The sequence below is a fragment of the Felis catus genome, chromosome C2 (genome assembly GCF_018350175.1).
Source record: "Felis catus isolate Fca126 chromosome C2, F.catus_Fca126_mat1.0, whole genome shotgun sequence".
NCBI lineage: Eukaryota > Metazoa > Chordata > Mammalia > Carnivora > Felidae > Felis > Felis catus.
In genome coordinates this window covers 78,440,829-78,720,839 of record NC_058376.1, presented here as the reverse complement: position 1 = coordinate 78,720,839, position 280,011 = coordinate 78,440,829, and the positions used below count along the sequence as shown (strand labels likewise).

The following is a 280,011-nucleotide window of genomic DNA, read 5'->3' as shown; positions in this document are numbered from 1 at the left end:
GGTTGTTGAGTAAAGTGTTTCTGGGCATGTACACTTGGCTAAGGAGATTCTTTGAATTGAGAAGGAAATTTCTTTTATATATTGTCTTTTTAAAAAGGAGTCATCCAATTTTCCTCTGCTTTGGGGGATATTTTCATTACTTTTAAAAGGAAGGAGCTTATAAATACAGGTCTATATAACCAAATCGTTAGTAAACTAATTAATTGTTTTAACATTTATTTATTTTTGAGAGACAAAGAGAGACAAAGCATGAGCAGGAGAGGGGAAGAGAGAGAGGGAAACACAGAACCAGAAGCAGGCTCCAGGCTCTGAGCTGTCAGCACAGAGCCCAATGCGGGGCTCGAACCCACAAACCGTAAGTGAGATCGTGACCTGAGCTGAAGTCGGATGCTTAACCGACTGAGCCACGCGGGCGCCCCGTTAGTAAACTAATTAATTCAATTCACTCAGTATTAATTAAGCACCTATCAAATAAAGGCACTGTGCTAAAACAATGAAGCATGCAACAGTGAATGGAAGTGGATGGAACATGTGCAAAATGGGAAGAATCCTGGATAAGCAGTAGTCTTAATAGTAGTAGCTTTAATAATAATGGCATTAGTAGTGGTAGTAATGGTAGCTGCCAGTATTTACACTAATTAATACCAGAAATTTTAATCAAATTATCTCTAATTCTCAGCACAAACCCTAAAGGTGAATATATACTGGTGTCCATATTTTTGTAGTGTAAGAAACAAAACTTTGAGGCGTTGACTGACTTACTCAAGATTACAAAACTACCGACTGATTTTTTTTCGTTTTACAAATATTTATGTTTATAATCAGCCAACTGGATTCGATTACGATGATCCCAACTTTGTTGGCAATATGCAAAGCATCATAGGAGCAAGTCAAATCTATGCCTTTTTCTTTCCTGCCCGCCTCATCAGGAAGGGTGTGGATGTTGGTCACCGTCAATGCCATAGAGTTTCTTCACAGGCTGTTTAATCTGGTGCTCTTTGGCCTTGACCTCCACAATGAATGTAAAAGTGTGTTATGTTTTTTTTATTTTCATAGCCACTACTAAATGAATTTGAATGCAGCTCTCTGATTCCATATGCAGTTTCCCCATCTGCATTAAACACGCCTTCTTGCCATCACAAGATCTGGATTCAAGTGTAGACTGCCTCTTAATGCTCGGTAATTTTGTTGAGTTTTAGTGTTCTCATCTCGACATCCAGGTGGTGATCATCATGGCTCCACTCGTCTCCCAGGGGGATGACGAAGTCCTAGTGGATGTGAAAGTGGCCGTGAACTGCAGTGCAACCTGTGCATGCAAATAATAATAATACTAATTAGTAGTAGTATTCATTACAGTAACTATCATTCAGTTGCTTATGGTCTAGAACGGGAAATAGAATGTGCAAAGTAATAGTGCGGAAGGGGACAAGTAATGCAATCAATATACGCACAGAGAAGGAGCTGGAGGTATCCAGAGGGAGGTACCGAACATCTGTGGGTATGGGCTCTTGGGGACCACCGTGGCCTCTGCCCTGAAAAAGCAGCTCTATTCAACAGCAGGAGTAGGCAGAGGAGAACTATTGTGCAGGAAGTCTTTCCTTCAGGCAGGCGAATACACTCCAACAGTTACAATGGAGTGCTGAAGGCCACTGGCATCAGAGTCACTGTAGCCCCCGTTTGAAAAATGTAGTAATTGCTTTATATATCCTAGAGACTCTAAATCGAAGGTCTGCAAACTGTAGCTTGAGGGCCGGGCACCTATTCTCACAAATATAGTTTTATTGGAATACGGCCATGTCCATTACTTACATATTTTCTGTCTTTCTTGCTACAATGGCACAGTTGAGTACAGAGACTGTATGACTTAAAAAGTCTAAAATATTTACTATCTGGCTCTTTAGGAAAATGTTTAAAGAATTTTGCTGTAAACAGATAGCAGCTACTAGTTAAATAAACAACTCATTATTCTAAGTACATACCTGCACATATGTGAGTAGGGAGAGGGGGCAGGGAGGGGAAGCTGAGGTGAGCAATGAGGGCACCATCTACTTCTTTGTTCACTGTCCATGGGACCTAGACCATTGGCCATTAGTCACTAGGAGAGGCAGCACACTGTGATGAGTGGTTTTGCAAGCTTGGCTGCATATTAGAATCACCTGGGGATCTTTTAAAGCTCTGGATACGCAGGCCATCAGACCAATTAAATCAGAATCTCTTGGGGTGTGACTGGACATCAGTAATTATTAAAGCTGTATAGGCGATTTCAGTGTGCAGCCAAGGTTGAGAATCATTAATGTAGTGGAAATAACGCTGGCCTGGGTTTCTGAAATATAGTTCTAACCCAAGCTCTGGCACTATTTTATTTTAACTAATTAGTGGAATGTCTCAATGAGAAATTAATTAGTTTGCTATGCTTTCTTCCTTCTAAAGTAAGTACTTTTACTGCCTTTTTTGGGGTAGGAGGATGCCTGGGAAGCTCTAAAGTAATGGCATTCTTATTTTGGGTTTTCTCTTTCCAGTCAGAGATTGTTCCCATGTACAATGGATTGAAGAGTTTATGGACCCTGGGAGTCATCAAATGGGCATGGAAAAGGGAACAGTCATAGGGCAAATCCATTTCGAACTTAAGATGTGTCAAGTAAAACAAAACAAAACAAAACAAAAAAAAAAAACCCAAATCTCTATTTGAAGAGCTCTTCTACTGAAGAGGCATAGGCATAGGTATCTAAATACTTTCTTTTCTCTTTCCTTTTTTTTTTTTTAAATTTTTTTAACGTTTATTTATTTTTGAGACAGAGAGAGACAGAGCATGAATGGGGGAGGATCAGAGAGAGAGGGAGACACAGAATTGGAAGCAGGCTCCAGGCTCTGAGCCATCAGCCCAGAACCCATCGTGGGGCTCGAACTCAAGGACATGAGATCTGACTTGAGCTGAAGTTGGACGCTTAGCCGACTGAGCCATCCAGGCGCCCTCTTTTCTCTTTCTAAGACCTCTTTACTCTTTCACATTAAGAGTGAATGGATCAACCAAGGTGGTTAAGAGAGAGGTATGAGAATAAACCAGGGTTTAGCAATTTGGCACGGTGCTGTGGCTGTCCATTTGCAACCACAGGACTAATTATTTACTTCAGTATAAAGTAGGGTTACTGAATCAGTGACCACATTTTGGTTAGTGACTGGAAGGCTGGTCTAGCCCCACCCACACTTTCATGGACCGCTGGGTAGCTGCAGGGTCAGAGAGTCCACATTTTGGAAGTGTTTTCTGAAGGTGTGATCGAAATTCAAAAATGTTAATTAGAGTTGTAGGGCACTTAACCCTATTAACTCATTAGCTCACATTAATATGGTTAAGTTATTTGACTGACCTGAGGGAAAGGACATTAGTCTAGTGAATGTAAATGATGACCAAGGAGCAGGGCAAAAATGGTGCTAATTTGAGAAGGTAGATCTATTGAGACCTTATAAGGAGAGACCCGGGAGACTGGATAGAGATTCTGCTCTATCCAGAGTAGAATTTCTTTATTTTTTTCCCCCTTGATTCTAAAAGTAATATTTAATCACCAGAGAAAAATTGCAAATGCAGTGAAGCATTAAAAAAACAAACACTAAACTAAAATCGCCTTGTAATCTTTTCTCCTAAATCCCAACATTTTCTGATCTGTTGTTTCTGATCATTCATTAATGCAAAGTCCTGTGACAACAGGAATCAATTTAATATTTATTTCTAATATTTACCCATAGTGTTGTCCTATGACTCTCAGATGATCATTGCCCAAGCACAAGAATTCTCAACTGGTTTGCTGATGTGCCTTTTCAGGGATGCAGATGAAATGTGGACAGTGTGTTAAAACTAGTTGTGGTGTGACTGGTTGTACACAATCTGATGGTTGACGTCTTTCCTGAAATAAGAGTATGGACAGGGAGTAACTTCCTGACTGTGGGAGGGAAGAGACATGGCACAATCAAGCCTGTGTTTGCTTTCTGGAGTGTTCTCTAGAATGTGAAGGAATGTTGTCTTTCAAATATTTAAGAAAGCACTGTCAGATCAGTCAACATATCTACAATAAAAATAATTACATTACTGTGTAATGACCCCCCCACAAGTGCAATAACCATGAGTGATATTTAATCATTGGGAATCACTGTTCTTCCTCAGAAGTGATTGCATTCTCATTACTAGTGACTTTTTCAGAGAGTTTACATACCCAGATTTTTAGTCCCATATTAGCACATTATTAAATTTAAAGGACTCAAAACCAGTCATTGAACACAATATTGAGACTCCCTATCCTAAGGAATGAGGGAGAGTATTAGTCTGCTATACATAACTCTACAGGCTGGGTGGCGTAAGCAGCAGAAATTTATTTTCTTATAATTCTGGAAGTTGAAAATCTAAGATCAAAACACCAACAGAATTGGCCTCTAGTGAGGCCTCTCTTCCTGGCTTGCAAATAGCTGCCTTCTTGCTGTGTCCTCATATGACTTTTCCTCTATATGTGTATCCCTGAGGTCTCTTCTCTAAGGACATCAGTCACATTGAATTAAGACACACCCATATGATTTCATTTAACTTTCATTATGTCCAAAAAGTCCTTATCTTCACATATAGTCATGCTGGGGGTTGGGGCTTCAAAATACGGGTTTTGGAGGGACATAATTCAGTCCATACCAGAGTATGTGATTTTTGTATATTGGAGGACGAGGTGAGGTTTATATTAGCCTTGCTATATAAGTTTTTGATGGACTGTGGACAGGGCCACAGATACAGGATAATCAAATCATGTTTTTGGAATAGGAAGAGAGGGTTTAAGTTTAGCTGGAACACAAGATTTGCGGAGAAAGAAATTTAGGACATAGGTTGAAAAAGGAAGGTTGGGGCCAAGTTGTGGAGCCCTGGAGTACCAGGCTAAGGATGTGTCACTGGGTTTGGAAGGGCAGCTAGGGGCCACTGAAGTATTTTGAGCTGGGAGATGACATGGGTCAAAGCTGCATTATAAGCAGATCATGCTGGTGAAGAACAGGTTGGAAGGTGGGGCGTACAAGATGGGGAGTAAGGAAGCCAGTTCGAAGGCTGCTGAAATAGCTTAAGGACGTTTCAGAGGCAGCTTGGTGTGATATGGTTGGTAAGAGCATTAACTCCAAAGCCAGGTTGTCTTGTTTCACACCTGATTTATGCCTCTTACATAACCAAATTACTTTCGGCAAATGACTTTGCTTCTCTAAGCTTTTGTTTCTTTGTAAGTGATATGTGGCTGATAGAAGTGTTAGGAATTTTACACAAGTCAATAGATGTAAGGTGTTTAGAATAAAGTACGTGGCATACAATTCTGTTTAACTGTTTGCTTATATAGTGAAGGTGGGAAAACACTAGACCAAAATCCCAAACCACTTTCTTTTTTCCTTGCCCAACTTTGAAATAAGTTTCTTGCTTAATGACTACTATAATTTTCCCTACATTGATATCTCAGGCCTACTTTTGTCATCAACAAGATTTTCGCCTAGCCTACCCCGATCTGCCTCCACTGATCCTGCCAAAAGAAATCCAAGATATACCCAACCAGGATTCAGAATGCATACAAGCAACCAATAAATCTTTTGAATCTAAAGGATACAGCTGTTCTAAAAGTTTACATCTGGATTAAGTAAGGTATGTAAATAGAAAGTCAGAACTATGCTAAAAATCTCATCTTTCTGCATTCATTTGAACAACCAGACTATAATGAACCAAATCACTTTAAGCTCTGCCTAGGAATATAAACACATGCATAGTGCACCAGGACAAGCCCACAAGGGCAACGTCCTGTGATTAAAAATATTGTCAGGTCGAAGTTCCTCCCTGGGTTCTTGAAGGCATACAGAATGGCGGTTTTTATAACTAATGCAATATTCCATGCTGCTAGTGGATGGTACTTGGACTCACTTTAAGTTAGTCTGTGTTTAGGATGAATTATGTAAAATCCCCAAATCATCTGTTTTGTAAACATAAGAAAGGAAGTGATTCCAATGAATGGGAAAAGTTGTTCCAAATTGGGAAAATGGAAAATCAGGGCCAGATGGAAGTGTGTGAGAAGGCTTGAAAGCTCTAGCATTGCAAACAGTGCACTTACATCCTCTCTCGTGCACTGAAGTGAAAGGAAACCTTATTTATGATTCCTGGGAACTGAGCTAAGGGCCATATATGTGTTGTTCACTCATTGTTTTCATTATGTCAGCGGAGTTTTTATTATTAAGAACTTACTCTGTGCCAGGTGCTGGGTTTCTCAGGAAACCCATATTCCAGTAGTTTATAGGAGGATTACAGCTAGAAAGAAGGAAATTTTATGTAGTTCAGCCTCACGACTTTACAGATGAAGAAACTCTGTTAAATCACTGCCAGAGCTAGGCATCCAGGTCCCTGATCTTCACTCCAGTGCCCTGCTTGTCACAGAACACTGGCACTTGAGGTAGACACTTCAGCATTCTTTGCACTGATCACTGTAGAAAGGTGGGGAAAACAGTGCAAAAACAGATGACATTGGAAGCCTTGGAAGATGACCGATGGTGTCAATGATCTCCTCTCTAGGGCCTTGGGATTACTTTCTGCTGCCCTTGGAATAGCACACATAACTTATGAATTCCTTGGCATTAAGTAAAGGGTGGAGAAGGATGAAGATCATGGTCTGTCACATCTGAGGTCTTCACCCATTACAGCGAATGGCTGAGAAAACAAGGGGCTTCCAGTGCAGATCTAGATTTAAATACCCTTTTTTAGTGTTTTCTCGCTGTTTTTAATTCTCTCTTCTCCTCAAACCTCAGAAGAGGTTTCTGCAAATGAGGTATGCTAATATTTCTTACTACTCAATACTGTCGTGAGTACTGAGGAAGGTCATTGAAAAGCTGTGACTGCCAGTTGACTGCTGGGCTAGACCTTGGTGATTGGAGGCTCCTTAACCCCTCTCCTGCCCTTGGAATGTGAGTTCCACTTCCTTTAGCCATTCAAGAGGCTGTCCCAAAGGCATAGCCTTGACATAGTGATGTGGATTGCAAATACCTTCATGGTATACACGGTTGAACCAAGGTGAAACGTCTTTACAAACTTTTAGGATTTGGGGGGGTGAATGTGGAGATCCACTCACCTTGCTTCTGCCCCAAACTAGTCTGGTATGTAAATTTTTTTGCTTGTTAAAACTGCCACATCATAACCTGGGGTGGTCTGCCTGTTTCTTTGGTCTCTCCCTGCCCTCTGTAGAGGGGAGCTGGTTTCACCCATGACTTTCCGAGAGAGTTGGAAATAACAGTAATGTACTAAGGTGTAATGTAAGCAATGTAAATAATATAAGGGGCTAAGCACGTTGTCTGAAGGATGGTAAGCTCAATGGTAGTTAGCATTTTTCTCTGCAAACAGTGATGTGCTAACAAATGTAGTAATTCATTATTTGTTAGGGTTCTATATAGTCCCTGCCCACAGGAAGCTCCCATTCCAGCAGACAAGGCAGACACATGCATAAATAATTCGCCTGCACTGCAGGTTATGATGAGCATTTTAAGGAAATGGAGTAGAAAAGCCAGGGAGACTAATTTAAATTCTTCCCTAGGGGCCCCTGGGTGGCTCAATGGGTTGAGCATCCGACTTTAGTTCAGGTCATGATCTCACAGCTCATGGGTTCGAGCCCCACGTCAGGCTCTGTGCTGACAGCTCAGAGCCTGGAGCCTGGAACCTGCTTCGGATTCTGTGTCTCCCTCTCTCTCTGCCCCTAAACCACTCGCATTCTGTCTCTGTCTCTCTCAAAAATAAATAAACATTAAAAAAAAAAATCAGGGGAGCCTGGGTAGTTCAGTCGGTTGAGTGTCCGACTTAGGCTCAGGTCATGATCTCACGGTCTGTGAGTTTGAGCCCCGCGTCGGGCTCTGTGCTGACAGCTCAGAACCTGGAGCCTGCTTTGGATTCTGTGTCTCCCTCTCTGCCCCTCCCCCGCTCATGCTGTGTCTCTCTCTCTCTCTCTGTCTCTGTCAAAAATAAATAAATTTTTCCCTATCCCTAATCATGGTGTATTTCCTACTGAAGATGGAACTAAGTGTCTTCAGTGAAAAAACAAAATGATTTAGGGGGTTGGATGTGGGAATTTATTTTCGGTAAATTGAACAGTTTGGGAAGAGTTTCAATGGAAATGGGGCCTGTTTTTTTATTTTTTTTCCCTTTCATCCTGAAATTGTTAATATGGTAATGTCCGCTATCCTGTGCTAAGGGAGCCAGAGGAAATAATGCCTTTTTGTTGAAATTTAAATCCATACAAGGAGAAAAAAAGAGAATCAATTTATGTGTGAGATGTGACTTCCACAGCCAAAAACAGGCTCTTGGAAATGTAGTTCATTTAGAGGTGCAATGTTTTATGCTGCTGCTGCTTCTGATAAAAAGAGCAGGGAGTAAACAGTATAAAATGTTGATATTATAAAACATTCCATGTGAACTAACATCAATAGAGATGAATAGGGCTTTCACGTAATTAATGCCAACCTGCCTCTGTGCTGTCATTTATTGTAGAACAGACAAAAGCAATTCAATCAGCTTTTCTAGAGCAAGCCCACGCGATCTTAATTAATGGGTTAATGATTTTAGGAACAACAACAAAAAGGTAATGTAGTATAGGGTTTCAAAAGTGGCTGGGGAGCTGGATTACAAATTTAAGAAAGATATTTTTATGTAACTGGGTCAGGGGGTAGAAACCAGAGATGTTTCTTTCCCTTTCACTCATTTTTTCACCTGAATACTGCTGACAGTCTCTGTGCTTCATTTAAGAAAAGAAGTCGGAAGGCCTGGGTTTACGTCTTGGATCTCATTCACTACATGTAGGAGACTTTATTTCATCATCTATTTCTCAGTTTACTCATCATAAAATGAGGGAATTGAGTGAGATGATTATTAGGGCTCCTGAGTACTGTTGTCAGATTAGCACAAGACAAAAGAAAAACAAAGCAAAGCAAAATGAACACCCAGTTAAATTTAAATTCACATTGAAACCCAGTTAAATTTAAATTCACATGTAACTGGGCATCCTCTACTTTATCTGGCAACACTACTCTGAGGTGTCAATTATGCCCATTCCTCATATAAGTTTTGAATAGTCACTGGATTCAGGAATCAAAATATCTGCTTTTTATATTCCTAATATATCTGGGTTGGATAATCTGGCTTTGAGTTAAAGCCAAATTCAGTCTCCCATTCTTCCAATCATTATTCCCAATTAAATTTACTAGAGGCTATTTACAGGCAATCCCTTTGCAGGGGAAGAGCTGGAAATGGTGCCTTAATCCTACCCCTACCCCACCCCGCTCTACTCCACCCCAGGGAGTGGGTTGGACCACTTCTCCTAAAAGCAAGAAGAAGGGTTAATGGCAGATCCACCATCTATGACCATCTCTCTTGGGATGAGGTGGATTTCATTTTGCTGCTGCTCATACAAACTTCACAATAAAGTATAAGAAGATTTAATTGATTCATTTAGTCTTGACTGAAGGCTTCAGAAATGCCATTAAAAAATAGCTAGCATGTACAGAGCTTACTATTTGTTAGAAACTATATAAGTACTTTATGTTTATTAACCCATTTAATCTACTCATCAATCCTAGGAATTAGTTTCTATTATCATTATTACCTCATTTTACAGATGAGGAAACTAAGGCACAAAAATGTTGAGTAATTTGTTTAAGATCACACAACTTTAAAAAAAAACAAAGTCGTCACTTGAAACCCAGACTATTTGGCTCTAGTGTCTGCGCCTTTAACCATAATACGAGAGGGCTCTTGTCTTCAATGCCAGCACAGCATCATCAATTGCTGGAGAATATTCAATAAAAAATAAAAAGGGACACTGAGAATCCTATAAAGTTGAAAAGACAATTCCTACGTACCTTACAGAACATATGACACACATATACTTCATATATGCATGATTGATATTATATTTATACATTTATATCAAGCTCATTTTATATATAGACATGGATATATCTGGAAGTCAAGACATGTAAGACTTGAGTGGTAGATGAACATTTTCTATAGTGTCTTTCTTGCCATATTCCTTATGTTGTTGGAGTTCCCCTTTTGGTTGTACTGTCGTATTAAGACTAATTCAGTGCTTCACTCAGCAAACTTGTACTGAGTGAATACTGTGTTCTAGATACTGTTTTAGGCCCTTGACATATAAATTTGAACAAGATAGGTTTCTTTAATAGTACCATTGGTTATTGGCCCTGTGGAGGGATGATTGAGACCAAAAGAGAACATTTCAAGCAGCCTTGTTTAAGTGGGGAAGCAGAGTGTATATGACATATTGAAAAGAGTTTTTCAAACAAAGAACTTCTTTGGAAGCACTCTTGAAAGAAGTGCCTCAACAAGAAAAGAGGCAATAAAGATAATAAAAGTAAGCATTAATAAGAATAAATTAATAGAGTTGGGGAAATTATGGGGAATATTAGAATTTAGGCCTAGCCATGTGTAAAGTTGACCAAACATAACAGTCATTAATTTTTTTTTAATATTTATTCATTTTTGGGAGACAGAGAGACAGCATGCAAGCAGGGGAGGGACAGAGAGAGAGGGAGACACAGATCCTGAAGCAGGCTCCAGCTCTGAGCTGTAAGCACAGAGACTAATGTGGGGCTCAAACTCACAGTGAGATCATAACCTAAGCTGAAGTTGGAGGCTTAACCAACTGAACCACCCAGGCACCTCATTTAAATAAGATGTTGTAGATAGAACAATGGTCCTTCCCAAGATATCTACAGCCTAATCTTAGAACTCATAAATATGTTACCTTACATGGTAAAGGAGACTTTGCAAATGTGACTAAGTTGCAGATTTTAAGATAAGGAGAGTACTATGGGTTATCTGAGTGCAATGTAATCATGGGGATCCTTTATAAGACATGATTAAGTGAAGGAGAGGTTGGAGTGATACAAGCAAGAGGCCATGGTCTAAGGAAGGCAAGCAGACTCTAGATCCTGGAAAAGGCAGAGAAACAGATCTATCCCTAGAGCCTCCACAAGGAATACAGCCCTGCCTGAACCTTGAATTTAGGACTTCTGGTCACCAAAACCAAATGAGAATAGATTTACTGAAGCTACTAAGGTTGTGATCATTAGTTACAGGAGCCATAGAAAACTAACATACAAGGGATGAATCATCTCTTTCTCTCTCTCAGATAAGAATTAGGTGGTAGGTGGTCCAGGGCTGGTGGGAGAGTTTTGCTTCCCCAGGTTGCCAAAAAATCCTGGCTTTTTATATCTTGCTAATCTCCCTTATTAAGGGTGTATATTTCATCAATGGTCAAAATGTCTCACAACTACATACATGTTTCGAGTTGAAGGAAGAGGAAAAGAAAGGTCATGTCCTTAATTTTTAAGTACATGCTCCAGAAATTGCACACATCTTTTCTCACATATCTCTGGACAGAACTTTATCACATGGTTATGTGGCAAAGGAGCTTGGGAAATGTGATCTTGATTTTGGGTGATTGTGTGCTGAACTAAAAGCCAGGAGCTCTACCCCTGCAGGAAAAAGGGAGAATGGATATTGGAGAAAACCAAGCAAGTAACTTAGTAAAGTCATTACCCCACTTAATAAAATACAAAGGTATAGAATAGTCTATGCTCTATGTTACCAATGATACCAACAAGTTGTGGAGGTGCAGAGGGAGATAAAACGTACATGAGAACGTGTTAAAACACTTGTCTAGTTAATGAAAATACATAGATATTGATTCACTTTTTAAATGTTTGTGTTTTAAATATAGCTATGCATCTTGATAATTTAAGAATAAACCCGGGGGCTTTATCTCATGAACTGTGAGCTCATGACCTGAGTTGAAATCAAGAGTTGGATGCTTAACTGAGCCACCCAGGTAACCCCAGAATGCATTATTTTCAAATACTCAGAAAAAAACCTGATCTATCCAATGGAAGGTATATTGCAAAGAAAATAAGTAGACACCTTTTGTAAATAGAAAACAAAAAAAAACTATTTGGTAGTAGTAAGTTCTAATAAAGCAGTAAGTAAAATAAATATAAATGGATTATAGTCACCAACCCCAAACAGACTCTTTCAAGTGGGATTAAAAACAAGATCCACCGTGGGGCACCTGGGTGGCTCAGTTGGTTAAGTGTCCAACTTCGGCTCAGGTCATGATTTCGCGGTTCATGGGTTTGAGCCCCATATTGGGCTCTGTGCTAACAGCTCAGAGCCTAAAGACTGCTTCGGATTCTGTGTCTCCCTCTCTCTCTGCCCCTCCTCTGCTCATGCTCTCTCAACAATAAATAAGTGTTAAAAAATTATTTTTAAATACCCAAGATGCACCTTTACATGATAAATACAAGCTATATTTATTTTAAAACATACACAGAAAGATTAAACATAAAGGCATAAAAAAGATAGTAGATATGATCTGATAGTAAGTCAGAGTAGCAATTTCAAAGTTGAACAAATTAGAAGTGGAGAAAAATTATAGTCAGGAGAAAAGATAGGTGTAATAAACTGATAACATGACCTACAGATCAAGAATATATAACAACCATAAACATATCTGCTTCCAACATATCAATGTATGTTCAAAATGTATAAAGAGACAACGTACAGAACAATGGTGGAATAAAGGTAAATTAATATCTGGAGCTGGAGAGTCCTTGAAAACTGTTCATTCAAACAGATAAAAGGAAGCAAAGGCACAAGAAATTTGAACAACAGCATTTAGATAAAAATTTGGTGCGTTAAATACATCTGTAGGAATAAAAATTAAAAAAAGATTTCTACTAAAAAAGAAAAATAGCAACAGTGTTGCATTATCCCAAACAAACAAGGAAGAAGGAAATCATAAAGAGGAGATAAAATTAATAAAGTAAGGAACAATAACAATATACAGATGAGTGTAAAAAATAAGTTTGAGTTCTTCAGAAAGATTAATAACTTATATAGGCAATTAGTAATACTGATAAAGAAAGAAAATAAAAAGAAAATGAAAATTCACACAATACAGAACGAACAAAAGCTATTACTATAGATGTAATGAGCCATGTATAATCATAGGTGGGATTTATGATTATATAATTACAGGTATAATGCAGATTACAAAAACAACAAATACCATTGAAGACATATTAACTGATAAACCTAGATGAAATAGATACAACTATTTTTAATCCAGAATCACCAGAAGAAATAGAAAATTTAAAATAAAATAAAATCAACTTTAAAAAACATAATAGAAACTGTAATGATTATCAGAAAAGTCCTCATCCCAACCCCGACCCCTTACCAAGATCATAGGCCCAAATAATTTGTGACTGATTTTTTTAAAAAATTAAGAAATAAGCAATTTTTTAATACACTGTCTTAGACAGTGAAAGAATAAAAGAAGCTGAGCTGCCAAAATCATTAAGTCATTTTCTGAGTCTAGTTTAACGTTGATTTTTTGAGTATATAAAAATGTTGTCTGCAAGAAAATTTTAGGCCTATTTTATTTATAAACATAGATATGAAAATCCTTGAGTAAATAATAGATCACAAAGCGCAACATTACCTTTTAAAGAACAATATATTAATTTAAGGAAATCAATCACATGCTTAATTCAATAGAGGCAGAAAATTATTGAATAAAACTCAATTCTGACTTATAATTTTTTACAAAGTTAGATATAGAAAAGAATCTGATTAACTAGTTAAAAGCTATATATAAAATATTTCCAGCAAACATCTTATTTAGAGAAGAAATTTTAGATATATTTCTTACAAGATAAGAAAGTCTTGTGTCACTATTACTGGTTGACTGAATGCTAGAGACTATAACCAATAAAATGAACAAGAAACACAAGGAAGTATCAATATTGGAAAAGAAAAAAAGATTCAGAGGTCATACCTATTTATGGAAACTAGCATAATCTTTTACACGGATGTAGAACTCTAGTTCTGGTTATAAAAGATGATCTTACTACAACCAACAATACTCTCACCAAGAATAAATAAAATATATATTTGTTATTCACAAAATGCCAATAAAACTTAAAAATATAAAGTCATTAAACTAATAAAAAGCATACAAAATGATTTTGGAGAAATTAATATCTGCACAAAAGGCATACAAGATCTGAAAAAAATGTAGAGATAAACCATGTTCATAGATGAGCTAAGTTAACATTTTAAAGATGTCAAATTTTCTCAAGTTGAATAAATCGCACATGGAATTCCAATTAGAGCTTCTGCAGAGAAACTTGAAATACTAGGTCTAAAGTATATTTTGAAAAATGAAAGTTCCTAAGTAAATGACAATCTTGGAATAGATGAGCAAAAGGGAGTATTTGCTCTACCCTATATTATTGTATAATAATAAAATAAAACAAAGTGGCATAAATAAATAAATAAATAAATAGAATAATAGAGCAGATTAAAGGGCCATAGATAGTCCCACATAAAATACGGTATAAAATTAAGGTAGCTACTGTAATTTGTCTGAGAAAGACCTGACTTTATGCCTGTTGGCTTAGCAAAATTACAATATCACCTTTTACTCTCAAATCTCTCCCAGTTTGGATTATAAATTATATGATTTCCTCATATGTAATAGATTAACATAAATCACTGGAGGAAAGACAGATCTTTTAACATATAGTAATGTCTAAGTGGCTTAGCAAACGGAGAAAAATGGAAATTGATAAAATTTTGAATGCCTTACACACCTAAATATACAGATAGATTATAAACTGGTAAGAAAATGTTGAAAAACACCTTGGTGACTTTGGGGTGGGAAATGATTTCTTGAGCAGTACCCCAAAAAGTGCAAACTAAATGGGGAAAATGGATTTAGCTACATAAAACTTAAGAATTTCTGTTCAATGAAGGGCACTGTAGATAAAGATAACAGATGGGAGACAGACTGGGAGAAGATAATTACAACACTTAAAACTGACAAGGGATTAATATCTAGAATAATTAAGCAATTCCTGCAAGTCAACAAGAAAAAAAAAAGAAGAATTAATAAAAGAATATGAAAAGGCGATTCACAGAAGGGGAAACCCAAATTACCTACATGCTCATCTCATGAAGAGATCTCCAACATCACAAGTAATCAGAGGGGTATAAAATAAAACCATGAGACTCATTTTACACCCATCAGATTGATAAAAATTAGAAAGTCAAATGGTAATATTGTTGGCACAGATGTGGTGAAAGGAGAATCCTCATGCACCGCTGGGAGTGGGGCAGGGGAGTGGAAACTGATGAGCCATTCTGGACCACAATCTGTCAGGTTATTGAATATGTGTGTATCCCATGACCCAGAAATTCCTCTCTTGGATCTATAGCCTAGAGAAACACAGGGTCATAGGTGAAACGTACAAGGATAGCCAGAGCATTGGAGTTTGGGTAGGGAGATGTTGCTCTATGAAAACATTCAGAGAGAAAAGACCATTGTAAAGCTGGAGCTGACTTTCTGTGTCTGCAGGCTTGTATTCTTGTTGAATTTTCTTTGATTGCTCCATTCACCTCAGTCTTAGGGTATTGTCAAGGACCAGATACTGCCCCTTCTCTGGCACTCTCCCAACCTTTTCAGCGCCCTATTAGGAAGTGTCTAGGAAGTTAAATACATCAAAAGTGTTAGGAAGTCAGTAGAACATTTAAAAAAGCAGATGTTATCACAGGATGGAGACAATTCTCAACCCAAGGGGAAATGGCAGAATATAGGTTTCAGTGACAGCAAACTAAAAGAGAAATCCATGGCATCATTGAGTGCAGACATTTGGAGGTTCCATCAAAATTGCGGTCCCCTTCTGCTCTTTCCCTTTGCATAGCAAAAGGGAAACAACTTCATACATGATTATGGCTCTGAAAACGTGTACCAAGAGCCAAAGTCTTTCCAGTTTTAGCAGAATTCTAGTTTTGAACATCAGCTTATTATGAGAGAATGTTCACTTGCCTTCCTGTCATTTCTAGAAAGACTTTCGTGTCTATTTCAGGAAAACAGGTGAATTTTGTCCTCATCCAAATGGCATCTCAGAAAGGAGATCATTCTCAGGTAGCTTCCTTTCTGGCTTTAAAAAATTTCCAAGAACCCCAGAACATTAGAGCTGGAAGTTTCCAACAAGTGAACTGACACAACCCTCGCCCACTATGGAATTTTCTCTACAAACATCCATTCCCTAATGAAGAAATTTGCTGGAACCAGGCCATTGATCCATTACTTTAGGACCTATCTTCTCATCCTCAGGAAAGCTGTGTAAGCCATTCCTGATAGAGGCTATGGCAGGAAAGCTCCCTCCCTGCTACTCTTGAGCCAGGTTATAACTCTTGGGTCTCACCTCCTTCATGAAGTGAGAGATCATATTCCTTACCAATCTTGTCTTCTCCAGGATGTCCTCACCATGGTGGATGAATGGAATGAATTTTAATGAAGATGAGTTAATTTTAATGAAAGTTAAATAGACTTTCATCTTCCTCTAGACATTTTAAGAACACAGTAAAATATTGGATCTCTAACCCTCCCTCACTATCCCCCCAATTATTTTCAGGTGGCCCAGAGGTATACCTACGGATGCACAAATATGCCTCCTCAGTCTTGGTTGCCAAAGTATCTATTTCCCTGGTAGTTTCATTACTACGCTGCTGTTGGTGTTCCTCTTGAATGGTACCATGGGTGTTATACCAAGGGTTCTCTTGGGGTTCTCTCTTGGCCTCTTAATCCCACCTCAAGACATTGCTTTGCTTCCTGCTGTGGCTAAGGCCCTTGGCATCTACCAATAGAGTAAAAAATGCCATTCTGTCTGTGGTTAAGAGCACCATGTGCCTGCCTGCCACATCTTGGACCACTGAAGGTACTGGTGCTCCTGTTGCTGATGTCTGCAAGATGTGGCCGTTATCGTAACATGCAATGTCTCCCAATTCTGGGCCACTGTCTCTTCCACTGATTCCACAGTGAGGCGACCCTTACTCCAAAGCCTCAAGGACATAATGGGTGAATACACCCCACTCAGGTCTTATTTGCAGGTTTTTCTTTTCTCAGGATTTGAGCACAGGTCCCTAGGAATTGAGTTGGGTAATGAGTCTAAGGCAAGGCATCAATGGTCCTTAATACCATTTTTCCTCTCCAGCTCAGAAGCAGTTTCAGGGCATCTCTGCCTGGGCTTTGGCTATTATTTCTTAGATTGCCTTATTTCTCGAGACACTCCTCTCTAGGTCTGGGCTTCAGACTTGTCTCAATTTTAGGCTGTCAGCAGCTACAGTTAGAGCTGAAACGCCCTTGCTCCAGGAATGCTTGAAGTGCAGACCAGCACAGCCATTTGAGGGAAGCACGAGTCTCCTGTACCTGCTCTCCTTTCCTTCTTTCTCTGCTCCCTTTTCTCTTAGTTGAGAAGCCCACTTCCCCTAGAAACTGGCTCATTTTATAAGCTGGATTCTCAGTTAGTATGGTCCTTACATTGCCTAACCTTACTGCAGGGCCCAAGATGATGAACTAAAAGCTGCTCCCATTATCCAGGAAAAACATAACCCTGTGACTATGGATTTGAACTTTGAAATCGGAGCCTCAGGTTCCAGTCCTAATCCTGTCCCTTTCCGGCTGTGTGGTTTGGGCATACTGTTAACCACCGTCAGTCTCAGTTTCTTTATCTGTAAAAGCAGAAAGCAGTATTACCCACTTCACAGGACTCTTGTGAGGATTAAATAAGATATATGTCGCGTAGCATCGAAAATGGGGGTGCTACTACTGTTATTAATTAAGAAGAAAACCAAAACTACACACAGAGCAAGGGTGAGGTGCTCATGGCTTCAACTGCCACCTTCAAGGTCATGGCTTTAACTGCCATCTTCAAGGGGGGACATGGATGCTTCCTCATCTGAGTCATTCACTCAGACGCTGGCAATTTTTGGCCCTATTACCTGGTGATGGGGCCCTCTGGTGGCAGACGAGAGTGTAATCTCTTTCGGACAACCTGAGTTTACCGTGATAGACTTTCAAATAGGGGAAAAGACCCAGCAGATTCCTCAACTGCCCTGCACAGAGTCCTTAGATTCACACATTGAGCCATTTGTCCTTGTCTGCATGTCACATATAAAACTGGACACAAATCTCAAACCTAATAATTTGGCTTCTGATGTAAAAATCAACTTCCCTCCCCCCATGCTTGGGATCTTTCTGGGTCACTAATGCCCACCCCTTTGAGATCTCTTTCTGAACCAATGGGGCGCTCCATAAAGTGAATTGAATTGCATTACCTGCTGGATAACAGGGCTGGTTAAGTTCTTAAGAGGCCCTAAGCATTGAAAAGCTAAAATCTCTCATCTTTAAGAATTGGAAAAAAAAAATCAAGACATAAAATAAGTATCAGAAAGTCAAAGGAAGATGAGCTTTCCCCCATAATGACAACTTTAATGTATTTTTTGAACTACCAAGAATAAATTTCTTTGCCAATTACCTGCTTTTTGGTTGCATTCATTTTTCCACTAGCTTAGCATGCGTTTTATCCTTCTTTTAGTCATCCGCATCTGCTAGACATATAGGAAGTTGTAAGTCAGAGGTGAATAAAAATCTTGGTAATATTTTCTGTCTATAAGATGTTTCCTAATTTATAGATTACTTAGATAGCTGTCATGTCTCAAAAATCTCCCACCAATTCTGGTTTAATGTAGATTTTCAATAAATGAAAATGAAGTATGAATGAAAAGCAAAGAGGAGGTATTATCTTATGTCTGTGGATAAGCAAGGAGAATCCCACGGAGGGGGTGCTATGTAAATTACTGGGCCATCAGGTATTAGAGTTGGTTCTTGTGTCCAGGACTCCTGACAGCTTCTTTATATTACATCTCAGCTACTTGGGGCCTACTAATGATCCCTGGGGAGAAGGAGCTCAGTCTTGCTGGAAGAAAAGTATGCAACAAAACAGAACATAAAATAATTTCTTCAAGTACTGAGATAAAGCATCATATCACAACACATAATCTGCTGAGACTGGGAGGAACCTTATTTTACAGAAGGAGGAAACTGATATCCAGGGAGGGGGAGAGTTACTTGCATGAGAGGCATGGTAGCTCACCAGCAGGACTGGTCCTGGAATTCTGGTCTCGGCCCAAAGACCTGCATACAGGGGGCAGCTGAAACAAGTAGATTGGAATAGACCTGGTTCCCACCACCACTTGTGGCTGGAGACACTGAGATACTGTTCACTGTTGTTTATTCTGTAAATATTTTGTAAAGCAAAGGAGAATGCCGCTGTGGCGCATGCTAACTCTAAAGTCTTTCTACCTTCACCTGGCTTCTAAGGTCAAAATTAAATGGGTTCTGCTCAGAAAACAGAGGAAGGAACATATAGAGACTAAATCCGAACTAAGAGCTAAGGTAAATCTGAAGCACAAAATACCTAATGATGTCTGAGGTTTTATGAAAATAAGATTCTATTTTTGAGGGGAAAATATGGAGACAGTACAGACTAAAAGAGGGACATAAGGGGTATTGCAAAGACCTGGAGACTGGGAATTAAGGGTGTCAGGTTGTGAGAGGCTCCCTACAGTCCCGCTGGCTTTCTTTGTGACCTGGTTCAAGTATTTCTTTCTGAGCCTCAGTTTTTCCATCTGCTAAAATGACAAGGTTGGACGATGTATCACACAGGCCCTTTATGGGATCTGACCTTCTGTGACATTAAGTGTTCTCTTTATTTTTCATATTTTCACCCCAGATGAAAGAATAATTTGTTGATTTACTAAGAAGCACACTGTCACCAAAGTCCATCCTCTGCTTAGCCTATTGAAATTTTTTGGGCGACAACTGACTCCGGGGACTGGCTTGTGTATGTTGAAAGCATGCCATTCACCACCTCAATTTCGGCATTGGAATGGCACTGGAATTCTATGACGCCCACTCTTTTGAATTGGAGAAGGGCACGGTGACATTGGCATTTCTACTTGGGGCTAGCGGTTGAATCACCCTTTAAAACTAGTAGTTGGGTTGGGATCCAAAGATGGCTACTGAGTAGAGCCAAAAGTTTCCACAAGGATGTCATTAAGAGAAGTGACTTTCATTACCAGAGGAGAAAGTCGGTTCTCTCGAAGTAAGGAGGCCTCTGAATGACGAGTGCCACCTACAGCACTTGAGCTATACCCACTACTCAAGACTTACACAAGGAACTTAATTTTTTTCATGTCTCATTTTTCTATCCGACGAGCCAAGGTCAAGGGTTTACTGGGATCTATGTCTCCTATGAATAATAGGCACAAGGCAGATGTCGAGGAGATGTTTGATTAATAAACGAATTTTGATATCCAAAGTCAGTCCATCTCCTCAAAGAAGTAACAGTAAAGAAAGAGAGGATGTGTATCCATAAAATAGTAATTATAAGGTAGTCTGTGACCTTTGCTATAAGAAAGAGATAAGTCCGGTATCACAGGGGCTTCAGAGCTAGAGATATTACATGGGTGGGACATCACGGAAAAGAAGGAATTTGAGATGCACCTTGCAGGACAGGTCTGTTTTTCATATGTAAGGAGGGTGAAAACTAGCAAGAGGATAACCTGGTTAAGAAAGTGTTAGCTGAGGTAGGAAGAGCTATTGTGTAGAGAAAAGAGCTGCGGTCTAGGGTGCCTGAAGTGGACAAGAAGTTCAGAAAGTCAGTTGGTAGTCTTCTTGGGAAGAAATGATGATGACAGACTCTTTGTATTACCATCTAAAATGGACAGCCACTGGGTATGTTTGAGAAGGGGCATGATATAATCCGAACAAAGGATTAGAGTTAATTCATTTAAACCTATAATGACAGTACTCCATGAAAGGACCATAGTATTATATTTTATGTCAAAGTGTGGTTTGCTCTTTGAAACTGTAATGCTCATCCTGGGTGAAGAAAATTAACTCATTCAAGTGATCAGAGTGTTCACGAATATTCCTGGAAAATGACCAAATAAAACTCTGCTACCCTGGATGATCTAATGTATCTGGCATAAGCAGAAATGTACCCCTAGAGAGTTTATTTAACTGCGTCCTTCATTGGCTAAGGTCTATTTTTAATCAATGCATATATATATATATATATACACACACACACATGTAAATACATATATATGTAAATACATACATATATATGTAAATACATATATATGTAAATACATATATATGTAAATACATATATATAAAATATATATATAAATAAATATATAAATACACATATATATACATATATATGTGTATATATATATATATATATATTATTTTAGGTCTAAGAGCACTAAAGGACTTCCCAAGCAAATATGATTTTATTCTCAGCATTAATACCGTATAATTGCCAAATGCAGAGCATTCTAGTGCAAGGATTTCAGTGAATTCATCTATGGCCAGGTCTAGTTTTCCATTTCATCGGCAGGGGCAAAAGACTTATGTAATTGCTATTCATTACTTGGGGAAAAGGAGGATTATAAGGCTCAAAAACGTTCTTGTGAATAGTCAAGATTTACACATTCTATGGCATAAGTGGAAAAGAGGACAGATATTGGAATTAGATGTTTGGATTCAGTTTTGACTCCGTCAGTATTAGTAGTGATACTGGAACGGGTTGTTTGACCTCTAAACCTCAGTTCTCAATCTGTCAAATGGGAAAATGCCTCTATAGTACATGGATCAGAAGCTGGCACAGAGTTAACAACCTGCTAAACTGTGACTATTTTAATCATCACCATTGTCACTAATATATATTCACCCTAGATTGTCCATCCCCATTGTAAAGAAAGTTATGTGTGGGTTACTGAAACAGTGTTGCATTTCTGAGTATACTTGGATCACAGCAGTAAGAACTGCACTGGAGGGGATAGGCGGGGGCTGAATGGGTTGAGGGCTGAGGAAACCTGCCTGCGGCAAGAGTTTGGCATTTGGGCAGGCTGTGGTCTATATTCGAGGGCCCAATATCCACACTGAGCTCAGGCAGGGGCTGGCACCAGAAAAGGAAGGTGAGGAAGAGCGAAGGAAAATCCAGCAGCAGGAGCAGGAGGGTGCTGCCCAAGGTCAGGGGGAGAGGCAGGATCCAGACAGTGCAGGGCCTTGGCTACGGGGACAGCTCCTGGAAATGGAATTGGCCAGAGCTCTGCAGACTTCTGGGGCTTCCCAAAGAGGCAGAGTTGGGGACCAGCGATTTGAGGAAACCGAGGTAGAGGCTCGGGTAGAGTTGGGGATCAACGGTTGATCTTGTGCACACTGAATCTCTAGGTCAATTGCAGCAAGATTTAATTTCAGAGTCTACTGGTCAGTAGCCAGCGAGTGCTGGTCATCTCTCTACTCCTCTTGGGCACTGAGTTATACACAGTCTGTGTGGACTCAGAGAGCACCATGTGGTCCAGTGAGGCTGACAAACGGGTCTGAATCTTAGGACTGTCGCGAAGATCCAGTGGTTAAATATATGAGGCAGAGCTCGCTATTTCTTGGAAGTATCTAGGAAATTTTTCCTGGCCTGAGTTGTAGGGAATAGTTATTCAGGGAATTCTTTAAGTCAAAAACCCAGCAGAGCAATACAGGGAAAGAGGAATTATTCATCTGACAAACCAGGGAAATTGAAAGATTGTGTAACAGAAACATCACAACCGTGTTTTCAATGCTTCTCTGAAAGATTTACCAGTTTTTTTTTGAAAGTTCTAAGATGAAAGGTATTTTCCATTATGCTCTTCCTGTAGTGGAAGCTGCCCAGAGAAGGCAATTTTTGTTTTATGGCTATTAGTCAACTCTTTCAACTACCTCCCTAACACCAAGAAAAACTGATATAAGAGTCCGTGATTCTTCACTGAACCCAGAGCGGAAGTGGAAAAGCATTAGAGTGAGTAAGACCCCTCCTTAAGGCAGAGAAAGATCTTGAAATCCATGGAGCTTAATGTTTTGTTGTTGTTGTTGTTGTTGTTGTTGTTGTTTTTCTGAAAATACAGATATGGCTCTTTTTGTCAAAGCCAAGTAGATGGAGAAGGATGCTATAAGAATTGATACAAAAGCCAGAGATTTAACATGTATATTACTGAGATGTGTGTTTGTGTGTGTATATGGTCTTTAAAAAACTATCTATTTGCCTTAACCAAACCATTTTTCCAAGTGAGATTTTAGCTGGTATTTAGTTACCTGGTTCCTCTGGACCAAATTAAAAGTTTTGTGTGTGGACACTTAGGCCAGAAATAGGAGGGGCTTTCCCAAGGTTGCCAATGAACTGTGAGATGCTGTCTCCTAATTCCCAGTCTAAAGCCCTCACTGCCACAGTGTGCTGCCTTATTCTAGTGTCTTCTCACATTCCATCTTCTTCATTCTGAAAATTTTGTGATGTTCCCCACTTAAGCTGGGGTCCCCAAAGCAGACCCCAAGGCAAGAATTCACGTGCAATCCAGTTTCAAAACAGCATTCTCAGGAACAACTTACAAGGTAGTATGGGAGTAGGAACTGGAAGGAGAGAAAGGCAAAGGAGGCTGTTTCCCACTTACTTCCATTACTGTAAAACCAGAGGTGCCCTTGCTGTTCTCTCTCTCCCTCATTTGGGTGTGGTTCCTTCTCAGCAGAGAGCTGGATCCAATTAACAGATCTCAGTAGATGTTAAGTACATGAATGAACAGAGTGTCAAGGATCATTCCAGCTAAAGTAATCTCTCTCTCCTACGAATCCTTTGTGATCGCATCATTTTCCCTTGAATCATAATTATTCATATGCATGTGCTAAATCCCGTGCTGTTTTATAAACTCCTTGAGGTCAAGAATCCTGTTAGACTCTCCATGATAGAGCCTAGTATGAGTGTTGGAACATAGTAGGGACCCAGGCAATGCCAATTGGAATGGTTGAAACATTCTCTCAGTGCTGATAGATGAACAGCTTGAATGCATAGTCCTAGACCAGACCAGGGTAGGATTTTTCATTTTTATTCTTGTTCACACCCACTCCTTTGGGACTACATCGTCTTGGACTACTAATCAAAATGATTGCAGAACCTTTGGAAAGCTTCCACGCCATGTGAATATTGAAGAAGATATACAATCCCAAGTGCCTGAGATGTTTTACCCTTACTCATGCTTTACTCTTCCAATGGCATCTTGAGTTTTGTTTCCACCCCCCAAGGGGAATAATTTCTGAAGTGTAAGAATTAATCACTCTTGCTCCCTTCTGGAAGTATTGCCAAATTAACGGCTTGACATCACATCTATCATTCTTCCTCTAAGCTCTCTCAGGCCCATTAGGATTGGGGAGTGTCCTGAAACATGGTACAGACTAAGTAAAAAAAAAAAAATCTTGGGAATCAGTAAGTGAATCCAAAAATGTTCAGCACATAGCGGCATTTGAGACCCTGGGCTTATTACTGTTTGTGTTGCCAGCACATGATGTTTGTATGGTTCAGCCATAAGGTTTGCACTGATACCATATCTCTTTAGGTCTGAATCTTTAGAGTGGAAAATATCTCCTTTGGGCTGTAACACGAGGGAAAAAAAAAGATTTTTGGATTGGAAATCATTTTGTAAAACTCCAGCAGTTTTATTTTGTCTAGACACAAGGCAATAAAAAGGGAAATCATCAGAGATGATAATAAGATGGCACGTGCAAGAGGAGGCACTTCCTGTAGAGCCATTATGGGGTGGGTTTTTTTTTTTCCCACACATTCTGTGGCCTCATTTCTATACTCCACCTTCTGCAAATTCTTTAACAACTCTCCTGTGTGGCCCAAGGGAGAAAGTGTTAACAGCTGTGGGCAAAACTTTCACTGGAACAAAAAAATGAAATAAAACCCTAGGAGAAAATGGCCCACTGCCAGAAGACAAGAAGGGGTGATCACCATTTCTGAAGGCCAGTTCCTATTTTTGTATGTATATTAACATACAAATATATGTATGGCACGAACTTCTTCTGGATCATCAAAGTCTCCCTTTGCCCTGTGTGTTAATTGAAACCAAGTTGTGAGCTCTGTATGCATAGACTGGAAAGGTGCTTAGAGATTAGCACTCCCACCCACACGACCCCTACAAGAGGAATGAGGCCTCAGAGGTGACAAGTAATTGAAATATTTGCTAGAGTCAAGGTTTTAACCTAGCACTCTGGAATCTTTCCACTACCCGGCATTATGCTATTCTTTTTTTTTTTTTTTAACGTTTATTTATTTTTGAGACAGAGAGGGACAGAGCATGAACGGAGGAGGGGCAGAGAGAGAGGGAGACACAGAATCGGAAGCAGGTTCCAGGCTCTGAGCCATCAGCCCAGAGCCCGACGCGGGGCTCGAACTCACGGACCATGAGATGGTGACCTGAGCTGAAGTCGGACGCTCAACCGACTGAGCCACCCAGGCGCCCCGCATTTTGCTATTCTTGAAACCACCTCTCCCAGTTTAACAATGGATCCCTTCTGTGTGATCAAGTCTCCACAATGTAGTTTGACCTCACTAACAGTGCCATAGTCAGGTAGAAAGTGAAAAATTTAGCTACTTATTTATTATACGATGGCACCAGACACCCAACCTAACAAAATTATCTTTTATTATGTATATTTATAACCGTGTATGTACCCCTTGTGGGCTCATAAAGCATCCCATTGGATCGAAGGATTTAGAAAGGCCAGAGGACTGTTAAAATTCATACGGTCTCCACAAATAAGGGTTCCCCAACAAAGAGGCCTGCATCATGAAACCGTTTTAAGAAAAATAATCCTTAATGCTGGTTTCATAAAGCTGATGCTTTCTTGGGAAAGTAGTGGGTTGTCTGTAAAGGTGACTTACCCAGGATGTGGCTAACTTACAACAGCTGTATTTAAAACACACACTCAGCCTTTATCCCTGAGGCTGGGGAAGAGATGGATGGTTTATGCTTTTGCTGCTCAGGCTGGATTGGTGAAACGGACCTCAAAATATATTAAGTAGAAGGCACACTCAGAGGCACTGAGCAAGGCCCATATGTGCAAAGACCAGCTCACAAGCAAGATGCAGCAAACGCAGACTGAGGAAGTTTCATTTAGACAATTCTCTTTCTCTGAACATACCTAGTTTTGCCCCTCTGGGTACTAGCATTAAGACATTGATGGTCACGAAGGTGTCCCAGGGTAGATATGTGCCAGTTCCGACTCTATCGCCTACTAGGTCCGTGACCTTGTGCAAGTTATTCAATCTCCTCAAGCCTTGGTTTCCTAATGTTGAAAATGTGGATGATCGTATTTCTCATTACAAGATTGTCGTGAGGATCACATGAGACGGTTCCAAGTGTTCGGCACATAGGAGACCTAAAAAAATAGCAGTAAGAATGATTAATATTTACTGAGTACTTTCTACATACTAGGCATAGTTGTAGGTACTTCACATGGATTAATTCAATAGATGATATTGTTTCGATTTTAGAGATGAGGAAATTGAGGCACAGTCAGGTTACATAATTTGCCTAGGATCACACAGTCCGTGGTTGTGTAGCTGGAATTGGCAGTCTGGCACCAGAAGCCCTTACATGTTAACTACTATTGTTACTGTATTCTTAAAATGATACAGGACAGATTATGACATTGTGTAGATTTCATGCAGAGTAGCTAATAATTTAATGAACATGCATTGAAGAAGGGGAATTTTTCCAGCTTTGAGCAAAGGGTTCCAGGCTTGGAGTCTTTGGGGGAATATAAGAAGTTTGAGTTGCTAGTTTCTAAAGTCAAAGTCACAGATGCAGATGATGTAGCTGGAGAAGTACCAAGTCATAAAGATCTCATGATAAGAAATTGTGATAAGGAGCTAAATCTTAGCCTACATTTGAAGAAAAGTCAGGGAAGGGTAAGAGTTGGAGAAGAGAGTCTGGGTCCTAGTCACTTCTTTTGAACCCCTAGATCCAGCTGTGGCTGTGGTGTTTCTTTGAACTTCCTAGTTATGTAAGTTAATGCCTTTTCTTTGAGTGCCTGTGCTAGTTGGAGTTGAATTTCTGTCACTTGGAATGTAAAGAATCTTGACAAGGGAGATTAGGTCAAAAACTATATTATTTTAGGTAAGAAAATATGAAGGCAAGACTTAGAGCAGTGGTGGTATAGACCAAGAGAAGACCACAAATTAGAGAGCTAGTTAGTGAGTGTAAGAGGTTGATGGAACCCTGTGAAATTTTTTTTAAGGAATTGTCTCTCTTCCATTATGTGCTGCATTGGGAAAGCTGTTAATCAAAGAGCTCTTCCTTCTTTTGGCCAAGGGATGGGTCTGTGACAAATGTAGGTAAAAAGACCCTTTCTTATAGAAATCTGAGTCTTTTTTTTTTTAATTTTTTATTTATTTATTTTTTTTTAAATTTTTTTTTTCAACGTTTATTTATTTTTGGGACAGAGAGAGACAGAGCATGAACGGGGGAGGGGCAGAGAGAGAGGGAGACACAGAATCGGAAACAGGCTCCAGGCTCTGAGCCATCAGCCCAGAGCCTGACGTGGGGCTCGAACTCACGGACTGCGAGATCGTGACCTGGTTGAAGTCGGATGCTTAACCGACTGCGCCACCCAGGCGCCCCAGAAATCTGAGTCTTAATAGTATAACTCAAGGATGGGGAGGGAAAAAACTTCCTTGTTCATTCATTTCAGGGGCAACACTGATGAGGCTCTCAGGATGTTTCTCGTACTAAGACTTCTGGAGTTGTCTATTTCTGACCTATCAAACCTGATTCTTCCATCTGGTGAGCCACACCCCCCACTCCCCAATTCTGTATGTAACCCCTCTTCTTACAATAATATTATTTATTTTTAAGTGTCAGCTGATCTTGCTTATAGTCATAGTCCTAAAGAATATAGAAATTGATCCAGGATGGGAGAAGTTATAAGTGACTGACCAAAAATTGTAGAACTGGCTGAGTTGGATGAAAGGCAGAGAAGGCTTCTTTACTTTTCTGGAAAATATGCAATACTTTTCATGATGCTAGAATCTATTAGCTGTTTCTTGTGGCTTTTAGCAAAGCTGAATAGGAAAGAGACCAACCTAGACTGAAGGTGATCTACTGGTGAAAAGAGAATGATACCCGGACAAGATGGCATAGATTGTGTACCTCCTTTCTAAGCACAAGTGTAAACCCTGTAAACAACATAAAAGAAAGCTGAAAAGAGAGCTCTTAAAGGTGGTAAGAAAAAGGCAAACTGGTTTAGGGCCCCAGGATTGGAGAAAGAAAAACATAATGGCGAGACTCCTTATATCTCCCACCAAAGAGAAAAAGGAAGCCCAGAATTTCCTGACTCCAGCCTAGCAACAAGAGGCATCCCACCTAGGCTCCTTCCTTCCAAGATTGAGTAGGAATCTCTCTGACAACACAAGGTGAACTGGAAACAACCAGAAAAAGGGATTGATTTGGAGTTCTTCCTAGCTGGGTTTGAGAAATTTCTCCCTTACCCAGGGACATCAGAAAGGATGGGTAGAAGACCTCTCCAAAAGAAGAATGACAGCCTGGGAAGTCTCTTTGACCCCAAGAGCCAGAGATACTCTTTTCCTACCCAGAAACAGTGACAGAGCTGGGAAGCATGGGTAGGGAGACCCTACCACAACAAGTGTCTGCCCAGGGAAGCCTCTTTGTGCCCACATACCTGAGACTCCCCTTTTCCACCACGAGACCCTCAGCGGTCCAGCCTGGTGAAACTTTCCTACCATCTTGGGCAGCACCAACAGGGAACTCCAATAATGACAAAAGTGACACTGAAAATGCTATGAAATTTACAGTATCATTGGAACCACAAACCAAGAAAGTAGGCCAGGACGTATCTGCATGCTTAATCTAAGCAGAGCAGTAAAATTAAAAGATTAAAATAGGATATAGAGTCACCTAATTGACACAGTGTCTAGAATACAACAGAAAATCATTCATCATACCTAGAATTAAGAATAATCACAACTCAGGGCGCCTGGGTGGCGCAGTCGGTTAAGCGTCCGACTTCAGCCAGGTCACGATCTCGCGGTCCGTGAGTTCGAGCCCCGCGTCAGGCTCTGGGCTGATGGCTCGGAGCCTGGAGCCTGTTTCTGATTCTGTGTCTCCCTCTCTCTCTGCCCCTCCCCCGTTCATGCTCTGTCTCTCTCTGTCCCAAAATAAATAAAAAACGTTGAAAAAAAAATTAAAAAAAAAAAAGAATAATCACAACTCAAATGAGAAAGAAAACCAACTGACACCAGTGCTAAGATGAATCAGACATTGGAATTTTATGACAAAGATTTTAAAGCAGCCAAACAAACACGACTCAACAATCCATTACAGATTCTCTTGAAACACATGAAAAAATAGAAAACTTCAGCAAAGAAGTGGAATTTATAAAAAGGAACAAAATGAAAATTACAGAATGGAAAAATATAAGATCAGACATTAGAAAAAACAAACAAACAAACAAACTTGTTAGCTGGGCTCCATAGTAGTGGGGGGCGGGGTTGATGAAAAATACAATCCACGCACTTGAAGATGGATAGACAGAATTCACACAATCTGTACAACAGAAAGAAAATAGACTGACTGAAAAACAAAACAGAACAGAACACAACACAACACAACACAACAACACAGAGCCTCAGGGACCTGTATGACAATAGCAAAAGAGGAAAAAGGAAAGAAGATGAATGATATTCAAAAAAGTTAGAACTGAAAACTCCCCAAATTTGGCAAAACCAGGAACCTATAGATTCAAGAAGATGAGCAAATCATACACAGGATGAATCTCCCCCCTCCAAAATCAATGTCAAGGTACAGTATAATTAAACTTCTGAAAACTGAAGACAAAATTTTTAGTTTTCAAAATGCATTCAAGAGAGAATGCAAGCCAGCGAGAAACGAGACATTACTTATCGAGGAAAACGAATCGGAATGACAACAATGTCTTGTATGAAGTCACAGAGGTCAGAAGGCAGAGGCACAGTATTTTTCAAGTGCTAAAAGGAAGAAATGTCAACTGCATAAAAAGCAGAAATGGGACTTCACCCAGTAGACCGTCTTTCTTCTCTGGAGTTTCATAAACCGTAACTGATGATTGAACAAATATTCTAACATCATCGAATACTCAGGACGATGATATTGAAAAGTGGGGAAGGTAAAGGAGCCTCCATGGAAGAAAGTTGCCACACCTCCCTTGAAGTAGTAAAATGTCGATGCCAGTGGAATGTGATATGCCATGTAATTGTTGACCAGGAGTTCCTATTGCTTCACATCCTTACCGGCATTTCATGTGGTCAGTATTCTGACCGCATGTGGCCATGTGGTAGGTGTGTAGTGATATCATGTTTTAATTTGTCTTCCCATAATAACATATGATGCTGAGCACCTTCTCTCTCTCTCTCTCTCTCTCTCACACACACACACACACACACACACACACCACGAATAATCACAAGTAAACTGGGGAATTCTGAATAAGATTGGTAGATTGTATCAACATCATTATCCCGGTTGTGATATATTATACTATGAGTTTGCAAAATGTGAACAAGGGGGGAAATGGGAAAGGTGTCTGAGGGGCATCTTTGTATTATTTCTTAAAACTGCATGTGAATCCACAATAATCACAATATTTTAAAAAGTAGTAAAAAAAAGGAGAGAAAAGGAGGGAATTTGGTAGGAAAATTCTACCTACAGCCTGAAGTCTAAGATAAATGAAGACCCAGCTATTCCAGTCTTACAGGGCATGTGCTATAAAAACATGCCCTCCCCCTCGCCAACCAGTCTATTTAGCGTGAGCAAAGGCAGTGACCCAAGCAACATGGCAGGAGATTGAATTAGGGCTTGAAGTTTGATGCCCTGGGTGGCCATTGTTTCAAACTGGCCTTTGACTGACCAAGACACAGAGCACAAAGCTGAGGGGGAGGGGACAGAGAGATGCCTGCGGCCAGGAAACAGAAATTCCCAGCCCAGTTTCTGGATTCCAATACTGTGGCTTGATAAGACTTCTCGATTTATTATTTGCCCCAGGAATCGCCTGAAAACAAACAGATGGTGGAGGCCCCAGATGAGGTGGCCAAAACAAGGACTCTAGGCCAGGGACTCCAGGGCATTCCTGCTCAGCAGGGTCTCTATCTACTGAGGAGCAGTCCCTCTGGATGTGACTCCCCTCTCCCACCTTTCCCAAATGGGAAGTTAAAGCTAATCATGGACACTTCAGTTAAATGAGCCAATGTGTTTCCTTTTGGCTTACACAATTTTTTGTTTGGTTTGATATCACTTGCAATCGAGAGAGCCTTAACAGATACATTGATGATCTACTTTATGCTCAGCAACGTGTAACTTACAGATGTGTAACAGGGGTGTCCACACCGAGTCACGGACCAATAACCTACATGCGTACACACGCACACACACACACACGCACATGTGCACACATTACTGAAAGAGGCAGTCACGCAGGTACAGAAAGGTTCATTCATGGCGGCATACGTGTGGGCATACAGAGTAATCCCCTAGAAGAAAAACTATTTGAGTCATCCTCTGCATCACACATTGGGACATATCATTAGCCTCAGAGTATTCAAAGGCAGAGATGATGCACTTATTGTAATAAATTAATGAACAGATCTACTTTTTTTTTTCTGAGCTTCAAAAGATGATGTGGGATTATAGCATAATGAAGGTTTCTGTGGTTCAAAATCTGCTAATTAGGTTGTGGGCTCAATTCAATACAGCTTCGGTTCCCACAAATACAATCAGGGCCTGGATCTCTGTGAAGGAGTCTCCACGGAGCTGGGTTCCGACAGGCTGCAGACTGCTGAGAGCCTGGCACCCTCTCTCTCCTCCTCGGCATACGCGTGAGGAATGAAATGAAGCCTCAATTAGTTGAGGAGGAGTGATAAGGGAATGTGAAATGTTGGCCATACTGGGCTTCTGCAGACAGACTAGATAGTGATGAAGAGGGAAAAATGAATATTTAATATTCTCACTGAACTTGGATTCTAAAATGTATGGAGGGAGAGGCATAATAAATGGGCCTTTCACTCATGGAGTTCCCATCTTTCATCAGTGTCTTGCGATTTAATATTGATACGAAACTTTTTTCTATAGATCATATCCCAGAGTTATCACGTGCCCTATAATGTCCTGTATCACCTTTACACCCCCACCCCCGCCCCCATTCAGGATTCAGTGTTGGGGGGGGGGGGCATGTGGTGCATTCAAGTGTCATCACTTTATTTTCCTTTAATCAGGAGCAGATCTTCAGGTGTTTTTTGTTTGTTTGTTTTTTATGTCACCAGTAATCTTGAAAAAATACAGGCCTGATGTTTTACAGATTGTGTCACAATGTGGATTTTTCAGATGTATCCTCATGATAAAATGCAGATATTCCTTTGTGACTCATGTACCTCATGAATGATTGTGTCTTTCTCGGGGCATCACATCCAGAGGCACATGATGTCTGTTTGCCCTTCATTGGTAATGTTCATTAAAAAAAAATGTTTATTTTTGAGGAGACAGAGAGAGAGAGAGAGAGAAACAGAGAGACAGAGAGCAAGCAAGGGAGGAGCAGAAAGAGAGCGAGAGGGAAAGAGAGAATCCCAAGCACGCTCCACGCTGTCAGCACAGAGCCAGATGCAGGACTCGAACTCATGAACTGTGAGATCACGACCTGAGTCGAAATCAAGAGACACTTAACTGACTGAGTCACCCAGATGTCCCGGTAATGTTCATTTTGATAACTTGTTTAAAATGTTTGGTTTCTCCACTTTTCCCTTTTAAAATTTATAAGTAGTTTGTAGTGAAACACTTCTAGACTTTGTTAATATCTTGTTCCTCACAAAACTATCTTCCTCTAGCCAGGATATGTTGTTTGTTTTTGCCGAAGTTTAATTTTTACTATAGTAGTTGCAAATCTAATTTCAAAATCCCTTCTGTATTACCAGTTGGCATCCATCCATAAAGAAGCATTCCTCCTGTCCATCCATCCATCTACACTTATCTAGCCATCTATTTATTATTAATATGGACTCATGGACTCTTACTATATTCAACTGGTTATAATCCACAACAGTTCTTATTAATTTTGATTCTCAAATTTTCTTAGATTTTAAAATGAGAACCCTTCCAAGCAGGCTTCTGTGTATTGGCATATGACTTCATAGTTTTTTAGACAGTGTGGAGTCATTTACTTTCTGGCATGACAAGGTGTTCCATACTTATTTTGTACCTTCTCTGCCCAGTTCTTGAGTTGGCATTTTCCCGAGGAGCACTGGTCTGTTTAGTAATTTCTTTAGAAACCAGGATCTGGGTAGTAGGTATGTTCATTGCTATGGGAACTTTAAGATCTTGCGGTGGATAGGTAGAGGAAATAGATAAGAAATCAAGAGTTTAAACTAGTTCTTCCAATTCTGTTCCACCCCCACAAGATTGTTCCTTGCCTTCCCCATTCCGTTATTTGTATTTCCTTCCTCCCAGTAAGCACCCTAGCTCCCGATAATGTCAGTGTTATTTACTCTTTTGTTCAAACATGCAGCACACAAAAAATTATGTCAATATTGCTGTACTCCTAACACTGTGAAAAAAAAATTAAAAACAATTCAGTATTTTCCTTCAGTTATTTTTCTTTTTCTCTTTAGAACAAAGCCCCGTATCAAAAGTTACTTGAATAGCTCTTCGCCCACCTTTAGTGTGAGCAAGTTATTTATTTGATATATTCTTGTGTCCTGTTTTTACATGACTATTCTGTTTCCTTTCCCATCCTTATTGACTTAACTTTGTTTTTTGAATTTGTAGATAATTAACATGATCTCATATGCTAAAACCTTACAAAAAACATACTCACGGAAGTGTCACATTATCCCGGTAAGTAAACAATTTCATTATTTTCTGATTTATCCTTCCAAGGTCTCTTTTAGGAAAAATAAACCCAAATATGTGTTGTATCACCTTCTTTCTCATGCAAAATGTACACAATAGTAATATATGTATGTTGCTATAAATACTTAAAAAAAGTATAATATGTTTGTTGGTATAAATACTAAAAAAAAGGATAATATGTATGTTGGTATAAATACTAAAAACTTGTATATATGCTACCATTATTTTTATGATCCTTTTTATACATATCAGTACATTCTGATTATAGTCCATATTACCTCATATAGTTTACTCTTATTTTTTAATGATAGATTAACAGATTAAAATTGTAAATTGCCAGATATTTTTCATCAGGACTTTTAATATATTATCCTATTATTTTTGGAATCTATTCATGCTAATGAGAAATCTGCCATCAGTATAATTGTTGTTATTTGTGGAATTTGGCCTTTCTCTTAGTCCTTGAAGTTCTGCAGATTCATTAAGATGTGCTGTGTTGTAGATTTGTCTTTATTAATTTACATTGGTATTTAGAGTGTCTTTTATTCTAAGGACTTATTTTATCTTTTTAAGTCAGGAAACTCCTCGGATATTTTATTTGATTTTTTTTCCCATTCTCTCCTTCTGTAACGCCTATTAGAGATTTATGTTGGATTATCTTAATTTATTCTCCATGGTTCTTAACTATTCTTTTATATTTCTATTTTTTTAATCTCTATGCTGTTCTCTCTCTCTTTTTAAAGTTTATTTATTTATTTTGAGAGCAAGAGAGAGAGCAAGCAGGGGAGGTGCAGTGAGAGAGAGAATCACAAGCAGGCTCTGCATTGCCAGCACAGGACCTGACGCAGGGCTTGAACTCACAAACTGTGGGACCATGACCTGAGCCAAAATCAAAAGTCAGACGCTTAACGACTGAGCCACCCAGGCATCTCTATGCTGTCCTCTTTTCGAGTGTGATCATTTATTATTCTTATTGTCATATCTACCTATTCTTGTATTATTCATGATTTTTTCATATCTTTGACCATTTTAATTATGCTATTCTTTCATTTACCTCTGGCTATTTTAACATTCTTATTTTAAAGTTTTTGTCATACTATCTCTTAAAAGTAATTTCACAAGGAGTGAATTCATGTTCTAGTTGTTGATGTCATTGTGTCCTTCTTATCTCTAGATTTCTTTGGCAGTTTTAAAATTTGGACTGATGTGCCCATTTTGAGTCAGAGGAATTATTTTTGTCTCTCTTCATCTTTGGTCAATAGTTTATATAGTCTTGCAAGCATTTGAAACCACCTCCCCTATAAACCTAGTCCTGAGCCTAATTTTAAAATAGCATTCTGGCGTTTTGGTTCTATGGTGATTTTAGGGATACTGAGATCCAATCTTTGAGTCAATGTGTTGTCTAGCTCAGTTCCACACGAGGCTGCGCCTTTTAGTCCTACTTGCTTGGGTCCACAGGTTCCTATAAGTCACAGCTTCAGGGATAAAATTGGCAACATATTTTTGCTGTCCCCTCTATGCCCACAGACAGCAAATCCCTAGCTTCAAGCAGTGAGCCCAGTTTTTGTCACCCATCTTGCATGAACAGTATTATCCAATTATTCTTTGACTTCTAGTTCTGGAGGCCAGCAGGTTCTCTGTTTCAAACCCCTTCTCAATATGGATTTCCGTGTCTGAATAGAACCACATATTTATTATCTTCAGCCTCAGTGTCACTTGCGGATATTAAAATGCTAAGTTGAAATGACTAGTCTAAAGCCACGTGGTTGATAAATGAAAGTGCTGGACTCATGTCCAGGTTACCTGGCCTTAGATTCCATAATTTGTGAGTGACTCCAAGCTGCCATTCTGTTGGCTTTTATTTTCCCATTTAGTATTTTTCTAAACTTCTACTGACTTGAAATTTTTTTTTCTAATTTAGACTGTAAATGAGATGAGAGTACCTTTTCTCCCTAAGGCATCATGTTATGGTAGAAGAAACATTAGGGTGTAGGTAAAATTACCTGGGTTCTGTTCTTGGCTGGGAAATTAGTTAAGTCTCTGGGCCTCAGCTTTCTCTTCTCCAACACTAGGTGGTTTGGTTGAGATGAGCTCTAAGTTCTCTTTCAGCTGTCATGGTCTTAGAGTGCACCTTTTGTCTGCCCCATTCTCAGCAAGCTGCAGGTTGCTGATTGAATATCACCTATATTTTAAATGTAAGTGCTCTATCTATAATTGGCACTGTTCTTAATAAAAAATGCATTCCTTGATAAAATCAGAATGGGCCCATCAGCATAAACAGCTAGTTAGTGAAGGGTTTAAGTGTTCTATATGGAACTTTGCTATTAAGCTCTGGGCTTAATGTTCTCTCCTTCTTCTTTTCAAAAGCCTAGGAGGCTATTACTGGGAGTGCTAAGTTATTTTAGTTAAGCAACACCTGCCCAATAATTTCCAAGAAGACACTCATGGGCCACTCAGGCAAATATATCACTGTTAATTCTGAAAGTAATAGATTAATACCTGAACTACCAAATTAATAGTTCAATATTGTGGCATTGAATCAGATTGGAAAAGAACTTAAAAATATTCTATGAGGACAAGTGGGCAAACGCTTTACTAAAGAATATATATGAATAACCAATAAGCACATGAGAAAGTACTTATTGAGAAGTAAAACCACAATGAGATAAACTATAAATGGCAAAAATTGAGCAGACCGATATTAAAAGTTAGTGATGATATGGAGGAACTGGAACTCTCATACCTTGCTAATGGGAGAGTAAAATGATACATGGTTATGGAGAGTTGTACTTCAATTTCTTATAAAATTAAACATGGATGTACCCCATGACTGAGCAGGTCTTACTCGAGGTGTTTATTCAAGATGTATGAAAAATAAGTCCACGAAAGACTTAAACAATATTCTAGAGGACTTCGTAATAAAAGCTAAAATCAGGATAATAATGTTATTATTAATGATTGGAAAAGGATATAAGAAACTTTCTTTGGTGATGGAGCTATTTGGTATTTTGTTAGGGGAGTGATTATACAGGTATACAAAATTGTTAAAACATTGAAATGAATGCTTAAGATTTCTGCATTTTAGTATGTTAATTACACCTCAATTTTAAAAAGTGGCTCTACAGAAATCAATATATCCCAGGCTCTGAATCTAATTGAGCCTATCTACTGCTAGAAAATATTCACACCTCACACTTTTCAAGCACTCAGTATGGGTTAGTTATGGATCTGCGTTGAAACGCAAAGTATCTCTTATTTACTAGATGTTTTCTTAGACATTGTTTTAGTTGGAGAACTGAGATATTGCACTGTTGACTTTGTACCTGAACAGGCACAAACATATAGTGGTTCAAATTTAAAGTAGTGTGCCTTGAGCAAAGCCTATGCCTCTGCAAAAAAAGATGGCCACAGAGTCATTAACTACTCTGCTTTGAAGAGCACTATCAATCTCACTACGTTTCTCCTGAAATCCTCTTCCTTAAAAATGTGTTTCTGTAATTATGTCCTACAGGTATATTCTTAACTTCCTATATACCTCCTACAGAATAAGGGGAGAAAAGAGAAAAAATTAAGGGGTGCCTGGGTGGCTCAGTCGGTTAAGCCTCTGACTTCACCTCAGGTCATGACCTCGTGGTTCGTGAGTTCGAGCCCCATGTGGGGCTCTGTGGTGACAACTCAGAGCATGGAGCCTGCTTCAGATTCTGTCTCTCTGTCTCTGTCTCTCTCTGCCCCACCCCTGCTTGCACTCTCTCTCTCTCTCTCTCTCTCTCTCTCTGTCTCTCAAAAACGAATCAACGTTAAAAAAGAAAAAGAAAAAAAAATAAGATTATCAATGAAAGTGCTTACCCTAGGTAGATTGTGGTTTAAAATCCTTTGTCTCACTAAATTCTGGAATCTCTTTATTGCTGTATACCTTCAGGGCTGTATGAAGAACAATTGTCAAGAGCTGATGGATATATCATGTTGCATTACGTACTCAGTAACTTATGACTCTGAATTTAGGCATACTTAAATATCTTGGCTTCTAGCACTATCAATTATAGCCAAATTATGGAAAGAGCCCAAATGTCTATTGACTGATGAATGGATAGAGAAGATGTGGTATATGCACACATACACATATATATGTATATATGTACACATCATATATATATATATATAAATACCAGTATATATGTATGTATATACATCATATATATATATATATATGGTGAATAAAGAAGATGTGAGGTGTGTGTGTGTGTGTGTGTATGTGTGTATAAAAAATGGGATATTACTCAGCCATCAAAAAGAATGAAATCTTTTGCAATGAAGCAATTTGCAACGACATGGATGGAACTGGAGTACATAATGCTAAGTGAAATAAGCCACTCAGAGAAAGACAAATACCGTATGATTTCACTCATATGTGGAATTTAAGAAACAAATTAGATGAACATTGGGGAAGGGAAGAAAAAATAAGGTAAAAACAGAGAGGGAGGCAAACCATAAGAGACCCTCAACTATAGAGAACAAACTGAGGATTGATGGAAGGAGGTGGGTGAGAGAAGGGCTAGATGGGTTATGGGCATTAAGGAGGGCACTTGTTGGGATGAGTCCTGGGTGTTGTATGTAAGTGATGAATCACTAAATTCTGCTCCTGAAATGACACTATATACTATATGTTAACTAACTAGAATTTAAATAAAATCTTAGAAGAATAAAATAAAAAATAGAATATCAAAATTAAAACTACCTAACTAACTAACTATCTTGGCTTCACCACACACTGGCTGTGCCACTTTAAACACATTTTCATGTCTCTGAGACTGGTTTTATTTGTTTAATTTTGTACAATAATGTATGATATGTGATAATACTATCTATCCAAAAGGTTTTGTGTTCTATAACTTTAGTAAAGCAGCAGAGTGTGATGTTTGGCACATAGTAGGTAACCGTGATTATCACCATCAACACCATACTATTATTGTTGGCTTACTTGCTTGTGTCTCAAGGACCTGGGTCCTTGCTTCGCTCTGAAATCTTTGGCCACATGATTTTGGACAGATCATTAATTGACCTCTCTGGGCCTTATGTGGCTTTTGGGAAGATTAATCAAGAGAAGATGAATGTGTGGACCATGATGCTTGGCTCAATGTAAACCTTCTTGACCATATCTATATATCTATATATCTATATATCTATATATAGATATATAGATATATATATGTACACTTCATCCAGGAAGGAAAAAACCTAGCAGCATGGTAAGCTTCTTTTTTTTTTTTAATTTTTTTAATGTTTATTTATTTTTGAGAGAGAGAGAAAGAAAGAGAAAGAGAGAACAAGTGGGGGAGGGGCAGAAAGAGAGCAAGACACAGAATCCGAAGCAGACTCCAGGCTCTAAGCTGTCAGCATAAATCCCGACACAGAACTTGAACCCACAAACCATGAGATCATGACCTGAGCTGAAGTCAGGCACTCCGATAAGCTTCTGTTTAGAAGGCCAGACAACAGTTGGTGAACTCTGTTGACTGACTACTGAAGGCTACCAACAGTCTTCTGGGCTTTGTCTGTACACATCCCTGTTTAATAGAGTCTCTACAACTGACCCCAAATCTAATTCCACATTTCTGACGTCTTATACCTGAGCTAACGAGACAGGTACTCTCAGTTGTTCCCTTCCCCCTGCAGTGTGGTCGAACCGATTGTGATTCTAGCTTTACAATTTCTCTTGAATTTCTTGAGCTCAGAGAGGTAAATTTCAGGGGTTAGAAATGCAGCTGAGGCACCTGGGTGCCTCAGTCATTAAGCATCTGACTTCGGCTCAGGTCATGAACTCACAGTTGGTGAGTTCCAGCCCTGCTTTGCATAAAAAACATGAGCCCCGGTGAGCCCTGTTTCTCTCTCTTTCTCTCTCTTTCTCTCTCTCTCTCTGCCCCTCACTCACTTGAGCCCCCTCTCTCTCTAAAAGACAAAACAAAACAAAAGAAATGCAGCCGTAGTAGCCACTAGCTGTGTGACTGACCCTTAGAAAGACTAGCAAATTAATTCCAAGCATAGCAGAATATTTGACTGCTTGCAACATCCCTGCTGCATTTACACACACATACACACACACACACGCACAGCAGATATTCACCTACATTTGTGTCCAGTCACATGCATAGCTAGGGGAAGAGAGATGAAATTTGGTGGGGAACAAAGCTTGGGAAAAAAGAAAGACAAGAAGAAGGGGGAAGATGGCAGGTTCATTTCTTCTATTTTTCCACTGACGGTTTTGAGTGCCTATAATTAGCATGGGCTGTGGAAGGAGAGGGCAGGCGGAAGCTGGCGGGTCTGTTTAAAAAATATTTTGCGAGATTCTTGGCAAAGGCAGAACCACTGAGGCCCAGGTAACCAAGGGTGGCAGTGAGCTGGGGAGGAGGCTCTTCTCACTTACGCCGCCTGGAAGCCAGCACAGTCGTGGAGCCAGAGGCCTGGAAACTTTGACGACTCTGGCTTGGACACTGGGTTCGAACAGTGGCTGGAGCAGCGGCACTGAGGCTTCTCCTGGGGGTTTGTGGGCAACACAGGAGACCTAGCAGAACCCAGAGAAGGAGAGGGGAGGCCAGGGCAGGTGCCTCGTGGTCACTACAGTTGGCTGACTAGTTCACGGGCTTGTTGTCTGGTCTAAGGACCCCAAGGGGTCAGGAGACTTAAATTTTATTGTCAGCTTTGCCACTCTGGTGCCTTGGAAGAGTCATCTTCCCTTTCGAGATCTATGCTTTGCCATCTGGGAAATGGAGTTTGGGGTTTCATCTGAAAGATCCCTCCCGGATCTTACATTTGCTACCTCCTGAGTGTTTTATTCTATTGTCAGTTATGTAAACAAATATTTTCCAAGTGCGTATGTCAAGTTTCTATTGGCAAATTCTAGACAGAGAATTACAGGCTTGGGATGTGTGGCGGGTTCAGTTGCCTGATTTGTTGCTATTATTTGCGTCTTTTCTTCCTACCAAATAAATAGTAAGCTTTTAAGAGAGAGAACTATATCTGATTGAGTTCACTTCAGCCATTGTGGTAGTAAGAGCACATTCTGCTGCAGGAAAGCCTTGTGCTTATAGGAGTTGCTACTGTATGGGAAGTATTTGTATCCTGATTCTTGTTTTTCACCCAGAAGAAAGCAAATTAAAAGAACTTTTTCGGGGGGCGCCTCAGTGGCTCAGTCGGTTAAGCGTCCGACTTCGGCCTGGGTCATGACCTCACGGGTTCGTAGGTTCAGACCCCGCGTGGGGCTTGTGCCGACAGCTCGGAGCCTGGCGCCTGCTTTGGATTCTGTGTCTGCCTCTCTCTCGGCCCCTCCCCTGCTCATGCTCTGTCTCTTTCTGTCTCTTAAAAATGAATAAACGTTAAAAAACACTAAAAAACCAAACTTTTTAAATGTTTACTTATTTTTGAGAGAGAGAGAAACAGAGTGTAAGTGGGGAGAGGGGCAGAGAGAGAGGGAGATACAGAATCCCAAGCAGGCTCTAGGCTCCAAGCTGTCAGCACAGAGCCGGACAAAGGGCTCAAAGCCATGAACTGCGAGGTCATGACCTGAGCTGAAGTCTGACACTCAACCAACTATAATTGTTACACTGTATGGCTTTTATCATAGAGCCTTCAACATAGTATATACTCTAAGTATTCACTGAATGAATAAATGAATGAAAGCAGTTGAACCACACATTTCAAATCTTAATGCTTAGGAAGTATTATTCTCTCAATCTATAGAACTTATGTCTTAACTTCTTTATTTTCAATTTCCCTCTGCTTTTCTGGCACTGGAAGTTTCATTTTTTAAGCATATCACATCCTCTGAAGTTCTCTTGATATAAAAAATTTGTTTCTTCTCCATTGGCTACCAGAATTGGAAAATAAATCAGGAAAGGTGATATATGCCAAGAAAATTTGAGAGACTTCTCCACATACCCAGAAGGACATTTTAATGTTTATAGTAAGTCAGAGCCATGGTTTGAAGATTGCAGTATTTTGGTTCTAACAGAGAGAAGTCAGGGTCATTCTCCTTGACCTTGACTCCAATGTGAGCGTTGTTTCCCCAAATCCCAACTTTATTTCAGTTTTTTATAAAGGTCCTTAAACTGTTAATAAAACATCTCTAACTCTATATATTCAGGCCATTTCCCCGCACCCGATCTACACACAAAGGATATTTGTGATTTAGGTGTGAGATGAGGGAAAGGAAGAAATGTAAGACTTTAAACAGACTCTCAGGTAGTGAGTTAAGGGGACAAGTTAGTGTCACTTACTTGCTGTGACACCTGAGTTAGTAAGTTCCCCTTTTTGGACATAAAAGTCTTCTTTAAAGTGAGGTGATTGGACTAAATTAGTCCACTGAGGTCTTTCCATGTCTTAACATATTCTTTCTCTCTTCTCTCTCTCTCTCTCTCTCTCTCTCTCTCTCTCTCTCTCTGATACCTAATAACTTCTTGCAAAAGGTACAATTAAGACATTTTAGTTTGGATTTTTGCCATCTATATTCATAAGTCCAACTGACTACTTTGGGTACTAATTCTCTGTGGTTTAATAATACCAGGGTTTGCCAATCTTATGGAATCAAATGGGAAGGTGTCCATTAAAAAGAATTTCAGAATTATTTCCTTAAAAGTTTAGGAGAAGTCTATGAAATCACCTGAGATTGGTTTAATGGAAAGATTTCTGACTTTTCTTTGTTTTTTTCTTTTGATCACTTGCTATTCAGATTTGTCAAGACTCTTCTGGAGTCTTTTTGGTGACTTAAACTTTCCCAGGATTTTATATTATCCATTTTGTCTAGATTTCCAAATTTACTGATATAACTTATAAGTAATATTCTTAATATTTTCAAAATCTCCTCTGTATTGGTAATGATCCTGTGTTTTGTTTTTCATATGGTTGTATCTTCCTTCTTTTTCCTTTTTTAATTTTTTATTTAATTTTATTTTTTAATTAAAAATATTCTTAATGTTTATTTCCTTTTGAGAGAGAGAGAGAGAGAGAGAGCACAAGCAGGGGAGGGACAGAGAGAGAGGGAGACACAGAATCCAAAGCAGGCTCCAAGCTGTCAATACAGAGCCTGATGCAGGGCTCGAACCATGAACTCTGAGATCATGATCTGAGCCGAAGTTGAATGCTCAACTGACTGAGCCACCCAGGCACCCCTCCTTCTTTTTCTTTATAAGATTTACCAGGAATCTATTTTATTAGTCATTTAAGAAATAGCTATTGGAATTATTGATCAACCCTAAATCATAGAATTTTGTATTTTATTAATATTTATTTTATATTACTTTTTCAGCAGTCCTTGGATTTATCCTATTGCTATTTTACAGTATTTTTAACTGGATTTATAGCTAATTTATTTTCAACATTTCTTGCTTGTTACTAAATGCACTTCAGAACATAGGAGTGGCTTGGTTTGTTAAGTGTCCAACTCTTGATTTTGACTCAGGTCATGATTTCACGGTCGTGAGATTGACCCCCATGTGGGGATCTGTTCTGAGCATAGAACCCTCTTGGGTTTCTCTGTCTCCCTCTCTATCTGCCCCTCCACCATTTGTGTGCACACACATACACACACACACACACACACTCTCTCTCTCTCTCTCTCTCTCAAAATAAATAAACAAACAAAAAAGACATATGGATTCCTCTCAGTATTGCTTTGTTACACTGGCTACATCCCACAGGTTTTGAGATGTGGAGTTTTTATTGTCATTAATTTCTAAATAGATTTTGACCAAAAGCATTATTTAAAATAATATTTAAAAATTTCCAAGCATATACACTTCCCTTTCTTTCCTTCCTTCCCTCCCTCCCTCTCTCCCTTCCTCTTTATTTTCTTCTTTCTTTCTTTCTTTCTTTCTTTCTTTCTTTCTTCCTTCCTTCCTTCCTTCCTTTCAAGAGGATTCACTTTGTTGTTAATTTCTAATTTTCATTGAGGTCAGAAAATCTTATCTAAAAAAATTAATGTTTTACAGAATTTACTGCAGTTTATTTGTAGCCTGATAGAAGGTTGATTTCAATGGATAACTAAATATGTGGAAATAATTTATACTTTTATTTGAATTATTCAGGTCCTTATTTGGTTTTGGTCTACTTATAGTGTCAGTTATTGAAAGAGATGTATTGAAAATGTGCAGTAAGTTTTGTCTCTGTCATAGTTTATGCCTTATATGCTTTGAATCTGTGTTATTAGGTACATAGAAGCTTAATAACAGCTTCGTTTTCTCTTTTCTTGATTAATTGTACCTTTTATCAACTTAAAATACTCCTCTTTGATGTTTTAAAATATTTTTCATCTTGAATTCTTTTATGTTATCAATATACCTACTTACATCTTTAGAATTTTACTGAGTATATCTCTCAAATGCATTAAATATCATTTTCAATTCTTTCTGGATCTTTTTATTTTAGGTATGTCTTTTGTAAATAACATATAGCTAAGCTTTCTTTCTTTTAAAAAATCTTAGCAGCTGACTTACAATGGGAAATTATATTACAAATTCTTTGACTTTGATAAATTACAGCTTTGCAACTGTTTCATCCACCTTACTTTATGTTTTCTATTTACTACGAAAAGCAGTACAGCAGAATGTTATATGATCGGATTGGAACCCCAGCTCTGTCACACTACATGTTTGACATTGGTTAACAGAAATCCTATGTGTTTCAGTTTCTTCATCAATAAAATGAGAATGACTATAATCACACATAGTTTATTGACTTGACTTAAGGATTAAGGAAATTATTATATGTAAAGTATCTAAAGCTTGGTTTCACAAACGGTGAGTACTGGTTAAATGTTAGCTATTGTTATTGTTACGCTTTTTCTCTCCCCACTTGTATTTGTTGAGTTAATCAAGTTTCCCTCCACCCCCTCTTCTTTTAGTGTTTTCAGTGTGGAAAATCTAATTTTTAATCTTCTAACACTTATGTTTGTATATGTAACACAAGTTTTTTTTTTAATTTTTAAAAATGTTTTTATATATTTTTGAGACAGAGACAGAACACGAGCAGGGGAGGGGCAGAGAGAGAGGGAGATGCAGAATCCAGAGCAGACTCCAGGCTCCCAGCTGTCAGCACAGAGCCCGACATGGGGCTTGAACTCACGGAGTGTGAGATCATGACTTGAGCCAAAGTCGGACGCTTAACCAACTGAGCCAACCAGGCGTCCCACAAGTTTTTTTAAAATCGACTTTAGGGAAGCATCATTTTTATCATGGACCCATTTTAAGTGTATATTTTGATAGATTTTGGCAAATTTATATTTAATAATTTTAATAACATTTAGTTATCATCAAAATTGGGATGTAGAACACTTTAACCACCCCCAAAATACCTTGTACCACTTCCCATACGATACATCCCCCCTTCCCATTCCTCTACCCCTTCCCAGCTCCGGGTAATTATGGATGTGCTTTCTGTCACTATGGGTTACATTTGTCTTTTCTAGAGTTACGCATAAATGGAATCAGACAGCATTCAATCTTTTGTGACATACACATTTAAACATATTTTGCTACTATTGTCTAGAGTTATTCAAAACCTCTAATCTTCCTTAAATGAAACAAGAGCCTAAGTAGCTTTTCTCTTTTGTCTTCCACCTGCCACTTTGAGATTATCTGGGATTTTAGTTATATTTTGTTATAAATATTTTAAAGTTATGCAGCAAGAGTTATTTAAACCTGGGGCGCCTGGGTGGCTCAGTTGGTTAAACATCCGACTTCGGCTCGGATCACCATCTCACGGTTCACGGGTTTAAGCCCTGCATGGGGCTCTGTGCTGACAGCTCAGAGCCTGGAGCCTGCTTCGGATTCCGTGTCTCCTTCTCTGCCACTCCCCCGCTTGCTCTCTCTCTTTCTTAAAAATAAATGAACATTAAATTTTTTTAAAAGTATTATTTAAACCTGATCTAGGTTTTCTACTTACTTACCACTCTTTCTTATTTCTTACATATTATTTATTCTTTGCCTTATTTCTTTGGGTCTCATACATTCTTTCAAATACCTTCACCTCCGACTCCACTCCAATGAGGGCAGAAGGGTAATAAGTTTTCTTAATCTTTGTAATCCTAACTCTGTCTTTATTTTGCTCTCTTACTTTACTGGTAGTTTATATACTAGGTATAGGATTCTAAGAAAATCATGTTTTCCTTCGTTTTCTCCTAGTGTAGAATTTGCCAACAAGAGCTCAGATGCGATGCTGAAGGAGAGTACCTCAGATGGGGCTTGTTACTAACTTTCAACTTACCTAAATCTATTTCTGCTTTCCGATCCACTAATCTTTTTTCTTTCTTTCAGTCATCAGAGTTTCAAACTCCAAGCCCTCTAACACAGTGCTCCACTAATGGTAATGAGCATCCAAATCCCCTGTGGGGCTCATAAAACTACAGGTACTGTTTTAGTCATTCTGGGGTGAGGCCTGGCACTCTGCATTTCTGACAGGTGTCCAGGCTATGGGGATGTGGACCATACTCTGAGAAGCAAGTCTCTAGCTGCCACATTCTTGCAGATATGACAACCTCCTTCATCTTTCTGAAGATATTAATCATTGACTTAAATGTCTTCCTCTTTACTCTCTCTCTCTCTTTTTAAATCTTTATTTAATCTACATTTATTTTTGAGAGAGAGACAGAGTTTGAGCAGAGGAGGAACAGAGAGAGATTGGGAGACACAGAATCTAAAGCAGGCTCCAGGCTCCGAGCTGTCAGAACAGAGCCTGACATGGGGCTAGAACTCACGAACCATGAAATCATGACCTGAGCCAAAGTCAATGCTTAACTAACTGAGCCACCCAGGTGCCCCTACTCTCTATGTACTCTATTTCTTTAGTGTTAATCCTTTTGTTTGTGAAGTGTGTGGCTTTGTCTTCTGGTGTTGGTTTTCCTTTCTTTCCTTTTCTTTCCCTTTCCCCCTTCCCTTCCCTTCCCTTCCCTTCCCTTCCCTTCCCTTCCCTTCCCTTCTCTTCCCTTGTCTTTCCTTCTCTTCCTTTTTTTCCTCTTCTTCTTCTTAAATTCCTGGTTTTCAGAGTTACCTACTATTTACCTGTTTCTGTGTCTGTGAGTGAGCAGCAGGCTGGCTGCTCTGAGAAGTGGCTTGGAGAACAGGTGTAAGGGCTCTAGATCCAGCCGTTTTAGCTTCAGAGTTGAAGGTCATTGCTTTAGCTTATGGGCAAAACTACTGCTACCAAGTATTGAGCACAACCTGGTGGCAGGACTGACCAGCATAGCTAGTAACTGTGATGAAGACAGAAATAAGGAAATCGACATTTTGAGTGCCCACACCATAAAAGGCACTGTTCTATGTGCTACAAGTTTGAGCTTATTTCATGGATGAAACTTGTCAAGCTTTGAAAATCTAAACCACATCGGGGCCCCTGGGTGGCTCAATTTCGGCTCAGGTCATGATCTCGCGGTCCATGAGTTTGAGCTCCGCGTCAGGCTCTGTGCTGACAGCTCAGAGCCTGGAGCCTGTTTCAGATTCTGTGTCTCTCTCTCTCTCTGACCCTCCCCCGTTCATGCTCTCTCTCTCCCTGTCTCAATAATAAATACACGCTAAAAAAAAAAAAAAAATCTAAACCGCATTAACTCTTCCTCTCTGTGTTTTTAGTGCTCTCTAACTTACTTAGATTGAGGAACACAACTTCCCTTTATTCTAATCATACGCTCTTTTCCTTCTTCAATTCTGTGAGTGAATGAAAGGATACTGAAGACACAGATTTGCCTGCATGAAATCTTTTAAATCCTCCAGGATAATTGGGTAATACCCCAAAGGCAAACCCTGTGTAATGGGAAGTGAACAGAGTAAAGAGGTTAAGAGATAGAGTAAGGAAGGGAAGAGAAAAAGAAATAAAAAGCAGAATCTGGAGAGGAAGAGTGAATAAAGAAGAGATAGGGAAATGGGAAGGGGGCGTGAGTTAAGGTAAACCTTGCACAACAGTGGGGAATTTAGCTGCATTTCGTTTGGTGTTAAGTTTTTGACCTTCCTTAAATGCTTTCAAATCTTTGTAAACAAGAATATTAATTGAATAGAGTTCAAAATTCAGAAGAAGTTCTGGCCGTAGTGACCTTACAGACATAACCCAAGAGAACGGGAGGAGTATTAATTTTGGCTTACCAGAAGGCAGGTTTTCATAAGTTTATTGGAGAGATGTCTTGTTCTGTGTTGTATGGATTGTTTCTGAGCTGAATAAAATGGTCCCTTATTTTGTGGGCTTACAGGGATTTTATGGGCTATTTACATAGACGCCACAGAGAAAGCCTTTTAAATCTTGGAAGCTGACTGATTTGCATTTGCAGCTTAATGTGTTCTTTCATCTCAGGGATTTTTCCTATAATTTTTAGGATGTGATGGACAATGGGAAGACAGGTGAAGCCACTTTTAGTTTGGGTTCAGGCCAGTAAGTTACAATATGTGGGTTCTGGGAAATTTTAAGTTCACACTCTTAAAAATGTTTCCCCCCCTTCTAAAGGCATTTTTCTGTAAAGAAAACACAATCCCAATTTTCCATATTACCAAAATCTGTTTCTTTAAAGTGGAATCTTTGCTGTGCCTCTAGGAGGCATTCTAATTGCCTTTAGTTAAGATCAGTGTTGTTCTTGGTAGAGAAAGCAGCCTACTGAAAAGAACATGATCAGAGCAGCTCTTGGGTCATTGACTTTGTTTACGTCTACCTCCACTTGTAACCAATTGTTCATTTTTCAGTTTGTCACTTGAGTCTTACTCAAAATACAGCCTCTGAATACAATGAGGACTCCTAGCATGGCCCCGGCCCTGCTCGCAAGTCTGGGGACACAGAGATCATTCTTCCAAGCCGCTGAGCTCAGGGGCCATCAGAGTCCTATAGTGAGACAGACTTGGAAGTACCATACCCCAATGCATTATGTGTGCTGTGATAGGATTATAGGAAGGGTGTCCTATGGGACAGGTGGTGGGAGGGCTCACTCTGCCTAAGTAGAAGTTTAGGCCAAGCAACCTTCTACTGGGATCTCACAAGAGGAACAGACATTTCCCAGTACAATTAGCCCTCTCTTATACGTCCTTCTCCTCCACTCTATAGCTGCCCCCTTCTCACTCCATTGCTGAATCTCCCACCTTTACAACTTTGTTTATGAACAGAAAACATGTATTCCACGTGCACTGAGATTCCCCTTAAGTGGTGCTTAGGGAGTCTTGGGTGGACCAACAGCTGCTTCAGGTCCTTGAGTTTGGAATACAATTTGCTATTTATGCTGCTAAAATGCTTCCACTTCCCCACTGGCTCTTGCTTGCATCTTAAATTTGCGTCATTTTTTTCCGGCGAACACAGCTCTGAGTTACAGCACTAAAGTTCACCCAGGCATAATTAATTTTCTCATGGTGTCACGTATATTGACAGACAATCCCCCAAAGGAGAAGTGTTTTCAATGTGGGCATTTTTAGACATGATGGGTAGGGCTGCATTCCCTGTGTGTGTCAGTGCTGATAGGGGTGGTGAGACAACTACAGGATACCCCTTCTTTAGGGCTGATAATCCCTTGCTGCCATCCATCACTGAAGCCTTCCTCCTTGCTCTGGTTGAGGTGGGAAGCAAGCCCATCCATCCTGGAGGAGCATAACACGCGGCCTTAGAAAGTGATTGGCATCAGTTTCACAGACGGTCCCTCAGTTCCAGGGCATCATATCAGTCTTGTGTCATGTGTATTGATTGTAGCCTTTCTTACAGAGATTCTGACTCATGAGGAGAGTACCAATGCAATGCTTTTGTCCCCTGCCTGCTGAGAGGGAGCGAGAGAGGCTGTGTAAAGTTGAGGCAGAGACTTGGTCTCCAGTGGCTACTGTCTTGTTTGTCCTGGGTACCTCCAAGGCTCTGTCTGCAGTGGAACAGGACCCCTTCACCTGTTAATTGCTGCTCCAGGAGAGGCTGCCTGCTGGTGTCAGATTGGGGTACCAGCAACTGACAAGATTTGTAATGGTGGAGACGGGGAGATTGGGGAATCCTAGGCCAGAGCATAGGAAACGTGTGGCATATTCAAAATTGGGTCTTGGAAATGGCCAACAGACACATGAAAAGATGCCAACCATCACTAATCATCAGGGACATGCAAATCAAAACCACAATGAGATGTCACCTCAAATTTTTACGATGGCTGCTGACAAAAAGATAAGAGACATCAAGTTTTGGTCAGCCTATAGAGGAAAGGGAACACTCATGCACTATTGATGGGAGGTAAATTGGTTCAACCACTATGGAAAACAATAAGGAGCTTCCTCAAAAGATTAAAAATAGAATACCCTATGATCCAGCACTTAAAACTTCTGTGTATACATTCAAAGGAAATGAATCACTCTGGTAGAGCTATCTGCACCCTCGTGTTCCCTGCAGCATTATTCACAATAGCTAAGACATGGAGACAACCTAATTGTCCATAAACATATAAATGAATAAAGAAAATGTGATATATATTCACAATGGAAAATTATTCATCCATAAAAAAGAAGGATACCCTGACATTTGTGACAACACGGATGGGTGTTGAGGGCATTATGCTAAGTGAGGGCATTATGCTAAGTGAAATAGACAGAAAAAAGACAAATGTTGTCTATTCCCCTTTACATGTAGAATCTAAAAAAATGCGAACAAGATGAAATAGAGAATACAATTATGATTTCAAGGGGCAAAGGGTGGAGGGAAATGCAGAGGTGTTGGTCAATGGGTCCAAACTCCCAGGTATAAGAGGAATAAGTTCTGGGGATCTAATGTACAACCTGGTGACTACAATTAACAATACTGTGTTATATGTTTGAAAGTTGTTAGGAAAGTCGATCTTAAAGTTGTCACCACACACCCAAAATGGTAATTATGTGAGGGGATGGAGGTGTTAACTAACCTTATTGGGATAATTATTTTGCATGTATATGTGTATCAGATCATCATGCCATACACCTGAAACTTCTACATGTGACATATCAATAATATCTTAATGGAAAGGTAGAAAAAAGTGGGAAAAAGTGGAGTCTTGGCATCATATCTGTTCTTCACCCTTGCATTTAGAATAGTGCATCAGACATTTATGGAATGTCTTGCTGTGACAGGCACTGTGCTTGGTACTGGGGATCCAGAGAAAAAGAGGACTGATTCACAGACGTTCAGAAGCCTTGGAATTCATGAATGAGTGCTCTGTATCTAATCAGTCTTTATCCTTTCAAAATGTCTTGAATCACTCCCACCTTTTCCATCCCCTCTTGAAAGCTTCATCATCCTTCAGATGGAGGTCCTGTCTGTGCTCTGTAAGGAGGGTAGCACTATACTCTCTTAGTCATGGTCAGATGGGTCTCTCTCCCCCGAATGTCTTGTTCAAGAGACTGTGAGGATGAGAAGAGCATCATTTTCATCTCTGAATCCTTGCTCTGGTCAGGGAGTGGTGTTCAGAAGAAGTTCTTCCAACGATGAATCTCCAGGCTTGTGTCAGTCTCACCCTTATTCATTCAGTGTCACGCCCAAGTTGAGGGAGATGAATGTCAGCCAGGGCCTGACTTCAGAAGGAATTGTTTGGCAAAGGAGACCTTGAAGCCAGAAGAGGGAGTTTGATCAGGGCCCGGCTCTGCACATTAGATGATGAATCTTCTCACTTCCTTGGCCTCTATAAACTTTCTCCACAAAATTTTCTCACATATACCGTGGAAGTGGGGGTGATAAGACACAGCGAAACCCATCCATGACCCAGGCAATCACTTATTTCATACACAGATTCATCTGGCAAGCATTTATTGAGTATCAATGGAATAGGAGGCTTCTCCCAAGAGGCTCTGCATATTGTATCTCAGTTGTGCCTAATGGAATGCTTGCTCTCCACTCAATATACCCTCTGCTCTCCCATCCCCATATTCTTCCCTCTGCTTGGCAGTCACCAAACCTTCACATCTTCTCTGCTTCCTTTTTTGGGTTTGTTTTCTGAATGCTCAGGGGTTGTTTTGTTTTGTTTTGTTTCCAGGCTTCTCAACTGTTATCTCCTCTGTAAAGACTTTTCTAGACCCTCTTACCTCCAACCCAAGTGGGGCTTTGGTGGCATTTCATTTCTTCTCCAGTGGCACTGCTGTAGTCCAAGTGCACTTATTGGCCCTTGTGCCTGCTAGACTGTGAGAGCTGTAAGAGCTGGATCCCCCATAATACTTAGCATAAGTCCTACCCATACCAGATGGCCTGCAAACCAGCGTTGCACTGATTTATCTCTGCTTCCTTCTAGAACAGTCTATAGGAGTGGTGCTCCAACATTTTGGCCTCAAGATTCCATTCCACTCTTTAAAGTTATGGAAGGATCCAAAGAGATTTTGCTCGTATGGGTTATATCTATTCCTATTTAGTGTGTTAGAAATTAAAACTAAGAAAGTTGTTTTTTTTTTTCAACGTTTATTTATTTTTGGGACAGAGAGAGACAGAGCATCAACGGGGGAGGGGCAGAGAGAGAGGGAGACACACAATCGGAAACAGGCTCCAGGCTCTGAGCCATCAGCCCAGAGCCTGACGCGGGGCTCGAACTCACGGACCGCGAGATCGTGACCTGGCTGAAGTCGGACGCTTAACCGACTGCGCCACCCAGGCGCCCCAAAACTAAGAAAGTTTTAAAAAATTCACAAATTTATGTTTTTCCAAAAGGAAAAAAAATGATATTATCTTACACTTTTGCAAATCTCTTTGAAGTATGGTTTACTTTAATTGAAGACTAGTAGCTTTTCTTATCTTCTATTACATTTGCAATAATATGTTGTTTAATTGAAGTAGATGAAAGAAATTCTGCTTTACACAGATATGCAGTTGGAAAAGAGTGGGGTATTTTAATAGGGTTTTTAGATAATTGTAGACATTTTTCTTTGCTACTACATCAAAACTCAATATGTGGTGGTTCCTTAAAGTTTAGTTGCATTGTGGAATTTGGAACCTATTAACGAACATTTTGTACTCAGTTATATTAAAATCCACTAGTCTATCTTGCTTTTTCAGTGGATATTTTCCTGGGCATGGTTTTGTAACACCTTGCATCAGTCATTTGGAAAATACTGGTTCACTGACTTAGACCAATCTTTCATTGACATATTCCATTCTGAAATTCAAATAATCACATTTGTCATTATCACCACTGATCTAACCAGAAAAGTTTTAAGTATGGGGAAACCATTAACTTTATGGTGGTAGATACACATTTCCATCATTTTAATTTTTGATTGAAAACTCAGATTTATGACTGGCAAAACATATTGTCAATTTTGCCCTTGCAGTAACATTCTTACTTTGTTCATTATTAGGAAAATGTCTGCCAAATACACAGGTTTAAACAACCATAGTTTGCCATTTGGTCTTCCAGGTAAAACTGGAAAAAAGTGATTGGTTAAGCTTACATCTCAATTGCGTAACTACTTTTCCTTGAGGCAACTGTTGTACCTTACTTAGTATGTAGTTGAAGTGCTTTGTGCACCTTGTTCATTTTCTCATGGAATAGAAAAAAAGTGCACTCAAGGCTTTTTTTTTTTTAATTTAGTGAAATTTAATCTAAATTTAAGAAAATAAATATTTGTATCTGCTTCTTTATGAGTATTCTTAGGGAACATGTACTTAAAAGTTTTTTTAAATGTTTATTTTTGGGAGAGAGAGAGAGAGAGAGAGAGACAGAGCACGAGCAGTGGAAGGGCAGAGAGAGAGGGAGACACAGAAACCAAGCTGTCAGCACAGAGCCCGACGTGGGGCTTGAACTCACGGACCGTGAGATCATGACATGAGCCGAAGTTGGACACTTAACTGACTGAGCCACTCATCGCCCCAAGGAAATATTACTTTTTAAAACAACTGTTGTTCGTGGCAGTGAAGAAAAAGATGACCATGAGTCCAATTTGGTTTCAACGCCTTGACACATGCTAGGACCGCCCCCCATTTTTACCCACTGTGGTTTTTGTACCATTTGTGCATCAAATGTTAACAGAATAAAAATGACAAATAATGTCTTAGCATTATGGTGAAAACAATTTTGACCTTGTAGACACCCTGAAAAAGTCAATTCCCTAGAGTTCTTCAATGATACCGTGAGTACCTCTAACCTATTGGTTTCTGTATTCCTCCCCCTTTATGTATTTGTCTTTACTAGGGGTAAAAAGACCCCTTTGTACTAGATCTATACTGGAGATTTGGGAAGAGAGATGAGATTTTTCTCCTTGATTTCACCACTTTCATCAATTTTATTCTTATTCTTTTCTTGATTTACACATTATATCCTTCCACAGGAGCCAGTGGCCTGTGTTCCAGAGGAACACGGAACCGAGACTGATCGATTGATCGGATGCTCGAGACGCAGGGCAGAGACGGAGAAGACAAGAGAGTAGGAGAAAGGAGAGCACAAAAGGAAACAGAATTTGAAGAAAGAGAATAGGAGAAAGAAAGAGAGAAGACCTGAGGAGAGAGAGCAGGAAGGGAAGAAACAAAGAGAAAGAGAGACATTAAGAGCAAAGAAAATAAGACAGGGAAGGGGGGCCGGAGGTGAGGGCCCTGATGTGATTTGTTAGAAAACCTCTGAATCAGAAGATCTGGGTTCAACAGGACCACATACATGTAGCCTTGACTTTGCAAGAGTCACTGTCCTCTGTGGGTCTCACATTTCCCCTTCTGCAAAATGAGAGGGCTGGGAAGGAAGGGAGGTGTACAGAAGGCAGAGGCACATGCACCAGGAGTCCCTGCATGCCTCAAATTGTGAGCAAAATCTCAAGTGTCTGCGGCTTTTCCCCCAGGGCAGGGAGTGGCTTCTTTTCATCAGTTACTCCAGGGTCTCTTTACCAAGCTGGATGAAGAACCACTGACTCGGCCGCTTTATGATCTTTTCTAACCCTAAAACTTTCTAACCCCTAAAACTTTATGATTCTTGCATGGAAGGGGACCCTGTAAACTGATACTAAAATTGTTTCCTGGCCTTAAAGTTTCCCCTTCATTGTCTTTTGACTCTGAGCAAAATTCAGCATGAAGTCTCTGACCCCTACAATGATTTGTTCTCTTTTATGTGGGGGGGGGGGGGGGGGCGGGGGCGGGGAAGGAGCAGCAATCCCCTGGCGTCCTGGACCCTGTCACCCTGCAGTGCCCAGCAGGTAGGACAGGTGGGAACTCGGCGTCCTGGGGGCCGTGAGCAGAGTCGCTGCCCGTGGCGTGCATGCACACAGAAATGGCTTCGATCTGCAGGCCACAGCCACAGCTCCTCTGGTCTCAGCTTGTTGACTAGGTCCCAGGGAAGGAACAAAGCTGGCCAAGTCCAATGAATGGCCGGCAGTGGAAAACCGGCGCTGCTGTCTGCTGGCAGGCAGGGCGGCCGACACCACACTTGGTCAGCTCCCCCCAAGCGGCGCTCTCCTTCCCCCGCCATGGCTGGCTTTGGCAAGGCTGCCAGGCCTGGGAACGCAGGAAGCTTTGGGTCACGGTGACCTCTAGTTGCTGATGCCAGATGAAATATGCCCTGGAGGTTCTCCAGGGTCACATGGTGTGTGGAGCAAGCGAAGGCAGGGCTGCTCTTGTGCTGACAAAGTGGATTTTGGCTCCAAAATGGCACCCCTTGGGGAGTAGGAGGGGTTGTGGGTGGGAAGAGGGGGGGCAGGCAAGGCAGTGGCGTGAGAGTGGGCAATAGGGAGACTCAGTCTTGCTTTTTTCACCCCCTGTAGCCTTCCAGGAAGCCACTTGCTCCTGGAGGTGGAGGCACACCCCCAAATCTGTGGCGCAGAAATGGAGGGAAAGGTTTCTGTGCGTTTTTGTTGTTTATTCGGCAGGATGGGTGAGTTTTCTAGCTCTCCACACTCTGGGCCTCACAGCCCGATAAAGCGAGATAGTAAACGGGGTTTGACTTAATGTTCCTCAGTAGCTCAACGGCTCAAAATGGAAAGGAAGTGGGCTTTTAGCCACTGTCTGGGAAAATAAGGCTTCTGCCTTTTCCTTACTGCTAAAATCTCTCTTCACCGTATGCTCACATGCTGAATTATCAAGCCCTGTTCTCCAGAGCCCCACACTCCTAGAGGAGGCTCAGCTGTTCCAAATAAGGCCTCTACCAGAAGGCCAAAGATGGACACCAATCTTTGGTCTCGTTAGGTTTGTGGTGCCCAAGTACCGTCCTTTTGCCTTGGCCTGGCCAGAGGGAAAGGGCTTGGCTGCTTTTGCTTTCAAAAGTCAGGAACCGGGGCACCTGGGTGGCTCAGTCGTTTAAGCATCCGACTGCGACTCAGGTCATGATCTCACAGTTCATGGGTTTGAGCCCCGCATGGGGATCTGTGCTGACAGCTCAGAGCCTGGAGCCTGCTTCAGATTCTGTGTCTCCCTCTCTCTCTGCCCTTCCTCCGCTCACGCTCTGTCTCTCTCTGTCTCTCAAAAATAAATAAAAGTTAAAAAAAATTAAAAAAAAAAGTCAGGAACAGAAGCCTAAAATGGAAACAGCTGAGAAGAAAGGAGCCAAATCAAAAACAAGATCCAGCTGAAGGAGTTCAGGCCCGATAAGCAGGCTGACCACAGGCTTGAAAAAGAGGTCAGGCCCCAGGAGCTGAGCTGGAGCAGTAAGGAGTGTGTCTGCCAGAGGAAGGCGATGGCCTGTGAGGTAGGTGAGCTGTGCTCCATTTCCCGCCCCCCCCCCGCCCCCCACGTTCGGCTTTGGCTTCAGTGAGCAGGGTGAGGCCTTGTCGCCTTCCCTCATTCTCTGCTGACCACCAAATTTCTAGGTTTCATTGAAACGGGGAGAGGAAGGGTACGCGTGAGCAGCTAGAGGCGAGGAATCTTTGGGGAAAATGTAGCACATCCAATCTCCAGCTCCTATCTCACCTCCTCCAAGAACCCCTGCCAAGTCACTCCCCATGGGTCTTGGCTCTACCTCTCTCCCCCACTCTATTGCACTTCATATTTCGTTTCTGGTATGTGTCTCCAATTGTCACGTAATAAATTACTTGGTAACGGTAGTGCCTGATCTTTGTACCGTGGATCTCCGCTTGCAGAGTTCATTGCTTTTGCAAATCTTAATTCATTTGTGCTCTATAATGACCTTGAGAAATAGCTGAATAGTTACTGATGGACTGCTTTATGTAGGGACAAACTGGTACAGGTTGAGTCCACCAGGTAAGGGGTTCAATATAAGCTTTATCCCGGGCTGACTGCATGAGCTAGGACAGCTTGCTTGACCAGCTTAGGCAGCGGTTGGTGCTACCAGGAGAGATCTGGACCCCCCTCCCTTGTTACTGGAGTCACTGGTGTTTCCACCAAGGGCTACATTTTTGGTAAAAGAAAATCCTGCCCTGGCACATGCAAAAAAAAAAAAAAAAGATTATTTTGGAGGCATCGTATTTTTACCAACATACTGTTTGGAACCCTGAGCAAATGCCATGGTTTTCTAGCATCAAAACAAGTTTATTCCAAAGTTTCTTTTGGAAATTTGAAAGCAGCAAACTCTGCCAGGGTTCACATCATAGCTTTCCTTGGCGACTATGCCCTTGGGTCATTACTGCTCCTCTAGGCACATCCCTGCACCCCTGAGCTGCTTTGATTCCTTTCCCTTCTGCACACTGTCCCTTCCAGCCCTTTGCATTGCCTCTTTGAAGCTTGCCTGTCCACGCCAGCAAACTCTCTCATGTTATTAGTCTTTTTATAGGGTTTTTCCCTACCCTCTGCCGGAAATGGAACCTGGTCTCCCCAGTGGGTAAAATTTACCTGGAAATTCTCTTATCTGGACTGCCAAGACATTTTTCTTAAATCTTATCCTGAAGTAGAGAAATGTGACCTTTTCCTATACCCACGTTGCTGCTTCCAAATCCTTCCTTCATCCTTTTTCCTCCAATTCCCTATTTCTCTTTAAAAAAAAACAAAACAAAAATGAAACAAACAAAAAACTCCAAAAAGAACAAAACAAAAAAAAAACATGGCATTTGGCTATACCATTCAAATCCTTCATGCTCCACGACCAGCCCCCATGGTCAACCATGGATCTCTTCATCTCTCTCCACATTCATTGAAGACTGAGGCACACAACTTGTTGTTCTCTTTCCTTTCCTAAGTCTGGCCATTGTTCTGTCGTTCTGAGTGATCAATATCCAGAAGGCTGTCAGAGATTCCTTTACTTTCAGAAACTTCAAAATTTCATCCCTCTGACCACAGACCTCTAGTGGTGCCATCTCTTAACCCCTTCATCTCTTCTCTGTTGTCTTTGGGCTTCCTTGTGCTGTCCATGCCTGCTTCCCCCCACTAACAGTCCTTCTCTGTTTTCCTGTTCATCTCCTCATCCTGTCCAGCCTAGATGGCCATTCTATTCTTGGTATCTTAAGTCCCTCTCTTTGGATACTGCACATCCTGAATCAGCTCCTCTCTCTGTTTCCTTTGCTCGTGCACTTAGACCAGTGAGCCAGCTGGGGGAAATCATGCCACTGCATGAATTGATTACCACTATAGATTCATGGTTCCAACCTCTATCTGGCCCTCAGTGACACCTGCATGGTCTTTTCTGTATCCAGAGTTTGGTCCTTTTCCTATTTTTTACAACAGACCTTTCAGACTTTTCTAGAGACTCCATTGCTCTACCCTCTTTCTCTATCACTTTCAGCAAGGCCATATTTGCTACATTAAAATATTGTGGAGGTCATCAGATGAGAATCACAGCTGGGACCTTTCCTTATCTTGGCTACACCTGCCTCTGTGGAATAGGTGCTGCTTCCCCTTTCTGGTCAATTTCCCCATGAGTTTTGGAGCTCATCACCTACCCCTTCCTCCTCCAGATCTTTGATCTAGCAGTTCTGTCCTGTTCCTTGTATCTTTAACTTCTCTTCATTACTTGCTTTTCCCCTTCAGCATAGAAAATTACCCATTTTTTCCTACCTAAACAACCCACACTTATTAGAAACTACATTCTACTGACATCTCCGTTAGCCAGCATTCTCTGCTTCCTACACCTACAAATCATTTAGTGTATACTTAGCTATTACTGACTCTGCTTCTCCATCACCCACTCTTTCCTCAACCAGCCACAGCCTGGCTGCTGCCTCCACTACTCTGCATATGACCTTAAAGTGGGTAAACCGACAGATCTATTTGAGGCCCATTTTTCTTGACCGCTCTGCAATATTTGGTGCTTTGTGTATTTCCTGTCTCTTGAAGTTTCCCTTTCACTGGCCTCTCGGACAGCACTTTCTCCCACTTTTCCGATTTTACTATTTATTTTCTGTTTCCTTTTCAAGGGAGTGCTAATACAAATAGCAAATATTTTGAGTATTCACTCTTTGCCATGCTGCATGGCCAGATGTTTACATCTATCCTTTCACTTGATTGATACCAGCCCAGAAGGTCAGTGCTGTTATAATTCACACTTTGCAGAGGAGGGGGCATGAATAGAGGTGTCTAACTGACTTATTTGAATCCTGCTACAGCTAGTGAGCAACTGAGTTGGGATTTGAACCAGGCATTCTGGCTCCAGGGCAGGGACATAACCACCATGGACACTGCTGTCTGTGATTCCTATAGACTTTGTGTCTGGGGTGTCAGCTTCAATCTCTCTCCTTTCTCATCCTACAGACTCTGTGTGAATGAGATCGTTACCTGCTTCTATGTTCCGTTAACTCCTAATTCTGTAATTCAAGTCAAGAAATAAGAAATCCAGCTGGAATTGTTAAAAAACCTTTCCTCTGAACTTTATCTGTTTCTTTATCTGTGAAATGAGAAGAATAATAGCACCTGCCTCACAGATGTATGTAAAAAGCTGATCTACCTTCATGGCCATCTGATCAGTCTCCTGCATCTGCACTTGAATGTCCCACAGGTATCTGACACTGAACTCAACCCTGACCCAAATATTGCAATGTTTGTGACTGCCTCCTTTTATCTGCCCAATTGTCCTAAGGGTAATCTTTTCCTTCTTCTCTTCGCCCTGCATATAACCTATCTCCAAGTTGGATTCTATTGGTTCTAATGCTTAAATTGACTTCTTTGCCCAAATCCAGGCCCTTAAGCCACTCTGATTCCAAACATTGCAGTGTTTTTCCTACCTGAGATCCTTGACCATACTTTTTATGGCCCTGAAATAGTATTAAAGAGAAAAAAAAAATCAGATAATGTCTACTCTGCTTTGCCTAAAATTCTTTGGTGGCTCCCTAATGCATTGTTTTTGTGTGTTTAATACTCTCCTTGCTTTCCTGCTTTGTCCTATTTTTGACACTCTAACTTTTTACCTCTTGCCCCAGTAACAGGGAACTATTGGCAATCGTTCAAATTGCGGGGTCTCTTAAGCTCATTGTATTTATAAATGCTGCTTTTCCTACCCATCTCCTCTCGCTTTAACGTCCCTTTGTGTTTAAAGACTCAGTTCCAGTGTCTTCTCTTACAGAAGTGTTTTATCCTAATGCTCCTGGAGTACATTGTGTGCTTTCTCAGAGTTTCTGCTGTACTTGGTGCATACTTTTGTCAGTCAATTAACATTCCACATCATGTTTTTTTTAATTTTTAATTTTTATATTTTTAAATAAATATCTTATTAAGTTGGCTAATATACTACACCATGTTTTTTTTAATTTAATTTTTTTTAATGTTTTATTTTTGAGAAAGAGAGACAGAGTGTGAGTGGGCAAGGGGTGGAGAGAGAGGGAGACACAGAATCCGAAGCAGACTCCATGCTCTTAGCTGTCAGCCCAGAGCCCGATATGGGGCTCGAACTCATGAACTGAGAGATCATGACCTGAGCCGAAGTGGGATGCCCAATCAACTGAGCCACCCAGGCGCCCCATACATCATGTTTTCTTAAACTTCACTTTGTTCCCAGATACCCTGCAGCTAGGGTTGGCCACCTATGGCCTGTGGATGAAATTCGGCCTCTTACCTGATTTTATAAAATTAAAAAAATTTTTTTTTCTTGGAACACAGGCATGATCATTCATGTAAGCATTCTCTGTGGCTGCTATTGTACTATAAGAGAACGGAACAGTTGTGACAGAGTCTATGTGACCTACAAGGCCAAAATATTTATTTTCTGACCTCTTGCAAAAAATGTTTGCAGACCTCTGATCTTACATCAATTACTGTGCATCACTACAGCCAGATTCTTAGAGATGCCAATGCCTGGAGGGAGGAAGGAGATCAAGATCTTGCAGAGAATGCATGGCAAAGGAAAGGGTACTTGGATGAGTCGGGTACACATCATAAGGGGTCATGTCCCTACCCAGCCTCAATGAGTACGTTGTAATGATCTATGCCCATACACATGTCCTTATGAAACACCTCGTAAGAGTGTTGTAAGTCAGGGACTGTATGTTTTTCATCTGTGTCTTCCATGCTTAGTATGGTAACAAGCTATTAGTTTTTTCTTTTCTTTCTTTCTTTTTTAAAGGGCAAGCTTAAGCAGAAAGATTTTTTTTCCCCAAGAAATCAGCACTTTATTTGAAATTGGGAGCCATCAAGTGGCCCAAAGTAAGAGCTAGGTAGAAGAGATTGCTTTTTGGGAATAGTAAAAAGAAAGAATTTTTGAAGGACACTGGGATATACTCATGGAATCCAAGCGAGAGGTGAACACCCAGTCTTAGGAAGGCGAAGCAATGGAGCAGATATAGGACTGCATCCAGTCTGTCTCCTGTCTCTGCTGTTTTTCACTGTGCCAGCTTCATTTTCCCTTTTACTATGGACTTCCTCCAGCTGACAAGAATCATGGTCCTTCACAGCTCCCGAAGACTTCATCTTAGTTTTCAACCATTGACCAGACTTCATCCCAATTTTCTCTTAGCCCCAAATCCTAAAATATTAAGTCCAATGACCATCACTTGTGGTCCGGAAGTAGGGATTAGGTGACAAAAAAAATGGAAGTTTTTGTGACCCATATTGGTAGACTGGAGAAAGGGGAAGATCCAAAAAGAAAAGTTGTAATGTTCTAAAAAGAAGGGGTGTTGGACACATAAAGCAATAGGTGCCTCCTATATTAGCACCTGGTAGTTTCCCCGTTAGTAGCACTTGGTAGATGTTCCCCCATAGCAGCAAGTAAGAGGCCCTTAACCAATATATGTCAGCTCAATAAATGAATGAAGTGAATACAGGATTTCACCTCATTGAGTCTCTTTTTTTTTCTTCTGTAAGATGAGGATAACACTTATTTTACAGGCCTGTGTTGAGAATAAAGTACTTATGCACTGCTTGGCAGATAATAGACACTCAGTAAGTGCTATCTAGATTTCCAATCCGTCATTGGGTTGGGATTGGGAGGGGGATATAGGCAGAATGTAACATAGTCACCTTTTAAGATTTCATCGGCATGATGGTCTGATAAAATCTCTATCAGAATCTATGTCCCATCTTGTCTCGAAATCCTACTTAAGTCAACATAAATAAAGCCCAGGGCTCTCCCTTGGCTGAGGCTCAGTTGCCATGTTCCCTAAGGGAGCTCTAGGGCATCACAGAACAAGCTCTTATTTGCACCTATAGGAGACTATATTCATACGTTCAGAAGACTAACAGAAACTCCAGATTAAGGACCCTTGACCTACTGGATCAAGGTTTATTCTTTCACGAGCAAAGCTTCTGCATATGTTCCCAAAACTCGCTCACACGACTTACACCCAAACTGTCGATCCTTGTGCTTTCTTGGATGTGCTGTCTCCACACATGTGGACCCACACATGTCTCCCACAGATGTGTGGGTCACATTTGCTCTTTATATTAAAATTCTTTCTTTCTGGGCACCTGGGTGGCTCAGTTGATTAAGTATCCAACTCCTGATTTTGGCTCAGGTTATGATTTTTTAAAGTTCATGGGATTGAACCAGGGCCTGGGTGGCTCTGTGCTGACAGCACAGAAACTGCTTGGGATTCTCTCTCTTCTCCCCTCTCTCTAAATATAAACATTAAAAATGTGCTTTTCTCTGTCTTGTTGCCTTATAGCTCTTTATCCTTCAGTGTCTGCTCTGGCTCTATAACTTTCCTGACCCATGCCCATCCACCCCCAGAAGTCCTTAAACTTTTCTGAGTTTTCCTTAAGCTTTTCTGAGTTCTGGTACATAACATTTATGCTCAAGCCAGGTATCCTGGGGCTCTCACCTTGTACCTCAATTTCCCTTATCAAACTGTACCAAAATTCTAAACCCACGTTAGGCAATGAGAAGAAAGATTTTGAATGAATGAAAATTTCTCTCCACTCATAAAATGCTTTATAGAAACCATTGATAGCTGAAAGTTCTCAAAAACTCTCCTGTGGTGGTGTTATGAAAACCATCCCACTCTTTATTATACTTCCTATGTCCTGGATGATTAAAGTTTTGGGAGATGAAACTTCTCTTTTACTGAGAATAGTTTCTTAAATCTTTCTGTTAAGGAGGCCTTTTTCAATGGCATCTCTTAGTGCTAGAAGACACTTTAGAGGTTGTCCATTACAATAGTTCTTAAGATTTTCTCTCTGAATTTTCTCTAAGTGTCCCCAAGGGGTGATCTAATCTATACTTACATTTATGATTTCTTTGTGACTTCTAGAAGAATACCTATTTTTTCCATCTGCCAAATTAGACATCTCCTACTCTTAGTGGTTCTTTTTTACCTACTGAAGGAACATTTTGCCCTTCTTGGAACTTAAACCATGAAATCCTCTGGTATCCATTAGAGACTATGCTGTATCCTCTCCTCCATAAGATAGCTTGTGTCAGTATGTGGGATCTGGTTTGTGTCACCTTTGTTTTCTCTTTTCCAGCACCATCAGCCTTAAAACCTTTAACTGTTGCTTACATGTTAAGATTTTGAGTCCACTTAGCTTTTCTCAGGATAGATTCCGATCTATCAATGTTCTTTTTAAAACACTTAATTTTAACCAGCTGACTCTCTTGGAAGCCTATAGAAAAGAGGATGTCTAAAATATCCTTTAGGTATAATAAATAGTAAACATATAGTGACTGGGAATTTTCTTTGGATATAGAGACCTTCTAAGTTGGAAACATTTGTTGAGGGTACAAAGTTTAGCCTGAGGAAAAATCAGGATGCCGATTTTCACAACTGTTCTAGTCTTGTCTCGAAAGCAGTGTGAGATTACCATCATGGTACCATGAATGAAAACCAGTGGTTAACCTGGCCTTATGCTTGTGCTTTGGACATGTCAAGTTTATTTCCCCCTCAAAACCTTTGCAAGTGTTTTTTTCCCTTTGCCTGGAATACTTCCTGCAATTCCTTTTCCTCCTATTTTTACTCACCAGCTCCTCGTGTTTCATGTCTTTGAGAAACTCTTGACTCTTTTACCCACTACCCTAGTCCCCATCTAATTCAGGTCACCCATCATTAGTTTCCAACCTGCCTTTAACTTCTCCTTATGGCAAACATCGCAATTTTAAATATGTTTATTCGTATTATTTAGCACCTGTCTTCTCCATTAGACTGTAAACTCCAGAAAGATTGCAATCCTGTCTGCCTTTTTCTTTTCTTTTTTTTTTTTTAACTGTAAAATTCTCTGTGCCTGGCCGAGAGCCTGGTTTATGTTGGGAATTCACATGATATTTGTTGAATGGATGAAAGATTCTTACTGTTTTCTTCCTTCCTTACATTTGTATATCACCTTGTTCTTTTAATGGTTTTTCATATTCCTGTCATTTTAGGTAAGGAAGGGTGATACTGTCCCAATTTCCATCTGATGACACGGAGGGCCAGAAAAAGGAACGAACACAAACTCCCTTAGCTGGTGGCCTGTGGACCTGTGATCAGAGCTGGGACTACATGTTGACTCGTAGTCCAGTACTCTTCACAGTAGCAATTTTTAGGAATAAAATGAAGTGTTTCTTTTAGAAATAGTTTAAAGGGCGCCTAGGTGGTTCTGTTGGTTACGCGTCTGACGTCAGCTCAGGTCGTGATCTCGCAGTTTATGGGTGTGAGCTCAGCATCGGGCTCTGCACTGACGGCTCAGAGCCTGAAGCCTGCTTCAGATTCTGTGTCTCCCTCTCTCTGCCCGTCCCCAGCTCACACTCTGTCCCTCTGTGTCTTGCTCAGAAGTAAATATTAAGATGTAGAAAATTTAAATGCACATAATATGATTTTTTTTAATCTTGGGGAAAAAATACTATCTTCTTGGAAACATCTAGGTAAAATGAAATCCTCTGATGTTTTTTTTTTTTTTTTTTTCTGTAGACTTAATTTTTTAGAACAGTTTTAGGTTTATGGCAAAACTGAGCGACAGGTACAGAAATTTTCCCTATGCCCCCTGCAATCACATGACTTTTATGGCTTGATTTCCTCATGTGACCTGTGGAAAAGAATGTGAAGGAAAGCTCTCACTGACTTCATCCCACTTCTTTGGGGTTCACAGAACTTCAGACCTACTGTGTGTAATATATACTGATTAAAAGTGGGGAAACAATTTCTCCACCTGAACACAATTTGTTATGAGTGGAATTGATCAAAGTGAAAAATTTTTTTTTGTCAAACCAGTGGCTTATATAATTGAAAATTCTCTCATACCTTTTGCTTCATACTTTGTCTATCCTAAATTACCCTGTTTTTCTGTTGATTTACTTTATTAGTCATTACCTTTGCAATAACATGTAGACTTGAAAACATTGCAACATCATTGCTTTTTAGAAGTTCCATACATTAGCCTGTTTCCCCCCACTGCTTCATGCTGTTCTTCCTTCCTGATTTCAAATTAGGAAGGTCTGTTCTGCACTCAGAAAATCCTACAATCCCAGTGCAGCCCTACATCACAAACTTGCTGTGAGTGAAATATTACATGTATCACTACCAATATTTTACTGAATGAACACATAATTTTTAAAATATATCTTAATTTGGGGCACCTGTGTGGCTCAGTTGGTTGGGCATCCGAGTCTTGATTTCGGCTTAGGTTATGATCTCACAGTTCTTGGGATGGAGTCCTGCCTCTGAATCTGCACTGACGGTGGGGAGCCATCGTGGGATTCTCTCCCTCCTCTCTCTGCCTCTCTCCCACTTGCGTGTATGCTATCCCTCTCTCTCAAAATAAATAAACACACTTAAAAAATTCTCTAATTATATAGACTATCTCTGACTTCTCCCTCAGGTTATGCAATTCCTTCATGTGGCATCATTTCTTTTCATTTCTCTATGGAATCAGCCAGGCTTTGATTCATCAGGGAAGTGACATTTCTTAGAACATAGTACTCTTTTCTCACTTCTTTGGCAAAAGCATTTTATAGAATCCTAAGGTCTTATTGGTGGCAGGAGATTTTATAGGACTTTTAGACCCCACTTCCTTCGAATTATCTCTGGGATATGCCCTCCCGAACCATTTATATTCTGCCTGCAAATTTTGTGTGATGGGAAAGTTAGCACCTCACTTCTATGTGCACCGAGGGGTAAACGAAGTTGGTTGACTACCCAACTAAAGGTGGTCCTTCTAACTCCCAGCAGGTTGCTGGCTTGTGAAATACAGGGCTTCCTTTATGTCAGAACAGTAGCTTCCCCGAATTTGGAACCTCTGGAAAGTGTGCTCTACAGTTGAATCCAACAGGTGATTGTTTAGACATTCTGGTAGCAAGGCAGGCTGACTTCTTTTGGGGGTGGAGACAGGTTCATGTTGACAGCAGCTCTCAGAAAAGGTAGGTCTCTGACTAGCTGCTTGCTAGAAAGAGAATGTTTTAAGGGAGCTTAGGTTTCTAAATGTCTCCTTCAAAAGTACCTGATTGCCACTGGGAAGATGAAAAGAGGAGAATACGGAATATGTGCATTAATTACTCTTTTCACTGATTTTTTTTTCTTAACGTTTGGCAGCACACTTTTCAAAAATTTTATTTTTTAGAATCTGTTTTTCTTTTTTTGCCTCAGAACAGCTGTCCAGAAGGCTGATAGACCGACAACTTTTCTTAGTATGATTTTATGCACATTCTTTTACACTCGTTGGCTCACACATTATTCCTTGCATTCAAAAAATCTTTGTTCCCACATTCTGTAGAACAACATAATTTCATAACATAATAACATAATTTTAATAATGTCAAATCAGGTCTTTCCATCTTCCTGTAAAGGAAACTGCAATAAAGGTGGCACCTTTAAAATTTCATATCCAAGTGAGGTGGAATAATATTTTAAGATATCAATCTTCTTTTTTTCAACTAGTGTTTCCATCTCCCCTCCCTCTCCCTGCACCCCTGTACTTAACTCTGAACTTGATTGCCTCAGGGGAGGCAGTGAAAGGGCTGAACTCAGAAATAGCCTGCTTGTCTTTCTGACATTTGTCACGGAAAAGCCTAAGCCCTCGGGGGAACTTTGAGAGTTTTGTGGAGAAGGTGAAAGGTTGGTATTTAAGGGTATAGACAAAGTATTTTGGCCAGGAGCAAGCAGAGGGAGAGAGCGGAGTATTCATCTGGGTACTGTGTACACAATGAGGGAGAAGAGGGAGGGGGGCAGACAGAGATGAGACAGACCTCATGACTCAGAGGGCTCTGTGGTCCAGAGAGAAAAAAAGTTAGAGAGGGAGGGAGGCAAACCATAAGAGACTGTTAAAAACTGAGAATAAACTGAGGGTTGATGGGGGGTGGGAGGGAGGGGAGGTTGGGTGATGGGCATTGAGGAGGGCACCTGTTGGGATGAGCACAGGGTGTTGTATGGAAACCAATTTGGCAATAAATTTCATATTAAAAAAAGAAAGAAAGATCTTGCCCCCTACTTCCCAACAGCCCTGATGGAACAGTAACTAGATAGATCCTAAACAGGAAATGGCTGCCTTATGCGTGGAACAGAATGTGAAAACTAATACACAGCAGCCTTGTAAGAAAAGTTCCCTTTCCCCAAGAGGGACAGGAAAACAATGGGGAGTTACCAGGCATAATGGGCCATGCAGCGTGAGACCATGGATGCAGCCATGTGTGGCCCTGTGACTATAAATCCATTGCCCTGGCACTCCCACCTTGCTGCTGCAGAGAGCATGCTAACAATGGTGTGAGTTTGGGAGAAACGGGGAAGGGGGTTAAGTCTCAGGAAGAACTGATGATAAGTTGTCAATACAGCAGAGTAGAAACTCAGGATAGAAATATTACATTGAGTTATAGGTTTATAGTACACCTTAGTGTGTGGAGTGAGAGGAACAGTTGCTATAAAATCAAGAATTATTTTTCTTGGGACGCATGGGTCGCTCAGTTGGTTGAGCATCTGGCTTCAGCTCAGGTCATGATCTCGAGGTCTGTGAGTTCAAGCACCACGTTGGGCTCTGTGCTAACAGCTCAGAGCCTGGAGCCTTGCTCTGATTCTGTGTCTCCCTTTCTCTCTGCCCCTCCCCCGCTCATGCTTTGTCTCTCTCTGTCAAAAATACAAAATTCTTTAATTTTTTTAAATGTTTATTTTTCTCACCTTAAAAAATTAAGGTAACATTAGCATACAGTAAAATTCATCCCTTTAGTACACGGTTCTGTGAGCTTTGGCAAACATCCCGTCTTGTAACAACAGAGAATGGTTCTCTCACTGCCCCAGACTTGCTAGGGCTCCTCTGTTGTCAGTTCCTCTCCCCTGGAAACCAGGGATCTGTTCTCCCTCTAGTTCTGGCTTTGCAGGATTGTCCTACAAGTGAAATCATCCCCTATGGAGGCCCTCTTTCACTTTGAACAATGCATTTGAGATTCGTCCATGCTGTTGCATATATCAGTAGTTGGCCCTTTTTATTATTGAGTAGTATTTTGATGTATGTAAGTACCCTAGTTTCCAGTTTGGGGTGACTGCAAATAAAGCTGCTAGAAGCATTTACATGTTTCTGTGTGAACATAGATTTTCGTTTTAGTTGGGTAAATACCTAGGAGTACGTTTGCTGAGTTGCATGGTTTATGTTTAACTTTATAAGACACTTCCAAATTGATTTCCCAAGTGGCTCTAACAATTTGCATTCTCATAAGCAATGTAGAAGTTTTACTTGCTCTACTTTGTATTGTTAGATTCTTTTTTAAAAAATTTTATTCTAATCATGTAATGGTATTACATTGTGGTTTTAATTTGCATGGCATATTTGCCATTTTTTATTTTTGGTAATTTATCCATGCAAATGTTTTGGCCACTTGAAAATTTGTATTTAATTGTTGAATGTTGAGAGTTCTTTATATATTCTGGCTACCAGTCCATAATCAAATCATTTGTGATATGATTTCACCTAGTCTGTGACTTCTATGCTTTTATCAGGTGTTTCAAAGAGCAAAAGTTCTTACACTTGATAAAGTCCGATGTATCAACTTTTCTTTTACGGCTTATGCTTTATCTAAGAACTCTTCACGTGTTTTGAAGTTACAAAGGTTATCTACCCCACCCCCAATTTTCTTCTAGAAGTGTAATTGTTTTTACATTTAGGTCTATGATTCATTTTTGAGTTATACTTGACATAAGGTACAAGGTGTGGGTCTAGGTTCTTTTTTTGATTTGTGTTTCTTTGTTGTTGTTGTTTTTTGCAAATGGACCTATAGTCCTTCCCACTATTTACTGAAAAGATTTTGGGGCGCCTGGGTGGCGCAGTCGGTTAAGCGTCCGACTTCAGCCAGGTCACGATATCGCGGTCCTTGAGTTCGAGCCCCGCCTCAGGCTCTGGGCTGATGGCTCAGAGCCTGGAGCCTGTTTCCGATTCTGTGTCTCCCTCTCTCTCTGCCCCTCCCCCGTTCATGCTCTGTCTCTCTCTGTCCCAAAAATAAATAAAAAACGTTGAAAAAAAAAATTAAAAAAAAAAAAAGAAAAGATTTCCCTTTGTTGAATTGCCTTTGCACCTTCATTGAACTCCATTGACTACATGTGAGTCTGATCTTGGCTTCTAGTTTGTTGCACTGATCTATACCTCTAACAACCTTTTTCTAACACCAAACTGTTTTGAGTATTACAGGTTTATAGTAAATCTGGAACTTAGCATAACCCCTCCAACTTGACTTTTCCTTTCAAAATTATTTTCAGCTTTTCTAGTTTTATTACCTTTTTTTTATGTTTATTTTTTTGAGAGAGAGCATGTGCAAGTGAGTGGTGGAGAAACAGAGGGGGGAGAGAGAGAGAGAGAGAGAGAAGAGAGAGAGAGAGAGAGAGAAAAAAATCACAAGCAGGCTCCATGCTGTCAGCACAGAGCCAGATGCAGGGCTCGATCCCACAAACCATGAGATCATGACCTGAGCTAAAATCAAGAGTCAGAAGCTTAACCAACTGAGTCACCCAGGCGTCCCATATCCCCTTTCTTTGTAAATTTGAGAATCAGCTTGTCAGTTGCTTAAAAAAAAAAATACTGGGATTTCAACTCAAATTGCATTGACTCTATAGATCAGTTTAGAGAAAAAAATAACATTTTAACTTTCAGATAACTTAAATTTTATACGTAAGTATTTAATGTTATTTGCTGCTATCGTAAATACTACTTTTTTGAATTTCAATTTCTTTTTTAAAAATAATTTTCTTTAATGTTTGTTCTTGAGAGACAGAGTGCACATACGTGAACAGGGGAGGGGCAGAGAGAGAGGAAGACAGAGGAATGGAAGTGTGCTCTGTGCACTGATAGCAAACAGCCTGAGGTGGGGCTTGAACCCAGGAACCATGAGATCATGACCTGAGCCAATTTCAAACGCTTAACTGACTAAGCCACCCAGCTGTCCCTCAATTTCTTTTCTTTTTTAAAATGTTTATTTTGAAAGAGAGATAAGAGTGTGAGTGGGGAGGGGGAGGGGCAGAGAGAGAGGGAGAGGGAGAATCCCAAGCAAGCTCTGCTCTGTCAGCCCAGATACTGATTGGGGCTCAATCTCACAAACCACTAGATCATGACCTGAGCCCAAATCAAAAGTCTGATGCTTAATTGATTGAGCCACCTAGGCATCCCTGAATTTTAATATCTAATTATTCATTGTTGCTGTAGAGAAATATTACTGACCTTATATTTCCTGTGCTCTTGCTAAACTCACATATGAGTTCTAATAACTTGTTTGAGTACCTTTTTGAGATTCTTTCTTTAGGCAATCATGTTACCTATAAATAGAGACTCATTTCTTCCTTTCCATTCTGTATGCCTCTTTTTCCCCCTTGACTTGTTGCATTGGATTGTACTTTTGGTACAAAATTGAGTAGAAGTGGGCAGAACAGACATTCTTGTCTTGATTCTGGTCTTGGGGGGAAAGCATTTAGTCTCTTACCATTAAGTATAATGTTAACATTTTAAGCTTTTTTTTTGGGGGGGGTGCTACTTATTTTTTTAGAGAGAGTACAAGGAGGAGCAGAGAGAGAGAGAGAGCGAGAGAGAGAGAGAGAGAGAGAGAGAAAGAGAGAGAGAGAGAGATTTCGAAGCAGGCTCTGCACTGACAGCAGAGAGCCTGATGTGGGGCTTGAACCCATGAACCGTGAGATCATGACCTGAGCTGAAGTCAGTCACTTAAGCAACTGAGCCACCCAGGTGCCCCATGATGTTAGCATTTTAATTCTTTGTGAGTGCCCTTTATCATGTTGTGGAAGTTCTATTTTATTCCTACTTTACTGATAAATTTGTTTGCTTGCTTGTTTAATCAGGAATGAATGTCAAATTTTGTCAAAAAATTTCATTGTAGCTATTGAGAGACTGTATTGTTTTTTGTTTTTATTCTGTTGATATGACAAATTACATTGACTGATATTTGCATATTAAACCAGCCTTGAATTCTTGTGCTTAACTCTACCATGATATAACACCCTTTTCATATGCTCTTAGATTCTATTTGAAAGTACTTTATAGACATTTTTACATCTATGTTCATGAGAGCTATTAGTATATAATTTTAGTCCTTCATTTTTTTTTTTTTCTTTTCTCTCTGGTTTCAGTATCAGAGTACTGTTGATCTCATAAAATTAGATGATTCTCCCTCCTATATACTCTGGAAGAATTTGTGTGTAATTGGTATTATTTCTTAACAAATATTGTTCATGATGAAAAATATCCAGATAACTCGATTTGTTAATTTTTTTCCCTTACCTGACAGCAGCTAAAATACCAAAATTCCTTTATTACATGAGGAAAATTATCTATCACAATAATTTTACTGTGACCTATTTTGGGAGCTAACTAGTGAATACACCTCCACTGGCACCAACTCTAGGGCAAGTTTTGTTGATTTCTGAGAGCAGGAAACCAGCTTGTCGTGCACAGACTTTGTACCAGACACCTTTGTGCTGTGGGTTCAGATTATTATGTTTCTCAGAATTAGGCGGTAAATACTTGCATTTCTCCAACTTCCGTATTTTTTATTTCTAAAATTTTTTTTAACCTTTCTTTGTGAGGGACAGAGTGTGAGCAGGGGAGGAGCAGAGAGAGAGAGAGAGAGAGAGAGAGAGAGAGAGAGAGAGAGGGAGCAACAGAATCCGAAGCAAGCTCCAGGCCCTGAGCTGTCAGCACAGAGACCGACATGGGGCTTGAACCCACAAACTGTGAGATCATGACCTGAGCCGAAGTCAGACACTCAACCGACTGAGCCACTCAGACGCCCCACATTTCTCCAACTTCTTAGATGAGAAAATAGTACCATATGAAATCTGGTAATTTTCTTCTTATGTGAATGCGTCCAAATGATAGCATTACACTCTGTTTTTAAAAAAGCTTCTAGTGTTCTTTTCTGATTTTAAAAATAATTCATGGTTGTTATAGAAAACTTAAATAAAATGTATGGATTATTTTTATTTTTTATAGAGCTTTCCAGTCTTATTTCTATGTGCAGCAAAATAGTATTTGGAGATTAAATGAGAAATGTTTTTATATCCCTATGTTTTTAAGAGCCCTTTCCCAACCATCTAGGCAATAAAGATAACTTTTCTTGAAAGAAAAAGACAATACTTTGAGAAAGTTAAGTGTATGTGTTTTAATTCCAAATCTCTTCTTTAAATAGCTGGAACTAAAGTCTGGAGGATTTAGACCACTGAATTTATTCCATGAATGACACACAGAATAAGAGCTCTCCCACACCACCCAGCTTCCTCCAAATAAGAGTTTGATGAGGAAGAAGAGGACTAGTGGTGCCAATGGGAGATTCAGGCTTGGCTTCTGTCATGGGGAGGGAGCCCAGCATCCTACTTTACACTTTGTAGAAGGCTTAATTGCTGGTATTTGGTCCATCTGGTACTTGGGTGATAGAAACTCTAACTAGATAAGGGTACGTGAGAGTCCAATAAATTTTTGACTGAATTCCTCAGTTATAACCTTGAGAGGGTACAAGACTCCTAGAAAATTCTCAACTACAATAGAATTGTTGAGCTAAACCACAGCTGTGGCTAGGGGGAGATGGAAGGAGGAATCTATTCCTACCTAAGTTCTGTTTGTACATAAAGTAGGAATTTCTGTTTTTGCAGAAGTAAAGAGAAGAGACCACTCATCTTTGCTTCATAAGCCACTCTTAGACTTGATTTCAGGGCACACATAGGATGCCTATATTTAGTTTAGGAGTTGAGCGTGAAACTGAGGGGGAATAAAAGCCATTTCTATGTAGTAAAACTGCTGTTTTGATCATTAATAATTCTTGAATCATTTCTCAAATAGATTGGATCTTGAGAGGAAAGAGAAGTGTTATAGATTGCCTTCCACTGCAAACTCCAACATATTGACACATGGGTTGGGACTCTTGCGAAATAGTCCCAAGGGTTAATATTTGGAGGCTGAGCCCCAGGAGAAATTGAGCCTTACACAGTAGCTAGGGCAATAGATGTAGGCTTTTATACTTTGGTAAGCCAAATTCTCTCGTTTCTTGGACTTCAGTGATTGGCATGTTTTAATCAGAGAGCTGGATTTCCACTGATATGGATCTCTACAGCTCACCTTGGCCTATATTTCCCCAATGCAACTGTGCTTCATTACTCAAGCTTTAAAATATTAATGGTTGACCATTGGTTCCCTGCACTATGTACTTACTACTCCACTAGGATTGTAAGCCTGGGCTTTAAAACTACAAAAGCTAAGTGCCACAAAGTTACAGCAGGTGAGGCACGATCTCTAAATTATATTAGGTTTTAGCAGTTAGCATTAGATAAACCTGCCTAAATGCTATTACTCTTGATTTTGTTTGGAAATGCATTCAATTGTAGGGTCAAGGAGGGAACAATAGAGTTATTTTTTAATATAAATTTATTGTTAAATTGGCTTACATACAACACCCAGTGCTCATCCCAACAGGTGCCCTCCTCAATCCCCATCACCTACCTTCCCCCCTCCCCCATCCCCCATCAACCCTCAGTTTGCTCTCTCTATTTGAGAGTCTCTTATGGTTTGCCTCCCTCCCTCCCTCTCTGCCTGTAACTTTTTCCCCTTTTCCCTTCCCCCATGGTCCTCTATTAAGTTTCTCAAGATCCACGTATGAGTGAAAACATATGGTATCTTTCTATGACTGACTTATTTCAGTTAGCATAATACCTTCCAGTTCCATCCACATTGCTGCAAATGGCCAGATTTCATTCTTTCTCATTGCCAAGTAGTATTCCATTGTGTATATATATAATGTCCTTCAACTGATGAATGGATAAAAATACAGTTTTAACTCTTACCATCTTTCTCTTCATCTGAGAGCGTTCCTCAGGCTCATTACCTATTTTAATCTACTAACAATGAAAACAATTCTTTATAACTCTTGTGCAATATCAATGTGGTTTTGACTTTCATTTCCCTCTCACACTCACTAGAGCAGCTCTTATAAAATATGTATACACAAAGAAATACAAAATAATAAGATTAGGCAAGAATGTAGAAAGTTTGTGCACTGTTGGTAGGAGTGGACAATGGGGCAGCCGTATGAGAAATGGTATGACAGCTCCTCAAAAAATTAAAAAATAGAATTAATATATGATCTAGCAGTTCTACTTCTGGGTATATACCCCAAAGAAGTGAAAGAGGGTCTCAAATAGATACTGAAGGGTCTCAAATAGATATGAGTACACGCATGTTTATAGCAGCATTATTCACAATAGCCAAAGGGTACAAGCAACCCAAGCGTCCACTGGCAGGTGAATGAATAAGCAATGTACATACAATGGAATATTATTCAACCTTTAAAAAGAAGGAAATTCTGATACACGCTGCAATGTGCATGAACCTTGAGGACACTATGCTAAGTGAAATAAGCCAGTCCTGAAAAGACAAATACTGTATGAATCCATTTATATGAGCTATCTAGAGGAGTCAAACTCATAGAGACAGTAGGTAGAATGGTGGCTGCCAGGGGCTGGGGGGGAGGCGGAAGGGGGAGTTGTTGTTTAATGAGTATAGCATTTCAGTTTTGCAAGGTGAAAAGAGCTTTGGAAATTAGATGTACCACAGTGTGAACGTACTTAACACTACTGAACTGTACACTTAAAATTAGTTAGGATGGTAAATTTTATGTCATACATATTTTAACACAACTTAAAATAAAAATAATAAAAAAACACTAAAAATATTCTTCTCAAAGACAAGTCAGACTTGGCTGTATCCCCTTTGCCTGTCATATCCGTTTGCTTGTCCTCTGAGATATCAAACTTCCCCTTAAGGAAAACTCTCTCTCTTTCTCCAGTTTGAACTGTCTTGATTCCTTTACCTGAGGCAAAGTTGAATACAAATACTTCATTGGAAGGTCCAGTCTCAGGCAGGAAAGGTGAGGGAAAAGACAGCAAGGAGGAAAAAGGGTAAACAAATACAAGGAGGTAGTTACTGGGCTGGCCCCTTCTTCATAAAAATCACCCGTGGTGGTTCGTTCATGTGGGTCATCTCTGGAAGGAGGTCAGAAGAAGAATTTATTTGCCAGCTCCTTACCGCCATCTGTCACTCAGTAGTCAAGTTCCTTCTTATAGAGTAGAGTGACACCCTTGTGCTTTTAGGTTATACAACCTGGCACCTTTAAAGGGCTAGTACCTGGGGAAGCCAAGCTTCATGCCCTGTGGGTTAGAACTGTATCCAAGTTCAGAAGTGGTAGAAGGAACCAGCGCCTTTGTGGGTCAGGTGGGGTCCCAGTCCCGTGGCCCGGGTGCTGGAGATACTCTGGTTCTGGCCACAGCTAGCACAATGGAGGCCATGCTAGCAGATGAGGAGGCGCTGGGGATGGCATCAGTATCAGAGCCCCATGAGCAAATGGCCAAGTTGCTGTGTGGGACACGGTTGAGAACCTACTAGACCTAAGAGGGCATATGAAGGGTGGCTAACACAGTAGACCTACTAAAAGAAAATATAGTAAGTCCGTAAGAGATGGTGTCCAGCCTTCTAAATATAGATCCGGTGGAGCAGCATGTTGAAAATGTGACTATCCAATGCTGGGAGATACGGACAGACCAGATTTGGTTGAAAATAAATGCAACTGGAAAACTCAGAACTCATGACTTGATGACTCTCGTGATGAAAGAGTCCCTATATTAGTAATGGTGCATAACACTAGCTGCTGTTACAAATCCACACATATCAGTATTTGCCAGAGGCAGTGGCAATAGCCACTGCCCTAAGAATGCCTGCTTAGAGCAGGGTGTGGAGGCTATGTTGCTCTTATCCAGCACTGAAGTACTAGGAACATGGGTTCAAAATAAAGCTGGATATTGTTAAGTTTCAGAGGCTGGAGAGAAGAAAGAAAACAAACTCAACAATGACCTGATGACTGGGGCGCCTGCCATTGAATATTTCTAAACTTTGGGGGTGGGGGGAAAAAAGCAAGGAATTCACTCTCTGAAGAAAAAAAAAAGGTGAGAATATAAGTGAATTCTCCTCACCTTCAATTAGGATAAATATTCTTAATGATAAGATATCTTATTTTCACTATTTTTACGTTTCAAGATGTAGACACTGGGCAAAGATTGGTAAGGCTAAAAGGTGTAGATATTATTTTTTCTCTCTATTCCCTTTTACTCAGATACCCTGGCTATCTGCTTGGATCTTGGCAACAGCTATGTGTGTCTTAATGTTGCAGACCTTGGGAGAGATCTAGGTGTGCCATTTTGACTGGGGTCTTGGTTCTAGGAGTTGGGGATTTGCTCCTGTTTTTGTACATTTCGAGTGGGTGCAATAGGCATCGTGCTAACATTTATAAATGTTAACTCTCTGGTGTTTATAACTAGTGGGACTAGTTATAAGAAAGGCTTAGTTGGATTAATTGATTTTGGAAGGCCCTTTGAGGACCTATCCCTGTTCTATTAGTAAAGAGCTCAGGCTGGAGGTGATATAGGAAGTCATGCTCTGCTCAGGGTTCTGAATCAGCTGATTCTCTGGCTGAAATGAAAAGGAAATAGGAAAGATTTTGTTTCTTGGCACAAAATTTACAATAGGAAAGGATGTTAATTTGGGGGCCTCAGTTTCTCCCTGAGAATTTGATAATGTGATGAAGTTCTTATTGATCAAATCTGGGACCTTTTAATATTTTTGAGTTTTGTTGTTGGTTTTCTGTTTGTTTGTTTGCTTGTTTGTTTTTAGTAATTTTTACTTTGACAATTGATCTCATTGTCTCTTTCTATATTGGATGATGTGAACGGGAATAATTTAGAATAACAAGAGGATATTTGATCTAGAGTATAGTATGAATTACTCTTCTTACCTATTTGAGTATTTTTTTTTTAATTTTTTTTCAACGTTTATTTATTTTTGGGACAGAGAGAGACAGAGCATGAACGGGGGAGGGGCAGAGAGAGAGGGAGACACAGAATCGAAAACAGGCTCTAGGCTCCGAGCCATCAGCCCAGAGCCTGATGCGGGGCTCGAACTCATGGACCGCTAGATCGTGACCTGGCTGAAGTCGGACGCTTAACCAACTGCGCCACCCAGGAGCCCCCCTATTTGAGTATTTTATAGACAAAAGCTAAATTGCTTGGTCCCAGGGGGATACGCAAAGAAAGAAACGGGATAGTTGACTGGGGGAAACCATCTCATGAAAGTTGGAATTAACCCAAGAATCTGTCGGTCTCTTCCCTCAAGGAGAACAGCCAATCTGCCCTCAGGTGGCATGTAATAAAGGTTATAAAATGATTAAAAATCTTGCCCACATTACAAATATGACAGTAAACCATACCCAAATTGAGTTACCTAGCGTATTTGTGATTTAGCCAGGATAATGGTAGCAATTCTTCCAAAAAAAGAAAAATAAGATCTAGGGAGTAAGGATTTTCCAGAAGTCCTGTATCTACTTTTAATGCTCTGTAAACAATTTGTCATTGACATTCCTAAACAAAAATATCGAATGGAAGATAGACTGGGAACTGAGACCTTAAGATAGGATTGGAATTGACATGAACACACTGGGCAGATACTCAGATATAAAATTCTGTATGTTGTGTCTACTTTTAACTTAACATGCATTTATAGAATACAGTATTTAGAATACATATTCAGGAGTTCTACTACACATAGGACATTGAACTAAGTATTGAGAAATATACTGAGACAGAGACCAGTCCTTATCTTCTAGAGTTCACCATCTAGTTAAAGACATAAGACAAAGATGTTATGATAAAAAGTCACATATGTGCAGTGCTTTAAGAAAGGCCTAAAGAATTATAACTATTATGATTATGAAGTATGAATGCTTCTAAGTTGAGGTGACCAGAGCAAGTTTTATTAAAAGTTAATCCTTCTGAAACTTTGTTCTTTTTTAAGTTTATTTATTTATTTTGAGAGAGAAAGAGAGAAAAAGCACAGATGGAGGAGGGGAAGAGAGAGAGAATCCCAAGCAAAGCTGTTAGCGTGGAGCCCTACCTCATGAACTGTGAGATCATGACCTGAGCCGAAGTTGGATGCTTAACCGACTGATCCACCCAGGTGCCCCAGAAGAAAGGGTTTTGTTTAAAAAGACATTTTTAAAAAAATATTTATTTAGTTTTGAGAGAGAGCCAATAGGGGAGGGGCAGAGAAAGAGGGAACAGAGGGTCTGAAGCAGGCTCTGTGCTGACAGTGGAGAGCCAAAGGCAGGGCTTAAACTCATGAACCATGAGATCATGACCTGAGGCAAATCAGATGCCTAACTGACTGAGCCACTCAGGCACCGCTCCTCTGAAATTTTGTATTCCCATCTACATGAGCTTCAGCTATGGTCATCAACTGCCAGCATTGTTTGGCCTCCCTTATAATTACTCCAAAATTTATTTAGCTGCTTCTTTCCTGATTCATGCATATGTCCATTCATTCAGTCAACAAACATGATTTTGAAGATCTAGATGGCTTTAGATGATGGAGACACAGACAGTACTACTATGACCACGACAACTCCATTTGTGTGTCAAAGAGCTTATAGTTCATTGAGAAATTCTGAACATTCTTCCCTCCAAAATAATAATAATAATAATAGTTGATGCTTATTTAACACAGAATATAAGAAGAGCTGTGAGAAAGGGAAGAACAGTGCACTTTGCATTCACATAATATGGACACCCAACCAGACTTGGGAGGCCAGGAAAGTCTTCCAAAGAAAAATCATATCTAGGTTTACAACTGAGAGATAAATGAGGGTTAGTTGGCTAACTTGGCCTAGAGAAGCAAGAGAGCTAAGAGAGCTCAAGAAATTTTGTGTACATTAGAGCAGAAAAGGCAAACCTGGTCAACCTTGTTGGTGGGGGTTGAATGATTTCAGGGTTTTGAAAATCTTCTGAATTTTTCTCCATGATCAGATAGCCCCATCAGAGCCCAGGTCTGGTTGGGATGTTTATAGTTTCAAATGATTGTGGGCAGAATGGGAAAACACATGAGTAGTGAAGCATTTTATTCTGTAATCAAAAAAGAGAATACTTGTAGAAATGCTAAAAGTAAATTATTAGACTGTACAATACTGTATGAACAAAAGTATTTTATCCCAGAGTGAGGTAGGTGAGAGAAAAGACACAGCTCTATAAATTTTTATTTTCCTAGAAAATGAAACCATGGAACTTCAACTATGAGTAGATTCTGTCAGTTAGGTAGAGAACCCTGAGAATCTGTGGTTCTTAGTGCCTGAAAAATCTCTTTAAAAGGAGAGATAATCTAATTTAGATATCAGTCTTGGTGGCAAAGATAATGCTCTGAGTTTACCAAATAATTTTCTTTTCCTGGATTCACTAAGAAACTACATTACTCAGCGTCTTTGAGGTTAGATTAGGACTGAGTTTTATTGGACCGAGTTTTGGCCAATGGGATGTGAGCAGAAGAGATGTAAACCTCTTCTAAGCTTGACCGTTAAAAATAGCTCTTATATTTTATTTCTCTTTGTCTTCTAATGACAAATCTGGAAGATTATACTTATTATTGTAGCTAAAAACTAGAATCAACTTGAATCATTGAGTGATCGCTTAGAAAAACCACCAAGGACAGCCAACTTACATCAGACTGTAATATGAGCAAGAAGTAAATATCTGTTGTGTTAAGCCATTGATATGTCAGGGGATAGTTGCTATTGAAGCAGAGCCTTATCTATTCTGATGAATGCACTCCTCTGCCTAGGGCTCTTCCCATGCCTTCCTTTGGCTTTCATGGGCATCATTTATGACAATAAGGCTTGGTAACTCATTTGGCATAGGAAAGGAGGGAGCAGGAGTCCAGAAAGGCTTTTGGTTTTTGGTTTGTGTAGATTAAGTCCTGAATTGACATGTAATCTTTCAAGATAGGCCGAATGAGGAAGAGTAGGTTTGAAGATTACAAGTACGAAATTAATTTTGGACATGTTATGTTGCAAGGCTTTTTAGCTTTATATTGATGATCATACAAACATGCTTGAGGGCAAGTATTGTGGTCTTACATGTTTAATTCCCTGTGGTAGGTAGCATCTATATACCATTTATATTTGTCGATGGATTGATTCCTTCACTGGATCTGCTGAATTTTGGAGGAAATTCTCTTACTCCTTGAATCAATGAATTCCTCTGAGAGCTGTTAATAGGCTTATTCTTTCTGTGACTGGAATTGCCTTGAGCAGTCCACATACTTAACAGAAGTAGTGTGTTTCTTTGAAATTTTTTTTAATGTTTATTTTTGAGAGAGAGAGAGAGAGAGAGAAAACACGAGTGGGAGAGGGGCAGAGAGAGAGAGAGAGAGAGAGAGAGAGAGAGAGAGAGAGAGAGGGAGACACAGAATCCAAAGCAGCTCCAGGCTCTGAGCTGTCAGCACAGATCCTGACAAGGGGCTGGAACCCACAGACCGTGAGATCATGACCTGGGCCGAAGTCAGACGTTCAACCGACTGAGCCCCCCAGGCGCCCCAAGGAAGTAGTGTGTTTCAAATCACAATAACATATGTACGTTGCTGGTTCACTTCTTGGTGTCCCCTCCCCCAAATCTACATTTTCTTGAACAGTTTTAAGCAGCATGCTGTCTCTCTTTGTAAAGATATTTCTCATTAGGTAGACTGTAAAAGCCAACACCAAATGTCAAATCCAAGTTTGTTGCACAATTTGGAAGGTCAGAATGATCTCCACAAGATGCATACCAGCAGCTAACTCAATTTTTGATTTCCCCAAATGACTTTTCTTGTGAAATCTGGTTTTCACATCTTCCCATGCTTTCCCCTAATGGCCTGCTTTTATATTAGAAAAATAACCAGGCAGATTATTTTAGAAAAGTTACTGCTCTTATGTTTCTTTGAAATCTCTTAGATTATACCTTGGTGTTTTGGGTGTGTGTGTGTGTGTGTGTGTGTGTGTGTGTGTGTGTGTGTGTGTCTTCTAGAAGAGTATTTTACATAGCATGGGTACTAAATAAGCATTTGTTGACTGGTTTACAGATATTGGTTTGATCTGGAAGGAAATTGGGGGATTGTCTAGTCCAAGATAGATGAGAATTTGAGAATTCTAGAGAATTGAAATGTTTTGGCCAAGGTCACACAGTTGATCAGGTGCAAACCTGCTGCTATTACTAATGATGCTACTCCTTTAATTATGTGCATAACTCAACAGTTTCACAAAGCCATCATTTATCTCATCTGTGAGGTAGAAAACACAGACATAATCAACACTTTTGGTTTTTTAACAAACAAGGAGATTAAGGCCCAAGATAATCAAGTCAAACAGTTGGATTATTCATTCCACAGATTTTGATCGAGCTCCTATTATGGGCCAGGTTCTGTTCCTGTTTTGTTCTAAATAAGAAAAAGAAGAAAAAAAAAAAACAGGCCAAGTATCTGCCCTCCTTTTATCAGGAAGAAAAAGGAGAAAACGCTATAATAAATAATAGCTGAAATGAGGGAGCTTGCCTCCTGACTCCGATCCAGTGGTGTTTTTCTCTACATCTTGGTTAATTCATCAAAACCAATGAAATTTCTGATTGATTGACTAATTCTCTCTTACTAAGGAAAATGACCCCTTTAAAGAATTTATCCTGTGAAGAATGCAAAGCATTTTAGGCCCAGCAATAAAAAGAGGACTTCAGAGAGTTATATAATTTTATGTGCTCAAGAGAATATGGGGAAACATCAGTACATGTTCCCTTTCTCTCCAGCTTTGAGATTTATGATTGGTCTGCTACAATAATAATAACAACTGAATATTGGCACGAGAAATACATTTGATTCAGTGGGTAACATTTGACAGCCTTAACTTGTGAGATGTAGAACAGTTCTTGCAGGAAGCTCCCGCAGAATATGTAACACACAAGAAGGTATTCAGGGAACAGAAAACTAAAATCGAAGGAACCTGCTACCCAATCTGTTTCATTAAATATGAAAATTAAAATGCCTTAACAAAATGCTTTCTCTTCTTCTCTCCTCCCAACAAACAAAAGCTTTGGTAGGCAGCCTGAAATTGCTCATCAAGGAAAAAGACCAGACTGATTCTAAATAGCTTCTTTTGAATGAAGCAATTAATGCTAAAAGGAACATGTTGTCTCCTCAGCATTTGTAAGGTAAAACATTCATTGTACTTCCTGGCACTCTGTCAGCCTTTCCTTGCCCTAAGTCAGTAGAGAAAGGGTTTGCTGCTTGTGCTCTTGACCTCTGGTAATCAGGAGGATTTGGCTGATGAACTTGACAGCAGTGATTCTCTTACGGACCAGGAATGCGTCTGGGAGCTATACTCCTAGATCCCTCTTTCTCACACCCTGACTTCCTGGCTTTGGCAGGTTCATCAAGGCTGGCATCCTTTCGTTTTACAAACTAGAGATGTTACCTTATGATTGTTAGGTTTTGAAAGGCATTAGAGTAATGAAACAGTATTATCTAAATTGTATCTGCTCTGGTGGTTCAGCTTTTTCAAGAACATTACCTTCCTAAAGATACTTACTGTTAATTTGCTCACTCACTAGCTCATACACTTATTTAGAACACATTAATTAGTGAGGTCCAGTGTGATGGAGACAGTATGGGGAATGTTCTGGAGTGGGGACACAGGGTAAGACATGGCGTCCGTCCTCAAGGAGCGCTCAGTCCAGTGTGGAAGGCAGGCAGAGGTTCCTTATGATAACAAAAGGTGCTGGTTTAGTGGAGAAGGAGGTGCAAAGTGCACTGGGATTGTGAAGGGTGGTGGGAGCTCTCTCTGCACAGTGAAGACAGCAGTGACCTCTGTAACTGGACTCTGCGGGGCTGGAGAGGTCCATGACCAGGAGGGCTTAGGTTCCTCTTGTGCAGCCCTGATATTCACCCCTCCTCAAGTGGACACTTCCTTTTTTACTTGTTTCCTAGGTACATATTTCTTTTTTTTTTTTTAGAACAAAGAATTTTATTTAAAAAATACAGATGAACCGTGCGAATGGGCTCTATTAACTCATTTAATGCTTCAATAAATAATCCTGGTAGCAGGAGGCAACGTCCTCCCATTTTACAGATGAGGACAATATTTATCTCCGGTAAACCTTTGTTATTTCATGGTCAGTGCTAAAAATGCTGATCATTATTTCTTCCCCATGAAACCAAACCCACCGAAGCATTTTCACATTCAGTTTGGGAAGGTCAGTAGCTGGCACGAAGCAAGACAAAGGTTTGTGGAATGATGGCAGAGACTAGACCTATCTTTGTAGAGCATACTCATTTTAAAGAAATCCCAACATTTAGTTTGTTATCCTGAAAGAGAAACGCACTCTCTACCAAAGTGATAATAAGACCTTGGAATGAGATCCTAAGTGATTCACCTTAGTTCAGTTTAGTGGCTGGTGATCTTCAGATAGCTGCCCATACTGAATTTTCTTTATATGTTTTACTTTCCGAACTTGGGTGGTAAGGTAGGTTTTATTCATTTAATCAGTTTTGATGCAACTACATGAGGAAGTTTGCTTATAGTCAACCGATAAATAGGTGTTACTGTTTTCAACATTTGCTTTAGGATAATGTGGCATAATAGAAAACCTCCGGAGTCAGTGACAGATGTGCTATAGACTGTGTACCATGGGCACATTTCTTTCCTCTCCTGGCTTCAGTTTTCTCAGGTGTGAAATGGGGTACTAATCCCAGCTGACCCCCGTCATTGTGGAGGGTCAAAAAAATGACCTAATTGAAAGTGTACTGTGAACTATAAAGTGCTATGTAAATGAAGGTGCTTAATATTCGTTGAGCCCTGGGCCCGTCAGACCATATGATCTTTTTCCAGGATTGTTTGTTTCCAGTTGATTAACACCCCCCTGCAACCGGCCTGCTTTTTGAGGTCTGCAGAGGGGGGATCAGTGAAGAAATAAAAAGCTACAGCTTTCATGTCAACAGTTCCTCTCCCACTTGAGCCTTCTTTGGACTCCCTACGAATATGTCTTCTTAATCACAGGGCTCGCAGGAAGCAGTGCCTTCCAGTCCTACTTTAGGATTCCAGAAGTTTGCAGGCCACACATTTCAGGGAAGACCGTCCCTCCTTTGCTGAATTCTTCACATCAGACCTCCCCCCGCTGCCCCCAGTTAGAGATTTCATTGCCTGCTTAGGAAATGGAGCTACTGGCTTTTTAGTGTAGTTTTGTTATATTTTGTTTGATTAAAAAAAAAAAAAAACAACTGTCTTTAATGATCAGCAAAGTGCTTCTGCACGAACATCACACTGATGGCGGTCCATCCTTCTCATCTCCTATCGGATGAACTTTCCTGACCAAGTGCAAGGTAGTCTACTCTCTGCCAGCACTTATAGGCACTGCTGATGCCTGGAACAGAGCTCGGCTCCTTTGCCTGGTTCACAGCATCATTATAGGTAATAAAAATTCTGGAAGCAGGACTCTGCTAGCAGTTTTGGTTTGGGGATGATGCATGACACAGAGAAAAGTCCATTTTGGGCTATGAGGTGCTGACACCAGGAAACATCATTGTTCCAGATAAAATAAGTCAATTTGACTCAGAAGACGCAGAGAGGGTAGAGCTATCCTCTTGTAAGATGGCATGACCTCCTTCTAGTATTGAAAATATATATACTGTTCTGCTTTCTGGCAGAACTTGAAGGTTATGCTTCTATCTGTAGGTGAGGGAAGCTGGTCACGGAACCAGATGATGGGCTTGACTTTTAGTTTCGCCACTTACTAACTGTATGATAATGAAGCCGATCTCTGTCTATTTACAAAGTGGGGATAAAAATACCTGCCTTATCACTTCCTGGCATGTTTTGAGGATTAAGTGACAATGCACGTGCATAATGCTTTCTGGCTTTAAAGTGTTTTCACATGAGAAGTGGGCAGTATGTAGTTAAGAACATACATCTCGGGGGCTGCGATTTGTCTGAATCCCGTTCTGATGACTTGCTAGCTCTGTGACCTTGGACAATTTGCATAAACTTGCTGAGCATAGGTTTCCTCATCTTTCAAATGGGAATTACAATGCCAAAGTTGCAGGGACATCAGAAGGATTAAATGATACGTGTGAAGTGCTTGGCGGAGCACCTGGCATGTGGTATGCACTCTGTTAAGTGGTTGCTAGTTATATCTTATTTGATTTCTATCGAACTCTGGAAGGAGAGAACAGCTCTTATGGGTGTGGTTTCCATTGTGAAATGGTTGGTATCTGGTGGCCCAGAAAGATGAAGTGTGTTACTCTACTGAAATACAGAAGGAATATCTTGTAAAACAGTGCATGCAACTTAGAGATTGTGACTACCGTTGGTTAGAGTAAAACTGGATCTTCCCTTCCAAGCAGCAAATATCCTTCCTGAAAGAAAGGAACGAGGTGCCCTCCGATTTCATGTTGTTGATTCGTGGAAAGGCTACTACTCTTATTAAGGCATCCCTAGAGCCTGGGACATGTCCTACAAAAGATCTTTGCTTTTAATATTTCTGATATACCTCCAAGGTGGGGAAGATGGAATGTGGGAGTCTCAACCAAAAGGGAAAATTAGGATGGCCACAAGAAGTTGTTCTCAGCAGCTGGAAAGGCACTGGCAGCATGGGACCATGACTCAGACGTCCACTCTATCAAAAACCAGAGTCCCAGAGGGCAGGATGCTGGAAACAGAAGGGTCTCAGCAACCCTCTGGGTGATTATATATGGGAATAAGCAGAAGCTATTTACCAATGGGAAAATTGTAGCTGCACCAGTTTGTGCTGTTACCAATATGCCAAGTCAGTGGTTAATCTGATTCAGGACTTGAGCCCCTTAACTCCCAATTTAGAAAGTGTCACCTTTGCTTTGGAGGCACTGTAGGAAATCTTGACATGAACATGACACAATCCTTACCTTCAAAGCCAAAAAGGAGATAAAATGCAGACACATGTGGCTGTAACCCCAGGTAACAGTCTTAGGTCTTTTCAAAGTGATGTGGAGAGTCAGAGAAAAACAAACCATACATGGTTTGGAGAATCAGGGGTGCTAACATCCCCAAAGAAGTGACCTTCAAGCAGAGCCTTGATGACCAGATGGTATGGAAAAGAATGAAGTTGATCTAATGAATGCCCTTAAAGCAGAAGGATGATCACTTCCTTATGAGATAGAGAGAGTCTAACTTCTTCCCTCAGCCTCAGTTTCTCATCAGGAAATAGGAAAAGGCATACTTCTCCTATGTGCTCCCCTAACATACATGAAAGCATTGTACTCAAATTCTCCCTCCTTTTCTCTTTCCTTTCCTCCCTTCTAAGAGGTGATCTGTCTTCTGTGCTGTTGGTAGTTCTGATTTCTTCCTCGTGGCTTAAAAATCTGCCTAACACTTATATCACTGGGCTGCTGCAAGGGATGGGTAGTAAAAATACGCTAAAAATTTAAAAATAAATTTTGCACAATTGCAAGTCAGAAAGAGAGAAAATTCCTCTGAGTCATGCATTCCCCGTGAACTCACTTTGCCAGAATCAAACTCCTGTCATTGACTAACCTTCGTGTTTCTTTCCTGGAGCATGGGCTGCTGTAGTGCTTAGGTGAACTTGCTATGCCGGGAGGTCCTCAGAGCTAAGAAAGTCAGCATCATATAAAGAGAGGTTCAAGGAAGGAAGGAAGGGATGTCTTAAAGAAAGGGACAGAAAATTGGAAATTGGGTAGAAGTAGGATTGCCAGATTTAGTAAATAAAAATATACGCTACCCAGTTGATTTGAATATTAGATAGTCAAAAATATCATTTTTAATGTGTCTCGATTATTACATGGGACATGTTTACAGTAGAATTATTACTTATCTGAGATTCAGATTTAATAGGGCACCCTGTATTTTATCTGGCAACCCTAAATAAATGGGGCAGGAAAGGCCAAGGTGGCTAAATAGTAATAAAAATGATACATATTTTTTATTATTTTTTAATGTTTATTTTTTAGAGAGAGAGAACAGAGCAGGAGAGGTGCAGAGAGAGAGAGGGAGACAACAGAATCTGCAGGAGGCTACAGGTCTGAGCTGTCAGTACAGAATCTGATGTGGGGCTCAATCTCATAGACCATGAGGTCACGACCTGAGTGGAAGTCAGATGCTAAACTGACTGAGCCACCCAGGTGCCCTCCTTTTTTTTTTAATTTTAAAAATAATGTATTTTTAAAGACTTTATGGTTTTAAAAGTGCCCCCAGTTTTCTTTTTTTTTTATCTTGACCTCACAGTAGCAAAAGGTAGGTGCTGTTCCTTTATCAGACATGATGAAAAGTGAGGTTCAGAGAGGTTAGGTGACTTACCTAAGGACATGCCACAGATGGTGGCAGCGTTAGCATTCAACCTCAGTTACTTTTTTTTTTAAGTTTGTTTGTTTACTTAGAGAAAGAGTGTGTGAGCAGAGAAGGGGCAACGAGAGAGGGAGAGAGAATCCTAAGCAGATCTATGCCATCAGCGGGGAGCCCAATGCAGAGCTCGAACTCACAAACACTCAGATCGTTACCGGAGCCAAAGACGGATGCTTAACCGACTGAGCCACCCAGGGGCCCCTCAACCTCAGTTACTTTATAAACTTCTTATTTTGCAATAATTCTATACTTACAAAAAAGTTGCAAAAATAGTAGAGTGCCCCTGTATACCCTTCACACAACTCCTCTTCACACTAATACTTTAAATAGCCATAGAACAATAATCAAAACTAAGGAAGTAACCTTGGTACAGTGCTATTCACTAAAGTAGGACTTTATTCATATGTCACCACTTTTCCCACTAGTGTCCTTTTTCTTTCCCAGGATCCAGTTCTGATCCCCACATTACTGGCAGCTGTCATGTTTCTTTAGTCTCCTACCATCTGGAATCGTTCCAGTATGTCCTTGTCTTTCATGATCTTAGTGCTTTTGAAGAGTACTGACGAGTTATTTTGTAGAACGTCCTTCAGTTTTGGTTTGTCTGATGTTTTCCCATGATTATATCAAAGGCTTTGGGAAGGAAACTACAGAGCTGATAGGTCCTTCTTGGGGCATACCACGTATATTATTATACTGACATGTTGTATTAGTGATATTAACCTTGATCACTCGGCAAAGATGGCATCTGCTGGGTTTCTCTTCTGTAAATTTACTATTGTTCCTTTTGTGATTACTAAATATTTATAGAAAAGATGCTTTGAGACCATATACATATCCTGTTACTACTTAAGCTTTCACCCATCAATTTTTAGCATCTATTGGTAGATCTTGTTTGCTGCCATGACTCGTGTGTTACAGAGGTCATTTTCTAGTTTCCTCGTCTCTTCTACATGAATTAATTAGAATTCTTCTGTAGGAAAGAGTTGTAGCTTCACCCCATAATATCATTAAAGCTCAGTTTTTGTAATTCCAAGTATATTGTTCTTTTCACTAAAACACAGGTGAAGGAGAAAGGGAACGAATTTGGGGTGCTATAAAGGTATGATCATTTCAGATGTGCAGTAGAAAGGAGGTAGGAATAATTTTGTTTCACAAGTATTGATCACTTACTTCTATATAAGGAACCGTATGAGGTATGGTTAAGGAAAGAGAAATGTACAAAAAATCCAAAGGAGGCTGATAAATCAAAGATTAATACTTAAGGCACTTTTTATAAAAGGGATAATGAAACCTCTCAACTGAATATCGAACTGAAAAATGGTTACATCGATGATTATGACAAGAACAAGTGTATCATAATGCAGTTATGAAGTCCTCACTGCAAGGTCAGCTCTACGTAGTGTAGAACATTCCAACAAGATGATCATGATATATGTGAAGACCCGTTGCCTTCGTTTGTAGGGCTATAAGCATTATAACCTCTTTCTCCTGATTCAGAGAGAACCCAGCTAGAAGATAACTATTTGACTGCCTTTGGAGCCCATGATTTCTTTCTTGCCTGGAAGGATTGTGAGGCTTCAGAGATTCAAGCACTCTTCTCATTAGGAAATTGGAAATTAACTTATATATAGTATCTGGAAGATTTAAACTTATATTTTTGGTGACCAGAACAGACCATACAGGCATAATCCCAGCACCCAAATATCATCAGAGGATAAAGGACTAGCATGGTCAAAGTTTTCCAAACTGTAGCATATTATTTTAACTAGTAGTCAATAAAGCTGAAGGACAGCTTTACAGAGAACACTAATTATCCTTTTGTGTGGAGTGTAATGAGATCCAACAAGGAGCAAATATAGATTCTCCTTGTGTGGGTCAGTGGTTTATTCTCTTATCTCCTATCGGAGTTACCATTTGCATATTCAGGCAGAATGTGAATTGTTGAGGACACCCTTGTGAAGAAAGCTGATGTGAGGGGGGGGGGCAGTGCCATTACACTAATGTCATTAAAAAAATTGTCCAACAGTAGAACTTATTTCAACTACAGCAGGCTTTTTATTTGCATTCCTCTTCAAATGCAGACAAGCCTGAGATTCAGGTAAATAGCCTGAGTTTTAGAGATGAGGAAACAGGTTTAGTGCCATTATGCCACTTTTTGCTAATAATGGTGGATACCAGATCTTGGACCCAAATGCTCTGATTCTGGAAAGTGTATTTTTAGCCTTATGCCATGTTGCCTCTGGTCAGTGATATTATTAAAATTCCTTATGACTGTAAGTAGAGTGGTCATATGACCCACTTTGCTCAGAATGGTTTAGATTTATACTTTTTGTCACAGCATAATTATCAATAGTATGACTTTCTACTCTAAAAAAGAAAATGTCCTGTTTTGGACAAGAGAACATATGGTCACCCTATCCATAGTAAGGCTCAGAGAAATTCTAGCTGGGGATTCATTCAATCCTTAAAGTTATGTTAAGGAAATCACTAATTAACTCCCTAAGTGTTAAAAACTAATTATGCCAGGGGCACCTAGATGGCTCTGTCAGAAGAGTATGCAACTCTTGATCTCAGCGTCCTGAGTTTGAGCCCCAAGTTGGGTGTAGAGATTACTTAAATAAAATTTTAAAAAGTGATTATGCCATTTAAATATACTATGATACATTTTGATTTTGGAATAGTATGCACATATAACACACCACACCACACACACACACACACACACACACACACACACACAGACATAATATTTAATGATCTGGAAGAAAGCTCAAAAAAGGCAAAATTATAATAACCTGATTCTAATTGTTGTTATATCTAGGTAATGAGGTTAGAAATGATTTTCTTTGGGGCGCCTGGGTGGCGCAGTCGGTTAAGCGTCCGACTTCAGCCAGGTCACGATCCAGGTCCGTGAGTTCGAGCCCGCGTCGGGCTCTGGGCTGATGGCTCAGAGCCTGGAGCCTGTTTCTGATTCTGTGTCTCCCTCTCTCTCTGCCCCTCCCCCGTTCATGCTCTGTCTCTCTCTGTCCCAAAAATAAATAAACGTTGAAAAAAAAATTAAAAAAAAAAAAAGAAATGATTTTCTTTTAAAAAAAATGTTTCTGGATTTCCAAATAGTCTACATTGAAAATCTGAAAAATTTACAGCCAAAAATTATCTTGAACAATCTCTCATTTAGAATGAAGGGATTGCTTTTGAGAGGAGAATATAAAATTGTCACCTTGGAGAAAGTAAGACCCCATAGATAGGAGTCTAATCACATAGTAATAATTCTTCTCAGAAGTAAAACAGAACTTTATATTACCAAGAACTTTCTGATCATATTTTCTCACTTAAACTTTATAAGAACGCTCACAGTCAGGAAGCTAATTCCCCATTTTTGCAGGTGAAGCAAAAATGCGGAGAATACACTGAATGAGGCAAATGTGGGATCATCGAGGTTGTCTCAGTAAAGACCCTCCACCACTGACTTTTATACTGATCCTATATTGTCTTTTAAAGCGATCAGTGAGACATTGAGCTAACAGAGCCTGATTCCTTTGCTTGTGCTGCCAGTGTTGCACGTGTTGAGCGTAGGGAGAACAGATCATAACGCTGCCACGGTGTAACACAGAAAAGGAAGAGAAGCGTTTCCTTTACTTAGGCAACCATCTAGCCGGCCATTCGTTTCATTTTTTTAATAATAATGAATTTATTGTTTACTATATTTGTAACTGTCATGATATAAGATAATAGTCTTCATCCCCAGAAGGATTATAATTTCTACCATACCCATAGCACATTTAGATATAACATTCAACTGCATTTCCTTTTTTTTTCAATATGAAATTTATTGTCAGATTGGTTTCCATACAACACCCAGTGCTCATCCCAACAGGTGCCCTCCTCAATGCCCATCACCCATTTTCCCCTCCCTCCCACCCCCCATCAACCCTCAGTTTGTTCTCAGTTTTTAGGACTCTCTTATGTTTTGGCTCCCTCCCTCTCTAACCATTTTTTTTCCTTCCCCTCCCCCATGGTCTTCTGTTAAGTTTCTCAGGATCCACATAGGAGTGAAAACATATGGAATCTGTCCTTCTCTGTATGATTTATTTCACTTAGCATAACACTCTCCAGTTCTATCCACATTGCTCCAAAAGGCCATATTTGATTCTTTCTCATTGCCACGTAGTATTCCATTGTGTATATAAACCACAATTTCTTTATCCATTCGTCAATTGATGGACATTTAGGCTCTTTCCATAATTTAGCTATTTTTGAGAGTAAGCCAGCCATTCATTTTAATCTCCAGCCACTCAAAAGAATACTGACTATAACTCTGAGCCGCAGGTTCCAAGCCTGAATTTGTTGTGACTGTGTCTGCCGTATGATTTATGGTGACTTACTTTTTCCCAACTGGTCCTGGATTTCTCCATCTGCAGAATGAAAACTTGTAACCAGATCACCTCTATGGTTCGCTCTGGCTCTGATAGTGTGTGATTCCAGGCTTCTGAGCTTCAGAGGGAAAAAGTGAATTCCAAAGCTGTATTCCAGAAGCACCCTGTCTAACTTGGGCTCTACTTTTCTTTGCATTTGGAATGAGCCCAAAGAAAAGGTCATTTCTGCAGACATCTTGAGGTTGTGCTCCAATGTCCTCATTAAATAACAGGAACCCAGACTGGCAGGCCCAGGGGAATATTCAATCAAGGAGAAAAAGGCCAAGTCATTACCGGAACCCTATCATCAGAGCTGTAAACACAAGCATTCATTCGTGGGCTTTAACTGAAAGCATGTTCAATCATGCTCCTCTCCCTCCTTATACAGGTTCCGTTTGTCAAATGCGTGTGACCATTCCGATAAGTCACCAGGGGTGGAAAGGGAGAAAGAGAAAGAAAGAAAATTACAACCGTAAATAGACTCTGAACATAGAGAGATCAAAATAGACAGCCTCTGGCTTTACTGGATGAGTCATTGTCGCAGCCCAGACCGCAAAAACAAGCGTGGCTTCTCTACTTAGCGGCAGTCTTCCTGTCTGGAAAGGAAACACTGCTCTGATTGGAGATGTTGGCCATCTTACAGACTTCAAAGCAACATAGGCAACTGAACATACAAGAAGGGGAACAGGTAAAACAATTTTTCCAAGTGCTTCTTCAGAGAACTAGCTACCAACTCTGATTTGAAGATGCACAGAAATTCTGCCATTTTCGGCCAGCACTGGTTTTTGTTTTGTTTTGTCTTTCAGTACGGTGGCCTTCACTTCTGGCATATTGTACATATTCATTTTCCTTCAAATAATAGAAGTTATCTTTCTGAGACTTAGGTTCTGGGTACTGAGCTGAGCGCTGTGGGGGATGGGGAGATGAATTGACATGAGGACCATCTAATGAGGAAGTGGACAAGTACACTCATTACCGTATTGTGAAAGGAGATAATGTGCTGAGAACAGGAAAAATATAAGACCACGGGAGTGTGAAGGCACTGGCAGTGGACCTTCGTGAATGGTCTGCTAGACTGAAAGACTGGTGTGAAGAAGACGTATGTGTGTATTCAGGATTTAGCAGCGAGTGCAGGTTGAGCTTCGTGCGTAGTGTATAGTAAGGGAATAGAAGACCTCAAGCTTGAAAGACAGATGGGGACCAGAGCTGGAAGGGGTTTGAATTCCAAGATGAAATTTGGGGCCTTGTGCTGTATGCCGTGGGGATGGGGAGGGGAAGAAGCGGGGACACTGTAGGAAGATAACACTGCCAACTGTAGGGAAGAAAAGATGGAGAAGCGAGATCCTGGAAGATCAGTTAGGGACTCTTGCCACAGTTCAGGAAGGAAAAAAATCATGAGCCCTGTTGGCATAATAAGAAATATATATTTGTCTTTGTCCCTGGTTCTTGGCATGGAGCTCTTAAAACCCTTGTAATTTCTTGAGTGATAGGGGTGATAAGAGCATGTTTTGATCTTCTAACACAGAGCTCCTATAAATCCCTTATAATTTCCTGAGTGATAGGTTATCTTTTTTTTCTAATGAGATGACTGGTGGCCAGGGGTCCCTAGATAGCTTCAGTGGGGGGGCTTGCCCCTGGAAAGACCGAGATATGATTAGAGGGCTGAAACTTTCAGTCCCATCTCCCAACTTCTGGAGAGGGGCAGGTAGAGGTAGCTGGAGCTTGAGCTGACCACCAATGGCCAATGTGTTAATCAACCATGGCAATGTAGTAAAACCTCCACAAGCCCCTAAACATGGGGTTCAGTGAGCTTCTGGGTTGATGAACACTTAGAGGTCTGGGGAGGTAACATGTATATCCAGATGGCATGGAAGTTCCATGCTTCTTCCCCTATACATCTCTTCCACTTGGTTGTTCCTGATTTATATCCTTTATAATAAGTCTGCAATACTGAAACGGTCTCCTGAGTTCTTTGAGATATTCTAGCAAATTATCATACCAAGGAGAGGGCTGTGGGAACCCCTGAATTTATAGCTAGTTATTCAGAAGTACAGGCATTAAGATTGGCATCTGAAGTGGGGACGGTCTTGTGGAAATGAGTTCTTAACCTGTGGGACCTGCCCTAACTCTGGGTCATTAGTGCCAGACAGCTGGAGAATCAGTTGGTGTGGGAACCCTCCTACACACATTTGGTGTCAGAAGTGTTGTGAGTAAAACCAGCTCATTGCTCCCCACCTAGGTCATTCCCTCTGGGGTAGAAAGGAGCTCTATAGGAAACAGTGGAGTGAATATGTCCGAAATTCTAATTCAGTCAGTGAGGATATCAATATAAAAATGTTCACCATCATAGTGTGTGTTAAATCATTGAACTAGGGGGTCAGGAAGACTCAGCTGTGGCCAACTCAGTTTGACACAAACAAAGATCGCCCATGATAGGAATATGGGACAGATAGTTTGACCTGGCCTACTGACACTGTAGGCTTTATTTGCTGGCTGGAGTTCTGAATACTACATATTCAACCATATTTTCTTTCCAGCCTATGATTTCCTTCGTGCCATGGTATCAGCTCTCAGTCTCTAGAAGGCAGTAGTGCTTGGATGAAAGAGAACCCACCTAACTGCTGGTTTGGCCTTGCTGTCTTTCTGACCTTGGGTAAATCATCTGATCTCTCTTGGCCTTGGTTTCCCATCTGCAAAATAGGCATGTTGTGTTATTCAGTGCCCAGGGCCCCTTGTAGCTCCAATAGTTTAGAATGTATATCTAGATAGGTAGTCTGCATTACTAATGTTATCTCTCACAAAACAAACTCATATCATTGAACCTTCCTGATAACTTGGGATAAGCTGTACAGGTATCATTATTTAAATGTATTTTATCAATGTGTAGATAAAGGCATAGAGACACATGGAAGGTAGGTTAGTTTCACAAGGACATGCTGTGGCTTAATGATGTGGTCAAAACTAGAACCCTGGCTACCTGACTCCCAGCCCAGTGCTCTCTTTGTTCTCCCAGGCTGTGCTGATCCCTAGAAAGGGTCAGTGAAGTACATTGCAAGGAACATGCTCAGCTTCCATGATTGTTCTTGAAATATCCTGTATTTCTAGTGTTTCTCCTCAGTGATAATCAGGCCAAAAGAAAGGGGACCATTTTACCAGAGTCACTGCAAAGTTTTACTTGTGAAAGACCTTTCTTTAAAAACCACTTCCTGGGTACTTGGGTGGCTCAGTGTGTTAAGCGTCCAACTCTTGATATCAGCTCAAGTCATGATCTCACAGTTCATGAGTTCAAGCCCCGCATCAGGCTCTGTGCTGACAGCATGGATCCTGCTTGGGATTCTTTCTCTCCTTTTCTGTGCCCCCCACCTGCTTGTGCTCTCTCTCAAAATAAATACGTGTAAAAAAAAAAAAAAACCCACACACACACAGACAGAAAAACCACTTCTAGCATGTGACCCTTGTTCTTAGGGTTATGAGTTTGAGCCCCATCTTGGGTGTAGAGGTTAGTTAAAAATAAAATCTTTGAGGTGCCTGGGTGGCTCGGTCAGTTAAATGTCTGACCTCAGGTCACGATCTCACGATCTGTGAGTTTGAGCCCTGTGTGGGGCTCTGTGCTGACAGCTCGGAGCCTGGAGCCTGCTTCGAGTTCTGTGTCTCCCTATCTCTCTCTGCCCTTCCCCTGCTAGCGCTCAGACTCTCTCACAAAAATAAACATTAAGAAAAAATTTAAAGTAAAACAAATAGGGGTGCCTGGGTGGCTCAGTCAGTTAAGCATCTGACATGGGCTCAGGTCATGATCTCATAGTTTGTGAGTTTGAGCCCTGCATAGAGCTCTGCGCTGACAGCTCAGAGACTGGAGCCTGCTTCAGACTCTGTGTCCCCACCTCTCTCTGTCCTTCCCTCACCTGCCTCTCAAAAAATGAATAAATGTTAAATTTAAAAAAAAATAAATTAAAAAATAAAATCATTAAATAACAGAACAAAACACTTCCTTTCACTGGGATTTGTGCACGTGTCAAGCTTCTTTTCGCAGTCATTGCTTCTGTGACCCACTATAAGAGGTTACACACTTGGATGTGGTCTGCAGGCAGAGGCTGGACCATCTGCAAGATGCAGCGTGGGTCCCTGTAAGCCGTAAAATCATACTAGCTCTGGGCCAAAAGGACTTTGGAGTTCATTCAATCCAATGCCCTGTCCAGGGGTAGATATTTTGTAAGATGGTTCTAATGGTTGTTCGGCAACTTCTTAAATGACTACATTACTTCTGTAACCTAGACCTGTATTGTCATCCATCTGGGAACATCTTCATGTGATTGTTGATGGTCAGCTCACATTCAACATGACTGAAGCCAAACCTATGTTATCTTCCCCGAAATACTTCTCTTTTCTTCTCAAAGCCCATTGCCTTCCATTCGGTCCAACAAGTTAAAACTGGTCCTTTCAAGTCCATTCCTCTTCTGCATTTAATAAAGTCCTGATAATGCTCCCTCTGCAATCTCTGTTTCACGTATCCCCCTTTGAACTCCCTTCCACTCTCCCTTTTCAGGACCTCTGCCATATTTCCCAGGACTATCCATGTAGCCTCCTCACTGATTTCTCAGACGATTTGATAGGTAAATATGCATTTTAAATTTGTAAGTGCGAATAAAGGATGCATTTCCCAAACTTATTAACCATGGACTTTTGTTTCCAGGGTACGTACATTCTGGGCAATGCTAGTCTAGTCATTCCAGATGAATTATAGTCCCTTACCATTGTCACATCTGTCCACCCCTCTTTGTCTCTGCACTTGTTATTTCCATTTCTTAGAATGCCCTTCTTCCTGACTCTTGCCATCTGGGGAAATCCTACGCATGTTTCATGGTCCAATTCAAATGTCTCCTATTCTCTGAAGCTGCCTTTGATCTGATGTCCCAGGATAACCCCTGAGCTCTCTGAGGATTCTGTACTTGAATCTATTATAATATTTAAATTGTATTCTGGTTGTGTGTGTTTGTGTCTATCTCCCAATACATTATAAACTCCTTAAAGGCTGGGAACTATATTTTATTCATCTTTCTGTCACAAGACTAGAATGATGATTTTGTTCTCTTTTACTTCCTTCACCAATGGTTGAGCAACTTAAGGTTGATGCTTCATGAACTTGATGCAATAAACAAGCTTACAAGTCTAGTATAGTGGTCTCTAACCTCTTTGCTTCCTCTATTACTACCTGATTCTAAATGGGAACCAGTGGGGATTATGCTGGGTTTAGAAAGCAAGATAGGGCAAGTATGTTGGCAATTACAGTACAAGATCCGTATGGGGGAGGATATCTGAGGAAGGAGAGCCAATGCTGGAGAACAGATATTAGGGATGATTCCTAAAGCTTCCATATCAATATCCTACCTTTACTGAGCACCTACTCTGTGCAAGGCATTGTGGTAGGAGCTGGGGGACACCTGATTCCCTCCAGGAACTAATAGTAGCTGGATTGCTAAAGACTCCTGGGTCCCCTGAACAAAACCAACTCTGCTAGCTGCACTACAAAGAGATACTTATTTTAAAGATGTAGGGGTATCAGAATCAAAGGGTAAGGAAATAGCTAGGTCTGGAACAGAGCTGGAACCAGGGGATGAAGAGCCACAGAGAATTCAGGAAGTACTTCTACTTTTGCTCTTGTTGTTTTGTTTTTTTGTTTTGTGTGTGGGGGTGGGGGGGTCTGTTTTACTCTTCTTTCTTGACATAGGCCAGTATTCTTAGTGTCCCTAGCAACGTATGGTTCAGAAAGCTGTGTTAAGGATGTGACTAGCACTGAATATCACATTAGCTGAGTTACCTTGGACACATAATTTCCCAAAGTCTCTTATCTATGAGATGGGAGATTTGACTTAAATTTGGCTTAAATGTCAGCCGTGATGGTCTGTTTTGACAAATTCTGCCTTAAGTCATTTGTCAGATTTAGCCTGATTGTAAATAAATACAAAAAATATTAGAAAATAGTGACTAGGGGCGCCTGGGTGGCGCAGTTGGTTAAGCGTCCGACTTCGGCCAGGTCACGATCTCGCGGTCCGTGAGTTCGAGCCCCGCGTCGGGCTCTGGGCTGATGGCTCAGAGCCTGGAGCCTGTTTCCGATTCTGTGTCTCCCTCTCTCTCTGCCCCTCCCCCGTTCATGCTCTGTCTCTCTCTGTCCCAAAAATAAATAAACGTTAAAAAAAAAAATAGTGACTCTTTGGAAAATTCTTATCCAACTCTAGATGCCAGTGTCCTTGGCCAGCCAATAAAACTTGTTGTGTTATAACAAGTGAGCATAAGGTTCCTATCTTACTGGTAACTCTTTTCTACCTAGAAACATTCTGATGGCCTCTAACCTACACTGCCTTCTCCTTTCTTCCTCTCTGTTAAGACAGCAGTTGCCTCTCTGCCCTCCTCCCATTTGAATTGCAACCCTGGGCCACACAAATAGTATTATGTATATGTGAAATATATTTGCCATGCAATCTCCAGTATCTCAAAATAGTAAGTAATTCTTCAGTTTGGGGACAGTCCATGCATACCTTATTTGGTCTTCACGACAGTCAGTCACTCAACAATCTTTATCGAAGGTCGACAATATACCATGTGCTGGGATAGGGGTAGGGATACAGTTGAACAAAAGGGACATGATCCCTGCTGATGGTCTAGAGGGACAGAATTCATATATTTTTCCCTATTTTAGAGACAAAGAGACTAGGGTGAAATGATTTATCCCAGAAATGTAGTAAAGCGAGGACCTACCGGGAATTTCCATTCCCAATCCAAGCCTCTAATCTGGCCACCATTCCGCCTTGCTGAATATCCCTGAGCACTCTCTAGGAGTTAACCGAGAAATAGCTAATGCCAATAAGAATGTCGGAGTGGCCAATAGAGAAGCCCAAAGTATCAAATTAAAAAAAATAAGAAAATCTCATTCTGAAAATCTCAAAGTAGGGGGGAGGGAACAGATACCAAACCAAAACCATGAACAGAATGACAGTAGTCGCCACTGGAAAACAAACATTGAAATGGTTTGTTGCCTCAAAGACAAAACCCTGCATGGTGTCCTTAAATTACACAAGAAGCGTTTGCTGTGAGCTTCCAGGTCCCAGTGTGAACAGAAGTCCACGTTTGTAGACGCAGCCCTGATTGGTTAGCTGAGCTGGACAGAGAAGGAGACAGGCCACGGCTTTGCTTCTTGCCTTTTGAAGGATGATCACTAGGAGTCCTAGTGAGATGGCAAGGGGGGGTGGGGTGAGCAGGGAGAAGGAGGAGGCCTGTATTAATGGGTGCTCTTCTATGCTCACAACATGTTACACCTGGTTTTCTCAGGCCAGCACCCCTGCCTTCACAAGTTTGTAAGTATCAGGTGCATGCTTTGGTTGGTAGATGCCTAAGAAGGAGAATGTGACCTTTTTTTTTTTTCCCCCAGAGGTATAATAAGCGATCTTTTAAGGTTAAGCAGGCACTTGTGTTTGCCCTTGTGTCCCTCCATCTTTAAACTGGGAGATACAGCCTCAGGGCACCTAATCCCAAGGATACTCAATGAAAATAGAGGCAAAAGACAAGAGGGCACTTTCTCAGACTTGTTTATTGAATAGTAAGGGTTTGAAGAAGACAGGGTTCCTGCCTCAAGAGGAAGGAGATGTATATAGGCCATAATTCCACTATAATTGAATAAGAAGCATGCATAAGTTTGTGAAGGCTCAAAGGAGAGAGTAGTTACTTGCATCTGGATGGTGCTTCAGAGCTGGACCCTGAAGTAGGAGTCTGGTTGGGAGACAAGTGCAGTTGTAGCTGAGGGGCAGGGGCAAAAATTGCCACATATGCAATGGCTTGGAGGTATGAAAGTGTTCAGGGAATGTCTGAGGAGATGCTGTGCTTCTGGTAACAACATACTTTACCTAGTGAGTTAAAATAGATGATTGTTTGGATTTTAAGGTAGGCTGGCTACTTTAACAACCAGCCAATGAACCACGGGGGTTTCAGATGGTAGGCTTCATTCCTTATTCACTTCGTAGTCCAGTGCAGGTTGGAGGGAGTTCTGCTTCAGGGGCCCACATGCCTTCCATGCATGGCTCTGTCCTCTCTCAGGCCCTGTCTTTGCCCCTCAACTGGTGGATGGAGACAGAGACTGAGTGTGGGTCACGGATGCGCAGGTAGTTGACAGGTAAGGCTGGGAGGTTGCGGACTGCACTCCCAGTCATGTTTCTTTGGCCAGAACCAGGCTAGATGGCCACACTTAACCACAAAGTGTTCCGGGAATTAGAAGCTAAGGGGAGAGCAGATATTGTCAAGGAGAACAGTCTCTACCACAGTTGTGTGAAGAACTGGGGGATGGAAAGAAGAAGGGCACTGTGCCTACCTGACTTGACTTGCTGAAAGCCTCCAGCTTCCCCAGGGGGAAAGCATGTGATAAAGGAACCAGGGTGGGCTGTGGGCGAGAGGTGCCCTGTGGCCAGACCCTTCAGAAGAAAGGAGATGGATATGATTCTAACTCAAAGGTGCTTATATCTGGATGAAATAATTCTGCTCCAGCCCTGAGAAAATGGACAAGAAATCATTTCAGCTCAGCCCTTAAAATGAGAACAAAAAGAAACCCAGCCAAGAAGATAACTTACAGCCCCAACATTTATAGAGAACTATGTGCTCACTGCACTCGGCTGATTTTCACACTAATCTGGGGTGAAGGACCTGGTCGAGAATTATCATTCCCATTTGAGAAGTGGAGAAGCCGATGCCCAGAGAAGTTAAATGACTTACCTGGGGTTGCACAGTAAGGGGGAGACAGACCTGCAACTCAGCCCCTATCGGGTTCTTTCCACAGCCGCACAGATCTTCCTCTGCATCGGGCAGATGCTGACCACACTTTGGGAAGCTGACCCAGATCGAGTCCTCGACATGGGGCCAGGATCCTGGGGACATTCTCCTCTCAGCCGCCCTTCTGTCTGCCTGACTTTTGGAATCAGTGAACCAACTCTTCGTTCGGAGAGCACGTACATGTTAGCTGTCAAACAGCGCATGCAGTCTCTGACAACCCTAATATCACTGTTTGTATTATCAGACAATTACCAGCCGAGCTCGTATTCATAATTTGACTAACAACTCGCGACAATGATTATTTTTCCTTTCCTGGCAAAACAAATATAGCAGCATTTTCTTTTCAGCATCAGCGCTGATGCTCCTTGGCATTCTATCAGCTGAAGGATTTTTTTTTTTCAAAAAAAAATGTTAGTTGTACTCCCCCACATCTCGCTAACTTTACAGTCCCCCGTGGCATCTGTGTGCAGTGAACTGAGCTGTTGAGACTAAATGTAATTTGCAATCAAGCTTCTGTTAACATGGAAATGTACCGGCTGGTCTGCTGCAATATGGGTTCTCATTCTGTCTAGCATATGGTTGCATTAAATCCAGTCTCCAGAATGTCTCTTGTTACCACATTGTCAATCCGTGCAGAGCAGAGAACCCTAAAAAACCACTAAAGGAACATATTTTTGGAATTGGCTCTTCTATTGGATCTTGACAAGAGCTGTCCAAAGACATACTTGGTTACTTGAAATGAGCTAGCCCTGTCAGATCTATGCACACATATACACAGAAACACACAGTAAACTTGAAACCCAGTTAGATGCTCCGTGGCCGCAAGCATAGGAATTACATTGGAGGACAAAGGGAAAGGAGAAGGTGAAGGACTCAGCTCCATTAGTTCCATTTGAGATGGCTTGTTGATTGTTTTCTTGATATCTCAATGTTCATAGAGTCCCAGAATATCAGATTTGCATGGGACTTTAGTAGTCTTTGCAGTTAAAAACACAGGCTCTGGGGTTGGATAGACCATGGCTTGAGTCCTGATGTCACCCTTAGCTTGGTGACCTGGCACACACTCTTCAGCTTTGTGTGCCTCAGTCTGTGCATCGGTGAAATGGAAGGTAATAAGAGTACCCTCACAATTTAGAAGGTCGTGGGGGAATTAAATGCTTCGGCACAGTACCTGACTCAATCAATGTTGGCCGTTACCATTCATTACTTCTTTCCACCTCTCTCCATTCCCAAATCCGATGCTTAAATATCCCCCACCGCGCAGCCCTCATTGTTCTCTTATTCTGGTCTTGTACGCGTCCAGGGTCTGAGATGTCAGTCCCTGCTGTGGCAGCCCATTGTCTTTGAACAGCTCTGTTACACAGTTTTTCCTTATCCTAAAAATAAACCAACCCCCCACCTTGAGACTTTGTTCTACGACATACACAACAAGTCTAACTGGGTGGTTGCCCTCAGGTCATTGGAGAGGTTATCCTGTACCCTACAAGCACTTTATATTCTCATTCAACTCCTCGTTCTGACCGCTTCCTTGTCCAATGTGGCATGGAGCCCCCTTAATAGCTTGGCCCTGTTCTTGGGCTTGGTGTGGTATGGACATACCCAAGCACAGTGTTTGCAGAGGGCATGGTACCAGCCCGTTCCTACCTGGAAATGAGTGACAGTTTGCCAGATTACATCAAGATTTGCAGAATAGGCCTCTCCTTGGAAAATTCACCAGTGGCACTTTTTGATAAATCATGCAATACTTTAAATTCAACAGGGGGAGGAACTTCATGCCTACAGTGCTCTGCCTCATTTTGTGGAGGAAAAAAAAAATTTTTTTTTCAAGGAAGTTAATGCCCTTGTTATGCATCTATTCTGTATATCTCAAGTTTTATAGGTTTTATTGGATGTGCTCCAAGTAGGAAACACATGCACAGAAGGTGTATGAAATACCAGAGTGCTGGGACATAATATTCTTCCAACATTTGAAGAGTACTTTGGATGGTCAGGAGAAAATAGGAAAAGAGATTTTATTCATTCATTCTCTTAAAAACCATTTGTGTGCTAGACACAGTGTTAGGCACCTGGGATATAATGGGAAACAATCCTTTCCTGCCATAAAAGGCTGGCAGACAGATGGACATGAATTAAAATACAGGGTGATAAGATCTATCATACTGCCAAATACAGGATGTTCTGGGGGCTGCCTCACCCAGATTTGATTAGCTCAAAAATACAGAGGTGCCAATAAGTAATTGTGTTACTATGGAATAAGTGTTACATTTAAAGATTTTACAACGTGCTCTAAGAATTTTGAGGGAAGAATTTGTTCAACAAATACTGATTGAGTACCAGTATGTGCTGGAATCTTCAATGAAGAACAAAACAGCCCTTGAAATTTATCAGTTATAGTCTTGAGCATTTGTGTGTGTGTGTACTTTAGATGAGTACATACAAATAAATATCATTTGTTTCCTACTTAAAAGCTGAGATAAGTGTTATGAAGGAAGAGAAGAGGATTCTAGTAGGAAATTAGATGATGCCCTGATTTAGATGTGGGTGAGGTATCAAGGAATGCTTCTCTAAGTTGTGTTGGAGACCTGAGAAATGACTCGGGATACGAGCGAGAGAGACAGTATTGCCAAGATCTGAGAAATGACTCGGGATACGAGCGAGAGAGACAGTATTGCCAAGATCCGTAAGAGGGAATGAGTTTAGAGTCTGAAAATTGGGAGAAATGGAGCCATAAGAAGGGCTTCACCGCCCACATGGCCCTACAAAGGACAGTTGGCCGTGTCCAGAGGGAAAGACGAAGCCTCCCAGGCAGAAGGGACCGCCCACACAAAGGGATGGGTACCCAAGAAGACATACTAGGCTTAGAGAATCTCCATCCATGCTCCTTGTGTGTGAATGAGAAGTTTAGGACATGGCCAGAAATGGAGAGGGAAGTTGGGATATGTCATAAATGGCTTCATCAACTATGTCAAGGATTGATGCCATCTGGAGATACCAGGGAAACACTGAGAATGTTCTAAATTGTCTTTTTATTTGGTATATCTATCTCCCTAAATTGTTTGTAAGCTTTACAAGGACGGTGGTGGCTTGCCTTTTGTACCTCTGTACCCCACCCCCTACTTCCATGCTCAATTATTGTTGGTTAAATTAAATTCCATCTTCTTTTTGCCAATTTGTTCCCAGCTCTGATTTGTGATCTGTGGTGGCTTCTACTTTGAGATTCTCTGTACCTCATAGTGACATGGTGCTAAGGTCCCTTGAATGGCTTCTGAAAACCCTAGACAATCTAACTTCAACCCCTTGCAGTGCTTATGGCCTGCTCCTGCATTCTGATGGGAAGGTTTCACTCAAAGATGTGAGAGATGAATCACACCATGACACAGGTATTTTCAGCTGCCAGTTGGCCGTCCCTTATTGAGATCACAGAATCCGAGGCTTGTTAGACTGTTTAGCCCAGCACTCGGGCTCAGTGGAGAAACTCATTAGCTCCATTTAATTAGAGAAACCAAACACTTGCAAACCTACTTTAATGTCAGTCCACTTCCCACCATCTCATTAATGTATTTAAAAAAATTTTTTTTGCACCTTTAATGTGGTGATGATTTTCTTAATTTCTTTAGCATCAGAACTCCGTAGATTTAAGCTATTTAGCTAGAGAACAAGTAGAACAATTATACAAGTGGTAGCCACACTTCTTTGAACCAATACCTCTTGGTGACATTTAATATGAGATATTTAGACTTCATCTTCTATGTACAGGATAGACAAGGGCAGTTGTCCAGCTTTAGTCCTATAACACTGCAATTATTAAGGCCATCTATTTTTTTAACAGCATCCTACAGTTTTCAAAAGCTTTTACATCAATCTGTTGATTCTCATAAAATGCCGAAATGAAGTGGGGCATGTGGTACCATCTCCATTTGACAGATGAAAATACTGGGACTCGGAGCAGTTCAAGGATTTCTCAGGAATGATAGCTCTGGGCTGTCCTTCCCTTGCCTCCCCTTAGAGTGGTGGGGGAGTTGGCATAAAGACCCAGATTTCACGCCCAACTGGCTGGAGATACTGTTCTGTCAGTACCAGAAATGGGGATGACTGGTTCTCTGCAGAAGATCATACATTCCATTTGGGATGTGCTGAGGTTTAGCTGATGAGAGAGAACCCGGTGCTGGATGAATATCTGTATGGCTTCATCTCTCAGCTGCTCTGAAACTGCATCAGCGCTGTCTTCTCTACCTACCTGGTGGAGGTCAGCGTTTTTCTGAAGTCAGAAACATTTCAAGTTTGCCCGAGTCCACATTTAGGAAGCAGACTTTTAGCCATCCTAAATGTGTTCTGGTAATCCAGTGCTCTTCTATTCGGGTCTTCTATTCAAGGTGACTCCAATGACGATTTAGGTGTAGGTGACGTTGAGTTGATAATGTGCTTTTATATTCTTTACCGTAGTTGATGCTCACAGCTCTCCTGTGAGATGCGGCTTCTTGTGTTTGTTACGTCAGTTAGGAAATGGGGTTCTGTGAAGGTGTGACATTTATTCAATGGCAAACATCTAATAGGGGGACATCAGAGACTTAACCTTAGACCTCTGTGTCCAACATCATGGCTTATTCCATTGCTTCCAGGCAGCCCCATATCCCTTCTGCTTTTCTCTTGTCTTACACCTCTCTGTGGCTTTCCAAATCTCCTGTAGGAATCTTCAGGAATTCTTCCCATAGTCTTCTGACCAGATCTGTTTTCTATAAAGGTTCTCATGTCAATCATACATGTTTTAATATGAATTTAAAACTTTGAGGGGCACCTGGGTGGCTCAGTCAGTTAAGTGTCCAACTTTGGCTAAGGTCATGATCTCACAGCTCGTGAGTTCGAGCCCCGCATCAGGCTACATGCCGACGGCTCAGAGCCTGGAACCTGCTTTGGGTTCTCTGTCTCTTCTCTCTCTGCCCCTCCATGGCTTGTGCTCTCTTTCTCTCTCTCTCTCAAAAATAAATAAACAAGCAAACAAACAAACATTAAGAAAAAATCTTCGAGTTTCCTCTCCTGAAGGTATACATGTCTTCATTCCCATCTTCTCCCCGTTTTCTATAACAGATACTTCTGAGCACTTACCACGTTCCTGGCTCTGCGAATACAATGATGATAAGCAGACACCATCTATGTCCTCTGGATTTAACACAGTCATGGAAGAAAGCAGTTTCCTGTAAGCTGACTTCAGATCCATCTGCCTCATAGGCAACCATTTGTTCTCACAATTTTGAAGAGGTTTTAATCTTTAATTTTGGGGTTAAGAATATTTAGCCAACCACTCTTCCAGGTTGGCTCAGTGGGATTGGTGCCTTCCTGCCTATATAGGTAATGAAGAAGAAAAGACATGTGGAATACAGAAGTGAGGTCACACTCCAAAACAAAGAAATGGAAGGTTTTGCTGCCAAGCCGAGCACTGGAATGCAACAGGGGGTGTGAGTGGGGTTGCTTTTCAATAGAACAGATAATATGGGCAAGTTCGTAAAGTTCTTCCCTCTTAATTAAGGGGTTTACTTTGTATCTTATCATAGGAATAAGCATCAAAGACAGGAAATTGTATGAGTTTTATCTAGGTGCCTGCTGAAATTTTGGAACCGATCATTACACAGCTGACTTGTGGGCACTTTAAAGAAAATGAACCCATCACAAGAAGGTAATGCACGTTTACCACAAACAGGTCACGCTAGACACACCACATTTCCTTTTCTTATTGTGCCACTAAATTGGTAAATTGGTCCATTTCAGCAATGGACTTAACCTGACCTCCCGTGATGTGATTATACATAAGGTGGTCAAATATGAGCAGGATCGTGTCATAGTCACCGGTTGCACAGTTGGTTAACACAAGTGGCTCTTAGGGATTGCTAAACACCTCTGTGTAAGCTAGAAAGAGGTCTCTGGCAAGGACCAAAGCCTTTTTCCTGCTCAATACTTTTTGTTAATGACCTGAAACGTTAACTAGAAGGAGGAATGTCCAAATCTGCAGAAGACGCCGGACTCAGATGAAAAGCAAACACTGTGGCCTGACACAAAGAGAGGGCATGGGATAGAGGAAAGGAAGCTGGCCTTGCAGGGAGGCTGAGCTGACCTGGGCTCTTGCCTCTGACACCTATTGGGAAAGTGATAAGGAACAGGGCTTGATCTCTCTGACTGTTCAGCCTCAAACCTGTTAAAGAAGCAATATGGTTGTTTTCCTTTTCAGTTCAATATGAGAATTTAAAAAGAGGCCCGGTATTATGCTTGGCACATGTTTCGATTAATGCACTATTAATAATAGTAATACAGGACTGAACTCTAAAATGATCTAGAGCTTCTAGAACACAGGGCTGAAACCAACATGATGAAGCAAGTCAAAACTTAAGGTATGCGTGTGTGGGTAATGGTCAAGGTATCAGGATTAAATTTATGACACACGAAGCTTCTAAGAAGTACTCGGCTTTAAAAATGTATGTTAATGATGGTTTGATTAACTGTATGTGTTTGAGGGGAATAAACACCAAGGAGGATCTTCTCTGGATATTCTATCTGTCTGATGTCTTCATATACATGAAGGGCTGCTACGTTGAAGAGAATGTGGACGCAATTATTTGGCATTGTTCTAAAGAGAAAAACTAGGAAGAAAGTGGTGTGAGTTAAAAGCAAGGACACTTTGGGTGACATTAGGATACTTTCTGTGGCAGTGGAGCTTTCCTATATGGGTCTGTGTGACTTGGGGACAGGTAACCTATCAGATCAGCTGGCTTTCCTTGTTAGTGACTCAGCCGCAGGCAACACTGTTCCCATGGGGTGAGTGTCGGGGCATCTTTCATTAGTGCGTCAGCTTTACTAAATATCCCTTTTGAGTTGGGCACTGAGTCAAGTGTTAAGGGACAAAGTACAAGTATGTGGCTTGCACCTTCAGTGAGATCACAGCCAATGGGAGAAGAAGTCCCTCTGTTTCCTTCACGGAGACGAGAAGACTCCTCACAGGAAACAACCTTTAGGCAGAGACTTGGAGGATTGGTAGGAGTTTTACCAGGCAGGAAGGTATTCCATTTAGAGAGAATTGTCAGTGCCAAGGTTAGAGGTGGGACATCATAACGCATTCTCGAAAGGCGAATATTTTGGGAATAGGCATTGCCAGGAAGGCAAGTGTTAGATCACAAAAGGTCTACAATGCCTTATAAGGAGTATTGGGGCTCAGGCTCCCTCTCCTTGTTGTATCTCATACATCCCATGTGAGATGAGAGCACGAATCCCACTGCACGGTACTTGCTGGTGAGTGGGTCTACTGAGGGCATTGTGAGCTCCTTGAGAAGACAGACCGTGTCTAAGCATCCTTGTATCAACCTCCTCTGAGCTTGCCACGGCTTATATACCCAGTAAGCCCTACTGAATGGGAATAAAGTAAATGAAAGCAACACAGATCTCATGACACGATTTACGAAGAGGTTTGGGTTCTTAGAAGTTTCTGAAGCTGCATTGAGTATAATACCGAGAATTACTTCTGGGAAGCCGTGCCTTCTGCAGGGAATTTCTGCTAACGCTAATAGTAATTGCTAACATGTATTTCGTACCCCATGCACCAGTGCTGTGCTAAACACTTTACATGCCTTATGATTTCATTGGCACAACATCCCTCTGAGGTATGTAAACACTTTCCCCATTTAGGATGTGACAGAACCAGAATTTGACCCACGTCTGCTGCTGACTCCAGAGCCTGTGGCTTAACCAATCTCCTATTTATCGAACAAAGCATTTTGCCTTGTGGGGAGGGGGGAACAGAGATAGATGCCCTTAGAACTAAGACTGCCTTGTTTGGTTAAAAGAAGTAGAGGTCTTTAGGATCTTCTTGCTGGTTCTTCCACTTCTCTAGCAGTGGAGAAAGAAGTCCATGGGAATAGGACAAGATTGGAGAAATTAGAGCATTGTGGACAGTGGTGGAGACGATGCAGATTACAAAGTACCAAGAGGGGAGAGCACTTGCGCTGCCTGACTGAAGTGAACAGAGAGACAGAGAAAGAAGTAGAAAGGTAAGGCCCTCTCGTCTTTGGGCTTTTCTAGTCTGGGAAGTGCTTTGAGATTTTTGTCCATTTTTCATTTGGACTGGAGGTATCTTCCACTTGGGAACCCTTTATTTATGAGGAGCTCCACAGTTGAATACAGGGTTCACAGGTAAGGAGGACAGGGCTCTATGCTTAGGGCACCTGTAGTCTCCTGGCCTGACTGGCCTGCTCTTAAGTGAGAAGGGGGCAGGAACCCAGGAAGACCCAACCTTCAAAATAAGCCAACGTGTTCTGACTTTGGTTTGCTGTCTGGTTCTGGCAGATGGGTGTGGGCAGCAGGTTGAGGAACCTCAACGGATGGCAGCAATCAGTGGGTGGTGGTAGCCATTTTCTCTAAGCGCTGAAAAGATGGTCACTTTGCGCCTTTCACGATTAAACTCAAATCCAAGTTTCTCTGTCCTAGAATACAAAATAGTATGAGCTTTTCTCAGCCTAAGGGAGGAGGAATGTTTTCAGAAAGCAGCGAGATCTAGGGAATCCAATGGTTGCCCGAGGGTCCGATTCAGCAGTGTGAATTCTACTGCCCAGTCAAAAGTCCCGATGTCTGCAGAGATTTGTCTGTCTGCAAGGACGGAAATGAAAGTCAACTTGCTATAAACCCTTCCACTCCCTTCTGATTGGTAAGGGAAAAATGTCCACACACTGCCATCTGGTGGGCACTACTGGTCACTGCAGCTTGAATGAGAAAGTTCAGTCCACAAATCATTGAAAGGGCCAGGCACTCCCCTAGTTGGTTAACAAAGCAGCAATGAACAAAACATGGTTGCTGCCCTTGAAGGGCTCCCAGTCTAATGGCAGAAATTAACATGTCACCACGTCATTATAACTTAACAAGCACTATTTTAGGGCAAAGTTACCAAGCGTTACCAAAACAGAAGACCCCTCTCTGGGGGTTTCGAAGACTCCTTTGGGCTGAGTCTTGAAGCATGCCTTATAGTTAACATTACCAGCAGAAACAGGAACATAGGAATGGCACAGGCAAGTACCAGGTGTAAATTGTTAGTTAGTCTGGCCGGTAAGTAAGGAACGTGGGAAGGAAGCTGTAGACAAAAACCGGAAGAAGGTTGAAGCCAGCCCCTGAAGGGCATTGGCTGCCTGGCCAGTGCAACAAGTTCACTCAAGATTAGTTCGCAGAGAAATGATGGGATCAGATTTTGATGGTAAAGTGTCTGTACACATGCTTTCATTCATTCTTAACCTTCTCATTATTCAAAATCTTCTTCTGTGGAGACTCATTATGGGAAATAGGTGAAGCCGTAACTAGTCTGATGGAAGCAGAAGTGAGCCTCCAGTGCCCAAGGAATTGTCTCCCTTCCATTCTCCCTCCCCATGTGCATGTGGGTGCTTTTAGACAGAACCTGCTTTGACACCTACCACTGTGCAGGATTCCTTCCTCACCTGACCATCCCTGCTCTGGTTTTAGGGGTAACCACATCCTGTCCCTCCTATGTACATGGGTGTTCTTCTCATTTCCTTTTGATTAATTAATTGATTAAAACTCATGTTATTTATTTTTCTATTTTTGACAAGGCTTTATTTTTTAGAGCAGTTCTGTTCACAGCAAAATTGAGAGGAAGGTACAGAGGGAGTGCATGAATCCCATGATCCCACCCATGCACAGCCTCTCCCATTAGCCACGTCCCCTACCACAGGAATGCATTTGTGACACTTGATGAAATTACATCGGCACATCATCATCACCCACCCTCCATAGTTTACATTAGGGTTGACTCTCCATGTTGTGTATTCTGTGGGTTTGGGCAAGTGTATAATGGCAGGTATCCATCGGTAAAGTATCATACGGAATATATTCACCACCCTAAAACTCCTCTGAGTTCCATCTCGTCATCCCTTCCCTCCACTCCCTAGCAACAACTGACTTTTTTACGGTCTCCATAGTTTTGCCTTTTCCCAAATGTCATATGTTGGAATCATATAGGATGTAATCTTTTTCAATTAACATCTTTTTAACCCCTTTTGGTAGAACTGCTTCCAGTTCTGGAGACCCCATTTTATGGTAACCCCATCTTATGGCTAAATTAACTTTCCTGAACACACAGTGTGTATCCCCAGGTCACCCGGTCCCTGGCCCCCAACTTTATATTGCTGGAGGTCAAATATAGGGAGGGTGGATAGAGACCAGCCATCTCCGCATTGCCTAGTAAGCATCACTTGTCTGCTGCTTACAGTATTAATTCACATTCAGTGTCTACGGCATACCTGCCATCTTCAACCCACAGATCACCTGTGATGGAGTGTTGAGAAGGAATCCTTTAACGCTAACACAACAGCATGCAATTTGCTGCTTTCATTCCAAGAAGGGCACTCTGGGAAAGCATTAAATAGCCTTCTTAGGAGTGTCTGAATGATCAAGATCTGCAGTCTTCCTATTCTGTGAAGATGTGCAGCCTCTAGATGGAATCTGCCACAGGGAGAGAGATTTTCATCCAAGACCCGGTCAGGAGTGGCTGGATGGCCAAGTGTGCTTTGTTCCGTCAATGTGGTTATCTGCCTGCCCTTTCAGATCCACGCTTTCTGATATAAAACGCAAATTCCACCCCCCACCCCCCAACAGCATTTCCTCTAACTCCTTCTCATGCCCCCTGTCTTCCCTCACGCCTTGCCTACTCTCTCTGTGTGACGGGGTCAATTTGCTCTCACTTTCCCACACTAACTTCTCTGTTTCAGTCCTGAGTCCGGAACTGCCTCCTTCTTGCCATCTGGCAGCTGACATCCGCCACATCTTTCCAACTCAAGCCCCCACCTTTTCTTAGAGGCCTTCACAAAAAACATGTTAACTTTCACTCAGAGACTTTCCCAGTACTTGATTATGTACACAGCATTTCCACACGGTTGAACAACTACTTTAGCATTGATTCTTGCCTGCATTACTTAGGTTAATTGTTATTTTCCTGAGGGCACACTGACCAGTGTCCTTTTATGTTCCCAGTGCCAAGTTCAATAACCATTAGCTGAATGAATATCACACTTTAGAATGAATGGGTTGGGGCTATTCTATGTTTTATTAGAGAAAATGGAAATGTAGCTTAGCCTATTGACTTTTAATAAACAGCAGAAAGGCAGGAGTGTCTTTGTACACTTCGTAGACTTTGTATGGCTACCTTCTGTTCACTTACCTCTTTCAATCGTAACTGTTGGTTTCTACACTTGTCTTCCTTCATTAAAGCTTGAACTCCTTTCAAAGAGGAAACCTTCCGTGCTTGGCTTGGGACCTGGCTTATAGCACATAATCAGTAACTATTTTTCAATGGATTTTCAATATATTTATCAGGACCCATCTGGATCTGAAGATATTTGGGGCCTAGTGAGGTGGTCACATTTTTTCTTGGAGTCATTTTTAATAAAAAATCAACAAAATGGTAAACAGAATGCATTGCTACCCATGTAGTTAGTGCCTGGGCTGTTCAGTCAGCTCCTTGTCTCCCTGAGGGCATGGATGAAAGGATATTACTGGAGAGGGTCCAGGCTGGATGTTATGATATCTGTTCTGTAGCCCTGACATTCCCAGTTCCTGCGTATGTGACCCTGAGCAAGCCACTCATCTCAGGGCCTTGGTTTTCCCATCTGTGAGATAAGGGAATTGACTCCCCAAGACCTCTCGTCTCTGACACTGCCTGGGATTTCTTTGGTTTTGTCTCTGGTGCCAAAAAAGCCCTAATCTTTTGATTGAAATTGCCAAGTAATTTTCAATTAATATAAGTCCAGTGTTGGCTCCCATTCTCTTCTAAAGATATCTGTGGAAAGATCTGCACAATTAAAATGGCAAGCATATCTCCAAAGTGAGTCCCTTAGTGCTACTTGTCCTTGGGGTTGAATAAGCACAGGCATTCAGAAAAGCAAAGGGGCTTTGCAATTTTAAAGCGCACTATTATTAGGAACTCACTAATACAGAAAGAGTGGATCTGAGTTGGGAAAAGAGCTGATGTCTTCCTCTACAAATCTAAGCACTTTGGAGGTGTATCCTGCAGAGACAAATCTGATCCTAAATAAAGCTAAAACCATGGCATTGCAGAGGGCTTTGGAATGGGATATTACTTGGTACCTTGTTATGGAGGGTGTTAAGCAAACTTAGGTGTGAGAAAGGGAAACTCAAGTTAAATCAGGCAATAGAGGGTTTATTTTAAGGACATACTCCTATGCAAACAGGCCTCTGACTTAACCACCAGGCCTCACAGCACCTAGAATGGGAAGGTGGTCTGGATCCAACATATCTACCTGGATCTGCTCTAGGGACTGTGGAAGCCGGAGACCATGAGCTTTATTCTGTACTTCAACTTCAGTGCATCTCAGCTACTCTGTCCGTTTCTGCTTCCCTTAGAATCTTTTTTCTTCCTTCTACCAGGCTGTACCATTTACTCCGTATTGTAAAATCTGAAGAAGCATATTCCGATTGCTGTGGTTAATTACCATAGCCCCTAGTTGGGTACAGTTTTCCTTTAAGTTATGCTGTAGTTGCTGATTAGCCTATATTTTGGCAACCCTTGGGCCATGGTCACTTCCTGGTCCAATCAGCTTCAGCAAGAAGCAGGTTCTAGCTCATGAACGTGACTACTCCTAAGCTGGAGGAAAGCCCATCATCCAGTGAAGACTGTACATGGGCAGGTTCCTTTACAAAAGTGATGTGTGGTAGTAAAATGATCATGTCTGTTCCACTGGAAATGTTTTTTTTTTGTTGTTTTTTTTTGGTGAAGGAAAAATCTAAGAAGGAGTAGGATTGCTAGTCTCTATTATAGTTAACGCTTGATCAATGTGAGGGTTAAGGATGCTGACTCCTATACAGTTGAAAATCCACGTATAACTTTTGACTCCCCAAATACTGAACTTCTAATAGCCTACTGTTGACCAGAAGTCTTACTGATAACAGTTGATTAACATATATTTTATATATGTAAAACATACTATATTCTTACAATAAAGGAAACTACACAGAAGAAAATCATAAGGAAGAGAAAATACATTTATGGTATTTACAGTATTATACTGCATTTATTTTAAAAAAAATCCACTTATACGTGGACCTGTGTAGTTCAAACCTGTGTTACCAAAGGGTCAATAGTATTTGCACAGCTGTCTTATGAAAGTGGTAACAGGCATATCTTAGGTTACCCTACAGAAGAGAAATAAAACAGAGAAAACTGTTGGCTAAATCTAGACCACATGCCCATTATCTTTCTGCCTGTAAGAGCAGGGAAGGTGAGGAAACTGTTTTCTGGGATAAGAGGAAAGCGAGCTTATCAATAGCTCACATCTTGGATCATTCTTCAAAATTAGGAAAAATTTTGGATTTTGCACAGGAAGACCTGAGGGATGTCGAGAAAAGCATGAAAAGTAGACATTGTTACTCTCATTGTATGGTTATAGAAGCAGTCTCAGAGAAATAACTTCATTCACTGATTCATTGCTTCATTGATTCATCAAATAGTTGTTGAGCACCTACTATGTGCCATGTGACAAATGCTGAGGCTGTGAGCAGAAAAAGTAAAACTACCTGCCTTCACACTGTGTACATTTCTGTGGTAGGGAGAGAGGCGAGGCAGAAAAATAACCAGTTAAACATTTGTATAAACACGTAGTATTAAGTAGTATAGGGGTGCCTGGGTGGCTTAGTCAGTTCAGCATCTGACTTCGGCTTAGGTCACGATGTCACAGTTCATGAGTTCGAGCCCCGTGTCAGGCTCTGTGCTGACAGCTCAGGGCCTGAAGCCTACTTCGGATTCTGTGTTTCCCTCTTTCTCTCTGCCCCTCCACCACTCACTCTGTGTCTTTCTCTCAAAAATAAAGAAAAATATTAAAAAATTAAAAAAAAACCCACGTGTAGTAGTATGTCAGATGGAGGTAAATACTAGAAAGAAAAATAAATCAGGGAAGGTGGCTGTATTATGGAGATGTTGTCATTTCAAAAATTTTTTAACTTTTTTAAAATTTATTTTTGGGGCGCCTGGGTGGCTCAGTTGGTTGAGTGTCTGACTTCAGCTCAGGTCACGATCTCATGGTCCGTGAGTTCAAGCCCCGCGTCGGGCTCTGGGCTGATGGCCCAGAGCCTGGAGCCTGCTTCCGATTCTGTGTCTCCCTCTTCTCTCTCTGTGTCTCCTCCCCCGTTCATGCTCTGTCTCTCTCTGTCTCAAAAATAAATAAACGTTTAAAAAAATTTTTTAAAAAAATAAAAAAAAAAAAATTTATTTTTGAGAGACAAAGAGAATGAGCAGGGGAGGGGCAGAGAGAAAGGGAGACACAGCATCCGAAGCAGGCTCCAGGCTCTAGGCTGTCAGCACAGAGCCCGACGTGGGGCTTGAACCCACAAAACCATGAGATCATGACCTGAGCCGAAGTCACTTGCTTAACGGACTGAGCCACGCAGGCACCCCAAGAGATGTTGTCATTTTAAAGTGGGCAGACAAGATAGGTCTTGCTAAGGCAGTGATATTTAATCAAGGACTTAAAGGAGATGAGGGAATGAGCCATGTGAGCCTCTGGAGAAGGGTGTCTCAAGAAGGGGGAACAGCATGTGCCAAATGCTCTCAGGCATAAGTGCACCTGGCATGTCTGAGGACCCATCTAGAGCCCAGTTTGGTAGGGACAGAGTGAGAGAAAGGGAAACTGGAGGAGGTAAGGGCTGCAGGTGCTGGGGCTGGATCATGGGGGTCTTGGAGGCCATAAGACATCTTGAGCAGAGAACGGACATGATCTGACTTACATTCCTAATAAACCACTCTGACTGCTGTGTCTGGAAGACCAGGGGTGGGGGTGGGTGGTGTCAGTAGAGGGATGGCAGAAGCAGGGACAAGAGGTTGTTCAGCAACCCAAGTGAGTGATGATGGAGGCTGGGATTAGGGGAGTAGCCATGGAGTTCCTGGGAAAATAATCACAAGTTAGCTATGTGGTAGGACGAAAAAATGTCCCCAAACATGTTCGGTCCTGATACCTGGAACCTTCGAGCAACTGGGACTTTGCAGATGTGGTTAATAATTCTTTTTTTTTTTTATTTTTTAATATTTGTTTATTTTTGAGAGGCAGAGCATAGGTGGAGGAGGAACAGAGAGAGAGGGAGACTCAGAATCTGAAGCAGGCTCCAGGCTCTGAGCTATCAGCACAGAGCTTGACATGGGGTTCGAACCCACGAACTGTGAGATCATGACCTGAGCTGAAGTTGAACACTTAACTGACTGAGCCACCCAGGTGCCCTGCAGATGTGGTTAAATTAAAGATCTTGAGATGGGGAGATTATTTTGGGTTATTCACATGAGCCCGGCATGACCACAGGGGTCCTTATGAGGGACACAGTAGTGTTAGAAGATATGTAGTGATGGAAGAAACGGAGAAGATGCTGCTGGCTTTGACGTCAGATGGGGTAAGGGGCCAGGAGCCAAGGATTGTAGCTGGCTTCTGGAAGCTGGAAAAGTCAAGGAAAAGGTTTTCTCCTGGAGCTTCCAGAAGGAATGCAGCCTAGCAGACTTCTGACCTTCAGAAATATAAGACAAAAAACAAACAATTGTGGCACATAATCCACTCCATTTGTGGCCAATCATTAACAGCAGCAATAGGAAGCAAACACAGGCTATATTACGGGGGTTAGAGCCAACGATGTTTACCCATAGACTGGATGCCAAGTCTACAGGAAAGAGAACGGGGATAACTCTCAGAGTTTATGGTGGAACAACTGGAAGGATGAGGTGTCCCTTAGGGTGATGGGGAAGACCTGCCTTGGGTGGCATTGAAGGTCCACGTGGCCGGGCCCTTTCTGCTCTTGTGGTGCCAAGAGGCCGAGCCAGGAAGATGCGCACAAGATGCACACCCAGCTCAGCTGGTGGGGGCGGGGGGTGTCTGCACTGCCACCGCTCTTCTTCTGGTGTACCCCACAGAGTCCCCCACTCTCTGCAGCCTCTCCGGCAGCACTCCCGCCCGCTTCTCTGATGGCAGAGGCAGCACAGAGCCGGATGAGATTAGACACATACATTTTATTTTAAGGCACAGCTGAGAAAGCAGTCAGGAAATAAAAGTTGTTTTGACGTAAACTGTATTATCTGGAGGCCTGTTGATGGCCTGCTGATGGGGTTCTCGGGCTGTGGGACAGATTCCTTACACTGAGCATCACGGAGACAGTCACTTAACAACCACCGCATTTCTGCCCTCACCCCACTTGGCTCTCCTCAGCCAGTGATGCGAGTCATGTCAGTGTAGGAGAGGAGCTATCGGCCAGGGAGATGGGATGCCCAATTCTGACTCTGGCTCTGCTACTCAGCTGCTGTCACTCCCTCTTTCTGAGCCTCAGTTTCCTCATCTGTAAACAACAGGTGTGGGAGCCATTGTTTTCCACGAACCTCCTTGACCCTGGGTCTCTGCTTCTCCTTTGTCTCAGTTGTGTGCCTTGGAGAGAAGCTTGAGCGAGTGGTTGGCCAGCCAGGGTCTCAGCACCCACCATTCTGTTTGGGGTCCTGAAGAGCAGGCACTGACCTACTTCTCTCGTCTTCTCTTCCCTGCCTTCCTATTGGGTTTTGTTCTGACCCTAGAGCTGTCATTACTCATGCTGCACTGGAGAGCTTGTTTCTATTCCAACTGGTCCACGATCCACATGGCCATGGGACTTAGCAGTGAGCACAGCCTCCATTTGATAGAGTCCAAGGCAGATGGCCATGCTTCCTTTCCAGACTGAACATCAAATGCCAGGAACTCAGTGAGGGGCACTCTCCTTCTGGCTTGGAGCTTTGCGAGGTGGCCACACAGGCCAGGTTCCGGCCACCTTCTGTTCTGGTTTGTCTGATGATGCTTTTGGCAAAAGACAAGGAAGAACAGAAAAAGCAAAGAAGGAAGTGAGTAGTCTGTTAAGGGAGTGTGGCAGGCATCCTTCACCCTTTGGGAGGAAGTTTCCATGAAAATACAACACACAACAAAACATCGGGCATACTGCTGCATCCCAGGAGGATGGGCAGATTTGCTTTGTGAACGCATTCCCCATTGTCCTCCTTGGGTAAGGTTGCTGGGTTGGAACATGCGGGGTCTGCGACAGGAGTTCTCATAAGATCTGTCATCCTCTTTCCTTTCTGGCTGGAGGAAACCCGACCTATCTAATAGCAATAAAGACTGAATTATGGTCGCCCCGTATTGTGCAATACATGTTATAGAGACTAATAAATCTTGAATAAGTAAGCAAATGGATTAAAGGGACATCACCTATTTACTGTGAGACTTTGTGAATGTTACATCACGCTTTTGGTTCCCGGGGCCACATTTACAAAACAAAAACGCAGGCCCAACCATTTATAATCAAACAGATATTGAATATCAACATTGTAGTCATTCACTGTCGACACTGGAGTGTCCCTCAAACCATCTCGTAGAGGAAATAGTCACCATCGTTATGATTTTCAAAATGTTCTCACACCCATCTCTTATTACTCACTTTCCAAAACAGCCCCATGAACTAGGTTTCATTATTATTCTCTTTGTTCCGCTGGAGGAGCTGAGGCTCTGAGAGGTTGTGTGGATCCAGGGCTTTTTACTACCTTCAGATGGGAAGAGCCCTGTCAGCGTTCCCATGACACGGGGTTTCACGGGACTCATTCTGTTTTGTTCACTTGGTTTCCATCACAGTGGTTCTGTCTTTTTCCTCCACTTCACAGCTCTGTTGTCTTCCTTTTACACTCCCTCTTCTGAGGAATAAAACCAAATTACTCTCATTTTCCCCGTAGATATTTGCCCTCTTCTCTTCTCTGTAGCTGTAGCTGTCTTCAAAAGCACATTTTCTACCCAAGAATTCATCAAGGTATTTTTTTTTTTCTTTTTCTCTCTCTCTCTTTTTTTTTTTTTTTTTTTTTGCCCTAGACAAAGGCAATTTTCTTCTGAAAAAGAATGATTGTAAAAGCTGTTAAGATAATAAAGTTTATTGTCTCCAGGAGTTTCTTCTGAGGAGCTGGCAGTTATTCCTATAATGATAAAAATGTGCTCCTCTCACACCATATTCACACCCTACCGCCCTGGGTCTGTGCCATTCTGTGCTCACAGCTTTTCATTTCGATGCTAACTCATAGTATACTCTTTTAAAAAATTCAAAATGGTAGTTAATCTGAGCAATGTACTTTAAAAAAAAAAAAGGTAATAAAATTTCTTTCCAGCCTTTTAAATGAAGAGATAAGGGGACAGACCCAACTCTGAGAATTACCAAAGGTTTCCCAGGGAGTGAGTCTCAGGAGGATGGTGTGTTCCATCAGGTGCAGGAAGAGGTGGAGGTGGTGTTTCGGGTGGAGGGAATATGGCAGACAAATGTAGAGAAGCATAAACAAGAAGCATAGTGTGTCAAGGTAACACAGAGGAGAAAGTGAAAGATGATCCTGGGGGAGTAGGTTGGGAAGAGGGAAAGGTGGAGCTATACCCCCTATCCTGGTGATTTCTTAGAACTGCTGGGAGGCCCAACAGAGATGAGAGATGGGAAACTCTCATAAAGTAGAGAGCACTTTCAGGACTCTAAGGCGAGCAGTGTTTGTTCATGTCGTTGTTGTTGTTTATATATTCTTGGTGTGATTACCCACAACCTGAAGTCAGCCATGGGCCTCCAGCAAGAATGATGTAATTCAGTGGCTGGTATGACTTAACGATCTTCTAATGTTGTTCTTGGTCTTAGGGGTACAATGCGAGATGTGAAAGGAGAAATAGGACGTCTGTTTTTCTCAGGTGCTGCAGAGGCAAAGTCACAGCCCTGAGGTAAACTCTGTTGTGGTAGGTGATGCTTTGATGGAGTGTTTCTCTGTGAGGTTCACGAGCTACAAAGAGCTGCTGTCATCAGTCTTGGCAAGCATTGTAAAGGAGTATGGGGGTGGCTCTCTCAGAGACTGCCTGTGTTTAATGTCATAATAAATTCTAAAATTCAAATTCCAAAGGAATGCCTCTATGGTGGATGGATGGGTGGGTGGGCAGGCGGGTGCAGGGGTCAACTGAATGCTGATGAGGAAGTGGTCAAAATTGTTAGCCTGAGCTGGGATGTGCTGAAGTGCTCATTAAGACTCATGGATGTCAGTTAGTACCTTTTGGCAGATGATCTATGAGCTGAATTCTATGAAAGGAAAGTAGAATTGAGTGGAAGAACCCAAAGTAGTCTGCGAGTTGACTCAGGGGATTTGATTGGGTGATTTCTTCTTCGTGGCAGGAGAACGATCCCACATGGAGTCAAGAGGGAAAGACCCCATACAAGGTTCTGGTAAATTGTGTAAGATAATCTTTGGCTAGGGGAATGTGATAGAATGTGGTGCTCAGTAACCCCCTTCTCTAATTACAGGTCTTGGAATCAGTCATCTATTTTGTGCTGTTGTTATTTTCTTTGTTTCCATTTGGGCTTTTCTTAGTGTTTGGTAAATTTCACATTGACTATGTCAGCCTGTCTCTGTTGTGCTAAGGAATACAAGAATGAAGATTATGTTTACCTTAAGGTGAGAAGAAAAAAAAAAAGGAAAGTACCTCTGTTATCTTCTCCCCCTCCCCAGCCCTGAGAGATGGGGACTTAGCTTGGTGGTGGCAACAGGAATCAAAATAAAAGAACTCTAGGGAAAGATAAAAGCTCAGAGGAAGTGAGGAGAGGCAGGTGTTGCCCCACCCTCTTCACCTGCTAGACCTGTTTCTATGTATGTTTCTCTCTGAGGGATAAAGATCTCAATCACCAAATGGAAAATTCTTATTATGCTCTTCATATTCACGATAGCAATTTTTTCCATGGTGGTATTTTTTGTTTTTGTTTGTTTGTTTCCTTTTTTTTCTTTTTAAAGACTCCTCTTAATATACTATTTATGGCTAGAATCTATGGAGAAGAGGCCAAGATGAAATTGAAAGGGTGCTTTATAAAGATCTTGGTTGGATTTTTGGCTTTGTGATGTGGCTTGACTTTGGACATATTGATGAACTTCGTTTCCTTCCTTGTAATGAGATTTATAATATCCACTTCTTGGGATGCCTGTAGAGTTTGAGACAATGTGTTGAAAGAACCTATGAATTGATACATGATAGACATTTAGGAGGTATTGGCTTTCGTTGTTATTGCATCTTATTACATGTAAACTGAAGTAATCTGGTGTAAGATCATCCTGCGGGCTAGAGTTAGAGAAGATAGTCATAGCTTCTCTCTCTCTCTCTCTCTCTCTCTCTCTCTCTCTCTCTCTCTCTCTCTAAGAAGCAGTGTGCTCTGGGAAAACAGCATGGGCTGTAGAGTCAGACGACCTGTCGAAACATGGGCAGTGTATTCACTCTTCTTCTTCCTCAGTTTCGTCAGCCATCAAAGAAGGGATATCATGAGCATCAAATGATACAAACGTATTAGGGGCCTGACAGAGTGCTTGCTCCTCCCCTCCCTCGTAGCTTAAAAATAGCAAATCTTTCTTTTTGTTCTTATGCACATCTACCTGCCTCCCCTCACCAACTACTTTTTGTCAGGTGCCAAGACTATGCGCAATATTCCGTTGTGTAGGCTCAAAAGCCTGGAAGTCGGTCTAAATGCAGGGGCTTTATTAATTTTTTTGCCTTTATTCATTATATTTTATACCATTCCATTCCATGAGATATATTTTAATTGAGCTTCTGTTATACGGCAGGGATGATGGACTTACAGTGATTGTGACAATGGTTCTTGCTCTTAAAAAGCTCACAGACCAGGTGGGAATGGCACAGACTAGAAATCATTCTGTTCTGAGACAGATAGGGTCCGTACTGTGACAGAGGGTCTGAGTCAAGGCAGGTGGCCTCTGAAAGGTGGAAGGATGGCAAGCTCTGGTGGAAGGTTCCACAGAAGAGGTAAATTTGGAATCGCCTTGGGAGCTGTGAAGGGTTTCTGTAGGCGGAGGGGTGGGAAGGGCCTCTGGGGCAGAGGGAACATCCCGAGAAAAGGCATGGGTGTACAAGTGTGTGAGACATATTTGGGGAATGGTGACAGTTTAGTTTGGCTGGAGTATATGATATGTGAAGGAAAATAATGAGGGATGAGGTGAGGCGTTATTGTTAAGAGTCTTTCATGACAGGACAATAATTTTGTACTCAGTTTGATTTGCAATGAGGAAACACTGAGAGCTTTCTGGAGCAAGAGGGTAGGTAATATGACAAGGAAGATACAATAAGTTGTATCAGAAGTGGGGTTTGCATCTGTCTCTAGCAACAGCCTGATAATACCATTTATCTTGATCTTTGATGGCTGATAAGGGAGAGGAATAGTGGCAGTGTTCCAAGTTCTAAGTCAAGAGGAAAGTAAGGACACGGAGGTGGGAAAACCTCAGAAATCATTTGAAAACAGATTATTCCAGGCCGCTGAGAACATAACAGACAAGTAGGGAAATTTGGGGAGGTGACTTTAAATACCATGATGGGATCTTGAAGGTTCATATCAGTGATGCTGGTTTCTGTTTTAGAGGAGATCAGAGTACACATAGGCTATCAAACAAAGACTCCAAATGAGTTTACTGTTTCTTTAAAGTAAGGTTTCTTGGAAGATCTATGAACTACTAAGGTGTTTTGTTTTGTTTTGTTTTGTTTTGTTTTGTTTTATTGTGGTAACATACCCGTAACATAAAATTACCATTCTAACTATTGAGTACATCCCCATGTTGTGCAATCATCACCCCTACATAGTTCCAGAATTTTTCATCACCGCAAAGGAAAACCCTAACTACTAAGCTATCACTCTCCACTCCCTTCTCCTCCTGGCAAACACAAATGCCTGAATGGATCAACAGAATGGGGTGTCACCCTACAATGGAATATTATTTAGCCATAAAAAGAAGTGAAGTGCTGACACGAGCTACAACACGGATGAACCCTGAGAGCCCTCACGCTGTGTAAATTTGCGTTTTGTTTTTATTTCAATGTTAACATAACATTACTCGTTGTAATCCCACCGTCTTTGTCATGCAGGGATAATTTGCAGTAGAAGATACTTTCAGTAGGTCACAGCAATTGCGTCTTAACTTAATGATTCTTCATAGGGCTCTGCAAATGCTCAGCAGTCTCTGATGTGTTTCAGGGGCTCATGACAGGACCAGGCTATAGATTTTTCATGGAAATCTCTCAGGGATTCAATTTTAGCATTTCTCTCCAAAAATTATTAAAACACTGTGGATAACATAAACACACCTGCAGGAACCTATTAAAGACCTCGGCTACAACATATGTAATGTAGGTAGATGAATCTGGTGCTGAACTCCAGCTCTGTCCTTTAAGGGTCTCATGATTTTCAGCATATCCCTTAACTTCTCCGAGTCTCTTCCCTCATCTGCAAAATGGGTCCAATGGCAATGTCTCCCCGATCGAATTAGCATGTATATAAAGCATTAACACGGTGTTGGTGGAGCACAAGGCACTGATATTAGATAGTATTATCAGCTGATTGTTAATAATGAAATTAGTGGTACAGCTTTTAAGTGGTTCTGCTTTTCGGAGGTCTTGGAGTAACTCCAGGGGAGTTTGGGGAGATGATCCTGATGGTGATACAGTACCCCTTTATGTCAAATGTGACCCAGGAGAGCATCTTTTATAATTGTCACACTGAACAGTGGTGTGATGGTGGTCCAGTTAGCCTTTGGTACCCAATTTCCCCACCTGTGAAATAGCAATAATGTGTAGTACCCACCCCCACATGGTTGTTGTGGGGGTTATATGATTAATATTTGTGAGGCTCTAATTGCAGTTTCTGGTACATAGCTAAGCACTACATAGGTTATCTGTTAACTAATTAGAAATAAATAAATATAGGGCACAAACTGATCCAACATCAGGTTCTTAGGTTTTTTTCCTCTGAATGACTAATTCTCACGGAGGCATTGATTCAACTTGATAACGCCTTGCTTTAGTTGATATTTTAAGTAAAATTTTGGAATGTGCTGGCCCAAGTTATCTGTGTTGTGAGTTCAAGACAGAACTGTGATCAACACTGACATTATTCAGCTGATCTGGAGACCTTTAAGAATGTCAGACTTGCTTAGGAAGCCAAGAGTTCACATCTTACCTTCGGTGTACAAGTTCGTCACCCATTGTTCTGGTTATTTTAATGAATTACTGGTTTTAGGTTTAAGCCATAATATTTCTAGGAGATAAACAAGCTACTCTAATAAATGTAGAAGATTTCTATGGGGTAACAAAGTACAGTGGAAAGGGAAATAACTTCATCACCAGTTGTTCTGGCTATTTTAACAAATTATTGGTTTTAGGTTTAAGCCATAATAGTTCTAGGAGATAAACAGGCTACTCTAATAAACGTGGAAGATTTCTGTGCAGTAACAAAGTATAGTGAAAAGGGAAATAACTACTCTGAAACTAAAATTTAGTATATGACTTCAGGGCAGTCACCCCTCGATGTGTCTTAGTTTTCGGAAATGCCAACTTAAGGAATGAGGTCTCTGTGTGTATTACTGGCCCCTCCCCACAACTTTGTAAAAATTAAAAGTTCCAGGAACCTCTAATGGATACCCAGGTAGCAGTGGAATTTCTCTGGTTGAATTGGCATGCATGCCCACTGGCTCTACCTGGGGATCAGCCTGTCCTTCCTGGTAGCTCAAGGGGCAACTTGGTGGTGACCATCTTTTTGCATAATGAATAAATAATACAGATATATGCAAATTTGCTTGTATTTTACACAGAACTAGGGACTCTGCTATGTAAATAGACCCTGTGCTAAAATGAAAAATTCTTTTGTAATGTGAACGATTGCTCTTCGGCATCTCTGTTTTCTAAATTCTGTGCTTCATTTCTCCTAAAGTGGGATACTTTGGGCTAGAAACACTATCGAAAAACTTAGGACGTTACTAGCTTTTTTGTCAGTTTCTACTTTTTGAGTCACTTGCAATTTGTCATTCTTTTTCCCTCTCTTCAAAAGTGGGATCATCTGAAAGAAAAAAGAAGCTTCTGTTTAAAAAAAGGTATCTGAAATTTCCCAAAGTATGCTGGCATCACCGCAATCCATGAATATTTAATCATTATCAAGACAGGAGGTTGGAGAAAAAAAATCAGGTTGTGATATTTGGGAACAGCAGGTGTGGGAAGGAGGGTGTTGACGCCCTCTGAAAACGGATATGGCATGTTGTTCCCTGTGCAGTTCCCACGTCACCTGGGGTCCCAAACGTGCTGTAAGAAAACTCTAGGGAGCAGGGGCTTGTCCTCACCGGCCCCACACCCTTCACATGGCAGAGAGCCTCCCTGGAAGTGTGGATGCCCTTCATGAAACTCCACCTAAGAACTCTCACGTCCTATCATCAGAAGCAAGGCAGAAATAAAGGGCTTGTGGGTCACTTACATACAACTGTACGTCCTCTGACTTTATCACATGCTCCACTTGCCCTACCACCCGATGTTCCAGTCACACAGTTTCACCATGACTTCTGTGTATTGGAAACTGATTCATCCCACAAGCTCCTGCCCCTGGGTTTTTGTGTACCTGTTTCACATTGGAGTTCTCTGTCAGTAGTTTGACAAAGTGAAACACTCTAGTTCTCAACCTTTTATGTGCATACCAGTCACCCAGCAGGATCTATCTATCTATCTATCTATCTATCTATCTATCTATCTATCACAGTCAGTAGAGTCCAACACTGGACTCAAACCCACGAACCATGAGTTCATGACCTGAGCTGAAATCAACAGTAGGATGCTCAACCGACTGAGCCACCCCAGCATACCCCCTGCCCCTGCCTCACAACAGGACTTCTTAACATGAGGATTCCTGGACCCTCCTTTAGGGGTTCAAATCTAGTAAATTGAGAATGGGGCTAGGGAATATGCACTTTTTACCACAGGTTCTCAGGCAGGTGGTCCAGGAACTGTCTGCACATCAAATGTTGCCTTCGGGCTGTGTTTCCTGGGCCTTGCACCAAAGGATTCCTTGGCATAAGGGGCCAGGCTGAGCCTGGAGTTATGAAGCCCAAACTGCGGGGCTGGCTTTGGTTCAGATGGTCACAGAGCGTTACCTGTGTGCAAAATTATGATGTTTCAGGAATGTGACTGGGGCAGGGGTTGACAGGCCAAAGGAACACTCCATCCCCTTTCCCATGTGATTTGGGCAACATCTCAGTCTGTCTGCTTGCATTCTGGTCACAGCTCACAGTAATTCCTCAAATGTCAAGATTCAACAGGGTCCCCAACATGTAATAATGATGAAAATAAAGTATGAACTTCCTGGCCTAGTATTCAGGACCCTCAGTAAGACGGCCTTGGTCTGCAGCCTACCACCCCCCATTCATCACATATCCCATCAGAGCAACATGACTATTCAAGTGGCTGTGCTTGGTGGCAGGACTCAGTCTAAATCACATCACTTGGGAGCAGGGGCCCTACTGCTCCAGGGCCCCTCTTGATGCCTAGTCCCCCCATCCCAATGTGTCTCCGTCACCTGGGTTGTAACCCCCTCTATCTGGCATCAGAAGAATTCTCTAGCAGCTTCCTCTCTGGGTCACCTTTTGTGGTCAGAACTCAACTTCTTGAACTGCATTTTTTGTCACTTTTGTTATTTTGTCAGGCCAACTTGGGTTCTAGAATACAATCCTACCCTAAAAACCAGTTCTTAAGTCATGACACTGAAATGGAGTTGGTAACAGTTTGGTTCTTAGAAGCACAGAATGCCAGCCCTGGAAGGGACCTCACTCTGAGCACATCCAGTCCTCCTCACATTGTTGACCAGCAAGCCAAAGTCCAGGGAAGGAAACTCTCCCAAGTCCACCTAGACACTTGGTGAACTAGCACTCGGAAATGACTCTCCAAACCAACACAGGCATGTAACTCATTTCCTCCTAACTAGTGACCTTCATGCTTCCCTTGGAGTCTCAGTGTTCCAAAAGCTTGTCTTACTTGCATGTAGTTTAGGATAGGCTCTTTATTTACACATGTAAGTTTTGCCTCCTTCCTTTGATTTCTTTTCTACTGAGACATATGACCTGACTCAGGCTATTAGAAGAATTTTGGATGGGAGAGAAGAGCCAGTAGTAGGAGCTTCCTTGTACTGCAGTTTTAAGATATCAGGGCCATCCTCAATTTAATTTGACCAATATATGTTGAGCATCAGAATCTGCTGGTTGCTGTCCCAGGTGTGGGATTGTGTCACCTGTGTGACAGAGGAGTAGGTTCTGCCTCTGTGGATTCCAATGGTCTAGAAAAGGGAAGTAATTCAAAACAGAATTAATGCTGAGACCAGAATGGGAAACAGACTCCCAGTGTGAACATGGGTTGGTCTGTTCTTGAACCTGGAGGGGATTATTTCACTGATAAAGGGTGGCCTGTGCTGGTTGCCTGACATCTGCTCTGAAACTTCATGTAGCTCTGTGATATCAAGTGGTGACTGGATGGTTTCCACATTGACTCCAGGGCAACCCACACTTGCTCCTGGACTCCATGAGTAGGGAGGAGCCCCGTGTGCTTAGCAGGAATGGTGAGCCACACCTTGGGCGTGAGTCAGGCCCCCAATCCATGCAAGATGGGGAAGGTTGATCAGGGTGGGGCCTGTGGCAGTTTCATGTTCCCCGCCCCCCCCCCCCCACATTGCCCTTTCTCTTGTTAAATGTTTATAATGCAGGGCATCCCATGGCTGGTCTCTGCCATGTGGGCAGCCCTTTGCTCCACCACCAGCGGCTGGCCAAGCTGCTCTGTTATCCTCCTCTTCGTGATGCTCTTCCTTCTATATTGCTTTGGGGGATTGGGTTTGTAAGACTGGCCACATGGCTTGCAAGCCTCAGTGCAAAATGAAAATGCAGGGCCCTTGTTTAAGAGTTAATTTCAACATGGTGACAGCAGAACACAGGCAAGCAGGGGCCCTTTTATCTACAGGGCTCTGGGACACTGTGTGGGTTGTTTGCCCAGAAGCCGCCTCGGGTGGGAGATGGATCAGGAGTGGGATGGGGATCGGGATGGAGAGTGAAGTCGGCCTTCACTAGGCCAACAGACACCAGCCCATTGCCTTGAACCAAAGCTAAAAATGATGAGACATCTTCCCCAGCGGTGCCAATTGTAAAAACATGGCACATGTGAGTGCCACTGGTGCCCAGAGGGTTTGAAGCTATTCCACTTTGATTCTGTGGCAATCAAGAGCAGGCTTTATTTTGTGAAGGAGAAGTGGGCCAAATTGGAAAGGTGACCCACAGAATGTCATGCGTGTTGGTTATGCCTGGGTACTAAATCTCGGGCCTTGTAACTTCTGTGGCCTATCTAGCCCTCGATGGAGCTGAGTAAAAGTGGAATTGTTCTCTCTCACTGTGAGTTAAGTTGGAATTGGGGAAGAAGAGTGAGATGCAGGAAGGGAAATGAGATCAATGATAACTGAATGGAGAAAACAAAACAGTTTAGAAAGCCAAAGCAATTTGTCTGAATCCTATCTGATGCACAACATACAGCAAAACAGACAAATGTCTGTGCGGCAAAACAAAACTGGAAGAAGATATTGTCAAATAAAATACACATATTTCCAACCAGCCTTGAGCTCATCTGATAAGGGACAGATTGTCCAGAGTAAATAGAGAGAGGAAGAAAGATGCTTTGGGCTGAATTTAGTCCCCTGTCAAAATCACAGGGGAGTATAGCGATTCTCCTCCTACTTTATCGTCTCTGTGGTGGCCAGGCCTTGTAGGGCCACACAGGGGAGCAGAGTGGTGCATACACTCATGCATTTGCCTGTCTGTCCGTCCGTCCATCCATCCATCCATCCATCCATCCATCCATCCATCCATCCATCCATCTGACGTCTCTTGAGCACTTCTATTGCCACTGCCCTGTGCCAGATCCTAAAAAGAATGTTTAAGACATGGCGCCTACCTTTAGAGAGAGCAGACAGATATGGATCAGGGGAGAAGACTAGCCACAGTGATGTGTAATGCTTATGATGTACTGTGGGACTCAAGAGAAGAAGAAACTCGTACTGCCTCATTTCTCGGCGGATGACCTGCCTGCCGGTTCCTGTTTGCTTCAACAATGCCTGCTAGTGCCTGTTCTTTATCCCTTTGCTCCTCTTTCCCAGAAGACTCCTGGGGAGGGAACAGAGATGGGGAGCAGGGATGTGGGATTCTTACAGACAGAATTTATGAAGCGTCCAGGGTGCATGTCTACATACCAATCCTTCTCTGCATGAGGGGGCGTGTGGTGGTCCTGGTTAGGGCCTGAGGATGATCCGTGCTTACCTGTGCTTTCTCCTACCCATCTGCCACCACAGACGTGGATGTAAGAGAGTGGCCCTGCTGAGGTCAGGGAGAGGGCAGCTGGGTGGTCATCAGTATCACCCTGTCCCATCTGAAAAATGGCAGGAGGGGAGACCTAATAAACCAGCGTTTCCTAATCCAAATTAGCAACAGCTTACATTCTCTGGCAGTGACAGCAGGATTGAAGGAAAGGGAAATAGAATAAATTGTAAGGGCTGTCACAGAAGAGAGAAGAGGGACAAGACACCAAGAGAAATGATCTGTAAGTGTGTATCCTGCAAAATGGTTCTGTGATTCTCTGATCCTTGGCTGTGGACCACGTCATCCACCAGGAGACCCGTACGCAGCCTTTGCTATAACTGAAGATGGTAGCTGTGAAGTGAATCTCACATGATGTCCTATGTCCTGTCATAACAGTGCTGCACATTCATGCCAGGACTTAACATTGACAAAGCTCGTCTCACCTCCAGAATCTCATTTTCTTCCTTGACAGCCCAGGCAGGCAGGTGGAGGTCTGTGTTATAATTCCCATTGCACAGAAGAGGCAACGGAGGACCGAGAAAGTCTGAGCTACTTGCCAATTGATTCCAGGGAGTGGTGACAAGGGCCCAGAGCCCAGGTTTTCTGTGTGACATTCTTCCAACTGCTGTGACCCTCCTGGCTGTACTGTTGCAGCCCCAGTTATGGCTGGGTAGAGAGTCACAGGAGCGTAGCACAAGTTGAGAGAAGCATCCCATGGCCGCTGGAAGCCTGGTGATGATTAGACAGTTGCCACATGGACATAGATGTCTTTTCAGAGTCTCTTGCCCTTTAAAACAACATGCTTCAAACAGCAATGCATGGGTTGGTCCCGGGCTGGGATCACATCTCTCAGACTCCTTCTCCTTTGCCCCCATCTGATGCTAGATGGTAACAATATTAGTCTTGCAATTACTTCTAATTGCCCTGCAGTTTTGTGGTGTATAAGTGGAGTGACCTAGATACTACTTATGTGAAACTCTCTATTCATCATGGGGTCTATAGTAAGGAGGGCATAAATCAGTTAGATCAGGGATGGCTCATTCCATCTCACAGTTAACATCTATATCCAGCTCTACCATCTGCATTTGTCCAATGCCAGCTCTCCTAACAGCCCAGATCTAAGGCTGCCTCCTCCTCTGTGAAGCCTTCCTGGATTGCTCCCTCCTCTGGATTCCCTCAGCACTTGTTCAGATCCTATTTGTGGTGCTGGGGTGCCCATCATTTTCTACCCATTTTATTTTAATGAGCTTTTTATGCCAGAGACTGGGTCTAGTTCATTTTTCTATGCTTGTCTACACGGAGAACTGACAATGGCCAAGATGGTTGCTCATTTAACTACTTGTTGGATGAAGACCTAAGTTATGTCCTCGACATGGTGAAGGCCTGTAACAAGACAGGTGGACACATGATGTCTTTTCACTGCTCATACTTTATATTGACTCTCTATGTAGAAAAGTCTTATCTAGGTTTTGAGATCAATTCATTATGATTCGGTGACATTTTCTTATAGTTGTTACTATGTCAATTCCTATCCTAAGTTCATTCTCAAATGCATCCATTCAAATGCAGCATCTCTGAAGGAGGAATGCTATTCTCAATTTACAGATGACCAAAGAGATCAGGTCAGAATGGTAAACATATGACTTGCCATAGGTTGCAAAGCCATTAAATGGCAGATAGGATTCATTGAATAGATATTCTTTGATCATCATTCATTCAACATGTATTTAGTACTTGCTACACACTGAACAGTATGGGGAATAGAGGGGAAGCTAAGACGTGGTCATTACCCTCAAGGGGCCCACAGTCTAATGAGAGGGACATACACTTAAATGGAAAACAATGTCATGGGGCAAATACCCTAAAAGAAACACTGACCAGAGACTCTGCATGCACACGTGTTTGTGTTTGCTCTCATGGGCATACAGTGCTCTATATGTCCTCTACATGTCCAAGGCAAAAGTAGTAACAATGCTCAAAATCACAAATAGCCAACAAATCAAGTCCATCATAAAATACTAATAATAGGAGCAAAGGCTTCAGGCTTATGCTTCCTTACAGCTAAATGGGAGCATACAGATGTCATGGGGGAATGGACAGGAGGCTGTTCCTGCTTACCGCATCAGAAGATTTCAGTCAAAGAGGAAGTTGGCAGCACAACCCAGGACTTCTTAAAGAATGGGATGACAGAGAGAGAGAGGTGTGTCACCATAGAACAAGAAAGGCCCCACCCACAAACCTGTCTCTGACAGGTTGAGTTCCACCCTGTAAACATCCTCAATCCTTTCATTTGCCCCTTTGTTTGAGGCTGAGCACGTAACTCTCAGCCCACTTGGTGAGGCAGGGCTCAGACTGGGGGGTGGCAACACAAGGGCACCCTCATGTTAGGCTTCATCTGAACCAACTACACTTTCACTGGCCGCTATCTATGGTCTGACCCTCTTCATCCAAGAAAAGAAAGAAAAGCGCCAAGAACCAACCACAGCCTAGACAGGTAAGGCCAGGTGGCTTGTCCCTGGTGCAAAGAAATGGGGTTTCTCTCTATGAATCTATTTCTCCTGCCCCCTGGCTTGGGTTTCTGGTCACCTCTACCACTGACTTGCAGTTCCTTCTAGACTTGTAGTTTTCCACGACCATTGGAAAGTCCTCCATTTGTCCTTACTGCCCAGGGTTGATGAGGTTTGTAGACCAACGTTTTTCAGCCTATAAAATCACTTGACATACTTATCTATATATTGATTTTGACCTCAACTGCCTTATAAGAGCAGTAGGATAGGTATAATTTTCTCTATTCAGTGGCTTAGTGAACTGAGGCTTAGTGAATTGAAGTGATTTGTTCAAGTATGATCAGGAGGCTAAGGCCAAGATTAGATTTGATTCCTCCTTCTCTCTCCCTCTTCTGTACCACCCAGCAGGTCATACCTTATCTCAAAAAGCCAAGACAAGTGAAAGGGCTTCCTGAACAGTCAAACGACAAACAAAAGGTGTTATTTCCTTGCAGGCGGGTTGGGAGGGATATTTTTGGACTCATCGGAGACAGATTTTATAATGAAACATAGGCTTCACCAAATAGGGACTATTTCTAGAGAACAAATAAGAATATGTATGTAAAGAGGCCTCGCAAACTTGAAAGTGACATGCAGATGTGGAAAATGGTTCCATACAGCCTGAAACTTGCCCTAGCTCTCTGTATGAGAAAGAAGGCTTGCATCTGGGGCTGGATGACACTCTCCTAATGTCAGCAGGAGCATTATGAGACGCAGCTCACAAAAGCCCTAGGGAAATATTTAGCTTTTCAGTCTTCCTGTGGTATGTGGAAAAACAGATCTCGACGGGGGAGAAACACCCCCAAATCCTTTCAAATTGACTCCTGCAATTTCCTCTCTTATGACAGCTATCATTATATCTCATTGTTCTATAGTTTTAAGAAAATCTCATCTTCAGTGATTATGTAGTTTATTTTTTAAGCTGCTAATTTTAGCTATAATTTTCCCTTCATGCTCAAAAGGTTGTATCATTCTTAGTTGTGGAAGGAAATGTTTCGTGTGTGTGTGTGTGTGTGTGTGTGTGTGTGTGTGTGCACGTGTGTGTCTGAGTTTGTTATGACAGTGCTAATATTCACCCCCATGAGCCCACCACAATGCGGTGGGTTGCGTAGCTCCATCTCTGGCAGATTTCTATATATTCTTCATGTTTGTCTGGCTGTAAGGGTCTTGAAGAAATCATTTAATCAATTACCTTATTCAAAATAGAGAAACCGAAGGCCCAGGAAGATGATACGATGTGCCCAAGGCCACACAGCCAGTGATCATTAAAGCTGTCAGTCAAACGCACGTTCCTACCTTCTCACTGCCCATGACGCATAGGGAATGGTGCAGGGCATCCCACAGCAGAAGCAGGAGCTGTATCATTTTGGGGATTATACCCAGATGTCCTTTACGATGTCTTTCAGTTAAAAGTTTTAGAGTGCTTTGTCCTTTAGCATTCAGGGGAAATATAATGCCCTGTAAAGTAGGGGACTTGTCTAGAGAAGCCTCTCTCCTTATTAACTTGGTTCTTGTGGAATCTTTCTTTCAGCCAAATTCTGGAACTTCTTCTTAGGTGTAAGGTTAGGAGATTTGCAAGTACGGGTGGCGTCTTCTTTCTCTTCAGCCAGTCTAGGTATTTGTATCTTCTAAAGATCGTTGATCCCTCTAAAGAGGCGTCACTCCGTTCAGATGGTTGTAATGCCGATTGATCTTTAAATCAGAATTGTAGAATCTAATGGTAGGGTTGAGCCTTAGAGTTCTTTTAGTCCTCAGGCTGAAGACCAGTGCCCACAGGTGGGCCCAGCATTCGGCTGTGTTTTGTTTGTGGTATGGTGGTAAACAAAATTGAACCAGTTGTAAATATTTAACATCCAGGAAATTCCTTGTAAAAATTCAGGTTGATATATCTGAAATTTCTGTCTTTTTTTTTTTTTTTTTTTTTTTTCAGAAAGATCAGAAGGTCTGGTTATAGGGGTCCACATACTCACATGGAAAACACATCGGCAGGGTCTGGACAACATGTGTTTCTTGTAGATGAAGCATGTATTCTCCAATTCTCCACATCCCTGTGGGACCTGATTTCAGCTATCAGGATTTGCATTTGTCAATGCTGGTCTCTTCCAGTCTGTCATGTGCTCAAATCATTCTGTTTCAAGGGAAACCTAGTTCCGTATAATGATAGGCCAGACCACAGATCAATGTCACCAGGGAAGAGGTGAAATTAATTCTTTGGCCCTAGCCTCTTGTTATTTGAGAGGTAGGAAGAGAAATGATGACTTCAGCAGATCATGCCATTGGCCCTCATACCTACCCAGGATATTAAGCCAGATGTCGAAGCTCAGTGACTTAAGAGCTTAAGTATTCAACTACCTGACACAGTTCCAGCATAACCTCCAGGTGCCTATAAGAGAAAAATTGACAAGTGCAGGATAATACTCTTTACTCAATAGATCAATGTCATAAACATAAGAAAAGAAATTATGATGTATGATAACACATAGAATGCACCACAATGCCCCGCATTCCCAAAGAATACAGAGCAAATTGCTGAAATTCTGGAAACTAGCCCAATAGTATGTTTTCTATAATCCATTAACTAATAAAATAATCACTTCTTGATCACTTATGGTGTATATCGCCCTAGGCTGGGGGATTTAGGGGTGAAGAGCAATGAAACTTCCCCAAAGGGGCTTACTAATAATGGAAGTGTTCACATAAATAACCATAACGCAAGATATCATAAATGCTGCAAGAAGAAGAAAGCCAATGTTGTTGGTTTCACTGAGTAAAGAGATATTCATGGAAACTGTAGGCTGCCATCAGGATGGTTAGAAGGAGGAAATGGCATTTGCCGTGGGCTTTGGACAGATAGAGGTGGGAAGAGTTTCTAGTAAAAGAAAAATTAAAGCAAACTCATAAGTCAGTGCTCTCTGAGAAGATACTATCTGTACGAGAGAGAGAGAGCTAGAGAAAGAGAGTGCACGCACATTTGTTGTAGCTATATATAGCCCCAGTGGGCCTGGGGGAATTGAGACTTAGAAATGTGGGTCTACACCAGATCTTGGGTGCCAAGTGACAGGCTACGGGCTTAAGGTCAGACACAACACGATGGATTTGAGGAACATAGCAACTATTGACCAGACATTTAATCCCAGTTCATGGCTATCAAAATCTATAATTTGGTAGGACAGAACATTTGTGTAGGTATCACTAACCTTAGTTTTAAGTTTTTCAAAAGAATTAAGGGGTAAAAACAGAATTGAGTGCTTCTAAACACAATGGACAGTATCAGATGCTTAGGGAGAGAGGCAAAGTAGTAATATACAGAATGATTAGAAAAATGGATGAAATTTTAAAAAAGACTCGTTGAGAAACTTGTAAGGAATATTTGGACCAAAAAAACATGGTTAAGATTTTTCTTTCTTTTCTTTTTGTAAAGCAAGTTTATTCCTCTGGGTTATCTGAAAGTTAGGAAAGTGATGTTGCGTAAGTTCTTAACTTGTGGGATGTGGAGCATTATTTTTAGTTGATAGACTTTTTCCTTTGGTCTGGGAAGCAGTCACATCCTAAGGAATAGTTATAGAAAATTCTTGGATGTCCTAGCCCTACACTCTTCCATTAAAACACGGCTGGAGAATTCCACAAATATATGAATGTTTTACTCTGGCTTACAGCATTCCTGATGGGTTGAAGGGAAGGTTTTAGTTTTGTAAAGGACTCCACTCATCACCAGAACAATGTTTCTGCACACACCACAGGTATTTGTGTAATTAACCAAACTTTTCTCATTTTATGTGCATGGTTGTGTGTGAAATTGTTTCAGAATTATCTCAAAGACCCGGGCTTCAAGGGAAGTAGGTAGGTGATATGACACAGAGTAAAATGAGGTATCTGAAAAAAATTCATTCCTTTAAAGCTATTTATTGAATATCTGTTCAAAACAAACATCTCTTCAAGTTTCATTCATTTGAAACTATTGAATATATGTTCTAGGATTTGGGAAAAACTCAGCAATGAAGAGAGAGAAATAATCTCTGCCATCAAGTAGCTTACGTTTCTAATGAGACAGATGGAAAACAAACACATTAATCAGTAAAATAGACAATATATGAGATATAGAGGAAAAATAGGGAAAAGGATAGGAGGTCTTGGAGAGTTGAGATTTTGGAAAGGGTGCTTAGGAAGAAATAAGTTGTTACTTGAGTGAAGATCCTAATGATACAAGGGAATGAGCCATGTAAATAACTGAGGAAACAGCATTCCAGACATCTGGAAGAGCAAGTGCAAAGGTCCTGAAACTGGAGCCAGTCTGCTTGGCCCCTTAAAAGAAAAATGCATACAGTGAACTCAGTGGAAAAACCTTTGGAAATGGAGTAAGAAAGATGATGGTGGGAGTGGGGATGGAGACGACAATAATGCAGGCCCAGTAGGACAAAATAAGGATTTTGACTTTCACTCTGAGTATGATGGGAGCCATTTGCAGAATTTGGACAGAGGAATGACATGGTTTGGCTTACATTTCAAAGGGATCCCTTGGTCTGGGTGTTGAGAATAGATGAGGGTGGCGTGATGAGAAGGCGGGCAGAAGCAGGGAGATTCATTAAGGAGGAACTGTTATAATCCAGATGAGTGATGTGGAAGCTTGGACAAGTTGCTAGTGGTGGAGATGACATGTGTTTTAATTGTGTGGTTGAGATGGACTGAATGGGGAATAATGAGGCAGGAAGAAACTAAGGATGACTCTAAGACTTTTGCTGAGCAACTCGTAGAAAGCACTGGCCTTATATCTGAGACAGAGAAGACCATGAGAGCACTGAGTTTTGAAGGAACACTGGATTACTTTTGGACAGGTTAAGTTAGAGATGTCAAGTAGTGAGTTAATATACAAATCTGGGGCTCAGTGATTATATCTGAGCTGAAGATAAAAGACGAAAGTAATCAATATATACATGATATTTACAACAATGAAATTAAATGAGATCATCAGGGCCGCCTGAGGGGCTCCATCGGTTAAGCGTCTGACTTCATCTCAGGTCATGATCTCACAGTTCGCGAGTTACAGCCCCGCGTCAGGCTCTGTGCTGACAGCTCAGAACCTGGAGCCTGCTTTGGCTTCTGTGTCTCCCTCTCTCTCTGCCCCTCCCCTACTCACGCTTGGTCTCTCTCTGTCTCAAAAATAAATAAAAACATTAAAATTTTTTTTAAATGAGATCATCAAAGGAGTTAGTATAGATGAAAGAGAGAGAGAGAGAGAGAGAGAGAGAGAGAATGAATGAGAGGGATTGATTGAGTGGCTGATTTGGATGCTGCAAGGTTTTGGGTTAGGAAGGTGAGGAGAGTCCAGTCAACAGTGTACCAAAAGGGAAAAGGCATGGCGGGAGCAGCTCTATGTCAGCAGAGAAGAGGTTTCTATCACTGAAATTATTTAGAACCCCTAGCACAAAGTAATAAAAAGCATTTTTCATTTATATTTTCCATGGATAGTGCACCCCTATACCATCTGCACCATGGAGCAGACCACACCTTCTATTCCCACTACCCTCTATTTTTTCCTCTGGTTCCACAGGAACCAAGAAAAAAAATGGAGAAGGAGCAGCCAGAGTGGAGGGCCGACACTAGGTGAGCACTGTGTGCTCTGGGGTCCAAGTGCAGAAGCTTTCTGAGGAGAAGAGGGTGGTCAGACGGCACAGATGCTACTGAGAGGTGGAGAGAGATGATGTTAGTTATCTGAACACGTAACAAGCAGTGTGGCTGGGTAGGATCAGGAGAGAATGGAATAAGAGAAATTAGAGCTGGTGAATATAGGACGTTCTTTTCGAAGAGCTTATAGGTAGAGGGATCCAGAGAGAATGGAGGGGAAAGAGGGTGGTTTTTTTCCCCCTTAAGATGGGAGGGAATTATAGAAATGTACTTTTATAGAGCTTGTAACTTGACTGATACACATACAGTATTTTCTTTATTCTACCTCTGTGAAGTAGTCTTAGTAGGGGTAATCATCTTCAATTTTTTCAGGGAAAGAAAATAAGGCTCGGGGGTTGAAGTCATCTGCCCAAAATCATACAGCACACTGCTGAGAGACGGGACTCAAATCTGAGTTCTGCAAGTCAAATTCATTGTTCTCTTCTCTGCCACTGCCCCATACTAAACACAATTTCAAAGATCATGTATAGCCTTAGAACTCTCTAGAAAGCTCTACAAAACTTTCACTTTGTACTTGTTTAAACACCTTTCATACGGTCCAGGAAATTCACACTTCACAGCAATGCCTCCTGAACTGCAGGTGCTGTCATACCAGATGTAGGATGTCTGGGGGCATGGGAGGAAACAAGAGCTCAGCATCTGTATCAGTGAATACTTGTAATGTTTGGAAAGAGTCTCCCAGGTGTGGTCAACACAGGACTTCATGTGTTGAACCATGCTGGAGGATAAGAATGCAATTTCATATGCCTGCAATCTTGGATGGATTCTCATATCAATCTCTTCCTCTAATAGTGAGTTTATACTTCTTTACTGACACCATACATCCTTAATATTGTCTGCTGCTTTCTTTCCACTTGAAGGTCATTAACTGTCAAAGTTATTCCTCTTTACACGGAGCTCCAACCATATATATCTGGGTCTTCAACACTACCTGGGTCCCAACTGGGACATTAGTACTCTAAGCAGGGACCCATTGAAACACATATTATTTGATGCAGCCCTGGCAAATGCATGTTTATTATAAAAAGCTTTGCATATCATTTGTCTTCCCCAGTGGCAGCTGTTCTTTCCCATCATTCATGGAACCAAAAGGCAACTCCTAGAGTAAAATGTAACCCTTACCTTTTAGTGGTGGGTCATACTGGGCACTTGGTGGCTATTTAGTGTTTTGCTTTGTGTAAGAACTCTTAGATCCATATATATCCAGATGGCTCAGCATGACTCTGCACCGCCCCTAGAATGTTCCTTTGCACTTTATACAGATTACTCTCTGTCATTATCCAGCCATCTTGTAATTATCTATTGGCAGATCCGATTCTTTTATAGACAATTTACTCCTTAAGAATAGAAATCGTATTTGCAGGTTTTCTTCTAGTCTCCATTTCTCTGTTTCCCCCAGCATAGTGCTTGGCATAGAGAAGTTTCCCCCAAATGCATTCAAATTAATTAATTAAGTGAAACATTTTGCACTATGTACAGTTCCACTATGGAGATTAATCTATGTCACACAGGAAAAAAATAGAGTACCAAGTTCAAGATATTCTTATATGTAGAATTACCGAGTTAGGCAATCATACCTGCAATGTTTGAAGCCAGCTGATGTGGTTCATTTCGTTCTGTAGCCAGGGATACGCAAACCTTTATTAACTGATGTGTCTATTTTGAAAATTTTACACCATCATTACATACACCCATAACTTTCAGTAGAGCTGGTGTAATAATTAAGATCTGTTGACATTATAAACATTTGTTTAATTATTAATGTATTTAATAAAATGAAGAATTTTGTGTTAAGACAAAAACTGTGAAGCTAATAAAACTGTCCAAACATACACAGACACACTCAACCTTTCAATCTCACCCTTAAAGCATTGCAAGTTAAAGCAAATATTGGACTCATTGAAACCATTAATTGCAAAACATATATTTTTTTAAATTACAAAATTATCTCCTGACATGCAGGAAAATTGGATATATGGGGGTTTTTTGTTATTTTTATTGAAGTATAATTGACATATCAGTTTTTGGTACACAGTGTAGTGATTCAATACTTGTATATGTTGCGAAATGATCGCTGGAATGAGTCTAGTTAATGACTTTCAACATACGTAATTACAAGATTTTTTTCTTGTGATGAGAACTTTTAAGATCTTTTAGTAACTTTCAGATATATGATAAAGTATTATTAACTGTAGTCACCATGCTGCACATTACATCCCCATGGTTTGTTTACTTTATAACTAGAAGTCTGTACCTTTGATCCTTTTCACTGATTTACCCACCCTTCAACCTCTACCTCTGGTAGCTACCAATCTCCATCTGTGAACATGGTTTTTTTTCTTTTAGGGTTTTGTTGTTGTTGTTGTTGTTGTTGTTGTTGTTGTTGTTTTAGATTTCCCATACAAGTGAGCTTCATATTCTACAGAGACAAATTATACAACGTTTCTGAGAGGGGTAATTTGGCCACGTATACAGAACACCTTAGAGTGCAAAACTCTTAGACTCTGAAAAAAGGAAGGGTTTTGAAAAGTTTTACCTATGAGGATCATAGTCATTAAAAAAAAAACAAAGTAAAAAAGCAGCAACATGAATAAAAAACAATAGGGCATGACTCAAATAAATATAGATGATTGCATAACAGAACCTACACAGCCAGTAATATCCTGTTGTAGGAAATTATTTATTAACTGAGTAGTTTAGCATAGTAGAAAACAGGGCCTGAGGTTTGAGAGAACTTTGATCAACTTAGAACTCTTATCACTTACTAACTGTGTGACCCTGAGCAAATTCCTCAGTCTTTCTGAGTTTCAGTGTCCTAGTCTGTAAAAAGGGTAATTCTAATACCTGGACCACAGGGCTGTGGTGAGCTTGAAATGAGCCAATGCAGTTAAAGACAAGTGTTTGGCACACAGTATACTCAATATATTAAGTGTATGTACAATGTATTACTCCATATCTTAAGTGTAAAAGGCAGCTTTTGAAACAATATTTACAATGTCTTCATTTTTGAAGTAAAAGAAAAGATACTATCTACAGATAAAAGTAGAAGTCTTAAAGGATTCGCATCCAAATTGTCTACTTTCATTTTCTCTGCATGGTAGACTTAGGGGAAGATTTCTTCTCCTTCCTTTGCTTTTGTGTATGACCTGCAATATAATAAGAAAAGTTCAATGGTTCCAAATGATCATAAGCATCAGTCCCTGTAGATGAACTTCTATCAATACAGTGACTTGAACATTGTCAAGTCATCAAAATCTCTTTGAACCATTGTCATCAAGGCCATATGTGGGTGTTGGGTAGTGCTAGTCTTATTACCTTCAGTTTCCCCTTGCTCCTCTGCCCTTGTCCTACTGCCATATCCCATGTGGTATATACCATAAACATTCATTAAGCATACTTCTCTTGAGAGCATAGGGTGTTGATACTGGGGTAGAATACAAAGCAGCACAAAGGTTTCTAACCTAGAGCAGCCTATAGTGCCTCTGAGGGAAAGTAGTACTTAGCTTATGGTGCTGGTAATGCTTCATTTTGTTGACGAGACCCATATCTCAAGTGAGTTTGGATAGCCAGCGAAGCTTCCTTAAGGAGGTAGGGCGGAACCATTAGAGGGACTTTAGAAGCAAATCTATTTCCATAGCCCACAGGTATAATGATCTCTGACTAGGATGGAGCCCTTCCAAGCTCCCTATGTCACCATTACCTTTGATGAGATTTCTTGTACGATTACCTCTTTTCTTTCCCCACCGTTTTCTGAGGTCCTAGATGTTTACTCTTATATTTCAGTAAAGTCCTTTTGACCCATAACCCTATAACTCTGACTTTTATTTACTTGATATACATCTTGAAACATTATTTTTCACATTTTTATTCCCTCAATCCTAAGTATAATATATGTTCAATGCAAAAAAAAGTTAGAAAATTTAGAAAAATGTAAAAAGAAAGTAAAAATCATCCATAAGCCAGTCATACAGAAATAATCATTCATAACATTTTGGTGCATGTGTTTCTAATACATGTGTGGATGATTTTTTAATATAATATTTTATAATCTGAACTTCTGTTTCATAATAATATATCTTTTCATGTCAATTTAATATTTGACTACAGGCTTATGCTGTGACATCTTTTACAACCTCCTCCTCCTAGAGAAGCTCATTTTAACAGTTCAATGTTAATTTCTAGTATTTTTCTTTGCTTATTTATATATATTTCAGGTTTTAAAAATAGAACTGTAGTGGGGCGCCTGGGTGGCTCAGTCAGTTGAGCGTCCGACTTTGGCTCAGGTCATGAACTCATGGCTCTTGAGTTACAGCCCCACGTCAGGTTCTGTGCTGACAGCTCAGAGCCTGGAGCCTGCTTCAGATTCTGTTTTTTTCTCTTTGCCCCTCTCCCATTCACTCTCTGTCTCTCTCTCTCTCTCTCAAAATAATAATAACAATAACAATAATAATAATATAACATTTAAATTTTTTTTTTAAAAAACATAGGTTATATATAGCTTTGGACTCTGCTTTTTTTTTTTTTAATTTTTTTTTTCAACGTTTTTTTTATTTTATTTTTGAGACAGAGAGAGACAGAGCATGAACGGGGGAGGGGCAGAGAGAGAGGGAGACACAGAATCGGAAACAGGCTCCAGGCTCTGAGCCATCAGCCCAGAGCCCGACGCGGGGCTCGAACTCCCGGACCGTGAGATCGTGACCTGGCTGAAGTCGGACGCTCAACCGACTGCGCCACCCAGGCGCCCCCTGGACTCTGCTTTTTAACTTAACATTATTCTGTGAGTTATTTTAAAGTTTATTTATTTATTTTGAGGGAATAAAGGGGAGGGGGCAGAGAGAGAGGGAGAGAGAGAATCCAAAACAGGCTCCATGCTCAGCACAGTACCTGATGTGGGGCTTGATCTCATGACCATGAGATCACAACCTGAGCTGGAATCAAGTGTCAGCCGCTTGACCGAATGAATCACACAAGTGTCCCTATTCTGTGAATTTTTATATGTCATTTCACTGTTTTAAACATATTACTTCTAACGATTGCATTATATTCCATGATGGGTGTGTACACATATTTGATACCATAAATGCCTTTAATTTTAATCCTATCTAACTTAGAATCAATGCTTAAATCATTACCCTCTCTATGAGGCTCTAAACTTCACAAGAAGATCTAGTTTTGATTCATCTTTGAATTGTCATCGTGTGTCAACTGACAAAGATGAAATCCTTTGTTCTAAGTGAGATAAGCTCTAAATGGAAGATTTCACAATGTGAAGGGATCCAGGAAGTTATATCTAGGTCATCACAGAGAGTGGAGAAAAGACCATGACCCACAGCATAATGGTTGGCTGGTGTGGGAGGAGAAATTGAACTTGAATGGGCCAGGTGGGCAGGAGGAAGCCCCAGCCTAGCAAGGGCATCTTCTCTGACATGACACCCTCACTGGTTGAAGGGAACAACTACTGAAACCGGGCAAGAAGTTCTAAAGTTCCCACCATTCAGTATTTCTTGCTGGTTGAATTAAAAACCAAAACCAACACAAGCTAGTAACTTGTTCTTCTTATTGATTTCTTATCCCTGGTGCTCTTAAAGATGTGATTCTCTATAAATAGGACTGTAAAGGACTATAAAGTTGTGATTTGTGCTGGGATAAAGGTGATCAAAATAGATATATTCCAACCTTGTTATTTTTGCTATTTGACCTGCTTTGAAAATGGCCTCTTAGGGGCACCTGGGTGGCTCAGTTGGTTGAGCGTCTGACTTCGGCTCAGGTCATGATCTCACAGCTCATGAGTTCAAGCCCCGCATCGGGCTCTGTGCTGGCAGCTCGGAGCCTGGAGCCTGCTTCGGGTTCTGTGTCTCCCTCTCCTTCTGCCCCTAACCCACTCGCATTCTGTCTCTGTCTCTCTCAAAAATAAATAAACATTAAAAAAAATTAAAAAAAAAAAAGAAAATGGCCTCTTAGCTCTCCACTTGGATTTAGAATGGGGGCTCCAAATCAGGCCTGTGTGTAGTCTTAGACTAACAGAGCTGTCGGGAACATGGGGGGCCAAGTAGTTCAGTCCCCTCCTATACATGTGAAAAAAACAACGCCCAGAGAGAAGAGATGACTCACACCTGAGACAATGGACTCAGAGTTACAGTCTGAGTCTTATATGAAAGCATATAAGGCTTTCCCCACCATCATTAGTTACTTCATGCTCTGTTCCCAACTGTTCAAATGTCTCCACCATAGATTCCATTGATCATTAGACTTCTAGATTCCTTTTCCTCATACCTTTAAACTATGTTTTAAGACTCTACTATAGTTGAGATACCTTGCTAGGCCTTTAGAGCCATTAGTTTTTTCTAATTCAGATACTGTCCTGCAAGGTAACTGTTGGACCTACTTCACATTTGAGAAAATAGAGGCTAAGGATTCTTAAATTGCTACCCACCTTCAGGCAGCTGGCAAGCTATGGAGTCTGGATGGAAGCCCAGGGTTGTCTGACTCCAAAGTTTTCTCTACTGTGCCGGTCTATTTCCTGATGCAGGAATTGATTACATGAAATGAATCAATTTATGTCTTTATGGTTCCTTGTCTATTGTCTCGTGGAAGGATTGACTTAATTAATTCTTCAAACATTTGTGCCTCTGAGTTGTGGGTCAGTGATTTCGACACATCCCCCACAAAAGTTGTACTTAAATCAAAAGCAAAGACATCTTTCAGGCTCTGGTGGAGGAAGCTAAGTTGTGTAGCTTAGCCACTCCTACTGATTGGCCAAGTTCCCAAACAGGATTGAAGCTGAACAACTGAAAACAAACAAGAACTAAAGTTTTGCCAAAGTTGAGGGGAATAAAAAGCATGAAAGGAAAAGAAAAGAAGAACCTGTTTGATACCATATAAGTGATGTCATCTCTGCTAAGAGAGAGGATGCATTTCAGGGAGAAGCATGAAGAGTCATTGAACAACTAGCAGGTGTGAAGGAAATTTAGGGCTGTGTTTTGGGATGTGGATTCCCCTTGGCCAGGCATTTTCTCTTGACCTCTTCTCAACGAAAGATGAGTTATATTATGACCTCCAAATCTGTTGGTATAATGGAGGGATAAAAAGGAAAGTATTTTACGCTGGTTTGTTTCAGACCAATGTTTTTGAATGTGATCTATGTCAAGCTCAGTTTGGTATGGAATGGCTCCCCTCAACAGCCTCCTCTCCGTGCTCCTCCCCAAGGCCACTCCTCACAAGGGGACTGATACCTTTTCTCCGGCTCCACATCCCATGCTGTGACCTTTTGCTGGAAACCTGTAACTTCTGCGAAATTACTCTGTCCTGTACATTTGTAACTAAGGGCTTTGTTCTCAGAGGGGCTATTCATTTTGAGTGCATGCGACCTAGCTCTCTAAGACAAATGTTTCCCTTACCATTTTCCCTTGTAGAATTTATGTAACAAGTTGGTAACTTGTGGCCTACATAGTGATTTCATAACTTCTTGTGATAAAACTCGCCCAAGAGGTATACTATCTTTCTCCATCTCTCAATTCTTTTGATTATATTACTTCCTGAATATAGCTTTTGCATATCACTGGGCAGATAAAAGCCATTGTCCAATAGTCCAACTCTCTGTGTACAGAAAATAGTCTCTGTGTATGAATTTTATTCTTCTTCTGACTTTAATTTTTAGAGAATTTCTGAGAGCCAAGTTATAATGCATTTTTTTGTATCAAACAATTTATCTTTGATGGTGGGTGCTGGAGAATGAGAGGGCTGTGATGAAGATGTGTGTGCTTAAAAAACCTTTGAGTTATCAAATGTTTTGGCCAGAACTAATACCTTTTTTCCCATTTTATCCTCTTAAAAATATTTTTGTTGTAGGGGTGTTTGGGTGGCTCAGTCGGTTCAGTGTCTGACTTGATTTTGGCTCAGGTCATGATCTCGTGGTTTGTGAGATTAAGCCCCCCATTGGGCCCTGTGCTGACAGTGCAGAGCCCGCTTGGGATTCTCTCTCTCCCTTTCTGCCCCTCTTCCCACTTCTCAAAATAAATAAATAAATACACTTAAAAAATTCTTGTTGTAGAAAATTAGAAAATTTAATTAAGGGAAAAATCTATAATCTCATTATTTAGAGAAAACCAATATTAGCATTTTTTTAGATATCCTTATAAACTTTCTTTTATGCACATCTATATTTTATAACAACTAAGATCATGCTCTGTCCTATTTATAGTCTTAAAAAATATAACTGGATATCTTTCTATTGTATTTTAGATAGTTTAGAGAGTTTAGATAGAATATTAGGTAGCTGATATAATATGTACTATATGTTACATATAGTACATATTAATACATATAGTACATATTATATCAGCTACCTAATATTCTATCTAAACTACACTAGCTGTCATAAATAAATTATGAATAAAACAGTATTGTTATTTTTTAAAAGGGGTTGGCATTGCCACTGGAAGGTGATGAGTTTAAAATATAGCTAGAAATATCAGTTATTTTAAATAATATCTCTCTTTTTTAAAAAAAAAAAATTTTAAATGTTTATTTATTTTTGAGACAGAGAGAGACAGAGCATGAACGGGGGAGGGGCAGAGAGAGAGGGAGACACAGGATCTGAAGCAAGCTCCAGGCTCTGAGCTGACAGCACAGAGCCCGACGCGGGGCTCGAACTCACAAGCTATGAGATCGTGACCTGAGCCGAAGTCGGACGCTTAGCCAACTGAGCCACCCAGGCGCCCCAATAATATCTCTCTTTATTTCCTTGTTCAGATATACCAGCCCAGCTTCTAATGATGTACAGGTTAATCTCACTTTGTGTATCATGTGACCTAAATCTATAGATACATAACATTATTAGTGAAACAAAGTAAGAGTCTTAGAGATGACTATACTGGCCTGTGTTATGTTGAACTAGCATACGTAAGCTTCCTCCTACAATGAAGATTCTATTCAGGTACTCCCAGTGGGGGAGTTGATTTCAGCTACTCTCTAGCATTTTCTAATAATTTTATCCACTGGCTAGGCTTTGGTGGGAAAATTGCTATTTCTGTACAGAATTTCAACATCACACACTAATGGCAGTTGGAGCCTGACGTTGCCTATTTTTGGTGGGATGCAAGAGAAGAAGTGATAAATAATATTAACAGGGATAGTACTGGGTACTAGAGATTGTCCCCAGTTCATTAAGAAAGGAAAATAGAACTTCCCTCATGGTTAGCAGGAAATATATTTTGGAGAATGTCAGACATTTCAGGAAACTCTTCAAACACCATGAAGGGTCACAGTTGAAGTTCTTAGATGCAGAGATACTGCAAAACAGTAACATTGTGCACCAACCCACTTTTGGTGACATTTATCTCAAAAGAGATGCTCTAAAGAGTGGTCAGACTTATCCATTCGCTTGAATTTCTCCATTCACAGTAGGACATGTTACATAAGCCACAGAGGTTCTTTCACTGTTTTGATATTCTTAAAGGATACTCTAGAGTCAGGAATTGACACAGGAAGCGTGTGTATGGGTGACTCTGGCAGAATCAACATCAAAATCTGGCCCTGTGGGCTTCATTTTCTATCTAGTCCCCTGGCCTAGTTGGAACAATCACCTCCTGGGAAGATCTGGCACATCCCTGGTCTACACGCACTGCCTCTCCTCACTATCACTCCCACATTTTGTCGGTAGCTTTGCCTTCGTCTAGATAGGGATCAGCTTTCCCCAAAAGCTTTGGCCAGTGTCACGTTCCTTTGGCATCTTTCGGGGGCTGCCAAAAGCCCTGCTCAGATATCATTTCACTGCTCCCTCCTCCTCCTATGATAATATACTAATGGCTCTTCAAAAGATGCAAGATCAAGGCACACCATTATACGCTCCACACTTTCACAGTGTTTTTATTTGATCTTCACAAACAATCTCATAGAGTAAGCAGGACAGGCATCAGCATGAAGCTTTCAACAGATAAAGAACTTGAGAGGTATTATTACAACATATATGTGTGCACTTGACATGTGAAGATGGCATAGTTGACCACACATACTAATGACTGTTGTGATTGGTCTTTCCCTCGTCTGTGTCCCTACTCCCCACTTCATCACTTGGTGAGTGAAGTCATACATTTGCAAAAGGCTGAGCAAAACCAAAGAGCATCCCTCCCCAGCAAGTCAGCCTTGAGATACACCTTGACAGAACCAAGAAAATGTGAATATCACCTGTAGCATATTCATTTTCTCAGTGCATTTCCTATTTATTCTGTGTCATGCTGCTTATTGCTTCAACAGTGGATGTAGCAGACCACACATAAATATACATTTATCTTTACTTTCTAATATTTGGACATAGAATTTACTCATGTGCATATATAGATATATATTTTCTTAGATACTTAATATATTTTGTTTAATTTTCTTACTAAAATACAGAAAGAGAAAAGGCCCTTTACGATAGATGTTATTGTTCCTCACTTGTGTCTCTTATCTAATTACAGCAAGCTAATACAAACTGTTTTTAAACTTTTTATTCATTAGTATTCTGAATCATCCACTTTTCTTAAATCATCTTCTAATGAGTCTGACTGTCCCTCTCGAAACAGAACTGTTCTCACTTCTCCATACCTGTATGCTGGCCTTCATTATTTACATGGGAGAATAATGCCCTACGTTAGCTCTTTTGCCTTTTCTCGTTCTGGGTGGTGCTCTCTGGAACTTCTTGGATCCTCTTGACATCTTATAGAACAAGCTGAGTACCAGGTGTTAACTTTCTTACCTAGGAGGAGTGGAATTGGGTCAGAGTTGCCTTGGAATGATATTACTCTAACAATTTCTTGTAGCTAAATTATTTTGTCCCATTTGATGTCTTGTTTTGCATTCAGCATTGGACCTCAATGCACGTTTCATTATTAAAACATGGACTGTCCCTCAGTTATGGTGACCAACAAGATGAGAAGTTAGCAATATTCATTTTTAAGATGGCAGTCTCCTTTATCTGGTCTGGTCTCATCCCTTCCAAGTGTTTGTTCTCACATACTGCCCTTGGGTTTCAGGATAAGCTCTCCTCTACTCCTTCCATCCCTAGAAGTGCTCTCAGGAAAGGTTCTCATGTTTGTTACCTAACCGTCAGGGTAGTTTGAGGTGGAAGTGACTTTCTCCTTGCTCTGTCTCTGGTCACGCAGATGTCTTATGTGTCATCTGTTGTGACTGAGCTCACTGTCCTGCACAGAGGGCTAAGTGTCCTGTGGGCATCCAAGAGGACAAATGAGGGCATGGTTCGTTCCCTCACAGAGCTCACAGTCTACTCATGGAGACCAATTACAGGAAATCACTAGAGAACTGGTTGATAAAAGATCATGGTGGCTAAAGAGCATAGGGAAAACTGCATTTCTAAGTTGCCATTCCTGTTAAGCTTATGGGAACCAGTGAATCTGAGCCTGATTTAGAATAAAGGCTTTCAAATCTTCCCTTTTCAGATCTGATTCCATCATATCTGAGAAAAGAGACTTTCTAAGCTGAACTTCCTTTGCATTTTCTATCATGGGTGCTCCTTAGAATACAGCTATTTATTACTGATCCATTTGTTTAGTTAATACATCTTGAATGCTTTTTCTGTGCTCTGCTTGGTGCTAAGCGTATCGCAGCAAGAAAACCCTGTCCCTATTGTCAAGGATCTTATGTACTAGTGAGAAGGATGTGAAAGTTCATGCACATTAACAGGTAGCTGTAATATGGTGTGATAAGTACTGTCATAATGATAAACGTGGTCTACATGGGGAAACAGTGGAGAGGCATGCAACTCATGAGACAAGATTGGTCAAGGAAGCCTCTAGCTGCTTTTAAGTTGAGACAAGAAGGGCAATGGGAGTTATCAGATAAAGGAAATGAGAAGGAGCTTAATGGGTTTATGAGTCTAAAGATAGAGTACTATGGCTGAAGCATAGTTTATGAGTGCTGTGGTATGGCAAGGAAGATGGGAGAAGAAGATGGAGAAAGAAAAAGGAGGGAAGAGACTTGGTGAGACACGAGCCTCCACAGGTTAGTAGGAGTTCAGATCATGCCTATCATGCTCAGGAATTCATATTTTATTTGGAGTACAGTGGAGATGCATTGAAGGGTAAGTGGCCAGTGACACAATCTGATTTGTATTTCAGAAAGATTAGTCTTCCTGCTGTATGCTGCATACATTTGAGAGAAATATTGGAGATAGACCTGTTAGAGGACATTTATAATGATCTGCAAGAGGTGAACTAAGGCCATGGCAATAGGAGTGGAACAAATTAAAGAATTCAGTAGATACTGAAGAATCAAGAGCTATAGTATTGGGCAAGAAGAGAAAGTCAGGCAATTTTCTGGCCTGAGCAACTCTGTATCTGTGATCTCATTCACTGATATTTGAATAAAAAACAGGAACAAGTTTATGGGGCATGTAAGAAGACGATGAGTTCATCTTTGGATAAAGTGAGTTTGAAGTACCTGTGAGTCAACAAAGGTGACATGTCTAGTAGGTAGTTATTTAGATGGATTTGATCTTTGGAGAGAGCTCTAACTGGACATACAGATTTGGCAGTCAGATCTATCGATTATGGTTAAACAGTGAGAACGAAGGAGCTTGCTTAGAATATCCAGAGTACGCTCTGACAAACAGGAGCTTGTGAGATATGAGTATGTGTTTTGTGTCTGTGGTGGGGTCTCCATGAAAGAAACTAAACACAGTGAACAAACAAGTAGAAAGAACACTGGGAATCTGTAGTTTCAAGGGACAGAAGGCAATAAGAATTTTAAGAAAGATGGCATCAACAACCAACAGTGAAAAAGAAGATCAAGGAAGATAAAGAATGGAAAGTATCTATCTCTTGGATTCTGTCAGAGGAGCTTTGTTGAGAGTACTTCAAAGATATGCTGAGACTGAAAAGCAGATCTCTAGGGATTCAGGTATGAATGAGATAAAATTAAGTAGAGACACTTAATGGTGGACCATTTTTTTGAGAAGCTTGATCATGTAAAACAAGAGATTTTTCATCTTTCTTATGCTTATAGGTTCGAAAGGAAGAAATGTGTTCTTTTCCTTCTGATAATCCTTTAGATATCTGGAGAGTGGTCGATGTCTTCCATATTTTCTTTCTTTTCAACTAAATTTCTCCAGTTCCTTCTACTGTTCCTCATGTGACACAGTTAGTGGTCCTCACCAGTGACTACTTTAGAGTAAAGGGGAAGGTCATCTCACAGGCAGAATGAGGTCTCATGGGTCAAAATGACCAGTCTGATCATGGATATAGAAGAGGGAGAATTTGAGAAGCATCTGTTGGTACTGTGAAATCTCTTTGTTAATTCACTTAACCAATATGTTACCATGTGTCAGATATATACCAGGAGCCCCTGGCAGAGGAAATAATGGTTTGTGTGGGCTTTAGAACAGTGTCTCTGAGACAGCTCCTTGGGCTTTATGGAGACAGGCTTTATGGAGCCAAGAGAGAGCTAACCTCAGACTCATGGAAAAAGGAGTCATCATGAAGAACAGCTTTCTCTTCCTTATAGGTCAGCTAAGGCTTCCTAGGAATTGGAGACAATAAGACCAGGAAAGAGGAGCCTGAAACCCCGCCTCTTCCTCTAACTTGCTTTGTGACCTGAGGTGGAAGTCACTTCTCTGAACCTCTGGTTTCTTATTTGTAAAATGAGGGTGTTGTTAGATATCTAAAATGTCTGGCAGTGGTCATGGATTCCATCATATGAAACCAACTGAATATTTACTTTGAGAAAAATAATCCTGTCAATGTGCCAATAATATGGTATATCTTGACCTACATGAATGTTACATGAGTGTGTTTATTTAATGATCCTTCACTGATCTGCACATTTATGATTTTTTGAATGCATGTCATACTTCAATAAAAATGATTATGTGAAAAATGTCATTAAAATAATAAATGATGTAGTTTTTATTGGGGGGGGGGTAAAAATACCGTTGTCAGCATTTGGATGAATGGCTCTCCCTGAATTTCACAAACTCTTACAGGAGAAGTCACAGTTGGCCTAGCAGGAAACCCAGGTTTTGGAGCGACTTCCTTAAACAAAGCTCCCAGCCAGGAACATCTGGTCATAGGCTCTTTGGCACTGAAACCAACAGTGGGTAGGTAGTAATCCTGGTGACATAATCCACACACTCCTTTGGGATGTCCCAATCAATGGGAAAGAGACCTGTTCTAATTGCTAAGCACTGTCACCATCTAGTTTCTGAATCAGCAGCTTCAAAATCAGGGAACCTATTTACTTTGCAGAGGGAAGAAAAGAGGCTGCTGTAAGCTGAATTGTTGCTGTTCGTTGATTGTTTTCATTTCTCTGCTCCTTTCATTTTCACTTGCACGTGGAAAAAAAAAATATCTGTGAGCTTATGGGCCCCTTTAAAGTACATCGTCATGACCCAACAGCTTTTTTCTGCTCAATTCCTTGAAGGCTGATATTTTTCTTTCTTTTGGAGGAGGTTGGAAGGCTGGTGATTTTAGCCTTAATTATTCTCCTTCCCAAGAGGAGAATTCTACCACTTTTCTGTCCCCTCCCTACCTTCTTCATGATCAGGCTATTTGCAAAGTAGGACACTTCTGCTACTTCCTGAGATAAGTCACTACAAGCGACTCCTGGCTTCTAGGTTGGCTTCCTTCTGCTTTTTCAAGTACATCCCCAGCCAGTGCCTCCACGATTCACAAATCCACGTACAGGTTTATATTAATAACTACCTCCAGAGTTTACGTTCGTGGGAGAACTCCATTTATTTGGGGTGTTGAAGGGGAGAACCTGGGTGACTTGGATATGTAGATGAAACATATATATCCTTCAAATAATAAGCACACACAAGGAAGAAGTTGTTACCCTGGAAAGAAAGAAGACACAGATGAATGGTACAAAGTTGGACTGTATGCAATGTGACTCACCTCTCCATTACTTCTCTCAGTCTGTAGTGATGTTGTTAATCTCACAAAGTGTCTGGGGCAATGGAACGCTTCCCGGGCCAGCCCTGATTCTGCATTTGGGTTGGCTGTGAGGGAGTTGTCCCAACAGGGATGGAGGTGTGGTGACAGCAGAGAGGAGGTGTGAGGAAGACTTAAGACTTTCATCCTGTCAGAGACCGAAGGTTTTAACCGAGTGTTACTGGCTCCTCAAGGGGTGTGGGCTGGAGGCCAGTAGTTGGCATCTCAGTTACAATACACCATATTACCTGCCATCTTTTGAACACACCCATCTTCACACCTCACAGGTCTGAGAGGAATGTCCTTGCCTGTCTCAAATATGCAGTCAGCTCTGAGGCACCTTTCTCTACACCTCTAACTTTTCACACTCTGAACCCTCTCTCCACTAACCCCTGCTAATCCCCCTTCTGTTTCCACAGTATTTGTGCACATTCTCCTAGTATGGCTCTATAACCAAAGTCTGCAATGTTCCACTAGACTATGAGCTTCTCTGAGAAAAGACTGTGGCATTTCTCTTTCTTTCTTTCTTTCTTTCTTTCTTTCTTTCTTTCTTTCTTTCTTTCTTTCTTTCTTTCTTTTCCTTCCTTCCTTCCTTCCTTCCTTCCTTCCTTCCTTCCTTCCTTCCTTCCTTCCTTCCTTCCTTCCTCTTTCATGTTTATTTTTGAGAGAACACAAGCGGGAAAGGGGCAGAGAGAGGGGGACAGATCATCTGAAGTGGGCTCTGTGCAAACAATAGCACTGAGCCTGATATGGAGCTCAAACTCAGGAACCATAAGATGATTCATGACCTGAGCCAAAGTTGGATGCTCAATGGACTGAGCCGTCCAGGCACCTCTGTGGCATGCATTTCCGTGTGTGTCTTTGTATGTGTGTGTCCAGAAGATATTGCCATTCATGCCATACACAGAGCTTCATTACTGAGCCTACATTTACTGAACATTCATATATGAGGTATGAGGAATGTGCCAGCAGCAATGGATCTGATGTAAGTAAGTCTTGCCTTTCAATCTCAGACCTGACAGAGGAACAAGCAGGACATCCATCTGAGAACTTGTAATCGGTGCCTGTTCTGTACCATGAGCATGCCAAGTGCCGGCTATAAAGATGAGTGCTCAGAGTCAGTTCCAGCCCAGGAGTGAAGGCAGAGATGTAATGGTGGGTACACAACAGTGAGATAAATGCTAGGAGTCAGGAATTCAAGCCCTACCATAACGCCAGCTGGAAGTGTGGTGGAAATGTTTGTGGAAGTGTGCAAGGAAGCTAATCTCAGGGAGTCACAAGGGATCTGTAATCTCACAAAGTTCTCTATTCAATATCTTTGTCTTTATCGATTCTTTTCCATATACATTTTTGAAGAACCCCGTCGAAAAATTAATATCTTGTGGGAGGGGCTCAGTGAACCTCTGCATGTTTTCCTTCTGAAATGTGAGAAGACTTATTGGGGCTCAAGCATGTCTCCAGTCCTGACCTGGTTGAGGTGCCCAGTGGGTGTCCCTAGGAGCTCTGGTCAAGGTAGATAGCCATTTGCACTAGAAGGAAGTTGGAGGACAAACACCCCAGAGTTTCCACAATGAACACCCAAATTCATGATGTCACAATTCTCTTCTTCTGACACCACAACCTGTGAATCACAAGGGAACTCCCATGTTCATGGGAGTCATATAATCGAGAAGAGATGGGGGAAACCATATATGAGCAACCTCTCTAGACTTAGATCTAGAATCTAAGTCTCTCTGTCTCAGACAGAGAGACAGAGAGACAGAATCTGGGTACTGGAGAAAAGCCCATCAAAACTTGCAAGGTGATTGAGTTGGAAGGAAACTTGGAAATAATTCCTCCTGCAGTTTTCAGACTTTAATATGTTGTTCTCCCCAGAGGAAAGCTTCAGAAGGGCCCAAAACCAGAGGAGCAGATCTGCTTTGATTGAAATGGGCTAGTCATTTATGCAAATCATAAATCTGGCCTCTCATTTTGTAGATGAGGAATCTGCAGTGCGGAAAGAGGAGTGACTTCCTCAGGGTTACCCAGTGAATGAGTGGCGGGGGGATGCATTCTTCATGCTGGCCCTGGGTCTCCCCCACCCCCTTGCTGAATGAAAGTACTGGCAGCAGGGCACAGGGCAGGGGGGGCAGCCTGGAGGGAAGAGACCCTGCATCAGTTCAACTTTTCCCCAGGACACAGAACAGCCCTGCTGGCATGTTATCACTAACGTACAAAATGTGAAATTGTGAAGACGTGTTTGCCAATTCTCTTATCTCAGCTGGCACAGAGGAGGCCTCGTTGGAGTTTTGAGGTGTTAGAGTACTGTTTATCCACCGCGCATCCCTTGGCTGTTCTCGCAGAGACTCAGGAAAGCTGCACATATAAATTCACATAAATTACCTTTACAAAATGTCAGACTTAAAAGTGGATTGTTATTTTGGGGATGTGCCTCGAGAATGTTAACCCCTTCTGGTGGGTAGACATGCACCATCAGAAAAAAAAAGTTGACTTCTTTGAAAGCAACATAAGCCACAGGCACTTACTCCCACACTCCCTCCCCAGCTCAGGACTACGTCACCTGCAAGAGGTAGCAGTTCTTGGTAGCAAACCATGAATTTTTTTTTAAATGTTTATTTATGTTGAGAGAGATGGAGAGACAGAGACAGAATGTGAGTGGGGGTCAGGGGGACCCAGAACCCATCTAGGTCTCTGATTCCTCGTTTACAGGATGTGGGAGTTAATAGATATGAGTGTTTCCTAACCAAGCATTTCTGTCTTCCTGAAGATCCAGAGAGGTAGTAACACAGATACTCAAGTAGCTATTAATATTTCAAAAGCTTTGTGGAAATCAAAGGCACCTGCGACAGCATTGCCTGGGGTTAAATAAAAAATCCCATGAGACTTATGGAGATAAGTCTGTATATATATACATATACACATATACATATACATATATATACACATATATATATACACATGTATACATATATGTGTATATACATACGTACATGTATGTATACATGTATATATACATATCTCATATATATGTGTATATATATGTATATATACATGTCTCATATATATATATATATATATATATATATATATATATATATGGGAGAGAGAGGCAGAGACAGAGACAGAAGACAGGGAAAGTAGAGAAAGTAAAGGAGAAACAGCTGTTCAGCCTTGTCAGGGAGGCAGAGAGGGCCAGGAGCCAAGAAGGACTTCTTACAAGCTGATGGAAAAAGGGGAAGGCAGTGCTGGAGAGTGGTAGGCATGGCCCCTGAAAAGAGGTTCCCCATGAAACAGCCCTGAGTTTTACTGGTATCTCTATTCATTTTACTGGTATGTCTGTGATACTCTTTGTTATGTTCAACCTGTTCTTTGTTAACGCCTTTGCCTCTGGTTGAGTGGTGGCCAGTGTGGCCAGATACTTCTTTTAAGCTGATCAAAAGTTCTCCTTATAGTTATTTATCTACTTTTCTAAAAAACAAATATTTATTGGGGTCTACTATTCTGGATCTCTCTTTGATTTTAATAAAGCAAAAATAATTATCTGAAGATTGCACAGTTTGTCCACAAGACAAATATTTCAATATACTGTGAAGCAGAATCTTCCAGAATAAAGAGTTTGGAAAGCACTGGAAGGGGTGGGGCATGTTTCTAGTTCTGATGGTTTAGGACGGAGCCCCAGAATAGAATATTAAGCAGGGAATGTCAGTAGTAGGATATAGATTTGATTCAGGGCCATGTTAATATTTCCATGGGCCTAAAACTCTTGAGTTCATGAAACTCTCTACCATAATATTATCAATGTTAAAACCTACATCTCGATGACTTTAAATAGTCCCCCTTACCCCCCCCCCTTTTTTTTTTTGGTTTTAGGCAAAACCAAATTTTTGGGTTTCTTACAAATTTCATTTCTTTTCTGACATGAGAAAAAAATTAAAACATTTCTTTTGACCATAAAATTTAATTTTTCCTCTTCTGATTTTAAAATTAAAGCATTTCCTGAACCCCTAAAAGGTTTGTGGACCCCAGGCACACACCTCACAGATCCTAATGGATAAGTCAGCCTGACACCAAGTGGAGGAGAAAGCTTTAGCCTGCAGGGCTGGGGGCTGGGTACCAGCTGATGCCAGAGAAGCACATGGTGAACCCTGCTTCATAGAAGCTGTTTCTCCCATCCCAGAACATTTGGCAAAAGTGTTTCCGGTTTACCAATGCCTAAATGTGATCACTACTTCTCTGCTTTCTTCTAAGTGCTACAACTTGAAGCAGTGAAGGAGAGTCCAGGAGTCATGTTTTGATTCTATGCAGCCATGTGTCCTTGGGCAAGTCCCTCCACTCAGTGTTCCAAAATCTGCAAAATGAAGTTGGACTAGACATTAATTCTCTAGCTGCAATTTATGCCCTATATGCTTCTGAACTATTATCAGAAAACATCGCAGAGAGATAAAGCATGTATAATTTTTTTTAATTTTTTTAATGTTTACTTTTGAGAGAAAGAGACACAGAGCGTGAGTGGCAGAGGGGCAGAGAGAGAGAGAGACACAGAATCGGAAGCAGACTCCAGGCTCTGATCTGTCAGCGCAGAGCCTGATGCAGGGTTCAAACCCACAGGCCGTGAGATCATGACCTGAGCTGAAGTTGAACACTTAACCAGCTGAGCCACCCAGGAGCCCCTAGATTAAAGCATGTATAAAGTGAGGCAGATAGACTGGGACCCAGAAGTAAGTTATTTACTTCAATACTATATTAAATTCCAGCTCTGAATTTGCAGGCAGCTGAAAAATACAGAATTCTTACTATCTGAAAGAAGAATAGGATTTCTTTAGGTATTTATTTGGCATCATGTTGGAAGAGGTCATCGAGAAGACATGACCTCTGGATGACCCACAAGCTGGCCCCAGGGCAACCCAAAGTTCCTCACCACCGCTTGCCCTTGAAATATACATTCCACCCACCATTCCCACAGCAGGAGCCACTTGAAGGACATAACCTGGAGAGAGTAAAGTGTTGCTGAGTCCATGTTGACTTTGTATGTGAACGAATCCAGGTATGGCCTATATATAAACTTTTAAGATTCTGGCGGGCATATGCAGAGATATACTCATTTTGAGGTGCCCTAGACCAACCTGGCATGTAAGTTCCCTTGCTTGTTTAACCTGCCACATACCCATTTGGATTGGTCTGCTCTTTGTGTGGTCTCTCTGTGTCTCCTTGCCCTCTTTGTCCTTGCGGGAGTGGGGAACGGCACAGATTACACTGGAGAAAGCTCCACAGTGTGCGAATCAACACCTTTATTAAACATTTTATTTTTTATTGCAAAAGAAGCACTAACACAATTAAAAAAAATTAATGCAGAAATTTTCTTTCAATCCAACTACTTCAATAAATGTAAATATTTTCCTTCTGGTCCTTACCAATGTAAAAATATTCATATCATCGTATCTAGAGAAAATCTTTGTTTTTTGCTTTTGCTTATTATTTTTTCACCTGGGAAGGTCCATCCTTTCCTTCCACGCTGCCACAGTGCTTATGCATGTTATTTTAAATGTCTGCACAATAACACTTTGCTAGACTTTGTAATTCCTTGGCTGTTAGGTGTTCTGTTGATTTTTGGTTTTACGTTACCACCCAGAATAAGCAATTAATATTGCAGTCTCTTCTTTAGAATAATTTTCCTTAGATGAATTCCCAGGAATGAGATTAGGTAAAAAATATGGACATAGTTTTTTTCTAAGCCTTGACTCTTTGCTTTCTTTAGAAATTGTGGTAGTTTGCCTCTCTTGTGTATTAGCACTTAAGTTTCGATGGAGCGTGAGGGAAAAATGATCTTTTTCAGTTATAAATGGCTTTGGATAGGTCTGTTACAAGTGGAAACCTTTGAATTTGTCTGGATTTGTTTTGTTTTAATATGTTTTTGGTATTTCAATATATACAGTCTATTTGTGCAGGGTTCAAAGAGCATATCTATTGAACTGGGGATAAACATTTCAGGGCAGCGGGTGGTAAGGAAATGAGTGGGTTGCTCCTATGTGTGGGGCTCCCATACTGGGGCGGTTGTTGAGGAAGGTACATTCATTGTCCTTGCAAAGATGTCCCCATGACTGGAGCAGAGCCAGAAGCGTTCTGGATCGAGGCGGCTGGGCTCCATTTTCCACTACTCATGCTGTAAGCATTGAACTGGAGCTGAGTTTCCTTCTTTCCTGGATCTCAAACAGCTCCCTCTCAAAACTGCTCGGATTCTCTTCGCCCAGTGTTTCCAGAGAAGACAGCCTGAGGGAGAGGAAGTGGTGCTAATTAAGTCCTCCCCCTGTTTTCCAGGCACAGGAGCCTTCTGCAGATGTCTGTTGTTAGGCAGTGTTTGCAAGAGTGTGGCAAATACAGAAGCAGGCTTGCCTTCCCCAAAGGCACAAACCTTCTTCACAGGTCACGGGGAACTCTAGAAACACACTCTTCCAACAGCCCCTGTGATAGAGATGGCAGACCTTTCGGGGAGGCCGAAGTGCCTCACCGATTGTTCGGGGCACTGGCACGCGCATGCGCGCGCGCACACGTGCATGCGCACAATTCCTCCTGCTTCTTCAGGTGTGCCTTGTACTTCTTAGCACCCGGTCTCTGCCTTTTACCTTTCTAATTTAAAAACATTACTGAAGACTCCGTGAAGCCTTCCTGCTGTAACCCAGCTTGCCTCACAGTGGGCCTGCTGGAATGGACTGGAAGCAGGATTGGGAGCCCTGGGTGGGCATCCAGGTGCTGCTATCCGAGTGTGCCTTTGGTGGTTCCACTAAATGCTGTGATCCCCAGAGAAAGGCAGGTAAAATCATCTTTCTAGGGTTACTGAGAGGCTCAGAGCGGGGGGGACCGGGAATGTGGCCTGGGGAGGGCTTTTCTCTGGTGAGCCCCCTAACCAGCTGCATTTTCTCCTGCATCCAGACCCCTCAGGGTGACTGTATTTGTCCACATTTGCCAGGGACAATCCTGGTTTACTCCTATCCTTCTGACATAATTGTTAATAACACCCTTTTCATGCTCAGAAGTGTCCAGCTTTAGGCAACAAATTATGCACTCATACTATTTTTACCTCCCTTGAATACTGTAATTCCAATTTTATGAATGTAAACATGCTGGTGATAGGGGCTGTTTCTCACTTTCTGGTGTTTCATAAGCACAGAGGAAACTGAATTTGTCTGATTCGGAACACTGAGGCAGCTCTGAAAGTAAGATAGCATTTGTTATGCCCAGAATTCGTGATCCCCAAAGACCACTAGGGAGCTGAGTCCGATGCAAAAGCAAAGAGCCTTTATTCGAGCTAGCTCGAGCTCAATCCCCTACCTACACCGACGCAGCGGTGAGATACCAGGGAAAGAGAGCTAGTTTCCAAAGGACAACGGTTTTACTGGGGCCTGGGGGCAGTTGGTGAGGTAATGGCTATGGCCTCAGCCGATTGGTTGGGGAAGGGTCCTGGGGAAGGGTCCGAGTCCTGTTAGGCAGGTGAGGGAGGGTTTACTCAAGGGGAGGAGGTGTGGTCAAGGTGAAGGACACAGAACAAGATGGAGTCGGCTGGTGTAGGCCCGCCCTTTCAGCATTCCCAGTCAAGGTGAGGCTGGGCACAAAACCCCCCTTTCATGTAGCATGGACCGTGTGCTCATAGTAGGGGGTGACTATCTGGCTTCAGCTTGGAAGTGGTGACCTGGTGTAGGGATACTTTTTACTAGGCTAGCGTGTGCTTTCTATTTATTTTAATTTTGCTTTATATTTATAAAATAGAAATAAATGTGTTTTTATTAAGTCATATATAAGCATTGTAAGCATCTAGAAGTTTCTAAAGAAAGAAAATTGAAACCGCCTATCATCCAGAGATAACCATTACTAATATTCTATTTTACTTTTTAAAAGTTTATTTATTTTTGAGAGAGAGAGAGAGAGAGAGAGACAGAGCACAAGCAAGGGAGGGGCAGAGAGAGAGGGAAACAGAATCCAAAGCAGACTCAGGCTCTGAGCTGTCAGCACAGAGCCTCACATGGGGCTTGAACTCATGAACTGTGAGATCATTACTTGAGCTAAAGTCGGATGCTTAACTGACTGAGCCACCCAGGTGCCCCCATTTTACTTTTTTTTAGACTTATTCTAACCTGTCACGCAATGCATGTGTACATATTGTTATGCCCAGAATTCGTGATCCCCAAAGACCACCAGGGAGCCGAGTCCGATGCAAAAGCAAAGAGCCTTTATTCGAGCTAGCTCTAGCTTAATCCCCTACCTGCACCATCGGACTCAGCTGTGAGATGCCGGGGAGAGAGAGCGAGTTTCAAAAGCACAAAGGTTTTATTGGGGTCTAGGGGCAGTTGGTGAGGTAACCCCTCACTGGTGACCCTTCCTGATTGGCTGGGGAAGGGTCGGAGTCCTGTTACCCAGGTCGCGGGGCATGTTTTGATTGGGAAGTTACTCAAGGGGAGGAGGTGTGGTCAAGGTGGAGGACACAGAACAAGATGGAGTCCGCCGGGGTAGGTCCGCCCTTTCACATATATTCAACTCCAAGTGTCCTTCCTTCTTTCTTTTTATATATTTTTTGAATTATTTTAACCAATCTGACTAAAATTATCGATAATGTTTTATAGCTTACTGCTTTCCATTAAGACTATATTTTGGACATCTTACCATGATAAAAATATGCACTTACATTTTTAATGACTACATTATATTTCACTTTATGGTATAACCTATTTAGCCAATTCCCTACTGACGGATCCTTAGTTTTACTCTATTCTCTTGGTATCAGATACAATGTTGTATGGGTGTCTAATGTTGCTATTACACACATTTTGCTATTAGACATAAAGTGGCATCTTTTTCTGCTATTGGACACATGTTGTGATGAACTACCTTCCATACTGATGTCTTTGGGCATTTGGCTAAATTATTTCCTTATATAAAATTTTATAATTGCATTTTTTTTTTCAGTTAAAAAATATGCTCAATTCTAAGTGCTTTTGTGCCCTATTACTACCCAAGCAGCACACAAGAAGGTGTGTTATCATTGCTTTTAACTGCTAAATACGTACAGGCTTGGTAGGTTTTGAAGCAAAAATACTATGAAATCTTGAAGATAAATTGTTTGGTAATTATTTCATACTACTTTCTACATACTCAGCTTCCTGTCCTGGGGCAAAAGGTGGGAAAATGGACCTACTTGCAGCCTCCTTTTCTCTATCTGGAGGGCCTTGCTTCTCTGCCCTGGTAAATAGAATCTGTGTCATTGAATTACATTCATTAGTGCCTTGGTTGGTTTCAGGAACATCATTTGCACACAATAGACTTTTTGCCTTAGCCGTGACATAGGTGACTCCTCCCCTCACTGCCACCTCTCCCCCTTTCTTTTCTAATGAGAAGATTGTTTCTTCTTTTGTTTTAGGCAGAAAAAATGTCAAAGATTGGGAGTTTTGAAGGATTCCAGCCTGTGTCTCTGAAGCAAGAGGGAGATGACCAACCCTCTGAGACTGACCAACTGTCCACGGAGGAGGGGGACCCAGGCAAGGACCCAGAGCCAAGCCGTATTTCAAGGCAGCCAAGTGTGACTGAATCAACACTGTACCCCAATCCTTATCACCAGCCTTATGTCTCACGGAAGTACTTCGTTACACGGGTAAATTTTTTGGTGCTCTGAAGTCTTACATAAGACTTCTCTTACAGTATTCTAATATCTATCTGTCTATCTATGTATCTATGTATCCATCTATATCACAAGTTTTACCAGATATTTTCACATTTTTTATTTCATCTGATAGTCATAGAAACTATGAAGTAGGTATCCGTATCCCCATTTTACAGGTGAAGGTTCTGAATTTCAGAGAAGTTAGGGGGTCTAGTTTTGATAACCAGGTAGTATGGGAGAGAAGTGGGTCATCCAGTCTCTTTGGATGGATCTTTGGTTCCTCAGTCCTGTGTTCAGGTTAAATCTGACCTCCACAGATTAATGATCTATAGAGAGAAAACCCAAGCAGCTAAAATATAAAGCTGTGTGCCCAGAGTGGGTATTTGTTCCATGTTTGAAAAAGATGTGGGTGATGGAGTGGAAAGGCTCGCTGAGAACGAGTTGAACCTCAGGGTCTACAGGGGGATGATGATATTACTGTGTGGGAGCAGGCATTTTTAAATCCCAAACCTTTGGCTGCATTCTGGAGCTGAGCTCCTTTACTGAGCTCTGAGCGTGAGCAGGGAAGGGGCAGAGAGAGAGAGAGAGAGAGAGAGAGAGAGAGAGAGAGAGAGAGAGATAAAGATAAATTCCAAGCAGGCTCCAGGCTCTGAGCTGTCAGCACAGGGCCTGACGCAGGTCTCAAACCCACAGACTACGAGATCATGACCTGAGCCTGTTGGACGCTTAACCAACTGAGCCACCCAGGCACTCCTAAAAAGTGATATTTTGAACTTGTAGCATTTGGATCAAGGACATGGTGCTTCCTGGGTTTGAGTAGTTCTCTCTCTTGAACTCTCCTTCCTACTTATCAATGTTCCTTCCCAGTCCTTCAATATTCTTGTTAACACAGTAGGTATTAGCTCACAGGCTAAAGCCAATTGGCAGCAAAATTGGAGATTATACACTGTGGCAACAGAGACCATCTCATTTTTCAAGTGTACCTGGGACAAATCTTGAAAAAAAAATTCAGCTCAGTCTTACAAGTAAATGGTGGCTAAGATGTGACTATTTATAAAGCTTTAACTAATGAATCCTGATTTGTGAGCTTTTAAAACATCTTTGGTTAAGATAAAATTTTAAAGTGACTCAGTGTGTGTGTGTGTGTGTGTGTGCACGTGTGTGCGCGCGTGCACATGTTTGAAGGTACGATATACCCGTATCATCTGTATTCTGCGACTCTTACGTGTTAAGGTGCTATGGTAGGTGCTATACTATGTGTTTGTGTGATTTGCATATGTAAAGCATATGGTTTGTTTTCCAAAGTATGTGAACTTAATTGAATAAGCAAAATTAAGTTGTAAGGTAGTCTGTGAAGGAAATGAAAGCATCGCCTAAAGTTGTCTTATCTTTGGTAATGATGATGGATCAGTCACGGTTTGGTGAGAGAACCGTGAGTGGTATGGAGTAAAAGATTCATGATCAGAAGGTGATGCAGTTATGAGAGCTGTTTGGGAAGTCTCTGCAAACCTGTTGTCTTTGCAATCTAGTGATGGGCCTGAAGTTGCTATAGTCTAACCGATTCGTAGTCATGAACTGGGAATAGGGAGTACAGGAAAACTGGAACCTGGATGGACAACTCAGAATTCCTGATGAGCAAGCAAAACCCACGAGGAAAAAATGGAATCTGTATCTGTCTCCAGCCGTGTCTAAACTTGGAGGTGTGAGTCACTTTTAGGAGAGGACTTGTTGCCTTTCTACACCGAGCTGCACACTTACCAGCCCAGGGGAAGGAGGTGAGGGATGAAGTCTGACTGTCAGCAAAAGAAGCTATAGCTGTAAGTGCTGCCCCCTGGCATCAGATGAACCTGGAGGTCAGCAGCTGTGAATGTGAGTGCAGGTGGTCTGAAGTGATCTTCCACAGGGAAAAACTCCCTTCTGCCTTACAAATCTTATACTAACATCTCTTGTGGCCAACTCTAATTTGGAAACAGACATGAAAGGAAATTCTAGAAAATGTAGCTCTAGCTTAGCTAAATTAGCACAGTTTAAAGCCACCATGGAAGTTTTACTTATTTGTTTGATTGACTGATACTTTTATTTGTGTGTCTCTATGTAATTTATCAAGTGAAGTCCCCTGAAGTGACACTGTAAGGTAGGCATGGGAGGACTCATCACTCTTGGTTTATTGTAAACATATTGAAGTTTCAGGGGAGTGAAGTTGATGCTGTTTTAGAATGATGGGCCGATAGCCAAGAAAGAATTCTTGAGATGCCTTAGGCGCACAAAGGTGGTTTTATTAAAGTATGCAGACAGAACCCATGGGCCGGAAGAACTGCCCCAGGATTGTGGAGCAGAGACTGATTCTATCCTTGGGAGTTGGGGGAAATAAAGTCAAGAGGAAGTTTCCAAAAGGATTTTCCTATGCTAAAGAAGACTTATTGGATCTTGGAGGCCTAGTTATTGTCCAGCTAAGGTGGTTTCTCCCTCTAGCAAAGCATTAGCATTAAGACAGTGGGGAGTTCCTAGAGAAATGTTCTGCCTCAAGGCAGAGGTTCTGACTGCCTCAATATTTGTCAATGGGCTGAGGGTGGAAGTTTAATTTTATCTGCCATTTCCTTCTGCCTTTGCTTCCTTTGTCAAAGTGACCTGACTGAGCCGCGTAATATTAATTGGAATAGCTCTAGCTCGAATCTGTATGTTCTGTCTGTAAGTCTAGTGCTGTTCCTACTGTAATGTACAGTGGCATTCATGGCCCTTTTAGAAGTAAGTCAGTCAATGACTGCAGTCTGTGTGAAAAAGATCTCCTTCGGATATGTAGAAACAAACCCTACATTCTCAAGAACTTGGGAGGGAAAACTTCTAATCTTGTTAATTAATTTAAAGTAGACTTGAGGATTCTTTAAGGCTGTGAGGGCTACATTCCCAAAGCACTCAGCATTTGCTCTCCTTCAGATCAAGAGACAGAATATAGATTTTTTTTTAGCACGTGAGTATGATGAATGTGCTGTGTGTGTGTGTGTGTGTGTGTGTGTGTGTGTGTGTATGTATTTCCTCATTTGCAAAGTGTGGATAAAATATCAGTTTTACACAGAGGTTTAAATAGGCTGATTTTGTAAATATTCTTAGCACAGTGCATGACACATCTATTAACATTCCATAAGCAGCATCTCATTACTCTTATAAATGCTTTCTCCCTTTCTTGTTGATTTGACATTCTCACTTCTGTAATTGGTCACAGAGAATGACATTAAGATGCCCATGACCTCCCCATGACCTCCAGAGTGAGATATAAATGTCAATGTATAGTGTCTATAGCAGCAAAGAGGTTTGACCAAAGGAAAATAATTCATTTTCTCGGGGAATAATTCAATAAGACCCAGGCTCTGGGTCTGAATGATTCAGATCTATGAAAGATTTATCATAAAAGATCACTTCCGTAGCGCTGAAATGAGATCTATAGATGATCTGGTCCACTGATTCTCCATCTTTACCATACAAACAAACGACCTTGAGATCTTGTAAAAGTGCTGGTCTGATTCAGGAGGCCTGGAATGAGACCTTAGATTCTGCATTTATATAGATTCTATGGCAAAAATGATGCTCTCTGTCCACAGACACCTCTTGAACACCAAGGAGCTGGTCAACACTCTCATTCTCAGAAGTAACTAAGGCCCAGAGGAGGCTGTTCCTTGTCCATTGTCATAGCTATTGTCCAATGTCATGAGTACTGACTTGCCCAGGAGGCTAGTAGTAAGTGGTAAAGCGAGGCTTAGAACCAAAGTTTCAACTTCCTGATTCATAGTTCTATGATCCTATGCCCAGCAATTAAAAAGAAATAAATATATTACGGTGTAAGAATTTAAAGCACATATATGTTGTAAATTCAGAAGAAGTGTAAGTAAATGAGTTGAGGAAATCCTTGATCAAGCATGTTATTTTATTAAATGTTTTCAAATCATTTTGCAAGAGGTAGTTTATTGGGAAAAAAATGTCGATAAGCAAAATAAAAGTCACCATAATTCACTACTCAATGTTAACCAAAGAAGTTTGAATGCGTGCTTATACATTTTGGTGCATATCCTGTCTTACTTTTTTCCTTACATGTGCAATTTGTTGCATAAAAATATTTCCTATGGCAGTAACTCTACATCCATAAGCATCATTTTTAACAGTTCTAGAATATCCTACTGTGGAGATATACAACAATTTATATAACTTTTCCTGGATATTTAAGTTGTTTCCTATTTATACCTTATAAGCCAGAAAGGAAAATTACTCTTTGGCTTGCTGTGGCAGAATGACACTCAGTTTCTTAGGTGCCAGGAGTAGATACCCAATGCTATATAATAGGAAGGAGGATCAGTTATATGAGTTTCAAAGTGGATATGCAAAGATGTGACTGCTCTGGAAGTTTAAATTAATTCAGGACAAACAAGAGGCACTCTTTTTAGCACCATAACCTTATGCATTAGACCAGACCTCTGAGTACCAGATCATAAAAGAAGTCAATCTGCTTCCTTAAACCTCTTATGTTTTTTCATGGGGCATCTGGGATGTTGCGTCTTATCCACAGGCTTCCAGACTATTATTGATTTACTAAACCAAGCCCTTGCAACAAAGCAACATTCTTGCTCAGAGCCAGAAGGGGCCTGAGAGAATATCTAATCCAACCCCTAAAACACACAAAGGAGATGTGACTTCTCCAAAGTCAACCAGCAATTTAGGGGCCGTACCAGGACAAAGAGCTAGGGCTCCTGACACTTTTTACTACCCCTCCAGTGCCTTTGACCTTGGACAATGAATGAGAGGTCACAGTAATGAATGTCTGAAGCACTTGCTATCAGTCTGCTTGGACAATTTTTTCCTCCTGTTTTTGTTCATTTGCTATTATTGCTCAGACATGTCTAAAAAAGGCCCAGTGCCTTTTCTGAACAAAAGTACCACTCAAGGCTAATAACTCGAGGTATATTATGATAATCCCTTTAGTTGTGGAGACTGATATTCAAAAGCAACTTCTTATGAAAGGAACAATACTTGATACGCATGGGGAAAGATATTTTTAAACTCCCTGTAGGACTCTGTATTTGCAGATACCTTATCAGAAAGTTGAAAGCGATTAGGGATGGGGAATTATCTCTAAATTTATACTTGAGAATGTAAATTACATACAAACTAATGGGACTAAAACTATTTGATCTTTTAATATTTAATTAATGGTTCCCCATGGCCTTTTTATAGCCTGTGTTCTATTGTGAGGAACGAGACTTTAATAAGCAGGTTTGGGACTTCCCATTGTGTAGCAAGATGTCATTGCTTTCATGACACTAATTTGGCTTTCATACTCTCTCCTTTCCCCTCTTCTCTTACTATAGGGTTCCCTATGTCTTGCTCTTGCATTGGGAACAACTAAATAAATATATTAGTTGTATTGTTATTTTATGAGCTGCTTTCTGGTCTAGAAATTACATATCTCACTGGGCAAAAGATTTCTCATCTCCCCTCCTTACACTGAAATCCCTTGAAGAGGGTAATAAAGTTGATATTTCTTCTGAGGACAGACACTTAATAATAAAATAAGAGGCGTTTGCTTTATTTTCAAGGAGAGACAGATTTGCCCTGAACTTTACAAATCACATCCAATTTAGAGCAGTTTTTCTTCCCTTATGTGTTTACCACCAAGTGATTTCTATCTGGGCATGATGACACTCACAAGAACGATCTTACTGTGTCTGAGTCCCTGGGAGCATTCCTTTCTATACTGCCCCCACCTCTTACTGTCTAGTTACGGAGTCCAGTGCATGGGAAACTATTACCAGCAGATGTGAGTATTGTTTGTGTGACAACTGGCTCCTGGCTAGTCTAGCTTAAGGAAATGTAAGGAAACGCATGTCTTTGTTTTGACTGAAGATGTTTGGTGCTGAACTATTAGAAAAGATGCTGCCGGCTCTGCTGTATAGTGACTTGTAAATAAGGATTCTCCCTAATGATTTTTCTTAAAATTTAGCATTAGAAATATATGTATATTGGATGATGAGTGCTTATTATTCCATCATACTTTCCTATTAGTCTTAGGAGTCTTTGAGCTAATTATTGTTACAGAACCAGGTTGGATCGCTGGCGGAAAAACCAGGCGGTACTTGGAGATCTTGGTGGATCGGAGTTTTGTTTTACACCAGCAGGCTCTCCTTCTCCACAGATCTGAGTCCCGAGCACAAGCATGGGGGACAATTTATCATCTGTTACTTCTGCAGTCTGCATTAGTAGCAATTAGGCGTGCAGAGCAAACAGGACAGGAAAGAAGAGCCTGGAAGAGGAGTCTCTAAGCTAGGAACTGGAGCTTCTGTTAGTCCTGTCAGCCATCTTATGGTGTATAACTTTACTTATTTTCCCAACAGTTCCATTGCAGTAACCATTTGACCTGTAAATCATGGTACGGCTATTTTCCTTCCATTTAATATTAATAATAAGAATGAAAATTCAGTGTTCCCAAATATTTTTGGCATTTCCTAACAGCTCTGTTATAGTTAATATTGTCTTATCCACCTTCCACCTAGAAAATGAATAAACTGATATCTGGAATGATGAGGACATAGTATGGGTCACACAGTGGGCAGAAAGGCTGAGATCTAAACATTGCCCCAGATGCAAGTCCGAGTGTTCACACATTATTTAATTTTCTACACTAAATGGCTGAAGTTAATTTAGTTCAGTAGCCAATGATGACAAATAGAAGGGTGTAAATAAAATACTCTAACAGGATACAATGATTAACTGTTCTGTAAAGGCATGACCACTGTTACTGCTGAAGATAAGAACACCATGCTCAGTGAGGACATTGACAGAACTCTGGAGACTTCCCAAATGTTCTATAAAAAAAAACATACTTCTGGGGCACATGGGTGGCTCATTGGTTAAGCGTCTGACTCTTGATTTCAGCTCAGGTCAAGATCTCACGGTTCATGAGAGCAAGCCCCACATCGGGCTCTGCACTGACAGTAAGGAGCCTGCTTAGGATCCTCTGTGTCCCTCTCTCTCTGCCCCTCCCCTGCTCATGCTCTCTCTCCTTCTCTTCCTCAAAAGAAATAAACTTACACACACACACACTTTTGTTTAATGTTTAACTTTTGAAAAGGTATAGAGTGAAACACCACCTCCATCCACTGCCCCATCAAGTTGGTTCCTGACTGCAGGGGACCACCGTTAACACATTTTAGGTATCCTTCTAGAGTTGCTTTAGTATATTCAAGCACATGAAAATTTTTATTCTTATCCCTTCTCCACTTTTTTATACAAAAATGTGGCCTATTTACCCTTCTGAATGCTTTTTTTCTTTCACTTAATACGTTTTGAAAATTTTCTGTATGATCCCAGAATGCCTCTTTTTTTTTTTTTTGCATATGCATCATATTCCATTGAATGGCTCTGTCCTATAATGTATCTAACAAGTCCCCTATTGACAGATATTTGCATTGTTTCCAAAATTTTGCTGTCCACAAACAAGGCTGCAAAGAACACTGGATATACAGCTGTTATTTTGCACAAATGCAAGAACATCCATAGTATAACTTCACAGAAGTGGAATGTGTCGATCAAAGAATAGATCATTTCGATAGATTTTTTCCAATTGCTTTCCATAGGGAAGACAAGTAAGGTTTTGAAAAAGTCTACAGTTTTATATTCATCTTCACATGTTTTGGCAAAGTGCCTGGTGTAAAAGCATTCAACAACATGCTTATTTTAGAACTATTTCATTATTCTCCAATTTCCCTTACAGTCTTTTTTTCTTCTTCTGAAAAGTCTTAGTTTCACTACTGAGTTATATTAGCTGAGGAAGAAATCATGTAAGTATAAGAGAGACAGGAAAAATCACCTGATGAGTCGTCAAAGAAAGTATGACTTTGAGCACTGGGCCTGGGGCAATCAGGCTGCATTGTGGGAAGAACGGCATGGGGGATGGGAGCACTGTCATGGGATCATAGGGAATTTCCCTCCAGCATTATTTGGTCCTGCCAGTAGGGTCACTGGGACCAGTGATGCTGGTGCAGTCTTCTTTGTCAGTGGGTGTTCAAGGCATGCTTGATTAATGCTCCAGAATTCACTGATTTTGTGACTCACAGCTTCCAGCAGGCACGGTCTGCCTTGTTCGCTTTCTGACAATGGTGAACCAGCAGCAGAGGAGTCAGAAATCATTCAGTCCACTGGCTGACTGTTCAATTCAACAGGAAATGTGTTAAAATGAGAAAATCAGAATGTCTCGGTGTAAGGGCTGTGATCTTATTTTCTTAAAGACTTCCAGGAGGCTTTCATCATCAGCTTGGCTCAGAAAGCTTTGGTTCTGTCGCCTCAGTTGTCTTTATAGATAAGGAAATGGAGGCCAAGAAAACTCAAATAATTGGCTAGAGGTTACAGAACTCATTTATGACAGATATGGAATAGGATCCGCGGTCACTCGACTCTGTTCAGTGGACATTTCCTGGATGACTTGGGCTGTGCTGAGTGAATCGTGGGGGAGGGGTAGAGCTCTGCATCATTTTCTACCACTTTATCTGAAGCAGCATCATTCTTTTCCTGTTTTTCCTATATGGATTCTCATAAGTTTTTTTTTTTTTTTGACCAATGGACTTTGTAGCCAAAATGTTTCACAGTGTTTTATCATACACTGAGAAAGCAAGCAAACCCAAATCCTACCACCACCCTAGCTCTGAGAGGAAAAGACATTTGAACAGATCCTAGGCCAGGCTAGTGTCCCTGTTTCCTTTTGTGAGAGAACAGTCTCAGGCTGGGAGGATTAGGACTGTTAATATTTAGAGAAGATTAGGTGGTTAGTATTAAAGCCCTATTATATAGAGAATATTCAAGAACTGAGAACCTACTTGTCAGTAGCTCAGGGCTGGGATGAGGCCAGAACTACATTTGTAGGTGGAGCGATGGAATGTTTGTTTTCTCGTCTTGTCTCCACCCCTTCTTAGCTGAGTGAACTTGACAGGTTGCTTCCCCACACTAGCCCATTTCCACACCTATAAAAAAGCCGAGATAATTCCTGGGCTGCAGTGGTTCTCAACGTTTGCTACACATTGGAGTCACCTGGGATGCCTGCAAAACTCCTGAGGTACTGATATGTGGGTCCCACATGGCAGATAGCCACTGAGTATCTTCTATAATGGCCCTGGTATGCAGCCTGGGCACTAGGAGTTTTAAAGGCTCTCCTCATAATTTGATATGTAGCCAAGGTTGAGAATAACTGTCTAGAGAACAGTAGTTCTCAGTGCAGTACTGCATCAACAGCATCACCTGGGAACCTGTTGGAAATGCAAGTTCTCAGGCCCACTTCAGACCTCCTAAATCATAAACTCTGGGAGCAGAGCCCATAAATCTGTGTTTTTGATTCTGATGTGTACTGAAGTTTAGGAATCACTGAGATAGAGGTCTATGAATTTCTTATCATGAAAAGGGTTAATCAAATTTTAAGCTAGAGGTAGGCCCATAAGTAGAAGCACCTGTTTGGAGAAGGGTGAGGAAAGCAAGGTAAGGAGACAAAAAAGTTAATTTCCCAGAATCATCTAAAATTATGGTCAGAATATTAGACAAAGATTTCTCTTAGGTATTTTATTGCCAGGTGCTCTTTGAAGAGAGAAAGATTTGATTTTAAAAATGTCCGTATTGCTAAATCCTTTGAACTTTCTGATAAACATGTTTGTTTGGGAAAACTGGCCTTCTGAAAATGGGTGTCTTCCTTTCTGTGAGAAGGTATGAGTAAGATCATGGAAGACAGGACTTGGATTACTTTGGTCCCACCTAAGGAGAACAGCTTAGTAAATGCCAGAGTTCAAGACTAAGCTCTCCGGCATGCTATGCCTAGAGGAAACAGACAAATGCGAGAACTATCTTTCCCATCAGCTTTTTGGAGAAGGCTATGGGTTATACTCATTAATCATAAGCACAAAGAGGGCTCAGTTTTCTCTAAACTAGATATTTTCTTTTTCCCACTCAGCCAGGGGCCATTGAGACTGCCATGGAAGACTTGAAAGGCCACATGGCAAAGACTCCTGGAGAGACAATTCAAGGCTTCTGGCTCTTGACAGAGTGAGTAGTTATGGCTAAGTGAGGGGCCATGGGAATCTAGCATTTTCCTTGACACCACTGTCACAGAATGGGAGATAGATCTATGGCAGAATTTCTTCTGGATGCCATGCAAAATAATTGGTTGGCATTACCCCCAGTTAGCGAGTCAAGTTTTGTGGTGCCCTATGGCTGATATATGACTAGGGTTGACTCCTACAACAATTTTCTGGGTATAGTCAGCTATCACTATGACTCCTTAGGTCTTCATAGCTCTCAAGGACTGTTGCACTGGACTCTTCTCTCTGATCTCTTTGGTTCGAGTCTCTTACAACTACTCTCATTCTAGCTACATGAGGCTACTAACCATCCCACTCTGGGTACAGTGGAAAGGAAGGTTAGAAAAGACAAATGAGGTCAGTATATACAGTTTGAATTTTATTTTATGTACAATAACATGAGCTGTACATAACATCCCTACAAAATCATGCGGGATAGAAAAGACAAGCCACCAGTCCAGAGTTAGGTTAAAAACTGAGTGTAACACTTGATACTTTATTCCTTCCAGAAGTTCTCCATTCATCCCTGAGGCTTATCTTAGCTCTAAGGGCTTTCATTGAAAATGACACCATGAAGATAGTTACCTTGTGTCTTGCCCCGAAATTCTAGTGTCTATGACTTTTTCTGTACCCACCAGTAGAATATCAGGAATGCCATGGTCTTTACAATAATAAGTAATATATTCACATAATAAGAGAAAGAGGCGCCTCTTTTCTGCTACAGAATACATAACACTAAATGGAGAATATAGTGAGAACTCCATTTTGGATACTCACTAAGTTTTCTGTCTCCAAAGGCTCTAGGAGAAAAGCTCAATAATTCCTATACCTTGAGTAAAGAAGCATTTAATCTTTCACTCCTGGGCCAGACATTTTCTTTGACTAAGTTTTGGGAGGGTGGGGTTGGTACAGGCAACACTTGAATGTCCAGTCTTCTAGGCCAGCAGAACAAAATCTCTCCGTCAGTGGAGTGTAGAACCAGGGCACCTGTGGATCCATCTGCCTGATGGCCATGTTACATTCTTGTTTCAAATGGGTTCTAAGAATTGAGTGAAAATGAAATTAGAAAGACAACCTGACCATGTCTAAGCATTTGTTTCTTCATGTATAAACTGGAGATAGTGATCAGTACCTGAGGAGTTGTTACGAGGGCTAAATGAGACAGCATGGTAAAACTCTTAGCAAAGTCCCCAGCACATGGTGGATTTTTATCAGACATCAGTGTCCCTCCTCTGTTCACAAGTTATGTCTATTGGTAAAGGCCTTTTGTTTGTGTTTGTTTGGTAGCCTCTGCCTTTATTTTTGTCCTATCCATCTCTGTATCTTTCATCTCTGGGTTATCTCTATGAAAAAAAAAAGTGTATAATTGAGGCTTTTTGCTTATTCACTTTTACCAACCCTTTTCCAATGCCACCTGCCATCTGCAAAGTAAAATTTGACTTGTGCAAATAAAAAAGTCTGCCTTGATTAGGACAGATGTCTCCTTGAATTCTGAAGGTCTAATCAGAAGTAGATACTTAACCTGTTTTGTTCCTACAGTACATTTCATTTATAAGAAAGAATGCCCAAATATGGTCTTTCAAAATCCAGTAGTAGCTTTTTGAATTCTCAAATAATAGAATCAGCGGGGTTTTTTTTTTTTTTTTTTTTTTTTTAATAGTACATGCTTTAATTGCTTGGTCTTTTTTGTATAGAAATGTGGCTTATTTTTGTTTGGAATGTTTTTGTTTCATGATTATAAAGGCCTTTAGATATCAGTTTGTCCCAAGATAAATCAGACTGTGTGATCCGTATTAAGACTTAGCACCATAATTCTGTCAGTTTGATTTATCGTCAACTGGGATGATTGATAAAACCAGCAGTTTTCAGATAAATCTGAACAGGTGTGCCCCAGGACCCAAGTTTTGCATCTAGCTCTGAACCTAATAGGAAGCTCAAAGGGTTGGTGAAGACTATCTGGCATCTAGTTTTCTATGTCTCTTTTGCTTTGTGGTATATACATTTATATTACAGACAGTAATGAGGGATGTATCGTGTGTGTGGAATTTTAAGCAATAATTTTCATTTGCTGTCAGACTTTTCTTCCTTTGCACTTTGGAACCATTTCTTCTCTTTCAACGGTAGTTCTTTTGTGTTCTTTTTGGTCTTCCTCTCTGCCAAAATCCTTTTATACCTCTTCCTACTCTCCATCTAAAGCTACTTTTAAGAAAGATTTGAATCCAGTCATTTCTACCATAGTAAGAATTTGCCAGTTGCTTTTCTTTTCCTGTTAAACCTTAAAGCTGGTTCAGATTGTCTTCTTGTAGTGGAAAAAGCTGCCAGTTGCAAAGAAGATGGTCCAGGCATCTGGGCTAAATAAATAGGCTCCCAGTCACTGTGACTGTTCAAGAAGAAGATTGGAGGCATTTGTCAAAGGAAGGGCATGCATGGAGGTTTTGAATGACCTTTCACACTTAAGTCTTTGTTTGTAGTGCACCAATGTAGGAAAGGCAAAAGCAACGATCAAAGCAATCAATATCAGCACGAAATCCCCAAAATAACAACAGCAAAACAGAACAAAAGAAAGAACTAAATAAACCAATAAACATATAGGCCCAGAGAAGTACGAGCCTGGGGCTATGCTTTTCCCTTTCTCTTTTTTTCTAATGGGTAAGACCCATCCATCCATTCAGTTCTTACGAGTTACAGAGGCTGTACTATAGACCAGCTTCCCCAACTGTGCCAACCATACATAACTCTTTTCAAGTGTAACACTTTTTTGTGTGTGTGACAGCGATGACTGGGCTTTATGCACATCAATGGTTAGCTCCTTTTATGGAGATGAGAAACCCCTAGTTACTCATCCAACAGTTGAAAGAATGTTTGCTTTCAAACAAGTATTCCAGTTTCAGAATGATAAGAGTGAAAAACCCTTCCAATGATATATATATAGCACATTAAAAAATAACTTTATGACCATGAACTTGCTTTATGTTCACTACAACCTTGCTGGTTTTGTGATTGTCATGTGACAGATGAGAAATGGAGATGTGGGACGAGGAAGTGGACAGCTGAGATCACATAAGGGGTAAAGCAAGGAAGGCAGACTGCTCTCCTATACTAGCTCGGTTCCAATTCTTTCCCAAAGGGTGTAAGGTATAGGTGTGGGGTCACTCATCACAGCTCAACCTTTAGTCATGGTTGGTCAGAGCCCCAGAAATGGTTTGATATAGGAGTGTGATGTGGGGAGTATCGTGAGCTTAAGGGCCTTGTGTATCTTATTTAAGAACTTAGATTCTACCCTGTAGGCGATGGGGAGGCACTGATTGGTGAGAAAGTGTGACTATATTTCAATTTAAAAAGATCACTGAAGGCTCACAATCCCTTATCTAAAACCCCTGGAATCCGATATGAATCAGATTGAGAATTTTTCAGATTTTAGAAAGGTAAAACAATACATATACATTTTATGCTCCAAGTGGAGGCCTGCGACAGCCCCCCATAATCAAACACACTAAAATTTTTGCAGGAAAACCTGTCATATTCAACATAGAATAGATGACCGCACGTTGGTTCAGATCTGGTTTTACCATAAAGTGTGTCTGAGCCACAGCTGCGCCATTTTCAGGGCTTTATTGAATTTGGAATTATGGATGAGGGTGTATGGCCTGTACATGTTTGAAATGTGAAGGATCAATGGATGGCTGGAAGGCTGGCTGCCACACTAGATACTTGTGCAATATCAGCGAGGGTCTGATCCAGTGGCGTGCTGGAGCTGGTTCACGCTGGCTTATGAGAGGTCAACATTACAATTTCAGGAATTTTGAGAGTTGGTTGTTAATTATTAAAACATAAAATGTCACACCAAGTGAATTAAACTTAAAGGTGATGTAGTCAAAACTCCTTACTTTCTGATTTTTTTTTTTACTTTGTTTTGCTGTTGCATTTGCTGTTGGGGTGATGTATGCCTATTATGCTTGCGTAGTGGAGATACTACATGATAACTTGCTACTGTACCTCTTTTCTTTGCTACACATTCAGTGGTGTCATGTACATGGCTTGGAATTGACCCTGGGGGCAGTGATTCCATCATGGAAGTCAGCAAACACTAGATATCAGAGTTCAATTTATTGCTTTATTGATTGTCTAAACTTTAGAAAGCAACAGGAAATATGTTAACAATGCAGAATAAATTTCCAGGTATGCCATGTCTGTGGCTGTGATATTGTAAATACATAGAAAAAAACTTGAGGAAATATACTTCCAGCATTTAAAAACTATTGTCCAGTTCCACAAAAGTCACCTTCTTTATTGAAGAATAGGTTTAACTCTGGACAGGCAGCTGAGGGAAGCGTCATGACAAGCAGAGGCTGCTGAGGGTCTGTATTCTGTATTCTGGCTAGGGCAGAAGACATTGGGGTTCTCACACCTACACTGCTGACCCCCAGCCCAAGCTGGAAATTATAAAAAGCCCCTTCTTTCTGTTACAACCTTCTTGTGCTCTTTTCTGCAAAAACATAACATGGTGCACACTTGAAAGAAAAATGCATGACAGAATTCTGTTGTTAATCATAGAGCATATACTGAAGGGTGCATATGGGACTGAGAGGCAAACTAATTGACAGAGCAAGGCTTTGTGGATCTCTCTGTTTAATTGTCTGTGAGGCAGGAGTTCAGGCCAATTCTTGGGCTTTGGCCTGGGAAACTGATGGGTTCCCTGTGTCGCCATTCCAGGCTTAGAAGGAAACGATAATTCTACTTTATTGAGAAACCGCCATATGCCAAACAATGCAGAAGAAACTTTGTGCCTGCAGTGTTATTTAATTATCCCAACAATGTTGTCATTCCCTTCTTATAGAACTTGCTGAGTACAGTTTTGGGGAAAAAAATGTGTCTGAGGTGTCCATAGGACATCCACATGGAGATGTTGAATGGGTGGATTTACATATGCATCCAGATACTGTCTTAAGTAGTGTGTTCAAAAGGGACAGTAATCTTGACATATTTGTTTCTTATAGCCTTCTATAGAATCTAAGGGTGTAAAGTAACATTAAATCGGTAAAAGCATTTTTCAAGGGATGTCACCCAAACTGGGGTGAGCTGTTTTGCGATGTTCTAAATTTATACTGGTATATTATTCAGTTAAATTGGAAAGATTAGTTTGAAGGCACTTGGGTATAGGCTATGAGGAGATGGAGAGAGAGGCCGACAGGAGAACTAGAGAGATGCAACCATCAACTCCAGTTAGATCCCAGTTAGCTGAAACCATTAAGAATAGTACCCTGAGAAGATGCCACTTAGGACCCAGACCTCTAGTCCAGTCCATCCTGGAGTTTTATATGCCTCTACAGCTCTAAAGACAACACGGTGTCTATCTTAACTTTATCTCCTCCTCTTATTGCCCTTCTTGGTCCTTCTGGGAAAGTACTTTTTGAAGAAATTATGTGTACACTTTCAGAAGTGATCCATTAAGCCAGCACCAAGGAGAACATCTTGACACTTCCCAAAGTCTCAAAAATTGTGTTATAATGGCACTGAAGTGGCTCTTCAGTAGAATGTACTCAAGATGTCTTTGTGTATGGTGCTTAAAGAGGCAGGAGGAGATGGGATCTTCCTTTAAGCACATTAGTCTGAAATGGTTGGGGGGGATGTTCTCATTCCTCTTGTTGCTAAATGGGAAGACTTGCCTCTGGTGGCTAGGGTGGGGGGGTGGGGGAGTCAAGTAACTCTCAGTCTTTATCTTGTGGAAAATACTTAACAGTGTTTCTCATTGCCTGCCTTCCCCTAAACCCACCCAGGTTTCTATCCTTGCACTTTGGTATAAAAAATATGTGAAATCTGATTAACTGGCTACGTTGAACATATAGACAATAGAACGGAAGTAAAGTCGAGGAGGCAGCCTGGCATCCTAGAAAGAGCCTTGAATTTGGAGTCAGAAGCCTTGGGTCTGAATCCTGGTTCTGCTACTCATGATCAGTGTACCTCAGTAAACTTAAGTAGGTTTTGCCATTTTTTTTTTAAATTAGGGCATTTGTTTTAATGTAGTCTTCAGTCCATTAGAAATTCACTTTTCTTGAAAGAAGCACAGCCATTGTTAATTTTTGTAGTATTTTTTCATTCCAGCTTTTCTTCATGCATCTTTGCCAAAGATTGTTATAATATTAATAAATAACATTTAAATTGTACCAAGTGTTCTAAGTGATTTCCCTCCATTTGCCATTAGATTGGTATAATACATACGGTTTTGATGATTTCTAAATGGCACTTCCCTTAGGTTTTTTCTTGTTATCATGTAGGTTTTGTGAAGTTACTTGATCATTCACCTATTGTTAGATGATTACTTTCCAAACTGTCAGTGGTTATGTAAATGTAAGGATTTATATATTTTAAAAAATTGTTTAACGTTTGTTTGTTTGTTTATTTATTTACATTTATTTATATTTTTTAGAGACAGAGAGACAGAGCACTGGGTGGGGAGGGATAGAGAGGGAGGGAGATAGAATCCGAAGCAGGTTCCAGGTTCTGAGCTGTCAGCACAGAGCCCAATGTGGGGCTTGAACTCACAAACCGTGAGATCATGACCTGAGCCGAAGTCAGATGCTTAACTGACTGAGCCACCCAGGCACCCCATAATGTTTGTTTATTTTTGAGAGAGAGAATACAAGTGGGGAAGGAGCAGAGAGAGAAGGAGAGAGAGGATCCAAAGCAGGCTCCACACTGTCAGCGCAAAGCCTGATGTGGGGCTCAAACCCACAAACCACGGGATCATGACTTGAGCTGAAGTCAGATGCTCAACTGACTCAGCCACCCAGCTGCCCCTGGGTAGCTGAAGCCCTCAGTAAGGGATATATACCAGTAGTGCAGAGTAAGACTACACAGTTGGAAAGAGAAATGAAAATACATTAAGGCATTCTCCATTTATTTTTTGATAAAGAAAATAAGTAATATTCTACAGCACTTTGTAGTTAAAAATGTTCTTCTTCAGTTAATCCAATCTTCAGAGCAATTACCTGGGGTAGGAAACATTACCTCCAGTTTGCAGGTGAAGAAATCAAGGCTTGGAAGTGTCCCAGGGCCGCAAAGTAGCAGAGGTAGGGCCCCGATGCATTATGCTTCCCCCAGTTTTGCGAAAATGGTCTTTTTGCTATTGTGGCCAGATTCCATGTGTACCCCTTATTGGATTGTAGTCTGTTATTCCTCTGGCAGAAACATATTGGATAAACTCAGAATTCTGTTCCTTGGGCTTGGTGAGGTACATGGAAGTATGCAGGGCATCTCTGCTTAATTTTAAAAGATTTCACAGAAGAAAGAGCTATCCTAGAAGTTTAAATGAAAAGAAAGGCATCCTGAGACAGAAAGGGATGTTGAGGAACAGACGACTGGGCAGTATCTCTCAGGCACAGAATGCCCCTGGAGCACACTGATCCCCAAAGCAGCGTTGTGGGTGATCACTTTCACACCTGCCCTCACTTGTGATCTTCAGACAGACCCATGGGAGGAGGCCAGGAGGAACTATTGGCTTTATTTTATGGATGAAGAAACCCAGAGATTAAATGACCTGCCTAAGGGCAACCACTTATTAAGGGTCACAGGAGGGCTTGACTTCACAGGACCCCTCTCCCAGCCTTGTTGTCTTCTCATCACATGGCTTGTGCTGCTTTTGTGAATTTTCATCTCCTGATACAGCGATGGCCGCAGTTTCAATTGCGTAAATGATCTTTGCGCCTGTGTCTGGTTTCTTTGTTGATTGTCTGTTGTTTGCAGGGAGGAGGGCAGACATTCATCGAGTAGGTTCAGAGACCTTTTCCTCTTTTCCTCTCCAGATCTTACTCTGCCTGTGCTGTGCATCTGACATTATTTAGTCTTTTCCCAGAATCAGCTAAAAAGTCAAATACTTATAGGGGCTGGTGGGTGCCACTGATGGACTAAGGCCAATCACACTTTATCTTGCACTGTCTGATTCTAAGGAGTGCTGAACTACCATTGTAATGAAAAATACCGCTACTTATAATTTAAAAATAAGTAGAAAGACCCCTCAAAACCTGGAAATCAGGGATTTCTAACTGTCTTAGTCATGAATAATAAATGTACTATGCAAAATAACATTCTGAAATGTATCTCCCCCCAACCCCATCCATTTTTGTGTACATTCGTCTATTCTAGACCCTTGCTACTCAAAGAGTGGTCTTGGAATGAGCAGTATCAGCATTCCTAGGGATTTGTTAGCAAGGCTAATCCTCAGGGGCCACCCCAGACATGCTGAGCCTGAATCCCCAGTTAATTCTGATGTTCATTAAAATTTGGGAAGTACTGGTCCAGTACTTTCATGCTTATGGACTGAGGACTTCAGTGGCTCCTCACTGCCTAAATACTCTTCTGCTGCATCTTTCAAACCCTGCACGCCATGGAATGAATTTTCCTCTCTAGCCTTATTTACCATTATACCCCTTTACAAATTATCAAATTGGACTGTCCACCGGTCTCCAAATGTTCCTGACACAGTGCTTTGACATCATGATTGTACTCACTCACTCACTCACTCACTCTGCTTATTTGGTATGTCTTTCTTCCTTTCTGTTTGTTCAGACCTTTCCTGTCCTTCAGAGGTGTTATGTCTATAAAGCCTTTCCATCTTAATTCAACCAGAAGAATCTTCTCTCTTTTTTCTGGTCATGTTATACTACATGGCATAGTTCACTGTGCACGTTTGTGAGGAAAGCGTTCCTCGAGACAGGGCCTGACTCTGATTCATGTTTTGTCCTAGCCCATCTCTGCCCACCTCCCAGTGGTGTCTGACATGTGGGAGAGGCTCAGAACCCATCATGGACTTGACTTGAATTTAATTCTGATTGAGTCGTCTACTGTTTGAAGCCCTTCACTGACACTAGCAGGGTCCACCCATTGAGTCCTGCCTCCATTTCCCTGGGCCTCCAAGCAGCCCACAGCCCAAGGAGACTTCTTGCATCCTTTGTGCACTCAAGCTGGAAAGTGCCTCAAATCCATTAAGATGTTAATGACCTGTGGCAGGACTCTGGCAGCAACAAATTCACCTCTGTTGCCAGAAACCATTTATACTGGGTGGGTGTTTTCGACAACCACTTAATTAAACACATTGCTTTTCTCTATAAATTCCCCATGGCAGCAGATGTATCCAGATAGCTAATGGTCCCTGAGTGACCTGAATTATAGGACAGTGAGGGCATTTAGTTACTGCAGTCAGAAATGTACCTCGAAATGTTTGTTTTCCCAAGACTACTACTAATTAGGGAGGAGTCAAAAAGAGCCAAGAGGTGAAAAAAGTCTGATGCAGCGAAATGTCCAGTTCCATCACTTACTAGCCATGTGACCTTGGTATACAAATCTCATGTATCCTCTGGACCTCAGTTTTATCATTGATAAAATGGGGGTGTAAAACGGGATATCAATTGAAGAGTTAAATTACCTAAAATATAAAATGCTCACAATTTTTGCCACATGGTCTGTGCCACAGGAGAGTTGACTCTTATTGTTATTGTCATCATTGTTGCTATTTATTTATATTCACTCATTCATACGTTCATTTGTGTGTTCACCAAACTCCTCCCATAAGCCAGACTCCACCCTGAGTGATGAAAATACAGAAGCAACAAGACAAGATTTTCATGTTCAGGGAGTTCTGAGTCTTGAGGGAAGGAGGATATGTAGATGAAGTCAAAACACAGTATGATGTATGCTGATATACAGTCCTGCAAGTGATCTTTTGGGAGGATAGAACTTGTTGTATTTGTACTGTAGACTCTGGTGAAGGCGATATCCAGGATTAAAGAAGGAAGAGAAAGTTCCAAAAATATATGATGGGGAATTAAATCCCAGAAAGAGGGAAGAATATTTGTAGAAGACAGAGGCTCAGGGATCCACAAACTGTCAGGGTGTCTGGATTATAGTGATCAAGAGTAAGAGAGCTATAAATAAGCTAGAAAAGTAGAAAGGAACCAGAAAATCTGGAATTTTGAATGCCAGGGTAAGGAGTTCTCATCTTATTTTTTCCTGCAGTGACAAGCTGGAGATCCATAGGTCATTCAAATGCTTTTATTATTTTTATTTACTTTAAATGTATGTTTATTTATTTTGAGAGAGAGAGAGAGAGAGAGAGCGAGCGAGCGAGCAGGAGAGGGGCAGAGAAAAAGGGAGAGAGGATCCCAAGTAGAGTGTGACATGGGGATTGATCCCACAAACTGTGAGATCATGACTGAGTTGAAATCAAGAGTCAGACACTTAATCGACTGAGCCACTCAGAGGCCCCTCAAATGCTTTTAAATAGGGTATATATTTCCAGTTTGCCAACATCTTGTCATTCCGCGTTACCTTGCACTGACCTCTCTTTGTTCCCTTTACAGTGATGGGTGGTAGGTTCTCCCAGTCATGACAGACACTGTGTGCATCTCTTCCAACTACATGTTCAGTGACCTTACCTTGGTTTCTTGAAATCATTTGTGGTAGGATAATTCTTTTTAAGTTTATTTATTTGTTTTGAGAGAGAGAGAGAGAGAGAGAGAGAAAAAGAGAGAGAGAGAGAGAGAGAGCGCACGCGCAAGCATGGGAGGGGCAGAGAGAAAGGGAGAGAGAGAATCCCAAGCATGGGACTTAAACCCATGAACCATGAGATCATGGCCTGAGCTACAATCAAGAGTTGGTCGCTTAACGGACTGAGCCACCCAGGTGCCCCTGTGGTAGGATAATTTATACCAAGGAAATGAAATGAAGGCATTATCATTATTATTTTAGAAAGTGTTTACTATTTACAGCATCCTACTGCCGTTCTGTTTCCTTCGTGACCATGATAGGCATTTCTTGTTTGAGTTACTGAAAGATATGAAATAAGGAGTTTTAGAAAAATAATTTTTAGAAAGGTAATAGGTTCTGGAGATAATTTACCAATAATTTAAACTTCATCTTGATTATTTAGGGGCGTGCCAATGTGTGTTTTAGTAAAAAAAAATAAATAAATAAGACCTCGATCTTAATATTGAGGCTATCAACGGATTTGGGTCACTACAGCTGTTATACAAACAACTATTATAGACTCTTATGAATAAACATGCAGTCTGATTAACAAACAGGAAATTGTGTTTACTCTCTGAGGTATCCACGTTGTCCCCAGATGCCCTGTTTTAGGTAAGATAGGGTAGGTCTAAGAAGAGTAAACCGTGTGAAGAAGAAGGAGTCTCTGCTTCCACTTGTCTTTTAGTAGAAAGAACTATAAAGTTTAAGAATTAAAATGCTGTGCTCTGTGAATTAATAAAAAAATGTAGATGTCCGAGCAAGGAAAATTACAAGGGACAGAAAGAGAATTGTGTAATGATAAAATGGTCAATCCACCAAGAAGACAGAACAATCCTAAATCTGTATGCACTAAACAAGAGAGCTGCAAAATATGTGAAATGAAAACTGATAGAATGGGAAGGAGAAATAGACAAACCCATGATGATAGTCTTCAACACCGTTGTCTTAATAATTTATATCATAAATAGGCAGGAAGTCAGCAAGGATTTAGAACTCAACATACCGACAGAACCCAATCAGCATTTATAGAACACTCCACCCAGGAAAAGCAGAATACATGTTCTCTTTAAGCACCCACAGAACATCTACCAAGATCCAACATATCCTGAGTCACAAAACAAACTTCACCAAATTTAAAAGAACTGAAATAATTCAGAGTATGTTCTCTCACTGCAGTGGGATCACACAAGAAATTAATAACTAACTGGAAGATAAAAGGGAAATCTCTGAACACTTAGAAACAACACAACATATTTCTAAATAATCCAGTAGTCAAAGAGGAACTTTCAATGGAAATCAAAAGTACATTGAGCCGAATCCAAATAAAAATACAACATATCAAAATGTGTGAGATTCAGCTAAAGCAGTCCTGAGAGAGAAATTTACAGCACCAAAGGAAGAATGCTAACATCATATGAGGAAAAGTCTCAAACCAATGACCCAAAATCCTGTTTCAAGAACAATAAGAAAGCAAGTTTAATGGGAACAGAAGGAAGGAAGTAATAAGGATAAGAGTAGAAGCCAATAAAAATAAAAATCAGAGAAAATTAATGAAGCAGAGTTCTCTGGAAAGTTCAATAAAATTTTAGGGTGTCTGGGTGGTTCAGTTGGTTGAGCGTCCAACTCTTGATTTTGGCTCAGGTCATGATCTCACAGTTTGTGGGATCAAGCCCCACATTGGGCTCTGTGCTGACAGCATGGAGCCTTCTTGGGATTCTCTCCTCCCTCTCTCTCTGTACCTCCTCTGCTCACATGCATGCTTGCTGTCTCTCTCCCTTTCTCAAAATAAATAAATGTTAACATGTTTTTAAAAAGTTCAGTAAAATTGAGAAACTTTTAGCAAGGCTGACAAAAAAAAAGAAGATACAGATTACCAATATCAGAAATGAAATGGGATATCCCTACAGACCCTGCAAACTACAAAATAATAAGTACACAAAAATAATAAGTGATTACAGCTAAAAATTCTACACATATACATTTGCCAACTGAGATGAAATGGCCCAATTCCTCAAAACACTCAAATGACCACAACTCACTCAACATGAAATAGATAATTTGAATAGCCCTATAACAATTAGGAAACTGAATTTGTAATTAAAGCCTCCGAAAAAAGAAATCTCTAGGCCCAGATGGTTTCACTGGAGAATTCTATGAAATGCTTAGAGATGAATGAACACCAATTTACATAATCTTCTTCAGAAAATAGAAGAGGAAATAGCAATTCCCAGTGCATTCTATGAAGCCAGTATTAATCTGATACTAAATCCAGACAAAGACATTCAAAAATAAAACTACAAACCAATATCTCTCATGAATATAAATGCAAAAATTCTTATGAAAATGTTAGCAAATAGAATTCAGCAATACATACAAACAATTATTTACCATAACCAAGAGGGTTTAGTCTAGAGATGGAAGACTGGTTCAATGTTAGAAAATTAATCAGTGTAATATGCCTTACTAAAGAAGAAAAATTACATGATCAGGTCAATTAATGCTGCTAGAGCATTTGATGAAATTTAACACACCCATTTATGATAAAAGCTCTTAGAAAAATAATAGAGGGGAATTTTTTCAATTTGATAAAGAATATCTACATAAAACCTGTAATTAACATGCTAGTGGAAAAAGACCAGTGCTTTCTTCTTGAGATTGTGAAGAAGGCAAAAGAGTACACTCTCACTACAAGTATTCAACATAGTACTGGGAGATCTAGCCTATACAATAAGGCAAGAAAAGGAAATAAAAGACACACAGATCAGAAAGGAAGAAAGAAAAACTGTCCCTAATTGTAGATAGCATGACAATTTTTGTAGAAAACTCTAAGAAATCTACAAAAAAATTCCCAGAATTAATAAATTACTTTAAGAAAGTTTCAGGATACAGGATCAACGTATGAAAATCAGTTATATTTCTAGAAGCTAGCATTAAAGAATTGAAAACAAATTAAAAATAAAACATTTATGAACAAGAAAAAATCCATAAATGTCAATCTAATACAATATATATGGGACTTGCATGCTGAAAGCTACCAAATACTGATGAAAGAAATCAAAGAAGATATAAATAAATGTTGAGACATACTATATTCATAGATTGGAAGACAATATAGTAAAGATATCAATTCTCCAATATTTGACGTATAGATTTAACATAATTCCTTTCAAAAATCTCAGCAAGATTTTTTGCAAGCATAGACAATATTATTTTAAAATTTGTATGGGAACACAAAGGAGTTAGAATAGCTTAAACAGTTCTGAAAAAGAAGAATAAAATGCCGCTCACTGGCAGTTCCTATTTTCTATTGCGCGACTTTAGCCCCTGGCCATAGCTGATAGGATAAAGAGGAGTTAATCAGAGTGCCTGGGTGGCTCAGTTGGTTAAGTGTCTGACTTCCACTCAGTTCATGATCTCGAAGTTCATGAGTTCAAGCCCTGCATTGGGCTCTGTGCTGACAGCTCAGAACCTGGAACCTGCTTTGGATCCATTCATTCTCATTCTCTCTCTCTCTCTCTCTCTCTCTCTCTCTCTCTCTGCCCCCCGCCCCTCCCCCTGCTTGCGCTCTGTCTCTCTCTCTCAAAAATAAACATTAAAAAAAAAAAAAAAAAAGAGGAGCTAATCCATTAACTGGCCTGTGACTCAAAAAGACAGCTCAAAGGTATGATTTGGACTAAAAGAATTCCTGATCTTGAGGATTTAAAGTGGGAGAAACAGCTATAGAGGCTAGTTGGCTGTGAAAGTAGATCTGGAAGTTCATGTACAGTCAGGATGAAGGAAACAAAGTTCATAGGCAAGGTGGAATTAAAGAGGAGCAAACACTGGTAGGAAGCAGAGGGAGCCTGACGGTCAAGAGGAAGAAGATGCCATGTGTGGAGAGACATAGAAATCGTGATAGAGACAGCCTCTGAGGGACTAGTTTTCATTCCTTGCGGTTTTCCAGCTTTCATAAAGCCCAACTGTGCAATAGTTCCTGCTCTTGGATTTCTGTGGGATTCCTTAGAGTATTTATCTCTTCTTTTTGGGTTTGCCTGATCTGGGCTGTGTCTCCTGTACCCAAGGAGCTGAACTAACGTAGTTCAGTAAACAGACAGCTCTTCCATTAAAATATGACAACAAGAACAACAACAACAACAAAACAAAAAACAAAATAAACAAAAACGAAAACAAACAGTGGAGGTGGCAAGAAGTGAGCATTTGTTGTATCTTGTCCCACTGTTTTTTCCTCTCTGCTGCCTTCTCAAAATTAGGCCTTGTTCTCCTGCCAGCTTCTTTGGCTTCTGATCAAGTGAATACCCCAAAGTCAATTCAGGGGAGGAGAGAGCTCCTCAGGGGGTGGGCCTCCTGTTAGCCCCTGGTGTGCTGTGGGGGACTTGAGCTATTCAATAGCAATTCAGTTCTTTTGTGGAAAAGAGAGAAGGATGGGGTGTGCCCAGAGTCTTGTCTTTTGTGTAGCTTTTCAAATATCCTCTTACTGGTAGTACTGTGACATGGAGAACAAAGTTGCCTGGCTGTGTAGGAAAAATAAGTGGGAGAAGCAGCTAGATGGGAAGTTATGGCCTGGGCTGGGGGTCCAAAGAGCTGGATTCTGGTCTTGCCTCTGTCACTTAGTACTAGATGCATGTCACTTTACTGGGGCTTGGTTTCTCCATCTGTGAAGTGGAGAATAACAACCACTTAATATGAAAAACATCCGTAAATCGCAAAGAAATTGTGGTGGTTCTAGCATGTGATATGGCTTCTGCTTATATCTCCCTCCACTAGCCTCCTTGTTCCCTTTGCTTGGTCATGCCTGCTTCCTTGCTGTTTTATGAAACATGATGGATCCCACCTCAAGGTCTTTGTACTAGCTGTTCACTTTATCTAGATACTATTCCCACAGATATTCCCATCTCCCTTTTATCTAGATCTCTATATTTATGTGCCCATATCCTTTGTTGGTGTGCCTTCCTCTATAGAATGCAAGAATGGGAGGAACAGGAACTTAGCTCACCACTATACCCTTAGAGCCTGGAGCATAATAATGGCTCAATAAATATTTGTCAGGTCATTAGGGGGGATTATTTCTGGACTGGATACCTGGTATTGTTTCTATAAAGAAACACCTTCCTTATGCCACACAGAAGAAAATTGATTCGAAATCAATGACTTTGAGCACAATCCTTAGTGCCTGCCCTTGTGACTCCTTACTTGGGTTCATATCTGAATTTGCTATTGGTTACTCTGTCCAGGAATCCTAAATGAGTGTAACATGACTCCTGCAGTTGACACACTCATAGGTTTCCTGTTGGGTCTTTGATTCTACTATTCCTGGTCCTTATCTTCTAAGGTCTCCCATGGCAGCTGTCTACAAAGGGAACTTTATATAAAATGCTTAGTCTGTATTTTAAGTAAGTCAGGGTAACTTAACTATAATTTCCAATATAATGAAGTATACCCAGCTGTGTCAGACAAGCAAATGGGCAAATAGACAAAAACTTGTGTTATATATATGGAATTAATGACTACTTTATTAAGTTTTAGGAAATTGAAATGGAAAGATTTTATATATTTGAAAACTGTAATAGTTTTGAGGAGCTGTCTTTGAGTGGATTTACTTCTAACCACCTTTCATGAATTTATTTGTTAATTCAATCAATGTTGCAAAAATGTTTAAAGGGAATTTAAAAGAATTCTTCTTCACTGTTGTTTTATCCTCCTCCCCCTTCTCTTCCTCCTTCTTTTTCATCATCACCACCACCATCATCACCTTTGTATTAATAGCTAATAACAATTGAGTATGTTATTTTGTTTATTTTTATTTTTATTTATTTTGAGACAGCATACAAGTGGGAGAGGGGCAGAGAGAGGGAGAGAGAGAGAATCCCAAGCAGGCTTTGCATCATCAGAGCAGTGCCTAACACAGGGCTTGATTCCACGAACTGTGAAATCATGACCTGAGCTGAAATCAAGGGTCGGGTGCTTAACTGACTGAGCTACCAAGGCACAACTTAGTATTTTACGTGTGCTTTGTATTTTACTAAGTGCTCTATAGTACTATTTAAAAAAAATTAACGTTTATTCATTTTTGAGAGACAGAGCAGAGTGCAAGCGGGGGAGCGGCAGAGAGAGAGGGAGACACAGAATTTGCAGCAGGCTCCAGGCTCTGAGCTATCAGCACAGACCCGGATGCAGGGCTTGAACCCACAGACTGTGAGATCATGACCTGAGCTGAAGTTGGCCGCTTAACCGACTGAGTTACCCAGGCACCCCTATAGTACTATTTTTAAAATTCACAACAATACTATGAGGTATAGATGTATTATTATTATTTTCATTTTAGAGATGTGGAAAATGAGTCTTAGAAAAGATAAGTAACTTTTGTAAGATTGCACAGATAGTAAGGGGCAGAATGACATCTCTAACTCCTAGCCTGTGTGATAGGAAGCCCAGTGCTGCTCAGGAATCTAGCACTTAAAATTTAAGAGGAAATTAAGACCCAGTTGTGGTTAAAATGAGTCTTAAGCTCACAGGAGTATTGACAGAACTCCTGGTCAAGCGCAGTTTGCCTTCAGGAAAGGGGTATAAAAACCGGAATTAACATTCACAAAGCAATTTCTCTGTGCGAGGACCTGGTTGGGACTGTGACATAATACTATGATGCTCTCTTATCTAAGTTATCTTGGTTGAGAGACCAAGAAGCAGAAGTTCATCTCTAGAGGTTAAAGAATTTTGATAAACTGAGGGAGGGTGTGATTAATTATTTGGACAGGACAAGCATGCCTTAGAAATACTTTGAGGCATTCCAGTCTGAAATGTTGGGTAAATCTGCAAATCTTCCAGCAACGCCTACAAATTCTTCGAGTATAGGCTCAAAACGGTTCCACCTCAGTGCCTGGGAATTCGTAGGTCTGATTCAAATTCCTAGATCAGCTCCTGAAAATGTCTTGGTCTTTCAAAACCTTGGTTCTGCATCTGGACAGCTTTTAAAAGGAGAGATGCCTGGAATTCATCTCCACAATCCTGAGTCAGAATCTTCGTGGGTGCTATCCTCCCTTTTTATGGTAATTCTGTTTTCATGATTTCCATTTACATACTGTGCAAACACATGTCTTCCAACAAGTCATTCTGTACATGTCTCTGTGCGTGTTTGCACATGCTGTTCCCTCTGTCTAAAATTAATTAATCTGCCTTCTGCATCAAGCCGTCTCCTGATCATCCCTTAAAAGCTTCGAGAAATACACTTTATCCAGAGCCTTGCCTCACTTCCTAGGTGGCTTTAAATGCCTTTCAGTAGAGCAGAGTGGTTAATCAAAAACATTGGCTCTAGAGACAGGCACCTCAGTTTGAATTCCAATTCCAGAACTGGGAAAGTTATGTAACCTTTTTTATGTTTTCGTTCCTCATCTGTAAAATGGGGGTAATGATACTACCTTCTTCACAGGATTACTGTGAGCATAAAAAAAGTAACTTAGATGAGATACGTATACCAAAAACTCATACAAAGTAAGCATTAAATCAATGTTAGACATTAGCTGGGATTTCCATGGCACTGTATACAAATTTCCATGTTATTGTTTATCACTCTATACCATAATACTTGATTTATTTATATTCTCCTACATTAAATTATAATCTCTTAAGGATAGGGATAATTATAGAGGGCTTTATAGTCTGAGAACCTACATAGTGTCTTTAATATAGTAGAATTGGCCCTTGGACAACAAAGGGGTTAAAGGGTTACAGAGCCCCCACTATTTTTAATTGTAGTCAAATTCAATTCAATTTTGAATTGTAGTCAAATTCCTTGTGTAGCTCTCAACTCCCCAAACTTTTACTAAGAGCCTACTGTTGACTAGAAACCCTACCAGTAACACAGTCAATTAACACCTATTTTGTATATATATTAAGTACTTTATTCTTACAATAAAATAAGCTAGAGAAAAGAAAATGTTATAAGAAAATCAAAACACATTTACAGTACTGTATTATATTTACAAAAAAAATCTGCATATATGTGGACCTACACAGTTCAAACCTATGTTGTTCAAGGGTCAATTTTATAGACACTCAGCAATGTTAATTGATTAAATGAAGAGATTTCATTGCCTTGCTAATGAATGGTGATTTGGTAAATAAGAGAGCTCAAGGGTTTAAGGTGAAGCATACCTTGGATGAATCCTGACTGTGTTTTTTTGGAACAAGTTAACTTCCTGTATTAGTCAGCTTGGGATGTTATAGCAAAATACCCATAGACTGGGTGGCTTAAACAACAGTTCTCTCACAGTTCTGGAGGCTGGGAAGTCTAAGATCAAAATGCCTACCTACAGGTTTGGTTCTCAGCGAGGGCTCTCTTTCTGGCTTGCCTTCTCATTGCATCCTCACATCCTGGAGAGAAGAAGTTCTCCTGTCACTTCCTCTTCTTATAAGGGAACTAATCTCATCATGGGCTCTCCATCCCTATGACCTTATCAAACCCTAATCCCCTCCCAATGGCCCCACCTCTTAGTACCTTCATTTTGGGCGTTAGGGCTTCCACATATGCATTTTGAGGGCAAACAAAGTCATTTATCCTTCCCCAAGCCTCAGTTTCCTCACCTGTATTTATCAGGATTGTTTGATGAAGATTAAAAGGGGTGTGTAATATTTAGCCCAGTACCTGATTCAGAGAAGACCACAATAGATGAGTGCTTTTTATTTTAACCTAAGAAAAATATGTGGCAGAATTATTCTTATGTGCATATAGATCTAAGAAGCTTCAGAATTGGCATATGTATACATAAACATACACACGTGTATGTATATATATGCATATATACATATACATATATGTGTATACACGTATACATACATATATGTATGTATACACATATATGTGTATACACGTATACATACATATATGTATATATACGCATATATGTGCATACACGTATACATACATATATGTGTCCATATATGTGTCCATGTCCATATACACATACACACATGTGTATAATTTCCTAACTAAAACTTCTTGTTTATTGTTTTATTATATTTTTTTAGAACTCAAAGACTCCTTTGTTTCCTGGGGCAGAGGGAAAGACCATTGTTTTTCCTTTGATGAAGTAGAACCATATGAAGCCCCAAGAGTGGATTTGTCTTACTTCAGGAAAAATTAGTCTTTGTAGATACATGAATGGATGTTTCCAGATCCATCCTGTCTATGTTTTATGGGGGCACTTGGTCTGTCCTACACTGGCATACATTAAAAAGTATTGAAAAAAGTAATACTTCTGAAAACTCTTTTTGTGTGTTTGTTCCAAAAAATCATTCATTCTTTGCAACTTGTGATTTTCAACACTGAGAGTTTACACCAAATAGCAGGAAATGAAGTGTTCATGGAAGAACATTCTTCAAGAGCATCAAATAGATAGATGTCAGGGGTTCCTTTTCCTCAACCCTGTGGGCAGTGGGCTGGGAATCTGGAGACCTGAGTCTGTGAACTTGTGTTAAAATGGTAAAATCTCATCACAACTTTGGGTGCCATATTAGCTCTTCTAATAAGAGCTAATAAGAGTAAGATGGTTCACCTTACATCTTAAAGAATTGTGTATTCCTTAAGAGCAGAATATTCTTCTCAGTATTCCCAGTAGCTAGCACAGACCTTGGTACATACCAGGCTCCATGGGGGTAGGGGGAGAAAAACTGAACCACAGGAAGTCAAGTCAGGGGATCTGAGAACAGAGAAGATTTGTGGACATTGGGTTTTTATTAGAATACTGTGTTTACTTGGAGGGTCCCCTATTTTAAACAAATTGGAGAGGCCCCAGGAGAGAATAACCAAATTATTGAAAGAATTTAATGTGGATTATTTAGCTAAAGGTTTTTTAAGACTTCACTTAACTCAGGGGGAGGGAAATTGCTTTGCTTCAATGCCATGCATTTTTCATCTGTTTGTGTTTGAAGAGCAAACCCAAACTGGATTCTCTTCAGGGCCTGGAACCCAGTGGGTGCTCAGGGAATATGTTTGGAATGAATGATTCAGTGTTTCCCTCCTGGTTGCCGATTTCTGGCCGGCCAAGAAACTGCCTTCTTCTTTCAAGGGCTGGGCTATGCTAAGCGGCTTGAGGGACACATGAAGGAAGGTTGATTTGTAAACCAGGTATAGTCACTCTATTCAGTATTAGAGAAGATGTTTCTACTGAATGGAGTGTGTGTGTGTGTGTGTGTGTGTGTGTGTGTGTGTGTGTGTGTGTGTCAGTGTAGTGGAAGAATGTTCGAAAAAAATCTTTTTGGAGGAAAATTCTTTCTAATTCACAAATTGATTTGACACAGCTTTGAGAGAGCAGCCGAAAGTGTTGTTAGGTGTAGGGCAGGGGCCGCTGGGAAGGCATCTGGAATGGTTTGAATAACTGGGTGGGGGCCCTGGAAACTTGTTCCGACGGGTCGCCTGTCATTGTTAGTTCGCTGTTGCCCTCTGCTGGCAAAACTGTTGTCATCCCGGGAAACCACAAATCTCATGGAGTTTTGAAATTCCCTTTTACATTGGGGTGTCCAGGCCCTTCTTCATCAAGCAGGGACATGACACAGTGCTGAGGAACAGCAGTGGCAAAGGAGATGTGGAAAATCCTCTGCCAGGAGAGTCTGGCTCACACAACTAAGATGATAAATTGTATGGTTTTAGTTTTTCAAGCTCTGCTCACTTGCCAGGTTCTCTCTCAGCTCTGTGTTGGGCATAGTGAAGGGACACAGACAGGACTGAAACAACTCTCTACATTGGAGGGTCTCTCATCAAATGTGGGGCATGATGAGGACATTCTGGGGATAGAAATCACTGTAATATGGAGAAGATTGTGACTTGAACCACAGCGGAGGTACTGATGATAGAAAGCTTATATGTATTTAATGAAAAGAAAGAGGACATCTACTTGGCAGGGTGTGGGGTGGAGATTGATAACGGTTAGTCTCCATGAAATAGCGTTTAAACTGGGAGTTTGAAGGTGAGATTTATTATTTTTAAAAATCTCTCTTTATCATGAAAGTAGAATATGTTCATCATAAAAAGAAATTAAGCTCTGACTAATAAAAGCATGGAAAGAAATGAAAGTCATCTGAAATCCCAGCACTCAGAAATAATCAGTGTTACCATTTTGATCTATGTATTTGTTGTTGTTGCAAAGTTGGAAGTACACTGAAGGTGATGTTTTGTATCCAGCTCTTTCTGACTTTTATGGCACAAACATTTTCCCACTGTTACTGATTAGTTTTTAAAACTGTGCTACTTTATGGGGGAGTATTTCAGTGTGTAAACGTGAGGATAGGATTCCCAAACAGCGTGAGCCAAGGCATATGGCTTGCACAGCGCAAGGATTGTTCATTCTTTACTAATTGATGTCAGAAATATATTTTGGATGCATACAACCTTTGGAGACAAAATGCAAAGAACTGATTCTGTCTTTGTGGAATTTATAGCATAGGAGAGGAGATAGACATTAATTAGGTTATCATAGAAATAACTGTAAAAGTGCATCTGGGATAAGTACTATGAAGGAGAAATACATAGTATTATGAAAGTGTACATTAGAAAGAACAGAAGTAGTTACAGAGGTCTGGGTAAGTTTGCCTCAGTAAGGGGTAATTGAACTCAGCCCTAGAGCAGTTAGGGAAATAACATCAGGTGGGAGCAACATATGCAAAGGCCCCCTTAGTAGCAGTGGGCATGGTGAATACAAGAAACTGAAAGATCAAGAAGAGTGAGTGGAGAGACTTGGCCTGTGATGGGGTTGAATAGGTAGATAGGGCCTGACTGTGGACAGCCTCTTAGATAAGATGAAGAACTTCTATCATTTCTTGTGAGAGCTCTGGGGGACTGTTGAAGTGTTTGCAGCCAAAGTGAAGACATGAAGGCCAGTCTGTTTTTTTTTCCCCAAAAGATCTGCCTCACTACAGTATGGTGGAGAGGTTAGGAGGGAACTGGAGCAGTTCCCTCCAGTAGGTAAACTGGGTCTAGGTGACTAGTAGCCTAAACCTAGTGAGAGGGTGATCGCAGTAGTCTAGGCAGGAGATGAGGGGGGACCGCATCAGGTTGCTGAAAGTTCAAATGGAGGTAAGTAGGTGGTTTTCGGAGATTTTTTGGGGAGTCAAATGTTTAGGACCTGGCATGTGAGCTGAGGAAAAGGTGGAGTCCAGAATGACTCCCTCCGAAGTCTCCAGCTTGCATAAACGGGTAGAAGCAGGGTTCTTCTCCCAGATAAGGAACACTGCAAGAGGATGAGGTTTGAAAGGCATGGCGATGCATGTTTTCTCAGGGGAAAGGTTTCCCAGAGACCAGCAGCCCCAGGGTGGTATATATCATCACATCAGCTCCTTCCAGAAGTTGGTTTTACTGTATTCTCATACCACACTGAAGGGTCCTCTATTTGGAGGTGGATGGTACTGGGGAGAAAGCCAATACCATGGCTGGGTTTCATGTCTCTCCCTTGTCTTTAAGATAAGGGTAATAACTTCTGGTCCAAAGGGTTGCTCTGAGGTTCATAGGACCGTCAGTATCCAAGGACTTTGTAAGTCTCCACAATATGCTATTGCTACTTCTACCCCTATATTTGTTGTGGATATTGTTGCCAACCCAAGTTCAATTATGTTAATGTCGGGAATATGAAATTCAATGTTTTTTCCATGAGTTATTTGGGAAAAAAAGGTGTGATTGAAGTCTAAATAAATACATATACCACCCAGGAGCTAGAGATGTGGCCCCAAACTATTTATAACCCCATGTGTTTACTTGAATTCAGAATTTCCCGACATGTAAATTATGCAGAATCTGTGTCACAGCAGAGCACTCTGTGTTCCTAAAAAGAATTCTCTTTTTTCCCAAATCCTTTACCTTTTAAAATAAATCTCATTATGGAGTGCTGACATTTTCAGCAAAACCATTCAACCAAAAGCTGTAGTTTTTTTAGACTAAAACCAAGTCTGGTTTATTAGGCAGCAGCTTTTAACTTACTGCTAAGTAGATGCAAGCTATTTAGAGAAATTTATGTAGATATCTGATAAGACATTTCAGAGTCCCCCGGTCTCTTTCTGACTAAGATTGAGAGTATAAAACAGATGATCTAGAATTCTTTCCTTCTCTCAGTGGAACAGGGGTTGAGTATGGCAGTGTTGTTGGGGTGGATGGAAACCATAGAACCAGGGTTTATTTATTTGAGAGAGAGAGAGAGAGAGAGAGAGAGAGAGAGAGAGAGAGAGAGAATATGAATACGAGTTGGGGAGGGGCGGAGAGAGGGGAACAGAGGCTACAAAAAGCACTCTGTGCTGACAGCAGAAAGCCCAATGCAGGGCTTGAACTCACAAACTGTGAGATCATGACCTGAGCTGAAGTTGGAAGCTTAACTGACTGAACCACCAGGTGCCCCAGTAGAACCACGATTTAAACCACATCTCTCAGACTCTACACTACTAACTCTAGTATCATATTCTAGTTGACTGACTTCAGATGTGACTTTCTTCAAAGGGTTGTGGGGGATGTAAAGCTAATACTTATACCACATAATGGCCGCCATGATCAATGCTCTTACCCTTCTTGTTTTTCCTTCATCATCTTTTCTGTCTTTTCTTCTCTTTCAAACTTTTTTTCCCTCTCTTTCACACATCCACCTTTTCCTTGCAGTGACTTAACTCCTGACTCGTCTTGCCTGTCTGTGTTTAGATTATGCTATACTGAGGAATGGAATATATTTGGGCTGCCCAAAATTCCCTAGACACTTAAGGCCCCTGCCAGTGATAATAACCACTGATTTATAGAGCACTGATTGAGAGTCGTTTCCCTTAATCCTCTCCACAAAATCAGGAGATGAGTGCTAGTATTGTCTCCATTTCACAGATAAGGAACGTGAGTCAAAAGCATGTGAAGTGTCCTATCTTACAGAGTAAGTAAGTGATAGAGCTGGCAACTTTCATACTGGCCCTCATCCAGCCCAGCAACCTCCAAAAGTTTTGATTGGCACTCATTTATTCACCAGAAAGATATTTATTTAGTGTGGGCTATTTGACAGGAGCTGGATAGAGTGAGTAGCCCAATGGCCATGGTCTCTGCCTTTGTGGAACATACACACATACATGATACTGAGCTCACCTTGACTGACATTGTCCAACCCTCTGTATTTTCATGTCTATTCTGATCATCAATGTCCACATGGTACTTACTTCTAAACATTTTTATCTTATTCATTCTTACAAAAAGCAATAGGTCCACAAAAGAAGAAGGACCAGGATGCTTTGAGAGAGCATGATAAAGGGCCAAGTTGATATAGGACCTTAAGAAATCCTCCTTGAATGAGGCATTTGAACCATGATTTGGACAGTGAGGGTTCTTAGCCTGCTATGAGATAATGTTGGGCAATGGCCTGACCATACAAGGACTTGTAGTTCCATTTACGTGAGTTGGGTTTGCTCCTAGGATCAAAAAGATGCTATTTAACAAACAGGGGAATGATGTCATTCTGTTTGTATTAAAAAAAAAAATAGCACTGTGTTTGCTGTGTGAGAATGGATGGGAGTGGACTACCTAGTCTATCTTTACATTAGATTGATTCTGTGTAGTGAGAATTTAGGTATGAACCAATCACAGATCATCCTTTTCAGTCTCTTGGGGAAAACAAAACATGTAATGAAATAATTCTAATACAAGTCATGAGTGCTATAGTAGATAGACAGCAAAAGTGCTGTGGGTGAGGGCATTTATAGACCATGCTCACTTTCTTCTAGCCAGACACCACTGTTCAGATCTCTTCTTGTTTTCTCTGTTGGAGATTCTGCTAGAGTTAGAATTTCCTATGCATGCCCTAAAAGGCTCTCAAGTCCAAAGCAAATCAATTTGGTGAAAACTTATCTAGTGTCTACTTTGTCATTGGCCCACTTCACTTGTTTGGCTGTATTTCTACCACAAGGATATGATAGGATGAGTAGGTGTTGTGTTGGCTTGGAGGTCAGTGCACCTTTGTGTAAGTCTCCATTTTTTTTCTCCACTCAGCAATGCAACTTTTGGAGATTAGCATAACCTAGTGTGTAGTGAGTAAAGTTTGTGGTAAGAATTGAGTTAGAAAAATTGATGTTTTGGTGTCCTTGAAGATAAAGGTTTTCTGATGAATAGGAAAGATGTGAAGGAACATGAATCAGGTGACTGCCAACATGATACCATCTTGTCATTCCCCCCATGGATCCCTTCATGGGTAATCATCTCTGAACTCTGTGGCTGTGGAACATTTGTTTGTTTGTTTGTTAGCAATCTTCCATCTTCCCCTCTCCCTTGGTCATGGGGCTGGACTGAAAGAGAGAGAGAGAAGGAAGGAGAGAGGAAGGATAGTTATTCCTCAGCACCTCTTCTGAGGTGATCAAACCTCCCTGTCTTCTGTGTTAGTAGAGATGTTTCAATGAGTACTGTTATCTTTAACTTGAAAAGACCGTGCCATTAACTTTTATTCTCTGTGATGATTCCCACAGGATAGATCATTGGAACAATGAGAAGGAGAGGATTTTGCTGGTCACAGACAAGACTCTCTTGATCTGCAAATACGACTTCATCATGCTCAGCTGTGTGCAGTTGCAGCGGATTCCCCTGAGCGCTGTCTATCGCATCTGCCTGGGCAAGTTTGTCTTCCCTGGGATGTCACTGGACAAGTGAGTGTGGTGTCTTAGACTTGGAAAATGGTGCAGTGGAGGGCATGCCATGCAGGGAAATCAGTCACAAAGTTCAGTTTAGTATAGTAAGCCAAGTACACCCAGGGGAGAAAAGTGAAGCTGTACAGTTGAATTCATCAAATAATCTTTGCGTTCCTATTCTATGTCAGACACCAGGGATGCAACTTTAAGTAAACTGGGACTTTACCAAGGGCACATGAGAAATAAATAACCCTAACCCCTTATAGTATAAGGGGGAAAGAGCTGTGGGATCATGGAAGAAAGATTCTCAATACAATTTGTGTGGCAGGGAACCAGAGAAGCTCTACTGGAGAAGGACTTGAGCCTGTATTTGACGTTGGGTAAGAATTAGCCAAAGATGGAGAACAGAAATTTAACATTCCAAGCTGAAGGAACAGCACAGCCAAAGGAGTGGAGGTGGGAAACAGTATAATGCCTTTGGAAATTGAAATTATTTTGTAAAGCTGGGTGGACAGGATTTATGATGGTCAATAGCTCTTCTTGAAAGAGGTCTCTTTGAGATCTTCCCTGGACGCTTGGTAGAAAGGACCTCAACTATCTCAGAGATGTTGACATTTACCCGGTGAGGTCTGCAGAGCAGGGTTGCTGAACTAAGTTCTTGTTATGGTCTTGGAAGGAATTGTCTTTCTTAAACATTTTAAAGTTTATTTATTTATTTGAGAGAGAGAGGGAGAGCGTGCATGTGTGCATGCCCTAGCGAGAGAGGGGTGGAGAGAAAGCTGGAGAGAGAATCCCAAACAGGTTCTGTGCTGACAGTGGGTTCAATCCTATGGAACCGTGAAATCAGAACCTGAGCTGAAGCCAAGTCGGATGCTTAACTGACTGAGCCACCCAGGTGCCCCCTTTCCTAAACATTTTAGATCTAAGCCAGGACAGCAATCTCCCTCTGAGCCTTTGACTGTGAGCTTTTCCCATCTCCTGGTGAGCAACTTGAGGGAAAATACCTTTTTGTTTGTTTGTTTGTTTGGCATCTGGCATTGGGCCTGGCACACAGTGAGAGCAGAAAAACTTTTCTAAAATGTTGAAAAAAAGCACAGTTTGATCAAGTGATTGGTTTCCTTACAAAAAGCATACCATATCAAAGATCTAGGCTTTAATTTATTCTTTTCATGGATGTCATGTCATGATGTGACATTGATTTAGCTCACTAACTTTTTGAACTGGTGGATTTTCAATAATATAAGCAATCATAAATATTTTTATAATATCACAGAATGTTTATTTTCAGGAAATATCTCTCCCACCCCATACTCTAAGTTCTCAAGATTTATTACCCTAGGTGATAGTCAATAGTTACATGTTGTTATTTTTTTCTTTTTTTAAAGAAATAGAAATAGCAAATGCACAGGAGTATAGATGTCTTTGTATGTCTTTGTATGTAATGGGTTTATACACATTTGTAAGTACATCTGCACAGGCACATTTATCATAAACTGTTTTACTCAATGGGAGCACATGTTGTAAACTATTCTGCCTCGAGTTATTTGACCCAATGAGATTTTATTATATAATTGGAGATTTTATTACATAATTATTTATAGATCAACCTCAGTTTTTTAAATAGTGCAGAATATTTATTTTAAAAAGTAATCTATTTATCCAGCCCTTCATTAATGGCTATTTATTTTTACCTTTGCTACTATAAGCAATTCTGCTATAAATATTCTTGTGTATAGGACTTGGGATAGATGTCTAAATGTATCTATAATGTAAATTTCTGTAAGTGGAATTATTAGGTCAAAAGTCATGTGCATTTTAACTGATAGATATTGCCAAATTGCCTTCTGAACAGGTGACACCAGCTTACACTCCCACAAAGTATAAGAGTGTCCTTTTCTACACATCTTCACCAATATCTCACATTATGAATCTTTTTTGCTTTGCCAGTGAGATAAAGAAAAACAACTCATTTTTGTTAATTTGTTTTATAAATATTGAGTTACTCACAATTCTTTAATTTTGTGTCAATTTTGGCAAATTGTATTTTTCAAGGAATTTGTTACATTTATTTACAGTGCTGTATTTGAAAGCGTAAAGTTTTTAATAATATTCCATTATTATACCATTAATGTCTATAAGACATTTAGTGATATCCCCTTTCTTTCCTGATTTTGATGACCCGTGTTTTCTCTCTTTTTCTGTCAGTGGGCGTATTGATTTTGTTGGTTTTTACAAGAATATACTTTTAAATGCTAATTTTCATTTTTGTCTGGTTTTTATTTAGTTGATTTCTGCTTTTTTATTTATCTTTTCTATTCTTCTACTTACTTTTGGTCTACTTTTCTTTCCTTTTTTTAAACTTTTTAATTTGAAACCCAAGGTCATTGATTTTAGGCCTTTTCTTCTTTTCTGATATGACTATTTAAATCTATAAATTTTCTTCTAAGCACTGCCTTTACCGCATCTCATAAAGCTTGATATGTTGTGCTTCTATTCTCATTTAGCTTGAAGTATTCTCTAATTTTTCTTGTGATTACTTCTTTGAACCATGGATACTTTAGAAGTTGTACTGGCTAATTTCCAAATATTTTTCTTGGGATTTTAATATTCTTTCATTTTAATTTAGAGAACATATGGCCTTGATTTTAATCCTTGTAAATAAATCGAGACTTGTTTTATTGACTGAACTATAGTATATTTTTGTGAATGTATCATATTCATTGGAACAAAATTTTGTGTGTGATTGTTTATAAATATCAGTTTATTGCATTTGACAGTATTGTTTAAGTTATCTATATTTTTACTGACTTTTGTCCATTTTTGTATTAGTGATTGAGAAAGGAATGTTAAAAATCTATCATTGTGGAGTTTTCTTCTCTCTTTATTCTTTGCTTAATGTATTTTGAGGATCTATTATGGACATTATATTTATGATTAATATGCCTTCCTGAAAAATTGAGCCTTTTTTTCATTATGGATTGGTTATCATTTTTATACTTATTTTTTTACATAGCAAATCTTTTTTTAATACATTTACTGTCCATGTCTTTGTATTCGAAGTATATTTCTTATCTAGATCACATAATCGAGTTATACTTTTAATCCATTCTGATAATCTCTGCCTTTTAATTGGAGTGTTTAGTCCCTTTACATTTTATATAATTTTGATTTGATTGAAGTTGAGTCTACCTATTATTTAATTTTTTTTTTTTTACATTTATTTATTTTTGAGAGACAGAGTAAGCAGGGGAGGAGCAGAGAGAGAGGGAGACACAGAATTAGAAGCAGGCTCCAGGCTCCGAGCTGTCAGCACAGAGCCTGATGCAGGGCTCGAACCCACGAACCGTGAGATCATGACCTGAGCCGAAGTTGGATGTTTTAACCAACTGAGCCACCCAGGCGCCCTGAGTCTACCTATTATTTGTTTTCCATTTTCCCTTTTTAGATTTATTTCTTAGTCCTCTTTTTCAACCTTATTTTTAATTATTTAAATAATTTTCATAATTTAATTTTAATATTTCTGTTGGCTTTTTAGCTATAACATTTTATATAATTTTGTGGTTGCTTTAGAGCAGAGTTTCTCAACATGAAGACTGTTTACATTTTGGGTAGGACAATTCTTTGGTATGGGAAGCTGCTCTGTGCATTGTAGGATGTTTAGCAGCAACTTTGGCTTATACCCAGTAGGTGCCAGTAATACCTGCTTCTGTTAAGACAATCAAAATATGTCCCCAGATATCACCAAATGTACCCTAAGGGCAAAATCACTCCATATTGAGAACCACTGCTGAAGGAATTATAATATAGGTACTTAACGTTTCACAGTCTACTTAAATTTAATATTGTAATACTACACTTTTAACATAGAAACCTTGTAAACTTATTATTCTAGAACTGTAAATGTTTGATATAGTATGATAAAGTCAGTGTAGCCATAGGAGGGTATGAGAAGGAGGCTTGGAAGAAAGTTTATTGTACTCACAGGTCTAAGAAAGGGAGTCCCCATATACCATAGAGGGCCTCAGAGGAAGTCACCAGTGTTGGTCAGGAGGCTGAAAGGACAGGAGCTATACGAGAACTTAGACCATGGCTATTACTAGAGTTTCTATAGGAAAGGCAAGGCATGACAGGGTACTCAATTTGGGATTGGGTAGTTTAAATAATTTTGGTGGACTTCAAGCTGTAGGGGAGATCCACTGTTGCTTAGTACCTGAACCTGGATTGATCAAGGCAGAAGAATATTGCCTCATGGGGTGTATGGGCCAAATAGAAGATGTATGGTTCAGGATTGTTTTATATGAATATCAAAGGTGTACTTTAGGCTGAGTCCTTTGCTATCTCTAAAAATTGGCTAGCCCCAAGAGGGGCAGTGTCTCCCCAGACAGAAAGCTTCCTTAGTATGTTAAAACATCATAAGGTACATTAAATAAGTAAATACATATTTACATACACATACATACCATACATATACTATTTACAACACCTCCTTACTGACCTTTATGTTGCAGTTGTCATGCATATTACTTCTATATGCATTTTAATCTAAACAGGATAATGTTATAAATTTTGTTTTAAGAAATTGTACACATTCCAAAAAAATTAAGATATATAATTGTATTTTATATTTAAATACATGGTTTTATTTACTTTTATTTTTTTAATGTTTGTTTATATTTGAGGAAGACAGAGAGAGCTAGCACATGGGGGAGGGGCAGAGAGAAAAGGAGACACAGAATCTGAAGCAGGCTCCAAGCTCTGAGCTGTCAGCACAGAGCCCGATGCAGGGCTTGAACACATGAACTGTGAGATCATGTCCTGAGGCAAAGTCAGATGCTCAACCAACTGAACCACCCAGGTGATCCCATGTTTTCATTTCTGATACACTTCTGATAATCTTTATTTGTTCCAGGAGATTCAGATTTCCCTTTGATGCCATTTTACATGAAAAATTCCTTTTTAGTATTTCTTGTACTGTAGTATATTGGTGATGTATTTTTAAAAACATCTTTATTTAGCCTTCATTCCTTTTTATTAATTTTTATTATTTTGAGAGAGTACGAGTCAGGGAGAGGGGCAGAAATATGCATATAAAACGAGGGAGGGAGGGAGGGAGGGGGAGAGAGAGAGAGAGAGAGAGAGAGAGAGAGAGAGAGGGAGAATCTTAAGCAGACTCCATGTTCAATGTCGAGCCCAACCCGGGATTATGACCTGAACCCAAATCAAGAGTCGGACACTCAATCTACTGAGCCACCCAGGTGCCCCTTCATTTCTGAAGAGTTTTCTCTAGTTAGAGAATTCTGTCTTGACATTTTTTTTTTTCAGTACTCACAAAATGTTGTTCCACTGTCTTTGGCCTCCATAATTTCTGAAGAGAAATTCACAGTTATTTGAACTGCTATTCTGTGTATTCTCTAGCTGCTTTCACATGTTAACATTATCTTTAGTTTTCAGAAGTTTGACTGTGATGTGCATAGGGGTATATGTATGTGTGTATGTTTAATCTTCCTTGGGATTCCCTGTGCTTCTTGCATTTGTAAGTTTTTATGTTTCAACAAATTCAGGAAATCTGAGCTTATTGCTTTTTGAAACTTTTTTTTTGTTGTTGTTCCATTCTCTTTCTTTCCCCTGATGTTTCAATTAGATGTATAAGAGAAATTTTGCTATTATTCTACAGGTATCTCAGTCTCTATTTTTTTCCAGTCTGTATCTCCTCTTCAGATTGGCAGTTTCTGTTGATCCAACTTCACACCTTATTGACATTTTCTTTTGTCATTTCATTCTGCTGTTAAGTCTATCAAGAATTTCTTTTATTTCAGTTATTGTTCTTTTTGTTTTAAAACATCCATTTAGTACTCTTTTCTATTTTCTATTTCTCTTAAAAGATGCCACATATTTTCTGAATGAGTGTATTGGCCTTACTTAGCATAATTCACTTTACTTAGTATTTACCTTACTTAGCATAATTATAATAATTACTTTAAGGTTCTTCCTGATAATTTCAAATTATGGATCATCTCAAGATTTCCTGCATTGACTGTCTTTTTTCTTAAGAATAGGTCATATTTTGTTGGCTCTTGGTATATTGGTTACTTTCAAATTTATTCCTCCTGGACTTTGTGTAGACTTCCTTTATTCTTTAAATCCATAGGTAGAAGTTTTATGGGTAAGAAGATGGCTCTTTGTTTTTTTCTGTTTTGTTTTGTTTTTTGTTTTTGTTTTTGTGTGTGTGTATGTGTGTGTTTTGTGTAGAATTTCTAGTTATTTTCAGAATAGGCAGTCTGCTGGGCTAGATATTGAATTTTTTTTATGCCTAGATATTGAATTTTTGCAAATAATTTTATGTCATCTTTGGAGATGATTGTGTATTTTTCTCTGTAAATCTAATTAATATAATGGGTTCTATCACACATTTCTTAAAACTGAGACATTTTTGCACATTCAAGGTACAAAGCCACATGGTATAATTATATTTAATATAATATTCCATTGAATATTCTTTATAATTTTTGAAAGTGTTTCTTTTATCAATATTCATAAATTTGATTGATGTTTAGTTTTCTTCTATTGGGCTGTCTTTGCAGATTTTGGTATTAATATTAGCTAACTTTTAAAAGACTGGTTTTTGGGTCACCTGGGTGGCTCAATTGATTAAGCATCTGACTTTTGGTTTCAGCTCAGGTCATGATCTCAGCTTTGTGAGTTTGAGCCCTATATTGAGTTCTGTGTTCGCAGTGTGAAGCCAGATTCTCTCTCTCTCTCTGTCTCTCTCGCTCTCGATCTCTGCCCCTCCCCCCACTTGCACTGTCTCTGTCTCTCTCAAAATAAATAAACTTAAAAAAAAGTGTTTTTGTTTTGTTTTGTTTTGTTTTGTTTTTTCCCCCCTCTCTTGACTTTACCAGATATAGAAATGGCTTTATCTTTTACGTAGATGATTAGTGTATTTCACCTATCAACATGCCTGGACCTGATGCTTTGAAAGGAAGAGTAGCACTACAACTTTCTTAATTTTTTCCATGGTATTGGCATGTTTAGATTTTCTCTCTCTTTATAGTTAGTTTCTGTAGTTTATAGTTTGCTAGAAAAATCACTCTGTTTTTTTCAGATTTCTAAATTTTCATTGGACTGAGAAAAGTAAGAAAACAGATGATTAAAAGAATAATAAAAGTTTATTTTATATATAATACTTTTTTCCTTGTGTCAGGATTTACGTAACTAATAGTTGACTGATTGATTTCAAAGTACCACCTGTTGAGTTTATTTGTTCATTATAGAAGAATTAATTTTCCCATTTATTATCTTTTACATTTTTCCGTATCTCCTATTGTGCTATTTGTGTATATTCTTTCTTGCATTTTGTAACTTCTTTAAAGTTTAATTAATGAATGAATTAATTTTAGAGAGACAGTGCGTGAGCAAAGGAGAGGGGCAGAGGGAGACAGAATTTTTTTTTAATGTTTTACTTATTTTTGAAAGAGAGAGTGCAAGCTGGCAGGGGCAGAGAGAGGGAGGGGGACAGAGGCTCCAAAGAAAGCTCTGTCCTGACAGCAGTGAGCCTGATGTAAGGCTCGAACTCATAAATCATGAGATCATGACCCGAGCCAAAGTTGGAGGTTCAACCACCTGCACCCCTCAGGAGCCCTGAGTGAGAGAGAATCTTAAGCAGCCTCCATGATCAGTTCTGTAACATTACAGGGCTCAATTCTACAACACTGGGATCATGACCTGAACCAAAATCACGAGTCGGATGCTCAAATGATTGAACCGCCAAGGCGGTTTTCCAGATCTTTTCCAGATGCTTTTCCAGATCTATCGTACCATTTTATTATATTTCCCATGCCCTGTTATTTCTTTTTTTATCTTTGATTCAAGAATATGATTGAGGTAACTTTTTAAGTTGGAAGGATTTTTACTCCTTTGACATGTATGATTAATTTCTAATTTTATACATTGTGTTTAGAGAATGTCTTCTCTAATATTTCTGTGTTTTTGGATTTACTGAATAGGTTTATACTTAGTTATTTTTTAATCAACATTTCACAAATATTTGAATATGCAGTTTCTACTTCTGTGTGTAGAATTTGGTAACTAGTGTTTAGATACATTATCATTATGTTTCATATGTCTTCTTTGTCTATTAATTAATTATTTTTTTTTTTGGCTACTTGATCTGTCATAGACTGAGAGGAGAATTAAATTTTCCTTAATTAGTTTTTTTACTTTTGTGACTTTACATTGTGAATATTGATATTACCTTGTTTGATGTAGAAACACAGAATTTGAATATTTATTTTAGATTATAATGTTTTTCGTTATAAACTTAACCTTCTTTAGTGCCTTGTCTGTTTTTGGTCTTGTTTGGGGTGAATATTATAAACCTTATGTTGTTTTTTTTTTAAATTTTCTTCATATATATTTGCCTAGTTCTTACTTTAAACCTGAATCTCTTTGTTTTTCATGTGTTGTTATATACAGCATATAATTGAATTTTGTTTTGTGATCCAACCTGGAAATCTTTTCTTCAAATTGTTAAGATTAACCTATTTACATATATTGATATGACAGTTTTGATTTTCATCCTTCCCTCTTGATTTTTGTATTATTATGTTATTCTAAATATATTACCATATTTTCTAGATTTCCTTTGCTTTCTATTGAGTATAGTTCCCTTTTAACAAGAAAGTTTATAGTCTTTTTCTACTAATGACTGTAAATGTAATTTAGAAGAGTATTTTTAGGACGGGGAAGGGGCAGAGAGAGAGGGAGGCACAGAATCTGAATCCGGCTCCAGGCTCTGAACTATTGGCACAGAGCTTAACGTGGGGCTGGAACTTGTGAGTTGAGAGATCATGGCCTGAGCCGAAGCCTGATGCTTAATTGGCTGAGTCACCCAAATGCCCCTATCCTAGCCTTTTTGACTGTTATCTATTCACTTACTAATATAAGCCCATGTATTTTAACAAATAAGAACCTGTTTCTTTCATCGTCTTTTGTACTTCTCCGTCATTCATTTTTAACAATTTTATTTATTTATTTTGAGAGAGAAAGTGCAAGCAGGGGAGAGAGAGAGAGAGAGAGAGAGAGAGAGAGAGAGAGAGAGAGAGAGAATATGAATCCCAAGTAGGCTCCACATTATTAGCAGGGAGCCTGATGGAGGGCATGAACTCATGAACAGTGAAGTCATGACCTGAGTGGAAATCAAGAGTCAGAAGCTCAACTGACTGAGCCACCCAGGTGCTCCTCCCCTGCTGTCATTCAATTTTTTTAAAAAGATGCTTATGGGGGGTAGGGAGGGGCACCTGGGTGGCTCAGTCAGTTGAGTGACTCTTGATTTTGGCTCAAGTCATGATCCCAGGGTCTGGGATCGAGCCGTGCGTTGGGCTCTGTGCTGAGTGTGGAGCCTGCTTAAGATTCTCCTCTCTCTCTCTCTCTCTCTCTCTCTCTCTCTCTCTGCCTCTCTTTCCCACTTGAGCACTCTCTCTGTATCTCTAAAAAATAAAAAAGTAAAAATAAAATGAAAATATACTGATAATTTTCAGTTACTTCAGTGACTAATGTTTCCACTTGATGTGTCATCTTCAATAGCATATATTGAACCTCCATTTTGAAAGATAAGAAATCTGTATTTTCATACTATTCCCACATTCTCTCATCTTTCATTTCCCTTCTTTCATTAGTTTTACCAGACAAATTTCATTTTTTATGGCATATTATATTTTATTTCCCATGAGGCACTCAATTATTAACACAGGGAGTTGATGTAATTCCAGCCCTCCTAATTAACTTGTGTGGCTTTTTCCAGATTTGCATTCTGGGGTTGAGGAGAGAAAGCCTGTGCCAGCAGCTGGCATGCTGGTAAATGTAAAGGCCCCGGGAAGTAGGAACATAGTGTGATGAAGGGGCCGTGTTTACAGTTCTGCTCAGTTTTCTAGCAACCTCCATTGTAGATTCCTGGACTAGGAGTGGAGTCCTAGATTTTAGCCCCAATTTTACAGCTGTTAACTTTGTTTCCTCATCTCTCAAAAGGTGACATTAATTATCATTCCGCTTCATTAATAGTCTATTGTAAGGTTCTAATGAGATAGCTTAAAAGCATTTTGTAATATGCCTCATAGATATCAGCTGTTAACAAGTTCTGATTTTTCTCCCAGATAAAAGCTTTTGTTAACATGGAACTCAATAGGTTGATTTGATTGTTATCTTTGTTTCCAGGTCAGTTTGCCCTCCTTGGTTGGGCACTGAGTCACCCTTATAAGGTCAGAGTTCAGGCAGCAACAGGCAGAGAAAGGGGAAGAGGCAAGGGGAAATCAGCTGATGAATAATTATAAACTGATTCCAGAGGAAACCTTGGACAGAGAGCAAATTCCCTTGTCGTAGGAAAATGCAGTGATTTAACATTAACATCCTCTGCCTGTAGGTAGTAATGCTGACCTTGTTTCCCTAGAGCTTTTACCTCCCCTGTGCCATCTGACGTTCAACCCCCAAGAATAAATAGGGCTGAGTGGATACATTTTAGAGATACAACAAGACAAAAGGGGTTCAGGGATTCAGGCACCCTCAGCTATTTAGTATTAGAGCTGGGTTTTGAAATAAGTTCTTCCAACTCCCTGTCCAGTATTCTTTTCTTTGGTTAAATAATATTTTATTTGCTTTTTTTTTCTCCTTCTCTCCCTTCTCTCCCCCTTCCCTTCTCTTCCTTTCTTCTCTTGTTTCTCTCCCTGTGATCTCACCTCTGTGTTTTTCATCCTCTCTCCTCACCTTTCCTCTTCTCTGTCCCTCTGGGGGAAGGCAATCACCAGCTGCTAATGAAGCTCTCCTTCTCTTAAGAAGCCACAAAGAGGACTATTGGAACTTAAAACATGTGCCAGCGAATCCCACATACTAGTGCTTACAAAACAAAGTTGTTTTGTTTTGTACACTGTTTGCCTTTTGACTTCATGTGAAGAAGGAGAGAGCAATGGCAATAAATGACTAAAGGCTAAGGATCAGTTATTTGTGAGACGAAGGCCTGTTCTCTTTGGATCAGAACATTAACCAGAGACAAACCAGGACAGGGTAAAAGGCCTGGTTTGTCCTCTAGGGTAACTAGTTGCTGCTACTACACAGCTTTTGTTATTCTTTCTTACCTGAGACAGGGACCCTAAACATTATTTCTATCATGATTGGGTTTATTTTCAGATTTAATTAAAAATCAACCTGCACAATCCCATTGTGTCTGTAACCTTTCAGAGAAGTCGGGGAGAGAGGAGAAGACTAGACTTCTATGAGCATAACCATAGGTTAAAGCTTTGACTCACCTTAACCATGCCAATTTTTTTGCTGTTCAAATTTGGACAATGCACTTTAATTCCTGGGCTTTCAATTTCCATTCTATAAAATGTCAGTAATAAAAATCCTTTCCAGGTCTAACTCATAGGTCATTGTCAATTTAAATGATGAATGTGAAAGTGTTTGGTAAATTAAAAGGTGCTAAAATAAAGTAAGGTGTAACTTTAAGAATTTTAGAAATCCATACTTACTTGTTAACTCTCCCATTTTTTTTTTAATATGCCCACAGGAGCTAATGATGAGGAAACGGTGACTTTGAATGGTCAAGTGACTTGTATGTAATCATGTAAATAGATGGTGGTGGGGTTGGAAACATGAGATCCTCTGATTTCAAATCCTCAAGCACCTAATTCCTACTAGACCTCAAGTGTATTGTCATTTTTGAAGATAAATGGACTCTGTTTCGTTGTCTCTATTCCTATCTGAACTTTGTAATGGGCAGGTTGAGTACAGACAGTCTAGAGCTTAGAGGGCAGGTTCTGAAGTCAGGCTGCCTGGGAACCCATCCTAGATCTGCTTATGAGTGACTGAGGGCAAGTCCCACAACAGTCTGTGCCTCAGTCTCCTCATTTGTAAACTGGAGAGGGAAATAGTATCTATCTCACTGGTGTGTGTTGAGAACTAAATGAGATCATACATTTAAAATGCTCAGAAAAATATTTGATAGGAGTGGACACTCTGGTACATGGTATGAAGAGGCAAAGCTATTGCTTTTCTAATAGATTTGGTGGAAAGATAGTAGTTTAGGATTCAGGGACCTGGGTCTTGATCCACTTTCATGATATGTCTCCTCCTTTTGCTAAGTCTCACTTTCCTCATTGATAAAGTCTATAGGGCATTTTGTTTTTTGGCTTGCATTTTTTGTTTTGTTTTACTGTTTGTTTGATCTTGAAATTCTGTGCTTTTTGTGGTCCTCTATTTGTGTAGCGGTTTTCCAAAAGTCATTCGTCTCACAGGGCCAGATGACTTTACCTAATCAATTACTCCTGTGAAAAATGTCTCCAAAGAGGTTTTCTGCTGGAAAATATTGTTGCTGTCACATTGATATGCCAACAAAAGCTGAGCAGGAAGGTCATGCCAAGAAATGTCTTCCTGCAAGAGTAGGCATCACACATTTCTCTCTCCATGCTGTTTAAAATCTGCATTCAGCATAATATAAGGGACAGGCGGTGCAGCAGAAGCAAGGCTTGGGAAACTCCTTGCAGAGGTCACCACCACTCATCTTGTCTGTAGAGATGCTGGTAGAAACAGGGCTTGGAAGCCGCCCCTGTTGACTTAGTATCAGCACGTGCAGGGTGGGAAGAAGGCATCCCGGACATGACTCCATCAGCTCACCGGTGCTCCCTGGGAACCAAAGGCCAGTGAACTGCTCTGTGCCCCCAGAGTTCTAATTGGGCATCTTTTTTTCCAGACAAGGGCTTCAAAGTGCCTCTGCTCTGCTCTAGGTGAAACCAGCTCATGGCCCAGGCCAATTCTGCTGTCTCTGCGTCTGTCAGTGTGTTCTAATCACTGTTATAAGTGTGGTTCTGCGGAACACCTTGTAAAATATTTTCCTATTGCTCCAGCAACATCTCCTGTCTAGACAATCTAATTATGAGCACAGAGCAAACAGCTGAAGTCTATTCCGCCCCCAAGGGTTGCCTAATTCTAGGAGTGGGGGCGGAGGATGGGGGGGGGGGCGTGGTGTGAAAGGTATTGGTTACGTTTTGTTGACCTGACCAGAAAATTGAGTGCTCCTGAAGAATCCTGCTAACTTTTAATTAAAAAGAAATGATCTGCTGGAAGCTGGCATTTTGTTGTTTTTCCAAACTCAGTGGAGGATTAAAGGTACCGATTTATTTCCCTCCAATTGCATCTTTTTCTTGGCTTCAGAGGTGGTTTGTGGTCTTTGCTTTAAAAAAAAAAATGCACTGATTTAATAATCTGCCCTCCTAGCAGCATTTTGCAAATAGAAAGCGGCCCCCTAGAGGTATATTCTTTCCAAGTAGTAATTCAGTTACATTCAGTGAGTCTTTCCTGAGCCCTGGCCAGGTGGCAGGCACTGAGCATGACAAAGTGATGAGAGCTGGACTTTGTCCCCAAGATGTTCACAGGCTCACAAGAAGGCAGATAGACGCATTATGTGCTCATGCTTTAAGCAGGCTTTGTTTAGTGCTCCAGTGGAGAGGCAACAGGGTCACCGACACAGGAGAGGGAGAAAGAATTTCTACTGAAAATTATGGGGAGGTCTAATGGAGGGGATATAATCTGAGCGGGTCTTTGTAGGATGGGAGAGAGAGAAGGGAGCGCTACAGTCCAGGCATGAGTAGATGAATACCCAAATGGTGAGATCATGACAAGCATTCCCATAGGGCTAGGTCTTGGCTGTTGGGAAATTATCATGGAAGCTTCTGAATGGTTTTGGGTAATAACATGCGGGGTTTGGGTTTTAGTCATATTAGGATGTAAGGTGACAAAGATTTGGGGGGGAGGAGCCTGACACTGACATTCTACTCAGGAAGATAAAGGTGGCAACAATATAAGAGATGCTTTGAAGAAACAGAAACTGGAGAAAGGGGCCGGCTGTGGGATGATGGGTAAACTAGTCACGTGACTGGTATTTATTGAGAACTCGCCATCGCCAATTGCTGTGCTGGGTACTGTGATACCATTGTGATAAACAGAGTTTCTGCTATATCAGACAGCAATCAATCCTAGCAAGAAGCTTAAAATTACAACAGTGATCTGCTTTGAAGGAGAGCTTTGCAGGGTGTGTGAATTATCTATTGCCATGTAATGATCAAACATTTATTTTTCCTGGTTCAGGGATATGGGTGTGGCTTAGCTGGGTCCTCTGATTCAGGATGTCTCCAAAGCTTCAGTCAAGATCACTTGGGCCACAGCATCTCAAGGCTCAATGGGGGAGAATGACTCTCGAGCTTACTCATGTGGTTGTCAGCAGGCTCAGGTCCTAGCTGGCAGTTGATCAAAGATATCAGTTCCTGCCCTAAGGCCACTGACATCGTGGCTGCTGGCTTCCCTCAGAGGCAGTAAGGGAAGAGAGTGAGAGAGAGAGAGAGGTTGAGCAAGATGGAAGGCACTGTCTTTAAATAACCTAATCTCGGATGGGATATCTATTACTAGATTATCTCTGCCACCTTCTACTCATTGGAAGCAAGTCAGTAAATCCAGTTACAATCCAAAGGAGGCTGTCACAGAAGGATGTGCATATCAGGAAGTAGGCATTTTTGGAGGCCATCTGAGAGGTAGCTGACCATATGAAGGCTACCAGAGCATTTATTATGGGATTTGGACTTAACATTGGAGGGTGAAGATCAGGGAAGGATGCTCTGAGGAAGGGATTCTGGAGCTGGGATCGGAAGGATGAAAAGGAGTTGACAAACTGAAGGGGGTTATGGAGAGAGCGTTCCAGGCAGTGAGATGAATATGTGCAAAGGAGCAGAGAAACTGGTGCTTCTGAGAAACTGTCAACAGGCCACCATGGCCTGCTAGCTATGAGGGGCCTGAGGAACACCAACATGGAGATGAGTTTTGTATTTAGATGTTGATGAGCTATGTTATTTTGGAGGAGCTAGCGCAATTCTACTTTTATCTGTCATTTGCGCTGGCATTCAGTAGAGAGTGAAGGGGTTCACAAAGCTAGTTTGAAAGCCCTCGCTCTGAACTGTGGGGCTGTTTCTGGATTGCTGGGAAATGGGTCTGATTCAGTGTGCAAAATGAATAAAATTGCCCACTTATCTCTTAGGATAATTACTTATTATGTAATGAGATAATGTTCATAAATCACCCTGGGCTTCTTGGGGGAAGGTATTATATAAACACAAGGCTTTATCAGTGATGATGGAAACAGATTTGGGAGATTAAAATCAGATGTGCATCTTGATGCTATGGCATTTTGGTTCAAACCAAGAGATCTGTGAGGTTCACCTGAGTTCTTAGGAAATGTTTTGGGTTCAGAAATGGAGGCAGCAGGGTACTGGGAGGTGATTGCAATGTGTGTAACATGGAGAGGCAGGTGGGAGTTGGGGGTTTGCTCTTTTTAGCTCATTCACCCTCATAAGGCAGAGCATTGCCCTTGTTATTCTTAGTTAAAGGAATGTGACTACTTAGATATGCAATCTGAAGTCTCTGCTTCTGGGACAAAGACAAATCTGCCTGAATTCTCCATCCCTATTCAATCTTCGGTTTGCTTTGTGTCCTTGAAAGATGCTTGTTTCCCTTCTCAGAGCATTAATTTACAAATGTGTCACACGAAAGGGGTTAGTTATATTAGATGATCTTCAGGGTCTCTGCTGTCTCTTGGGCCAGTGATTAACCGCTATTTTGTGATATTCGTTCTAGTTTTGCTTCCATGACATGATAAAATAAGAACTTTATTGTCAGCAATCAAAAAAAGCTCTGTCCAATGACGGTTGTTTGCTTTGGGAAAGTTTAACATTGGCGGCGCAGCTGGAACATCTGTACATTAATTTGGCTGACCTATTGGAAGGACGGAACAGGTGAAGAGAAAATGGGCCAGAGTTGGTGTTTGATCCACTTTTCTTCAGCTTCAGTAGATGTATTCCTCTCTCCTCTCTCTCACCCCTACTCTTCTTAGTCCAGAGTCCCTCAACCCACCCCTATGGTTCATATTTTTATTTCATTATTCCTCATTTATCTCTTTATTAAAAAAGACCCAGTCGAGTATGAAACAGGTTAAGTTATTCTTCATTTAAACATGTGTGAATACTAGATTATCCATCCAACAGAGTGTTTACCTCACCTAAGAAGCTATTAAAAAACCCCAGAAAGCATAGTCTTTCCACTAGGTGCAAGTGAAGTGAGAGGCAATTGAACCAGGGTCTAGTCTGTTGTCTTTTCCTGAGAAGTAACTACCTGGATTCTTATCCTCTCCTTCTCCAAATACTCTCCGTGAGTAAGATAAAGTAGAACAGGACTTTTCTCCCCAAATTAATTATTATTTTCAGAAATGGTTCTACACTGCATAGGACTCAGGATAAGAAAGCCTGGGAGCAACTGAAATCCAAGAAAAATTATAAATAGCACCAGATGACCCAACAGGAAGACCAGCACAGGCATAGGGCAGCAACAAAGTACAGCCACCAGTGACAGAAGTTTAATCCTGATGTACTTACTCAAAATTTTAAATCTGCAAATCTTGAAAGAAACTATTTTAATTTCAGCATTCGTGAACATACTCTGCTCTTTGATTCCATATTGCTTTTAGTATGACTTACACATGGGTAGAGGAGACCATAATCTTTACAGGGCTTCAGGCCACAAAATCTTTACTGTGGTTGTCAGTGTGAGTAATGGCACTGGGAACCACATGAGTCCTCTCTTCCGAAGAGTGGCGTCACACTAAGAAGCCTGACATGGTTGGCTCATCTGATCCTTCCAGTAAGGCAAAAAGCAACAATTTGTACCTTTTTTGTAGAGTATGTCTAAAGATGAATAAAAATGACCCAGTTTTCTTTTTCTACTTTTTCCCATCTACATTAGAATCCTGAATGTTCTGTCTTTGAAACCGTAAATTAACCTTCAGAGTAGGAGAAATATCTGTGCAATACAAATGTCATGGTGCTGGTTCTCAATAACATTCTATTTCTCCCCCGAAAGGATCACTAAGTTATTGGGAACAGCCATATATCTAACAGAAGCATGACATTTTTTCAGACTGTCTTAAAGCTTAGTATGTCCATTTGGCCAAGTTCTGGCTAATGAAATGTAAGCAGAAGAAATGGGAAGGCCTTCTGGGAAGACTCCTCAAAAGGCAAGGCAACACTCTTCTCTGTACTTTTCCATTTCCCCTTCTTTCTACCTGTAACATGGGTATAATGCTCCAGCCCCCATCCTGGACCATGGATCCGAGGATCCAACCTAAGGGTGGCAAAAGGGCATGCTGGAAGGAGCCTGGCTTCTGAATGACTCTGTGGAACTGCCCTTCCACTCTACTTTGCCCATCTCTGATCTTCTTTTACCAAGAGAGAATGTTTTATCATTAGTTGGGATTTTTTATGTTATATACAGCCAGACCTCATCATAATAGAGTCATAGGACAGGAGAAGGGATTCTGCCAAGTCCTGAAGGTTGGCAATGATGGGGTTGGCAGTTTCATGCGGTAGAATGTTCATATGGTTCAGGATGCCACAGACTGTGGTTCCGAGATCTGGCACTTATTGGCTTGGATACCTAACTTTTCTCAGTGTTTTCTCTCTAAAACAGGGTTGATAATATACATCCCAAGGAGTTGTGAAGATGAAGTGAGAACACCCGAGAAGTGCCAGGGTGGTGACTGCTGTAGGTGCTCCAAACATATTAGCTCCCTCTCACTTTCCAGTTTGTTCTGCTTTTATTAGGAGGATGGCACTCTACATGTATCCTTCCAGGTATTGCAAAATGCTAATGGACAACTACTCCCTGAGAAGCTACTGAGCCACTGAGTGGGGGCAGTTAGGACTATGGGTCTGGGTTGAAAGTTCAGGAAAGGAGTGTTAATCACTCACTCAGCTCTAGGCTGGTTACTCAGTGGCAAACTAATGGAGGCTGGTGCCAGTTTTCTGGTGGGAATAGAAACTTGATGAGTTGGTTTGGGAGCATGTAAGCCATATTAATGGGAAGTCAGGCATCTGTTTCTATGAGGAGGGAAAGCACACGTTAAAATACTCCTAAGAATAACATGGTGGCCCCCAATTCAGACTTAGCAGGAAGTGTGTATAAGAAGGGTCAACTCTACAGGTGTGACCAGAGAACTGACCTGCAATCCAATGTATGCCCACCTAAAACATCTAGAATTATATTTTGTACCATTTGATGATGGGGCAGCAGGCAGAGGAAGCTGGTTTTGGTCCAGACCCAACTTGTAATTAAGAAGGAATGATAGGTCATTAATATTCCTTGATTTTTTTTTTCTAGTTACAAAATTGTTTCAGTTATTTTGTATAGTTACCATCATCGTGTGTTTTCCTTGTATGTGTGTGCTCTTTCCCTCATGGTAAATTGGATATTGCTGCACCCAGATCCTGGAGAAAAGGTTTAGTTGCAACAGTTCTAATGTGGTGATTCAACAAATGGAGAACAGTGGTGTAGTAGTCTCTGTAAGGAAAGGAGATAAATTATATATTGGCCTTGCCTTCAAATAGCTTGAGATCTAATTTGGGACTGGGAGAGTACATGCATACTCACATATGCATATAATCCTCATATAACACACATAAATGACAAACTCTAAATGAATGATAGAAGCAATGCATTATGGGAGCACAGATCAGGCAATGTTTTCTAAGGTTGAAATTATTGCTAAAGATACAATGGACTAATGAATTTTGATAGAGAAGAGTAAGTGCTTCATGGGCTGGGGGAAGAGTATTATCAAAAGACATGATGATACAAAGTGTGGAAAGTTGTTTCAGAAACCATGACTAGTTTCCTAGGCAACTGGAGGACAAGGACAGTGGAGGGAGAGAGAAATGGGAGGAAGGAAAACCTGTTCATGGACAGTGTTAATGGCAGGATAGGCAGGTTTTAGGTATTTTGATTGGCCAGAAAGAGTCATAAAAGCTGTAGAGCAGAGAGGCTTGATGCCTCTTGGTGTCTCCACAGCTGGTAACACATTTGTATGTGGCAGGCACAGAGCTATGTACTCAATGGGTGGTGCACAAATGATTCACGTGGTGGTATGTGGCATGGATTAGAGCCCTGAGCAAAGTTTGATCAGATCTTTGAATCAGTCTTGATGAGAGGTGTTGGATGCTTAACCTAGGTGTGGAAACGAGGTTATATGTGAGATTCTGAGTGTCACCCCATTGTGGGCAACATTGATGAATCTCCCCGGCTTCCAATGGAGCCAAGTTGCTTGATATTTGCTCGGATGGAGATAAGTCTGAATACATTGCCTTGGGGCTTTATGGAGCTACCATCCTCAGCAAGGATCACGTTACATGGCATACTATGATGAACCGGGCAGGAGGCAAGGATTTTGTCACGCATGCTCGCAACTTTGCCTTTAAGGGCCTGTGCCAAGAATGCCCTGGATTTGATCTTGGGTGCGGTGCTGTCCACTCACTCATAATGCCCGGGGAGGCGTGTTGACAAGGATGGGTGGATGGTGGGGGGGGGGGGGGTGGCTGAGCTATTTCTTGGCGAAGCCCTGGGAGGAGGCGTTCCTCAAATGCCACGATCCTGTTATTTTTGAGTAATTGGCTGAACCCAGGTGCCTGATTGGACAGAGCCACTCCTAATTTTTTCTAGATAAATATTTGGTTGCCAGGAGGTTATATTTAAATGAGAAATACCTCCTCGGGAAGTAGTTGCCTAAGGGTTCCTGCAGAGGGCAGGATCCCATCCCTGCTGGGAAATGCTTGCAAACCACCCCAAAACTTATTCTCATATACTTACTCATTATGTACTTAGTGTGAGGGCATCCAGATTGAGGTTCTACAAAAGTCTGTTGCTCTGAATAGCAAGAAAACCCGTCAGTGTTAGAGGCACTGTATTTCTTTAGGGAAGTGCTTGCGGTCTTTAGTGGCGTAATGGCAGAATTCTGAAGCACAAATGGAATCCAAGTCAGGGATTTGGCTTTAAAGAGAGAAATGAGTTCCCTGAAAAAGAGCCTGATCCTTGCTAGAATCCAAAGCACAGAGTTTGGGAAGCTAGAGAATTTGGATCTTTCAAACATAGGACACTTTTGACTTTGTTCTTATTAGTTGTAATCAATACTTAAATGTAGGCTTTTCAAGCCCCATCAATTTAGATTTTCTATTCTTTTGGTGGGGAAAATTCTCTTATTTTATGTATTTTTCTTCCATTTTCACCAAATGAGACTATGATAAATCAGCAATTAAATCTTCTAACTGGTTTTTGGATCATCTATCTTCAGAAATACCCCAGTTAACATCCTCATTTTGTTTTCTGAAGAAAAGAACACAGAACAAAACACAAATAAAAACACATAGCAGAAAGCAAGACAGAAGGCAAAAACACAGGTAAAAGCCTATTGATTTAGCCTTCTGTGTCCGAGTTCAGTGTTTTTTATCCTTCTATCAAGATCCATCCTAAACATACATTTTCCATAAGAACGTGCGGCATCAAGGTCACATGCTGTGACACCCCCCATGATTTTCTGAATCCTGTCTTAATCACCAGCCATGTATTACTTTTTCTTTTTAAGCCTTTGGATCCCTTTTCATCAGGGGTGGCACTGATGTTCCCTGACTAATCGCCTCAGAAAGGAGAGACCCTACCCATGCGTACCAGCTTATGTACAAATGAGAAGAGTCATGTTCAGCAGATTGGGCTGAGCCCCAGGGCTATGTAGGGTATGTCTCAGTGAGACCCCATCTGGAAGAATGATAGGGAAACCTGGGGATGCTTGGCAGAGAGAGTTCAGGGTTTGGTTTTTGGTTTTAATTTATTGCAGAAAGAAACTGTTAATTTCGATGTGTTTAAATTATTCCAAGGTGCTATGATGATAATTCATTAAATGAGAATGAGTGATAAGAAACACAGGCTTTTGGAGCTTGAAGGAATTTTAGAGTGTCTGGTTCAGTCTCCCTTGTTTTATAAATACAAACTGTGGACCCCCAATGCAAGGCTGAGAGAAGTTAAAGATGGGTAATTGACTAAGGAGGTTGTTCGTTGACTAAATCTATAAGTCCCCACATTTTTAGGTGTTCTTCTCTTTACATCATCAGGAACAGAGAATCTGCTCTCTAGAAGCATCTAGGGAGTGGAGCATCAGCCAGGTAGACAGTTGATGTGGAATTAGCGTTTTGACCTTCTATAAATGAGCTCCCTGACATTGGCTATTATTGGCTATCTGCTCTCTTCTCTGGACTTTTTTTTTGTTTTTAACATCTATAGAGTAATAGAAGCATAGACTGTGATCTTCCAGGTGCCCTTCAGAACTAAAATTTTATAATTTGAAATTTTGGCACTCTTAAATAATAATGATAATGACAATAATAATAATAAGCTGAGGAGATAAAAACTCCAAGCGGTTTTAGAGAAACCATACCTGTCAGGAGTTTTAAATGTGACCCAATACTAACATTTAATTTCTCATGCCTTTTTACGTTGTCATGGTTGGGGAAGGGGCTTTCTAAACAGGATTCCCCTCATTGCTTCTTAGCCTTCTCAAATAACTATCCCTTTCAGTTCTACTCATATGAAATTCATGCAGTTCCCCTGGGCAGTTGCTGGGTGGCAGTAGAAGTGCTTATGTGGTGGCCCATGGAACAAGGAGAATGACAAGGCGTGAGTATTCCTATATGCATTCAGCACTCAGTGTGTGCCCTGGTCCCTGCAGCAGGGGAGTGACACAGCAAGAATGGGTGTTAGGGTTGGGACTGGCAGGTGAGGGTGGGGATGGGGGGTGTGGTGATCTTTCCTGGTGTCTGTCACTGGCCATTTGAAAAGGGTGGAAAATAATTATAGTAACCACTACAATTTATTGAACAGCCACTGTAGACCAGACACTGTGTTAGGCTCTTTCAGTATTTCCTTGTGAATTCAAATATCACCACTGGCAAGGTATTAGTATCCCTATCTTACAGATCAGGAAACTCAAGAAGAGAAAGGTTAGCAAAAATACCCAAAGCAACAAAAAGCCAGCCAGTGGTTTACCTGGGATGAAACTGAAGACAAAACCCATATTTTTCCTACCATGGGTCTGCGAAAACAAAACAAAACAAAAAACAAAACAGAAAAAACCCAGAATCTAAACAAAAGTCTGCAACAAAAATCTCATCTCTGTTTTTGAGGGGAGTGAATCAATGGAGGTGAAAGTTATCAGGCAAAATTTTGGCTGGAAAGAGAAGGATAATGTCAGCTCTCAGTACTTTAGTGTCCCAGAATCTTCAAGACACTGCACTCATTATTTGGATACAGACACACACACACACACACCCAATCCTATAATAAATGCAGGAGGGAGGTTACTTTTAAATTCTGTAAATGAAGAAACTAAGGCTCACTTGAAGGTAAAGTCACCTTCCCAAAGTCCTCAGTATGGAGGTAGGTCTCCTGATCCCTAGGCTAGGACGTTTTCACAACAGCACAGTGCCTTGAAGAGATGGGCTCTTTTCTTTAAATTAGTTAGTTAGTCAGTCCTCTAAGATCTGTAGGCTTACAGGCAGAGGGACAGTCTTAGGCCTTCGTGCACAGTGTTGACTGTCCCCACCAACTTGATGGCCCTTGTCTTTCAGCACTAGCTAATTCCTGCCTACATTTACAATGATGCTGTTTAAGCTGCAGCTGTTTACAGATCTCTGCACGTAGTAGATGCCTCACTTAAGCCCACACACCATGCATATAAAGAAACTGTGAATATGTTGCGTCAATACTGAGGGTCTTCATTTGGTGCCGACGTTCAGAGAACTCTAGCTAAATATGCCATAGCAGAAAGTAGAAAAGAAAGCAATCCAGATGTTATGAATATCGTGCAGGCTTATGTTTCACATTATTTTTTTGATAGAATATATATATATATTTCCATTTCAAAGCTTGGATATTTGAGATTGCACCAGAGAACTTCTATAACTAGAATGGACCTTCGAGATTACCTAAGACCCTAAGAGAAAGTTGCTTATGTAAAGTCCCATTCATTTACAGGGGAATGGATGGCTCAGGTGTCCTGATCCCTTGGGGAGGAGCTCTGGCTTGGGAACCGAACAAATGTGGATTTGAATCCAGACTCTGTCATTTACTGGTAATATAACCACAGGTTAAACACTTGATGTCTCTGAGCCCCAGTCTCATCTTTAAAAATAGAGATAATTATAACGACTTTGCAGGTTAGTTGGCCAGTCTAAATGAGGTAGTAAATTCAAAAGTCTCATGTACTGCTTGTGTATTTTGCCTTTGCTATACACCCTGATGCCCCAGTGACCCTCGTTTGGTTTGGATTCTAATGAAATCATGTGTCTTAGCGTTTACAGCATAGATGACCCACATGATAGAGGAGTACAGCTCAGTCTTTGATGGGAAAAATACAGTACAATCAATCCCTTTATAATTTATTTACGTCATAGGTTAACCATGTTATAGCATGCTTTTCCCATATGTAGTTTTAGCATCTATTATTACATTTGGGATCTGCTTTGACTTGTATTCCTGAACCTGTATAATTAAGTGTTATATTATAGTGGGCTTCACAACATTGGGTAATGAAAAGAATTCTGGCCTTGTAATCAGCGGAATTTTGTGCCAACTCTACCAGGCACTAGCAATGTGGTTATAGATGTCTCCCTCTGAGGCCTAAATATGAGCATTTTAGTTCAGGTGAGCTATAAGGTTCTGATCGTTTTTCAGATTTGATTTGTCTATGTTTTTCTCTACTAGCATATATTGAGACCTTGTTTATTACGTCTACATAATGCTTCTCGTGGGATAGGAGCAAGGTCATTCTTGCTCAGTAGTGGAAGATTAACCTGACTTCCCAATCATAGACCTCACCTACTAAATTCAGTGTTTTTTTTTTTTTAACAGCAAAGTCTCAATACTAAATAAGATCAGCAAGGCCACTAGTCAGCTCTAGCAAGGACAGACCTTTATAAAGTACCCCAGGTTACAGGAAGGTGGCGCTAGAGACTTCTCTGAGATAAGTCTTGAGACCTAGGGGCTGGAATGGAATAGTCATAAAATCACTAAATTGGAGACCACCCAAAGCAGGTTTCTTGTCTCCAATAACCGTGACAGGTGGTTGGTTATCCAGCCTTCCCGTTTGAAGGGTTCTGGTAAAAGAGAATTTACTACTTCCTGCCTTGCCTCTCTCACTCTTGGGAGGCTCTGGTAAGAATGATCTTTCCTGTATTGAGTTGAAGTGAAGATCTTCTTATTTGAAGCTGTCATCTATTGGTCCTATTATTTTTCACTGTAGCTGCACAGAATCAAGGGTCATTTTGTTAATTCAACAACTATTTAGTTCCTTATGCCACACACTGTGCTGAGCTCTGGAGAGGTCAAATAAGACATCTTTCTTTTCAAGGGCTTACAGAGCGGTTGGAGAGGCAGACAAGTAAAATGTCAGTTTCAGTATGATGTGAAAAGTGCTGCTATGTGTAAACATGGAGTACTGAAGGGCACAGAGGAGTTCTTCTTACTCACATAAGGGGGCACGAAGGATACCCCGAAGGGTTTGAAAATCAAGTCTTCATGTCTTCCTCCATTTCTACCCTCCCTAAGCTAACTACCTCTAGGACGTGACAGGCAGTGTAATTTTGGAAGTCATAGAAAGATTCAAGAGACTTGGGTTCTAGTCCCAGTTTTGTTGCCATTGTCCCTATGAGACACTGAATGAGTCAATTCATTTCCCATAGTAGATGATGTAAATGGCATCTTTTTGTGTTATTTGTCCTTGACATTTTAAAACAAACAGCTGATGCACTTAACTGATGAGTCTGGTCTACCCTTCAGATGACAGGTTATTTTCTTCCTCTATTTCTGTTCATCAGTGGTCAGCCTAGAGTAGATAATCAGTACTTAATTCTCCCTGCATCTGGGTCTTATCAAATCCCTGTGAGCTCTCTCTTCCACATTATGACTGTATTAGGGTGACCCTTAGCTTGTGCTTAAGATGTTTTTAGCAATCATTAAATTAAAACCCACAGAAATTTTGGACGTGCCCAGGCAAATTGGAAGTTGCCCCTGGGATCTTTCCATTGACCAGCACAAAAAAAGGTGACTAAGGCAGTGTCTGCCCACTCCTATGTGGAAATAATGTTGTGTTTGTCTGGAAGCCAGTGAAAAAATGTATGTTGAAAATGGCTTGATGACAGATTATTTTGTACCCCAAATGCCTTGATACCTTAAATCCTTTATTTTTAAAATTTGTGTACTTCAATTTTTTTTCATTGATCCCTGGAAAGATTTTTAGGGAAAGAACGAATGGCTCAGGGTCTGGGGAGTCTGGTAGAACTAAGATAGGCATTACTCTCACCTGCTTCAGCCAAGCTCTGATAATTTTTTTGGAGCTCAAATGAAATGAAAATATTAGGTGAATGGGGCATCTCACGATCACTGGAGGGAAATCCCTTAATGATGGGATATAGAATCCAGTCTCTAAGTGCTGTTACACAAAATATTATTTTCTTTGGAATAGGAAAAAATGTAATTGCCATTTGCTCAGCCAGTCTGGATAAATATCAAGGTCCATGCCAATCTTTCTTTGGAGTTTTTTTTTTTTTTTATATTATACAGAACTTAAGTCAGTACATGGACTCACAGGACAATAAATTCACTGATTTTTGGACTTTGAATGCCTCTCATGTGTGTGGTAGAAAGAGTACTAATTGAGGCATGGGGCCCACTGAGAATTCTCTAAGACCATGACGTCAGAGTAAAGATTTTGTAAGTTAATTTCGGTAAGCTTTCATCACTGATTCAAATTTTTTGCAAAAGAATCCCCAGGACTTGCCATCTCCTATTTTTCCTAGACTAAAGGAAATGAGGCTTGTCCCTCAACCTGTCAATAAAATTCCTCCTAGGTGGCTCTGTTGGTTAAGCATCTGATTCTTGATTTTGACTCAGGTCATGATCTCATGAGATCGAGTCCAGTGTGGAGCTCTGCACTGACAGCATGGAGCCTGCTGGATTCTCTCTCTCTCTCTCTCTCTCTCTCTCTCTCTCTCTGCCCCTCCCGGCTTGTGAGTTCTTGCTCTCTCCCTCTCTCTCTCTCTCAAAATAAATAAATAAACATAAAAAAAGAAAGTGGGCTTTGAAACTCAAAGAAAAAAGAAATACCTCAGCAGTTTAAGAAATTTGGAGAGTTGATGGTTTTGATCATTTTTGAAAGCATATGAACAGTTCTCAGTTCCTACTTTAAATTTAATCTTGATCAGTGCTTTTGTAAAACAAATAATAGCCACTGCGTTTCTCTAAGAGCATATCTTAGGAATTTAGTGAATTTTGATGTATGTGTAAAAGCGAAGTCATAATTTACTGTAATAATTATAATCCACAAAACTACTCATTTATGAAATACTTATTAATGTTAAGGCACTGCACATATTTGTGCTTTTTGATTGCTCTAGGAAGAAGAGGATGGAAAATGCATTGCCTGTAGGGAGGTCTGAGGCCTTTTCCTCCTTGACTGAGCTTCTCCAAATCAAGCTTCTACTTGACAGCTTGGCTCAGACACCAAGCAGCATACATAAAGGCAATATTTCAAGCCAGGTTCAAACAGTCTGCTCAAATGCAATGCGAATGCATCGGGTGAGAATATGCGCACATCACTGTGTTAGGTGTTGTGGTGATATAGAGCTAAGTGACACAGTCCCTGCTATAAATAATGCATATTCTTTTATAAAAAATATTTATTTTTTTTAAGAGAGAGAGAGACAGAGAGCGAGTTGGGGAGGAGCAGAGAGAAAGGGAGACACAGAATACGAAGTAGGCTTCAGGCTCTGAGCTGTCAGCACAGGGCCCGATGTGGGGCTCGAACTCACGAACCGTGAGATCATGACCTGAGACAAAGTCGAACGCTTAGCCAATTGAGCACCCAGGTGCCCCAAAATAGTGCATATTCTAATAGCAGAGATAAGTTAGGTATATGGACACCGTGGCTTTAAGTCACAGTAAGGTTATGCCATTGAAGAGGGTTGACACTGGAAAGAAGATTCATGTAGCATGGCTCCATCTGAGGAACATAACAAAAAAGTTGTATATAACATCTTTGAAGGATGGAACCAGGTTATTTGTAGAAATAGGATGTAAAGAGAGAGTTAGAGGTAAATCGTGGTCCAGATTGAAGGGATAGCAAAAATAAAGCTACAGAGACTAATGAGTAGGTACACTTTTGCTTGAGCATAATGAATGTACAGTGGATGATAAGGCTCGAATGGTTCCAGATGAAGAAGGGAGGCTTTGAATGTCATTATAAAATGCATGTACTTTCTCCATGGCAATGAAGCTATTGCTAAGTATTAAATGAGGGAATGCATCCGTTAACAATTTTTTTTTCTTTTTTTGACATGCCCTCTCCAGGTTGGGCATGTAAACTGTTGAGTATTCAAAGAAAAAAACAGACAATCTCATACTTCAGAGTCTTCATTTTGGGCTAATAGGAGAGGCAAATACAACTATTTTCATATAGTTATGAGTAGTGAGGGGGTGTCTTTGCTCAGGTAAGTCGGAGATCATGGAAAGTTGGTTACAGGAAGTGGACCTTAAGCATTGGATAAGGGCTGTTGAGGTGCAGAAAATGTGAAGTGCTGCTCCAGTAAGACCCCAGCCACAGTTTGCATGATTGCTAACACAAGGAGCACGAGGAGGGGGGCGGGGAGATTTGCATGGGAAGATGGGGAAGGGGGGAGATTGGTTAGGTTAGGTGGCTGCCACAGCAGAATCAGAATAGGAAAGAGGAAGAGAGCGTGAGTGAGTGAAATGCCCATGAAGATGAAGAGGCAGCATCTGAGGATCTTGACTCCACACTGGAGAGGGAAGATGGGGCTAGGAAGTGCACAAGTAGAAGAACAGGAGAATAGCAGTTGCAAATGGCTACGGTTGGAAGTCTGGGAGGCAAGGAAAAGGATGCTACCATTGACAGGGATGCAGGAGTCAGGAGAATCTGGTTTCAAGGGAAATGAGTGGAATTCAGTGTTGGGTTACTGCTAGAAAGTCAAATAAGCAAATCTGCATAAAACTGGGCGATGAGCAAAATCTCTTAGGCTATGATGCCATAATTTCTCTCTGTTCTCTCCTGAGAACGTCAAGACCACAGGACTAGTGCCCAAATACTACCTGAAGCACACTTTGAAATACTGGTGTTTAAGGCAACAAGATCATGTGTATGGACTATAAAGTATGAAACCAGACATTGTTAAGAATTCCTGATTCTTCCTTGGCTTGGCTTATGGAAATTCTAAATAATGCCTTGGGATTACTTGTGATGACTGCTTTAGTACTCCTATTGGAACATACACATGCCCCCTTGAGCAAGGTGCTTCCTGAGGAAGAGACCAACAGAGATCTCTTCGTGCAACAGAGGCATGGTTTTGTCAAAACACCTAATTTTTATTTCTTCTTCCTTTTTTTTAGTTAGTGGATAATAACTGGTGATTACTGGACTCTGTGTGTGTGTGTATGTGTGTGTGTATATATATATATATTTGTGTGTATACACATATATACACATATGTATATAATAAATATATCTATGTATCTATATATATCTATAAACCTAAATCTCTATCTATCTATGTATCATCTATTTAATGACCCAATACGCTATCAGGATGAATCACAGTGGTCTCCTTATTACTTAACTTACAAGTAAATTTCTGTCTCCACTGTAATTGCAGCACTGGGTGAGATGCTGCTTGGGGAAGAATTAGCTGAACTATGGTGGTTTGGCAACAGAAGGGTAGAGAGGAAATAACACAGAACAGGAGGTCTGTGTGAAACATGTAGCCTTGTGGCATTCTGCCCAACCAAGGCAGCTTCCTCTATAATCTCTAGCCCTCCTAGGGATTTTAAGGAATGGAGTATGAGATGAGGGTAAGTCCCTAGGCTGCATTTGCCCCAGATAAAATTCTCCAGCTCTCCGAGGTCACCGTTAGCACACCCATATGCACCTCATACCCTGAGATCCCAGGGGAATTTCAAGACCACATACATGTATCAGAAAATAGTACATTCACAGTAAGGAGAATAATTGATTGAGCAATCTGACAGTTCAGTGGAGAAAAGAATGCAGATGGTAGGATAAAGTGAAGAAGGGAAATGTAACACAGCTCTATTCTATTTGAAGCAGTTTTTTTAATGTGCTTTTTTTTTTTTCATTTGTGACTCCAACCTCCCCAAATCAAAATGTGCCATTCAGTAGGACTTTGCAGTCAGCCCATATTTGACTGGTGTACAGAACAGAGAAGACTAGATGAAAGTTTATGGCCTTGAAGTACTGAATGCCAATTAATCGAGTAGCAAGTTGGAAAATTATGTACGTTATGGGCAACTTCAAAATAGCCATATGAGCGGCATCAGTAGCATCAATCCATGAACCAGAATGTGTTTTTCAGCTCTGCTAGTCCAACTGAATGCTCTATGTTGGAATCACTATTCTCTGGTGAAGGGGAAAGCAATGTCTGCTCTGACATGCTCAGAAACGGGGAACTCACTACCTCCTCTGGCAGCCTGTTCCACTTTTTATTGAGCTATAACTCTTAGAAGCCTCTTGCATTTTGCCAAATCTGCCATATCAGTGCTTTTTTCTTTTTTCTTTTCTCTTTTCTTTTCTTTTCTTTTCTTTTCTTTTCTTTTCTTTTCTTTTCTTTTCTTTTCTTTTCATCTTTGGCCACAGAAAAGCTGAATTCTTCATATCTATCCACCTGCTTTAGATCTGTGAACATGTGCTTTCTCAGGCTGTGTGTCTCCTGACTAATTGACCCTTTTCACAGGGTACATCCATTTACACCAAAGACCTTTATCACTATATGCTTGGACATATCCTTGGTTGCTTGAATTAGCCTTGGTAACTTTTCTTTCCATGGCATTCTGTCTTAATGGAGTTAAAATGGTGCTGTGGCCCCAAGGCTCAGGAGCAGTGAAGGACATGGGTGACCTATAGCCTGGATTATCCCTTCAGGTGTTCCCAAAGTGAGCATTTGGATAGTGACTACTGCCCAACTTGGGGGGAGAACAGTAGGGGTCCAGAGGTCAGAAGGGCTATCATAGTTCTTGGTCCCATAGATCAGTGTGGGTTGCTGGAAGCTGGGGCTGGGAAGCAGACTAGTTTGCAGACAGAGCGGATTGCTCATCCAGATCCAAAATGTTTCGTCTCAGCAATGTGGTAAATGTTATGAACAATCCTGTTTCTCTCCATCACACTAAAGTCCATGTGCTCATTAAATAGTTTAGATATGGATACGAAAGGAGAAAAGTGCCTAGCACTTATGCCTAGTGTCCTTAGGAGATCTGTACAGAGTATAAAATAATAAAATGCCACAAGTCAAGACTTTTTAGACTGTATTTGAAGTCAGGTATATTCAAGACTAGAGGTCAGCAAAACTTTTTCTGTAAAAGATAGAAAAAGTATTAGACTTCATGAACCATGCAGTATCTATCACAACTACTCAATTCTGGTTATACAGAGTGAAAGCAATCATAGACAATATAAATGAATGGATGTGGCTCTGGGCTCTGTTCCAATATTTTTTTTTTTTTACTAGGAAGTGGGCCAGATTTGGCCACACACCCTTGTTTGCCAACCCCTGGTTCAGAAGTGGACAGTTAGCATACTGGAGGACAGAGCTTGGCGGCTTATAGCAAGGGCCCTGTTCTGTCCTGTCCAACATTCCTGTGCATGATTCAGTTGAAGGCAGAAGGCACACCTGGTAAATCTGCAGATTTCACAAAATCTAGAATATTCTCTAATATATTTTGCAACATGATTAGACGCAGAATGAGGCAGATATAGCCTAGTGACTAAAAGCATTGCCTTTGGAGTTAAATACATCTACATTCAAATTGTAGCTCTGCCATTTTCTGTTTGGAGCAATTCTTAGTAACTTGTGTAACTTGTATTCAGCTTTTCTGAGTTTTATTTTCCTTACCTGTAAAATGGACATAATTTTACTTGTCTCAGAGGCTATTGTAAAGATTAAACTAGATGACATATATGTATGTATGGCATATTATACAAAGTCTGACACATAGTAAGCCCTCAGTGAAAGGTAGCATAAAAAACTAAACCAAACTAAAGAAAGTCATCTGATTTGGAGGAAAGCTGACATGAGCTGATTCATCACACAGAGGAAGAATCCCCTGATGACTGCTCCATGTTGCATCTAGAGACTCATTACCAACTTGTAGATTGTGACTTTGGATGGAATAGTACAGAGAGGTGATTCCCTCTAGCAAGGTGTCTAAGCAAAGTCACAGAGGGGGATATATGAATGAAAGGTAAGCAGGATCCATTCCTTCAGAAAGGCAGAGAAATTAGAGGAATAGTTCTCTAAACCAGAAGTTAGAATATTCTGGTAGGCCATGGTTCTTTATCTGGAAGATCTCTGAGCTGGCTCTGTAGCCACTTTCTGTTATCTCTCGGGTTACAGAGGACAGAAGGGGTAGTGATACTATTATACGTTCTCTTTTGCTACTCAGAGATTTTGCTGTTAACAAAATCCCATATCAGCATCAGCCATTCACAGGACTATCTATTACCGTGCTGGACTAGAAGGTATTTCAGATGATGAACTGGGCCTTACTTTTAGCTTTATCTCTCCAGTCTAGCAGAACATAGGAGAAGATACATTTTTAAAAGTATGAGTGTCGTGAGTGAGAAGAGGTGCAAACACAGTTCATTTAAATACATGTATCAATAAGGAGAACTAAAGAACCTGTAGATCCTCTTAACTAGTTCCTCTTTCATCTCCCTCCTCTAAGCTGTCGAATGGAGATAACCATAAACCCTTTCTGCATGTGCCTCTCTATAGGGCTGAAGGGAAGCTATGTTAATGGAGACTTGGAGAAGCCTTACATCTTCCATTAAAGTGAGGCTGATTGCCATTATGGAGAGAACATAGGACTAGCAAACATTCTGGTTTCTGGTTTCAAGTACCAACCCTACCATTTCTATTTCCATTACCTTAGGCAAGTTAACCTCTCTGAGTCTTAGATTTTCTCTGTAATATGAGGATGATGCTATCTGTGTCTCAGGGCTATAATAAGGATTCATGACTCTAATACATGTAGGAGCCAATGTTGATTGCCTACCCAACAACCACTTACCCCCTTCCTCCATTCTAACCAGATCCAGTTTCATTTATGTATCAACCCTCCTGTCCTCTGAGAAGTCATGTGATTCACGGAAGGTGGATCTCCAGCTCCAGGAGATGAGTGATTGGTTAAGCTCCCTCCCTTGTCAGTCAATGCTTTAGGCATGAGTGTAACCTAGTTCAAGCTCATTAGCTAACATGTAATAAGATTTACTATGAACCGGGTGCTGTCATAAGGTCTTTATATAAACCAATTCAGTTAATGTCCTATGAGGTAAATGTTATGAACTTCATTTACAAATGAGGAAACAGAAGATCAGAGAGGTTAAGTACCTGGTCCAAGGAAACACAGCTAATAAGTGGTAGAACTGTGTTTAAACCCAGGAGTTTGGCCCCAAAGTCTGTGCTCCTAGCCATTAAGCAATACCACTACTCACAAAAGTAAAAGTCTGCTAAAGACTTCAAGGAAAAATGTTCTTCATAGGTTTAGAAAAAAAAAAAAAATGGGAAGAAATACCTCTACATTGTTGGGTCTGCATGTGAGACCAGGTATAGCTTTAGCTATCTTACTACCATGAAGGTACGGACACGAAATGTACAGGACAGTAAAGAAAAAGGATTTTAAGAACCTGGTTTTTAAAAATGACACTTAGCTCCTGAGCCAAACAACGCTGGAGCTGTATTCATGTAGCATTGTATGCATGCGTGTTTGTGTGTGATATTGGTACTCTTTCTATGTTATCTTAATTATGCAGCACATATAATCTTATAAAAGTCAAATGTAATTGGTATTTTTCCAGTGTCCTTAATTTTTAAATACAAACTAAACAATCATTGTCATCTTGGGGTTCACAAGGATTGAATTCTAGTTGTCCTCGACGACTTTAGCTTTCTGATTTGACTCTTTCCAGCTTAAGTACCTGTGAGTTCACATTTTCTCCTCTTACCCCTGGGTCCAAACTAGCACCCAGGAAAGACCTTGAAAGGCATCCACAAGGAGAATATAAATGGCTGCAAAAGACTGAAAGTTTCCTAACCCAGGGCAATGTCAGTGGGCATCACAGCCCTTTCCAAAATAAATGAAGCAGGAAGCGAGGAATCTTAGGCATCAGCCAATGCATGAAGTGGTGTTATTTTGGGCAGTGGGTCATCTAGGTGCACCTGAAGTCATAGCTGGTAGGCGTTTGTTCTTTTCAGCATGCCAGGCCAACTCTGGTGACTGCTTCCACACACTCTTCTAACACCTTTATCTGCCCAGGCATGCAGTTCGAAAGGCAGAGGGAGTTGGGGAGAGGGCATTAAACACGTGGTTTTGTGTCTCATTATGTTTTGGTCTCATTTCTCCTTCCATATCCCTCCTCTCTCTTGTTTTCTCACTGCAGTTCTGTTAGCTTCCGCCAGTCCCTAGTCTCTGTCTTCTCTCCCTTTCCCCTCTTTCTCTCTGCCTTTCTTTTGTAGCTGATTTAATGGAGTAATATTTTCTGGGTTTTTCTATACAAATGCCTAGGGGCGCTTCAAGGAATACCTTTCCCAACTCCTTGTTTTGATTATTTCTAGTAGGCATACACAGCTGGCCCCTTTTCTTTTTGAGTAAAACCACAATCCACTCGGCAAATCACTGCTTTTCATTTTGCTGGCTGGAGGGAGAAAGGATCAGATAGGCAAGACGAGGATGTGGAGGGGGGATGGGAAGATAATGACAGATTTGATGATAATTAATATTTTCTGTGTCTGAATAGTGAAAGTCTTGTCCAAGCCCCCCAGCCAAGCTCAAGTTAAACTCTTGGTGTGTGGGTTTAAGTGCTCTGCAGCCTGGCATGCCAGGGCTGGTTGAGAGTGAGTGATGCTGTAGATGTGGAATTTTGTGGTTCTCTTTTATTATGATTACTGAGTAAACCATGCATATCTAAAAAGGAAACTTTAAGTCAACTTCTCTCAAGGTGAATTAATGTATTGGGTCTGAGGTACCTCGCCCATAATTTAAATTACCAGGAGGTTTATGTATTAATTATTAAAGGCTTTGGAGTTCCTTGATCATTCATTTTAATTTTTATATCAAACTTCAGTTTTTTGTGCACCACGCTTGTGCCTAGTGTTTTACAGTAATGGGTCAATAGATCTGATGGACTAGTAGTAATTTTCAGATTCATTAAATTGGCATTTAGCTTCTTTCAGAGTTCAGGGCTGGAATGCCTCCTTTGTGACTGCCAGGCTCTATTCTGAGTCTTCTCTCAACAAGCCAAATAATCATTTCTTTTAGATCAGTAATATAAATTAACAAACAAAATAAGATTTTCTTGTAATATGATTTGTTGGAAATCCTCAGTGCTGTGTTTTGTATGAATATGTCTTAATAGAGAGTAACTGAATGCAGTTAGATTTACTTACTATGAAATTGATATTTTTAGCACTGTTATTAAAAATAACATTGGATGGAATCATGGAAGCCAAGAGAGAGGGTACTTTTATGATGCGGAAGGGTCAGCCCTACCAGTTAGTCATTCCACAAACTTTCGGTAAAACTGAGCATGGCGAGAGATGGTCACCCTGCTTTCATTTAATACTTGTGATAACCTTGAGAGGTAAAACTTGGTTTCTTCTTTTTAAAAACAGAAAACGTAAGGCATGGGGAGATTAAATTACTTGTCTAGATCCCAGAGTTAGTAACTAGCAGGGCCAGGACCCAAACCTGATTGTCAGTTAAAGAAACCAAATATCTGGATAGAAGAGCGAATACTTTAAATTTACTTTGCTCTTTTCGTGTTTGGCAGCAGGCAATATCACTGGAGACTCCTCGTCTTCTCCTATGATCAGAATTGTATTAAAAGTGTATTAAAAGTGGGGGCAGATCAAGGACATTTGATAAAAAAAAACAGGTACACAGATGTGATAGAGATGGGCATCCAATGTAGTCCTGTTCGTGTTTCCTGACTCTTAACAATGTTTCTCCATGAACTTTAGGGAGAAAACTTCTTGCCAGTCCCCTCCCCCAGTTTTCCTTTAGCTTTCAAATTCCTCACTTTTTCTTAAGAATTCACTTTGTTATTTTCTGGAAGCCCCATTGTTGGGAGAAGAAAGGTGCTCCCAGCAGTCTGGCAAGTGTCGGGGGACTGGACTTGTGAGTCTTTCTTCCCAGCTCCTGCCAGGCCTCTGGAAAGTGGGCCCTTGGTGCTGCAGGGTTCACTGAGAGACATAACTGCAGCTTCTCCATCCCATGAGAACATCAGGCCCAAAGTGCTCCACGGAATCACACACATCAAAAGGGTGTTCAGTGCCCCAAGTAAGTGAAGAAGTATCAGACTGTGTGAGGTCAAATAGGTCTCTGATGAATGCCGTTCCAGAGTACTAACAGACTAATGTGCATTGTGGATGTCTAAAAGAGGGGTTTCACCAAAGTTCTTTTTTTTTCCACAGTGCCTTTCTGTGTATAAATAACCCAGACACTGTGCCTAATTTAACATAGCTCTTTCTCACAACAATCTTTGAAGGTATGCATTAACTCTCTTTGACCTGGGAATTAAAGGGGCTAATCTCTTGTCGAAGAACCTGCAATTCTAATGGTCCTGGTAGGATTTGAACTCAGGTCTTTCTGACTCCAAAACCCATGGTCTTCTCTTATGCAATCCTGCCTTGTGCTTTCTCCATAGAAACTTCTCTGACATTCCACACACAATGATTTCTCTTTTCCAAGTACATATTCTAGGCCACTTATATCAGTTGGTAGTAGGCATTTTCGAGAAATATGTTCCAGCTTATCTTGGTTTTGCATGAGTAGAGGTACTGCTCTCAAAAGTGGAGACCCAGAAGACATGGTCTGACCCTTCGCTTGACTTATCTGCTGTAACTTGCCCACTAGCTCTTGCTGCTAAAGATATGTTGTCTCCCGTGGTGTTTCTTGAAAAATTGCCAAGCAAATGTTCTAGCTTTAGGGTCCTTGTGTTTGCTCTTCTCTCTGCCTAGAATGTTATTCCCCAGATATCTATCACATGGAATACTCCCTCATTTTCTTCAGATCTCTGTTTAAATGTCACCTTCCCAGAACGCTGACCACCTCATAGAAAACAGTAATTTTCCCTGTCATATCAGTCTTTTGATTTATCCTACTTCTTTTTCTCTATATCACATATTTCCACCACCTATTATATGTTTGCTTGTTTTTTGCCTGAGTCCATGAACCAGAAGCTGAAGTCCAAAAGAGCTGGGACTCATTTTGGTTCACTGCTGTGTCCCCAGTTTCTAGGACAGTACCAGTCCAGACCAGGAGCTCAACACCTAGTTATTGGTTACAAGTAAGTGAATAAATGTTTATTCTGTGTTACCCCGCTCCCTGCCCCGTCATACACAGCCAGACCATGGAAGCAGATTGTTCTCCCTCAAAGGATCAGTCATATTCTCCTGCCTGGGGATGTGGAATTGAGATTCAGAGATACTAGTTGGGAATTGGGAATTGGAGTTGAGGTAGGATGGGCGGAGATGTGCAACTCCAGGTTTGTAGGCTAGCCACGAACCTATGGGGCTATGGGGAGAACGAGAAAAAGATCTCGTTCTCTTTCCAAAGAGAGAATAATGATATAGCTGCACAGAGAAGTTCAGTCATAAGAGACCATGTGGACTGGGATAGAAAGAAGGAATAGCTGTCTGGGTTCCTGGGCAGCTTTACACTTTCTGTTTTCTGTTGGGAAGTTAGACTGTAATTCTCTATTAAGTTTTGGGAGAGATCTGTGTATCCTTTTAAGGAACTCGCCTTTTTCACTTGGGTGAGCTTAAGTGGTTTTGTTATAAGGATTGTATGCAGCTGTTAAGACTAACAGTGCTTTAAACACTTGCTTATGAAAAAGTTCAGAGCTGGCATCCAGTGATGGCTCACCAAGGCCATCAGGAATTCAGCCTCCCATTCTGCTGTCCTTCCCTTGGAGACCGCAGTATTCGTGCTGTCACCTCATGGTTACAAGACAGTGCTGTATCTTTTGACCTCAGTTCTACACATCAAACAGGTGGAAAGGGAGAGAAAGGGAAGAAGGACAAGGCAAGGAGCTTTTTGTTTTTTTGTTTTTTTGTTTTTCTGGTGAGGCATTGCCTTTTCATTTCAGAGAGAGAATCTTCCTATATCTCACTGTCTGGAACGGTGTCCCTACCCTAAGTAGAGAAATCAAGTATTTTAGCTTTTTTCATTTCTGTATGAGAATGGCAAAGGAAAAGAAGGTTGTAGATGGTTAGCTACTTCGACAGAATTTGATGCAAAGAGCAGGCAAAAGTACCTGCTACATAGCCCAGGGTTTAGCTCTACTTACTCTCAACTGTTTTCTCTTTCCAGTTTGAACGTAGTGCATTTGAGAGAGTGACTGTGTCTCATGCTTTTTCTGTGGCCTTCAAAACATGCTGCACATATAGTCTCTATCTGTGTGCAGATGTGACTATGGACTTTAATTTGGTCTGAGAATCTTCGTTTCCACAAAACAAGGCTCAGCTCCAACTCCTATTAACTGCCATCTTTTCTGACTCCAATAGCATTATTTGTACAACTGCATGTCCTAACAGTTCCACAATTCCATTGTAAACACGTGCTGGTTACCCTGGGCCTTAACTTTCCTGATGAGCTGCTACCACAGACTGTCTTCATAGTCAGGGCTCGTTGAATCCCTGATAAAGGAATCCACATGTCATTGAATGCTCTAGCTCAGAACTCTGTCAGAGGGTCAGTTGTTTACTGTTTATTGGTAATATTTAATTTGTCTGCATCTTTTCTAGAATTCAAATGGAAGCAATTTGTATAATTCCCCTGTAAATACTACTGTACACTTATGATTCTCTAGAAGGAGCAAGATTATAAACGTCACTGAGAGCTATTAAAAAGCTTGTTTTAGGTTGTAATCTGAAAATGTGGTGATGGTAGACGTTGGATATGAGCACAAATGAGAGAGGAAGTAGAAGCCGATGGATTAGAGGAGAAAAGACACAAGAAATACGCGACAGCCCCAAGCAGTTCAAAGGGCATTGTGATTTTTTTTTTCAGGAAAGTGACTGTAATATCTGAGCAATTTGCTCTGGCCACTGATATTCCAGAGAAGAAGTATTCAGAAGTCCTGGTGTTGCTTTACTGTTCTAAGTGCTATGGACATCACAATATCTGTTGGTACAGATGTTAGTATGTTTGAGGATGCTAAGTTAATGTTGCCCAGAAAACTCACTGGGCTTTTGTAATGACTATTTAAATACTTAATAGCTATTGTGTATTCAAATATTTAATGACTATTTACAATTTTCAATAAAAATATAGCTCTTGAAGCATAACTCAAATGCATTCATCTTTGTATGTTTTCCCCCCAATTCAAGGTATGATAACTTTATCTCCTTCCTTCCTTCCTTCCTTCCTTCCTTCCTTCCTTCCTTCCTTCCTTCCTTCCTTCCTTCTTAAATGTTTATTTATTTTTGAGATAAAGAGAAAGCACACACATGGACAAGAGGCAGAGAGAGAGAGGGAGACAGAGGATTTGAAGCAGGTTCTATACTAATAGCAGAGAGCCTGATGCCGGGCTCCAACTCACAAACCCCCAGATCATGACCTGAGCTGAAGTCCGATGCTTAACTGACTGAGCCACCCAGGTGCCCTGGTAAGATAAATTTTTAAAGGAAGAAATCTCTTAGGTGACAGTGTGGGAAAAGATTTAGAGGACTAAGTCCACGATGGTAGGACTTTATCACCCAGTGCTATAATCATGGAAATGAGCGTTTTTATTTTTAATAGAAAGTTTATATCAAAAACAGCAAGAGAAGAGAGAATGTATATGTGTGTGTACACAAAGTTTAGCCAAAAAAATAAAATTCTCAAAATTTTTTGAATTTGGACCAATAAGGTAGCTGCTTCACTTTTTTTTTTTTTGTTAATGAATAATATATTGTCTGTAACCAGCAGATGCTGCTATTTGTGAAAAACTGATACAGCAAAGTTTATATATTCTGTTTAGTTCTTTCCGGAATCTATAGTGAGATTGCAGTGCGAAGTAAGAGCAAGCTCCAGAGGTCAATATATATTGCAGGAGGAAAGGAATGGCTCATATAGCATATAGCACCAGTATAAAAAGTTTTATACTACTCACTGTTTACTTTTGGGGTGATGCACTTAATTTTATAAAGGGCAAGCCCAATCAGTCCCATGCTCCTAAGTCCCTAGTAACTGAAACACAGAATCAACTTTTTTTTAAGTTTATTTATTTTTAGTAATCTCTACACTCCATGTGGGGCTTCAACTCCTAACCCCAAGACCAAGAGTCCTATGCTCTTCTGACTGAGCCAGCCAGGTACCCACAGAGTCAGCTTTTTAAAGGACCCTGTGTCTTCTGTATTCCATCTCTTGTTTCCTGTGCCAACCTTGGACTTCTCCAATGTCCCCTTCATTGTTTTTCTCTTCCCACCTCAGCCTGGTTGGGGGCCCTCTTAGGTCTAACCCTAGGCACAGGAAATCATTTGGAGCCAAATTGCACTTTGAAAACTCTTAAAGAGGCTTCATGTTCATATAGGAGGCAATTCACCTTCTGCAAGGGCAGCTTGCTGCAGGGAAGAAAGGAATTACTCAGCTGTTGCTACATGTATCCTCAAGCCACTGATTGGGCACCTAATATTTTGAATTTGGAAAATGACCAGCTTCAGATGGTCTTGCAAAAATGTCCAGCTTATTATGAGGTGGCTGAGTTTATGGGTGCTTGTATCTGTGTGTGAGTAGGTTTTTTTTTTTTCTTTTCCGATTCCAAGCATCTATGGAAAAGTCTCTCCTGTGTCACTCACTAATGTTCAGGGGGAGTTTAAGACTGAAAATAGGCTGAAAATAGCTGATTGAAACTTTAGCAAGTCTGGGGGCCCAGTGGTGGGAAGCACTCCACACCTGCATTTCTTCCCCTTGGCTGTCTCCACCTGTATGCCCCACAGGCATCTCAAACTCAACACATCATCTTCCCCCTATCTCATGCTTCCCCAACAAACCCGCTTCTCTTCTGTAGGCCTTTATTTATGAAGATGGCCTCATTATCGTCCCAATTATCCAGGTTTCACAAATCAGTCATCTCTGACTCTTTCTTATTTTCCTCCAAATCTAACCAGGTTGTCAAATTCTGTCAAGTCTATCTTTGCCACAGTTCTCAAACCTAACCCCTTCCATTTCTACTGTCATGATGTTACTTTGGGTCTTTATTACCTCTCATTTCGATGATTAGGGTGGTTTCGAGTGCACTTTAATGGGGTGGTTAAGAGCCTGGACTCTCCAGACTTGTGCTGGTTTAGTTGAGGTTCAGGCACTTGCTGACTATATTCTCTTCAGAATGTCTCTTACATTCTCTTTCCTTTGGTTTCTTTATCTGTAAAATGGAGATGATGATAGTTTGCACTTCATAGGATTATGAAGATTAGTTGAGACTATTTATCTTAAGTGTCTGATACAGCACTAAATAAATATTGAGTACTATGAGGTTATTAGATCTTCCTGCCTCCAGTGTCCACCAGTCCTCACATTCATCCAATTTAACACTATGGGATTATCTTCTTAAAGTATCACTTTGATCAATTCATCTCTGTGCTCAAAATTCCACTAGTGATGCCCCCTTATCTCCTTATGCTTCACAAACTGGTATCCAGAAAATCTCAAGTAATGGAGTTGTGCTAGGACCTTTGAGAGGCCACAGCCTTATCTACCTAAAGTCTAAACTGTGTCCAGTGTTAAGTGGCTTGGATTTTAAAATATTTTTTATTAAAGTCGATCCATATAAATGAAATACAGTAGGAAACATAGTTATATCATGGTATGGATAAAGCAAGAATTTGCAAATGAATTTGGTCTTTAAAGCAAGTGGTCTTGGCCCTACAGTGGTAGTAGGAATATTCCACTGGCAGAGTATGAGAAGAAGTAACAAACAGCTTCATATCTTGGCTTATAAGACTTTTGCAATAAGGTCCCAACCTACTTTTCTAGCCTGTCTATTTCTAGATGTGCTTTATATAATTCAGAACCTCATCAAATCAGACATATCAGTGTTTGCCATATGTGTCCCTTCATTCTACTGCCAGTGAATGAATTCACATGGTTTCTTCCTCTTGAATTGCTTTAAAACATCCAACCACTGCCCCTCTCATGCATACTGTGTATACTTTCCTTTGCTCTAAATTCATCCATATTTGAAGTGCAAGTCTTCGTGATGATGAATTAATAGAGCTGATGAAGTAAAGAGAAGTGTTCAAGATGAAAGTTTCTTCCATGGTGTACCCTAACACCGAAAGCTGTCTTCAGCCCTGTTAGGGATCAGTAAAATGGATATTGTTTGTCATCAACAAAATCAGAAATTCAGGGGGAGCGTTTATCAGAGAGCCATTGGATCTCTTTGGAAGGAACAAGATTTTGTTAAGGAGAAATCTCTGAATGGTTCCAGGGCAGAGAGGCTTGGCTCTGTTTGATGGTAAACTGTTGTACATAAAGAAGAGGCTTGGGATGAGGCCATTCTGGAGAACCTCTGCAGATATCTTTTAAGTTACATAGGCCAAAATTAAAGTAAATTCCCTCTCAAAATAGGGATCATAGGTACTGACTTTGGGTTATTTAAGAGCTAACTGAATGGGGAAGCTTTCTGTGACTGCGTGCCTGAATACAGAGACAGTGGCAGTTTAGTTAAAAACAAAAACAAAAACAAAAACAAACCTAGGCAGACCAAGTTCTAGACCAAATCTGACCTCTGCAAATTTTGTGAACTTGGCAAATTGACTTTCTGGGTCATAATTTCATCATCTAACAAAATAGAAACTAATAAGGATATATGAATCAAACGAGGTTATCGGTTTATATGTAAAAACACTTTGTAAATTTTAATGGAGCTACCTTATCTGTGAAACAGAGATAATATGTCTCCATGTTGGGTTATTCTGAGCATGAAATGAGAAAGCCATGCAAATCACTTACAAAATGTTGAAAATAGAATGTCAAAGGGAATAATTATTAGCCATCATTATCATCATCATCGTCATCATTATTACTGTTTGTATTCTACGCCTTTGAAAATGTATGATTTTTCTTATGGTAGCATTTTGATTATGGTTTTGCCACTAATTTACGGTTTAGGGTTATAAAGGGATAGTATCATGATTTCCTTTACCCCTTGGCGAAATCTTTATTTCAGAAGTTGGGTCCTTAATTATTAGACATTTTGGCAATTAACTTTCATTTGCATAGTGCTTTGTTTATTTCAAAGTGCTTTCATAAATATTTATGTCATTAACTCCTGACAACAATCCTGATAATTAAGGAGAGTAAGAGTGATAAACACCCTTGGGAAATGGACAGACTGAAGCTGGGGGCATTGTTTTTTGTCCATGGTCACATAACAAGCTTATGGGAAATACAGTGGACCCCTCTGGCTGCTGTTTCAGCGATCTCCCAGAGCTCTGGCCAGACCTGTGCTTATCCATGGCTGCCATTTTAGGTGAGCTTCTAGGGGACAGGTACTAACAATACAGATGCCTTCTAATTCTCCGGACACCAGCGGCATTCAAGCATGGAGTAGGACTTGATGACTACTTCTCCCACTCAACTTTTTAAAAACTTGAAAATATTTTTCCTGTTTTTTCTTGATGATCCTGAAGATGACAAGAAGTTGTAATTTGTTTGAAAGCTTTTGCAGCATCGGTGTAGGAGCTCCAGAAAGGGAGTTAAAACGTTCGCAGTTGCAGGATTTACAACAGAATATTAAGAGTGATTATCTCTGGGTGGTGAGATTAAATGTAATTTTCCTAATTTTTTTCTTTTTCTTTTTTTTTTTTTTTTTTGCTTATCCATACTTGAAACCTGTTTTTTTCTCCCCATTAAATTTTATGTAAAAATAGCAATTAAATTAGGTTGGCAACAGTGCCACACTTTGGAACTAGTAGGTTTCCTTGACTTGCTACCTGGGTAATCTTGGAAAACCTCCTTCACCTCCTTGTTTCTCAATTTCCCTTCTATGAAGGAAGATTCACCTCCCTGTTTCTCAGTTTCTATGAGATAAGAATAATGACAATCATAACAATACACAACTCACAGGGTCGTGGAAGGATTAAAAATAACATAATGTAAGGATCTTGGCATGTGATTGGTGATCAGTTAATGTATGTCTACCACCACCTGTATCTCTCCTTCCCTCCTCTTCAAACTTATAATAGTTACAGGCTAGGAAAAGAATTTAAGTGGTAACCCTAAATTCTATATGGAATTAAACATACTCTTTTGCAAAAACAGCCAAGCGACAGCTTTAGGGTGGTGAATTATCCTAAGTCTTCATTCTTTCTCACACGTCCTTTGGTAATGGGCTCTTGCCAGACATGGCAGCTAAATGCCACATGGCAATGAGCAAAGAAACCTGGCCAGATTATCATGGAAGGGAAATCAGGGAGCATCGTTTGTAAAGACATCCTTAACTGTGAGGAAACAGATGAGAGCAACCTGTACTGTGTGGAGTATTCGGCTGCCTTCCAGACGGGCCAGAATTCAGGGATCTCGGGCCCCGTGTCTCACTTGTATTGGCCCTTGTTCAGATCACTGTGCCTAATAAGAACCTGCAGCCTCCATTTCAGAGCTTTGGCTTGGTTTAGGCAGCTCTCTAATTGGTTTATTTCATTCATTAGGAATTTCTTTTCTTTAAAGTTGGCGACTTGAAGCCAGATTGTGAGGAGAGATTCCATGCCACCCGTATCTGTTTTGTTATTCCCCGGGTTATAAATGAGGTGATGTGGGGGTTCCTCTGACAGTGACCTTAGCTTAGCTCCCAATTTCCAAAGAGTTGGAGGCCTGGTCTGTTTGGACGGGAGGACCTCACCTTGCACCTCCACCTTCCCAAACTGGGAAGGGCTGTGGTGGCAACATGCCTGCGGGGGAGGAGGGGCAGCCACTTTCTTCTTTCCTGCCGCACTTAACTCCGCGGGCTTCCTGATCAGGGGTGTGGATAAGTAAAGAGCTCTTTCACCCCTGGAGAGGGTTTGGCAGAGTTTCTGGAAAGTGGGGAAAGATGTGGCAGGAAAGGGAGCAAAGAAACGTCAAGAATGGCATTGCTACACCACAGACTCTTCAAATTCAGCTGGCCTAGGAGTGAACCTCTCTCCCTTTCATACCTGTAATGACTGCTCTGGGCAAGGGCATCGCTGTCTGCTCACTTACTCGGGATGCAAACCTCAGGGTCGTAGAATGGTTGTGAAAAGGGTACACTGAACAGTTTTTCAAGGATATTTTCAACCGGACCTCCAGATTCTGTTATCTTTAACCTTGAATTCTACCTCATTCTCCTCTGTATTCTCCTTGGCACTGCCCTGCTCCAGGTCTCATGATTTCTCCACATTGAGGCTCCTAACTGGTCTCCTTTACATTATACCCCCCAAAGTCATTCTACCCCTCAAGTTCTGACCATTTAATCTTTATAAATCAAAGTCATGGTCAAGTTCCTATCTCTCCTCCTATTAGAAGCTTTCTTGGGGCATCCGGGTGGCTCAATCAGTTGAACATTTGAGTTTTGATTTTGGCTCAGGTCATGATCTCATGGTTCATGAGTTTGAGCCCCACGTCAAGTTCTGCACTGATAGCACAGAGCCTGCTTGGGATTTTCTCTCTCTCCCCATCTGGCCCTATCCCGCTTGTGTCCTCTCTCTCTCTCAAAATAAATAAATATATTTTTTAAAGCTTTCCTCAGCCTGCAGTTGCTTACAGGATAATGTCTTACAGGATAAAGATGAACTCCTCTGCTGAGTTTTCACTGTCTTCTATTAACTCCAGTCTATCTGTCCAACCCCTTGGTTAACTTCTCGAGTACAGTAGGTTTAAATTACCTTGGAACATTCAACAGTCTCTGTACATGCTTTTACAGTTTCTAGGAATACTATATAAAGTTCTCAGAATAAGAGATAACTGGGTGTATAAAACAATGTGAATGTCTCCTTATAAGTTTACCTTTCCCACCAGATGGTTCTGTCCATGGGGGACTGATTAGTGATTTTTGAAGACTGGAGTTTAAGTTTACGGAGAATGATAAAAGTGAAGATTTGGGATCCAGTGTTCAGACACTGTGTTACCTCTCCAGTGATATGTAAGATCCTAGAGGTGGGAAGAAAGAGAAAAAGTAAAGGAAAAGAAAAAAGCTATTTCTTGGAACCGATTCTAAATTATGTAACAGCCGGATTGAAAGTATAATGTCATGATATAATATTGTAAAATTTGTGTTTGGGCCCACTTGGCTTCTTAGGTGTAGGAGAATGAGCAAAGGCAGAGTGGAATGATAAACTAACATTGCTGAGATGCTCTGTATCCTGCAAGATTTTTGTGAAGAGTCTGGCTGGAAAAAACATACTACCAGCCACTTCCTTCCTCTTCGGAGAGACGGAGAGTGGCCTGTGTACCGTAGGAGGGAGTACATAGGGCTTGAGGTCAAACAAGCCAAAGAGAATATCTCACTACTTTTAGGTAGGCTTTTTGAATAGTCTGAGTTACAATTTTTTTCAGAAATACAGACAATAATATCTGTTCTGTAAGATGGCCGTAAGATGTGCAGATGAGGAGTATAAAGGGTCTGATTGATAAATAGCAGCTAGGTTTCTTATTGTACCATACCAAGACTTAACCAGAGAGAGCCTAGTGTGTGCAAACTATATGCTTCTCTACTATATCCCTAATTGCTCAACACATACACAGGTGGTGGTGAGAAAATTTCTCCCTCATTCTAGAGCAGGAAGGAACTGGTTAAAGACTTTTTTTTTTTTTTAATTTTTTTTTCTTCAACATTTATTTATTTTTGGGACAGAGAGAGACAGAGCATGAACGGGGGAGGGGCAGAGAGAGGGAGACACAGAATCAGAAACAGGCTCCAGGCTCTGAGCCATCAGCCCAGAGCCCGACGCGGGGCTCGAACTCACGGACCGCGAGATCGTGACCTGGCTGAAGTCGGACGCTTAACCGACCGCGCCACCCAGGCGCCCCCTGGTTAAAGACTTTAAGCTCAGAGACAACACTCAGTAGTTACCTGGCCTAGGGTAAGAAGTAGAAAAACTCCAATACTTCCCCACATTTCATGCCTTTGCATTATGTCCTTCTATTTGGAACATCCTTCCTCTGCGTCCTTGGGGCTAGAACTGACGAGCTGTCAGCACAGAGCTTGATGTGGGGCTGCCACTCATGAACTGTGAGATCATGACCTGAGCCAAAGTCAGATGCTCAACCAGCTGAGCCACCCAGGTGCCCCATTCTCCGGGTCTTTGAATATTCACTTCTTATTATCTTTGCATGTTCTTATTGCCACCTCTTTCAGGATTCACTGATCCTCAAGTCAGTTGTGAAAACTTCCTGTCTGTAATGATAGCTTCTCTTTTCATGGTTTTCTCCTTTCTTAGGACAATTATGTCCTTTCTAGTAGACTTTGAGCAACATGCATGCAAAGGAATCTCCTTGTTTATCATCGATGAATGCTGCCTGGGGCAGTGTTTTGAGCATAGTTTCACTGAGTACACGTTTATTGAATGAATAACATTGCGCTAAGGTAAATTTCAATACTTTACATCTTTAGAATGATATTGTCTCTGTGGCTTTAAACCAGAATTCCTTTTTGTTTATATTCAATAAGGGTAATAAACTCTACGGGGCATCACTCAAATTGCAAAAAAAAAAAAAAAAAAAAAAAAAAAGTCTGCTCTCTTTGACCTTTAAATTATTATGAAGAAGCTGCTTTGGTATTCTGAGACTCGTTTCTTCTCAGCTCTCTGAAGAAATATGTGGGGATATGGTAGAAGAAGGCTGTCATACTCAAAAGCATCTTTGGGGAATTGTTTGTGCATTCAAATTTTAATTTCAAAGATCAGAATTTCCCAAGGGTGCATGCTGCTGTAGTATGATGCATGATGCAAGATTAATTAAAGACCATGTTCAGATTTTGTCTTTGTGGCTCTTACAGCCATTTGGATAATGCTTATAATGCAAAAAGAATTAACTTTGCCAGATATTGAAATGTCCTATCACTTCCTAATTATGTTGTGGAAAGATGATTTATTCGGTTTCATTTTTAAACAATTTTTTTTCTTCATATTTTAAACACTTAAGCCATTTCTTAAGCTTTGGCCAAGGTAGGCTATCTCTCTCTCTCTCTCTCTCTCTCTCTCTCTCTCTCTCTCTCTCCATCCATCTGTCCATCAATTTCTTTATTATCTATTTGGGCTCTACCTCCCTTAATTCTAAAATAGGAATTCTAATTCTAAAATGGAAATACACTTTATGATGAGCTGGTGATTTAATGCCTGTCCTACCAGGATATAACACATTAAATTCCTTTTGCTTTTGCCTTAAGCATTTAGCCTAAATAAGTCATCGGGAGGATTTGTTTGTTCTGCCTTTTAGTTTCTGATCAAAAGCTTCCTTATGAAAGATCAGGTGCCAAAGGTGGAAATTAACTATGAGCTGTATTTTCCATGTCTACTTTCTCCAAAGTCAGTTTAAAAAATCAACTGTTCACAATGTATTTTAGCAGCAGCAGGTGTGAAAAAGACTTAGAAAGTAGAAACTGTATTTGATGGTGAACTCCAGGTGAGTCAGCAGTGTGGTAAGTTACCCGCACAGCTAATGTTGTTGTTGGCTAAATTCACTGATGTACAGCTTCTGGAAGGAAGGAAGGGGTTGTCATGGTATATTCCACAGTGACTGGGTCACTATTGGTGTATTGTCTTCCTTTCTTGGCTACATACTTCAATTACGACATTGAAAAACTGGAACATATTCAGGAGAGGGTGACCTGGCTGGTCAGGGAATTTTTACTTTGTCAGATGGTCAAATGAGGAATGGCTGAAGCAACTAGGTGTCTGTTGTTGTTGTTTCCCTCTGTCTCTGTCTCTGTCTCTCTCTCGTGAGCAGGAGAGAGAGCAAACGGAGAGAGAATCTTAAGCAGACTTCATACTCAGTGTGGAGCCGGACTCAGGGCTTGATCCCATGACCCTGGGATTCCATGACCCTATGGTCTGAGCTGAAATCAAGGGTCTGACACTCAACCAACTGATCACTCCCCCCACCCTCCCCAGGTACCCCATTAGTCTGTTTCTTAATGAAAAATAATTTTTTGAGAACTTTTATGTTGTAATTCCATTATATGATAGGAAAACTATCTTAATTGCAGGCTTTGGATTTTGCCTTTAACCATAGATCATTGACAGAACCCTCTTCTCTTAGATTCTTGCCTTGCAATCAAATAAAAACCACTAGGCCTTCCCCTAGTGAATCATGACTCCTGCCTTAGTCCAACACCATAGACAGCCCTCTTTTGATCCTTATCTAGCTCTGACCATTCCCACAGGCTAAGGAGCCCCCAGGAACATGGGGATATGCCTACCCACAGCATGTGCCCCTCCCCACTGAGCTACTTGTTACTGGGACCAGTGACATCAAGATCACCTGGGATTGTTACAAGTACAGAATCCAGAACCTTAGAAACCACCCCACCAACTGAATCAGAATCTGTGTTTTAACAGAGTCCCCAAGTGATTCAAGCACACATTGAAGTTTGCCAAGCATTGTTCGAGGCCATGCTCTGGGTACCTGAGACCCTAGAATTCCTGGCCTAAATGGCCCTACATTTGCTTCCAGGGCCTGTCCTTCCCAGGGCATGCCCTGCTGCCAGTGGACATATACTTAAGCCTGAAGGGTGACCGAAAGTGACCATTTAGGAAGTCGATCTGGGGTGGAACTTAGAGATATGGGCTGGTTGTTCTCACTCATGTATGCAAAGCTGCCACATTGAGGCACTAGATGCCAGGATTGAAAAATAAGAGCGGGGATCCCAGGTCTCTATCTGTATTGTTGCTCTGGGCCTGGGTGGAAAAGTAAAGCTCTGTGCTAGAAGTAAATCTTAAGTGAAAACAAAGTCATAAAACACGAAGCTCATATGTATGCAAAGTAATACAACTGCAGCATGAAGATTAAGCACACACACACACACACACACACACACACACACACACACACACCCCTAGCTCCTGTATCCCAAAGCAAGTATACGTGGTGGAATGTAGGTAAATCAGTTCTATTTCATGAAATGTCTGGAATTATTAACTTTGTACATAGCTTATTATGTTATCCCATGTTCCTTCTTTGTCCCTCTTTCTCACCCCACCCCCAAGTGTATGATTTGGCAGTTTTTGGTGGATGCAAAAGGAACTAGCAAGAGTGCAAGAGAATTCGGAATTTTTTTGTCTTCTGATTTACTTTTCAGAGCTCTGCAAAAAGCGTGCTCGAAGCCTCTGATGAGAGGTGCCATGCACACTGCATCCAGCCCTATGATAGTTCTGCTGAGTAGGTATCTGTATCTTCATTGCAAAAGAGAAAACAGACTATGAGGGGCGATGTGCTTTTCCTGAGGCACCTAGTAAATGAAGGCCCTACATTCAAACCCAGGTGCATCCTCTAAAGTCCATGACTTGTTTATTTTATCAAAGTACCTCATAAATCATATGGGCATTTTTGTTGTCTGAATGTGACCTGTTATGGAGCATAATCACTTTGGGCAGGGATGGAGGGGGGCACCACTGAACACACAGTTCTTGCTGAACTGTTTGAATGGCTCATGTTGACCGTAACCAAGAGAGAAAGTGATGCTGATTGTGGACTATGTCTGTGTATGGGAGTTAGAGATTGATATATTTAAAAATTTTTTTAATGTTTATTTTTGAGAGAGAGAGAGAGACGGCATGAATGGGGGAGGGGCAGAGAGAGAGAGGGAGACACAGAATCCCAAGGAGGCTCCAGGCTCTGAGCTGTCAGCACAAAGCCCGATGTGGGGCTCAAACTCACGAACCACGAGAACATGACCTGACCTGAAGTCATATGCTTAACCGACTGAGCCACTCAGGTGCCCCTGGACATTTTTCGTTTATTGCCTACATAACCTACTATATGGAATACCACAAATAAACTTCCCCATGAAATATTTCCTTAAGCATAAAGGGGAAAATAAATAAGTATATCACACATAATCTCTTGAAATTTGTTCCATTTCAAATTCTTCCAAAGTGGAGAAAGCAAAATGTTTGCCGCCTCGAGGAGCAGGATCAAGGGGAAGTGTTAGGGAGAAGATTCGAGTTTCTTTTGTCAGTCAGAGCTCTCTGTGCCTGTTGCCTTTCTGGGAAGCCAGCCCCGGCTATTTCCCAAAGGCCCCTGAGAGCTGGGCCACAAGTCTGTGGAAACTGGTCTCTCTAGTTGTCTGTGTATTTATTATAGACAATCTACTCTCGATCTCCCTTGAGAGAAAAATGTTTTTCTTAGAAGCCTTTTTTTTTTTAACTTAGCTACTCTGTGCCTGTTGAAACTTGTTTTTTTGGGGTGCTCAAAAGTAACTTCCTTTTAAGAGAGAAGACCAAAACTTACACAAACCTGAGGCTAAGGCGATTTGCCAAATATCCCAATTTATAATAGAGGGAGTTTCCTCAGAATTGCTTCCTTTATAATGTGGCGTTTTCCTTGGTAGCTTTGCAAGAGTTGCCCTCCCTTCTCTATACATGGAAGCCTCTTGGCATGGAAGGGCCTCGGTATGGACCTGGCCTGCCAGCCTCTGCGACACGGTGCTTTCAGGGCACAATTGTAGACACCCTGCCACCAAAGGTACAGCCCCTTCTGTCCTGGGCATTTCTCTGAAATATGCCATTTTACGTACACCTCCCTTAAACAAACAGAAAACAATTTAAGGGCTCAGTTTTAAGTGGTACAATTCAGAAATGTAGGTTAATGAAAGACAAAAGCAGCAGCCTGATCAATCTGGTCGGAGGGAATATTTTCTGTTTGATGTATACTTTTTACAGTACAGACTATGGGTTTACTTATTTCAAAAAATGAACATTACTGTAAGATCTCATGGGAGGAACATATATGATGTAGGCATGGACCCCATTCTTGGACAGCTCACAGTTCATTTGATGATATGAGACAAATATACAGGATAATTTCATTTTGGGAAAATGATCACAAATGCTGTGAGCTCAGCTAGTTGAATTGTTTGGATGGCTCATTGAGGACTTGTGGCTTTGAGTTTTGGAAATGAGTGCTGGAGCTGTAGTGCAAAAGCCTTGAATGACAGGCTGGGCAAGTGTTTCTGGATTTTAAAAGTAACAGGAAGCCCTTTTAGTTTTCTGAACTCTTTGAATCAGCATGGTGGTGAAAGGTAGAAGGTAGATTATTTCAGGTGAGGAGAAACTACAAATAAAAATGTAAGCTCTATAATGATTGTCTTTACTCAGGCTCACAAGGGGAACACACAGCTGGTCGGTGTAAATGTTTGTTTTTGTCTCTGCCCTGTACATCCACAGGGTTCCATGGAATTATGGGGGGCTGTGGAACCAGAGAGATCTGAATGTGAACCCTAGTTCTACCACTTACTACTTGATGGCTTTAGACCTCTCTGTGAAACAGAGATAATAAGCCAAACTTGTGAGTTAGTGTAAGGACTGAAATGTAGAGGTCTCAGCCTACTGCTGCTACTAATTATTCTGGGCTCTGGTTGTAATGGATGGCAACATCTTAAATATGTAGTTCTTCATTTCCATGTAAAAATAATACATGCTCATTCCAGAAAGTAAGAAGCTTAAAAGAAGGAAAATAATCCTGTGGTGGCAACAATGTTAATATTCTAGTGTGTTTCTTTCCATCCATTTTCTGGAAAGGAACAGGCTTACTGTTGTCCTTCTTGAGACTTCTCCTGATTTGCTTCGCTGTTTACAAGAGGAAGAACACAAGCTAGACCAGAGAGGTCCTCACTGCCTTTCTCTTCCATCACTATACACACAGTCCTGCTTCACATCTTTACTCTGAGTACTTCTAGGAATAGGCAGACCCTACCAGCTATGTCACTGAATGTCCTCTATGTCAGTCCACGCTCTGACCTCCTAAACGTGTTCTGAATGAATGAAGCCTTCTTTGGTTCAACCTTCAGCTCTAAGGGGTTGTTCCTGCCTCTGAGTCCTCATTACAATTTTATCTAGAGCATTTTCTCTAGACTCTATTGAGAAATACTAGCAGGGATTTGCTGATGATGTTGCTACTCAGAGTGATTGTTATGTATTGTGAGAGTTATATTCTAAACAGTTTGAAGGAGAAATCAGAATTTAAGACTCCTTGTACAGAATATGACAGTGCTAGCCTAGCAGAGTATGAACTTAAGGATGGCAAAATTTTATGTCCTCTCCATTGGTGGATAGGTGATGGTCATTATTGATTCTGGGATTTGATTTATTTCTTTCTAACAGATAATGGAACTCCAAATGGACTTTCTCAAACATGAGCCATTTAGATGCCCATCTAAAAGTTATTCACCATCAACCTTATTGGATTAACTGTCCACTTAAATGTCATCTGTGACACCAGAGCTTTTGCTATAAATTTCCCTTACAGGAAAGGGCAGGGGAAAGAGCATTGTTTTGTTTAATTATTTGTCCATGACTCCCAAAGTAAGGCATCCTGGGTTCCCTGTCAATAGAAGTTTAGAAACAGCAAATTAGAAGACGAGCTGCTAGAGTCAGGAATGTTGATAGCAGAAAAAATGACAGCCTGACAATGAGGGAAGAGACAGCCAGTATACAAACTAAAAAACTTGGCAGTTAAGGGTCTTTTAGAGCTTGGGTAAATAGCCTCACTCTTCATGTACAACAGTTGGCTTTCATATAGGATAGGAAAATATTAGGATTGAGTGTTAATCTAGGTAACTTTTTAGACTTCATTCCTAATTTTAGTAAAATTAGGGCATCAAGGACATAAAATATAAATTATTAGTAATATATCCCTTTTAGGTCTTAAAATTTGGTTTGTGATGACTTTTATTTTTTTAATGTTTATTTATTTTTGAGAGAGCGAGAGAGTGAGCGCACATGCATAAGCAGGGGACGGGCAGAGAGAGAGAGAGAGGGAGACACAGAATCTGAAGAAGGCTCCAGGCTCTGAGCTATCTGCACAGAGCTGGACATGGGGCTCGATCTGATGAACTGTGAGATCATGACCTGAGCTGAAGTTGGATGCTTAACAGAGTGAGCCACCCAGGCGCCCCTGGGATGACTTTTATTAAGCTATAAAGGAATTCATTATTTTTAATATAATTTGTTTGAAAAATTAAGTATGTAAGTTTTAGAATGATTTCTATCCAGAGGTGCCTGGGTGGCTCAGTTGGCTGTGTGTCCAGCTTCAGCTCGGGTCATGGTTTTGCAGTTCACAAGTTCGAGACCTGCATCCAGCTCTCTGCTGTCATCATGGAGTAGCAGAGAGCCTGCTTGAGATCCTCTGTCCCCTTCTCTCTCTGCCCCTTCCCTGCCTGCACTGTCTCTCAAAAATAAATAAGTGTTAAAAAATAGAATGATTTCTATCCAAATAATCCATTCATACAAGTTCTAGAAAATAAAATATCTTTGTATGTTAATTTACACACACACACACACACACACACACACACACACACACACACACACACTGTGAGTCCCAGAATCTTAGGTTGTACCTTTGGTTTGGACCTTAGTCTTCTTCAACTCGGCCCTGAACATGGCCCACCTCTCGGACAAACACATTTATGTTCCCAAGCAAATTGGGGTTCCTGGGTGGCTCAGTTGGTTAAGCATCTGGCTTCGGCTCAGGTCATGATCTCACAGTTTGTGAGTTCGAGCCCTGCACTGGGCTTTGTGCTGACAGCTCAGAACCTGCAGGCTGCTTCAGATTCTGTGTCTTCTTCTCTCTCTGCCCCTTTCCTGCTCACGCTCTGTCTGTCTCAAAAATAAAGAAACATTAAAAAAAAAAGTTTTCCAACCAAATAAACATTTCTTTTAAGGACTTTCATCCTGGGAGATTCCATAGCCTTTTTCTGTAGTCCTTTTTATAAGTATTCATCCTACTTTCTCTGGGTTCTGCTTTTGGTTTAATTCTAGGTCTTTTATACAGTAATTTAAAATCCTTTCATCTTCTAGGAGAAGAAAGATGGGGTCTCAGCAGCCATTTGAGAATTTCTCCATCACTCATTTATCCTTTGGCTTTTTGTCCAACTGGTATAATACAAATTATTTTGGTTCTTTTTTTTCAGCATAGATATTAATTTATTGGGGGAAGAAAAGGAGATTAAAGATGACCTAATTCAACTACCTGGTTTTGTATATGGTCCTCTGGATCCCAGAGCGAAGAAATGGTTCAAATTATCCAGCAAGTTAGTGGTAGATTTAGCCTTTGGACCCAGGCCTCCTACCTGTCATCCAAGGTTTTTACTACTGTACCACATTGCCCCAGAATTTTCTCTTTAGGGACAATGCTGCTCTGTTTTATTTTATCACTTACTTCTTCCTCAAGTAATGAAACCCACAGAATTTCTTGGTTACTCATGCCAGTAAATGGTTAATCTCACTGAGCCCAAGGCCCTGGAAACTTCTGGGAGGGAGCCAGGTGAGCAAAGAGAGCAGATAAAGGCACCACCTGCCTATGGGTTAGAACAGCCTGGGGACACAGAGAGAATGTAAACACATTCTGCAAATCTTATTGTCTGACACTGTGCCAGCGTCTTTTGGGTTCTTGTCATGGAAAATATTTCGTCTGAGGTCATTCAATAAGCAGAAAGGAGCATTGAATACCCTCCACGGTGCCAACTCAGTCCCCCCCCCCCTTTTGTCCAGATTAAATAAGCAAGGGACTAACATTTCATGGTTCTAGAAGGCCCGCCTTTCAACAATACAGGCTGTAAGGTAGAGAGAAAGGAGACATTAAGAAAATATATTGTGTTGTTCTGAACAGCTCTCTCCCTCTGGCGGCCTGCCCTCCTCCCCCACGCGGCCTCCCTCTGTTTGCTCACCCATACTTACAAGCACACGCCCTGAGTTTAGAGCAAGAGTTAATGTCTGTGCTTCCTCATAAATCTCGGTTTGGTGCCTCGAGCTATGTTTTTAATTCTGTGGTGGAACTTTGAGATTTGAGATGAGTAGAAAGGAGGGGCAGCTGGTGGAGGTAATAATGGAAGCTGCCATTTCTCCTTCTGGAGACTTGCATCCTCATTCATGTCTCCTATCAGGTGGTGTAAAGCCTTAGCTCAGCATCTTTGAGGGCCAGGATGGGAGACAAGTGGGAAGTCATGAGAAAGAATACCTATGTTGTGCTGTGGCTGTGTTGTGCTATGCAGAAGGTTGCACGGCTTCTCTCTGAAGGAAGTAGAATGTGTGGAATGAGCAAATTAACCAAAACTGGTGACTGGTTGGCATAATTATCTGGTTCAGCTGAAAATGACTTCAAGGAGAGGTGTATTTCCTGTCAAAAATAATGTATTGTCTTCCTAAACTTGTTATTGAAGAAAGTTTTTCCTCCATTCAGTTTGGAGCTCCTCTTTTTAGTGTTGCTCAAACATTTATTTTTCATGATTGATCCTTTGGTCCTTGGATGATAGTTTCTTCTGTATAAACCTCATTTCTTCAAGATGCCTTTGATTTTTGTGGCATAGAAGGCAAATCTGTTTGGCTGCTATGATGGTTTAAAGTAGTAATTGCTTAAGTTTCCACCCTGGCAACAACCATATTTGACTCAAATTCTGAGTCTGAGTCACTGAGTAGAACCCATAATTAACAAGACTAAGGGAAGAACTCTGATCTTTGAAAATTCTGGTCTTTGGTTTATATATCTATAAAATGAAGGAATTGGAACCACATCTCTTAAAGGGCCTTCCAACTCAAGACAGTCTAGGATCCTAAAAATCTCCAGCTGTTATAAACCCTCTTCTTCCACCAAGTTCTTAAGAGTCCTTATGGAGAATCTCCTTTACTTCTAGAACTTTCTAGGAGGTTTTTTGATTTAGCAGAAGTGAAGGGTACATTGATCTTCTTGCTTCTATTACTGTGGGAATGGAGATCAGAACAAACTGGTTTCCTTGAGAGGAGAAAAATGGGAACAAAATAAATTGTAATAGGTAAACTTCTAATTCTATAATGAGGCTTGCAGTTTTCTATTTGTACCTGTTTGAGGTGTGCGAAAGAGATGATAGTAAAATAGGCCCAGAGATGATCAGCCCATGGGCTTCCAGAATTCAGAGACTGAGTCTTATTCATTTCTCTACCTGTGACAACACACTGCACAGAGAATATGTTGATTAAATACTGGAATTGAAGATAAACATCTTAGGACTGTTTCAGGGAATCACCTGTGAGGTGATTTAAAAGATTGTTCTTAACCTATTAGAAAACTTTTACAGAGCTATACTGATTCAGTCTGAAGAAAAAAGAGCTGTAGGGGTGTTTTAAGCTAAATGAAAGTCTCTCTGATGGATTTAAATAGGAAATTATATACACCGAAACATGATAAAGCGGAAGCCAAACACAAAAGTTTTCTGAGACTCAGAATCAGGCGGGGGAGGAGGGATCAATAGGTGAAGAAAACTGTAGAAGATTCCAACACCTTCTCTGTGCTAGGTATTTGCTTTTCTTGTTTTGTCTATGCAGGACTTATGGTATTTTTCCTCCCCTTTGTAATTCTGTTCTTCCAGTGGTTTGTTGACTTGGTGATCTGATTAAGCCTGGTCATATTCTTTATCTTATTTCCTGTTAGCTTCATTTATTTCTACCAAAGAAGTCGAAAAAACTGTTGTCATAGTTAAAAAAATTTAAAAATATAAAGTTTCTATCAGGACAAGTAAGCATTATAATGCACACTAGGAACTCAACATTTGATAGTTGCTACTATGCCTTACAGCATACAAAACACTTGCTCATCCATTATCCTCTTTTTCCTCATGAAATGGGTATTACCCAAAGATCAGAAAGGTGCTGTGAAATGCCCAAAGCCAAGGTTTCCACTCAGTATGATTTGGAGAAGAAAGCTACCAAATTGTCCTTTGCTTAATAATTTGGTGTTGGCATTATTTACCTAGGACTGTACCCCCACTTTGATTAACTTGACCATAGTGCTTAGTGAGAAAGATCAGTCTTCTTACCCTGATGACCTAACTTTTTTGTAAATTCCCTCTTCACTTCCAGGGCTACCTTATTTTCCTACAATCTCATAATTGATAATATCAAGCTTATATAAAAATCTACAGTTCCTTTTGAGACTGAGATTTCATTTCTGACCTTTAGCTAAGATCTCTAGATGGGCTTTTTGCCCACAGATGATGATGGTCTTCTTAGGGCAACTCTTTCAACTCTGTGTCGATTGGAAGTAAGACTGTTGTGGAATAGCAGGACCATAACTTGGAATGTACTTTGTAGTGAGAGTCCAGAATGGTGAAAAGACCCCTAAATGAAGTCTTGGGAGACCAAGGCTCTCACCAGCTCATCTCTGTGTGTAGCGATGCTTTGGGAAAACCCTATTCCTTCTGTGTGCCAGTTTTCTCATCTCCAGAAAGACAGCACTGGGCTTTAGGTTCCATGAACCCTTCTAGCTCTCACGTTCTATAGTTTATAAACATTAAAATGTTATTCCATCATATGGTGGCTGATTTGTGCTTTTACATGTTTGCGAAGGATCACAATAGGTGCTAAAGTTCCCTAGGAGTGATGGGACAATGCTTGTTATAGTCTTTGCAGCAGAAGGTGTGGTCAGGGGGCTAATTTGATGCCTCTAAACTACAAAAGCCATAACCAGAGGCTTCTTTTATATACTGTATGTCCTTGACTGAATGCATGTTAGTAGTGTCATGACCACAGCCATCTATGTCATTTACACAGTTACCGAGGTCCTGAGATGTCACATGGAGACATGTTAAAGAACATGTGGTGAAATGGATTCAGAAAATGAAATGAGCTTGTCCATAGTGCCACAGCATTACGTGTCAGAAGCAAGACTCTAATGCAAGACTATCTGACATCCTATTTTTTTGCATTTTTCACTTCACTGTTACCTCCCACAACATCTTGCATGGTGAGCATAAGTAACTAATGAAGCAGTCCTGGTCATAAAGGCACCTATGTTCCCCACGATTGTCCTAATGACACTGGATAGAAGAGGAGATGGTAGGTTTTCATAAACCTATGGTACTAAGATCTTTGCCGAGAATACCTTTTTACCTTTGGAGAGACTTTTTAGTTGTAGATTTATCTTCTTAGGTATCACCATTGGAGCTCAGGAGAGAAAGTTGGCTGAACTTGTATATTCAGAAGTATGCTACATCTCTGAGAAATGTCATTGCCATGCTCAAATTGACTGGTTATTTAGAAATAGGGTCCCTCTTGAATTTCATGGTTAAACTTCATTTGAGGCTTCCCTAAGGTAAAATAATATAAAGTGTACTTCTTAGAGAAGCTATCTTGGCAGATTTTCATCGCCTTTGGATAAAAGCAAAATTGCACCCAGCACATAAATTGACATATGAAGCAGTAAATGATTCCATTGTGCAAGTTGTCTTAATGGACTAAAGCCAGAATGCTCCATTAACCAGCATGCATAGAATAGTAATTGAGTTTAGAGTTTATTACCAGGCCAGGAAAAGAGAGAGGGAAAGAAAGAAAGAAAGAGAGAGAGAGAGAGACAGAGAGAGAGAGAGAAAGAAAGAAGGAAAGAGAAAGAAAGAGAAAGAAAAAGAAAGGAAGGAAGGAAGAAAGAAAGAAAAAGAAAGAGAAAAGGAGGGAGGGAGAGAGAAAGAGAAGAAAGAAAGGAAAGAAAGAAAGGAAAGAAAGAAAGAAAGAAAGAAAGAAAGAAAGAAAGAAAGAAAGAAAGAAAGAAGAAATGAAACAGAAGGAACATATTGGGGGGATGATAAATGTCAGAATAACAGCTGGGAAGGTGAGAGGTTAGAAAGAGAACTTTAGAGGTATATACAATATGTTTCTTTTCCACTTTTTCTTTGTGGGTAAAGGATTAAGTACAAAAAAGGTTGGGTGTCAGCTTTCAAACATAATGATAAAAAATCTGAGAACAGAGCAGTAGAATGTGCCAGGTTCTTTTTGTACTTTCATTTTAGAAGAAGAATCTCAGAGATCAGCCAACCGGGAAGAGGGGTGGCATATGCATATGTGTGAGATTGTGTTTATACACATCTCTACTTGGATAAACACACAGAAGCCACAATAGCATTCCCAAAGGAATTCCTTAATACAGGAAGTAACAGCTTTATGCAGGCACCACAATTAAGCTCTGGGTTTTCATTCTAGATCCCAGGATTTAATTTCTAGAAGAAATGAGAGCTCTGTGATGTTCCATGGGGCTGTTTAGAATTACAGGCAACTTAGTTTTAAAGCTCATTGAATGCAAAGCACCTGAGCTTGGCTTAACCTCCAGGGATCTCTTTGCATTCAGAGATGTCTAAAACCACAAACCATAAATTCTGATGGGCACATGTAAAAGAAGAGACCACAGGAATTACAGTTTTGTTATTCAATGTGGCCACACTCTGCTGCCACGACTTCCCTCCCATCATTCCCAAGCTTCCTCTTGCTTTGCACTTGGATTTACCAGATATCCAGGCCTGGGCTATACCTGATAGTGTGGGAAAAGGCAGACACAATTTATTTACGAGCTATGGTATGTATGTTGCTGCAATTCAGCTGGATAGAATGTGTACAGATAATAGAGAACCATGAGATATGAAAGCTGTGGTCACAGGCATTTTTTTGAATTGGTCATTATCGCTCTTAAGGATCATCTATACACTACTATTCTTGAAGTCCCAGATCTTTTCTTGTGTTAACTGCTTTGAGGAAAATGAAGGTGCTGTCATTTCTCTTCTCCTTGAAACTGCCTGCCACCTTGACACATCCACTTCCTGACCCACCACCTTGACTCTTCCCTTTCCCTTTTTCTTCCAACCCTTACCATCAGAATATTGGCATGAGAGCAATATCCATGTTTCCATCCCTGGCCCCAGTCCTCAGCACCAGAGTCACATTTCCAAGTAGACATTTCCACATAGGATTCTCAATGACACCTTGAACTCATCATGTTTGAAACCAAATGTATCCTTTTATTCTTACCTCCCGAGTTTCTGGAACAATCAGTTAGTAGGCAAGTCACTCAGCATCATTATAAATCTGACTGAGACATCACGTGACTTTCCCATCCTTTTCTTTTTGTTTTAATCTAGTGCACATGGCTAATCTAAGGAAACTTGTTTCTTGTAGGAGACAAGGAGAAGGCCTTAGGATCTACTGGGGGAGTCTGGAACAGCAGTCCCTCTTATCTCGCTGGAACCCGTGGTCCACTGAGGTGCCTTATGCGACCTTCACTGAGCACCCTATGAAGTACACCAGTGAGAAGTTCCTCGAAATTTGTAAGGTAGGCAGTTTGAGCCTCATTAGACTAGCTTTGATGGTGAAGCTATCTGCTTCTAAAATATGTACTACTCAAAAAAAAAGAAAAGTTAAGATACAGCCTGGGTTTATACAGATACAAATTTTAAAAGGTTTATAGGAATTTTTTAATAAACAGTGGAGCTGTTTTATATATAAAAATATATATAATATTTATGTTAATCATATTGTGATGTTTCCACCTTGCTAATTTCTTATAAAAAATTATAGTGTAATATTATTTAAAAATGGCAATACTTGTGTCTGTTTTTTGCCATATGTATAAATTTCTCTATGGGTACTTATAATTTTCTGTATGTAATTAAATTCTAATTATTTCATTCAAAAGAAGGAGTGTGGGTGGGACAGCGTGAAATATGAAGTCAGATATGGCTCTTGGTTATGTTTATTACTTTTCTTTCTCGGGCCTTGGTAGTCTTATCTCTAAAATGGACATAATGAACACTGCCCTTCCTTCTAACTTCATTGGACCATTGTAAGGTTAAATCGGATATTGTGAATGTAAATGGTCCATAAACAGTACAGCAATTAAGAGTATTTTTATGTCTTTCAATCTCATCTCCCCAAATAGATTTTATCAGTGGCAGGGAAAGTCCTTCTACTATTTTTTTTTTCATCTCCCCTAGGGAAACATAGGCAGTGCTAGGATACTAGGTAGGCAGGCAGTGCTAGGATACTAGGTAGGCAGGAAGTAAAATGGTTGGAGCTGTAAATGCAGAGAAAGATTAAACTTTATATTTTCAACACATATACACACAGGAGTGTGTGTATAGGTCTAGAAATCCTTGCCTTCTCTGTCCTTGCTATGTTTACCTTTATATGCTGTCATTTACTTCCAAATATCATAACTCTCTGTTTCTTGTAAACTCAAAAGATAACAATATATACCTAAAATCTTTCTGTGGTTGGATGGCGTGCATTGCAGTGGCTGCATGATTTTAAACACACTATTCATGCAAATATGTATATGTATAAAAATATTTTTAATTGGTAAGTCTCCTATTTTAAAAATGATTTGAGGGGCACCTGGGTGGCGCAGTCGGTTAAGCGTCCGACTTCAGCCAGGTCACGATCTCGCGGTCCGGGAGTTCGAGCCCCGCGTCAGGCTCTGGGCTGATGGCTCAGAGCCTGGAGCCTGTTTCTGATTCTGTGTGTCCCTCTCTCTCTGCCCCTCCCCCGTTCATGCTCTGTCTCTCTCTGTCCCAAAAATAAATAAACGTTGAAAAAAAAATTTAAAAAAAAATAAAAAAAAAATGATTTGAGGCAAAATGTGATTAGAAGATAAATGGAGTCTTAATTTCACCTAATGTATACTTGAAGTTGGCTTAAATCCCTTCTGCTATCAGATAGGACAGTGGTCTTCTCAAGATTTATGTAAACATCCTCAGGGGCTTATGGTCTCAAGGTTTACTTACCTCTGGCTCCAGGCTATTGTAGGCACTAAATTAGTTCATTGTATGGATCGATCTTGTGATAGCCCAATTTTATAATGCTGCAGCCCAGGGTCCAACTTCAGCCCCTAGCCTGACTCTACCACCCAAAAGCAACAAAAGAGAACAAAATGAAAATCACTGACAATAATACAACACTTACACAAAGGCATTGATGTGAGAGTAGACTCCATGAGGCCTTTGGGGAGATGGAGTGAGAATTTTTTAAGTCATGATAATGGGCCCAAATTTCACATGGAGTATCAGCTCTCTCTGTTTGTAAAAGACCTTATTAATAATAATGCATTATTAATGCATTGCTTTATAATCCTCTCTCTGCTCCTCTGGATCCTGTCGTGCTCCTCCCCAATATTTTGTCTCCCTCCCCTCCTCCTCCTCCTCCTCCTCCTCCTCCTCTCCTCCCTCCTCCTCCTTCTTCACAGTTCAGAGTATTTTATCTGTTTGTGTTTTTTTTTTCTTTCAGACACCTGGTAATAGAACTCAAAATGCTTGACAATGCATTTTTTCTAAAGCCATTTCCCTCCTCTAAAGGAAGTCTTGTTTTTGCCATTAAAATAACATATATTTTTGCATTACTAGTAATTGTATCATATTGTAAGGTAAAATAAATACCAGGTGACTTGGTTATTACACCCATCACTTCCTGAGCCAAGTCCCCTCTTCCTTATACTTGATGCATTAAGTACTTATTCCCTGAGTGTCCTTGGCTAGAAGATATTCAGGGTAAGGGATTAAAGAACAAATTCTATTAGCTACAGAGAAATGGCACTGCATTACTCTTAATTCTTGATGGTACTTTGTTTTATTCTGATACATATAAATACAACCAAACTTATTTATTTATTTATTTATTTATTTATTTATTTATTTATTTATATTATTATTCTTTTTACATTTATTTATTTTTGAGAGACAGAGAGAGACAGTGTGAGCAGGGGAGGGGTAGAGAGAAAAGAGACACAGAATCCGAAGCAGGGTCCAGGCTCTGAGCTGTCAGCACAGAGCCCAACACGGGGCTCGAAACCACAAACTGTGAGATCACGACCTGGGCAGAAATTGGATGCTTAACCGACTGAGCTACCCAGGTGCCCCAATACAATCAAATAATTTTAAAAGGAAGATAAGAAATAAAATGTTGAAAGGAGGATAGAATCATTATTCCCCCAAAACCATGACTGTGGTTAATAGAACATAGAATTAATTAATGTAGAAAGGTAAAAGGAAAACTCAGTGTTTATACTGCTCTTGTTGGATGGGAGTAAGAATATCGTGCGTGCATGTGTGTGTGTGTGTGTGTGTGTGTGTGTGTGTGTGTGTCACAACAAGTGTGGATGTGAGCATAATGAATGCTTGTTCAGTTGGTTAGTGATTTTAAGTCAATAAAACTGTTTTGTGGATCTGTTAAGTATATTTCCTTCATGGCTTTTCTCCTTAAACTATTTTTCCAAAGCTTCCCCCCTCCCCCCCCCGCCCCCCGGCAACAGTCTGGCCAAACTATTTGTCCAAATAGTTTGCCAAACTATTTCTTATTAAAGGCCATCCCAAGTCCCAACTCTTTCTGAAAACAAGTGATCTCCATCTGTGATGTGAGATGATGAGTACTCTGATCCAGTTCTTTGAGTCTTAATTTCTCTTTTGTTGTTCAGTTTTATGTCACAATATTATTTGTCTTTATGATATTTTCCAAAATTGGCTTTGATTAATACTCAGTTATATTAATGTAAAAGAATAAATAAGAAGAAAGACAATTCTGTGGATATAGAATTCCTTTTATATGGGTATTTTGGCATAACATAAGATTTTAAAAGGATGATATAAAACTAGTTTTTCCATTTCCCTTATAAATGAAATGGGAAAAAAGTAGAAAATATGGGGAAAATGCATAACTAAATCAAATACCTGAAGCAATTTAATTCAATTTAGCAAATCTATTATGGTATAGAAAAATAAATCCTGTAGAGCTGTGTTACACATAGTCAAAATTTCCAAATTATTTACAATCTGATGCCATAACTTATTTTAAAAAATACACTTAAAAATCTAAATTTATTCTTACTCAGAGTCTTTTCTTATAAAGCACCTGGAATCTCTTTATTCAACAAATATCTTCTGACACCTACAAAGTAGAGGTTTATTGTTCAGGATACAAACATAAATGAGATAAAATTTATATCTTTGTGGAAGGCACTGTTGAATAGAGGAATAGATAAAAATGCAAAGATTTTAAAATGAGCACTAAATTGACTAAATCAGAAGTTAAATCCAATAAAGAGATGTGGAGGCACATGAAGGTACAAGGAGTGTTCTTAGACACAGAGTAATTTATTGTAGCTGGAGTTTAATCTTACATATTCCCCTTCATGATCATAATGACTCAAATAATAGGTATAAGGGCTTAAGGACAGTAGGAATGGAGAGAAGATAAAGATATGTTGAGATACTCAAGATACAGGATTAATGGGAGCAGGTAATTTACAGGATATAGTAGGTGGAGGAGAAAAAGATGTTGAAGATGGTGTGGTTTCTGACTTGGGAAGATGGTGACTCCATTAATTTGAATGGGGAAAACTGAAAGAAGAATAGGTTTGGACATGTTGGTTTGACATGTCCATGGAACATGAGATTGGGTTAGTTGTCAGGCAGTTAGAAATTTAGGTCTGAAGCTCAGGAGAGAAAGCTGAGCTGCTGATAGAGGTTTCAGACCATACACCTTTGGATCAAAGCTGAATCATGGGATTGGTTGGTCAGGCACGTACCATAGGAAAGAGTATTAATAAACACATTAATTGCATTCAAATTCAAATTCGTATTATCTTCAAGTCTCCTAAAGTAATCTAAAAATTACTATCAAATTTATGCAATACAGTGTCAAAATACATTATTTTTTCCTTTTATTCTTTTCACTAACTCTATAGCACTTCACGTCTGGCAAATAGGATGGTCAAATGGCCTCTTTCCAGACATTCTTGCTTATCTCTCAGCCTCACCAACCTATTCCAATCTGTGTATGCATATACTTTGCATTACTCATATAAAACAGTTGTGAGAATAGGAAATAATCATTTTTTGGCATTGACTTTCTTGTTACAAGACATAAAAATAATCTCATGTAATATTATGTAATCAGACTATATTTATTGATTACAGTTTACATGTTTTCATGTAATTCAACTAACAAAAACCCTGTGAGGTCAAGATAGTTATCTCTGTTTTTAAAATGAGGGTACTTAGAGTGATTAAGTGAATTGACTAAGGTATTAAAATAAACTAGCTCCCTTTCCACACCCAAATAATTTGTAAATAAGCAGGAAAATGGACATGAGCTTGAAGAAATTCTATGTGTGTGTGTGTGTGTGTGTGTGTGTGTGTGTGTGTGTGTGTGTTCATTGATGTGATATGTAATGTGATATATTTCTGACAAAACTTGATCATCTTCAATTGTTTCACATACTTTTTATTTATAATTTGTAGTCTCATCTCCCCCGTTTTAACCATTTTCTTGCTGGGTTCTTAGGGTGTGTGAAGAGTCTTGTTGGAAGGGACTAATGACTGAGCCCAGAGCTGGTAAATAACAGTAAATGGTCATGAATGCTTTATAACCAAACCAAAAGGATCTACAGACCAATCCTTTTTACTCTTTTCTGGCATATTTACCCTTCTTTTCAAGGGAATTATGAAAGTGAACCAACGTGTTAGCAATTAAATGTAACTTTCGTTTCCCTTCACATCATTTTGACAAATACTCATTGAATACCCACCTAGCTACATGCTGAGCAACGTGCTAGTAAACTGGGATACTGAGAAGAATAAAACAGATTTTGCCCTCCAGACACTTACAGAGTACAGGGAGAAGGTAAAAAAAAAAAAAGTAATTAACAAATTATAATTTAATATGCTAAGACTGTTAATAGAGTGGGATTCACAAGGTTCTATGGGAGCCCAGAAGAGGGAACAAGAAAGTCCAAAAGCTAACAGGTATAATGATATCTGAAGTGAAACTCAAAGTATGAGTGATTTAAGCATCAAAGGAGGTGGGGGAAATACATTTTAAATAAAAGAAAGATGGTTGGAACCTGCAAATTACAAAAGTACATGAAATGTTCTTGAATAAAGAATAATTTATTTTAGCTAGAATTCAAAGCATGTGTATGTACGCATATGTGTTGGCAGGGGAGAGTTGGGGAATGGAATAGGAAGAGGGTGCGGATTAGGATATATAGGAACCTCTCTTGGAGGAAAGAAGTTTCTGTCTCATCCTCCTTTTTCTCTCTACATACCTGAACATACCACAGTCAAGGTGTCTCCGTAAAGACAATTCCAGGTAAAATATGTCAGGATGATATAAACATTCTATCCAGCTGTGTGACTTTTCAAGTGGTTTCCAGTACTGGGTATTGGATGGATTTATTCTTTATCTCCGCATGCTTCATTTCCTATAGAGGAACACTGAAACCTATAGCCTGAAGGTTTGGAAAACCTGCTCAGCTGAGGAATGCACGCCTGCAGGCATGAAACCTGGTCTCTTTACCCAGTGTAAACAGGAAGCAAGTTATGGTTGTAATAAGGAAAACTGAGACTCTGGGCAGTGAACTGCTGGCAGACAGCACCTGAAGTAAACCAGGAGTGCAGTCACTCAGGTGGTAAATACTTGCTGTAAAATCCAGAAGAACGTTCAGCACTCCCCCCTACCTCCAACGAACCCACCCACCCACCCACACACACTGCTATACTTTACCCTAACCAGCACACAGCTCCTATGTAATCAGAGTTGTTAAAACTTGACCCTCTGTTTTTGAGACTGGAATAAAAGAAGGAGCCAGGGGTGGGTGTATAAAAGCTTTTAGAGAAAAGTATGTGGCTGGTGGCATTCATATCAGATGACACCGCGTTCCTGTCACACAGACTGAGTTCAGGTGCTTGAAATGCTCAAGAGCCAGTTTGGGGACTTGGCCTTTTGTCTGCCTTTCCTTCAATGCACTGCTTGTCACTTTGTCTTCATGGTCCCTCCTCCTTTTAGAGGGAGCACTGAAATGACTAGAAATAAAGTGGCATCTGACTCTAATGAGATGCCAAGTTCATTGGGTATGAAATAGCATCGACTTTTTCTTTCCAGCACTCAGATTCTGAGGCCACGGAGGATTCTCATGAAATGAAGCTTATGATGAGGACTGGAGAAGCAGTCAGTAATCTAATCTAAAAGCATTTATTTATCTATGAAAAGGTATCCCGGCAGTCCAGAGGGTGTTGGCAATGGGAATGCTGTGATGAATTACAACTTGGTCTTTAAGAAGTCCTAGTTTGATGGCGATATTGTCAAAGATTTGTTGATAGTATTTTTGATTATTGGTAATAGGCTTCCTTAATGGCCTTTGCAGTCTGACTCCAAATTCCAGCCTCATTTCATTCCACTTCCCCAACTCTTCCTAAAATACATGAATATGTGTACCTGCACATGTGAGCTTATGGACAAACTCTCCATTTATTAAAGTTGGTTTAATCTTTACAGCCACCCTCTGTACTTGATGCTATTAATATTCTTTTTTGTGTGGAAAAGGAACTATAAAATTTAGAGAGGTTGGATAACTTGCCCAGAGTCACACAGCTAATGAGTGCCATATCTGCAACTTAAGACCATATCTGTTTGATCTCAATACCCATGTTATATCATACATACTTCCTTTAGTTCAGTGCTTTTCAACAGGGGATGATTTTACCACCCTCCCATCCCCCTGCCGGGGTGGCATTTGGCAGTGTCTCAAGACATTTTTGATTCTCACACTTAGGGTGAGGATACTATTGGTATATGGTGGGTAGAGGCTAGTGAGGCTGCTTAACATCCTAAAACACAGAGGACATCGTCCCCTGTCGCAAAGAATTATATGGCACAAGATAACAATAGTCCTAAGGTAAGGAAACTTTGGTTCACTTACATAGACAAACAGCCACACTTGTGACTCTAATTCTTAGAAAACTGGATGAAATATTTAAATGGAGATAAAAGTGAAATGCAATAGAATAAAATATTAATTTTTGCCTTGAGTATACAGGAAGGCATTGTGAGAGAGAGGGTATTTGAGCTTGGTTTGGAAGGATGAATAGGAGTATAGACAATATAGATCTTTGCAGATTGAGTAGGTCCTATGCATCTTACGCCAAGTCAGAGCTAGAGGTTGCTAGGCAAGCTTAGTACGGTGTTTTTCAAAAAATTTTTTAGAAGCATAAGACTTTTAAAAATAAAATCTTGAAATTGAAATATGTAAAATGGTTAAAAATAGAGCAGATCTAATTGGTATGATTGCAGGGACTGGAGGATGTTACCTGCTTGGCTTCCATATCTTCTCCCCAAACCCTCAGGAATATCTGTCATCCCAACATTGTTAATAACGGCACTTCCTTTCTTTTGAAAAGAATCTTTGTCTGGATGATAAAGTATATGGTCATCCAACCTATGAAGAAATCTAGTGTTCAAAGGAACATGTTTTGAAAATTACTGAGTATAATTTTTTCCTATCCCTTCTTAAAAATAAGGAACACAAATCCTTTTCTAAATAGTATAATTTTACTGCTCATAATAGCAGTATATTATAGAAAGAGGACTTTAACACACTTAAGTCAGGAGACTGGGATTCCAAGACTTTGCTCAGTTGCTTATTAGTGATTAGCAACAAATCTCTGAAACACTCGGACCCTCAGTTTACCTATTAGATCCCCTATGCATTGCCCCCGATGCCTAGCATCTTGTCCAACAAAGCTTTCTGAATTTGTGGATTTCTAACCCCTGCCCTATAGTCTATCTTGTTTATACTTTATGAATATTGTTCTTGACTATAGGATCTATAATTACTATTTTGGAATTGTTAACTATACATGTGGTCTTATCATCTGTTTATTTCCTCATGTCCCATGCTCATGTATCCAATTGGCCATTAGAAATTACTAAGAGGCTTACTGGTTAGGCACATCAACCACATGTCTGGAACAGAATCCTTGCCCCCTGCACCTCACCACTTCCAAGTCCTTCTGCCCCAGGCTTTCCCAACCCAGTAATGATATCACTTTCTATCCAGTTGCTCAGACCAAAAATCTAGGTGTCATCTTTGAGTCCTCTGTTCTTTTCATCCCTTATATTTACTCATGCCAGCAAGTTGTATGGCTCTACTTCCAAATAATATCCCTAATTTAACCAGTTATCATGTTCTCCACTTCTCTCCTGGTCCAAGCCACCATCATCTCTTGCCTGCACTACTGAAGTGATCTTCAAACTCCTCTTATCTTCTGGCTTCTAATCTTGACCCTAACAGTAAATTTTCCATACAACTGTCAAGATTATTAAAAACAACAACAACAACAACAACAAAACATACATCATTGAACTTATTTTTAAAATCACTTCAATCCAAAGTCCTTAATATGGCCGACAGGATGCTTTGGGCCTAAGATTTCATTTCGATCTCTTTCTTTTGATCACTATATTCTAACTACACAGGCTCTTCCTCTGTTTTCCTCAGAAGAAAACTGAACAATGGCTAAATTTGCAATGGACAAAAATCAACTTTTTACAGATCTTTTTTTTTAAATCTTTATTTATTTTTGAGAGACAGAGCATGAGCGGGAGAGGGGTAGAGAGAGAGGGAGACACAGACTCTGAGGCAGGCTCTAGGCTCTGCGCTGTCAACACAGAGCCCGACATGGGGCTCGAACTTATGAAATGTGAGATCATGACCTGAGCCGAAGTCTGACGCTTAACTGACTAAGCCACCCAGGTGCCCCCAAAAATCAACTTTTTGATTTAATTTAATTATATGGACGAGAATTCATTCAATGACATTTTTTTCAGAAAAAAAATAGACAGTAATACTTGTATAACTTTGATATAGGTTCGTATTAAAAATATAGAGATAAGAGAAACAAAGTAAAGGTGTCATCTTGTACCTGTTTTTCTTTTGCATTTGTCTCCTTGATCAATTGAAAACTTCAAGAATCTTGGGGAACTAATATTTAGGATTTTCTTTCAATCTAGAGTTTAAAGGCTTTTTATTTTGAAATAATTTTAGGCTTACAGGAAAATTGCAAAGATAGTAAAGTTTCCGTGTACCTGGCATTCAAATTATCCTAACAACTTACATAACTATAGTAGAGTTATCAAAACCTGAAAATTAAACATAAGTACAATAATATTAAGTAAACTACAGGCCTTATTCAAGTTTCACTGTTTTTTTTTTGTTTTGTTTTTCCTAATGCCTCTGTTTGTCCCAGGATCCAGTTCAGGATTATGTATTACATTGAGTTGTTCTGTCTCTTTATTCTCCTCCAAACTGTGACAGTTTCTCAGTCTTTCTTCTGTGTTCATGATCTTGGCACTTCTCACGAATACTGGTCGGTTTTTTTGTAGAATGCCTCTCAATTTGGGTTTGCCTGACGTTTTCTCATGATTAAATTGGGGTGGTTTTTTTTTTTTGTTTTTTTGTTTTTTTTTTTTTGGAGCAGATACTACAGAAATGATTTATGTTTTCACTGCATCATATTGTAGGCTTATGATGCCTGTGTGTCTTATTACTAGCAGTATTAACATTGATAGATAGATTTAAGATGTATGCTGGATTTCCCCTCTGCAAAGTTAGTATTTTTCCCTTTATAATTGATAAATATCTTGGGGGAGATACTTTGATACTCAACCCATGTTTTTTGTAATTATAGTGTCTGAGTGGAACTTAATGTATCTGTTGGCATCCAGGGAACTCTGTTACTTTTAAAAAGCTCATATCGGAGTCAAAAAAATGTTTTCTGGAGTCTGTGATTTGTATTAAGGAAATTGGCATTCCAAATATGGAATTGAAGGGAATAGAACTAAGAAAGTTAAAGTCTTGGGGCACGTGGGTGGCTCAGTAGGTTAAGTGTTTGACTCCTGATTTTGGCTCATGTCATGATCTTGTGGTTCATGAGTTCATGCCCCCTATTGGGCTGTCACCACAGAGCCTGCTTGGGATTCTGTCTCCCTCTCTCTCTGCTCCTCCCCCGCTTGCTCTCTATCTCTCAGAATAAATAAAAATAAACTTGAAAGAAAAAAGTTAAAGTGTTTTTGCCTATAAATAATGAAGATATTTGTACCTATAAATAATATGCTTTATAAAATGCTTTTGAATAATTCAACTTAAATTCATGCAACAATCTCCTGAGGCTGACATTCAGGGAACTCTGTTACTTTTAAAAAGCTCATATTAAGAGTTAAAAAATTATATAAATGATACAAATGATAAAAATTGTACAAATCTCATGAGGTTGGCTTTTACTATCACTATCATCACCATTATTAGTTTCTCTTTTCAGATCTAGAAACTAAGGCTCAGTGAGATTGTATGGTTTTTCCAAACTCTAACCGTTAGTAACTGATAGGGCAAGGAAGCATACCTGGCCCTATGCATCTATGCCAAGCATTTTCCCACTATACACAGTGATGGAATATATGTGGTTAGATAGCAGTGAGTTCCCCATCATTGGATATGTCCATGTCCAGGGATGTAGTTTTTTGGTGAGGATGTGTCAAGGCAAAAACAACAGATGAATGGCTAGAATTGATAAGCTTAAGGTCACTTCTAACCTTGAGATGCCATGATTTTCAACCATAATGATTCAATGCCTATGTTATTAACTTATTCTGTCCTTTTTGATTTTCTCTTTTGGAAGTTGAAGAAAAACCACTTCTTTCTGCTTTTCTTATTCAATCAGCTAAAGCACTGGTGGAATTAGCTGAAAGGAAAGATGTCCTTCCTTTCAGAATCCCCAGGCTGTTATGACTATAGTTTGTGTCAGTCAGTGACAGCAATGTTTAGATCTCCAAGAGGATGCTGGGACTGCAAACGAGTAATAAGAAGTGTCTTCTGTCTGTCTTCACTTCTACAGACTGAAGCTCAAGCAAAACCCTACTTCTGTGTTAGTTTACATTATTTAGCCTCAGTGAAGTGAGTTTATTTTTAAAGCTTTTTTTTTTTTTTGAGAGAGAGAGAGACTGTGTGTGTGGGGGGGGGGGGGGAGGAGGGGCAGAGAGGGAGAGAGAGAGAATCCCAAGCAGGCTCTGTGTTATCAGTGTGGAACCTGTTATGGGGCTTTATCTCTCAAACTGCGAGATCATGACCTGAGCTGAAATCAAGAGTCAGATGCTTAACTGACTGAGCCATCCAGGTGCCCTCTGAGTGAGTTTATTTATTTATTTATTTATTTATTTATTTATTTATTTATTTATTTATCTATCTATCTATCTATCTATCTATCTATTTATTTATTTATTTATTTATTTGATGTTTTGATCATATTCAATTAGGTAAATATTACTTTAAAGAAAAGTAGAGAAATACATCTGTTTATTTTGAAAACCTAGAGATATTGAGGTACTCCAGCAAACTATATTGTTTTCTCATCATAGCCACTAATTTTTGTTACTTATGACATTATCTAAAAAAAAACTCATAGATTTCAATGCTTTTCAAAAGAAGAAACTAAGACTCAAAAAGGGGAAATGAATTTACAATGCCACACAGGTATAAAATTATAGACGCTTTATTTGCATGGCTTTTTTTCTTTTACTTTTTTCTTTCTTTCTTTCTTTCTTTCTTTCTTTCTTTCTTTCTTTCTTTCTTTCTTTCTTTCTTTCTTTCTTTCTTTCTTTCTTTTTTCCTTTTTTTTTTTTTGTAGGGTTGCCAACTGCCAATAGTCGATACATTCTAATTTTTAAATGTTTTTTCCTTACTAATAAGGAAACTGAAACTGGAATGAAAAACTAGTTTGCCCAGGGGCAATTTGGTATAAAATTAGGTATCCAGGATAAAATCTCCATGGAAAATTGTTATGGGGAAAGACTGCAGGCTTCTCTTTCTTCACTGAAAGATCACTCTTACGTTAGTCCCTTAAAGCAAAGATTGGTCTCCTCTTGGAATCATGGGAAGAATAATGGACACTTTATAGAGGATGCTTAATAATTTGAATTGATATTGGAATATACTCTAATAGTCTTAATTTAGATTAGTGAGCCAGTTGCCTAGGAAACAGATTTGGATCTCACTGTGAATAAGATTTTATTCCTAATGTTCTTTTTTACCATACTGCAGAAAGTGGAGTGACTGTGGGTAAGTCATTTACCTTCTATGAGCCTTGGTTTTCTAATATGGAAATGGTGATACCTTCTTTGACATACCTAATACATTTATGTTAGAAAGAGATCATGGATATAAAAGAGCTTGTTGGAAATAGAAACATGAACTTTTGTTTCATTTCCTTGCTTATACATGTTTATTTTTTAATTAAAATTTCTTTACATTTATTTATTTTTGAGAGACAGAGAAAGACAGTGTGAGCAGGGGAGGGGCAGAGAGAGAAGGAGACACAGAATCAGAAGCAGGCTCCAGGCTCTGAGCTGTCAGCACAGAGCCTGATGCGGGGCTCGAACCCATGAACTGTGAATTCATGACCTGAGCCAAAGTCGGATGCTTAACCGACTGACCCACCCAGGCGCCCCTATATCTCTGTTCAGAATGCTCCCTGAATTACCCTCCCCTTAACCCAATTCAACTTGGCTTGACCAAAATAAGGATTTTTTTTCCCCTCATTTAACTTAAAAGTTCAGGATAGGCTGACCTAATAATTTGAATGATTTTGTCAATAATTCATCTCTCTCTGTATCTTACTTCGTCCACCTTCGTTGGCTTCATTCTCAGGTTCTCACTATGCATGGTAAAATGACCTCGAAAACCTCCAGGCTTTCTATCAGTTTTGCAACAACATTGGTCATGTGCCCTTACCTGCACCAGTCTCTGTGACCAGAGAAATGGACTCCTCTGATTGCTTAGACCTGAGCCATATGCTAAAGTAGACTCCTCTTATACTATTTGGGCTAAACTGGGAGAGGGTGGTCCTCCAAAGAAACAAAGACGTACTCGTATTGGAAGAAGAATCTGAAATGATTGAAAGGATGCTGGGTTGAATAGAAAAGACAGCTGCCAACCAAGCCCTCCCTAATTCCATTTCACCTATTGAAACTCTAGGAACCCTTTAATGATTGTCTCAAGAGTTTTCTTTTGAAGTCATTTCTGATCCTCTTCCTACGTATGATTTCTCCCTCTTTTGCATTCCTTTACCATCTTATTATGCCTGCTGTTCATTTTCATGAACTTTGTATAATGATTTACCAAGTTCATTTTTTAGATTATTAGAGTGTTACTCCTTTGGACACAGAGACTATATCTTACTTGTATTTAAATCTTCAGCAGCCAGCAGGCATCTGATTCATAATAGACTATCAGCAAATATTTATTAAGCTGACTACTAAATGCTGTACAAATTATGAAGGATGAAAAACAAACAAGATGAGGCAGATAATTTCATTATGTACATAATTTATTGACTGATTGATTTATTAAAAGACTAACAGAAGCAATGTTGACAATTCTGAGAAATGACATCTATGTAAGGAAGTAAGGATAGCTGCAGCCCCAGGACAGTGGTCAACTTTTGTGAGGACTGGCTAGGGAGGAAGTGTGTCTGGACCGACTCTGCATTTACTAACTCTGTGCCTTCTTTTCCTCTTCAGTTGTCTGGGTTCACGCCTAAACTTGTTGCAGCTATCCAGAATGCCCACAAGAATTCCACTGGATCTGGAAGAAGAAAGGGACTGATGGTGTTAACTGAACCCATTTTGATTGAAACCTACATGGGGCTGATGTCATTCATTGGAAACCGCAACAAACTCGGCTATTCCCTTGCCCGTGGGAGTATTGGTTTTTGAGACTCCTTCTGGCATTATAAGTATGCCATCCACTGATCTACCTTCATTGAAGATTCTGTTTCAGACCACCATATATTTGGACTGACTTAGTTCCTTTTAAATACTATTACATGGTATTGAACACTTAGTACCTTAGGAAATCTATAATCTTGATTAGACTGATAGATGCACACTTCAGACCTCATATAAGAACAATCAAATTTCCTAACCAGAAAATAAATGCTCTTAAGCTTATCAAATAATATTATCATTGAATACCTGATCATAAACTGAGGGCAGAGTCTCTGGCTTCTTGCTCCTCTGTCCTCCAAACATAGACACTTTTTGGATCTTGGGCTTGAGCCGTTTGATTCTGATGTCTTTCACTGGGGTCTGACTACACTATTTTAGCTACTCTTTTTATGAGAATGCCTTCCAAATCCCCATTTCCATCCCTGATACTTCTTCAAGATTTAGTTTTGTATTTCTATCTGCTGATCATCTATATGATTCAATGGCCACTCGTATTCAGCATCTTCCAAATCCTGGGTTTCTCTCTGGCATTTTTAGGGTCCCAGTCATCATTCGTGAAATCCATCAGTTTTGATATATCTAAATTCCTTGCCAGATAATTTCATCTAGTATCTTTCTTAGTCTGTTTGGGCTGCTATTACAAAATACCACAGACTGGGTGGCTTATCAACAAGAGAAATTCATATCCCACAGTTCTGGAGGCTTGAATGCAGAGTTCAGGGTGCTGGCCTGGTCAGGTGAGGGCCCTGTTCCCAGGTGCAGACTTCTCGTTATATCCTCAGACAGTAAAGGGGCAAGAGGGTTCTCTTGATCTTCTTTTATAAGGGCATTAGTCTTATTCATGAAGGCCCTGCTTTCATGACCTAATCACCTCCCAGAGGCCCTACCTCTTAATACCATCATATTTGGCCTCAAGATTTCAGCACATGAATGTTGGAGCACACAAACTGTCAGACCATGGCAGGACCAAATGTATGTGTGGCTTAGCATTGTACCCCAATGCCCAGATGTCAACCTTAAAGTTCATTCTTCTTTGAAAGTTTTTCGTGAACTCCTTTTCCTTTCCATATCCGCAGGTATATATTATTCGATCAAGTCTTTAATTCTGTTCACCTGGATGATTGTCATCGCCTTTTACTTGGAATCTTTGATCCGAGGCTGACACTGTTCTAATCCATCCTGCATTTGGTTGCCAGATTTCTAAAGCACAGTTTGGCCCTATCAGTTCCTGCTCAAGAACTTTTAATGGCTCACTTTGTTTTGCATTTTTTTTGTTCAAACATTTATTTCATTTTCTTTTCCAACAGCAGACCCTTTCCTTCTATTGAAATCTGTTTTGGGTGCCCAGTATGTGAAACAGATAGAAGTGAGGCCACCGAGATTGAAGGGGATATTGGAATGCTCCTGGCTTCTTCTTTTTTGGGTCTCAGAGGTACCTTCTGTGGAATGTCTCTGGGTCCCAGAAGGTATAGAGGAGCACATTTTCTTTTTTTTTAAATTTTTTTTTCAACGTTTATTTATTTTTGGGACAGAGAGAGACAGAGCATGAACGGGGGAGGGGCAGAGAGAGAGGGAGTCACAGAATCGGAAACAGGCTCCAGGCTCCAAGCCATCAGCCCAGAGCCCGATGCGGGGCTCGAACTCACGGACCGTGAGATCGTTACCTGGCTGAAGTCGGACGCTTAACCGACTGCGCCACCCAGGCGCCCCAGGAGCACATTTTCAAAAACACTGTCCTTATTCTCTTTCCTTTGCTCTTTTATCTCATATTTTCTCTTTTTTTTCTCCCTGACATGTCTCATTTTGAACACAACTCAGGAGATATCTTAACTGTTTTCATCTCTTCAAGTTTCTTTTCTTTTTTAATTTTTCAGTTTTATTTTCTATTTATTTTGAAAAGAAGCTTTGAATGATCAACACCATAAATATTATGATAATCAGCTTTTTAAGCATGTCCCAGGACCCAAAGTTGAGACACCTTGGTTGGTATTCATGTTAAAAATTGTACCTTTTTTTTTTTTTTTTTGGTGGAGGGAGGGGTTGTGCAGAGTGTTTTTAAAGTCTTCTCTTCTAAAAACTTCCTCAATTTCAAAGATTTGTCCTCTGTTTCATTCACAAACATCAATTTGATGCAGGCATTCAAAACCCACGCCTTGAATAACCATCATTTTATTTCGTCTTTGTCTTTATTTACTTCCATTAGTGTTTCTCTCCCTTTCCCTCTTTCCCCTTCCCAGCACCCATTCCCCCCTCCCCATCGATGGCAAATATTGTTACAGTCCCCAAGGCAGGGAACTTCTATTCAGACTGTAAAAGGAAATGTTGAAATTCTTAGCTGTCCTGTCAACAGTAGTGGAATGAAAAGTCGTTGGATTGTTTTGGCAATGGTTCTAAAGCAGGCATAATTGGCAAATTATTATAACACTGCTGCCCGAAAATCTCTATTTGCCTCAAGATAGTGGCATTTGTTGGCAGAAGCATCTGAAATGTCCAGCATATTCTTTTCCATTACCATTTAAGGATCAACCTGACAATAGACTTCTTTCTGCACATTTGCCCCCCTTGTAACCGAGGACAGACTGTGTTTCCAAGTGACTCTCTAAAGGACACAGTGCAGCATCACCAGTGCAGAAGATGAGAGGAAGGAGGTATCTCTCAGCCCTGAGGTCCAGCCTCTAAACAATAGGATAAGCATTTAATAATACCAAAGCTGTTTAATATGGAGAAGAATGAGCTCAGAGATAACAAGAGAATGCTTTTAACATTTCACAAAGACTGTCTAGTGGATAGCCCATAAACTGATACATAGGGCCTCGATAGCAGGTTATGACCAGAGGGTGAGAAGATTTAGGAATTTGGAAGGCAGTTCAAGATAAGAGAGAACTTCTTATAGGTAGGAATGTAAAAAATGGAATGGGTTGCTCCTTGGAATAGTGAGTCCTCCATCCCTTGATGTGTTCAAGTCAGGACTAGATAAAGTAGATAGAATTGTGTATGGGATTGATAGATGGGTGATTGGTATAATACTTTAAGGCTAGAGACCTTATGATTTTCCAAATAACTGTTGCTAATGGTTAGACAATTAAATCAATTTGATTTTTTTTTCCTTTGGAAATAACTGAATCAGCCACATGAGACCTTAGAAAATTACCTCAACTTTCCCAGGATTTAATTTGCTCCTCTGTAGAATGGAGACAATGATACCTTTTCTTCCCACTTCATAAAGATCTTGTGAGAAGAACTCAATGAAATAAGGTTAAGTTATTGTATTAAATAAAAAGCATTGAGCACATGCTTGTAGAGGGATATGACTTGGAAGCAGAACGTAGGACATCTTAAGGCAACTATATTTAGTTATCTCTCAGAATTTTTTTGGTCACTATGGACCTACTGCCCACCATTCTTGCATTTGACGCTTGGTGTTCTCACTTGGGTTTTAAGCTCAACAGGACATACAAACTGCAAACAAGGGGACCTAATATATGCTTGGGCTTTTCATTCAGACTGGCATCTGAGCTACACCAATAAAGTTTCCAAAAGGGACATCATACATTTGGTTGGGAATAGGATAATTTACAAGAGGCATGAAGTACCAGGCATATCATCATAAAAATTTTATGGTTGGTCATCCTGTTTATCTGATCTTTATCTCATTCAGGAAATCCCACTAGAAAATACCCAATATGTCACCTTTCAAAAACTGCTTGAGCATCTTTATTGACAGGTTGCTCAAGGTCTCCTGATACGTCTTGGGCAGTTCTGATGGTTAGAACATTCTCTTTATGTTGATTTAGACTCTGTAACCTCCTCTCAGTAAAAGAAAAAAAAATGCTGGAGTGGGTTTAGTCTGAATTTTCACACCAGGATGTTGGACATTTGGGTACAGAGGCAAGGTTAATGAAATCTCTAATGTTTCCAAGAAGGGGAGCTGTAACTAACTGCTAAGCCTGACCTTCAAGTGGGCAACGGGGCCTCTTTGGAAGCCTGACCTTTGGCTATTCTCTAAGGCAGAAAAGAGAAGCCAGTTTGCATGATTTGGATTTTTTTGCCTTGAGACCTGTTCTCCCAGTCCCCATGCTGAAACATTACTAAGAAAGCCGATTTACAGAGCCTGGGGGCTAAGGAAGCATAGAAACCATCCAATCCAATGCTTTCATTTCACAGAATATGAAGCAAAGGTCTGGAAACTGGAAAGAAATTGTTTAAAAAGCAGATGGTGGATTTTTGGTACTGGGATTAAATTCTAAAGCTTATAATTTCCTATTTCTGGCCCACTGTTCTTTGCATATATCTCTATTCCCAGGGAAAGGCATATTATCTAAATCAGGGCATCATAGTTGCTGAGTTAATGCTGAGGTGAAAAAACAATAGGTCACCGTTGTTTAGGGGGGAATTTCCAGAAATTACCTGTCTTAAAGGCTAAGGTCACTCATAGAACTCTCTGATTTCCTATCTGATCAAAAAGCCCAAACAAAGCTGCGGAAGCAGGCAGAGCCAGCAGATATTTTGTAAGGCAGCTTTACCTCTGCCTGGCATTTTGTAGGGCAGGACAGGGGAGGGCAAAAGTATTAAATTTAGGCTTAAAAGCTCCTCAAAAATTCTTTACACACAAGAGACCAAGTTGGAGAAAAGAAGATGACTCATGCCAAGGGGAAGAAAGAGAGACTAATGCCTGTGGTTTTCAAAGGTTAACAACAACAAAAAAAAAGCCCAAGTATTTGCACAGGGATGAATGCTCATTGGCTCTTGGCCAACAATTATACAAGGGCTTGTGCCCACATCCTGTAGCTGTGGTTTAGGGACGCTGCTCATGAGTGACTTCTTATGCTTAGTGGCAGGAAACTTTAGTCACTGATGTGTAAACTCACCTTTGGTCTGCGCCTCCCACAACGTGCTCCTAAGGCAGTTAGGGGGCTAGGCCTACAGATTTTCTTGCAGATACCTGCTTCCCAGAGGCTAGGGAAGAACTCCTTTTGAGGCCTTGGAAGTGACTGAGACCTAATCAATACATAGCTTATTCCACTCGATTGTAGCAACCCCTTAGAATAATTCTGTGGCCACAGGGAAGAATTTATGATATCTTCTGCTAAACTCTCGCTTTAGCTTCAAATCCCAAGACAAAACAATGCATGACCTAGATTTCATTTCAGGGCTGCAACCAATGGGAAATATGAGAGGCAAAGTCGTAAGGTTGCTCCTGAGACTAGATCTTGTATCTGATGGGGTATTTTGCACTCAGTCTTAAAAAGTTCTTAGCAAACATTTTACAGGTCTCCTCCTTGGTGAAACCAAATGGAATTCGCAAAGAATTGCTCAAAAAGCAGATGGTGAATTTTTGGCAATACTGGGATTAGATCCTAGAGTTTCCAATTTCTTATTCCTGGTCCGCTGTTTTGTTTTGTTTTGTTTTTTCCCCAGGTACCTCCATTCCCAGGGAAAGGATGACTTCTAAATCAGTGTATCATAGTTGGGGGGGGGTGCTTAAATTGAAGTCACAAAACAATAGGTCCCAATGTAATGAACTCTTGTAGTTTTAGGTAGGAAAGGTCAGGATGCTACATTATAGATAGAGAATATGTCAAGATCATGTCAAGAATGCCCTCAACCCAAACATGCATAGCAGCTGCAGGCTGAGCTTCTGCAAAAATATTTCCAGGGCAGAGAATCTCTGACTTTCTATGGCAGCTAATTCTGCAAAGCAGCTGCAGCAAGTAGAAAGTTTTTCTGAATATTGCACCCAAATCTTCCTCTCTAGAAATTTATCTATTTAATCCTAGATCTTCCTAAGTTACTCAAAATAAATCAATTTTGTATTCCATGTGGTCACACTTCAAATAAAGGCAGCTAATTGGTACTCTCCCCAAAGAAATGCTTTTGTGTGTGTGTGTGTGTGTGTGTGTGTGTGTGTGTGTGTGTGTGTGTGTTTTGATGCAAAACCCCCAGTTCCTATAACCGTTCTTTATAGGATGAGTTATATAGAGCCCTTATTGCCCTTGTCTCATTTGTGGTATTCTGTTTGGTTAACAACTCTTTGAAAATATTGTATTCAACACTGGCCCAGCAATTCAAATATAGCCTGACCAGTGCAGATTAGAGTGTGGTTTTTCTTCATTTGCCATCACACTACTGTTAATGAAATTTATATTTTCTCTATCATACTGTGTTTACATGAAACCTGTCAATTTCATACTGTATATAACATACTTTTTTTGATTTAGTAATCTCATTTAAGAAACAAATGAGACCACTTTAGTATGGATTACTCATGGTAAACCTATGCTACTTCCTAGGAATCACTGCTTTTCCTTTTTGGCTTTTAAATTTATTTGTTAATTTCTGTCGCTACAGTATGTGTTTTATCCTCAGTCAGTGACAAATTTCCTGGCAACCGACATCATTTTTAAGTGGGATTGTCTTTTTTTTCTTTTTTTTTTTTTTATGTCTTCAATCTAGAGGACATGGTGAGCATGGCTACCGTGCTGGGCAGCTAAGCCAAAGCAATAGTCAGAATGGTTTGATCCACAGATGTCTTTGGCATTGGTTAGTTGATTGTTTTGTTCCTAGAGCAAAAATAGATGAGCAGCTCACTCAAGTCTTATTTGCTCTGTATACACAGGAGTGAATGGAAGCATGACTGGAATCAGCACGTGTTACCCCAGGATACCATTATCCTCACTGAATTCAAATTGCCCAGTTCAATGGCAACAATTCCCATGGTCATTTCTGGCCGAGAAAGAATGGTCACAATGGAGCCATGTCCTCAGCATGTTGAGATTCCCCTCACAAATGTATTTCTCATGGCTTTGGTGAAGAAAGTGTCTAGGGATGTTCAGAGGGAACATAGAGGGGAGGTGGGATCCTATATAATCATCCATTTTAGTCTTTAGATGCTTTCCTTGAGAATTTCAGCTTCATTCAGTATATACCTCCTTTGGCCCCATGTTTAATACAATTCACCACGCAAACAAATTGAGCCATTTTTAGTGGTTCTTATACCTTGAATCTAGAATTGTGGCCTTGGTGCACTGTAATCAATAAACTTTGCTCCAGTATTATATTTCTTCTACTCTGCTCTGATATTCTTAGCATTGGTTTCCATTCATGTTCTCCAGGTTTTTTGTTGGTATAAATTAGCAAAACCTATAATTATTTGAGGGCATATTTTACCTGCTCATGAATCACACATTTTTTACTTGTTAGAAACTGAATGTGGTTATAAGTCTTCAAACAGTGAGAATGGATTATTGTACACTTTAATCAAGTGCTGACTCCAGCTACAATTTGAATCCAGATGTGTGGAGGTTTCTTCTCCTCCTCCTCCTCCTCCTCCTTCATATGTATGTGTGTATATGTGTGTATACATATATATATATATATTTTTTTTGCT

The 280,011-nt window shown here is 40.5% G+C and overlaps 1 protein-coding gene across 8 annotated transcripts; it reads left to right on the top strand.

Annotated features, from left to right (window-relative positions):
- Window positions 1-56,137: 56,137 nt before the first annotated feature.
- TPRG1 (tumor protein p63 regulated 1) lies at window positions 56,138-272,846 on the top strand. 8 transcript variants are annotated; one of them, XM_045037152.1, is made up of 8 exons: window positions 56,138-56,312; window positions 105,902-106,010; window positions 108,690-108,846; window positions 161,615-161,845; window positions 171,828-171,919; window positions 197,935-198,111; window positions 258,198-258,351; window positions 272,418-272,846. In XM_045037152.1, the coding sequence occupies exons 4-8, from the start codon at window positions 161,624-161,626 to the stop codon at window positions 272,610-272,612; spliced, it is 840 nt and encodes a 279-aa protein (XP_044893087.1). In that variant the 5' UTR covers window positions 56,138-56,312; window positions 105,902-106,010; window positions 108,690-108,846; window positions 161,615-161,623; the 3' UTR covers window positions 272,613-272,846. The 8 variants fall into 8 exon arrangements, with proteins under 8 accessions (XP_044893087.1, XP_044893089.1, XP_003991850.3 ...); XM_045037154.1 differs by lacking the exon at window positions 108,690-108,846; XM_003991801.5 differs by lacking the exons at window positions 105,902-106,010; window positions 108,690-108,846.
- Window positions 272,847-280,011: the final 7,165 nt, after the last annotated feature.

Coding starts and splice junctions, on each gene's coding strand:
- TPRG1 (XM_045037150.1), top strand. CDS start 158,911: ATGGACTGGAAGCAGGATTGGGAGCCCTGGGTGGGCATCCAGGTGCTG. Junction 159,017..161,618: donor TGATCCCCAGAGAAAGGCAG/GTAAAATCATCT, acceptor TGTTTTAGGCAG/AAAAAATGTCAAAGATTGGG. Junction 161,846..171,827: donor GGAAGTACTTCGTTACACGG/GTAAATTTTTTG, acceptor TTTCCCACTCAG/CCAGGGGCCATTGAGACTGC.